Consider the following 228,805-nt stretch of genomic DNA (forward strand, 5'->3'; position numbering starts at 1 on the left):
TAGTCAGCACAGGAGGTCTCTAGCACACCCACAAAGTAATCCCTCATCCTTGCCTTGTACATCGTTCACTAAAAATAACATTTCTCAGGTTAGCTTTGAAGTCTCGGACCTCTCTCCAGAACAGCTAGGCCCACATAAGCAAGATGCCCTGACCTGCTGGCCACGCTTCTTTTGATGCAGCCCAGGATGTGGTTGGCCTTCTTGGCTGTGAGCGTGCGTTGCCAGCTCATGTCCAGCTTTTCATCCACCAGTATCCCCAAGTCTATCTCTGCAGGGCAGCTGTCAATACTGTAATACCCTCACTTTTATTGATACCAGGCATAGCCCCAACCCAGGTGCAGGACCTTGTACTGGGCCTCACTTAACCTCTCGAGGTTCACATGGGCCCACTTCTCAGCTGATGCAGGTCCTTCTGGATGGCATCCCTTCCCTCAGGCATGTCAGTCACACAGTTCAGCTTTGTGTCTGCAAGTTTACTGAGTGTGCGCACAATCCCAGTCTTGCTCATCAGGGGGGATACACTTTCTTTGACCTTCCTTTTCCATCTGACATACCTAATAGAAGCCCTTGTTATTATTCTTAGCATCCCTTGCCAAGTTCAGTTCCATCCACGCCTTGGCTTTTCAGACCCCATTCCTACCTCACTGGGCAGCTTCCCTGTGGTGTTCCCAAGATACCTGTTCCTACTTCCAATGACCGTGCATCTTCTTCTTGCCCTTTAGTTTGATCAGCATGTCTCTACTCAGCCATGATGACCTCTTGCCTTCCTTTCCTGTTTTTTTTACATGTAGGGATTGAGAGCTCTTGTGCTCTATGGAAAGCATCCTCAAAGATCTGCCAGCTCTGTTCTGCTTCCTTGACCCTGAGGGCAATTTCCCAGGGTCCTATTGATTAATTTCTTGAACAGCTGGAAGTTTGCTTTCCTAAAATTCAGGGTCCTGACTTTACGCTTTGCCTGACCCATATCCCTCAGGACCATAAAACTCCATCAGTGCATAATCACTGTAGACCAGGCAGCCTTCAATTTCGACATCACCAGTTAGCTCATTTGCATTAGAGACCATCAGGCCCAATATTTCATCCCATCCAGTAGGGCTGTCTATTGCCTGGCTTAAGAATTTCTCCTTGGTGCATTCTACAATACTCCTAGGTAGCCTACAGCTCACTGTGCTACTTTTCCAGCTGATGTTAAGATGGTTGAAGTCTCCCCACAGGACAAAACCCTGTGAGCATGATGCCAGGACTAAGGCAGCTTTGTCTATATGTTCTCCTTAAGCAAGCAGCCTTTAGTAGACACCAACCACAAGGTTCCCTTTTGTTGCCTAGGTCTCTATTTCTTATTCGTAAACATATCTGCTCATGGCTATTCTTCAGAGATGGGTCTTAACATTCTATCTATTTCTTGCTGTAGAGGGCAACCCCTCCACCCCTCCTTCCTCACCTGCCCCTTCTGAACAGCTCGCAGTCACTGATAGCCTCACTCCAGTCATGGAATTTGTCCTACCAAGTTTCAATAATGGCCTTTCTGAGCCTGGCAACACCTCTGGTGTAGATTACAGAGGAGGTAACAAACATGCCAAGCATACTGAGCTTGCCTTGAGTCTTGTTTGCCCTGCACTCTAGTCACCTGTAAACATGTCATAGACATGGATTATTACTTACTGCATTTTAGATAAAAGGGAGACCTAAAAAGAGCTCAAAGCAATGATCAGCAGGCAGAATTAGTCTATCAAATTATACACATAAGTCAGCTTTATGAATTCAGGTAATATGATTTTAAGACACAATATTTCACAACTTTTTTCTTCAGGTATTACTTCCCGTGGCAGATTTTCAAGCAGTATTTTTCTCACAGTATTTTTTTATACCCTGTTCTCTGAATTGTACTTTGCTCATTGTTTGGATTACTTTTATCACTGATTAATTACAAGAAATGAGATCTGTAAACTAAAGAGAACCAATCTCATGGGTGTTTCTAATACTAATGGCCAGCAAAAGAATTGCCGCCACCCTGTCTTGCAAACCTAAGTGCATTCGAGATTTTTTTTGCGTGCATTACCTATGCTCTGCATGCTTGTGGTTTGGCCAGAATGTGAGTGTACCTAGAAAGATTCCTGAGAGAAGGTCAGATCAGTATGATGTCCATTCTGTGGTTTGGACTAATTACCTTCCTTGTACACTTTCCTCCTTGGAATGAAACATGCTATTTTGCACTGAAAAGTTGGAAGCACTAAGGTCACTGTTTGTGACAGGTAAATAGTAAAGATTGAAATAAGTATTACATTTGTTCATATTCTCCAGACCATTATTAACAATACCAGTCTTAGTAATTCCATCACTGTTTTTCTTCCTGGATGAAGAGGTCAATAAATTTAACTGAGCTCTCATCTTTGAAGAACACAGTTCATTAGCAAATAAATGCTATGTCATCAACATGCAGCATTCTCTAAGTACATCTTTTTAGCAGATTTATGAAAGGTATTGATTTGGTGCATCTGGCCAATTCCATGTTTCTAAAATCCCAGCACATTTCATTTATAATATTTCAGGTGAAAGAAGGTGACCTTCACTGAACAAACAGTGGTTTTAAAACTCTTTAAGTGTGCATGCATAATTTAAGAAATCTGCAGAGAAATGAGCTTTCTTCTTCTTTTTAACCTTGGCAATGCAGAATAAGCTTTGACAAAGAAAAAAAGTAATTAGGAAACAAGAGTTACCCACTGATATTATTTGATAAACACATGCTGGCTTTCTCAAAGGGTCTCCAGTCTAAATTAAGCATCCAAATTTGATGTAGTAAGCAAAGGTAAAAGCAAAGAGGGACTGGAATGAAGGGCAGATTCCACTGTTACAAAACAGTGAAAGCTCAAATGTGAAACAAATATTGCTATAGGCTAAATTTACAAAGATTGCAAAAAACACAGCTGAAGGGAGGAGGAAAGCAGTAAAATAATGTATAAACCATTAACCTACAAACCCCAAACTCCCAAACAGCAGCAACAGCAATTTATTTGACAATCGTAGGTGGATAATGAAAAGGACACCACTGACCACTCAGCTAAGTCAGCTTTATGCCCTTGTCTCCACAAGGACACAAGGCAGAGAGGGATTCAACAAGGCTCTGAAAGTGGGCCAGCCCACAGGAGAGCCTTCAGCCCATCATGCCACAGGAACTTGAACTACAGCTTATTTGGATGTAAGGAGGACACGACCACTTTCAGCAATTTGCATTCTTCCCCTTGTATTTACGTGTACTTTTCATTTATGCACACTTTTAGAGCATCAGAAATCTGCAGAAGGTCGTGCTTCAACCACAATGCTGTTTTGTAGTGGCCCATGCCAATAGGAAACCTTCATAAATGCTTATAGGAACTGTTGGCAGGGCCTTCTCAGCTACAGAGCGCAGGTTGATCTGGAGTGAACTAAACTGGGAATTTCTGATGTGGAAAAAAAATGTAGCGAATCATGTAGCCATTAGGATAGCTCACTAGAACAAAATATGATACAGGTCTACACCTTAATAAAACAGTGTTAGGACTGAAGAACTGCAGTGCTTCAGTTCTGAAGATATTGCTTATACAACTGCAATTTCAGGGAGCATAAAGGGAGAATCAAAGGAAGATTAAGTAATAGAAAAGAGTAAAACTTCTACTTATAAGATCTTGTTTAAAACATAGCATTATTGGTTTTCCACTGATTAGAAATAAGCATTTTTCTTGAGGGTTTGAAGTGTTTTGAAGAGAAATGCAAACTCTGAGGAGAATGCAAACTATATACTACATAGTTATCCACTTCTCCATTTGGCAAAGACTGGAAGTCAGGACTAAGCATGCTCTGGTAGTAGAAACAGCTGTAAATCTGCTACTCAGTTTCCAAACCACAAAAATTATTCGTCTAGGAGCATCTTGTCAGGACACCCAGTATCACTAGACAGTAAGGAAGATTGTTTTAAGAAAATCACCAAACAAGACATTACAGTACAAGCTACCATGAGAAACCACAAGTTCTTCAGGCACCTGTGAATTGCTTGAAGGATTAGGAGTTCTAACAGTACAAGCTAGGACTTCTCGGGATACAGAAAAATCAACATTGTCATTCATAGCCATCTGTCTGCATGCTGAGATGCATCCTCAAGGCAAAATATCCCGCTTGCTGGCCAAAGACACTAACTTCTGCAAATGAAAGTCTGCCCAAGAAAAGCTCATCTTAAGTGTCAAATGTGCCTTATGTATATAGAATCAATGTGCTTCAAAACAAGAGGAGGAGATAGTGATGCTTGAACTAACACCACATGCAAAGAGGGACTTAATATCAGCCCAATTAGCAGGCAGCAAATGCATTCAGCTGCAATAATTTCTTTAGCAATATTAAGAGGAAGAAAGTGAAATTTCAGCCAAAGCTATTAAAATTATGAGGCCACAATCATCAGGACAACACCACAACTAAGGACAAGTTTACAACTTAGGAAGGAAGAAAGGTTAACACTTCAGGTAGCATAAAACCACCTTATACTCCTGATTTCAGTTCAAGTGTAAAAATTTCAGAAACCACAATGACCCTAAATCTGAAACAAAAAATTCAAGCCAGTAGTGAGCAAGTAAAAAAACCCCAACCTGTGTCATGCCAGTTCCCATGAAAAGCATGGAAAAGATCAAACACAAAACTACACAAAAAAAAAAAAAAAGAGTGCTTATCCTCACCACTCTGAAAAGCCACCTGCTTGAAGAGCAAACACCAGAATGGAGATGTCCCAACCAACCAAATGTTGGAATACAGAAAGTAGATGTAGTTTGGTCCTGTACAGGTCATTAATGACATTATCTTGGAAAGAAACATGTTTTCATAGAGAACTGGTCAAATGTGATTAAAAGCAGCAGAAATGTTATTTTAAAAAGTCAGATGAACTAAACCCTTTTAATTGCACACCAGGTGCCTCTACCTTGTAAGACTGTTTGGATTTGAGAAGACAAGCCAGAACCACCATCCATAGCAAGTCCCTTGTTTTCTGTCCCCCCCAACTCCCTGCTCTGGTCTTAAGCCACACTCTTTGTCTAACAAAAGATTTCAGCAAATTAAAAAAAACATTCTGTATTCACCAGATGACAACTATTGCAAGTACACCGAAGTAAGTGGTATGCTACAGATACACAGAGGGTGCTACAGAGAAACCTGAACAAACCAGCTTTCAGGAAACAATTGAGAAAAGGGCTGTGCATACGCAGACAAAGAACTGAAGTCTGAATTTGCCCTGCCTGGGTACACTCCTTTCAAGCTTTTTGAGCACTGAAGTGCAGCCTCCTTCCATTGTTTCTGAAGACTGCATACAAAACACACTTTGGGAGGAAGGAAATGGGTGGTACCGTGTTCTACAAAGGAGCAAAGAGAAACTGTGAGAAATCAGCTAATATAAGCAACAGGAAGAGGTTAACAGGGAGGGAGAATTGTGCATCTAAAGAACAACAACTGAGGCATGAGAAGGAGGAAAAGCACATATGTGCTGAGAAAAGAAGCAGCTAAGTACACCCTTTCTTAGTCAATAAAGCACTTAAAACATTAATTATTTCTTTAATCACATTCAACAGAAATAAATGCATAAACCTTGTTACTGTGAATTTGCCATCAGTTTTTCACCAATGACTGACTTGCCAAATGAACTTCCCATGGACTGAGGCACACAGAGCATGCAAAATTTGTTTGTGATTTTGCCAAACATAAAAAATATTTCAAAATTCTTCAGAAACTTTTATGTTCAGCTTTAATCACAGAGGAGCCTCCATCAGTTTTCAGGTCTGTTTGTTAGGTTTAAACAGTTGCACTGTGCTAATATCTCCACTTACAGCATACAGATTCAGAGGCATTATGCAGAGCCCTGGGGCAGCCAAGCTTTTTAGCTCAGGGAGTCACAGGAAACAGGACTCCAGTTTTCCTTGGAAGTTGTGTTTCACAGACCTTTAAGCTTTCTTATTCTCCTGTAACCTTTTCTAAAAGGCACAGACTTTCTCAAAGCACAAAGCCCGGAATAAAATTCTTCAGCTAAGGTCTCAGCTAACATTACATAGGGTGAAAGATTCACTTACATCATAAGTTACCGAAGATACAAAAAGTGTGCAGAATGTGTGTTATCAACAAGGGGAAGAAACATGTGGGACAAAGTTACAGGATAACAGAATAACAGAACAAAACAGCTTTTTTAGACTAACTAGACAAACCTAATCCTCTAACCCAAAACAAAATCAGGAAAGTAAACAAAGATTAACACAGCAGTATTTTCAAGGATGAAGATGAAAATCAAAATTGACAGAAGTCAGTCTGAATTAGACATTTTCATTGACACAAAAAGGAAGAGATTCTCCTACCAAATACCTCAAAAACAAAATGAGTCATCAAGGCTGCTGTGTAGCCAGGACAAAACAGAGCTCAGGAATAATCCACTTATAGCTACCTGACAAAGTGAAACATTCTCCTTCAATATGGAAAATGTCATTAAATACAGAAACTAACAAAAATGGTCAGAGTATCATGCCCAGAAGTTTTGAAAGAATAAGCATTGGCTATCACAGACTGAATAATAAGATTTGGTGAAGCTACCACTGAAGAGTAACAAACATGAGGGAAGTGGGGTGAACAACCTGCCAGCCTGACCTCATAAAAACTTGAGAACAAGTCTCAGAACAAAAAATTCTTTATAGATCCTGGACTAAACACACAAAGGAATAAAATGAAGGCAGAGATGGTATTACGTAAAAGAAACTACATACCTGCATCAGAGGTAGGAGACCCCAGTGCTCAAACTGTGCTGTAAGAAGAGGAAGTAGCAGTTTGGAAAGGGACTGCTGCTGGTGTTCTTGATGATCAAGTTGGGACTAAATTTACTAATTAATAATGATCATCATAGCACACAAAGTCTTGAAGCAAACAGAAGGCTTTCAGGGTTTTTTGCTTTGTTTTGAAATAGCAACACAGTCCCCCACTTTAGGTGGACCAAATATTTTAATCTTAGATATACAGATGTAAAACACACATGCTTCTCCAGATGGCCACAGTTAAATCATTAAAGCAGTACCCTCAGTACCTCAGATTTTCTTTTGTGTTGACTCCAGTGTGTAATATACTTCATAAAGAAGCAGCCTTTGACTCAAAAAGTTTATAAAAAAAAAAAACTTACTTCATAAAAGAGTACAGAGAGTTGAATGTTTCTTCAAACAAAAAAAAAAATTCCTTAGATTTCAGTGTTCCATGTGATTTTGTTAAATGCAACACTAAATTCTAGCAACTGGTAGTTTACTTGTATGCATCTTGCTGCAGCCACACAGTAAGTACAAAATTTATATTACATGTGCTAGAACAACTATCAAATCTATTTCACAAGAAGACATACCTTAGCAAGGCTTTTATTTCAACTGAATCGGTTGCTGCATGAAGTGCTCTTTATCTCCCAGTCCACAATGAGCTACGTGTATTGGATCATGAGTGTTATGGATGTCTGTCCATAATGTGTTCAGAAGGGAGGCATGAACAGGAGAACAGGGAATTCAATACTGTATCAAGTATATTGAAAAATTATTTACAAATTTGCAAACAGTTCATATACCTCACAAGTTGCTAAGAGGAATTACCTTTAGTTTTACCAAAGGACAAACTTGCAGGTAAGACATGTAAAAATGTACTTTCATTCTACTAATGTCAGCCACTAATAACGGTGGTTCTCTAGCCTGTTGAAACATACGCAACAAGTATGACCACAGATTCACAGAAAGTAATTCCATTCACACACACACCCTAAAAATTTGCATCTCTATAACTTATTTCCTTACCCTCCTAGAGATTCCAATGACAGAGAATCCTGACAAGTCCTGTATTTTCAATGATTTTTAACTTTCTTCTGATTGTATTCAGTGTTGAATGTTTCTAGGGTTATGTTAGGAAGACTTAAATCTAGACAGAGCATTTTGTTGCTTCTCTTTGCCATGAACCAATTTTATATTTGGAAACAACACCTGTCAAGCACTTTAAAGCTAAACGGGATACAGCTGATAAAAGCTTTAGCAGTGACATTTTAACCCAGTCTTTTGCATTCTATTGAAAATAATGACTTTAGCCCCTGGAAAAAAAATAAATCTACAGATCTGACATTGAATTAATGTCAACTTTTATTACTGGGGATGGTATTGGGTGATCTTCATTGCTTGAAATACCTTCTTTGGTAAAAAAATCAAATGGATCATTTTGAAATGCTAAAACATGTATTCCTTACTTTCACACTACTCAGAACATAAAATCACCACAATCATTCCCTTAATACTGTTTACATTCAATATATATCTAAGACCATACCTACAGTCCTCTCTTGGCACCTCAAATGTTCCTGCTGGGGACATGTAACACATCAGTCATTCTCATTCAGCAGTATGCACATTAAGCTTTCCAGGAGTTATGAGCAGCACAAGTACATATCAAGAAAAACTCTACACCAGTGGTTTGCCCACATCACTTGGCAATTTCCCTTTAATATTAATACACAGAGAAGTAAAATTTTTTCATAAATTTGTTCAAGTATGTGGAACATGTAAAATGCATAAGAATCAATATGGACTTCATTAATGTTATATTTATTTATTTTCCAGCTTCATACAAACTGGATGTAGAAGCATAAACATAGTACATTTCTACCATTTTCAACAAAAATATAACCAATATGTACAATTATTGTATTAAAAATACAAAAGGGATACAGACTCCACCAATGTCTTTCTAAAAGACATACAGGTACAAGTAGTATCAAAAGTATGAGGAAATCACCAGTTAATTGTACATTCTGCACTTGACATCACAGAGCGAACTGAGATTAGCAGTCCTATGGTCTACAATTACTTAATGCTTATATAACATTTGTGCAACTTGTGATAGAGCTAGGATTTTGTATTTCTATATGCACATGAGGTCCATAGCCTTGAGAATGAAACTGGCAAATAATGCATATTCCATGTAAAATTACAAATGCATAATTGACAATGGGATATATAAGCAAATAGACAAAAGCTATGATTACAGGAGAGAGAATTAAATAAAGCACTGACATTTGTTTGATACAGTGAAAAAACACTGCAATTTGATCTTTAAAAGTTGAAGCTATTTACGTTTATCTACTGATCAATATGATCAGCTGAGTTCAATGGAAAAAAAAAAATATCCAAGACCAGCAGTTCCTCACATTTGAGTACTACTCGGATTGGCAGCCTTCACTTCTCCGGAGTCTGTGCAAAAACAACACAAAAATAGAGGGGAGGGTCATTTCAGTCATTATAGGGTTAATAGCAGCTGTGAGCAGGTGGTTGCTACACATTGGCCTTCTCTACACATGCAGTGTTCCATGAAGCCATTAACAGTTGTGACTATTTCTGCATTGCAAAGGCTGGCAAATCTAACCGTGTTATTTTTCATTACTTAAAGGCTCATTTATCCCCTAATGCCAAAGTCAATAGATGGAGGTTATTAGATCAGTGTTAACAGCTGACATGAGCTGTGACATCCCAACTTCCTTCACTGCAATGTTATCCAGTTAATTTTTCTTTCAATATTACTACTATATCGTAAAAAAAAATAAAAAAATAATAATGTATAACTTAAAGGTGGGGTTGCCATCTGTCTCATTAGAATGGGACACTTTCTTTTCTAGTCTGCCATCCTGTATTCCACAAGGCACAGGTATGAGACACACAGTGTCCTCTTTCCATCACCAGCCAGTTGCAAGAACCTGTTTCTACATTTAGACCTAGCTGAGGATGCCATTCCCGCTAGCATGTACAAAAGTTTTTAAGATTCCAAGGTGGGGTACATTAAGAGTAAAGTGAGACAGTCAAGGAACGGCTGCATCCCATAACCTTTGCCTTCCCTTCTGCCCTGCTCAGCCATGTGACAGCAACATTTTTTCCAGGAGCTCAGGCTGGCAACCCTACTTACAGGTATGAAATAATACTGTAATCACTATGCAGATGCGGTAGCTGATCTCCAAAACGCAAACATACAAAACTGTAACAGAGGCATTGTAAACAAGCAAATAAGCACTGCTCCTTGAAGGATTTCAATGCATCTCTCTCTTTGTAGGTTAAAGGCCAATTGTAATTTGACAACTAGCTTATCTCATTATCCCAACGAGACTAAGTGCTAGGATTGTAATTAAAATCTAAATGGAAGATTTAAAAAAGAAACCCTTCCAGGCATTGGGAAGTGCAGCCAGAGTTAATCATCCTGATGTGATGATCTTGGAATTTGGAATGATACTGTGTGATGTGGCAGACAGCGACAGTGGTAGCTTGGAGATTGCTGCACTGTGCATTTCAAGCAACACAGTTTGAAAAGTGCCAGGGCGATTTCTTCACAGTATTTCACATGCAAGGGGAGAGGGGACAGAAGGGGGAGGGGCAGAGGAAGAAGCCCCATGCTGCTTTAAGGCAGGGAAGGAGGCAAATAGGTCCACCATCCTTTAACTATAGTTCCAAGGCTCCTATTCTAGGGACGTCTTCTTGTGCTCTCCTTTAAGGTGGCTCACTCTGGATCCAGAAAAGCCCAAGTCTTAGACAGCAGAAACTTGTTCATCTTCTGCAAACACAATAGGGTAGGGGAAAATAGAATTTAGTTCATACAGAACAAGACTGCTACTGAATGAAAAAAAAACCTGTATGGTCCTCATGTTTTTTCCATTTTGTTGTATTAGGTATATAATTTAAACAAATCTAAATATCTGTACATTTCAGGTCTCATGAGAAGTATTCCTTCATAATTTTGTTCTCAAAGGAATTAAGACAATTGTTATAACTGAGCTAGGTGCAGTTCTTCAACCTGAGGAACATAACAGCTATGCCCAGATAGCTTCATAAAGCCATCTTACATTTTTCCCTGAATATATATCTGTGATTTCTTTAAATTAAGATTGCACCAAACCTGAGAGCAGCTTTAGTTAGCATTTGTAGGAACAATTAAATGTCTCTGACAAGGTAATTTTCAAAGTTTGTGGCAATTTGATTAAGGTAGACTTCACTTTTTCCATCAGGTTCAACTGCAGAGTTCATCCTACATATAAAGCCTTACTAACTAAGTGTTAGGGAGGGAAGGGGAATGTTAGCCTTTCTTTCGTTAGCAAAACAAAGTATTCAAATGTGTAATTTGGCCACTGGCTGCCTAATTTTGAGCACTTATCCCTAAAAATGCAATCTAGCTATGCCTTCACTCTGTAGAAAAACAGAAAGACTATGTCTATATAGTCTTTCTATCACTAAAGCTGAGCTAAAGCATAAAGAAGCAGACAAACTTGGGCAAGCAAGGCAGCAAAAGAGTAGTGGGCTCATTATAAGAAGCAGTTGATATAGAACAGCCAGTGTCCACAGCCTAAGAGTTTCAGATAGAATGTGAGTGATTATCCAAATAAGCCTGACCAGCAACGCTCTATGGCACAGACGGGCAGATATTCTACAGACCAGAATAATTTTTGACTATTAAATATCTGGCTAGCGTTAAACACTAGGTATGCTGGAAACTTTAAGGGCAGTCAGGCCTGTACCTGGTGAACATAGGCACTGCCAGCGAAGTTGCCTAAACCAACTGCTTGGTTGACCAAAATTCAGGTGGACCTACATTCCAAATTTGAAATTGTATTAAGAATTAATTAAATTCCTCCCCTTCCAAAAAGTTAATAGCAAGTTTTGAAAGATGAAAGAGAGCCAAATTATGGCAAGAATTGCAATGTTGGAACGCATTTGTGTAATTTGCTTTGTGTTTGTGAAAGCATTGACCAGTTTTGCATGCAGGTCACTCAAAATCTAACAACTAGAAATTTACCATCTTCCTCTGCGGAAAACCCTTGAGATGGATAGTGGGCAAGACGTGGATCTGACTCATTTGGTTTATGCCACTGAGGTTTGTTCACAGGCCTGTTTGTTGAATGGCCATGTGACTGCTGCTGCGGAGTTGATGTCCCATGAGTCTCACATGTCCGTGCCACCATTCTAGACCTCTGAAGTGCTATGTTGTAATCTGGAGGCTTTCTGGTTGGATGGGAACCACCTTCTGCAAACTCAGCAATAGGTATTCCTACATATCCAGGAGGAGTTGGAGGTGGCTCCCGATATCGACCCTCTTTTCGTGCTGCAGAAAAAATGACAGATTATTATGAGAGATAGTAAGAGGAAAACTGCTTAAAGGAAAACAAACAATGAAAGTTAAATAAACATCAATGAACTCAACACCCCAGGAGGTGAAAATCTGAAGGACAAAAGTTAACTAATACACAGTAGACAATAAGGTCTTGAAAAATAAACCATGCAAGAAAGTATCGAATAAACAACATAGACAGGGTTTAGCTATTCTTCCAGGAGTGAAGCACTAGTCTAATAAAATTCACCAAATTACACAGAATTTGCTCAAACTTAGCAACTGAAGCTGTTCTATGAACCATATAGAGTAAAACATGCATTGATCTAAGTAAAGTGCAAGACTCAGCTGTCCACATAAGTGGCAAATATCAGGAATACTGACATGTCTCCAAACACATGACTACCTTAATCCTGAAGCTGGGCTTTGTACTTAACATCTCTTTTGTTTTTAGCATCTTGCAGGGGGGAGGGAAGGCACCTGGAAAATTATTTCTTTCTACAAATCTTACTACATAATGAGACATAAGCTACAGTCCCAAAATGTAAGGAAGTGCATACTTTCTGTATGCACTACTGCCCACTGCTCTTATGGTAGTATTATCTCCAAAATTAAAACTTTAACGCATGCCTTTAAGAACAATGATTAAATATGATTTTATACATGTAATGGAAAGATCACCACCTAGTTTGTGGATCCCATACAGACATAACTGTTTACCTGAACAAGGCTTAACTTTGGGCATACTTAGAAGTTCTACCTTGCAGAGAACTTCTAGGGAGGAAACAGTGATTAAGAAAGTTAAGCATCTGAAGGGACGAACAGCAAATAGGTGTGACTATTTTGGAGTTATGCTTGGTTAAAGAAGTCAGCTGGGACTTAGATACTGAACACTTTGTGTGGGTCTGGCCCTTCAGTACATGATCACTTAACTCAAAGTGCAAAAGCAAACACTGCATGAAAAAACACTGACATAGAAAATTTACTCTCCACAGCTTGTCATACACTGTATATTCTTGCACAAGTGATGATCACAACATCACCCTGCATTAGGCAGCATGGAACTGACTGAAAGCAGGAGCTTAAAATGGACCAGTGCTACTTGGATGCAAGTTTTTATAGACTAAAAGTCTTAGTATTGTAACAAAGAAAAGTAATTTCGAATTGAATGTCAGTATTTTTCTTGGACAAGCTGTTTTAATGGAACAAAGCAGCATGAAGAGAAATTTCTGAGAAATCTTACTCAAATATTTCTGAAATGTAACGATGCAGAAGAAATTCTGTAGAAAATTTTTACTGAAATACTCAAGAGATAAATGTCTATACACTGCAAAAGAACCATGTAAAAATAGTGGCTTATGTTGGACAGTGATAAGCAGTTATATTTGCAGGATAATTAATAGTACTAAAGTGCATGGAATGAGTGGCTTGAATTTTCAGGTCTTTCATTCTTTCAAGTCTCTAAAACAGTGGCAAGCACTGCCTTGAGAGGCAAGTTTGGAAGCATGCTTGTTCCACATTCTGGTGGGAATCAGGGGTATCAGAGAGTAAAATTAGTGAGTGGTGTGAATCTGAACCTAAAGTCTTGAACTGAACAGCTTCCTTCTCTTCATAGTTCAAAGATTCACACCTGTACCCAAACTCTGAGGCAATGGGCCTTTGCTAAGTAATATACTGGGACAGAAAATGGAAAAGCAGTTTATCACAGTGGTCTCAGGATGACCTCAATCTGACAGTTTTTCATCTGTGTCAGTGCAAAATGGATTTGAATAGTTCTTCATATTAACCTGAAGAAAGGCAAACTGAAGTGGAATGAAAGGAAGGCAAGAGACCAAAATGGAGAGGGCTTGCATGGCCTAAGGACTGGGATGCGCAGAAGGAACAGTATAAGAAAAATGTTAACCACTGCCAAAGACACCTTCATATATTAATTTATATATTATTTGATCTTTCTTTTGCTAAATGACTATAAATCATTCAACAGCTCTAACTTCTTAGGAACCTTTTCAGATTCAGCAGTCCAAAGAAACACTTCTGTTCATATTTAAACACAAAGTGATCCAATTTTCAGAAATAAGGATATTCACAATTATCAGGCAAGTCATACAGATGTATAAAGTAAAACACTTCTAAAACAAACAAACAAAAACAAACAAAAAAGGCCACATTTAGTAAGATTTCTGAATATAGAATGTGGAGTCTTACTGTGAAGAAAAAAACCACATTTCAGAACAGACATCTAAATACATTAGCTGTCAGCATCTCAATGCACTGTCCAGCAGCTGAGCTGTTTTTTTCATGTATGGCAGGCTCTCTAGAAACACAAAGGTGCTGAGACTTAACAGTGATATTTTCCCTAGCAATAAATGCACACTTAGAGGGGAAAATCTGAGAGCCTGAAAAATGTTCAATTTTGCTTAAAATAAAATAAATCCAGACAAAAAAAATGCAGTTTTACAACAATATGAAGAACCATAAGCAAATTAATTAAAATACTTCATGATAGACAAAACTTAACTTACCAATAAGCCCCTTTGTACTACTTGATGATACTGCTATATGAGTGGGCATGGGAGCTGGCTTTGACTCCTCTGCTGGTACAGATGTTATGCTACTGGTTTCAGCTTCACTTGAAACATCCTTCCCACCCCTCCGCTTTATGGTACCTGTATCACCTTCCGAGTCCTCTCCCCAGTATCCTGTTGAGGATGCCCAGCTTGCTCTGGACTGTGCTTGATCAAGGCCCTCCCTGCCTTGGCTTTGTCTGCCATACTTTGTAGCATGATCAGGGAACATCAGCTGGTCCATATGACTGCCCGAGGCCCACAGTCCTGCCCCATCGCCTGAACTATCGAAATGAGCATGTCCAAAAGGCAGAGTCTCCCAGCTTCTCTGGTGCTGTATTGTTTGTATGTTGTCATGAGAACCACTCGAACAAGAAGTCCAACTACCACGGCCACTGTCAGCTGCATCAAGTGAAGCTCTGTCCCCCTGATCCTGTGACAGCTCTTCTGTACTAGGAGAAGAAAGCACAGTTGCTCCAGCATACAGGCCTCTAGTCTCTGACAGTGGTGCATATGAGCTAGATGCACATTGACAAGGGGGAAAAATAATAAAAATAAATAAATCCAGCATTGGAATTGGAGATCATTTACAACATTTGAAGAATTCAACAATCAAGAGAAAGCAAACATACTCAGGGGAAGGTGAGGGTTGGACTAGATAACCTTTAAAAGGTCCCTTCAACCCAAACTATTCTACGATTCTGTGATTGAAGGATACGATACAATTCAGAGTAAGTATTATTTGCATTAATGACTAATTCCATTTTGAGAACAGAGCACTTCCCTTTCAAGTTTGTCCTCAACAAAACAATTACTGGATGGATAACCTGACTTCACTGGAGTCATTTCAAAAGGTAAAAACCCAGCTTCGCAGCAGCCCTTTGACATATATAAAGGGCGACAAGCCAACAGATAGGTTCCTTCTGCTTTCCCAGCCATGCAAAGCAAAGGATCATAAGTTAAAGAGTTTTAGCAGGAGCCAGGTGATACTCAGGTTTAAGTTTCAGCTTTTCAAAATTTGTTTTTTGCTTAGGAAACTCTGAAAACCAACTTTTCAACAGTTCTTGCAAATGGAAACTCATTTTAACCTTCATTTGGAAACACATGCTATTTCATGGAGCAAGTTATGTTCTCTACAGCCTTTCAGGAAGTAAAAAGCCTGACACTATCACTTTACATAGTACTAGAGAAAACCAATAGTGTCACTTTTGTTCAGCAGCTTTCCAGGCTGCTGGGATTTGTCCTTCCAGGGCAGCTTGCTATGCAGACTGGAAGCCTGCTCTTCCACATATTTAAGACAGCTGATTAAAGAGTTTGCATGGCCTGGTATTCCCAAAACTGAGCTATACTAGTCTTAGAACAGGCTTACAATGCACAAGACCCCACAGGGTTAAAAACTCTGAGATCATTTAGAGGACTGAAGCATCCAAATAACAGGTCAGAAAAGTAAATGGAGACTAAATAGGATCCAGACCTCCAGTTATTTTCAGACCAAGGCTCACTGCTAGAGAGATTCAGAGAACTCCTCACAGCACTAGCCTCCCCACCATTACATAAGTTAATTATCTAGAAAATTACCTAGAAATCCAGCAGCCTAATGTAAATTTTAGCTTCTGATTATTGTTGACTAGAAGAGATATTTGGGATAAAACATTTTTGAGTTAGATAAATACATACTTTTGTATGAAATAAACTGCAAAATTACTAGCTGGATCACTGCGTAACTGTATGAATAATTTCTCACCTAATTCAGTTGATTCTCCATCTAGAAAACAGGCTATGATATTAGTCTGCCATAAAGAGGATAATCTACAGCACTACTAAATACTCAGATGATAAGGTCTACTGACATAAACCCTTACTTCTATAGACCTCATCACATACTCAAGAGTGCAAAACTTTTTCTTGTCAGAAAAAGGAACATTATCACAAAACATGGCATTGAAATGCTAATTTTTAAAAGCAGTGGAGAAAAAAAAAATAGTATTTGAGAGAGATACAGGGAAAGGTACATGAAAAAATATAGATATACATGCCACGTAAAAAGCGAGTAAGCACAAATAAAACTCCTACCCTAAGCTGTATTGATCTGGTTCAATCATGATTCTTCTATCAATCCTTCCCACACCAAGATTTGTCTCCACAATGCTGACAGAATGCCTCTGTCTCCTCTCATCATGCAGAGAGACTGGCATAGAGTCAAAAGAGGAATTGCTGACAATACTAGATCTGGAAGAAATTTCGCTGTGACCAGAATCTGAGAAGTTATCCACCGTGCTGCTAGGAGCCAGAGTATAGCCTGCAAAGGGAATGTCATGTTAGTCAGACTCTCCGAGAAGACTACTCAGTCCTTGCCAGGAAGCTGGCAATTCTGCTACCATAGTAAATCAGAATTACAATTACATTTACACAGAAGCAGAAAAAATAGATAGATAGCAGAACTATGTAACACTGTGTATTCTGTCTCTTTTGAAGAGATTTAAGATTGTGAGAACAAGCACTACTTACTGAGAAACCAATGGCTCACCTTCCTCCTTTTCTGCCCTTCTCTCCCAAATAATTTTGAAATGCATCATTATTCTGTATGCCCACATTATGAGATCTCTCTTCTCAAACAACTGCCTGTATGTAAACATTGCCTCCAAGACTAGAATGAAAGAGGTGCCCTGGACAATATTACTGCTTAAAGTACTCCAAGGGACCTTCTTAAACGGTTTTTCAGTTCTGCAAAGCTACACTTCAGAGATGAGCAGCAGGTACAACATAAAGCCCAGATGTCAGGGCTGATTGCTTATTATGTATCTCGGCTAAGATGGGCCAGATTTTCAAGCTTTCTTTGTAGTTCTTTGCTAACTAATTGCATTCCAAATAGCATATATTACCAAAATTATACTGTAATTCAGAGGTAGCACTGACACTGCCAGACTGAGATAAAATCTGCAAACCATGTCAGAGGCAAATTTAGCAAATTCAGCTTTTGCTTTAGTATTAAAAACAAAGGTGTGCTGAATGCTCTTGCCAGTTAAGTTAAAGATCATTAAATAATATACTTCCAACAAGTAACCGCAGTTTTCATTTTCCGCTTTCAGTCTACAAGTGTCAAGATGACTTCAACTGAGCCATCCCAATTCATTTGCTAAGAACATGTAATTAATACTGTAATTTTTGTCTGAAAGAACATACCACTAGCTTCAGATCACCACCAAACCAAGGCTGGGTTTTTTTTTTTTTTTCATAATCATATTTGTGATTTGCCTTTTGCAAAAAAAATAAACCCTACTTTTCCCACTATGAGCCAAGTACAGAATCCCAATTCCTTTTGCAAGGAATGCACAGGCATTACCATATTTATAGAAATTCACGATTTGTTCATATAGTGTTTGAGAGAAATCATGATGCTAGTTTACAAGGACTGGAGGTGATAATTTATATCTTCTCTACATAACATCCACCTCCATTTGATCTTACTAAAAATCATTTCAATAGAGATTTTGGATAGGTATTCATACTTTCTTGAGATATTAATCTCTCCTATTTTCAGATCTCTGCTAATCCAATTGGACTTACATTTCTCCCCTTTTGTTTCCATAAACCCCACCTATCCCAGAGGCCATTGATGAATTGTTATTCTTGTTACTGTTCTCACTTCCAAGAAATGAGAGGAACTGGTTAGGTCCATCAGTCTGGAGCCATAAGGCCTCAACTGATTGGCACTGCCATCTACCATCTTAAGAAAAGGGCTTAGCTACCCATTTGATAGGAAAGTAGGAAAAGCAGTATACATGAGTTCCAAATCCTTATGATCCCTGTGCAGTTTAGGGACAGTTATTGCCACACAAAACTCTCCAACACACTCATCTCTAGCATTCTGAACTTCTATTATGAGAATTTAACCTCAATATATATGTTTTACCATAACAGTATATCATGCAACTATTAAACTGAAATTTTATTATATTCTTAAAAGATAATTTAGAAGTTATGTGCAATGCAATTATGTTACCATACTTTCAAGGGGATTTGTTGTTTAAACTACAGGAAAATATCTCTGTTCTCTGTTTTGTCTATTCATAACCAGAATATGTACAATGAAAAAACAAGCTTAAAAAAAAAACAAAAAAACCCCAACCTTTTGAAGTCCCAAATTCAATTAAAAAAATTACCTGATGAAGTCACAGAAAAAAAAAATCAATCAAAAAAGCTCCAATGTGTAATAACATTTCTCAAATACCCAAATTTAGACCATGGGACTAGATTTTAGAACATGGAACTCAATTTTTAGACCATGGGTCTCGATCTAGGATGCCAGGTCTACTGGAGGCAGATGGAGGTCGTCTGATTAAGAAGGGAAAGGCAGTTTTGGTAGGAGGCTTGCCAGGCTGGTCAAGGAAGCTTTAAACTAGATGTGCTGGGGAAGGGGGGCATCATTCCATCCCAACACCCCCAGTCAGTTGCCAGCACCTATAATAAATGCTTGGAACAATATAGGGATATTCCAGCTGCTCCGGCCAATGAGCCAGCTTCATTTAGAGCTCAGCTCAGATGTTTCTATACAGACACCCGTAGCACGAGGAACAAACAAGAGGAATTAGAGATGTGTGCATGTCTACAGGGGTATGATATAATAGGCATCACAGGAACATGGTGGGATGGCTCCTTTGACTGGAGTGTTGGAATGGAAAGTTACAGGGTCTTTAGAAAAGACAGGCCTGGCAGAGGAGGAGGGGGAGTTGCTATTTATGTTAGGGATAGGCTGGAGAGAAAGGAATTCTGTCTGGGGACAGGTAAGCAATTAACAAAGAGTCTGTGTGTCAGTGTTAAAGGGAGAACAGTGAGGGGGACATTACTGTGGAAATCTGTTACAGACCGCCTGATCAAGAGGACTCTGTGAATGAAGCACTCTACAGACAGATAGGAGCAGCCTCACACTCACAGGCTCTTGTCCTCATGGGGGACTTCAACCATCCTGATATCTGTTGGAGCAACGGTACGGCCCAGCACAAGCAATCCAGGAGGTTTCTCAATTGTGTGGAAGACAACTTCCTTATACGAGTAACAGAGGAGCTGACAAGGAGAGGTGCCCTGCTTGACCTCGTGCTCACCAACAGGGAAGGGCTGGTAGGAAATGTGATGCTCCAGGGCAACCTTGGTTGCAGTGATCATGAGATGGTCAAATTCGAGATCCTCAGGACAGTGAGAAGAGCGTGCAGCAAGCTCACTGCCCTGGACTTCAAGAGAGCAGACTTTGGCCTCTTCAGGAGCCTGCTTAGTAAGGTTCCATGGGATATAGCCCTAGAGGGCAGGGGGGCCCAAGACTGTTGGCTGATAGTCAAGGATCACCTGCTGCAAGCTCAGGAGTGCTGCATCCCAACTAGAAGGAAGTGCAGCAGGAGAGTCAGGAGACCTCCTTGGATGGATAAGGAGGAAACTCTGAGGGAAAAAAGAGGCTTATAAAAGGTGGAAGCAAAGACAGATGACCTGGGATGAATGCAGGGATGTTGTCCAGGAAGCTAGGGACCAGGTCAGGAAAGCTAAGGCCCAGTTAGAATTAAACTTGGCTAGGGATGTTAAAGATAACAGGAAGGGATTCTATAGGTACATTGCAAATAAAAGACAAACTAAGGGCAATGAGGGCCCTCTCCAGAAGCTATTGGGAGAACTGGCTACACAGGATTTGGAGAAGGCTGAGGTTCTGAATGACTTCTTTGCCTCAGTCTTCATTAGCAAAGGCTCCAACCACACCACCCAAGTCTTGGAAGCCAGATGCAGGGACTGTGAGAATGAAGACCTTGGGACCACTGTTGGAGAGGATCTGGTTCGAGACCATATTAAGAACCTGAACATGCACAAGTCCATGGGACCTGATGAAATCCATCTGTGGGTCCTGAAGGAGCTGGCAAATGAAGTTGCTAAACCACTGTCCATCATATTTGAAAAATCATGGCAGTCAGTTGAAGTTCCCAATGACTGGAAAAAGGGAAATATAACCCCATTTTCAAGAAGGGGAAAATGGATGACCCAGGGAATTACAGACCAGTCAGTCTCACCTCTGTGCCTGGCAAAATCTGGGAGCAGATTCTCCTGGAAGGCATGCAGAGGCATATGAAAAACAACAAGGTGCTTGGTGACAGCCAGAATGGCTTCACTAACGGGAAATCCTGCCTCACCAATTTGGTGGCCTTCTCTGATGGGGCTACAGAACTGATGGACAGGGTTGCAGCAGTTGATGTCATCTACTTGCACTTGTGCAAAGCGTTCGACACTGTCCCACATGACATCCTTGTCTCTGAATTGGAGAGACATCAGTTTGATAGGTGGACCACTCAGTGGATAAAGAACTGGCTGGATGGCTGCACACAAAGAGTCGTGGTCAATGGCTCAGTGTCCAGCTGCAGACCAGTAATGAGTTGTGTCCCTCAGGGACTGGTGTTTGGACCAGTCTTGTACAACGTCTTTGTTGGTGACGTAGACAGTGGGATGAGTATGCCCTCAATAAGTCTGCCAATGACACCAAGCTGTGTGATTCAGTTGACACACTGGAGGGAAGAAATGCCATCCAGAGGGACCTTGGCACACTTGTGAGGTGGGCTGATGCCAACCTTATGAGGTTTAACCATGCCAAGTGCAAGGTCCTACACGTGGGTCAGAGCAATCCCAGCCACAGCTACAGGCTGGGCAAAGAAGAGATTCAGAGCAGCCCTGCAGAGAGGATTTGAGGATGTTGGTCAAGGAGAAAATGAACCTGAGCCGGCTTCAGTGTGCGCTTGAAGCCCAAAAAGCCACCCTTATCCTCAGCTGCATCAAAAGGAACGTGACCAAGAGGTCAAAGGAGGTGATCCTGCCCCTCTATTCTGCTCTTGTGAGACCTCACTTGGAGTATTGTGTGCAGTTCTGGTGTCCTCAACATAAAAAGGACATGGAACTGTTGGAACAAGTCCAGAGTTGGGCCACGAGGATGATCAGGGGACTGGAGCACCTCCCATATGAAGAGAGGTTGAGAAAGTTGCGGCTGTTCAGCCTGGAGAAGAGAAGGCTGCATGGAGACCTCATAGCACCTTCCAGTATCTGAAGGGGGCCTATAAGGATGCTGGGGAGGGACTCTTCATTAGGGACTGCAGTGATAGCACAGAGCCTTGGGTGATATGGTTTAGTCTGAGGTGTCCCTGCCCATGGCAGGGGAACTGGGACTTGATGATCTTAAGGTCCTTTCCAACCCTAACTATTCAATGATTCTATGATTCTGAATATCCAGTGTTTGAATAATGAGGCTGCTAGAACAATGTTGTGTATTAGTTATATGAATCCTGAATATCATAAACCTGCCTATCATATAGAGGTCACATCCCATCCAGATGAATGACATAGCAAATATTTCTTCTAATAGGCTAGTATGCTGTACAAAGATATTTCAGTCCACCCATCCTTCCAGTGGCAGAAAATATTGATGATGGGGATATTTTTGTCAGAAGCAGCTACAGTGCGAGTGAACTTCTGCATCAAATCCTGTATCACATTAGGCTATTTTTCATTGCTCTTGTTAACCAGACGGCTTTCAGGTATCCCTGAAATCAGGTTCCCAAGTACCCTTTCACGTATCCCACCCTGCACTAAACTTCCTGCACTGTCGCTGACCATATGTGACAAAAATAGGAGCAGCAGCAATAATTTATCCTGAGCGTCCAAATGCTTTCTCAGAAGTCTCCAAAGTCTATGAGCTTCAACAGGAAACAGAATGAGAAATACTGAATGCCTAATACCTTTCCTTGGAGAGCTCTGTGGTGAAGTGGGAGGTGAAGACAGCTGTGAAGATGCACTCGAGACTGTGTCTTCAGATTGTTTCTTGTGACGTTCCAAACTTCCTTCTTCAGATAATGAAAGAATTTTCTTTAAAGCTTGCGGGGAGTTAATGCCTTTAAATAGAATTAATGTAGGTAGATATGAAGTCCAGTAGAAATACATCTTTCTGTTTCACAATGCATTTATAGAGCAGACAGCACACAGGGAAAAACATTATTTTTTTTCCTGGATATTTGTGAGTTTTTGACACCAGATTAAATGAAGCTAAATGTTTAAACCTATTCCTGGTTTAATATAGCAATCTATAGTGCTGCATATTAGTGTAGCTGGTCTTTCATTCTGGCCACCTGAAAGAAATACTTTGTCAGAGAAAACACAATGCAGATTTGGTGTTGCAGGATGCTGCCTATATAATTATACAAACAAGGCTATGCATAGTAATGGTTACTGAGAAACTTGAACTAAATTATGTTGAATACAGACACACACAAATCTCACTGCTTAGTGAAGGTTTATATAGTAAGAACTGAAACTGTTCTCTTGTTTCTTTTCAGAGTAGCCTACTAGGTCAAAGAAAGATGGAAAGAAGATTAATAAGACCAGGTTTACAAAACAAGGCCATCCTGCAGCTGCCCTTCTGCCTTTCATTTCTGAGAACTATCTCTGCACCAGCTTATTTTGGGAAAATAAAGAGTAAAAACATCCTAAAGATGATGTACGATGTAGAGATTTAGGTCATCGAGGATTTTTTTTCTTCAGGCAACATTTACCCATCTCTTTCTTTCCTTCCCCTCAAAAATTCACCCTGGGACAGTCTTTAGAGTGAAGATGGAGCTTCCCTGACAGTTTTTGCAGTAGAGGTTATTTTCAGGAATTCTACAGAATTTATCTTTGATCTGCTGGATCAGAATCCTGCTAGCAATCATTTACAGCTACTTCATCAACATAACCTAGCAGTTTTCCAAAACATTCTCACCATGAGTAATAACAGTCTATGGAGGTTCAAAGTCCTTTTAAAATTAAAGTTTAATGTTAAAATCAACAAGAGCTAGATGAATATGGAATTGTTTCTTACTTATTTTGCTGGTTCTAATGCTTCACTAGCAGCCTAAGAAGAGCACAAATAAAACTAATAAAAAGGGAAATCAGAATTAAGCTTTTCTGAAATCACCATTCTGAAATTACCTTGCCAATAGGAAGGGCCACTTATGCTACATATACTTATTAGGAATATTACCATACTGCAAGTGCTAAGTAAGAAGTTCTTTAATAATGCATATATGTTATGTGCACATGCTGGGACAGATTTGGAAATCAGATTAGAAGAAATTCCTACAGTCCACTACCTATGATCAACATACAGGTAGCAATGACTGAATAACAACAATAAAAAAAGCACTAGGGAGCAGAAGCCAAAGGGACAATTCTCAAAGTGAATCTTCAGGCCTACCAGCTTCAGCAAGCATGAATTTCACATTAAATGTTCAGGTTCTGAAAGAAACACCAAAACTTCTGATGCATCTCAGATGGACCACTCAAAAGCTCCAATTCACTAATCCCTTTGGAAAAGTTAAGCAAAATCCCAGGGTGGGCAGCCAGAAATATTTATTCTTTCCAGCTGCTACTAATGGTAAATACTCACACTGATTAAACTGAGAGGGTGCTTTTCTCAATTTCTTTCCACTTTTAGAGAAAAGAATTAAGCATACACACTGCATGAAGTGGCATAACCTGTTTATAAAACTGCCAGAAATAAATGTCTGAATCTTATTTGATTCAAAAGGCCTTCCTGACATAAACAAACAAACTTCTGAGTATTAAACCAAATGCTTCATTGTTCCACTTACCGAATGGTGGGAGGTCTTTGACTGGCACTTTCTTGCGGGAAGGATAGAGAGATACAGCAGGGACCTGCAATGCTTGGTTTACTTTATGTTGCTGCTGTTGTTGCACTTTTTGCTGGATGCCTGCCCGGGGAGCCACTGGTGATGTTTCAGATTTTCCAGATCGCTTGTCTCCTGTATTCTTCGGCACTTGGCAAGAAATGGAAGAAAGAGTAGAATGAATAGAAGTTAAAATATTGCGGGAGTTTCAATCTGAGCAGTGTAAAGCAGTCAACTAATAATTAAAAGGTGCTAAAATTGTACAATTAATGCAGTAGGACAGCTTTACAGAGAAAAGATGAAGAGGGAAAAAAGGGGAGATTTAAATCATTTCCCTCTTAATGTTCATATTTTAAATATGTACATTATCAAATGTATTTAACTCTCTCAGAATAAAACTCTCATAAATGACTATTGTTATAGTTATCAAAAGCATGATTGGAAGTTATACTGGGCTATCATAAGGACTCCAATTACCATTTTTTGCTACCCTGAAGGAAGAGAATGGCATAAAATACAGCATTCCCTCAATCAAAATGAAACAAATATCCAGTATAAGGTTCCTCTCTGCTGCAGCCAGGTGCAGCTCTTCAAGTGTTTCTGAAACACTTGGACATAAAGAAATCCCCTGCTCCCTCCCAAGGCCAACATAGCCTGGATGACCAACTCTATTCACACCAATAGCCTGGGTACATCAGAACTGTGTGGGTCCTCCATACCCTCATTATGGAAAAATCTAAAGAACCCTTTTGCGCTTTGTCATGACATCATCTGAAAGCCTCATCTCCTATATAAATGCTATACCTCTGTATTGTGAATCTGCAAGATGATTTCCTTAAGATTCAGAGATGTTTAGTACTTCAAAATAACTAGACACATCATTTCCCACCTCATTGTCTACTTACTGCTCCCAGTTACTTCCTTAGAGAAGAATACGTAACAAATGCCAATGCTCACATGTGTTGGTGGCTGGCTCACACTGCAGAGACAGTGTCTGGAGGCTCTCTTCGTCCATTTCCAGATCCAAGTTTGAGAGATACTGCTTTACTTTCCGGGCCATCTGAGCATCCTCATACAGTTTTTTAGCATTAAGGAAGGAGCTGCGACGGACCCGCTTTTTATGACCCCCCGTTTGTGCGACATCTAGCACAGCTGCATTCGTACTGCCCTGGCTGAGAGATCTGGCGTGAAGGGGTGCAGGAGGGAAGACAAAAGAGGGGAAAAGTATGACTTAGTCCAACACAGTATCACTTGGTAAGCATGAAATGTGCAAAAGATTGCATGAATGTCAGTCTATGGTCAAAGCTTACATGCCTCATTCCAGTAAGTCAAACAGCTATAACAGACAGAAAGATCAGGGTCAGGAAATTTTTTTACTTGGTTACAGGCACTATTTTAATTACACAAATATTTTAACCTATTCTGATCCAGCTAGGCAATATCACTTCACACATCTAGAAAAGCATTCAAGCTAGCTCTCTCACGTAAGCCAGCAATTGAGAAGATTGGAGCATTAGAAAAAGCTCATGCAGAGAGGCAATGCTGACAGGAGACTATAGCTGAGGTCTGAATTTCAATACATATACAGAAGGCATTTTGAAAACTCTCTAAATACTTTAAAAACCATACTGTACACAAAATATGCAGCCCAGTTTTACAGAACAGAACTTCCTTGTGACTTGCTAGACTGAAGACAGCTTTTTGTTAAATAAAATGATCAGCTAGTTTATGATGAAACAAATGTCATGCACATTTCAAAGTATGTATGCCTATATGAAAGCGATGCATTGTTCCTGAATTGTTGAAAATGATGGCTGAATTGTAACATGAAAATAAGTTAATTTAGCAGATACTGTAAGTTTTAACTTTTGTATTTGTGACAGTTGCTTACTGGGGATAAGAAAGTTTAAAAGCAATTTTCAGCTGTTGCAACCTTGCCATTTTACAATTTCTCTTTTACCAAAAGTCACTTCCTTTGGGAATTTAAGCTGAAGGTGTGGAAGGAGAGCACCCCACTCCTACCTACACTTATAATTTACAATGTTTGTTTTTTTAACATCAAAAGCAAAAGCACTCCTGGTTGAAAATGTATTGTCAGTAAAAAAGGGTTAACAAAAGAAAAAATATCAAAGCACCAGAAAATTAGGTAGCGAGTAGGAAACAATGCAAATGGTAAGGGAAGAATGAATGTCTGTGCACGTTGTCTCCAGCCACTTACCCCAAACTCCTCCATTTCTTCTTCCTGCAAGTGAGAGCCAGGAAGAGTAAAGCATGGGTTTAAGAAGAGATAGAGAAAGATCACAAGCTCAGAAAGAAAAAGACCAGACCTCAGGACAAGCAGTTCTGGAAGCCCACAAATATTAAAAAGAGCCTTGATTCAGGCATACAGTAAGATATTACAAACTCTTCCAGCTCAAATTAAGAAAAAGAGTATGCAATAAGCTGGTCTAACATGAAGCCAAAGAGCATTCACTCCCACGTTTTCTAACACTACTAGCTGACACTGTTTCAGACACATTCCCACTTCTACTAAAGCTTTATGGCTGGCACACATCAATGTTAACGTTTCAGACAGATTATAGCGTTCAAGACAGTATCTCCCCCTCCTTCCCGTTAACAGAATCTCATTTTTATGAAGTAACTGACAGCTAAAGAATAATATAAAACATCTTAATATACATTAATAAACACAAAATGTAATCGTTCCTCCAGTTTCAGAACACCACATAATTACAGTAAATTGTTTACAAGAAGCAAAACAACTCATACTGCTCCAGTACAAGGGACACTTGGAAAGCACCTCTTGTTGATACCTAGCCTTCTCTCAATTGGGAAAAGCTCTAATGAATCCCACTTACCTTGTTCTAAACATTAATGCAGGATCCATATTCACAGATGCCATACGACCGACATGGCGTATCTCCTTCGCAATCATTCTCAGCTTCTCAAAATTGACCAAGCCCTCCACTTTTGAATCATTTCCTACAATCAACAATTAACAACATCAGTGATCAGGTAGCAAAGCTAGTTAGTCAGCTGGTAAAAGATGACGTACTTGTGCATTTACCTTCATGAAGGAATGTAAGGTCTTTTTTGATAACAGGAAACAGGGGGATAATGGGGGGCTGTAGGTTTTGGCTGTTAAGGACATTACGATATTTTGCCATATTCCTAGATGGATCAAACAGGTCCTGTAGATCTTGAAATAGTTTTTCATACTTGCTTGGAAGCTTTTCCCAAGTAGTTCGGAGCCTCGCAACTGGTGCCAAATTCAGGCCACTTGAAACAAACAATGCAAAAAAGTTCAACAATTGAAAGAAACAACAAAAATTACATAGAAAATAACATGTTAAATTTTGCATGGAATAAATACCATATAGTCAGAATAGCGTAGCACAACAATCTCAATAAAGGAACAGAAAGTGAAAACTTCCTTTTCCCAGAGTGCCTTATGGAACAGTGAAGATTATTTTTATAAAAGCTTGTAATACTGGAGATATCTGCATGGATGAGTAACTACAGAGAGCATGTATTTGCTCTTACTAATTTGGAACAGTGTTTTAAATTGATAATGATACAATAATCTAGGAGCACCTCAGGGTCACCACTTATTTCCAAATTACCAGACTGGAAGAAAAAGCATCTTCCACCTATGTGATATTTAGGTGGTGACAGCAGTGATCCACCTTCTTGCTTCAATAATCTACTAACTTTGTTGTGTCTAGATCAAATTGTTATAACAGTTCCTATATATTTGAGGTTATTTTGAAGCTGTAGCTGGTACAAACTTCACCACCACCACCACCTTTCATGGCATTGCCTGTATTGCTATTCATTTCTACCTATGGGAAAGTTTCGTTTCTAGAATCTTTCCCTTACATTTTTTCCTAGCAGGCAGGCAGCTTTTATTTATGAAATAACAGAGCTAAATCTTGAGATTTTCATGTTTCAGAGAGACTGACTGATTATCAGCATAGTTCCTTGACTTTGGAACCTGCCACATTTGATTGAATGGGTCAAAATTAGAGGCCTGCAGAAAAAAAATAATCACATTCAATCTGCTGACTATATGTGACACAGGCTTGTACCAGAGACAGTGATACAATTGTCATTTTAATGCAACTTACTCAAGCTTTTTCATAAGAGACAATATTTAGTGGTATGGTTTGGGATGATATTTGGTTGGTTTTGTGGGGTTTTTTTGTTAGGTTCTTTCTGCCTAATTTAGAAGGCTCTTAAAGGAAATGTGAATGTTTTAAAAAATGTGCATAAACACACATTAACCTCCTTTTCATTCCAAAGATAAGAAAAGTTTTCTGCCTTTTTTATTCTTATTAAAAGAGCTTTATTTACAGCCTATTATATGGCATCATAGTCTGCTAGTATCAGAGTTCCATCCAAGAAACTACTGATACAAAGAAAACCAAGGCCAACATATCATGGCTCAGTGAATTCAAGATACTGGGAAATATGCATAAAATGATGTGCAATCTTTAGGAAATTAACCCACTCATTTATGACAGTGTTAGAATTTTTCTTCATATAACTGCTGTTTTTTTCTGATCTTTATTTTTAAGTAAGTGCAGTAGTTTCTCTAACGCCATGTTCACCAATGACTCTTGCTTCACCATCTTCAGCAGTAAGTACATAATATATTAGCATTCCAAATAATATTTCAGCAAACATTTTGATGTCAAGTTCAGATTACTGATATATGTCATCTTTATTGGATCGCCAAGTGTTGATGTTAGCAGCCTTAATTGTTTTACTCTGTTAAATACACTTTTTGGTTTAGACTAACGTAAGGAAGACTTTGCTTTTCACTCAGAAGTAAAGTTATTAAGGAGCAATACCTAATGATGGCAAACATCGAGTTGAAGTTCTTGCATTCTCTGCAGTGTAGTGCTATCTTAATGAAATGCTTTATGATCTTCATCCTTTTCAGCTGGTTAGTTTCTCTTAGAATCTCAGAAGCTACCCAGAATGTTTCTTGATTTATCACCTCTTCAAACTTTTTTAGATTAGTGCAACCTGTTTTTGATTTCAGTTTAAACAAGTCATCTATGTATTCCGTGGGTTCAATGTTACGGAATAGCTCAAAGTTTCTCATGGAGAGTTGGGTAGCCACCTCAACAGTACTGAGCTGTAGCAGGGAAATTTGACTTTCCCTTAGTAACTCTTGAGCATCTTCATCTGAACAAAGAGTTTCTGTTTCCATGTTGTTCTTCAGGTAATACCTGTAAAAACAAAATTCAAAATACTCAAATACTAGTGAAAGTCACAGTAATGATCAAGTTGGAATCATAGAATAAATGGAATTTCACCATGCCTAGATATTAATAAGAAGTTGCATAAAGAGCAATTCCTTTTAAAGTAACAGAATGTTAATAATTAAATAACATTTCTATTAACAGAATTTTGACTTAATAAACTGGTATCATCATCTTGAGCTCACAGTCTCCAGTCTCACCTGCCACTCAGTTGTATCCTGTCAGCAAGCTTGGATAACTGATCCGGAAGCCTCCTTTGCTTGATTACACCCTCAGGTGTGACAGAAACTTCGCATAGTGAATATGCATCAGGGGCTGCAGTGAGAGCAAATTCCCTGATAGCCTGGATGACCACTTCTTTTGCTGTTGTGTCTTTACTGATCATGATGTAGCGACTTTGCTGATCTGCCTTGAAAACCCTCAGAACTTGATCTGGCAAGTCTGGGGAAAAAAATTACATTCAAGGTATGGAATTTAGTAAAGCACAAAGGAAAAAAAAGGGTTGTTACAAGAAGCAACAGTATCAGTTACAATGAGTCTAGTTATGTCTAATTACTAGTGCTACCACTTTTTACTTCCATATCATTGTTTCACATCTCACCTTATAAAACACCTTTTTCGATTAATTGTTTTTTTTTAATTAAAGACTAGTTCTATTAACAAACAGGAAAAGAAATTAGGCTGTTCATGAGGCAAAACAAAAATATGTTAATATTTACAAAGTTTGGACAGAAACACTCATAAGTACTCTGATTTTCACATACACACACTGTGTCCTGATAAATTCCATTTAAGTCTGAGGAAAATCAAGGACTCTACCCTGTAGACTGACATGTAAGAACCTTAAGCAAGTTAGGTGATAGGAGTGTCAATCTTCCCAAGAGTGTTCTTAAGACAATAGACTCATCTGCCTAAATCTGACACTCAACCATTGTGCCACATACAAAGGGAAGGCGTGTACATGTAAGTAGCTAGAAAGGTGCATGTGTAACGGCCAGCATGCATGTATACACAGATAAACTGTGACAGTATTACTGCATGCAAGCATTTAGTCATCAAAAAAATTCTATCCTTGATACACCTTTATTATTATGATTTCAATGTAAGTAACAGACTGAAAACTTGCTCTTTATTTCTCCAAGTGTCTGATAACAAGAAACTTTCAGTGAATACCTACAAGGCAGCTGCTTTTAGGAAATCTGGGAAATTAACAGCCTAACTCTACCTGTTGGATTTGGCATTTCCAGAAGCTATAAGGAAATACCAAATCCACATATATTTTGATATTTCCATTAATGTATGGAAATTAAGACCCATTAACCAACTAAAGTTGATTGTTACAATTGTATTATTTAATAAATAAATAGAGCTAAAATTGTACAGCTACCCACCACTGGATTTTTTACTATAAGGTATTTTTAACTGACAAATACTTTCAATTAATTCAATTTCTTCCCTCTGTTACAAATAACCTTTTCTAGTTTTGTGTAGCATGACACCTAGTCATTATTCTTTCTTTAATAAATATATTTTGAAAAAATATTTAACTTTTTTAGATCATAAAGGTCAAATAAGAAAATAGAGAAGAGAAAGTCTTATGAATCTACAGCCAAATAATTATCATTATGAAAAAAAACACTGAAAAAACAACTGCCAGATGAAAACATGCTCTCTGATACAAGCACAGTCTTTTCTTACAAGACCTAACTGTGCATAACGTGTATTCAGGTTACTACAGAAAATCTATTCAGAAACAGAAATCTTGTGACAAAAGAACAAAAATTAGCGTCTTCCCACTGCTGCTGCATGTCTCCAAAATAATCATTTTGAAAGCATTAAAATGAATCCCTCAGATAGAAATTGATTTACATGCCACAACGGCTGCCTAAGTTTAAATATATCAGTTTACACATTTCACACAACTAAGCCTGTAACTTTTAAGCTTACAGTAGTATTTTTGCAGTTTGAGAAGCACTAATACTGAAACACATTAGAATGACATTGATGATTACATCATCAGCTATAGATAAGAGGGATCAATACAGGCCAGTTTTTAGTCTTTTTGTAAGTTTTTGAGTCAAATGTACAAATAGCCTATAACCAGCAAGCTAATTTTGCCTTTTTCACCAACTCTACATTGACCCATCTTCCTTCAGCAACTGGTTAAAGAGGGATACAAAGCAGTGCCTGAAATAATTTCTACATTCTTTGACATCTTGAAGAAGGCATAGTCCAAAGACACAGCCTTTCAGAGTTGTTAGTAAAAAACAGAAAAACCACTCTACAGTGGTCTCTTATTGCCTCTTGCCATTACCAAAATACTGCTATGAAGGTGGGAACCTACTGTAAACAATACCAAGGTGAGAACTTGCTTAACGCTCCCAAGAAACAAGTGCTTTGTATAAGGAGAAAATAACCTGCTCTGCTGGATCACTGAAGTCAGCATGAAGAAACACAGAGAACAGCAAATAGAAAAGTATTATCTTTGCACTGTATTTTACCATCCAATTTCTCAGGTTGTGTACCTATCAGAGCTGGTAGCAAAAGCATTAGAGAGAAAACAGAGAAGTCTGCTAGCAATTGAAATGATTACAGCTATAGCAGTGGTAGCAAGAAATTCAGCACAATAATTCTAAAATAAAACAGCACTTTAGAATTGTCATCACCTCCCTTCACTACTTTTCAAAGAAGGAAACTGGAGTGGCAGGCCGAATAATGCAGTGCTGTATCAAAAGCATCTAGTGCCTCAGAAAGCTTGTGTGGGGAAAAAAAAAATCCCAAAAAGTAACAGTGACAGGCTCATCATTACTCTATTATTTTGACTTCCAATCGAACAGCAAAGACATCACAAGAGAAATCAAAGTGCTATTGACTTTTGAGCATTTAAAAATAAACCTTAAAAAGTATATTTTAAAAAGCCTGAGCAAATCAGAAGATAAACTGACTTTTTGCATATATCAAGCTGTTTTTATTTTCTCCTCATAAAATACCTTCCCAAAATACCAAGCTGTGTTTTGTCCTGAGGGATATTCCCCGAAACCTCGAAGGACAGCTGTTATACCACTTCTCCCTTTCTTCTCTAGTGCATTCAATTTCTTACAAGCTGCCTCCATCTTTAATTTAGACCAAAGTAATAAAAGAAATTAAAACTGAAGGCTTTAATTTTTTTCCCTAGTCATAAAGTATACAAAATTGAATAAATAATTCAACTCGTCCATCTACAATGCAACCATCCCTAAGGCATGTTAAGGTATATGTCTTTTATTTTAGTCCTGCTTTCTTCTCCTTAAGGAAAAATTATACTTGTGAATTGCTTTAAAAATATTCAGTGTGTGGAAATATGCCAAATTTTAAGCAAAATTAAAAAAACATCAAACCTTTTTTCTGAAATGATAAAGCTCAAATTACTTAATACATTTTCTATAAAGACAATGTGAAAGCAGTTATTGACACTGGAGCAACAGCATTACACCATTATTTATCTCCTTTCCTCAAAGCAAACAGCAGAACATCATTCATTTATTAAATTTATCCAAACCCATCTGTGACAGAAGGACCTTCAGATCCATAATGGCTTTCCTTCTCAATTAATGGAGTTTGTTCAAGCTGTGAGAGACAATGATGCCCACAGATCTGGAAATTAGCTGTAGTGTTGTACTCAGCATTAGGAGTACATTAATTACCTAGAGCTGTCTAGTGTAGGTAAATGGCAAGCTGGAGAAAAGAATCTTCATTCATTCATAGCTAAAGTGATGATGAGAAGTTAGACTTATTCATAAAGAATATGGACGCAAGGTTTGATAAAATAGAAAAAAAAACCCAACAAGCAATCTTTCCATTCTCTCAAGATCAAATCTTAGGCACTAATACAAAAATCATACACCACCTTCTTGTAGTGTTCTCTAGCCCTACAAAAATGGAGGTGATACTCAGTGTCACAGTTTCAAGAATGATGATCGCACCAACTTGGCAAGTATGTAGGCTGATGTTTAAGCACTGTCACTTTAGGTAAAGTTTGAAATCCCTCATGCTCAGAAGGGCACTAAATGTTGAGCTCTACTTTTGAGAAATTCCTTAAAGATTAGACAAAAATAACCAAGTATCTGTACAGCTACCATCACCTTATCCTCCTCCAGCACCTACATTTTAACAGCAAAGATTTGGATACTTAACTCTGAGGTTTCCCACTAAGAATCCTCCTGCAGTCAGATAAGAACCCAAATCCTAACCCCACCAGGATCTCCAGCTAAATCCTTCTCACAAGATAAGGCTCCCAAGTTTCCTCCCCCCTTTTTCTCCATCACTCTCCCCCATGCTTTGTTGCTGTCTGCTAAATGTGTTCATTTTTAATCCATTTCTGAATGGGATTTTAAATCACTTTATATACAAGAAAATTGGCATAAAGACGTAGGGCAGGGTGACTAAGAGGGAACTGTGAAACTCTGCCCCTTACAGATGTGGTACAAGATCATGTTAAGTCTGTTCAGGAAAAGACTGGAATGCAGGTCCTGTGTCCCAGTCCAGTGCCCTCTTGCTTTACTGTAAGCTAACGATCTACAGCGCTATTTGAAAATACTGCACTCTTGCAAAGACTGATCTTATCAGGGAAATTATAAAATACCAAGCAAAGTAAGTTTTATGGCCAAGAGTATTCAATCAATAAGAGGCACTCTGTATGCAACATACTTAAATGATAGACATCTAATATATTTGGGTAAAGTATATTGGAGCAAATGCAATAAAACCTAATACATTAGTATCTATCTGGCTAATTGGGGGGTTACAGCATACAGTTAATAAAAAACTCACATGCATCTTCAGACTCTGGAAGTCCATAAAAAAAAAATAAAAAACAACGAGATCAATGAAAGGAAATTATAAGGTCAAGGGCAACAACAGAAACAGATCTTTACCTGGAGTAGTATTGAAGTCTAAGATGCGATGATGAGACTGCAATAGATCAGGATTACTGGATGACAGGGTTCCGCTGACAGGTAAAGCAGGAGGAATGTGCTTTGTTTGCCTCAGTCCCACAATGCTGTCATCTTGAGACTGGCCAATTCCAATGTCACTGTGTCCAGAAAGAAATACAGTCAGGATTTACAGACATCCAGAGCTTGGGCTATACAAGAGATGTAGGGACATCTATATCACTACATTTTCACACTTCCAATTATTAGTACAGTAATCACTATTTGGAAGTTAAAATTCTCCAGACAACAGTGCTTGCTGTCTCACTTTGCCAGTAGCACCTGAATGTCCAAAGTGATGAGATCTGCCTGCTCACACTGCCAGAAGATCCTCATGTTCACCACTAAGCTATGAGGAGCTGTTAGGCTCATTATTTTTTGACAATTACAAAGCATACACTCCAAGCCATGTGAGTGATAAACACTCAAGTCCACTGAAAAAAGGTTCTTGGATTCATTCTCAATCAGCAGTTAAGTCAAATCTGAACATCTGTATTTTTGTACTTCTACATAAAGCACAAAATACTGTGACAAGTGGTGATGATCAACTCAGCACACAGCACTTTTATTTTAAGCCACAAGCAAATAAGTCTTCACTACAACTATAAGCATTCCCAGGAATTGACATCTTGTCTTTCAAATAGGAACCACTCCACATGAGAAAAATAACCCAAGTAAACAAAACCTCCCAAAGCCCCTGAACCTCAAAGTGCTTTCTGGTGGCTCTAAACAACTTTACTGCATATTTCATAAATGTGCCAAAACCAGAATTTTCTCTAAATTAAAATTAAACTAAGACAATGTGACCCTCCCCCTTATATTAATAGTTTCATTTGCATTATGTATTCCTCTCACTGTTTTTCCGTTTTATATGACCTTATCTCTATCCTGTGCATCATTACCAAGGCAGCTTCAGTAAAGTGGATTAACGGACAAAAGCTAGTTTAAAAAAGAAAGCAATGTTTCTAATGTTCTTCTTGATTCCAAGCATTCTTACACTAAATTGGAAAGTATTTACCTTACATTCATTTTACACTATTTTAAAAACTTAAATCAGAATCTGAGAAAGTTCTAACAAGAAATGAACCCCAAAAATTTCAGACACAGATAGCAACACCAGAAAACCTCAAGTCCCATAATGACCAGCTGCCCCTGCTGTTAGGTAAAATATATTATTACACTGGTGACAGGAGATTATGGTTTAAAAGGAAAGGCATTTCTATTCCTTCCTGCATGCATTTCCCATGCAGGGAGATAGCATTAACTAACTTTCCTGCAAAAGGACAGAAGAGATAATACAGAGGCAGAAGTCACTGAATTGCTTCAAAATGCAATATACCGTGCATCCCACTGCAGGGCTGCAAACAGAGAGGAGAGAGGGGAGCTGCTTCTCTGTCTGGGATGCAGCACTATAGACCAGGACCTCTGCTAGAGATGGAGGTGGGGGCTGTGTTTAATCCTTATTTGGAGCAATTGAGCCTATAGCCCACAAAACCACTCTGGATTAGAAGAGTAAAGAATGAAGAGAGCTCAAGTGGAGTCTGTAACCAGAAGAACTTCCAGAGCTGCCTTACAGCTGGTGGAGAAAAGATTTCCCAGTAGATGCAGAGTAAATGGTGCTCTTTGCTCAGGTCAGGAAGTTACTTGACATTATTTGACTAAAAAGCAAGACTGAAGGAAGGCACTATGTCCTGCTCAAACTGATTCACCCGATACTGATTTAGTGAGTGTCTCACAAAGAGACAAGCTCCATCTAAAAGTGACCTAATTCTAGTTAAAGATTGGTTTTATCTGGATAAATTCTGAAGGCACCGGAGACCCACAATATTCACATTCAAGAAAAGGTGGACAGTTTCATGAGTCAGCTAGCTTATGAGATGAAGTCTTTAAATTCCTACTTTAATTAATGAGTAAATCAGCTTTTTTATCCCTCTTGATTTTTGGTATTTAAATACACGTGGGAATAGGTGATACCCTTTAATATATGCAATACCGTTAATTATTAGGGAAAACAAGACAGAATTTTCTACACAATAGGGAAAAAAAAAGCATAAACACACAGCTACACATCTCTATACAGAAACCACAGACACAAACAACAGAATGTCAACAGGCTTTGCAGACAAATTGCTATATGTAACACATGAAGTAAAGCTAGGCAAAAGGAGAAGAAAATAGGTCAAGTGTACTGTTTATCCAAGTCTTACCCAAAGAGGTCCCTGCACAGAAAAAGTGCAAAAATGAAGAGAATCAAAGAAAAGAAAAAAAAAACCAACAAGAGAATTTTATGCCAAAGCTGTGCACAATGGTGAACAAAGCAAAAAAAAATCACACCTAACAGTATGCATGGCTCATCAGAGGAACAAACATATAAGACCAGTGAAATAAAACATTCTAAAGACAAACAACGGAAAGAAAAGATTTACATATTCTCCTCTACTGAAAGGTACCTCTGTCAATTTAAGAAATATCCATTACTTGGTGTCATGGTTTGAGCATGTTTTAAGGGTGTTTTTGTTCAAGGTTTTTTCCAGCCAGGTGGAGGAGGGGAGGCAGGGAGGAAGGAGAAACAGGGCACCTGACTCAGGCTAGTCAATGAGGTATTCCATACCATAGCACGTGATGCCCAGGATGCATACTGGGAAAGAGAAAGCTGGAGGGGTAGAGCTCTAGAGGAAAATGGAGGAAGGAGCACATGGTGCTCAGCCGGGCAGGGTGGAGTGAGTTATGGGTCGGTGGCTGGTGGGGTGTTGTATTCTTTTCACTTGTTGTTTGCTGTATCATTATTATTTGTAGTAGTAAATGGCAGTAGGGGTTTTGTGTTATGCCTTAGCTATTAAACCGTTCTTATCTCAATCCGTGGGGGCTACATTCTTTGGATTTTCCTTCCTAACTCTCAGGGAGTTGGGGGACTTGTTTAAACCACGACACTTGGATATAATAATTCATATTCAATTTAACCTTTTTATTACTAGTATTCTATTTATAATGTTTCAGAACAGTATTGCTTTAGTTGAGAATACCTAACATTACCTAGCATTAGTTAAGCAAACTTTTTTTTAAAGTAATACCAGGAAAAAGTCCTAAATTTTCAGCACAAGTGTCTTTCAGTGAATTTACATAGAACAGATTTCTCTTAAGGTCCTTTCCAACCCTAACTATTCTATGATTCTATGACATGAAAAAGAAAACATAGATTTACACATCAACTATCCTCTACAATTAACTTTTCTAATCAATGCCATCTGCCTTGGCCAAGAATCTGATTCCCATAAAATTATAGAACTCTTTCTTCTATTATTTTTCAACAATCCTTATCAGAATACAATTTCTAAAATGTGTTCATAGAATAAAAGATATCAGATACCGTATTTAGCTTTCATTAAGAAAATACTCAAATCTATCAACAAAACCAAGTTAAACATCAGTTTCCCTTATGGCAGTACGCAAAATTCTGACAAATCACTGGAATGTGGATAAATTGAAATAATTTCTCCTATCAACCATTTGCAAGTAAACCTGCTTGCAGAGTTACTTTGAAATTAATTGACTGGGATGCTTCCAGTCCTCCCAAAAGAAAACAGTAAATTACATTAAAAAGTATTTGTGTTATCACTTTATAAGAAGTAAAATATGTCCATACTGCTGTCAGGAGCTGCATTATTAGTTGATCATTTAAATATTCACACTAGTATTTTCTAGGGTTTTTTTTTAGGTGTAGGCATGGTTTGCATTAATAAATTAATAAATTAAAAAGCATCGTGACAAATTACAAGTATCGTGAAATTATTAAAATTTAACACAAAGCACATTTAGGAGGAAACAGAAAACTCACTTGTATGGTTTCTGAGGCAGAATACTGATTCGAGTCTTGTCAAGTATCTTCTTTAATTTATTTCTTCCCCCAACGGTGTTGGCTTTACTTTTCTTATTTACTTTTTCTAATCCTATGACCTGCTCCACATCAACAGCAAGGTCTGGGATGGAATAACGACTTGCTTTTTTAATATCACCAATTTTAGGCAAGTGAGGAGCTCCATTTCTTTTTTCCTCTGACAACCGTGTTAAGAGTTCTTTAAAAACTACACAATACAGAAAAAGAGCAAAAAGAAAAAGAGCAAATATGTAAAAGAAAGCTCTGCACAACAGACCAGTTCAATAGTAAACATTGCCAAAAAAAAATTCAATTAGGATATTCTGTCAATTCAAGTATTAAATTAATTTAGATGCAAGACTTTGAAAAACCATTTAAATTTTTAAAAGGACATTAATTTTCTGTAATATGAATCAGTATATCAATAAATCAGCCCAGCCCAGAACAGAAATACACTAGATGACCACATGGTTGCATGGGTGGTGCCAACAGAAGGACTGACTTTTCAAACTAAGGACATTGGCTTCTGCAGAATAGTAGCACATGTAAAAAGAGCACACTAGATCAAAATGAGATGGGAAATTACCTGTTTAAGGAGGCCTTAAACAGCTAGCTAGCAGCAAAATAAGTTATTAAGGACCAAATGAAAAAAAAATATCAGAAATCAGAGGGAAAACTGTAATAGTCATAAGGAAAATATAAGAAAGTATGAGACTACTGAGACACGCTGCACGTTTGATAGTGCTGTTGTGTCCATTTGCCAGATATACAAAAACCCCTCTCAGGCTCCCCTCAGCTTCCCAGCAAAAAGGCATCTCTGAAGCAGAATACCTGAGGAATTTGTGAAGTATTTTTTCCACTGGAACTTCTAGCTTCAAAGAAGTGTTGATATATTTAAATAAATCACACAACACAGAGCTGGAGATGAAGACTCCATATAAATGGAAAGATCATCTGATGATTTGTAATAATAAATGAAAACTGATAATTAAACCCAAGGAATTGCAGAAGTGGGGAACAAGTGCAATCAGCTAAGGATGAGTATTATGGGCTAGGTTATACTATAATGTGTTTATTAATTTTGTTCTTAATATTCACTTATCTCTAAAGGTGCACAACAAATAACCAAGAGAATTCAAAAGCTTCAAATATGGCACACATAAAAGTGGAGAGTAATCTGAGCTAATAACTACTGTCAAATAGGCTGGAGAGACATATTAGACACAGGTTGCTGTTAAAATAAAATGAAACTCGCTGTTTAGGATTAAGAAATACTTGAAACACTGAAAGTTATCTGTTTTAAGACTCTACTATGTTGTGATTTTAGTATTTGCAGTAGAACAATAAGGTTAAAAACTTAGGGGAAAAAAAACAACTTTTGAAGATGTCATCTTAATATCTTAAATCTACTAAAGCAACAAAAGCTGTATAAGATTCAAAAATCTAGTGTGTGAAGGATGCTAACACAGAACACACATATAGAAACAAGCATGGCTAAACAAGTGCATAGTTATGCCTTAATCATTAAAGACAACTGAAATATTAGAATCTTTAATGCAAAGAAAAAACAAATCCCCAGGAAAAAGCTTTGACAAATGACTTTCAGAAATAGCCTAAGCATATTTAATCATCAGTTAGTGAAGTGACATCCATGTTCTGCCCTACTTATTTGCAATGAAGAACCTGATTCTGAAAAAGTTACTTGGGGAACAAATAACTAAATTATATAAATAAATCCAAGTATTCTGTGGTAAAAAGGAAAGAAAACCCAAAAACTATTACTTATTTATGATGCTGAGGTCCTGACCTCCTTAAAGGGTCCCAACTTAAACAGCAGAGGTTTAGACTGGATATAAGGAAGAAATTCTTTACTGTTAGGGTGGTGAGGTACTGGAATGGGTTGCCTAGGGAGGTTGTGAATGCTCCACCCCTGGCAGTGTTCAAGGCCAGGCTGGACAGAGCCTTGGGTGACATGGTTTAGTGTGAGGTGTCCCTGCCCATGGCAGGGGGGTTGGAACTAGATGATCTTGAGGTCCTTTCCAACCCTAACTATTCTATGATTCTATGATTCATGACTGCTTTAGTACTTGGTAGAGGGAGAAGTGAAGCGAATAGTCAGAGGGTAGCAAGATTGTTTTTACCTAGCTATCAAGAAAGTTTTTATTAATCTTGTGGCACAGATTGAAAAAATATGAGCAAATTCAGCAGACAGACTGAGATCACTGATAAGCTGAAATTCCAAGAGGCTTCTTTCTTGGGAAATGACTGTTCCATCTATAAGCATGTTTTATAAATTTGAGCTAAATGGTCACAATGGTTCCTCTTTATCCAGAAACATGCACTTGTGAGAGTTAGGTCACTTCATCTCAGACCCTATTTATAATGTTTTTTTCTCTTCAATTATGAGCTAAGGTATTTTAGGACCTGCAAGCTGCTTTTTCTTCTATTCTCCCCAGTACAAAAGTGTCTCAAACAAAACTATTTTAAACTATTAAAAATAATAATTTAAGACTCCATCTAAATTAGAATAGAAATTAGAATAAAAAGCGCACACAAACTTACCAAATAAATTGGTTTTCACAGTGATAGACAGATGAGTGTTATTTCTAAGGATTTCCATGGCTTTCGACAGCTGAATGTTTTCAAAGTTTTGACCATTCACTTCCAGTATCTAAAAATACAAAGAGGTAATGTTACTTTTATTTAGCGAAGAGAATGGGGGGGGAAGGAGGGAAGGCATTTTAAAATACTACATACCTGGTCTCCACGTTTCAAGCCTGCTTCTGTAGCTTTGCTACCAAAATCTACACTGTCAACAAAGATTCCAAATCCCTTTTCTGACCCGCCCAGCAAGATAAAAGGCAAAGGGGCTTCTCGAGATGGCTTTGTTAAGGTTATCAATCTTCTCTTAGCTTTAGCGGCACAAGCAATATTTAACAGCCTCAAATGTCCACCCATTTTCTACAAGAGAAAAGCAAATTGAGTTATATATAACAACAGCCTGTCTACTCCCTGCCATTCCACATTGTCAGGAAAAAAAATCTCTCACCTCCCTCTCCAAATTGTTCTCAAATTCTTCCAGAAATCGAGTCATAGCAGGATCTCCTTCAAAATCATTGAAGTGATTGTTCACCCACAACAATACTACCCGTGTAACCTGGAAATTAATCAAGAATATAAACATTTTCAAGGAATAACCAGAACAGCACTAATGCCAAGGTTCAGAATTTTTAATACTGCTCCTTAAAGTCTATTTCCATTGGAATCCTAAATATTTTTATATATACACACAGCCTCTCCCTCTCCAACTTAACTTTACTAATATGCAATTAAGGGCAGAATAAAATAAGTATTAAAGTTGCTTTCACTTCTATAAGAAATTGTATATTGTACTTCATAAAGAATACCATGGGTTAGAAAATTAACACTAGCTGTATCATATCTGATTACAGAATGGGACACACAGGTACAAGGCCACAATTTTGATCAATTTCTGACTTATTATAACAATTTCCTGTTCATGTATATTTCCAAATCTGCTTAACTCTTCAAGCACATGATCATAAAGCTTCTGATACTGCTTTATATTGGTTTCTGAATCTCACAAATCTTTAGATAAGCCACTGTTAACTTTATTAAGCAGTTACCTTTATAAAAGAGCTATTGTATGTTTAGAAACAGGAAAAAGAAGCTATTGTGAGAAGCAGAAGTTTTAAGCAATGAATAAATGCAATTATTTTCCTTATAGTCAATCTTTCAATTTAATACTCTTCCCTTCTCTCCACCCCTACTACCTCGCAAGCAACTATGATTACCAAGTTCAGAAGGATCTTAGCTGGTATTTTACAGTTTGTTAGGAAAACACCCTAAAAGAATACTATCAATTCAAGGTAAAGCCACAAAATGAGAGCTGTATTTTTAAAAACTACATGCTTGCACCATTAAATTTTAGCTTCATATGCATTTTGACCTGGAACATCAGCAGCACTTGTTCTGACAAAATACGAATTTTTATATCTTGAATTAATACCGATTCACGCTATTTTTAAAATGAATCCAAAATGGTTGTGCCACTCAAAGTTATCTCTAAAAATACAGCTGCATTTCTTCTGTTATGCTGGGAAAGCAAATTAGCAGGGGAAAACCTCTAAACATTAAAAAAATGAGCTTAAGAACAAGATCTCATGCAAATTTTCATCAGCTAAAGCTAACCCGTCTGTTCTTTGCATCTGCACAAAATCTAAAACCTCTGCAGCCTCTTATGCTAAAGGTCTGACATTAGGCATCCAAAATCAAACCCCGCCACCCTCATATACACCCTCATATACAGTTTCCAAGTAGTTTGCCTTTTACCCCAGAAAAGCAAGTGAATTCAGATGAAATACCTAATTTATTGACCAAACTAATTAAGCACTCCAAGAGTTCAGATTTCTAACAGGAGGCAACTGTACAGCACTACACACTGCAGTTCCCAGCCACAAGGATGTAGGCTGGGGTAGCATTTCTGACATATTTGAGATTTTTCCACCTCTGAAATTGATGATGAACTTCCTTTCTGTTAAACATCCGTGGGATTTTTCATTAATGTGGATGACCCCGGAAAATCCAGGCACTGACTGGTTAAATTTAGGCTCATTTCTAAAATTGGCTGGGAAGTTACAAGCCGTACTATGTAATTTATTTTAAATCACTATAGTGATGGCTTCGGCATCAATGTTGCTTTCAAAGTTGTTATTCACTAAGGTACATGCAAAGGGCACTGCACTGGAAAGGCTTGAATGGTGACTTACAGAGGAATGCTACTATGTCACAACCAGAAACAGCATTAGAAGAGGATTAAAGCTGTAAAATACCCTGCTGCTGGGCAAAATAGTCAGTAAGGTTGGGTTCTGAAAGGTCTCTGATTACTGATCATTCTAAGGTAGTTTAAGCCTTTCCTTCTCACTGCCTATCAACCCCTAACACAAGGGAGCAAAAATCTTCCACATTCCTTGCTCCCCACTTGCTTATCTGCACTTGTCCCAAGCTGTTCTCTGACTCTTGCCTTTCTGTCAGTGCTACTAGATGACAGAAAGGGTTGGTTATTGAGATGGCAGAACAAAGAGCCACTCTTTGTTGCAGGTTTTCAGACCTGATGCCAGCAACTGTGCTGGCTCATGATTTTACAGAGGCTGGGGGGTTATTCTTCGGAGGGCAAGAAAAATAAGTTAAAGATGAACCACAGTATTACAGCTCTGAATCTGTAACAAGTCCATGCTAAACAATATTAGCTGCAAAGTCCATCCTCTCTGCCAAATGTAAAAGCCTTCCTCTGAGGCGCAGATATACCAGCATTTCTAGAATAAATACTCAGATTTAAATAAATGTTGATTTTTTTAAAAAAACTTACTGATATATTTCCATTTGTTTCAAATTTTTTAAAAAGTATCTGGAAATTTAAATTTTTGCTACTTTTTTTTTTTTTACATGTGAGAAAGTTGTATATGAGTGAAAATAAAGCATTTACAGTGCAAAACTGAAGCCTAGTACAGCCTCAACAGACAGTGTGCCAAAACCGGATATACAAGGCCTTATTCTTCCATCATAGCAGTTCTTTTTAGGGAAGATTGCTTTGCTGTATCTTGGTTGTGTTTGGGGTTTTTTAATGCTCTGTAAGGCTCAATACCTTCTTAACATTATATTAACTACATTTTCTTATCTCTTTTTATAAAAGGTCATAAAGTATTTGCAAAATTGTGTCAAGTGGTATTACATACAGAAAACACAGAACTTAGATGCTCAAATTTGAAGACACAAAAAGGGATACAAATAGCCTATATTTCAAAGCAAATGGTAACAAGTATGTAATTCAGGGGATTTCAACCTTATCCCTGAGGCTGGGGTCATTGAACCACTCCAACAACTTTTTGCCCACTTCCATTGGGCTGGAAAGAAAGGTCCGATATGTCAACAGGAAGTCTTCTATAAATGTTGGGTCTACCACAGAGTGTTCTTCCACCAAATGCATTGTTAACCTTTCAGCTGTTCCCTATTAAAAAATAAAAAATTAAAAAAAAAATAGTTATTAAAGCAGATTTTCAACAAATGCAAATTTGGTTTCTTATACCGAAGAGGTATTACACTAGAAAGAATACTGGCATACACTGACCTTTGAGATAAGTAAATGTAACAGCCTAACCGTTGTGATAAGAAATGTAAAAATATTATGCAATTAATTTCTATAGAAATCATGTAGTTATCAATGTGCATGATTCTAAAGAGAAAACTAGAAATATTAACTATTTTCAAATATATATTTTACAATATACATATATATGACCAAATCCTGAACCTAACTTGCCAAGTTAAGCTTCCAGAACATAGACTTTTGCAAGACACTCTCTTTTGCTTTTACCTTGATGACAATGTGACCTTTTCTTGTTCCAGTGCGATCAAGCTCCCTGTGCTCCTTCACCATCACAATCTCCCCTTCCTCTTCTACCTTCTGCATATTCTTCTCCACTTGATTGAGGATGCGACAATAATCTTGCTGGGCTATACAAACAAACTGGAAAGAATCATCGCGCACCAGTATTAAAATGTAAAATCTTCCAAAAAGCATTTAGATTTAAGATGCAAGTACTCTATTAATAGACAAGATAAAGTAGTTTCAGTGAGCCAAATTTGTCTTTACAGCAGTTCAGCTGTAGTAAGCAGATAAATACACAATCACAGTACTTCCACTACAATTTTCCAGCTAGAAGAGACCAAGATTCATCAGAGCAGAATGATTTAGCATTATCAGCCATTTTTTTTAGCAGCTTTGACCTCCCCTCTGCTGGAGATGAAGCTCAGTATCCTAGCTGGTATTTTTTTCTCCATGCAAGCTTTTGTGTGGTATTTAGAAGGGTTAAAGAGATTGAAGGGAAAACCTAGATTTTATTTATCAAATTTATTGCTATTGTAAATAATTTTAATTTTTCATGTAAAGTCAGTCATTAAGAAAACTAACATTTATTCAATTACATAGGTGCAGGCACACAGAAACAAATTATTTCTGGATTAAAGCATAGAGCAGGGAAAATATTTTTTATGATCAGCTGTTCAGCCAAGAAAAAGTGCAAAAATAAATGAATATTCCTAGCACTGTGCAGATATAATTAAAAGCACCCACCGCAAAATAGAAAAAGAAAATACTGTACAAACTATGAATTGACTTCTATAACTTATTAAAATTTTAAACCTGTCTCCTTTTCTGGACAAGACTGAACTGTCATTTTATACAAACTTAGATCTTTAACTGAAAGGAAATAACAATGTTTCTTCTGACTGAATATGTATGTATGCATCAGGTTTCTGGGCCTCAAGTTCTGGAGAAAGCATGTCGACAAACTCTCCATCCAAAATGAACCTTATCCAGATGAAGAGAATTCAATTTACCAGACTGGGTATTCAGGTGCCACACTTCCAGCTATTGTTCAGGGTTACATACCAGAGATTTTACATATATGCAGTTTAAAATAAAACTGCATCTGGATATTGAGTTGCATTATGCCTGTATGTTTGTAATTTTGCACATATTACAGCACGACACTCTACCTGGCAGTCATCCACTTTGGTTCTCATCACTCCCTTCATATATTCCTTTTCCATGGTAGGGGAAACACCAAAACTGTTCCCCATGCAGAGTATCTCTGTTCTTCCATCAGGGTATGTCACCTCCACAGAGCCATTCAAAATGACTGACCAGGAATCCAGCTACAAATTAAACATCACAGGATATGTGAAGACTGAACCACTTAACATTGTAGTATCATAGTATATAGATACTACCTTCACCATTTTTCCAAAGCAAAAGTTACTTTTTAGTACCTATTAAAAACATTTATAAGCTAGTTTGCCTTAAATGTGCAGCTATTTCCAGTTTATGAAAATTGGGATCTTAAGTTTATCTTTAAGAGTTTATGTAAGACTATAAAAAAAATAAAAGTTTTAAAACACCACTTGAACAAAGAAATAATAAACTTCCCAAATCAGCTCCATTAGGCAGGAAGCATTTTTTACATTATAAGGAATATTTTCTTATGCTTTTATTGCATAAGAAATGTTGAGTAAGTGCTTAAACAAAAGCTTTCAAACTAATCCAGAACAAAACCGGATTTAATTTACCTGCTCAATGTTACTTTTTTTTTTTAGGCAACAAAAGGGGACCTTAACCTTGTGGAATCCGGGATGTTTGGTATAATAGGAGAGTCAAAAGCCACTTCTACTGACCTCTTCCCCATCGTTTAGTACAATAGTTCCTGCTCTCTCCACAACTGCAAACACCATTACAGCACAGAGCTCTCTCCTCACTGACATTGTCATGTTGGCAAAAGCAGGCAATTGATGCATGAATTCCAGCAGTTGTTCTGAAGGAGAAAAAGCCCACTGAGTCATGCATGTCAAAACAACAAAGAGCAGTAAAGACAGTTCTTCAGCAAGATGCCTAAGGCTACTTAAGCTAAAATGCTGCACAATCGTTTCTGTATACTAATAAATCATATACAGTGGTCTGTTGTAATTGCTGGGTATTCTGTAGACACAGACTGGCTGGTCATATCATCAACAGAAGCTCTGCAAAGTAAAAGTCAGCATAATGGAAGAACTGTAATGTAACTGAGAGCTCTGAATACAACCAATGGTATTTGTAATGCTCCAGCCATAGCAATAACTCCCTTAAGACTATGACAGGCCTAAATAAAACACAGAAAGACATTAAGAAGGAAAATTTCACAAAACAAAAAAGCCATCCCTTTCTAGGCTCGACTTCACAGTAAATTGCACTCGACCGTCATCCAGCAGATTCACAAAATTCCCTTTGGATGAACCAGACAGGATTACTGTCTTAAAGGTGACTACTGCTGCCCTGTCTTCTGCGTGCACTGGAGTTGCACTTGTACTCAACAGTGAACTTCTCCTGTATTTTCATTTTTTTATGTGGTCCAAAACTACAGAATTCAATTTTTCTTAGTAGTCCTGCTGATGGGTTATATGCCCTATATGGTCGGCATTTTTACATTCAGTTTGATCTGAAAGCATTATTTTCCTAAGTCTTTTTTTATGCAAAATCATGGAATGGTTGAGGTAGGAAGGAACCTCTGGAGGTCATCTGGTCAAACCCACCTGCTCAGCCAGGGCCACCTACAGCCAACTGTATGCCCAGGACTGTGTCCAGACAGCTTTTGAATATCTCGAAGAAAGAAGACCTTTCTACCACCCATATTCCATGTGCTTTCCTCCTCTTTGGCTGTACTCAGTTCATTGGCTGAATTTATGGCATTTATGAATCACTTTACAGAATAAACACTAAACTTATTGACTGCAAAAGCCAATGGTGGAGAACAAGTTTGACAGTATTTTACTACACTGCAATACTTACCAATGTCATCATCTGTCCTGTCTATTGGGTCTTTCTCCAAGCAGTCTCTAACAATATCTCTACTCATCAAAGGATCCGATGCCCTTTCAATGTCTTCTTCATCATCATCATCCTCAGAATCCACTGCTGTCTCTGGCAGCCCACTGAGATCCATATCACCAGCCTCACTTTCTGTAGCCTAAATTAATGTATAAACAAACAAAAAAATAATGAAAACATTCAAATGTGTTCTTCACTACTACAGTTTTCTAGTTAAGTTTATAAAAATGACTTCTATCACCAAACACATCACTCAAATTCATGCTTTTTTAATATTGCTTTCTTTTTTGTATATGTTTTAAAAACACCTAACAATCAACTCAAAACCACTGTTTAAACAGGACTTCTAACGCTTGTTTCAATCAATCAGCCACATATAAACAGGATTAAACAGACATTATTTAATCAGTAGGTCTTGGGAGAACTGAAGGCAGCTAAGTTTCAAGGAACAATTTCTTAGAATATTAGCTAAATGTAATATTTTTTTTAATCAACAGTTCATTTAAAACAGTTTCTGTTCCTGCCCCAACTTTTTATTTTCAGACACTTAGGCATGCAATGTAGTTTTAAGCAAACAGTTTTGGAAAATAAGTACAGCATCAAAACACTACAGGAATTTTGTTATCTCCCAGTAACCTACGACTGTATTTTTCTTTCACTATTCCAGTTGTATGTGTGTTAAATAGGGCTTTCGTTTCCTGATAAACTGTATAAAAAATTACAGATGCAGAAAAAATATGAAGTAACTGCTTAAGCACCACAAATGGACTACAGAGAATATCTGTCAAACTTAACCTCCTTTTAATTGTATTAAAAGAAAGGAAAACCTGGTCCTTATATAGCCTGAGATCCTTAATATGGCACCTATAGGTAAATACATTTTAGTAATTCAGTTTTAAGGCCAAACACTTAATAAATCCCAGAAACATTTGTCTGTCACAGCTGATAAAGATCATTTTTCTTGGAACCTGATTTAATACCACAGCAGCTGCCAAGACACAGCTACAACCATTTTTAAGGAAATGGAGGTTTCTAATGAGCAAGATTTAAGCCATGGCTTGAGAAATTAAGTTTCACGTACTTTATAGGGACAGTTTATTTCTGAGACTCTGGAAACACACAATATATTCTATTTTTAAAATGCTACATGGGGCAAACACAACCACTAAAGCCTGTTTAATTGATCTGTCTCTCACACTGGCAAAAACAAACAATCATGCAAAACTAAGCCTCCAAACACAGAGAAGATGAGACAAATTACTTTGGTATTTTCATAGAATCATCTGTCCTATGCCTGCCTCACTTGATGTGGCTGACATCTGTTACTTTAATGCTATGATATACAGCCACCTTATGAATAGTACCATATGGCTGGAGACGGATCAGGGCAGCTAGTGTCATCCTTAGATGCTTCTGTCCTACAGCACAACACAAGCTTTATAATGGACTCTTGTCAATATAGAAAGCACCTTTCACAGTATTCAAATCATTCTCACTTTGTGTTGCTTGGTCATTTACTGGTGTTGCTTAGGATTTTTTGTTTTGTCTTTGTAAGAAACAAATGCTGGGTGCTTCTTAAGCAGGATAAAGATGTTACTGACATACAAACAAATCACAAAAGTGATAGCACTGACAGCAGTATTTTCATTAGCAGCCTTATTGTGTTTAACATGCATGTTCCCTATAATGTATTTGAAAGGGCTGCTATAACTACTTCTTTCAAAATAGCCTTCATCAAAAGTGACTGGTGGAAAAATTGGTGACTATGAGACAGTAGATACACAGCTTATGACACCAATCTGTCAGAATCACAAGTCTCCAACAGCAACAATTCCAATGAAGTGGGACTGACTAATTCACAGTCAATTTTGCAAACCTTCCCAGATTAAGCTCTCAAAAGCACATTAGTAAAATGAATGCAAAACTAAATTTAGTCATAAAATGCTATCATGCATAAGAAAATTCCACATCCTGTACAAAATCTGCTTATTAAAAGTTATTTGGCTTTCTTTAAATGATAAATTGGGACAGAAGTTAAAGTCTTATTATCCAGAAAAGTTGATGCTATTTTAAAAACAATTCTTAAACTTGAATTAAATTCAACTTTGTATTCAGAAAATACTTTAAAAATACTACTTAAGGCTACAATCATTTCCTGAAGACTATCACTTTTTATAGAGCTAATTAAATCTTTTCAACTGAAGTTATTTGTAGAAACCTGAATGATAAAGCAACTATTTCTAACTTACATATCAAAAAATACAAATCACTGCAATAAACAAACTCAGACTTTAATGCAACAATCCACAGAGTGATAAGAAAAGTTATAACATAGGACACCTTTAAATATACACTTTATCTTTTGGGGGGGAAAAGTAAATTCAAGCAGCTTTCTCAAAACGTTATGATTATGCAAAAGTTAGCAAAGGAACACAACGTAGCTTTTCCATTTAGACAGTATGCATTCATAGAAAAGAATCAAACAGTTCATCCCACAAGGACTCCTTTTGATAACACATGCAAAAGGTTTTGCATCAGCTTTGTTACATTATTAAGAATAATTGGATCTGTCTTTATGGTAAAAGCACACACCAGTTTATCTACATAGCCATTGCAAAAAGCTTCTTTAGGATTAAGTAGCATCAAGTATGACAGTAAGTATTCAAGGTCATCTTTGCTGACATGTTAAACTTCTTAACCCACCCAGTACTTTTGTACTTCTTCATGTTGTCGTATGTCCACAAAGGAACCCTTACTTATGAAGCAATAGCCATGCATTTGTGTAACACTAAAAGGAAAACTTCAATTAGCTACTTAGAGCATAGGGGATTCCTTCTAAACCTCAGAGTGGAAAATCCAGAACACAAGATGAATACCCAACAGAATTTGTACAACAATCAATCACGAGGCTCAGAGCTTCTCAGGGCATGTAATTAAGGATTAAATAAAACTCAGAAATCAGTGCTTTCTTAGGTGCATGTTGTCTTTGTTTCTTGAGTAATAAGAGAAATTATCTTCACTTAAATAAACCTAAAGAGACTGCATGTAAGGAAAATGCTGGATGCAGCTTGAAGTACAAAACAATGTCTCTCCAGAGTCTGAATACCAGCTGCAATAAAAATTTTCTTCACAGTTGGAGAGATGGCAAGAGAAATTTGCTGAAGCTTCAAAGGAACTACATAACAGTGACAGTCTAATTTTTTATTTGTCACATCACCAACAAGAAAGTCAGGAGACTAAGACAGACATTTTCAAGCCTGAGGTGAAGAGTTACTTCACATTCGGTACCTAAGGAGAACCTGCCCAATTTTAAGCAGTGTCTATAAAGGCTAATATTGTACTATTATAAAAATGGATGCTCCAACTGCTAAGCATCTCTAAGTCCAAAATCACTTCTAGATAACTAGGAAAGGATGCAAAGGAGCCTTCTGTAAGTTCTCAGTTAGCCTTTGGCTCCATGACTGATTTATTAGCTTGAAATATTTCCTCCTGTCATACAGAAACATTCGATCCAGTGTCTTCACAGACAGAAATAATGTCTGGGGGGTTGTTTTATATTAGCTTTCAACTCATTCGATAAAATTTACAATATCAGTAAATTACTATGAAATTCAAACCATGTAATTAGTATGTATTTATTTATTAAATACTTAATTATACTACAATCCATTATAGTTATCATATACACAAATCATAAATCTAAGGTAGTAATTTTTTCATACTCTGCTGATAGGAGGGCAAATGGCCATGAAATACCTTAAAACTCCTTCAGTCTTTACTGCACTCTCTCTTCATATTTGTTCTTTCCTAATCTACAACAAAATTTACAACACGGCAGCCCACATCTCTCACAGGAGTCAGTCTGAGCAGTTTTCCTCCCCTAGAGATGGAAAGATGTAACAAATCCAGACAATGCACACCAGGAACAGCATCCTCCCCTATCAACAGCTAACTGCTGCTTTCACTAAGCAGAGCGATGCTTGCTGAGACCACAGACATACAGAACAAGGACTCTGGAAGTTACTCCTAGGCTACAAACTATGGAACAGATTATAGGACCTGAACTCACCAGCAGTATTAAGGTACGGCACAGGACTCGGCCAAAACTGTAGAAGGAGTTCAGTAGGACACAGTTTACCTGAGCCATTTCAGATGCCCTTGTGTTACCCAGAGCCCTGCACTGCAGAGGCTGATACAGTCAAAAAGAATTACTTAATCCTAAAGTAATCATCTCTGTTTTGCATACAGTGACTTAGGGACAGGGTGCATAGACAGTCTGGTGTGAGAGATAAAAGTCTGGGCTCCCTCAGGAAGGCTTTCTGGATGGTGGACCTTTCTTCTAAGAGTTACCGTATGAGACCCGTGAGAAAACAAAGTTGATATATTGAAAATTTCCAAGCAATGCACACATCCTGGGAGGGTCTCAGAAAGGATGTTCCCGGTTTCCTGCACCGCCAGGAGTATTGGGGCTGACACCAGAGGGCAAGTAGGGCTGGCAGGAAGCCATCAGGCTGAGGACAGGATAAGGCAAAGAATGGCTGGCAAAGCAAAGAGCTGAGCCAACACAACATCACCTTCCCAAAACAAGGAGGGGGAATAACACACATTCACAGGCTTAAATCTCCTTGCTCTCAAACTGGAATCATCATCTGGTAATATATGGGACAGGTATAGGAAGCATTTAGGAGCAAATAGGAACAGGTATATGCTTCCATATAGGAAGCATTAATTAAGCGTGAGAAGCAAGAGAAAGCAGTCATACATGAGTGAATGATTTGCTTTGCCAAGTCAACACAAGACAAAAAGCAAAGTATTGTTCTTGGCAAAACAAGCCAGCACACGATCTATTAACATCCAGCATCCCCTTCCTCTACAGGTACATTACAGAGTTAGTCACTTTATCAATTTATTTCCTAAAATAAAAGTAACAACACTTTAGGATCTTCCTAATTGGCACCTGAAATATTTTTGAAACTTGGGTGGGATAAACATCAAGGCTTATTTTATTTTGCTAAGCTGTTCCTATCCTAAAAGGAGTTCTTTCATGTGCAACATTTGATAAACAAATATAGTTACAGCATTAATATTTAAAAGGAAATATTCTCAGCTCAACGCTGAAAGCATCTGAAGATTCAGCTTCATGATTTATTAAAAAAAAATCTTAAAAGGCCACGAACACAGTTTCACTGCAAACAGCTGTTTTTAAGGCTACAGAACTAAAACTTACTTAGCTGCAAAACATGACATATTATTACCTCAGAATTCACCAGTAAAGATCTAATTAATGGTATAACCAAAAAAAATATTTTATTTATCAACTGCAAGATAAGATGGCAATCTTTCTAAATCTTTGTTGCCTACTTAGCCATAATAACAGAAGTCCACCCTACTGAACAGAAAAATACTATTATATACAGATCATAAGAATTAGAGGAAAAACAACAATGAGCTTTGCCTAAGTTTTACTAAATTTGAAGTAAAAAAATGGCATGTAGATGACCGGGTTATGGCTTACTGTTTCTCAATGAACATATATGAGAGAATTAAAAAGCAAACAATTGAGAGAGAATGACTGAATCAATCTCTTGGTTTCATAAAGTATTTCAGTTTATTTAGTCCTTGACTTGAATTCAAACTGCAGCTATTTTATTTTGTTGCTGGCTTTTTTTGTCAGTACTTTAACCTAACTTAATGCTGCTACATTACATTCCTCAATGACTGAAACTGAAGTCAGAAATTAATGATTTACCCCAGTAACAGAAATCATTATGTGAAACAACAATTGGTACCATTTGGTTAAGTTCAACCATTTAAGAACCTTATCAGTTTCCACATCTGCACTTGTCAATTAATTTTCTTTAAATATGTGTACTAACACAGAAACATAGGGTTACATTCCACAATACATTCTCATATTTCTTGATGTTGACACGGGCATTGGTTATTTAACAATTATTTTGACATTGTACAATTACAAAGTTGTCAATACATCTTCAAGACATCTTTAAATGAGGTATTAATAGTATACAAATTGCAAAAACTAGATAATACTTAAGATTGACAGGAATGGAATATTTTAAAATTAAATTCAAAAGAATACTTTAGAAGTAAAAGATTCCAGGTAAATACTTCAGAAAACCATTAACTCTCTCTAAATACCCACTATTCTGTTGATTCCATTATTGCAAACAAAATTTATCACAGGAATCATACACCAGGTTGAACGTATTTCTCTGAAGTTTCTGTACAAATGTACAGAACTGTACAACTGTTTGAATTTCCCAAAAACTTAGTGATCTTTTTGCACAGTTATGAAAGTTTTGCTGAAAATCTTTGCAAAAAAAACTATTTTCAACTTATCTAGCTAGTAGCTGTATAACTATAACTACATGCCACCTACAACTGTGTCTCTAGAGATACTTGTTATTTTTATGTTAAGGTCTTTGGAATGAAAGGTATGAAAATCTGTAACACTTGAAGAACAAAGCTGATTTTACATCGTCTTCACCCTCACAGTATAAACCTGACTCCTCCTTCAAAGTAATCGTCCTCTCTTTAGAACAAATTCTGACAAACGTACTTGACTGGCATACGCTATGTCTAAAGTATTCAATTGCTTTGACATTTTTCACAAAAATAAACCTTTGCATTACTGCAATTACTGTCTAAATTGAACTGGGACCTTTTTATAGCCTCTCTTCTTCCACAGAAAAGCCTACAAGCTTATTCCCTGATACAAGCTGCATGCTACAAATATGCTTACAACTGAACTTGTATGTGTTCATATAAATGATGCTTTCCCCATTGTTAAAATGGCAATTTGCCATTAAATTTGCATTTTTAAGTACCCCAAACAAACATTATTCTTCTTTTAGTAAACAATACTTCATGTAGAAGTGGTCTTGTTAATTTTTTATTAGCATTTTGACAGAACAACATTTTAATTAGATTTGATTCTTTTTTTTTTCAGAATAACAGATTGCTGTATTTCCTATCAGGGCAAATCCTCCTCTGACATTGCAAAAAGTGTGTACACTAAGTGAAGGATGGAGACTTCCTAATTTTATTTAATTTTATTTTTTTTTCCAATTTATATTTAGAGGAAGCACACATACCACCAAGTGCTCTAGAACACCCTCTGGATCAGTTTCATGGCAAACCTCCAAACTCAAGCTGTTCCAAATGAAGAGCACAGAACTTAACAATGAGAAGCCCCCTCAGAAAAACAATTTGAAGTAAGTGTCACCAGTTCAATGTCCCCATCTTTCTCATAACAGGCAGGGGAGAAAGCACTACTGAGGGGTTGGCATCAGATCTCTACAAGGTGGGAAAACTGGAATATGCCGCTCAAGTCCGACCAGCACAAGCTGCTGTGTATTGCTTTCTCCTTGACACTGAAGAGGTTCTCTATTTTGAAGCCAACACATCTAAGAACTGTAAAATACAGCATCAGGAAGAAAAGCCCCTGACATGACAAAGTCCTAAACCTATAGTTTTGAAATTCTGACCTGTAAACACCACAGTTGCTGTTATATGCATGGCAAATCAGAGAAAGACAAATTGAAGTGCTAGAGTCAGGAACTGAACCACTTCACCTCCTAGGTCTCACCAGAGACATCTGCTGGAGAGGCCACACTGGCTGTCTATACTAATGTTCAGGAAGATTTTTTCATCCAAATATCACAAATTACAAGAAAAAAAAGTCATCAAGCACAATCCCGATACATTGCAAAATGCTATCTCTCTACATTGCCAACTCATATCCTGACAAACTACAGCGACACAAGCTATGTCACTGTGCTGCAGATTATTTGCCAAGTTTTCAAACACAGAATCATAAAGTGGTTTGGGTTGAAAAGGACCTTAAAGGTCATCTAGTTCCAATCCCCCTGCCATGGTCAGGGATACCTTCCATTAGACCAGGTTGCTCAAAGCCCCATCCAACCTGGTCCTGAACACTTCCAGAGATGGGACAGACACAACTTCTCTGGGCAACCTGTTCTACTGTCTCACCACCCTCATAATAAATAATTTCTTCCTAATACCTAATCTAAATCTTCTCTCTTTCATTTTAAAGCCAGGACCTGACCAGACTGCCAAGACTTCTCAAATATGGTGATAGTGACTGAACAACTTTATCCACCAGTTCCCTCAGAACCCATGCATAATAAAATCTTGAAATTCTTACAATTCGGATAAAAATTAGATCTTTTCAAGTCTGTTGAGTGGTTCTTCAGACAAAAAAAACTGAGAACAGACAATAGCGCAGGGTTTAGCTATAAATGTCAAAACTGTTGGCATTTGCACTTCACATCAGTATCCATTCCAGTCTTACCTGGTAGATATCAGAAAGGCTGCTGCTTCCTGAATCACTAGTGATGCTACATCCTGAGTGACTAGATGAAACGTGGGTCACCTGTGGGTGGAGACTGTCAGTAAGGTGCAGCTTTGTGAAATCTGCAGGAAGCTATAGGTGGAGCAGAAAAAGCATCATTACAATTTGAGGTAAATAACACAGCAAAAGGAATTAATATAAATTTATATCACACTTTACTCTGTGCCAATACCAAATAAATTAAGAAAACTAATGGGGCTTGAGAATGCTGCGTTAAATTTTGAGTTTTGCAGGTTTTTTAATTCATGCAGAGGTCAGCAAAATACCATCAAATTGCTGCAAATACAAGATTTTTAAAATACATGTATCTGAGGACAAACAACAGTGAAGCAATCACCCTTATACCAAAACTCTTCAGTATCTTGCTATGGGTTTTGACAGAATTAAAGTGCTGATAAATATTGTACTAGTTTCAATATCAGTGGCTTCCTGTAACAGCAAGTATACAAGCACTGTTTTGGGCTTGGCTAACTCCTTTGCCTCTGAAGTTAAAGTAGAGGCAAGTAAGGTCCAAGCCACTGACCTATCTGTTATACTTTGAGAGAAATAATAGGATGCCAAATAGGAAATGTGGGAAGACTGACACAACTGCAAAGAACTAAAATCCGGAAATGCGTTTGCTTACACACAGTGCTGAAGGATAAATCCAGACAATCTATTTGATGGACCAAGATTTGTGATGTATATTTTTACTACTGCTTTATGCACACAGCTGCCAGGAAAGTGTTTTAAGTAAACACTGTCGGACTGCAAAGTGAATTTGGATAAAGTAAGGTATTTGCTGTCTGAAGAAATATGTAAATGCTATTTAAGGGGCAAATTGCTCCTCTTCCTAAGAGCTTCCTTAAGAAGCTTACATCTCACCACTAGTTAATGAAAGTATATTAATGTACCAAGTTTGGTATGCAATAAAGGCTTCAATAATAAAAAAAAAAAAAACACCTTTCCTCAGTAATTTCATTTTTAGTTGTTTCAGCTCAGGCAAGGTAGATTCTCTCTACAGAGTGTGTTTGTACCAGGAATGTCACGCAAAGTGTATTCACCCATGTCAGTTACGAATGCTACCTTAGCACTATTACCTTTCTCCCTCGATTGAAATGAAAATAAGACCTCATTCAGTATTAAGATGTAAGTCGTCGATTAGTGTAACAGGTTAGGAGAAAAGAAATCTGCAAATTACAAGACAGTGTGCTTGAGGAAATTATTAGCTCTATACAAATAAAGATACTGAATGATTTTACTGCTGTTTGCCTGGTTTACATTTGTTTGTTTATGGAACATGCCCTAAAAGAACCTTGGCTTTAGGACTTGTGGTGAAAGCAGACAATTGGAAACCCTAGTCTTATTTAAACTGACTGGCATTTCCTACATTCTAGCACACCTGGAAATTATTCCTTCCTTATTACACTGTACCAGTGTAGTAATGACTGCAACACTGACAGCAAAAAATGGCTACATTTTACACAATTCTTTCTTAAAATTTCACAAAAGAGGAGATAAAACCAGGAACCAGACATTAATAACCCTAAAAAGCTTCAGTAAGCAAAGAGCTAGAGTTGACCTTCATATACTAATCAACAAAGGGTGGGCAATTAACAAAAGCAATAGTCTAACACATGTAGCTGTGGATGCTGCCTCCAGAAAAATCTGGTTATGCTCACCACTGATGATGATATACCAAAAGGAGAAAATACAGCATTAAGGAGTATATTAGTCACAGTACCTGCTTAGAATAGTATCTGCATTAGGATAGCGGCAGACTACTAATGCTACTTCCCTTTCCAACCCGTAAATTTGAATTATCACAAAAATTAAAAGTATACTGATATTCAAGCCTCTACATCAATTTTTTATCATTATTTGAGCCATTCTACAAATAAGTGTACATTTTGTAGGCAGAATGCATAGTAAGTGAACCATCACAGCTTTTGCAATGTGTCAATGACTAATCCCAGAAGTACAATCTCTTAAAGCACTCCAGGCTAATTTCTAAGTAGAAATCCTACATATTATTTTAAGGTACATGTACAAATCATTTAAGATTCACACATTTAATGGTAGCTTGCAAAGGTACAGTATTTCAAGGGGTTTACATTTTATAAAGTAATTACTTTATAATCACAAATAAATATTAACTCCATAGGGAGATGCATATCAAGAAAGTCTTGCACCAAGCCAAATTTTCCATAGTGCCCTGAAAATATCTCCATATCATTAACAATTACATTTATTTTTTGTCAATGCAATAACAATTCTTACGAACCTCACATCAAAGCAAATCCAAAAAATTAAGTCAAACTATGTTTAACATAATGACTGCAACTAGTGTTTTAAATGAACAGCAAAAATTTATACTTTGTTATTACACAGCAATAGGAAGAGGCAGAGATTCCACAATAACTGATTCAATACATTGCTAATAAAAGCAAGACTTCTCTTTCTTAGCTGTAGACGATCAGCTGAATGTTTGGTTATTACTGGTTTTAGAATAACTCCTCAAGTCAAAGCCACACTGCATGAGCTGGACTTGCCAAGTGGTGACAGCACAATATCAGAAGCAGGCATTTTACTTAAGGCAACTTAACTAGCCACTTTGATCCTAATCAAATAGGACTACTTACAAGCAGAAAGCACATGCTCACATCTTTGCAGAATACTAAGTCTCTGTGCTACATGCCCGACAGCAGCATCCACTTTGATTGTCCCACCCCCAGTAAGTTAAGGTGAGAAGTTGTGTGAGGAACAGAAAAATTACAAAAATTAAGTAAGCTGAAACATTTAAATAATGAGCTTAGTGAAAAGTGCGTGTGAGAAATACACACATTTCTATCTTAGTCACAAACTGCTATTTAAAACATTTCACATACAGAGCTGTACACAACAGGGGAAAAAAATAAAGCATGGATGACATGAAAAACCACATGTGCTTATTAAGTCTTTTGTGTGTGGTGATTGACCCTGGCTGGATGCGGCATGCCCACCAAAGCTGCACTCTCTCTCCCCTATGCAGCTGGACAGGGGAGAGAATACATAATGAAAGGCTCATAGGTCAAGATATGGACAGGGAAAGATCACTCAACAATTACCCTCACAGGCAAAAAGGACTTGGGAAATCAGTTTATTACTAATCAAATAAGAGTAAGATAATAAGAAAGAAAACCAAACCTTATGAAAACCCTTTCATCAACCCTTCCCTTCTTCCTGGGTTTATCTTCACTCCCAATTTTTTCTGCCTCCTTTCCCTGAGCAGTGCAGTGGAACAGGGAATGGGGATTTGGTCAGTTCATTACATGTTGCCTATGCTGCCCCTTCCTCCCAAGGGGGAGGACTCCTCCCGCTCTCCCCTGCTCTGACATGGGGTGCCTCCCACAAGCAACAGTTCTTCATGAACTTCTCCAGTATGGATCCTTCCCACATGATGCAGTTCTTCATGAACTGCTCCAGCATTACAACAAACTGTGTCTGTCTTGGAGCAAGCTGGCATTGGCTCTATTGGACATAGGGGAAACTTCTGGCAGCTTCTCACAGAAGCTACCCCTTGTATCCCCTGCTATCAAAACCTTGCCAGGCAAACCTAATACAGGCTACACTTGTCATTCAAGGAGCACAATGTTTGGTAAATAGTTTTAGGTGTGCAGAACAAGAATAAAATACAACATTCAACAACCTCAGTAGTGCCACCAACCATCACAAAGGTGTCTACCCCAAACCATGATATTTACATCCTATTTCTTACTTGCAGTGGAACACTATTAAAAAAGATACCATAATGAAATCACATGACTGTACCCACTGAAAGAAACTCTACTTTCAAGAAAGACATGACAGCTAATTTCACCACAACAGGTATATTTGCCTTGCAACTGAATTTCACTTTGTTACAAGTTTTCTATGCCTGTATTCAGCTTTCATTCCATTTAACAGTTCAACACTAACTTTAGTATTTAGTATAAAAACAAAAACAAAGGTTTTCATGCACTGTTTTAAAGTGCATATAGGCTAAATCTTGCACATCCTTTATCCTCCAGACCATGCAGCAATATGAGAAAATCTAAACACATACCCTTTGCCTCAGTAACATCACGTATCACAGACTGATGACAACACAAATGGCATCAGAACAGAAGAGCCATGTTAAACTTGTTTACCATTTTCATTAAATGATGACTGGTTTTAAGGAGTCATTCAAAGTACTAAGGATCAAAACCAATTTGTACTTTTTACATAACAAGCATTTAGTTTTCTGCAACAATAAACCACAGCTTTGCTGAAGCCAGAAGCAACTACAGTACTTCTGAACTTTATAACTCAACACTTGGGAGTCACAGCATCAGAAAGGACGAGGAGACAGTAAAAACATAGAAGGGTAATTCAGACAAATTAATGCATGATTTGCTCTTAAGAAAATACAGTTTCAAAATACATTATATGTACATTCCATGAAATAATTAGTAATCATTATAAAGGTCAGATAGCTGTCCTGATAACCCGTTTTCAGGATAACCTTCACAAGTAAGAAACATTACAGCTGCATACACACAGATCTAATGATGTATAACATGGGAACAGAAGCTTTTAATACAAAACACAAGCTGGTAAAACAGATAACACCAAAGACCTAACTTTAATTTGACAGAGGTCAAAACAGCATTTTATAAAAATACATGTAGTTCTTTTTAAGCAAGAAGCACGTGTGTATACACGCATTTAAACAGTTTACGCACATGGATAGAAACAAGAGGAAAAACAGTACATCTCAGAACTCCAAGTTTTTACTTCTTGAAAACCTTGAAACAAATGAAAACTTAAACAATTATGTGAAACTAAAGGACAAAGACTTATCTCCATTTTGAACTGTACAATACAGTCTTATCACATCTTCCTATCTTAAAAGCAGCATTTTATTACTTCCACCCTCAAAGTGAGTCACCACTTTATGCATGCAAAGTTAACAATTACTTTGCTCTGAATATGTTCCTCCTATTTTAAGAACATCTTGATTTTCTCCTGCCCTACAGCGTGTCTTTCTGTACAACAAAAAACAGTCTCTACTGCAACTCAAGAAATCCTTCGGCTTCTCCTCCTCTAACAGCATTTTAAAAACAGACTATATTTTCAGCATATTTACTGGACAAGAAATTAAATATAAAAAAGCATAAAAAGTTAGGAAAACAGAAAAAAAAATCAGCAAAATTATGCCAAACTTTTCTTTATTTAAAAAGTATTCCTCCATAGTTAGGCTTTATTTTTGTTGTTGTTGTGAAGGGGGTTGTTTGGTTTGTTTTTTAAATGTAATTAATATGTGAAAACAAATATAAAAGCAACAATGGGAAAGATGGACACAATAATTGAATTCTAAAATACAAGAGGAATTCTGGTTGAAGAGTTCCAATATACCACTAATTTTAGAGCAAACAATAAGTATTTTACAAACAACATTTTCTACTGAAGGCCAGTCAGCACTTTATGAAGTATTTATCAAGCCTGCAAAGTGACTGAAGTGTATCTGCATAACGATGTAATTAAAGGGAGCAAAGGTGTAACACTGCTGTGCATTTCACAACGAATGATCACATAAGTAACTAAGTGCCACTGAAACAGGCCAAGCAAGTACAATAGACTTAAGACAACACAAAATATCACCTTTATAGCCTCTATTTCCACTTTCTGAAATTAAAGAAATGCAAGCAAACACTGATTCTTCAGCCTCTAACCACATGCATCCAAGTGCATATTCTATAGTACCACTCAACTAATAATATGGTAAAACCCAACATAATTAAAACCAAAAGCTGTTTATTTCTTTTATAGATGACAGTCCAACAAATCTAAATAAGTAAATTAGAACAAAGCTATTTTGGTATTCTGTATGTTTTCATAGGAAGAGCAAAAGCAGCCAAATATAATAAATACTATGCCTTAGTCTTTCCCACTTTTTTCCTCACCAAGATAGTAATTGTAATTTAATTGCACTATAAGACTGTTGATCACCAACCTAGTATTCTTCAGTATCCTATAAATTCAGTAACATTTTATTTCACTATTTTATATAGATATAGATATATAAATGCTCATTTTTATATTAAATGCTTGCAAGTCTGTTGTATGTGCTTTAAGAATACACCCAGATTTATGTTATTTAATGACTGAAGGAAAAAATACTTCTAATAATGGTGGGTATTTATCAACATGTTATTTCAACATAATTCTTTTGCTAACCAAGAGAGACATCAAGAAAAACATTTTAATGGTTCACTGATTTAAAACACAGCAGTCAATGTAAGTAATTACAGAATAATAAAGTAATTCATATTGATTCAGTCTACAGACATGATGCAGCCTGATATGTTCAGTGCAGAGTTAAATTTTAAATAAAAGTTTAAACTATATACAGTTCAACTTAGAATGCACTTCCCATGGAAGCAGGATTTCCTTGTACTTCGAGGTGGGATGGAAAACATCAGGACTATCTATGCATTTTCTCTGAAAACTCAAGCAAGAGTGAAATAAAAACCTTCCAACTTGAATTATGTCTTCTCTATATCAATCACTTTATACAATAGTATCTTATTGTGAATCTCCAAACTTTCCTCAAATAGACATGTTTATGAGAAACCATGGCTCAAATTTCATGAAGACCTACTCTTAAAAACATTCTTCATCTTGATTACAACACAAAACACAACCCATATTCTGAAAACAGTGCATTTGGGTACTATTGCTGTTACAACAGTTGTTTATATACAAAGCCCACAGCAGAATACCTTTAACAAAAATACAAGTGATAAGGTTCTTTTCTGGCAAGCTCTTCATATTTTCCTCCACCCATACTTTGCTATAGGTAGCCCCCCCCAAACTATTTAGAGGTTTAAGCTAATACAACATGAGCTGCTGGTCTCAGGGAAAGACTGAGGCAGAGCGAGCACACAGTAACTTCATTTTGTTTCCCAAAACACACAACAACTGCCACTTACTGTACATCTCATAGCTCTCAGCAGCTAATCCTATGAGCATTTCATGCATCGAATGTAATTATCCTTTGCTTGAAGGATTATTGACTTCTGCAGAGGGACAGAGGTGAAGAAATTTAAGTGGGTGCCTGGGGAATTAATGAAAGCTCTCAGGGGCAACCTTTTTCAATGGAAAAGTATGAAATGCGCTCCTGACACACACCCATCGTTATTTAACTTTTCTATTGTAGGACTAGATCGGTTAGCTGCTCTTTCTTTGGCAATGTTTGTGTCACAGGTTCAATGCTGCATTTTATATTCAAAAGTGTCTTCTTCAGGAAATCTGACATAAACATTATTCCTTGAGCAAACACAGATGCCAATGTATTGGCAACAACTCAAATTATGTATAAAAATTAAAAAAGGGAGTTGGGAATTTCATCATACAGGTATTTACAGTGCCTATGAACCAAGAATAGAAACGAAAAAAATGCAGAATGTATTTGAACTAAATCACACTAAACTGAACTAAATCCTTCTAAACAGTTCTCCAAAGCTCTTCTCAGTTGTTCGAAATTCTGAACTCAAACCATTATAATATATTTACAAGGAACAGAACAAACCTGCAAGGTCAGAATATTTTTATTTAGAACTTTACTCAGAAATCTGCCTCAGTCAGAAAACACCTGGAGAAAGTGTAACTTCTTCACTGGGCAACTTTTACAACATGGGATCTGTGACGGCTTGAAAGTTAGAGCAGTTCTGCTCCAGGGATCAAACTAAAGAGACTGTTCTACAACTGTTCTGACTGTAGGTAAGCATCTAAGTACTGACAAATCTCTGATGACATTAACCACAAGGAGAACCATAGTCTGCTAAAAATTTTCCCAAATAGTGCAGCAGAAGTGAAGCCTTGCAGAAGTGAACATGCAGGATTTTCAGGTCTTCCTCCTCTTTCTTCATTAAGTATCTGGTATTTTACATTAACCAGTTTGGTTTGTTTCATAAAGTGATCAGATTTAGATCAGATCCCATTCTTCGTCACTTTCAACTACTATGAAAAGCAAAATCTCTGTTGCAGTGTATTATGTCTGCACATTTACAAGAACCTAACATATCACTCTTGGTAGTGTGCCACTATCCCACCAAGCACTTGCATTTAGAGCTTTAACAGAGCCTGCACAGCCTACACCAGCATACAAATTAGCAACTTCCCAAAGACACTGAATAAAATTGGGAAGGGAATAAGTATTGTGGAAACACACATGATGAAAACTGACAACTAGGGACAGGCACACAATGACCATTGCCATTCAGGCTGAAGGAAAGACCATTCTGAGGCATTTCAATTGACTTCTGGAATATCTCTAGGGTAGGAGTGCAGAAAATAGAGCTCAACCACTGAACTTCAGTAAAAACTCCCCATTATTTAATACCAATAGACTTGGAAGACAAAATAATAATAATAATAACAATAATAATAAAGCCTGGTTTTGCAGAGATCTCTCTTGGGAATAACTGATTTTCATATTAACATAATGCATGTTCTAGTTGATGCTTTTCCCACAGTTAGATATTTCTAAATACTTCCTCTTGTGGCTATTCGGGTGTTTAGTATGCTGAGAACTACTGCTGGGCTGGAAACTGAATGTTCTAGTTTCAGGACTTCTGGAGGCTTATAAGGTTAAATTTTGAACTCTTTGGCCTGTTACAAGAAACTGTGAGAGAGGAAGGAACAGAGAATCTGATCAGAAACTTTGCTTCCACAGGAAACCAGACAAAAGATTTATGCCTAAGGATGTAAAAGCAAAAAAAGTTCAAGAACACTTTATGCAGCCACATATGTTTACAGGAAATGTGAATTGAGACATTTTAAGTGAGATGTTTTAAATCCCATAGAACATTTTAAAAAATAAGGGGATGCTCACGTATACCTCATGTACAGACTCAATTTGGGTTTACACAAATCTACCAGGTGGACACAGGGGATGCTGAAGAGTAATTACACCAGCAGGGATAAAACTGGTAGCACCTGCATTCACATTTTATTTTCAGCTTTAAAGCACCACTCAGGATTGAAAACCACTACAGACAAGTAAAGAGTCTAGCCCAAACATGAAAACATCTATACTGCACACATTTTAAATGGTTACACCAAAGACCTGTGATATGTATACAGTTCAAAGTGTTGAAGCCTCCAACAGTAGGGTGCTTTTACACCATGTGTTGCCTTTTTGTTTTATATCCAATCATTGAATATTTCATTTCATGGGTATAGCACTCTAGCCAATCTAACTAAGCTTACTTAAGTTTTTCAGACACTCATGAGGGGATACTCTTAGTCTTGAACTGCAGCTGTTTAAACTGAATTACTGCAGAGTACTACTAAACTGGAACACTGAATTTTACTGCACTGAACTTTTAATAGTAAAAGGAATTAAAAAAAAATTAAGAGCTACCAAGTGATGTTTATTTTTTAAAGATGGTATATGAAAAATGATAGGTATAGGAAAGATCTTAAAATTCCCCTCTTGCAAAGTGGAGGGGAAAAAAAAAAAAAAGAAAGCCACAACGTGCTGGTAAATCTTGCTTGTATCACTGTTAGTACAGCGGATGAGCAGGACACTCTTCTGTGAGCATACGTTCACTGCTACTTGCAGTTAAAGAAATACAGTACAGTATGCGAAGATGTGAGAGCATGCATTTTGAAACAAAAACCAAGAACCTGGGAACTTATCTGTCAAAAATTACTGCAATAAGACTTTCAGTGTATCAGCTTATCAGAAAGTGACTGAACTGTTCAGGTGATGCAGCAGCAGGAGAACCCAATGAGATCACAGCACTCATCATACAGAAATACAGAAATTCTGGGCTCTTCCCCATGGCCCCAGCAGAGACCGTATTTGGAAATGTTAAACACATTCCCAGCTTCATGTTTTCAATAAAGATGGACTTAAAGCAATGCGGATAGTCAGAGAACTATCAGGATTAACAGAAGAAAAACTAGTATTTGATAAAGTGCAAGAGAAGCACAGCTTATTTAGCCTGAGCTGAGAGAGGGTATGATCACTATCAAGAAATAGGAAGGAGGAAAAAAGTATTTCTAATAAAAGGCAATGAATGTCAAGTCAGTGTCAAGCTGAAAGAACACTGCTACCTAATAAACCACAGAGAGTCTCAAAAGCAGACTCCACAATAACTGTGTTAGAGAAGGCTTTCAAACCAAAGCTAAATGAAGCTACGAATGTGCTGTACAACAGTGTTTAATGGCACTGACCCAGAAAATCACTTCCAGATCCATGTCACTCCTTCAAACAGATAAATCTGGTGTCATTCAGAAGCCGACTAATCAAAGGAGGAAAAAAAGACAAAAAACAACATGATTAACATAGTAACATTTTAGAGTTTCTTATTGGTAGCTTCTTAGTAAAGACCTAAGTATTATGTATACTTCCAAGGAAAATGATTTTTAAAGATATAAATATGCAGGGAGTTGCCATGGACAGATGCAAAACCGAGCAATTTTCTTTTTTCTACTGAGTCTTACCTCCACAAAAATACCACATTAATTGAAAGAAATGTGATGAAAATTTAAAAAGACATGACTATTCAGAAGCAATTGATGGAAAATTTTGTTTGAAGTCTGATGGCTGCAGCCATGTCAATGCTATCCTTGGAGCTTTAACTAAAGGATTATCTTTGCGTTGTAGTATCAAGGAATAGTTAACGAGAAAAGTGAGTGGTTCTTTCCCAATACGACGACTTTGGTTTTCATTAACTTAAGCAGAAGGAGAGAAATGCATAATTCTCAGCTAATAACTGGTTCCAAATATGAAATCATGTATTTGCTCTATGTACTTGCTCTACAGTGGAAGTTTCCTTCTTTTTCCTTGTCTGACAATGAAAGATGCACACTCTGCTTCATCCCAAGTAAAAAAAAAAAAAAAAGGTAAATTGAAGAACTGCAATATTACAAGATGTGTACCTCGACACACAAATAGACATCAGGGCACTTGCTAAGCCTTGTTTTAAAGAATGTTCTGATTGTAGCATTCAACCCAAAATAAGTCCAAAATGTGTATTACCATAATCATTGGTTTCAGATTGCTAATTGCGGAATAGTGAGCATTTAAAAACAACAAATATTTTGAAGTGCTGGTCCAAAGAAGAGGCAAATAATTTTGCTGAAACATAGGGACGTTATTTTCAAAATAAGGCAAGCTTTAAAAGAAGTGTTACTTAAGAACATCTTAAAGTTTATAAATAGTACTTCTGAGAAAATGCTAATAGGTTTTGTATTTGCATTATAGAGTAATGAAGGTAGTATCTCACTGTTTTTCTGGATAATGTAAAAACAGCACAGCAACAAGGCAACTCAAAATATTTTAAAACTGCAGGTATTTCCCTTTATAAGTGACCAATGTTGCAAAAATCTTAAAATAGTCTGATTTTACCTTATCTATTTTTAATGTTGTACTAACATGCTAGCAGCTAAACAACTCTATTACTTATTTTATGAGTTTTGAAAGTGCAACTGTACTCATGCCGTGGCAATATAACAGCAGTGGATGTTGCTGTAAAACTCCTCAGCTTTGCTTGCTCAGTATTTCACATTTTCCCTCACATGGTAGCCAAAGAAAATTAATGAAGATCGTTCACACTGACACAAGCTCTATGTGGTATCATGCATTCCTAATAACTCTAGAGTTTCCATTCTGTCCCACAGAACAAGTTTCCAACTTCTTTGAACTACTACATATTTACTAGTTTAGGCAAATGACCTACTTGTGTGTGCTCACTGTAATCATATGAAGGGAAAATGTAAAGGACCATTTTTTGCCATTTCATCAGAGTCTTTAGGAAGCACAAAGATGTCCCCTAAATTCTGGAGCACGGTGCAGCAGCACCTGTGCAAAGCCACTTAAAATTACTAACACTGATCAACACAGAACCATCTTTTATATTAATAAAATTTCCATTTAATTCTGAAACAACCTGCAGAGCTTTTCTCTGTAGTCTATGTGGCAGTTATTCAAAACTGTAATTTCAGATACTAAGCTCAATGAGCCCTCCCTTCCTCACCCCCTTTTCCAAATCACCTAATTGCTACAAATGTCCACAACAATATATTCGAAAGATAAGTAAAACAAGACCTGATAGGGAGCCCGCTAAAACCAAGGCTGCTTTAGAGCAAGGAGACAGCATCAACTGAACCACATTATTCTGCTTAAAATGCTGACATTCAGATGTGATTTCCCGCAACGTATCTTTGTCTTTGCAGGTGTGCAATAAGAGTTTAAATCATCCCTCATTTTCCTGTCTTTGGTCAACAGCATACTAAAAAACACAATCCATGTAGCAACTTCTACATTCTACTGACACCATGAAACATATTTAGGAAGAGATTTTACATCACAGATTGAAAAACTGTAGAAAAACAAACAGCATAGAAATCGACTAGAAATACTAGGACCAATACTGGAAGACTGTTCTACAGATATAATTAGTGAACTTCATCTTTTTTTCTCCCACCTACCAGAATATAAGCTATAGAGACTTGGGATGTGTGCACGGGCATCACCTACTGCACAAGGTCACCTTGCAATAACCAGAAAATTTGAGAGTCAAAACTTAACTGCTTATTTATGACAGCACTAGAACAGTCTTTGCTATAACACTCTGTGGTGCCAGAGATTAAGAAGGTTCATTTCTTTTACATAAGGGGTAGATGGTTATTTACTGCATTAAACATGCTACTTCTGTGTGCTTAATGAATAAAACCCCAGCTGGAACACTGAACCTCCACTTGAAAACAAAACAATCATATTACTCTAACCCTGTAATACCTAAATTTAGTTTTCCCTGGGTACCATCATCAGAGAAAAAATAAGAATGTACAACACTAGTGGAAGTGGCAGGTGTAGGAGTGACATTTAGCTGTCTAAACAACCTCTTCCTTCGACAGGAAAGAGGCAGGTAACGAGATTTTCTGTATACTACTGCTGACATGCATGCCACTGTTTGTGAAAGTGTGCTTTAGTATCCATTTGTTTAGGAACAGCAGCTGTAGTTGGGGACCTTGGACCTCTGCTGAACAGAAATATCTGAAATCCTTTTCCTTGAATTGCAAGAAATCAGTCGTGTTCCCATGAAGCTGAAAAAAAAACATTATCAACTAAAAGAGCTGACCATTTTGAGAACAAGCAAGACTGAACAGGACAGAAACTCCTGAAGTCAGACCACAGAAGTCACACACCAACAGGTAAGGAGGGGAACACTTAGCATCCCAACTCCTACAGTTATTAACAGAAAGTAACAATGCTTTAATTTTAGTTTGCTTTTCATTCTGCTCCTACAGCTATGAACAGCTTCACTTCTAAAAGAATCAGTACGAGTCTTCCCTGTTGCCTTAAAAAAAATTCAGTGGACCACCATTTCCAGATGCAAAGTTAATTATTTAAGTAGGACACTTTCCAAAGGCTCTGAAATCCATAAATTCATGCATTTCCTTTTCCTCGTGGCTCCTTAAAAGCAAGGACAACGGAAAAAAAGATCTTCTATATTATTTATGGATCTTTCAAACAAAATCCCTCTACAGTCAGCTGCTAATTCAAAGGCCAAAAACCTAACTAAAAAATCCACTGGTGATGTGGGGCAAAACTGAAAAGGCAAGCACACCAGGGAGATACATCCAAGTCTGACATCTGGCTCTTTCCTGAGCAATCTAGAAGAGTAACGAGCTATTGCCTGCCAAGTATTTGGAATATTTTATTTTCTTAGCTTGTTATCATGACTACATTAAGATTTAGAGGTCAAGCTGTACCTTGAATGGGGAAACAGCAGAGGCAGACAATGTACAATGCAGGCTTTGAAGAACTTTCAACTACTTACATACGAGAAAAAAAAACAAGTCAGGTTGGGTTAAAATGAGAACAGTGATGATGGTTCAGCAAAGCTAAAATACAGCTAACTAAGAAATAATTCCCACAATTCAGTTTAAATTTCCCAAAAATCTGTAAAGGATTCTCCCTCCCCCTCCTCCCCCTCCAGTACAACGTCCTTCATCACCCCATTTTTAAGCCATCAATCCCACTACCAATATTAAATTTATGGTCTAATTCTGCAGCCATATTCTCTCTCTCAGGCATTACCATGCCCTTTCAAATCATTCCACATTAGATGATCTGACCCACCTTCCTGACACTAATGTAACGCCACAGTATTCCTTAGGTTGGCATGCATGCAACAGCAGATAGGCATTTAAGAAACAATGCTCTGGATGGAGTCCTAAGAGCACAACCCAGTTTGCATTCTCCTGGCTCTGCAGGGGTAACAGCAGCACAGAACAGTAAAAGCCTATTTTTAACCATAAAGCAAGCCAACATGACTAAATACACAAAGGGAGCAGACCTACAAAATAGCACGACGTCATTTTTATGAAATCATTCTTCAGAGGAGAAAAAAGAAGCAGCTTTAATCCATTTTTCTTACTTGCAAAGTCACAGTTTGGAGTCAAGCTACAAACTAATAAATCCTACCCAGCTGGTGTGTCCAAATGACCCAGCGCACAGCGCCTGTGCTTGTCAGCAAGCAAGCTGACAGGCTGCACTCAGATAAAATGTGGCAATATTTATAGACTGAGTGAAAGAAATCACAGGTTGAGGAATTTGACCACTGGGCTATTGTCTGGGTTTAATATGTGGCTCCTGGTTGTCCATACGGCTCTGAAGATCAGGTAACTGTAACCATGAGATGCATTACCGCTACCAAATATCAGCATGTTGGTCTCCAGCCAACTCTGGTTCAGTTGAAACAAGTCATCTGCAGGTAGAAAGTTACAAGTGCTACACGGAGCTCCATTTTACATTGTTGTAGCATTTGTTAGCTTATTAACAGATACTAAATGCAGCTCTAACATAATACTTAGCATTTCTTTGCATCCTAATTCACATGTTTTTCTTCTGTTTTTTAAATGCAGTTGGCTGCTGATTTAAGCTAAAAAGCTGAGACTGAAAGAGAAGGCTGTCGTTAAACCAGTTTTCATATTCCAGGTCCAAAGGAGAAGTGTCATCTCCCTTACAAACTGCAAATGCCATGGAGGTATGCATATATTTGACTGTAGAGAGTCACAATCATCTTCATATTCAAGGCAAAAAACTTCACTCTATGTCAAATAGTTCAGAGATATCTACTGCTGTTTACAGTTGTCACTAAACTGGAACTTGGGCAACATGTAAGGAAAAATCAGAAAGCCCTTCTGATTTGAAGGAGGGGCACTCACACTCCACCCACTAACCTGCATAGGGACCGCAAAGCACAGGAACTATGGAATTTGCAGCAGGTCAAACTACCGTATGCTTCTTTAAGGCATTCGAGACAGGCTTTTGTAGAAATGGCATATTATAAGAGACATTAATCTGCCTGCCTAAACACAGGACTCAGGAAAGGTCAGAAAACTAGCCAGCCCAAGCTTTATGATCAGACTGCTCCCTCAGTAAGGAAAATCTTTCACTTTTCGTAGAAAGGGAACTAAACATTCTCGGATTTTGTGCTCCAGCATTTGCAATGGAGACCATGGATCACAGAAGACTGCTGCCCTTATTTTTAGCTTTTTGACCAGCTTAAGGTTAGGCTAAGTAGAGAATGCCAGATTAGCTAAATACTTTACATCTGCAGTAATACCAACCTAAAAAGACGGGTAAGGGCATTCAGCCAAAGGCTAGATCCACATTCTTGCATACTTCTATACTGCATCAGCCTAAGAAGCAAGTCCAGCATCACAAGTGTAAATTATAAGCAACACTTAAACAAAATTTCATCCTATATTCCAGTTATTTCACCAAATGTAATTGACTGTAATCCTTCATCTTTTCCAAGAAAAAAAGAAAAAAGTCAATAGCTCATCTCCACTGCTGTGTCTCAGTTGTATTAGGGACTAAGTAGCAGCACTATATGGGTCAGGTGCTATGTTAACATGAGGCAATTTACGTTCAGCATTACCCACAGAAAAGCATTGCAATCTGTTGTCCTTTATCTGCCCTTCTAGTATCACCATACAAATACAGGTTTGGGAAGGAATGACAAACACTCTTAAATTCCAGCTCCTGGGCATACGATCAACTTTCACAAGCAACCCACTGAGCAGGGACCCCTCCAGTAGAGTTTATTTTCCCTCGGGCTCTCAGCTGAATCATCACCATCTCAAAACGAACAGTAAAAACACTACTGGCAAGCCGACAAAATTGGAAGAACCACCAACCAGCCAGCACTGGGATACCATACGAGTGCAGTTACATTTCAGTAGCAGATTGACAGATTAAGTACGCAGAGGTTAGAATCTTAAAACTCCTGCAGACATGCAGGGACATCCCACCCTTCTCTAGCACCACAGCTACCAAGCTCTCTTAATTACAATATGGTAGGTGCATGGTTCTTTCATCAAAGGTAAATCTTGAGAAATTAATGTCATTTTTGTCAAATCCTTAACATTAACTACACTTATCAAGTAGGGTCTTCACAGTCCGTAGTACTTTTCATCCACTAGCAATAAGAACACTGGAAACACTGCTTCAGTATTAACCTCACCTGCATGAATTCCTGAAATACCCTGCAATCAAGGGGTTTTTTTTCTTTCTACTAGTATTACTTCTATTAATTTTTAAATGCACAGAATGATAACAAGAATGCATTCATAATAGTAAGTGAAAAGAATTAATAGTCTGGTTATGCATCTGCTGTTGCAACTAAGGTATCAAAAATCTAAATCGGACTTTAATAAAATAATCCTGAGATCCTGAAAAGTGCATATCTATTACATTCAGATGAAAATCACGGCACTGCGTATTCATGAAAGGGTTCATAAAATTAGTTCAGCTTTTCAAACATCAAGGATGCTGTTAAGAACCAATTTGTAGCAATTTAAAGCCTAGAATACACTAAGGAATAAAAAAATACCTAAAATAGCTGAAGAAAAACAAACTTTAAATAAGCTTAAATGAATTATACTTAAGAGTTTCCAGTGCCAACATCATTCATTATTCCAGAGATGATGGTCTGAACATAGTTTGTTTATCAAGTTCTAGTTCAGAAATTAGAAATCATAGTTCCTAACGCTCATATTGTTAAATCACGTGCAGTTATCTTTCGATATTTCACTGATTTTACAGACAACTTGTAAACCTTTCAAGTATGGAAGTATTTTACAGATAAGCTTCAGGTCATTTCAGCAGCAAATACAGAACATGAGACACTTCCCCTTGCTTTTGCATACTGGAGTAGTACCAGCAGCAACAACCACAACTGCAAAACCAAGCAAGACTACTGAGTGGTTTCTAATTCACTGATAAGCCACAAATATTTCTTTGCATATCACTATCTGAGATTTCCTGCCTTAAGTAACTAAAAATAAAGTATCCAAAAACCTAATTTACTTCATCTTACTGGGATATTTTTAGAGGTCCATTTGCTAAACTGTCAGGTTTATGTCACTTGGAAATTGTTTAAAGCTCAAACATATGTACCACTGTTAAAATTCCTGAGCCAGTATTCTACAAGGGAGTGCAAATATTTTGCAGGTGAAAGAATCAACTTTAGATACTGAGGCACAGGATTTCCTTACGTGACTGTGCTTGCTTCCAGTTACAATGGACTCCATGTTACTCTATGTACACATTGCTAATTCCCTGATATTTTTAACCTATGCTATTTAGCACAACACAATCCATTATCTTCTGCTTTTTTATAGCTTCTATTATTCCTGTGTCTTTATTAACTTGTACAATCAGGAGCAAATCAACAGTACCTTAAAGCACTTATGATTTTTTTTTTCTTTTGATATTTGGCCTTTTTGATTGCATGTTTTTTTGTTGGGGGGGGGGGGGAGGCTCCTCAGTTGTTTTTTCACTTGTTGGATATCAGCAGCTCTCAATTTCAGCTGGATTTTCAGCTGAAGATCAGGAAGGAGTGCCAAGAACTCAGTAATGATAAATGGCATTTGTCTGCTGGTCTCAAAATAGCATTTTGGAAAAAGCTGACTCTCCTTTTCAGGTTCACACCTGTATTGTGACTACAAATGACACAATTCCAGGTGCTCCATCGTAATTACCACTCCAATACCACCACTAGATTTGGCCACTCTGCTTTGTAAACCAGAACCAACAATACTGATTATGTTAGTCACAATTCTCATTATGGGGCTTGCATTCTTCCTACTTCATAAACTTGCTGAACAAATGCCCTCCTGTGAGATCATCTATGCCAACTACCTATGTTGACCTGAAAAAAAAATTCAGGTACTTCTTAGGAAGGTAGAGGAAGCACTCTTGTGTGCACACACACACACACACACAATATACACAGAGGTGGTAGCTTTTTTTGGTTTCTTTCTTTTTTTTCATTCTTTTCCTCCTTTCTCCTAAACATGTTGTGCAAACCCCAGGCCTTGAAACAGTAACAGAAAGATGGCAGGACATGTCCTATGAGCCAAGGATGCTTTCATTGCCATCTCTGCAGGCAACTAATGCTTTCACTGTCATTCCTATGAAATGACACAAATTTTGCCATTTATAAGCTTTTGAGAAAAATCTGTAGATAATGTTGTCTTGGAGAACAGGAATTTAGCCAGGCTCCACCACAGATCTCTGGTAGGATGCCAGGGAAGTCACTTAAAATCAACCTTTCAAATAATCATTAGGCCACAGGCACCTGAACTGGGCCAATACACAGAAATTAAACTAATAAAATCCATACTTTTAACACTTAGGCCTAGCTATGCTGAGGAATAAGCATCTTAAGTTCTCAAAATTCTGTCCTTATTTTTTGCCAAATATTTGCTTCAGCAGAACTATCTGAAAAATTAAGATAATGCCACCCCTGCACTACTTCAATGAATTGCATTAACACTGTGGTGACAAACACCTTAAAAAGACACAAAAGAGAAAAGATAGTACTTTCATCTTCCGAGTACAACTTGACTAGTATGCCAAAAACACAACCTGGCCTGTTGAGAAATTAAGCTAGCCCAAAGTATCAAACAGCTGCTCATGAAACCAGAGCTATTCATCTTGAGAAGAATCTTATGGAAGATACATGGTTATGTAATTAAAGACTGTATCATAATGTATCTATGAGGAGGTGAAACACTATTCCTAATCATATGAAAAATCCACAACTTTTGAGAGGATAGTTCTCTCAAAATATATAAATTAAAAGGAAAGGAATAATCAGAAGGTGCCAAACCAGAAAACTGGTTTCAATAAATGATAAAAATAAAGGTGCCTAACAAAATCAGAAAAAAACCTGTATCAAGTCCCAGTGCAATGTAATTCATTAAAATGAACAAAATCACCATCAGCAGCAGCTGCAGTAGCTAACAGGTTACTGCCTAATTGGAATTTTTTTTTACATCTATTTTTTTCCCAGATATATATATAAACACATAAAAGCCTACCAAGTGCATCTGATCACAAAATCACATCTCTTTCCCATGTGTTATTCATGCTGTGCAAAGCTCATTCAAAGGACAAATAACTATTCCAGGCTACATTTATTGTCTGAGCTATAAAATAACACTGATGATCTCTTCCAGTAACAGAAAATTATGCTTTTTCTGTATAGTCCTAGATGTCTTAGGTAAGCAAGCTAGCCAGTACCTTACTACACATCAAACTAGAACAAGTTTATTTGAACAATTCCCACTCAAGACTGTTCCTCAAAATACTACTCACTTCCTTCTCATTCCTGGGAGTGAGGGAGCACCTAGCACTGTGCCACAAATCTTTGTGAACTAAAATAGAGTAACAAACAAGCCAAGGATTTGACTTGCTGCTTTTAATATTTTTCAGTAATTCAAGACAGGTCAAGTACACCAAAAGACTGCAGTACCTACATGATCACTAAAGGACAGTCACTGGGCTGGCAGTGAAAAATATCCTTTATTAGCAAACTTTATTTCAATAACAGAGGAAAAATGTAACTTAAACTTTCTTAAAGGTTGTGCGCAAGTCACTCCAAAGTACTCTGAGATTCATTAGTTGTTAATCATTACACAGTCATGAAAGAGCTACCCATCTCAAGTCACATTCTTAAAAACCATTATACCTGTCAATTTTATTTTTTTAATGACCTTGACTAAAGTTCCTACAAACACCACATGCAAGGGCACAGGAGAAATGAGATAGAAAGATAACATTTTAGAAGGCCCAAACCTACCGTGGGAACCTTCTTGCGCTAGACTTTCATGCGATTTTTTTTTCCACATAATGAAGCACATTTAAGTTGCAATGTGTGAAGCTTTTCAAGGGATAGTTGTTTCAACATCTACAAAGCAACATTTTTTTTTCTTTTGAAACATCACTCAGCCTCCTAACATCTAAGATAAAGAAAATTATAATGAAAGCACTACAAAGCTTATTGAGAAGACTCTAAAACTAGCAAGGACACAGGCAAACAAAACGAACCTAGTGAAATACACAAAATCCAGTTAAGTACACTAAATACAAGAACTAAGCAGAACAACTTTTGCAACAATCCAGCTTACAGTTCTTTGGTATCTTTCACCAAAAGCATACTCCCAGTCCAGCAGATGACAACAGTTGTGTATGAAGGAACACCACCAATCAACATGACCTTCAAATAGGTGTCTGTAGCAGTGCTTCAGACTCTTCCCATTTATAAAACATGAGGCATGTAGGACCAGCACATTTGACTGATGCTGCTGATTTTATTTCTTATATTAAATAATGTAGGAAACACAATTTCTTACTTTTCCTCTCTTCATTTTCACCATGATGAACATAATAGCCAGTCTGCATACCATTTTCACAGAACAGTAGATTTAAGCCACATCTCTCAGTCCCTAACTAAACTAATGTGAAATTAAGATTTAACAGTATTAACTAAAATTAATTCAGCCTTGCACAGGAGATTTTTGCATCCAGTTTCAGATTGTCCCAGCAAATGAAGCTGTGAGACTCTAGGTGGGGATGTCACAGAAGTAATTAAGGCTTTCTACTTGAAGTAAGTCAGATACCAAGAAAAGATTTAGGATTCTGGGAAGATACTAAAGTGAAAATAACACATCACCAAAAAGTACTAATTCAGTAAGTTTACCTTTTAGACAAAGCTAGACAAAGTCTGTATACATTGAAACTCCAAGCTTGCTTTTCCTCTCTATCAAAAATTCACATCTTTTGGTCCCATTTTCCAAGCAAAGTAAGTTCTACCTGGAGAACAAGCATGAAAAGTTTCACTGCCAAAATGGTGTTTTTCACTGAGCTACACTGTGTTCTAACAGTTTCATCTTAAACTTCTATATAAACTCTGAACTATGCCTTTTGCTCATGCAAATTCTGCAATTGCGTGCCAGCCCTGTGTCAAACATTTCTTTCTCTTACATATATGTGGACATTTCTAAGGTAAACTAATTTTCTTGTAAAGCAATACTTTGATCTTTTCCCTTTTATTAATCCTGTATCAAATCAGGACAAAAATTTAATTAGCTCAAAGTAATACAACTAAAATATGATAGAGCATGTAACACAGTGTCTCTAAAATGCCAGGTGAGTATTTTTCCTGTATCTATAAGTAATTATTTTAAATCAGTTAGAGCTGCTGGCTTATCAGAATCAATCTAGAACTTTTCATCAACATTCTTTAGAGAATACAAAGAGAAGGAAAAACCAACAATTATGCAGTTTTCTCATTTTATTCCTATTTGCAAATTCAAGGTATCCTATTTCAGGTTCTTCAATACTTTAGTTCAGGAGGAAATGAATTTTATTTATTTTTTTTTAGATTCAGTTCTAAATTTTTCATGAGCAGCAAATGATTTGGTAACATGAACTCCTTTTATACTCACTATGTAATTACGAAAGGGGGGGAAGGAACAGTCTACAAGAAAATGTGATATGTCTGTTGCATGCATAAGAAAAATCCACTAGACACATTCTGAAATGTTTCTAGGTTAGTTTCCATATTTCTACGCAATCTAACTGAATCCTTGAAGAAAATGTTCCTCCTTTAAAAAGTTTCTGCTATCATATCTTCCCAATATTTACAGTTCTTAGCTGTATACACTGAACATACTGTACACACTCCCATGCACATTCTGAACACACGCAGTATGCACATAACATATATAAAAATATTTTTCCAAGAAACAAATTGTAAGATTGAAAATTATATTGAACCATGTAAAAGCTGCCATGAAGATTTAAGCATGTTAACTGAGCAGTAAGAATCTATACTTCTATAATCTCTTTATCGTGTAAAACCTAAATATCTAATTCCTGACACCTGAGGCCTTTATAAATAATGTTTGCTCTTCTGCTTATGAATGCATTTTTCCCAAACAATAAACTCAGGCAGCCTATGGGATTAAAGCATGACAAAGGTGTAGCTGACTCATGGGATCAATTAGAAAGCAGCAGTACTTACGCCTTTTGTTCATTCCATGTTTTACTAACAGTTTCTGCATTTTCAGCATAAGTGTATCACAGATGTTAAACACCATGCTACAAGGCAACAGCACACAAGTACCATACACTAGACAGGATAAATCTATTCTTATCACCACCTACAATTATATCACTTGTTATACAGCTAGCATATTTCTTTAAAGTTTTAACAAATGCATACTGATTTTAACAGAATGCTCATAGCTTCTTGCCTAATTAAGGTATGCCATCATTTTTTTAATCAATTTCTAACATTCAGAATGAACCTTCAGAATAACCAATCTTAAATACAGCCACAGACTCTAATGCCACAGCAGGTACAGCTTTCCCTCAAAACCCACTGTTAAACTCACAAGCAGGAAAGCCCACAAGCAGGACAACAAGCAGTTTCAACCTCCATGCAGTTTGCCCATGACAGGTTTTGATAGAACAAGCAGAATTCGCAATACTTACTGAGTGTTTCTCCTGCTGGCCCATAACTCCATGGTTAGCTGGGATTGCAAGTGGTTTCATAATGAAGAAACATAAACTGAACTGAATTTACACATCATGTACCAATTTCTTATGGATGGCAAGTCACCCTCTACAGCATTAAATTAAAAAGAGGAGGAGGGGGTGAAACCAAGCTGGAGCTAAAAGTGTCACTACTGGTAAGCTCAAAACCCCCCTCACACTTGTAGTGCAGAGCAGCAATCCAAACGACAGCGTTAGTCTCCATTTTTGTAACACAAAGTCTAAGCGTGTCAGGACATACAGAGCCTGATGAAACCCTACATTATCCAGCATTCATCCAGGGAACAAAACCATTCCCAGAGCCTGAGGAATGGAAAGAAAAGAAAAAGGAGGAAAAAAGCTAAAATGGCTGACTGCACAGAGACTCCCTCAAAAAGGCTTAATACAGTATTATATTAGTCAGGGTGCAGGAACCAGCCTCCAGCATTCAGCCAAGCATTGTTAATACTCCTGTTTCATTTGCAATCACACACACTCACACACGCAGCCTCCCTCCGCTCCACCACTACCCTCCACTCCCCCAAAATCTGGGCAGAGCACGCAAATAGGGACCTCCTCCCCTGGCTGCTAATGATGCTGACAGAGTAGTGACCAGTGATCTCTGTTCCACTCAGCTAACCAAGTTTGCACAATTAATCTCAGCAGCATGACATTGATGGACATTTAATTTTATGATGCCTGCTCCCCGCAATCAAGACAAGCATGTCTACTGCCCAAAGAGTCAGCAACAAAAATACAACACAGTTACACACACACAAAAACCCAGAGAATCATGAATCTGAATGCAATACGCCAATATAATTACGTTATTGTGCTTACTTTGGAAGACCATGGCTGCAGGCAGTTGGCATAGCAACGCACAAGGAAAGCCATTTCCTGGGTAGAAAGAATGCTTCCTTTTCTAAATAAAAAATTCCTCTTAGGATACAAACGGCATTGCTGCTTCCTGCAGAAAGCAAAGACACTGTAGTCTGTCTCTTAACCTGCACACAGGCACACACTCAATGCAGTTCGAGTGATGTAAGTGGATTTCTCTCTCTCTCTCTCTCCTCTCCCTCCCTCACCCTTTATCCACCAAAAAATTCAAGTCAAATGGAAGACACATTCCTTGAGGCTCACCCACTCGGATACTTAACCGTTTCATTCATTAAGGTAGAGATGGACAATGCAGATAAAACAGCAAGCTCTTGCCTGTATCTGGTCTCAGACTCTGAAGATCAAGGCAGCCCCAGAGGGGAGGGATCCGTTCACTGCTGGCTCCTAAGAATATCACTGAAGTCAGGGTGGGAATAAAGACTCACGTTTACCTCACCAAATCCTGAACTGAACACGACTTTTCATGAAGATGAGGATAAAGCGGAGGATTTGACATCACCTCCTTTTCCCCCCACCCGAAAGAGTGCTGCTGCAGAGCTGTAAACATTGTTATCAAGTATTTATAAACAGTGCACTTGAGCTCTCAGATTTTCAGCAGCTTTTCCACTATGCAGGCCACAGATACCCATGGGCTGTAGCAGGTAAAAATCCAAAACCCTTTAACACATCTTTTGAAGTCTTTCTGAATATAGCTCCTGCTTCTCCCTGCACACTGAAGACACAAATTCCACTAAAAACAAACAGGGAAGCAAGAGCTGGAAGAGATAGACATCCATATGGCTTTTATAATTTCCTTCACTGACTGTAACTATATCTTGAACTCAGAAATTTTCCCAGTCACTCCCATTTACACTATACCACTTCTCATGTCATACCAGCAACCACATACATCAGAGGAGCTGAAACATGCTCAAGCAATAAACTAATTGTCAGCCCTATACAATGTAAGTCTTAAATGCCATGAATTCACGTCACTTGACACAGGGGAAACCACACCAGGGTATATTGGGACATGCCAATGTCCCATTAGGCTTCCACTTCAGGACAGCTGTTTATAACACATTCTTTAAAATCGTAGATGGTCTGTGCTTTAAGTAACTTCAAAGTTGGGTTTTGTTTGTTTGTTTTTTCTTTTAAGAGCACAAAGAAAAAAAAAAGACTCAACAGTTGTTACACAGGCATAAACATGCAGGGAAAAAAAAGAATACTACAGAATACTATGTCATACAATCTGCAGCTGCCTTCCACCAGAATAGCCTGTCCACTGATGATGAGTTTAGTTTGTTGCACAGTGATTTCTTCTGGTACTAGCAATGACTGCTAGTAAATGAGGCCATAAAAATTAATGGAAATGATCTAGTGAGGCAAGAAAAGCTCATGAAATATCTGGTCTATTTTTTGCACAACTATTCTAAGGACACCGTTTTGTACACACCACATTTGAAATGTTATATATGTAAACTTACAAGAGTTTAATGATACTTGTGCCCTTGGTTTTCTAGTATATGCTAAATGGTAAGTTACTCTTCAAACAATTGAATTACAATAATTAGGTTAGAATTGCTGCAATTGTATTGTGCCAGGGCAACCAACAGCTGATTAAAAAATATTAAATTATGCTTAAGCCTTATAAAACAGTCTAATGCTGAGCACAATCAATTTTCTGATGAAGTGCTGACCAGAAGCAGCAGAAGTTATTCATTCTAGGAAGCTCAGACAAACCCTCTCCAGTGCAAAATTAAAAAATACTACTTGTTGATAAAGCAATTAAAACCCTCTCGAGTCTGATTTGGTGGCCTTGCAGTCAACACGAGCAGAGTTTGAGCATGGTGTTTTACACTCATGTCAGGAAAAATTAAGTTCTGCCAAGACAGAAACTCCCCAGCATAGGAAGAGAGCACACCACTTTCTGAACTTCATTACAGACATAACTATCAACGTGCATCTTACTCTGCACCAGCCTGTGTTGGTCTGCATCATTTAACCGAAGTCTAGCCTAGGTTTCTGTAGCATAAGTCTTGAAGAGTAACACAAAGCCACAAATAAAACCACTAAAACAGTAGAAAAAGACAAAACTTCCAGATGACAATGCCATGAAATACTTCTTTACTATTCATGCTGGTCACTACTATACGCCCCTACTTGCCTGTCAGGAAATTAAGTCATAATGTTATACACTAATACGAAATTTAAATTAACCTTAAAGCCTAATAGATGTTCACATGCATCAGACCAACAAAAACTTGGTGGCTGCCAAAATAGAAAAAAGCCTCTTTATATCAAAAATGTAAAAAGTGCTATTTATGTAATTAGGTGAAGAAAAGACAACTCATAGGCAATTTGTGAATCAAAATAATTGCAAGAAATAATGGATGATTCCATTTCCCTATTCCTTCCTCCTCAAATGCCACTTTCAGGTTCAGTGGCGCATTGTAATACTATGTACTGTCCATTCTCAGTACAGAAAATGATTCCATATAAATTATATTTCATAGAAAGATAATTAAAACACAAGTTCAGTGAACTGTTAGATGTTTCAGTGAAGAATGAATGGAATTTAAATCACTGTAAGATACCAGAACAATGTATCCTGGAAAGTTTCTACCATAAACAAGTATGAATAGTTAAACAAAACTTAACTACAAGTTTGTGTTCATGTGTATTTCAAAACCCATGTAAGGACTCCGTGCTCAGACTTAAATTTTGAGAAAAAGCAAGAAATTTCTGGAAATGTTTTTAGGCCACTAATGTGAGATGTTAATAAACCCGATGTGCAACAATTGGACATGATCGACTATACCCAGCTGCTTTCAAAATAATGTACTTGGAAGCTGGCAGGTCTTTGCAAGCAAGTCACAGTTAAGAATGTTGAAAATTACCTTTCAAAAGTAACTATAAATGTTAGGACATCCCTGGACTACCCACAGGATTCAGGATTCATAAACTGTAATTCTGAATTCCAGATAAGAATTGGCAGAGATCTCAGCACCATGTATCATCTGACTGCAATGCCTCTCAACTATTTCATGTCCTAGAACATAATCTCTCCCTAATACTAGTTTCCTAAACAGTGTCAACACTGGCTGGAGCATTAAACCTTTTTAGGTTAATGACAAATGCTGCAACAACAGATTACCGCAAATCTTCAACTTTAAGCAGTCACCTTAACTCATAACTATTTACAGGAGTACTTTACATTTTATAAAGATTATATACACAAAACCGATTCTTTTCCAGAAGTACCTCAAAACCAGAAGTTATCAGCACATTCTCCCTTTCCCTTTAAAGGCATTCTAAAGTATCATTTCCTTCATGTTCAAAAACTTAGACAAAATTCAACAGAACACTAAGGTCACCAAATTTACTGCCAATTCGTGACTCCAGTAGCTAGAAAACTGGGGGGTGGCAGGAAGTCAAAGAAATAGAAAAAAAGATGAAAGAATAAGGCAAAAAACCCAGAACCACTGCATGTCCCAAAACCATTCACAGCAAAGGGACTATTACACGAGTATTACACAGTTGTGCAGGTGGAACATACTTAAACTGGAAAGTGCAAGAATGGAGTACATAATTTTACGGAAAGTAAAGTGAAGTTCTTCGCTTCCTCCCATCCTCCTCACTTGGAAAAAAATGGAGGTTTAAGACTTAATTTTCAGTTCAGGACTATAGACATAAAACTTCAGCTCCCAGGAGTATGCTTCTAAATTTTATCATTTTATCTCCCACTGGCCTTGTGAGAGATATTGCTAAACAGGATCTGATGCTCACATCAGCTTTAAAAACACCAACTGAAACCACTAAAAATCTGGAACAATAATTCACTCCAAATGCTACAATACATTTAAATGTCCCATACAATCGAAAGTTTTATTCTCATGTATTTAGGCAAATTTACTGCCAGTAATTAAAATCTCTGGCCATATGACCCAATCACATGCAAGCAATTTTCTATTTATCAGGGTAACACAGAAAGGGGATGGTCCACGCACACCTGTCGTATTTTCATTTTCTCAAGAACTTTGAGAACTTTAAATAAAACAATGTTGAATAAAGGGAAATTACCACATCTGCTGTCCAAGGTGATTTTCAATGACTAAAATACCACTTTGGCCAAAACTCATGGATAAAGCAATAGAACTTGCCAATTTAATTTTATTCATAAATCTGTGGCATTATCATTATAGTGATGTTCATGGCACCATGAGCAACACCAAAACAACAGTTACAATGAAGCAGTGTGCACTGTTTTGCTAACACATTTACTAATGTTACAGACCATTTGAACAAATGCCCTTCGGTTGAGCTGATGCTGCAAATGAATCTATAATTCAGATCTTTAAAATAATGACAAGCCCAGAGCAGTCATGCTGTTGCCTCAGCTGGGTGGATGTGCCATAGGCTGCCAATCTTTCCTTTGACGGCAAACTCATTTGTCACCTTCTGTGCACAGCTCTGTTTTCAGTACAGCTAGCTTTGTTTGCCTGCCATCCAACTTAAAATAGGAGCAAGTTATAGTATTCATTTAAAATACTTGCCACTGAATTATCTTAAAAATATGTTAGAACAGACATGAAGAAAACCTATAACTGATGGATACTCATCCCAAACGTGATAAGATGTCCCATTCCTAGTGGATCTAATTTAGCTTGAGCAACTTCAGCAAAGGCTCATTACAGTAGCAGAGCACACAAACTTCTCTCTAGACAATGTATTTATTTACGCTTTAAACATTAACTTTGTTTTTAATGTAAACAAACTATTAAAGATCAACACAACTTTTGTGTTCCTGCAACACTTATAAGGTGTTACTTATTAAATTGTACTTGCAAGATCAAAATAATGTTTAATGTGTATGGTTGTGAAGTCATTTCATGTGATGTTTGGCTGATTTAACTGAGATTTTAGATAGAGCAAAGGGTTATTACTTACATAAGCCTAAACCTTAACACATATAACATGGGTTTAAAAGTTCGTATTTCCATTATTAAATATTAAAAATCAGACATTAAAATTTGAGCTCTTAATGACTTCAACTGGCAGAGCAGTCACAGATTACTTTAACTTCTTTAACTGCTTCAGTACTGCAGGAGTGGAATGAATGTAGACTGCCAAGATAGATGAAGTTTTCCCCAATCTTCATAACATTTTCTCATTTTGGTGTAAGGACAAGAGATAAAAGATATTCCTAATTAATCAGAGAACATGAGAATGTGCTTTCTCCTTTTAAAATGTGAAGGAAAGCCTGAAAGCAAAAGAGTGAACACTCTTTCAAGGTCAAGAAGGAGGACAATGGGCAAAAAGGACAAGCAAGGCTGCTTTACCAGATGTAAATGATACCTTGACATCCATACCTGCTGGGACAAGGTTCACTACTGAGATACAAATCACCTCACTATCTTGGAGGAAAAACAAACCAAAAAAATACTCACAAAATACCCCACTTATCATTGTTCCCGTAATAATTTCACAGCAGGAATCCAGAGACACAAGTTCTTCACTTACACAAGGCATCCCAGAATAATGTATAATAATGCAGGAAAAATTCATGGAAGCTGGATAAATGCATACCTCTTTCATGTGTATTCTACTGCTGCACTATTGAAGGCAAGAATTTACCTCAGAAAACTCCCTGACTTTTACCAACTGCCCACATTCCAGACTGTTATATTCTTTACCAGCCCCACAGAATCCTGTTACCTGAAATACTCTAACATGTTTGAATTGCAAGGATGATTGTTCTGGTATGGAACTGAATGAATCTGAGACCACCCAAAGCAGGAGAACAAATATTTAATGTTTCATTTTTAAATATTAATGGATTAAAAAAAAAAAAAAGGCCAAAACAGATTTTTCCAAACTTCTCTAAATGCTAGCTGGTTTTCTATTGCTTTGTATTGATTATTTGTTCATTGGGAGATTTTGGCAGCAGTGGAGGGGGAGTATTTATCTGAAGAGAGTACAATATACTTTCTAACAGTTTTTTCTTGAACTTATTTAGAAACTTCAAGGAGTATCTGAAACTTATCATTGTGTTCAAGGTGCAGACATAGGACTGACAGGAAGCCTCCAGTCTGCCAGTTAGGTTTCCAGATTCCACAAACAATGGTGGAATGTCATTTTTACTACCATATTTGATGTCGAGACCTTTCTGTCCATCTTTTTGAATGTTTATTTGGACATGTCCGGGGTAACTACTTATCTCTGGTATTTTGGGGAGGTTTAACTTAGAAAGGGCTGGTTGCTGTTACAGAGTATTTTCATTCAATTCAATTATATGTTGTAAGGAAGTAACTTTTGTTTTTGTCTCCAGCCACAGTCTTATCCAAGGAGACTCTCCAAAGAGCATACTCTAGGGGCTGCAAATTAGACTCAACACTAAAACAGTTTACCAGTAAAAGATCATTTTCCTTTTGGAGAACTCTTACCTCATGCCCTGCATATCCTCCCTTGTGTAATGCACCATTCACTAATATACCTTGAGAGCTTTGTGCTCTGGCTCTAACAACTGTATAGAAATCGTTTATCCAGACTTTTTGCTTTTATCAGTAACAAACCCCCTGCAACTTCCCTTGTCTTTTGCTTTGAGAAATAATTAGGTTGAAAATTAGCCAAATTTTTTCAGATCGGAAAAATTGTCAGAGCACATTACATCATTCGAGTAGAGACCTTAATACAAAATTCTAAGAAATGCCTTTTCCCTCTCCTCTTCCCCAGTCAAATAAATTAGGGAGCCAAGGACCATCAATTAATGGATGTCCCATTCTGTAAACTTGACACTACATTTTCCCCTTGCATTTACAAGATAGTTACCTAGATACAGAAGTGCTAAATAAAATTAGGTGGAAGTGCACCTCCTAGATTAAGTCTCCCTAATACTTTGATTTTGCACTGTTTTGTATTCCAAGTTTACTACTGAAAAAGCTGTCAGTGTGCTTACTTTGAAGATGATCTTTAGTGTACCATGGGTCATTTGCAGACTTTAAAACCAGTTAGCTACAGGCCTTTATACTCTCCAAATTCCAACATTCAAGAATGACACAGAGAATGTAATTTAGTGATATGAAAAGAAGGAAAGGAAAAATATTTTACATTTTAGCACTGTGTGCATAAACACACAGAGGCAGATACAAACAATGCAAAACAGAGCAAGAGCACAAGCTGTGTAGTTTTTATGCCAGCCACCTAAACAACACCCATAACATCCGTTGGCTGTTCCAGGTGCCTGCAGAAACTCTTCTATCTGAAAAATCAAAAATAATTAAAGCTAATAGTTCAAAACTGAAGCTCAGTTCCCCATACCCATTACTCATACAACAGAATGCTAACACTTTGACTACACCTTACATAAAACAACAAAAGCCTTTTTTATGAAAAAAAGAAAAAAATCTTCCTATCAGAGATGTGCAAATACCATGAATTTTAAAAGTGCCCAAGAATTCTTAACCTCACACCCAATAATAACTTTGCTTCACAGCCACCTGAGTATGGCTAAATACGCATCCTAACAGGGCCGTGAAAGAGATGGAAAGAATTTACATACAAACCTTGTGGTAAATCCAAGGTAACTACCTTGCTTTACTTGGGACTTGATAGCTTCCCTGAACCTAAGTGTCACCTACTGGAAGACACAAGCATGGACAATGGCACTCAACAGGAATAGCCAGGGCACTGTAATATACACATCTACCCAATAAAGTAAAAAGGGTCTACACATTTGAAGTCCACGAAGAAACTATGTCCTAAGCACTACATATACAACACATCCTTTAAATACCTCCAGGGATGGTAACTCCATATCTTCCCTGGGCAGCCCATTCCAATGCTTGACAACCCTTTGCAAGAAGAAATGTTTCCTAATATCCAATCTCAGCCTCCCCTGGCACAACTTGAAGGCATTTCCTCTTGTCCTATGCTTGTTACTTGGGAGAAGAGACAAACACCTTCCTCACCACAATCTCCTTTCAGGTATTCGTTGAGTGGTAAGGTCCCCCTTGAGCCTTCTCTTCTACGGGCTAAACAACCCCAGGTCCCTCAGCTGTTCTTCATCAAACTTGCGCCCTAGACCCTTCATCAGCTTCTTTGCTCTTCTTTGGACATGCCCCAGAATCTCAGCATCTTTTTTGTGGTGAGGGGGCCAAAACTGAACACAGTATTCCAAGGTGTGGTCTCACCAGTGCCGAGTACAGGGAGGGGACAATAACCTCTCTAGTCCTGCTGGTCATATTATTTCTGATGCAAGCCAGGATGCTATATGCCTTCTTCAGACATTCCATCCTTCCACATTTTAATTCTATACATACTTCCCTCGTTGCTCAGGGTATTTAAAGTACTAGTTAATTATTTTCTTAGAGCTTTGCAATTCACTCAGCAAAATCATTTAAATTATTCAAATGAATTACAAAAGCACTGTTAAAATTAACGAAAACCTTTTGTGGAAAGATTGACACCTAATGTTAATCATTTTATCTTTAAGTCAGTACATCAAGCACAGCTTACAGAAGAGTGGCTCAGATGCCTGGGAAAAACGAACTGACAGCTTCTTTATATGCTTTAGTGGGCAAATGTCTACATTAGGACTATCTCTCATGATGCTTATCAGTACAGAAATGCCAGTGTTGAAAGGATCTTTATTGGTATTTCACAAACATAATGCATAGGCAGATCCCTTTTTCCATAAGCACTTCATAGGCAAACATTGTTTCTAAATGAACAACCTTACACTAATGAGCATATCCCATTTAAAAAAAAAATAAGAACATGAGTGAGTGACTTTTAATCTTCCTCAAGAAGTTCAAGTGGTAGAAATCCAATATTTGTATTTAGTTACATTATGCAACAATCAGTTTAGAAAAGAGTTATGAAAAATTCATTTTTCTTCTGCATGAATAACTCTGCTTTGATGACAAGCCTCACATTTAGTTTTATGCCCTACATCTCTGAAAAGCAATCTTTTATATAATATAAAAAAGTACATCACAAGTCAGCAAAAAAAAATGATGCTACTCTGGAAAATCTATGCTATCATTAACCAAAGTTTCACATATGTGTGGTCATAAAGTGCTAGCAACCCTACAAGCTGTAAACAAGACTTAGTGCCAGCAATACATCTAAAAATCAAGAAACTCTGTAGTATTACTGACATTTCAGTTGCAGAAAATACTGCATAGATTCAATGTTTCTCTTTGAATTCCCAAATCTAATCACAATTACAAATACAGTTATGATATCAATGTGAGCCCTTCCAAAGGGAATGGAAGACCAGTAAATCCCAATGGATATATGAGTTCTGCAGCAAGGATGATGTAATATATAAAAATAGACATCTTCTGACAGAAGCTGCAAGCTGAGTAAATAACACACTGCATGTCATTAATTTTGCATTAGCTTGCCAGAAGACATTACTGAAAGGATTATGAGATAACAATTTTGTTTTGCTTCGGGTGCTACACAAAATAAAATGATAGCATTGCTCATATATTAACTATAATACATAACTCTAAACAGTTCAAAACAGATGAAAGAAGAAAGGCTGAAAGGTTGTTTTTTGCCACAAAACACAGAACATACGGGTGGGAATTATGTATCGTCATTATTACATTACTAGTGAATGTTCCCACACAGAAACACCCAACGCAAAAAAATGGTTAATGGGAACCATCCAAGTCATCTCAGGAATTTCATATTTCAGACAAAATTACCCCACAATTCTTGCAGTGTCTCACTTTAAAATACACCTGTTTTATGTAATATAACATAGTTACACACTTTAGGAATTAGCATTACTGAGTCTGTTCAAGTATATACACAGCCTACGCATACTTAGTATGTTGTACTGCTTCCTAGTATCATGTATGCACCAATCTCATTCTACATCATGAATATCTTATCACCATCATGCAATAATAAAAACAGTCGTTTTTCAAACTGCAGACTGACTTTTGTAAATTAACAAAAGCAACTAAACAAATATTCCTGGTAAAAGGACAATCACATTTTAAGAACTAGTCCCTTTTTTTATTAATGAATCAATCAGTACAGTATATTTTATTTCAAATATAAACACTAGAAATAAATAATTAGATAAAATATTTTATACTGAATTTGTTATTACTGAAGAAATCTGTTCAAGAAAAGAGACAGCACTTTATTTGTGTAAAAGTGTGATTAAAACACCCTGGCATACCATGCTACTTCCCATACAATACAATGTAAATTTAGGTGTGTGTACAATTATGTTTTGAATTACCATTTCTTTTGCTTACATTAATTTGTTTCAGAAACAAGAACAGAATGCAAGTGAGATGACCTTTTTGCTTTCATTCTGCATATGCCACTTAACAGTCACTTCTTGGCTTCCATTCTCTTTGCTTTTCATATTTTTCCCCTCTCCTGAGGGGGACTAAAGGGACTATCTGAGGGAACACTAAATTAGCATCGAGTTAAAAAATTAGATATATTTGAATAGGTTCAGCTGCTACACCTCATGCAAGCTTCTAAAGCAAAACCTCTTAAATGTTCTGCTTCCCCAAACATTTTTGATGACCAAGTGTACCTGACTAGGATATCCAGTAGTTTTTCTATTTGTAGTTTTCCTTTGTAAATAAGACTAGCTTAATACTTCCAAGATCAAGGATGTTTAAAAACTTTGGTCTTTTTCCCCATGATATCTCCGTATTCTTTACAACCTTGTATAAAGCCAATCTTTCAGTGTGTCCAGATTTCCTTTTTCATTGTCCTATCAAATAATATTCCTAGAGCTGGCAAATTAACTCAGATTTGATTCCTTCTTCCCAAAAGCAGCTTTTCTTTTTTCTTTAAAATGGGAATATTCACAACTGATTCTGTGGGTTGCTTTCTGTTTTATCAAGTGAAGTTATATTGGAATGAAAGTTCTAGATAATCCTAACAATCATCAGGAACATTAAAAGCTGCAGCTATTTACAGGTTTGAAAGATTGACAACATTCTTTTAAACTGATTTCTTGTAGATCGAGAATCTGACAACTGTTCCTACTGATCCAAACTAAAATAACTGAAATTCTATATGCAATAAAGATGACTAAGTACACTACTCTCTTTGCATCAGTTTACTGTGTAGAATACAATGCACTAACAAGAACCCATTTTATCATAGAATTATAGAATGGTTAGGGTTGAAAAGGATCTCAAGATCATCTAGTTCCAACACCCCTGCCATGAGCAGGGATGCCTCACCTGAGACCATGTCTCCCAAGGCTCTGTCCAATCTGGCCTTGAACACTGCCAGGGATGGAGCATTCACAACTTCTTTGGGCAGCCTGTTCCAGTGCCTCATAACCCTCACAGTAAAAAACTTATTCCTTATATCTAACCTGAACTTACCCTGTTTAAGTATAAGCCATCACCCCTTTTCCTGTCACTACAGCCCCGATGAAGAATCCCTCTTCAGCATTCTTGCAGGCCCCCCTCAGATATTAGAGGGCTGCTATCAAGATATATCACAAAACTGTAAAGTCTACATGGTTGAGAAGCAAACACATATAAGGTATTTCATGAGCATTTGTAGTGGTCCATGGAAATACATCCAGCAATATATATTTTACAATAAACATAAATACACATGCAGAGAAGTAACTGTATTAAGCTTAACGTTTTCAACATTCTCATCTGAAATTATACTCGATATATATAAGTCTAAAATAGAATCAGCTTTTTGAATTCTCATCAACTATATTAGTCACAAGAAACCACTTCTTTTCATCTTGTAAACTACCACATTGCTTCAGTAACCACACACACTTAATAAAGAGAAACAACTAGGTTTTGGCATGAAATTCGGGCAGAAAAAAAAATAAAATTCAGGTTTTTTTTAAATCCTTCCTAAATGTAGAAATATGACATAGAACAGCTTTGTTGATTGTTAAAACATTATTTGCAGACAAAGGAAAAGGCAAATTTGTTTCATAAAACAGAACATTCTGAACACAAATTTTTGATCCTGGAATTTTAGACTCTCAGCAGACAATGTGAATGCAAATACTACTAGGAAAAAAATGATATTTTGCCAATGGTTTGCTCTAACTGTTAGGTATAAGAGAAGACTGAGACAGCAAGAAAGGTTTCTACAGTTTGGTACTACATGAGCAGGTTCAAATACTTTTTAAAACATAATATTAAAAAAAGCTAGAAAAAAACTCATTTTTTTCAGGAAGTCATGGCTGCAGATGAGACTTGACTCAGCAACATTAGACATGGTTTCATTTTCATCCCTCTTCTCATGCAAATTTTCAGTCACTCCCTTCAAATAAAGTCCAGGACAATACTTGTCTGCCCTTAACACATCAGCGTGACAACTGGCTCTATAGCACAGCGTGTGAGGATAAGATAGTTACATGCTTGTAACTTGGGGAAGAAGCTGGAGTTATTGACAGCTCCATACCCACTGCTCTTTTCCTTCCAACACAAGATAAACGGATTGTCACCTCATGTGAATCTCAAGCTAAATAGGATAAAAAAAAAGGCTACTAAAAGGCAGAAAGACCTTCTGCAGGGATTTCAGCAGCTGGCTTTAAAAAGACCAGCTGAGGATGAACTAGCAGCAATTTTCATAAGCCTGTTAACTAATTCAAATCTGGAAAGATTCTCACTAATTCAGATCTGCATAGATTAAAGCACCACACACTATACTTTTTGTTCAGGGCTATTCACCGATGCTTCCGTGTTTTATTTACAGACCTACCTGCATCTCTATAAATATTCCCCAGTAAGCTTTGATATTTTGCCTTTAGCAAAGAAAAGGCTATGGTACAGACTAGTAAAAGCTCACATTTCAGTTTACATACCAAGTCTAAGGCACAGGAGATACAGACTACAACAAAACAGGGAGTTACAAATTACTACTCACAACCTGTATGCCACTAAAGAACAGCATCTTATTACAAAGATTATTTTTGGAGATGGAGATTATTTTCGGACAAACTTCTTTTTCCTTTATGAACTTCTGTGATTTACACTAAATATGTCATGCATTATATACATAATAACCAGCTCACCAACACGCAGGCTGGGTATGACCATTCCTCACAGAGGCACTGAAACAGCCACAGAGTTTATTAGCACAGAGATACTACAAGTAAGTCTATCCTTATTTAAATTCACTCCATTGATTAATATTCTACTTTATGGTTTAAAAAACAAAACAAAAAAGCACAAGAAGCCTAAAGTAGAAGAAAAGCCATGTAGGTACTCAGAAAAAGCACAGACCCAGAAAAATGGGTCCACACTCTTTCAAGTCAAGTCACTCAAAACAGGGGCTTTTCATTGAAAACATTAAGTAGCCTCAAGTACAGATACACACTGAAAGAAAATCCACATTCAGAAGTTAAATCCAATTTCTATTATTAAATAAAGTGTTAACATTAATCTTTCTAAAGGCAGTTTCTGACACAGCAGAAGCAGAGGTAAAAATCTGCTATCAAAAAACCTAAACAAGGTTTACCAGATTCAGGTAAGAACAGCTCAATCTAAACTTATCAGGATTTTTTTTTCTTCCCTGAAAAGTAACAGATGCATTTTACCAAAATACTAATGGTGGCAAAAAGGATGCAATTTTATCAGCCTGATAAAGCACACTGATCTTATTCCCATACATTAAGTTTCTATTTTCCTCACCCTAGAAATCAGCAACACTTGTTCCAAAAGTAATATGCCTAAGTACAATGAATATCAAAATGCTACAAAATATTTAAAATTCGTATCAGAATTTGAGAAGCACATTATTATTCTTAGACATAATGTTCTAGTACCCATAAGTTACTTGGGATCATTCCATTGAAAAACTGGTGAGCACTGATCTGAAGATAAGGAACTGGATTCCTAGAACAACTGTACCATACATATTGAAGAAAAGGGGGAACTCCAGCACAGAAAACACTTGCCTGTGATACTGAAACCATACTGAAATTTCAACCCTCTAAGTCTTTCATATAAAGAAGTAAACAGCACAATATGATCCAGAAGGAACTTTTAAAATAAATACATTTCCTGATAAAACATCGGAATTGGCCAAAATAATGTTTGAGAAAAAGAATTTTGAAGCTAAGCAATAGTTTTAATTTGTTTTCAGTTCTATCATAAGAGATTTCTCAGACATAAGAGTGTGGACATTTGACAGTTTGACAAGACACATTCTTACCAAACTTTGTATTTGGTGGATGCTCAGTAGTGGCAGTGACAAATGCAACTACAAATACAAGTCAACTTTAAAAGATGCCACTCAGATCTTCAGATTACTTTACATTTGAGATCAGATGTCAGGGAAAACTTCTGTATTTTGTTTGGTTTGATACCATTCAAAAGACACCCAGGTACACTTTTCTCCCTAGCTTGACAAGCGTGTTTCAAATAATGGTCAATTACACATACTTTGTTAGGGTCCACAAAATCCAGCTTCTTTATGCACATAATCATAATGGAAGACAAACAAGAAGCACTCTTGCAAGTTTTCAGCTAACAGAATCTTTCTGTTGCTCCTTTGCTGCTCATCTTGTCACACTATAATTCGCCTGTTCTACTGACAACAGGGGGACTACTTTTAAAATCAAAATAAAAAATTAAGTCCTTTGTGTCATGGAAGAGGTGCTTGAGTAAAGTGTCTGACAAACACTAGGTATTTTAAATATACCCTTTTCTTATTGTTCTTAATTTTCTCTAAATCACAGACATCAAAGCAAGGATCAATCAAGCTGGGCAAGGGACATTGAGCTGTCACCAAATTCCACATTTACATTAGTATTTTTATATCACAGTGAGACTGCTGAAGTATCAAAGCAAAGGCTAGGAGGCAATTTTAGTCATAACATTGCATCAGCATTATGATATCACACCGCAAACCCACAAGTAAATTGTTAGTGGACCATACACAGTAAGTTACAATACCTGAGGTTTAGTGCATTCCTGTGAGCCAAAATGAAATGAATGCCATATAGGAGGAAAGGAAAAGATGAACATTATCAGACATGCCATAGTACATTCCACCACCATGAAGATAATGTTAAAATTATGTTAATGAAGGTCCATCATCCTCCCTACAAGTTGACTCTTGCAGAAAGCCATGCAACAACTGAAAGCACTGCATTTAACTCTTGAAAAGCACAGCCATGCATCTTCATGTAAGTTCTATATTATGCTCTATGTTTTCGTAAAGATATAGAAAACTTTCTTCAGAAAAGACTGTCTGAACTTTCTGAAGGAAAGCATTCAGAGACCACTGCAAAAAAAGCATGAACAATTTATCAAAAAAAAAATAATAATAATCATTCTACCCGGTAGCTATGAATTTAGAGAAAACAAAATATAAGAAAATATGTGAAGATTTTGAGGATGCTATCAAAGCAGCTTTATTACTTTGAACCTCATGTACCTAACACTAAACCAGAACACGTCCACAAGGAAGAGCAAACTTGAAAGCATCATATTGGTTCTTTATCCATTTTACTCTAGTACATTATTCACTGCAATATCTGAACATCTGCACGGTTTTAGATGCTTCTTTCCTTACCCAAAATTAAGTAGAACCAAAAGTGACACCTTTACAGATACTGACCAAAGAACAGATGGGCAAAAAGTCCACAAGATCTGTGCTATATAATATGTTTTGAATAGCTATGTGTTTCAAAAAACCCTGCTTTCTTCAGTGAATTTTTAAGAAAATAAGATTAAAAAAATTAGGTCATGGGACATAAAATAGTAAAGGCAAACAGACAATGCAGCCTTTAACATGTATGGTTAAAACAGCATAAATATTACTACTTGTGTATGAAAGAACAATGTACACAAGATCACCAAATACTGTAAAAATAGGAGGGAATAGACCAGAGAGTCCTGACTACATTGTAAAACTCATTTGAGCATATTTGACTCAATTTCCTTTGGGAGGGGGGAAATCCAGTCATATGCATTATTTTACACTTTTTAAAGCAGCATTTGTCTGTAATTATTGCAAATTTTACAGTTTATTTGGCAATCTTCCAACTCAATATGAAATCTTGTTTGCAATGAATTTCCCAACACATACACAAAATCATTATGAACTCGCACAACAGAATGGTACACAATGGACTTTTGCTCTTAGTACCAGTTAAGCTTACAAAAACTCATTACATATACCTAAAGTGAAATTTATACAACAGGCAAGGACCTACAAATGCAAATGGCACTGTCTGTAATCTAAATATTGCCCTTCTAGAGTTAGGTCAAAATCACAAACAAAACTGTTTGCTAAGCACAACATACACATACAAATTATATGAATGAAAGTAATTCTTCCTGTAATTCCAACAAAGTACAGTACTGCATATTTACTTTTCAAAAAAAGACAAGTGTTTCACCTTCAAACCAAGTGAACCGGCTCAATCCATTTTAAATTTAGAGGCAATTAAAACTGCACTGAAAATTAAACTATTAAAATCTGTTGTATAAACAAAAACAAATTGTTGGCATAAAATGTAATTATTCAGCTCATGAGGAAAAGCCTGTATAATTAACAGATGTAATCAAACATCTACACACTTAGAGACACACATTGAATAAACAGGGAACTGGCAAACACGTCAAGGAATATCGATAAAGAAGGAAACATGAAGAAAACCTACAACTGCATTGGATCAAAGACAGTATTTTAAGAACACTAAAGCTCTAAACCTGCAAATTTACATGCATGTGGCTTATACTGTGCAAAATTTCAGCCCAATAAACTCAATTAGATTAAATGCACACAAAGTTATTTATGCGCATCCCTTTATGTTTCTAGAAGGTTTGTGGACCTAAACAAATAAACAAGAGCCAAAGACTAACAGCCTTTGGAGTCTTTTGCTTACGGTTGAAATCAATACCAAACAAACATGTTAATCTAATAGAGCTTTTCTCAATTTAAAAGCTATATAAAATGTTTCATAGAATAAATTTTAATTAGCAATTTATTTTAATCTCAAGAGAAAGCCTGAAAACTTTCAACACTGAAGATTACCCGAAAAGTAGGTATCAAATGAAATGACCAAATGATCTCCCTGATGACGGGCAAACTATGCAGCTCACAGAAACCAAGTGAAAAAGGCTCTTGAGGCAGACACCAGTAAAAGTAATTTGACATTTAAATTTTGTATTCCAGAAAGAAAAGACATATTTAATCCAAGCCTTTGGCTTGCTGCAATGCAGCACAGTCCTTTTCAGGCAATAACTGTTGTATGCCAAAGAATGCTTCGCTAACTGACATTTTAACACTGTACACTAAACTATTTGTACTGTAACTTAATAGCAAAAGGAAATGAGAACATAAGTTTCTTTCACAATTTCAAATAACGACTGGAACGTTAAGAAATCATACATGACGTTCACACCATAAGAAACATGCTTTCAACTCTGAACTAAGATTTAAGGTGCACACATGTTCATGTACTGATGAAGTCAAATTTACACCATTTTAAGGGGAAGCCTCCCTGCAGAAGTACACTTATTTAAAGATAGCAGCAAGTTTAGCCATTCTGCTCATTTTATTTTCCTGTTTATGTTCTGGGAAACCATAAATACAGACAGCTTACCGTATGGTAGCCTCTAGGTAGAGGTGGCTTCCCCACAGGGTAAGGGTCAACAGTATCAATAATTGTTTGTCGCTCTCCTTTTTGGTTGATTTTCCTAAATCTTCTTCGAGACTGCCTATGAGAAGCTTGACGTTGAAAATATTCCTCATTTTCATCCATGTAATCAACCTACAATAGATGCAAGAGAGTGTCATTTCCCCAAATAAATATTTCTTCTTGTAAGAAACACAAGAGAAGAGGGACTATACATCAGGGACTGTAATGGGTAATGTCTTTAAACTTAAACAGGGGAGATTAAGGTTGGAAATAAGGAAGAAGTTCTTTACTGTGAGGGTGGCGAGGCACTGACAGGCTGCCCAAAGAAGCTGCAAGCTCTCCATCCCTGAAAGTGTTCAAGGCCAGACTAGACAAGGCCTTTAGCAGCCTGATGTAGTGGGAGGTGTTCCTGCCCATTGCCTAGGAATTGGAACTACTGATCTTAAGCTCCTTTCCAACCCATACCATTCTATGACGCTAAATCCTGTTTTTCAAAACACAACAGTCAGCTTTGAATTTCCTGCACTTTCAGCACTGAGTGAAGCCACTACTACAAATAAATAAATAAATAAATAATTCAACACTGGTATGAACTGCATTACTGAATCATTTACTTTTCAAAATTATCCCTTCCTTCTGCTCTTACTCTTTAAAAATACAAACATTTCACCACTCACTGAAAAAAGAGAAGTGGTATGAGAAAGCACTTGGTAGTTTCCACACTAATCTCTATTTGTCACTTGGTATCTTCCCTAACCAACCTATAGAAAAGGCTTCACTCTTCAATACGCAGCACTGGTATTATTATTCACTTCAAATATTCGGAAGGCATAAAAGAAGGATTTCTAATAATAATTTCTAATGGATATGCCTGAAAACAAATCACTCTAAAGCAACAAGAAGAAGTACCTATTAGGCACATCACAATATAAAATTAGTTTTCTCAGTTTCAGAGTCTTTAAAGTAATAATCCTAAACTACTACACAACAGTACACTGCAATGAAAATATATGAAGTAGAAATTCTGGTCTTAGTGAAAAAGAATAATCTTTTTAAAGTAATTTGGTTGAAAAGCAATATCTCTTCTGTATTGACACTAGTAACAGAAACCTTACTCCAGACCGAAAGCGGGGAGAAGAAAACAAACAACTTTCAGCATTTGCTCTATATTGGAATTCAGTTAACTTCTATTCAATTCCACCCCCCAGGGATAAACAGTATTTCTGAAGATGTACAGAAGAGCTTATAAGGCACCCTGCAAAGTTCCTCCATATTTTTCAACAAGGAAAAGAAATATTAGACAAAAGACTCCTAAGAGTTTGCAGCATATCTGTGTCAGAAGTGTCACATACTCATCAGCTCATGTCACTAAATACAACTTTCAGTGTACTAATACAAGGGGATGAGCACAGTTCCTGGTTCATCAGGCAATCTGGTAAGGCTTACTCCATCACCACTAAGTATCCGTTTCACTGTCACATACACACCCTATATCTCTGCCGCTGCCTCTCCCCACAGAGTGACCCATGCAGCCCAGAGACTGAAAGCTACCGTGCCTGACAAACACCGGGCATGGGATTCTTTCTATTCAAGGTACAATTATTTCTTTGAAAGGTTGAAGTTTTTAAATTCAGCTTTCCCAAAACTCCAGGAAAAAAAGTGTTTAGTGTCACAGCCTATCTGAACTATAACCTATATACAGCTTAGATAATTGTCATGCCTGTATTATGAGCTGACTGCTATTTCAGTGACAGAGGGAAAACCAAACAGAAGTTTTAGGTTTTTAGTTAGAGATCAAGATCAGAGACGATGCTGTTCTGCCACTGGACTAGAGCAGATACTGCTAACAAAATAACCTGCACCCAGAAAGCAGGTAGAATTTTAAAATGTTCAAAGTGCTTCCTAAACCTCAGGCAGCTGAGAATAAATTTAATTTAATCAAACAATAATTACTTAAGGTAACCTGAGGTTAATACTTTAAAGCACCTACGCCTACCTTTAATGATAAAGCAGCTTTAAGAAAACAAATACAAAACAAAAATAAAACCCCACAAACTATTCTGCTATTCTCCTAGCACAAGAAAGCTTCAGTTTTACAAGAAATATTGTAAACATTACAAGATGCCTTTATCACTCAAATAATGCAAGTAGGTGTGCAAAGAATGCAAGAAGTTATATATGACATCTTATATTTATAAAAAGAATGTGCAAAACTGAAGACTCCAAGTTTTATTGGAAGCTGAAATGTTACCAAAGCTGGTCTGTAAAATTTGAAAGCAACCGAATGAAATTCTTACCACAATCATTTCGGATGGCTCCAAAACAATGCATTCACAGCCACGCCTGAAGCTTCCTGCAGAACGCTTGCCAAAGCTGAAGAAGAAAAATACCTGAATCAGAACAAAATCCAGACTATAACACAACCTGTGAGCATATTTGCATCTTCTCGGGATACCGTAAAGCACAGAAAAAATGTACATACCTCTGAACAATATAAGTTTCATATGTCCTTCAACAAGTAAATGGTACTCAAGGACACCAAGAGCTATGTAATTTGTATTTATATACTTTTCTAAGAATATACGCTAAATAATTCTATTAACGCTAAAGTACGTGTTAATCAAGTGCTGTCTATTGAAGATGCACAGTTGATTCTGAACTACATTACAGAGTTTGATCAAGTATCTTCTGACATTACAGTATTAAGTTTCCTAAGCTATCTGCATTTCTATAGAGCTAACTAGCATACAAATTAAAGAATGAAAAGGCTGATCAACTATAATTACTTCAATAAATTAATAAAATAAGGATGCTTAACATTAAAGTATTCCCAAATTGAACTGATGAGGACAAAAGTTTGTTCTGCCTTTCATGACACATTCCCACCTCAGTGCTGTAATTAAGCTTGATACTAATTTGCTTCATGTACTATAAAATAGAAAGCTATTTTAGTTTCAGTTTCTGAAGTTCTCTGCCTGTATTAAACAAATGTGTCTCCCCAAGTTAACTGCAAAGAATTCTCAAAATGCCAGCAGTAAGGGTGGAATGCAGAGAACCAGTACATAATTCAGTGAAATACAAGATCTTATGGTTATTAGATCCTTAATTGTACACTGTCAGAGTGGAAGAAAAGACAAGCAGCTGAAGTTTGTTTCTGGTTATGTGTGCTCCCCTCCAGCTGGCTCATATTTAAGACTGTCTGGTCAATGCCACACTTTTCCCACTGCAGAGAGGAAGGCAGGACATATTAAATAGCTGGAACCCCAGGACCCCTCCTGCAGCCTGCCTGAAAATTTGCCAATGTAACTATCTAGCCTTTCCCTGCCTTCAACCTGGCGCTTTGAAACAGGCATATGAAACCTTCATATCTGAAGGTCACAGTGCAACACCTATTAAATCAGTTTATGAAAAACAAACCAGACTCCTTAAAACTGTAAAATCTGAATTTTAACCAATCCTGTAATGCACAGTCACAGTGACATGCTTAAGCTTCAATGTCTGTGAAAGTAACTTTTTTAAGCTTTATTTCATAACAAGCAAACTGAAGAAGTTCCTATACCATTTGGAACAGTCAATCTAACCCGTTTATCTCTATTCTCCCGTCCTGTCTAGCGATTAGTAGAAATGAACAATTTAACTTGCTACGCCAAAGGCTAATCTCTTGACAACAGCACTTTTACAGCTCAAAAAGGCAGCAATCAGATATTGAAAAGAAATGCCAGCTGTGCTTATTCATCAAAATAATAATCGCATTTAATGGTACATGGGAGTTCCACAATAGAAAAAAAATCTCCAGAATACTAGGCCTCTTGAAAAGAAACATTCAATGAAGAAGTCTCTTGGCAAAATGCTCATTTTCCTAGAGGCAAACACATGCTTCCTCCTATAGTCCAGCAACAAAACACAGAGTACTTTCCTCTACAATGCCATCTTGAATTTTATACAATTTCAACTACTCTTATAGATACTAGAAAATGAAACCATTATCTTGATTCCCTACACTGTTACAAGTGACTTTTATTAGCCTGATCCATGCACACAGTTTTTCTGTAAAAAAAAAAAAAAAAAAAAGAAAGATGGGAGGGAAAAGAGAAAGTAAATCAATTCATTGATTGAAAAATAGCAATGTAAAAAATGTTGTTTAGGAAGTCAACTTATTTGATATGCTAATTGAAAACAAACACAGAAATATTCCCTTTCTTCTTGCAGCTCCTTATCCCCTCTTTGTAAGCATTGGCTTTGGTGTAGAACATCCTATTGCCGTATTTTTTGCCAGCCCATTTTCTGGCCTCACAGCAAGAACTAATTTCAATAGAAATTGCATATACACTTTACAGTCCACCATTTTTTGATTCCTCTATTGCTGTCTGCAAGTATCAACTTTGAACTTCTGCCCATTGCTAATTGCTGCTGACATTCAAAAGTTTCAAGTTTAGCAAGCACAGTAAAATCTAGAAACTGTTTTGGATGTGCCTTTCTATTCTTGCATAACTTATTTGGATTCAGCACAAGGGAAAAGATAGTCAACATAGTAAGACAAAAGGCATGTACTAAATTACTATAAAGACAATTCTTCATTCTGATCCTACAAACACACTGGTTCTCACAGCAAATAACTATGTCATTGCTGCACTGCTCGGATTCCTATGACAGCACGGAGCTTATCAGAGCAGACAGAACATCACACATACATATTATCTTTGACCAAAGATCGCAAGGCACTTCAGGTTGCAAATTCTCTTATCTTTGTGAAGCATTGTAGACAAGAAGACAAGTACATTGAGACAGAAGAAAGTTAAATGACCTTTCAGATGTTGCAGTTCTTTCCCCAAATACGCCACATCAGCTAAACTTCCTAACTTCCAATCTGCTGCTGAAAATTCATCATCAGTAAAGAATTCATGCAACCAGGGAAAATTAGGGAACTCTTGTGACTGGCCACTATATCTCAACACTTCAGAAGTGTCCAACTCTGACTACAGTAGAACTACCACTATGGCATTGCATACTATCTGTTGCAGAGCCACACTTTGGTACCTAGACAGTCATACAAACACTTGTTGACATGCAACTTTGAGAAACTACTGGGAGCTTAGGGCACTGTCAATCCTATGGTTTCAGTGTAGAAAACTGATATCAAAGTCAGTAAAGCTTTATCAAAATTAATTTGTCAGAGCTTTGCCCAAGAGCAAAAACCATCCAAAAAAAAAAAGAAAAAAAATAAAAGAAAAATAAGGACTTCAGATGACACTCTTGTCTACCCAAAATCCCTAGCTGCAGTAATCAGACACTGGGTACAAGAAGCCACCAAACACACTTGATTTAAATGAAAGCAAGTTATTTAAAACACTAGTAAGCAGTGAAAAGAAGCTGATACCCAACACATAATACAGTTTGTTTATGGAGACGATCAAAAGCCCAAGCTGTAAAGCCTTTTATAAAATAGCAGGAGAGGAACTTCATACAAGGGACCACAAGCCGGCATGCAAGCTGGCTTGAGGGATGCTAAGTCTCACACACAAACAGTAGCAGCAAATAAAGTTTCAGTGGAAGGGCTGACATATCTTCATAATACCAGCTCTATTTCAGTAACTTTTGCTAGAGACTGTTCTTTCCAAATTTTGATGACAAATTTCCGATAGAAAATTGGTTTGACTACCCAGATTTATCACAAAATACAGTCTACATGAGCACTGGTTAGCTAAAGTAAAATGTATGAGCAAGTTTCAATGTATGAAGGATTTGATAACCTTATTTCCTCCCTTAATATAGTGTGAAGTAAGCCTGTGGATATATGATTTCAGTATGGAGCTTAAGGTTAAACCACATTTTTTATTTTAAAATGCAGTAGGGAATTTTACATAATATACACTTCACACTTGGTTGTATCATATCATTCCTTAATAATTTCAATTCAAATTATATTAGTACATTAAGATACAAATCTTTTCCTAAGCCTTATTAATTTCAACTCCTAAAAATAGCTCACTTGCAACTATTAAGTCAGCAACACACGTGAGGATCCCAATGAAGATCCCAGCTTTGCAACTATTTTCTCTAAAACATTGATGTGCATGAGGAAATTCCACCAAAGGAAACTAAGGTAGTTTAAAGTTATCTTTTAACGGTGGCTGTCAATATGGGATGCAGAGGTTATAGCAGTAATTTAGATAGCCAGAAGGCTGCCAGGTTAGGATATTGCTGCCTCACCTAAAATCCCCAAAGAACCTTGCTTTGCAGCAGCTTTTCCAACACTTGTTTTTTCTTGCTACCACATAAGCTCTGACTTGAGGTTCCCTGAGTATTAAACTTCACAGATGCTCTCCTCAGCACCTGTCCTAAAGGCATTTCACTTCTGGAGTAATTTTCTATCACAGTTAACATTTATTCCCCATAAACCTATTGAACCCATGATGTGCATATAAAATGACTTTAAAAACCCACAACCTGATATATACACAAAGCAATTTGATTTCCAGGAATCCACTTTACAGTAGCAATTTTGAAAGCCAATGATAAATAAAAATCCACTCTTGGAAGGTTATATGTTCTCCCCAAGCAACTGTTCCATAACTGTACCATTCCCTAAAGCAACTAACAAAAGTCTAATTTCCCACTTCACTATTCAAAAGCATTATTTCCAAATAAATTCATTAGTAGCAGGAAAACCTTTTGCTCACTATGTGTTTTCAAAATAGGTATTTTAACCCATATAAGTAATTTACAACTTCATTTTCATTCTAATACATTCGAAAATTCAGTTTACACTGACTTGTTAATAGGAGACAAATTTTAAGTGAAAGATAAGGATTTCCATGTTTCCCCAAGTTTACATTTTTAGTTTTCATCAAAAAACCCTTTGCAATTATAAAACTTCAGTCAGTTTAAGTATGTCAGTAGATCACAGACAGCAAAATGAGAATACTTTAAGACCCTTCAAATTTAATAGATGTACTAATAAAACAACAAAGTACCTCAATTAAATGAAACACCTAAAGCTACAAGCAACACATTAATTTTTATGAGCACTTATGCACAGAGACAGCCAAAAACTTTCAGGCATTGAGGGTGACTTGTTCTACCCTTTCTATTATCATCGTGACACTGGAGGACAACTCAGTTTTCTCCAGACGTGACCCATCCATTTCCCCAGGTCCCCAGACATACTTGTACATGCACACACAGATGCTCTTTCCAAAGCTCTCAAGGAAAGACAGCAGCTACTGAGGAGAGAACATTTCCCTATCAGCATTCAGCCCTGTCCCCTTGCCTTGGGACTCCACATTCCTGTTTTCACATCAGCCCGGCTCCCAAATGGAAAGCTATTTCTCAGCAGTGGAATGAGAATGCATTCATCAAAAGTTATGCAGAATCTGAAGTCAGCTCCACTGACAATGAAAACTGAGAAAAGGTTTCTCAGTAAGAAGCCCTTTTATTCCTTCCTCAGAGATCTCTCACAGAAAGCCCAATTTCAATTGTGACAGCTATTTTTCAAAAAGGACATGCAAAATTTAGAGGTTTCCTCTATAATGTGATTTTAGCTTTTATTTCTTTTGCTATTCACTACCTTGATTAGCTTAAAGTGATAATTAATTCACAGCTGAATTACAAGTCTACATAATAAAGTCTATAACCAAGTCTATAATTAAACTACAAGTCTATAATAAAACTACATCTAAGTCTCACAAAAAAACTTCCACAAATTATGGTCATCTATAGGATGCACATTCTTCAACCCATTTTAAAATGCAAGATACTGTTACAGTTTTATGTATTTTTAAATGCAATATTTGCAACAAAGTTTAGTTTAGAATAAACTATTTAATTGGCGTTTCCTCTAAGTCAAAAAGCGTATTGCATTTGCACATGCTCTAACACAAGAAACAATAAAAGTGACACAGTTTCTTGTTTCACAAGTTCTTAGTTTTCTCTGTACATTTTTACAGGGAAATAAATTCCATGTCAATTTTGCTTAAAAAAAAATCAAACTACAGTATATTAAAAGTAAAAATATTATGGCTGAGTATTGTAATGATTTATGTCAAAACACTAGAAAATCGGTACTCAAAAACATTCTTTGTTCTGAAGTTTTCAAATAGGACATGCAATGGGTTAACATCACCACTGGAATATTTGCCAATGCATAAAACAAATATTCTAAACTCTTCTCGTAAAAAATTACATTGCTTCAGTTGACATCTACATTTAGGAGAATCACAGAAACTACCAAAATGAAATAAAGAGGTACTGCTTTAAGCATATTTAGAATGTGAAGTTATGTAAGCCACTGAGTCTTCATTTGCTTTTAGATAGCCCTCACCCTGCAAATACTATTACTACCATCACTGCTTATATTCAAGTGCTCTCTAATGTGTTTCCCATTTTCTCTTTACCCTCCACTTCCAAATCATGCTTCCCAAACTCAGAGCACAGTGGAGTCACCATTCCTCTGGACTATTTGCTGCCAATGCTGCATGGCATTGCTTCCTCCTTACAGTTCCATGACCTCAGCTGTGACAAGCAGCTGCATCAATTATTCTCTGATACAGAAACAAATATGAGCAGAATGTCTGGTCTCTCACAAATCCCAAAATCAAATCTTAATGCAGTATTCAACATTTAACTTGCAACAACACTAAAACATGTTAGATTTAGTTCTAAAGCAAGCCAGTCATGCTGAATTCCCAAATGAAATACTATAGAGCAGTAGTTAGTAGATGTCTAGATGGACAAAAAATGGGGACTATCTTCTACCTGCCACTTCCAGAGATAGTAAGGGATTCAGTCAAGTTCCTCCTCCTCTATCTTTTTGACTAAAATCCATCACATTTCATTTTGGTCCCTCTACATTAGAATGAAAAAACATCAATCCCTCTTAATGGCTTATTCTAACCAAGCTAGGTTTAGCAGGGTTTCACAGGAATGGGCTGCAAAAGCCAGACTCCTCCACCCAACTTGCCCTTGCCAGGTATTTTTTAAAGTTACCGTTCAGAAGTGTATATACATGCACAAGCCATCCCTACGGGAAGGCTTAAGCATTCTGATGAAAACTAAGTTTGACATGGCCATTTTCTGACCCCTCAGAAAAAAACAGACAGAGCCCATCATGCATGCAGAGCAGCTCTGACGCAAACAGCCCTCCGCTGGGAATGATGCAGCAAGGGAAGGTAGCAGCAGAGTTCCCCACACTTAGAGCCACACACTGGAAACTATGAAAGCAAGGGTTTGTCAGCTAAAAGACAGAGGGTCATTATCAGATAATTTGATCTTCTGCAAAATATAGGCTGGCTTCTTCAATTCTCACTGAATTAGTGCCTATCTTTTAGGAAAAGTAAGCAAATACTCAAGTGAAGCCCAAGATGCTTTTGACATGTATTAAATATTACTTTTAATTAAAATTGGGGGACATCTGCAAATCAAAATAATCAGTAGATTCACCTTTTTTTTTCCTTTTAATATATTGAATTTTCACAATGTTATTATGGATACCACCTTTTTCTTTTTCTTTTTTTTTTTTTTTGTCCCAGCAGGAGCAAATACCTGCTTTATAGAAACACTCTTCACCTGAAAGAAAAATTGAAATGCTGGCAGCTGGAATCTGAGTTGAAGAGGCATTTGCAGACATGTCACTGTCTGCAAATCCTGGAAACATGAGCTCACTACGTACCATGGATAAGGATGATTAGACTTATCCAGTGTCATACGATAGCTTAGATGTTTACAGTCCCAGATACAACAGCTCATGTGTCAGGGAAGGGACTCACTTGCAACATCACAGCTAAGTACATGCCACTTAATAATACTTTGGGAGGGATGTTTGTCAAGATTAAAAAAAAAAGGCCTCAATGGTCACTGCAGCTCGTTGCTTGACCTGGGACCCAACTACACTCTGCCAGAAAAGGGATCACAGTGTCAGAGTCAATAACCCCACTGCTCCAGCAGGAAGAACCCAGCACACTAGACAGAATACCTGACAACTAACCAGTCCATGTGAAGGACATAAAAATTGTATGATAAGCACATTTATAGAATATCAATGCTTTCAATAAGTCCCACTAAAAAATGTGTGAAAGTTAATTTGCACTCCAGCTGAAAGCTTTAGTAAACTTCTTCAGTATTTTGAACACATTTAGTTAGCATCCTTAGAGATGACAGACTGGAGTACTTTATCAAGCAATACTTGTAGGGATTTTTTTATTTCTTACGTAAATGCAACCCAGATCAGATGTTGCATTAAACTGGTAATCTACATCTGACTACTGAAAGCACTTCAAAAGAAGCTCCTGAAAAGCCCCAGTGAATAATTTGAAACTGGGTAGATTCTGGAGGTTTGCTCCCAGAGAAGGTCCCGTCAGTCAGTCCCTGAAGCATATGCCTTGTAATCTTCGTTTTCTCTTAGTAGAGACTACTGTTTTGAAAAGTGTCATTAATTTCAACATCATAGTGAGTTGCAAGACTGAATATGGCAGAACTTTGGGTCCTTTATGACCCTTTCATAAACAAGAGAAATGCATTTATGAAAATCAAGATCTGTGTTTGTAAACTATACACACATATATGAACAAATAAAATGGATGTAGCAGTGGCATTAACAAAATTTCGCTTGTTGCAGCATTTCAACTTTGCAGCTTCTCTAGTATAGGAAGCTAAAAGCCAGGTACCTCATGGGAACAACTGACAGAAAAGATCCTTAATTGGGGAAAAAAAAATCACCTTATTTTTAAACTCGAAGTTTGTTTTTTATCTTGGAAAACATTCAAAGGTGAAAGCTTTTTCCCTAACTTTTTTTAATATTCTTTCTTTTTTAAAAAAATGTGTTTTCATAAATGGTTTCAATAAAGAGAGCTTTGCTTATGCTTCATCTTAATGATGTCTGTGTTACCATGGAAATTACTCTGACATCACAAGATCTACATAATGGTCTCAAAGAATGGGAAGTAGTAGGAAAACATTACTTAAGAGGCAAGACCTTGTCTGAACACAGTGTGGCTTATTAACATTCATGACATTCATTAAAACAGAGGAGCATTTTTCCAACCTCATACAAAGCCTTTAGACGTTAAATGAAGACTTTTTTCCCCTTCTGAAAAATATACAGTAAGCTTTATAAAATCCTCCTATAGATTTTCATAATTAGAAATTGACACTTTTTTTTGCAAATATTAAAAATTAATAACTTGACATATCAACCAGGGATGTAGTAGTAAAATAAGACCATACATATTGACATTTTCCACCCCACTTACACTCCTAAACTCATTCAATACACACAGTTCATTCACATGAAGGGTTAAACACACCCTCAAACAACTAGTTTTCGTAAATCCTATTAGTATATGTAATCAAGATATCTTTGTCATAATTTCCCTATAACTGTAGAAGAATAAAAAAATACCAAAACAGTGAAGTAATAGTTATAATTTTTAGCTATTTAGATTATAATGTTAAAATAAGTTATCCCTAATTTAACATGCTATTTTATGTCTAATGTCCCTGGATTTACCTTTCAGAAACATTTTAAAATTGCAGTGTCAACCAAAAAAAAAAAAAACCCTCTCAAACATTTTAGTCTTCTACAGTATGAAAAAATGTTTTGTCAAAAACACCATTTGTTGAATAATTGTAGTAGCAGAATCATGCTAACAATCAAAACAATAATTTTGATTCTTGCACACAGTTCGTTTTGTTGTTATTTTGGGGTAAGCTCTCATAAAACTTGCCCAGAGACCCTGACAGCATGTAAAACGAACGTGATCTTTCTTTTGCCCTCAGGAGGAATCTCATAATGGAGTTTTCTAAGGTAACCGAGGAGTTTTTTGGTATTTTGCAGATTTGTACAAAATCTCAAAACCTTCAATACTAATCATCAGAAGGAACCTTAAATCAGAACAGACTGCAGAACAGATTATCTCACCAACTGCAGTATCAACTGTGAAAGAGCAAGCTTTCTTCTGATAGATATTTTTAATTAAACATGTAAGTAGTAGTGAATATCCAAGTATAAAAGGCCTCACATTTAACTTGGAAACAGCCACAAACTTCATTACACAGAATTTTCCCCTCAACTTCTCAGAAACGGCTCTCATTTTTTTTCCACACCCTCACAGTATTCAGGTAATTTATTATCATTTCAGATAACAGGTTTGCAATACTGAACTCAAGCCAGAAATTTTAGAAGATACCCAGTGTGAGAACTGTTAAAATTAAATAAATATCACAACGATAAAGTACAGAGGAACAATAATAGCAAAAAGCAAAGATGAACAGTGCTTACAAGACTGATTACTTGCTGTTCTCAATTACTTTAAACTGTGACATGCTCCATTTGAAACTCTAATGCTGGAATTAGAAAGGTGTCTCTAACCAATGAAACCCAAAATACATTAAAGAGTAGAGTCAGCAATAAAAAACGTATGTTTTCAAGGACAGCTTTTATTTGAGCACATTTTAGAAACATATCAGCTGAGCAGCACAAAAATTTTCAATAAGAATATCTTTAGGAAAAACACCTTTCGGTGGAATGAATGTGTTTCCCATCCTGTCCATCCTAGAGAGCATTCTAAACATTCCTAGGTAAAAAGAAACCAACAGCACCCACCCCTCCAGAAAAAGGCAACCTTCCCCCACCCCCCCCAACTCTCAATTTCAGCACCTTTTTCAACACTAATTAGCTATAATTTTAACCCTAACTTTCTAACATTTAAAAACCTGGGATGTGAGAGTTGGTATCATTCATAGATGTCATAGATTCCCCTATCAGCTACCTTAATGGATTCTCTCTTTTCTTAGATTGACCCCCATGAATCTAGTCTGCTAAACCACTCAATTTTAATTTTTCCTTAAGGTCTTTTTCAGTTACTCTGAGCTATTAAGATATATTCATGCTTACACATAAAAATTCTACTATCCATGTATACACAGATTTTGTTTTCCTTTAGCATTGGCTCTATCCCATACTTACATCATACTGAAAAGTTTTGAGCATACTTAATCTGTACAGCAAGTGCAAAAAATAAGCTGGTTCACAGGCTAGACATCATAAAAACAGTAATTTGGATTTACACAGTTACATTGTTTCTATGTTCCATATCACAAATTCCTAAACATAATTTTGTCATTAAAATTTAGCTTTTTAGTATTTTTAGACAACTGCAGTTTCAATGGGAAGATACTAACTTGAATAAAGCACAATATAAGAACAGCCAATATATGAAGTTTTTCTGAACATTCTACCAACACACCTGAGCATCAAAAGGTGATCCAGACCATATCAAGTCCATCATCAGGTCTTCCATATGGAAAGAGAAATCTGTAACTCTGGGATATACACTTACAAACCAGCACAATGCTTGCATTTGTGACGGCTTCTGAACTTGACTTTTCTCCTACCATGAGTATTTCCATCCCTGAAAACCTCCCCCACCTTAAGAGGGATCAGAAATATTCAGGCTCACTTAGAAGTTATTCAGATCATTTGACACTTTCTGCTTTGTTGTTACCCTCTAGCTCCCATTACAAATTGGAAGGAAGCCTAGGAGCACTAGACCCACTACACTAGATTTCTATTTTTATTTTCAAAAGATGCCAGTGTAATAGATTAAGGCCCTTAACATTTTATCAGCTGGGTAAGAGCAAAATTCCAGTAGTGCTGAAATAATTGTTTTGACAGGAACAATGCCAAATACAACCCAATCTCATCATTCAGGAACTGTGTCCTCTTCTATTACCCAGTACCCCAGATATTTGCAGCACATGTGAAAGATGACCAAATTCAAACCCCTATGAACTCTTATATTATTCAGCAGAAGACAAACTGGGTGGGATAAAGCAAAACGTATGTACTACCAAATTCATTTAGCTGTCAAAGTAACTATTCATATTTTAAAAAACCTGTACACCAACTTCCTAGCAAACAGAAAAGTTTCAGATGACATTACTGGTACAAGTAGCATGTGCTCTGCATCGTGAACTTTACTGTAACAGCAGGTGACGTGACAAGACAAGGACCTGTTAATTTATGGCTCAGCTAATTCAGCTACAGCCAGAGCTGCCTGTAACTGTGTCTAAGTGAGGAAGCCAGACTCAGAGATCTCAAAACCCTCCCTGCATGCCTTCCCTGCTAGCCAGCCCTTGGAGAGCTGAGGTCAGGGGTATAGACCCATGGCAGCTCCAGTTCCACCAGTACCTTGCGAAAAAGAAGGCAATGCCATCTATCAGTGAGCTCCAGGCTTCACTAGTAACACTGGCCACAATACCAACAGGAGATGAACAAGTTCAAAGCAGATTGCCAGATCAGGCACTCCCAACAGAACGGCCAATCTTGTAAACAAGCTTTTATTTTGTCCAGGAGTTTAAGTCTAAAAAAGTAATCACAGTCGCATGCACTGTAATAGTCTAATTTTGTACTTGCAGGTAAAAGGAAACATTTCTACCCAAGAGGACATACATACACAGTCTCTAGGTAGATTCAGATGCTACAAAGCAATTAGCATTACTTTCTCAATGTGTATTTAAAATCTATTAGAAGTTCATGACAGACATACACTCAGTTATAAACGGACTGACATCTCCACTACTTCTCCCAAGTCCCCTCTTCAGTTTATGATCTCAGTCTTTCCCAGATTAGACTGTTACATCACACTCCTTCATGCTTCAGCTTCAACTGACTGACTGAAATGTTTAACTAAGGCATTCAAACCAGACAGAAGACAAGAGAGGGAACAGCCCACAACAATATCATGATACCATGACAACAGTGGTGAGCATGGCTTCAGAACAGCGCTAGCTGGATACAGAAATAAAAAGCAACATATAGGTCATGGTAAAATCCAGCAGCAGCAGCTAGCAGCATAAATAACTAAAGATAAATAAAATTTTATATTAAAGAGCAAGAGTTCTGAAGGCAAAATAAATCCAAAGCACACAGTTTCAAGTAATTTCTTAAATACACTTGAAACCATAGCCTGGGGAGTTATTTTTCTTTACAAAGATCCCGTGTATGCTCTTCATGTTTCCATCATGATGATGTTAATCCTTAGCCATAAGCAAAACTCAGTAACAGGGAAAAATTGAATAAGCTAAGCCCAGCTCCTGATCAACTCCCTCTGCAGCTTAAATAACTCAGCTAGTAGCTCCCAAAAATACAATCCTAAGTCTCTTTCAAATCATTGTTCCAAAAATCTCAGTTTCCTGCTTGGGGGGGAAAAAAACAAAACCAAAAAACTTTCTGGGGGATTTTGCTTTAAATACTTGTATACGTTGGTTACACTAGTTTTGTTCTAAGTTTCAGCCAGGAACACCAATTATTAATAAACACTAACTTGCAAATATATTAGGGTCATACACTGAGAAATGGTTTTTATCACTGTAATTAAAGCTACCAATATAACTTTACTTACTGAAAGATCAACCAAAGACAGTTCTCTATTAAAAACATAAACATATCATTAGTTACATATACATAAACCACACCAAACAGCATGTCCCAGGATTCACAAAAAAATTAGGTTGTGTGTTTCAGGATATAAAACTGTATAAATGCATGTACATAGCCAAAAGCTCTACTCCTGCACCATTATACTCACATGCATTACCTGTCAAAATGTAAACCAAAAAAACAAAACAAAACAACAAAAACATAAAAACAAACCAAACACCACCACCAAAACAGAAACATACCCAAGCCAAAACCCTTAAGCTTTCTGCTGAGAGAATTTACTTTGTTAAGTTTATCAGACACACTTGGACAAGGACAAAATAATTTCTGCACAAATTGAATTCTGTTATTGCTTTATACACATTCAAAGCAAGTCCATAATTTCTTCAATGGCTCTCCAAGAGAGTTTGATATTCCATTCCATTTTTCAAGTTATTTTAGTATAGGAAAGACCAGAGGGCTAAACCATCAATATTTAAAAAGATACATCCCTTTTAATTTTGAAGACAGAAAAAACAGATGTTCTCTTAACTTCAAAGGTCCATCTTTTAATTAGAGGAAAAAGCTTAAATAATTGCTCCCGTATGTAAAATTTGTGATCTTGCTAAAGGGAGAACAGCTCTCCATCACCACATGAAGTGGTGAGGGGAGAACTGGTCAGGTGTGGCAGTAAGGAAGGAAAAGAAGAACCTACAGGAAGGAGAGTGTTGAAGAGTGAGTAGTTAAAGACAAGCGCAAAACCAGGTTTGCACATGGCAAGTTGGTACCACAGCGTGCCTGAGCAGCACAGTACACACCACCCCAGACAGCCTGGGAAGAATTCTAGGAGAAAAGCAGGAAAAAAACAGGCACTTGTCAGAGCCTATCAGTCTGCCGAAAACTGCCCAGCAATTCTGTATTTTGCTGCTGCTAAGAGTTAGTTACATCCTCCAGTCATGCAGGCCATAGACAAGCAGAAAGTTTGCTGTGGGAGATCTAGGAGATGTTTTTGTAGTGCGGCTCCAAGTCAAATAAGATGAAAGACCATGCTAAAATTTACACTGGAAGCAAAGTCCTGGAACTAAAACCACACGGAAAGTCCAAGCAGCTGAGCAAATGTGATGAGATCATGGAGCAGACCAAGAGATGCTGGTGGCAATTCCAAAAGATATTCTGAAGAACTGTCACATTACTGCTGTCTGTGACCACATGAAAACACAGGAGAGCCAGGACAACCTTCTGGGAACTGTATTTTCTACTAATTTATTTTCTAGACTTCATAAATAAACTTCATTTTACCATGTAAACTGCTTCAGGGTACAGATACTCAGGGGAAACAGCAATGGGAGCAAGAGTTAATTTGTGCTAGCTTGGTGGTTCTGGTGGGAGTGGGGAACTAAGGAACGCTTAGTTTCACTGTAATATGTGCCTGGTACATTAAAGAAAAGGAATAACTATGGAAATTGTTAATAGTAAGATATGGGGGTAGAAGAAAATCTTCCTCACATTAAACTGTCAGAATAAATTTCACTGTTGTAATCCACAAAAATTAAATAGAAGAACAAGATTAAGCTTTACTTTATGTCTCAAAAAAATACAGTAGCTTTAACTGTTCAGGTCAAAATTCTTTAAAACTCTGAATTCCAAGTTTTCCAAAACCAGTAAGTTAACTGAATAAAATCAAGCCTTACCTTTGGAAGACTATTTGCTAGCTGATGGCTTGGCATTTAAACAAATTCTAGACTAAACTATATTTCAGAAGGGAAATAAAACAACACTCATGCTATTTTCACAACACAGACATGGTTTAGATGTTAAAGTTTCCAAAGCAAGATACTCAATTTAGGACGTCACTTATTCCAATATTCCATTTTGAACACTTTTATATTTTTTTTAGTTTTGATTTAAAGATTTGTCAAGTAACTAGTTAAAAAGCAGTTCTACAAGTCACTCGGTAGATTATGTAACTCTGGCAAAATTGACAGCTATGGCACTCATTTCAAACTATTGCAACTACCAACTAATTGACTCTATATAGTACATTACAAAGCTTCTCAGTTTTTGACAGCTACATTATTATTTCTTTCTGTCTGAGTGGGAAGGCAGTGGAGTGGTCATTTCTTATGCCTTCGGACAGCGTGGTTGTTTGGGGTTTCTTTGTTATTTTAAGACATTCTTCTTCCCCAACTACATATTATCTGTCTGACAAACCTAGTCATCACTGCCTCTCCCCAAGGAATTTTAAATGGTATCTAACACTTGGAATCAAAGATGTGGAGACAATGGATTTGGGAAAAAAAAGTTTACCTGACATAATACATAAGAAAGGAGCATTTACAATGATATCCACCAAGCAGAGGATGCTGTATCTGAAACTAATGCAACTAAATTAGCCAATAGAGGCTAATACAATACCCAAATACAAGTAATATGTTGAACATTAGCAGTCAAATGCACTAAGGTACTTCTACATTTCAGCTATAAATCTGATAATACACTCCATCCTTTTCCTGATAGGCTCACACGCCAACAGCCATGAAGTTTAGCATAGGATGGAAATCAGCACAGGACTCTGAAAACACCTCCAAGATTGCAGGCAGATTTATTTACTAAGGCTATGTGAATTGCCCTAACTAGGTACTACTTTTACCTTGCCTTGTACAGACACAGATTTTAAGAGTGAAATCCAATAGAGAACAGCAAATGCTCTTGAAATTCGGAGGGGTGAGGAGGAGGAAGAACATATATTTTATTTTAAATTTTGCCAGCTACTGCCCACCCATTGTTCAATGAAGCTGAGCTGGATAAATCCAGAAGGACAGGAAAGGGGAAGCCTGCAGTCTCAGCAGCACCAGCAGCCCCGTAAATCCCGCTGGGAGGGCTGGATGCAGCTCAAAGAGCCTGTGCAAAGGGATTTACTGAGGGTACATGGGGTAGGCTGCCAAAAAAGCAAGAATAATTTTAAGGTAGCGAAAAAAAAATAGGAGTTTTGGATGGTAAAATGCTTGGGAATAGGAAGGTTGGATTACTTAAAGGCTCTGGTAAAATAAAAGTGAGGGAAACAAGAATTTTCTGAGTCACTCAGACTTGGAGAAAGCAACATACTTCTTGCTTTCTGCTCCTACACAGACTTTGCAGCTCCATCCTGCTCTCTTACTCACAAGCTTTACATGTGGCAAAATTATTTCCTAGTGGTGTTCTTGATGGGCAAAGATACAATGGGTTAAAGTGGATAAAGACCCAAAACAAACTACCACTAAAATAATTTAAATATGAATTTACAGTAAGCTTATTCAAACGACAATGTTTTGGCCAAACAAGATCAAAATTAGATGATCTCTACCTGGCAATGTTTAGGTCTCCTCCTCTTAACTGAAGTTAATGATGCATCAGGATATCGCTCCATTTGTTGAAGCATAGCAAATTCATTTTAACAGCAATAAGACATCAAGACTCCCAAATTATGCAATGCTCAAAAAGGCTCTTGAAATTATTACTCCCCATAATGTAAATACTCAGTTTAAGCAAACAGTTATCTAGTAACTGCCTTTCACCCACTTCTGACTCTACTCTCTAGATTTCAAAATACCACTATCAGCTCTTTCCAGACTGCAGCCCTTCACAAGCTCTCACTCCCTTTTTAACAGGGCACTGTAAAATTTTGCATTACTGTTGCTGCTAATCAGTTTCAGCAACAACAACAAAAAAAAACCTAATACAGTAAAAAAAGCCACTGAATCATACAATGGTTTGGGTTGGAAGGGACCTTAAAGATCACCTAGTTCCAGCCCCTTTGGTTATCATTTATTACCCACCAGTGTTCCAAATCAGAAATTCAGTCTGGGTGCCCTCTCACTTTTCCCAAGTTTCCTATTTGTAGATGAGCCCAAGGCCCAGATATTGCAGCTTTCTCATTTACAAAGTAAAACTCCTGATTAGCCTTGCCTTAAATTTAAATGAGGTCCTCAACTACCCTTCAATAGCTATAGCTTTTGAGCACAAAGCCTCTCACTAGAATGACTCTGGGTTTGATCTCCAGAAAAACTTGCATCTATAAATTAAGCTTTCTTAATTTTGCATTCATGGACTTATGTTATCTTTGTTAATTAACAGATTGTCTCTCTTGCATTTGGTTCCCAAGCTACCAGATTTGACAGCTGTTTGTCCCCATCCACAACTATGAAACTTTTTCTAATTCCACACTTGCAGTTCACCAAGATCTCAGACACTGTTGCAGATATTATTTCTGAGTATCTCCAGATGAGCAGCCTTGAAATGCTCTGCTTAGAGTCACAGAACCTGCAATTTTCTGTTCATTCTTCCAGGAAGAATCTCAAGCTCATCATTTATCTTATTAAATCTCACTTCTCATCAAGTGTCAGAAGATGTCTGAAGCACAACCACTGCTGCAATTCAAAGGAACAAAATATTCCTGCCACAGACTATATACAATCACCCTACATTAATTCAGATATCATACATCCCCTCCCTTGGTGTTTCAAGATAGAACTTTCTGCCAGCTTTTTTCCCCGACACATTGCCTGTTCATGGGTGACATACGGGACAACCTTCTTCCATCTGCCAGCAGCAGGGATCTATAATCTGTTGTTCTACTTTTCACAATAACCAGTTTTGCACCTTTAGCATATACTGTTTGAAGGTGCATCAAACATACCATTTTACCAGCAGTGCCTGTCCTCTTACAGACACAAGATACTAGTTTACACCAAGAATATGCCACCATCAAACGGAAGTCACAGGACCAGCATTGACCTCCCACTGAAAGGCACATCTGAACATCTAATTGTTCATATGCAAACCAACACTAGCTCTGAAGTGGTTTCCCATTGTTTAGAACTATAAGGAAGTTTCTAGTGCTTTCATTCCCATCATACCATAGAGACAGGTCATTCTTTCATTCCGCCTTTCGCAAATTGTATTACATGCCATTTACTTCAAATGAGCCTTTTATAGCAGTCTGAATGAATATGCATGTAACCAACATTTTAAAGTGATCCTGCTCTGCTTCCACTAAAATTGGCAAGCTCAGCCACCTTAGTCTGAAATCCTTGCAGTCCTTTGTATTTACTCCATAGCTCAAAATAATTAAATTTTTTTTACTGCAGCAATATGAATTTTGAGCATCTTGCACTCAAACTTTTTATCATGTAAAATATCACTCTTTGTTGCAAATCCATTCACGTGAAGTACAACCTTAAACAGAAGCAGCAAAACTTAAGCATATGCTAAAACACATATTTAAGACTTATACACAGTAAGTAAAGCCTCATGAAAACATCACAAGCTCTATTACATCTTAAGATTCAAATTTTGATTACTCACAGGAACAGATTACTTTGTACTTCATTTGTTAGGTATTTGGTGATTTTATTTTTAAATTGACAACATCTACATGACACTTTGTATGTTTGTACACTGTCCACAGTTATGCGCTTTCAGCTCTACCTATGGGCATAAAACTATTACCACAACTAGCTAGTAAAGGTAGGCAGAGAGTGTTCACATGTGTACTTCTCTGTTTCATTAAGCACAAGACATTGCCTTTCAATTCTAAAAATTCTCTATATTTTATGGTTTATGTTTAAAATACAGAATACAGTACATTCATAACTGACATACCTGCTTCTTGGAAGAAACATAGATTCTTTAATGAAGACTGAACCAGAGAGCAGGATATACCAACACGTACCGATATCATCAGGGCTGGAATGAAGAAAAAAAAAAGAGCACACAATTTAAGACACTTGATTTAAGTTACCCACAACACAAGCAAATTTGCTGTATTAGGAACAAGGAAGCAAAAATGCTCAACATTATGGAAGAGAGCCACAGTTCAATCATTTACAAAGCAATTCTATCAAACTATCCTAATTTCCACCTAAAAATATATACATTATTAGAATGCCTCATTCATGTCCTTCACTTTTGTAAAAGCATATATCTATCCATTTGGTAACAGCATAAATCCAATTAAATATAGTTGAAAGTGATTAAAATTAAGTCAAGCTACAGTAAATATACTGTATTATATTCTGTTGAATACATTACTTTCCTGTTGCTGAAGAGACTGCAGCATCTTCCCCACTATAATTGAGGCTTCCCTTCCCAATTCTAGCCATCTCATTCATGCTTTCTTCAAGACAGAAACTTGCCTTTCAGCATCAGTTTGCCTTCTCATAAGGCAAGACAGCACTGGCTGCATCTGCAGATGGTAAACCTAGACTAAACCTAGACATATTAGTTAAGTTTATCTTTTGCTTCTGTGCCCTGCCCCTTTCATGGCTTTTCCTGGCACAAGAGTAAACTCCCAATAAAAGAGAGAAAGAGTTTCTTTCCCCTCTCTTCATCCTATAGAGGAAGTAGATGAGTCAACTAGATGCAGTTAACTCCACTGTAGATTCAGATCTTGCTCCTTGAGTAACACAAAATCATTTTCACAGACTTAGACTGTTCTTGGATAAGTTCAAGCAATGTTTAGACAGGAAAATAAAATGGTTTAAGGTTACTAGAAATAGCTGCAATAGAAGTCTTGTGCCATTTCGACAGTCAACACTACGAAATCTGTACTTTACTTCAATTTTTACTACTCCCACTTCTTCCAAAGAAATTCACTAATTAGATTCAAGTACGCTGTTATGAACTGCACAAGTATTCTTATCTGAAAACCACATCCCTAGCAACACTAAGAGTTGCAGATTACTTAATTAATCTGTAGCACCTTCATTTTTAAAATTACATGTCTCAAGTCTTTAACAACAATTAGTTTAACTTCAAGCAAGAACAGCCCACATCTTTTAATGACAATGACAGCATAGTATTAAAACCCAATCTTAAATCTAAGTATGCTATGTACGTGCTAGCAGCGTGGTTTTCATTTGAAGAGCTTCAATTTAAGAAGTACCTTCACAGCAGGGTCCTCAAAACAAAGAGTGCCATTTCCTCAGCACTCAGTGCATTAGGCTTTCTAAAAGAAAAGCTGAAGTTAGGAAGAAGGGGAGGGAGCTGGCCTAAAACAGCTGAGATCAAAGCAGCAAACCACTCAGTCTAAAAATGTGTTCCAATTCCATTTTACACTATGTAATATAACCATGAGAGAAAAGACAAGCATCAGAAACATGAAGAATTAACAGAGGAAATAGAGAACACTACCTATGACCAAGAACACAAGAACTGATTAAGATGATACACCCCATATTTCTTTTCTACCAGCCTGTGACCTGACAAGTGAAGCCACACTGGTCAGCCAGAGCCACAAGTGTAGAATTAGCATCTTCAAAAGAATCAGGAAATACTTCTTTATACTGATATACACTGTCACAGCTAAAACAACAAATCATTTTGATGTACATACTTGAAGAGCACTAAGATGCCATTTCTGAAGTGCACTTCACATGCTTGCTTCTCACATGGACCTATATACCCCTAAATCTGTTAGTCTAGAAAAATCAACACTGTACATTAGTACAGAGGACCCAGTTAAAGCAGATAAACCCAAGAAAACCATTACTTCAAAAGAAAATACCACTTCAAAAGCATAAACGTGCACCTAAGTTACACATCTACAATTCTATGATCTATTAAACACTCCTCCACCCAAAATCAGTCTTAAGTTCACAGGCATACCACCAGCATTGCTACTGGGCTGAAAGTCTGTTGGATTTTTTACTGTTACTGATTTTTAATAGGTGTCATTCTGAATACAAATTAATATGCATTAATTAGCAGAGTTGAAAGGTTTTAAAACAGATGTTTTCACCAATGGCTATAGACTTCATGGTTTCCCACACTGCTGCAAAGTAACTCTATTAGGATGTCAGTGGTACTTTTCCCATATGGATTACACCATATTGTATTATTACATAAGAAGTTTTGTGGGTGGGTGGGGGTTTGTGTGTTCAGAGTTTTCTGATGGTTTTTGAGTTGTTTGGGTTTTTTTTAAAAAAAAAAAAAGGAAACTGTCATTTTGATTAAGTATGTAAGTGTAGGTTGCCAGAAAAGAACCTCATCTGGGGTCAAAGGCTTTAAACTTTAAAGCAAAAATAATCTAGAAGATATGTTTATACTTTTACAAAAAGCCATTTCCACGCATAACTGAAGCAAATACAAAAATTATTTAATCAATAGCAAATATTTTAAAAGCTTGCACATTAGTAGATTTTCAAAATTTACTTCCTTTCTTTAAGAGCTGATGAACACTGTCAAATCATCTATTTGCAAAGGTCTTGAGTTTGCTTTTCTCTTTGGAGATCTTTTATTTCCAAAGAGAAAGGCAGCCACTGGCTTTCACAAGCACCAGTCAACATGCTTAACATTCAAATTCTTAATGCTACTTTTGAATCATTTAACAAGCAACTATAATGCTTATATATTTAACTGCAATAGTTTAGGTTTTTTCTTATTTGATCACACACAGCATGACTTTTCACTCAGTTTAATCTTTTTTTGCCAGTTCACAAGTTTATCCACTTTCTCTGCAAGTTAGCTCTTCAATAGTTTTTCCTTCTCACTTATCTGTCATGAGCATCATATTTACCCACTTTGTATATAATCAAGAGGCATCTGTTCATTTCACAGCTGAAAGTGCTGATTAAAAAAATAAATCAGACTTTTGGAATACTATCTTATTTTCTTATAACTATAATAATAATAATATACTTATCCTTATTTTCCTTTTGCTTATGTGTACTTTGATAATTGTTTTTGGTTTTACAGTCATATTAGAGAATTTGTAAGGTACTTGCATCATGAATATCTACTGAATACTGAACTCAACTCCTTAATTATCCAAAAACCCACTTCAATATTGCTGTGTCACAATAGCATAACGTTACTACAAAATACGTCTGTATTCAAGGTATCTTCCTCAAAACACATTGTTGTGCGTTCTTTTAAGCTTTCATTGGCAAACAAAACACTGTATTTCCAAAACAGTCTTCAAGAACAAATAATGTACATAGATTTTCATTCTCTTTGTTTTTACAGCTACTAGCATTTAAATATAGTCTTGAACAAAACATCTGAAAAAAAAAACCCACCCCACACATATAGCAAACACATTCCTTTCTCAAGAACATGCATGCTTCCTTCAAAAAAAACCCACAAACAAATGAAAGACTGATCTATTCCTTTCATATGAAAATATACTTAACTCCTGCACTTCTCAACACTTGATATGCTTTCAGTTGTTTAGAATTAAGGCTCAACAAAACCATTTGGCAGCCAGCTTTTGCTAGACAGTGCTGTTACAAAACACACGTGCAATTCTTTCGTTTTAAGGATCTTGGCTTTCCACAATCCTATTTAAACATCAGGTGGCTTTCAATCAAATTCCCATGTTTTCTGTACTACATTTGACATTTGTTCATCAACAATACACTTGCATTTTTCAGTCCTTTTGTGCCTGTAATGAACGACAGACGGTACTACAGAAGTCGTCTATACTGAACTACAAAGCATTTCTTCAAGCCACGTGAGCACTAACTAATGCAAATACTATTTTACTCAATGTAGAATACTCCCATTTGAAAGGTTTTCTTTGCAATCACATTTTATATTTTGCTTTTAAACACCAAAATTAAGTTCTAGAGAATAAATTGAAGCCTAATTATGGAGTTTTCTTTCACTGCTAGAATACTGCCTACCTCTGGCAGCCCACAGAGCTATCTAGCAACAATATTTGTCCTCCTAAAGATACTTCTGTCAAAGAGATAACAGCAAATTGTGCTTAAAAGGGTTCTTTTGTGGACAGGACACAACCCTGACTGGATCTGCAGAAGGGTATTAATTCCATGCAAGCACTTCATCCACAATTAGCTGAAGTAGGATAGGTACTATGACTTTCCCCCAAAGGCATCCTTAGAAGTAGATTGGAGTTTTTTTGGCCTAGCGAGAGTTGAGGTGAGCGGCCAGTAACATCTGTCAGTCAGTGTGATGTAGAAAGTAAATAAACTTGGTTTTGGCTTGGTTTATCCATGTTCTGGGTATTCATCTGCATAGAACTCAAGACTGTTAAAGCTATATTGCATACCAAATGCAGCACAGCTATCCACTTTCCCAAGTTACAGAAAGCAAGATTTATGACGAAGAAAGTAAGATGACACGGGCAATTTATCTTGCAAAGAATCAGGACTAATTCAACCCAGAAATCACACATTAAGAGGCAGTCAGAAGACCAAAAAAAATTAATACATGTAGTCATTCTGTCATAGATATATGAAAGCCAGTGAAACCTTGGTGACACAAACTTCCACCCATCCTTTCCAGAGCCTATAGGACTATGACCAGGTTCAAGCACTGGCTGTCCTACAGTGTAACCTGTGTTAGTGCACTAGGACAAGATTAATGCCTGTGGGTCTATGTGCACTCAAAGCATTTGACTGCAATGTAAAGGTAAGAGCCTAAGTCTTAAGAAAAGCAAGAGATCATAAGCAGAAGATAGGATTCGTATTCTGTGAAAACAATAACAAAAGGAGTTGAGTATCAAGATTAACATTCTTTTCTTACAGCTACTATGATAGAGCTACATACTAATAAAGTTTTCAGAATACTCAGGTTCTAGCAGCAGCCTTAGTGTGGTGTAAAACTGAAAGCCAATGCCAAAACAGCAACCAATGTGCTGACCTTAATCAAAATTGCACTGTAGTTGCACAAGATTTTAAGAAAACTACTATAAATCTTGACTTTTGTATTATTACACCTTTGAGAGCAGGGGATTTCCAGGGGAATATATACTTAATTTCCCAGAATGCAAGAGATCTTGATTTACGGGAATTCAGGAGCTAGAAACGGAAATCCAGAGACTGGACTGCAATGCCTTCCCATCATGTTTCCCTCCCCAGCTTCCTTAACGTAGTCGTTTTACGCAACTACAACTTGTAGCCAGACAGCACACCTCTCCACTTTGAAAATGACACAAACAGCTGAAGGCAAAACTTAGCAAAGTAACTTCATGTCACTGACTGTTTTGTTTGGAAAATTCAGTTACACAATTATGCAGAGGCCTCTGATGACTTCACTAGGCTGTCACTGTTGATAAGGGTAGACACTATTTTCAGATGTAAGACTTCACATTTTCTAGCATGTTTCTGACTGTTCTTTGATACTTAGAGGTATTCAAAGTTCAAACATCAGGAAGCATTTATAAGTCTCCGGACTGCCAAGATCCAGTGAGTCTGCAGGTTTTCTCAGAGTCTTCAGCACTTCTATTAAAATCTTCATGCTATTTATTCCACTAGAAGGGGCTGCTTCCTATTCCCAGATCCCCAAGTAACTACACATATACTACTTAAAATTGAAGTTTCATTTTCTGAAAACAATTATTTTGATTTAAAGCAACCTGCAGGCCTTGTACACCATGTTTGTAACTATAAATCTCAATCAATAATAACAGCATATCAAAGAAAATATGCATGAAAAATGACTTGCTTCTACACATGTCTCTCACACACACTGTTTCTCCACAGCATTTGTCTATGGTAGCCCAGGTGTTCCAGTTTTACATTTCAAATTTCCTGATCACATAAGAGGCTCAAAAACCTTCAAAAAAATTCAGCTACAAGACAGACTGAAGTTCATCTGCTAAAAGACCCAATAAATATCAAATACCTACACCATCTCTGGTGTCTCCCTCTATTCTATTCTCTATCAAAAGGAGCATGACCAGCAGGTCAAAGGAGGTGATCCTGCCCCTCTACTCTGCTCTCGTGAGACCTCACTTGGAGTATTGTGTGCAGTTCTGGTGTCCTCAACATAAAAAGGACATGGAACTATTGGAACAAGTCCAGAGGAGGGCCACAAGGATGATCAAGGGACTGGAGCACCTCCTGTATGAAGACAGCCTGAGAAAGTTGTGGCTGTTCAGCCTGAAGAAGAGAAGGCTGCATGGATACCTCATAGCAGCCTTCCAGTATCTGAAGGAAGCCTATAGGGATGCGGGTGAGGGACTATTCATTAGGGACGGTAGTGATAGGACAATGGGTAATGGGTTAAAACTTAAACAGGGGATGTTTCGATTGGATATAAGGAAAAAGTTCTTTACTGTGAGGATGGTGAGGCTCTGGAATGGGTTTCCCAAGGAAGTTGTGGATGCTCCATCCCTGGCAGTGTTCAAGGCCAGGTTGGACAAAGCCTTGGGTGACATGGTTTAGTGTGAGGTCTGCCTATAGCAGGGGGGCTGGAACTAGATGATCTTAAGGTCCTTTCCAACCCTAACTATTCTATGATTCCATGCTAACAAGCCGTAACGTATCATTTTTCTTTAAAGCATCTTTAGAAATAGCCTCATTTTAATGAAAGCAATCTATTTAATTCTCATTCTCCATCAAAATGAGATGTAGCACTACTAAAATCTCTGGAATAATGAATCACATTCAGCACATGATTACTTGTGTGCATGTGGTTCAACTGAGATAACAAATGTAAGTATGTACAGTGGCAAGAATTTGCAGGTCTTTGTGATGACTACTGTCCAACATGTTTTAATTCTGTCAAATAACCAACTCAGTGCAAAATTCAGTACCTGGACTTGAAAGCACATACTCAACTGAAGTTTCTGCTGCCCTGACCGCCTTCTGGTCATTGGTTTCTTGGCTGTCTCTTTTAGATAGCACTTGAAAAGAAGTAAGTTATAAAGCACTATACAAGTCTCAATAGAAACAAACATGGAAATGGCTTCCATGTAATTACTGATTAATATTTCTTTTAAAGGAGATATTTACCCTAAGACCTAAACAACAGAGGTGTGCTCTCCCTCCAGCTCTGGACTCAGTAGCCTAGCAACACCAGGTGCTGGAAGGACTCCTAACAAGTTAAACATTATAGTGCAGAAATAACTTTCCAACTCAGAGATATTTTCCAAGCCACTTCATAAAAAGGTCATGAAACTGGCAAGAACAGATCCTTGGTTGTGAAAGAGCTAGTCTGAATTATTTTCTCCATAAATCATTAAAATTCTGACTACTACAGTATTCATTCAAGACTTAAACTCGATATAGTACCATTCCTACAAGCTCTAACATTTGTAACAGTTGTGATAAAATAATTATATTACAAACCAAGATGCATCTCACAAATTACATTTTCATTAAATGATATTCAATGTTATTGAAAGCTGCATAAATTTCAGAAAGTAAACACAGAGTAACTCAGAACAGAAACAATGAAAATTTGGCAGGTCAGAACTGGGACCTCATTCAGGCACTTCAGCACTACACAAGAAGAAACTGGAAAGAACATTGCTCTGCAAGCTTATGCTCCATAGGATGTTATTTCAGCAGATTAATCTGTCCCCCTTTGCTTGTTTTGATTATCACCTGTATGCTACAAGGTATAGTTAGTTTATTGTTTTAATGTCAAACACGTCTAAGTTCAATGATTCTCCCAGGTAGACATCTCACTGCCTGAAGACCCTGCCCACTAGTACTGCATTGTCGTAACACTCAGTATCATCAGGAACTTGCTTGCTTACATTGTCAGCACTGTCTATAACCCTGCTTAATAACCTAGTTAAGCAGTCACCGGACATCTGCCAGGGCATTTTATATGCTCGTAATGAGCTTTAGATGCTCTTGATTAAGAGGCATATCCAAAACACAGAAGTTAAACAGATTGGGTACTCACTGCACCAGCCACACACAATTCTCAATACTTGAACATTTATTCCTACTGCAATATTTTATGAATGGACACAAGATGAAAACTGGTGTCTTATCTTTTGGTACTGAGAGTGGGAAATAAAGAATGAACCACAGGAAACAAATCCTCAGTATTCATGAAAACAAATAATCAAAAGTATATTTTTCTTTAGAGTACTTGATTTATTTGAATTTTCTACTTCTGAAATAAAATCAGTAAAATAAAAACAGAAAATTCAGTCAAGCCAAATATCAGAAATTACTGCAGTGTTGGTAATGTGTACCAGTCTAAGACAGCTGTTTAAAAAGGCTATCAGTAAATACATCATGCAAATATTCATAGGCAAGCTAATTGACTTAATGTCATTGAAGTCTTGGTATTGAACTTGCACAGTGAATTAGCCCTTAATATAAGAAGAGGAGAAATTTGGAACACAAAAAATCATAGTCTCCTAAATCATCAGGAAAACAAAGTATTAATAAAGTAAAACTATCTCACATCCAAAACAGAAAATTCTGCTATTGTATCTTACACCTTTCTAATATTTCCTCCAACATCAAAGCCTTTATTCTCAAAATTACAACATAGACATTGTAGGTTTTAATGAAACATTTACAGTAAAAAAGGTGCAAATTAAAATCTCCTCAAGTAAACCTTACTTCAGTCTTCATTCAAAGAAGCCTCAAAACCAGGTCAAAGAACAACACAGAAATTTAGAATAGGCTATGCAAAGCCAACAGACTATAACATTGATCACTGACACTATTAAGAAGCTCTGATTCAGTGTCTGCTTATATAGAGCTGTCTGCCAAGTCCTTGAATTTATTTCTTTTAATGATGCAAATTGCTTAAGAAATTCCCCATGGAACATGTATCCACAACACAACATACAAATTCAGATTCCTGATCTACTGCAGCGCAGAACTGGCAGTATCCCAGCACTAGATTGGCAACTGTCCAACTATCAGAAGGTGGAGTACACCTTTAAGAATACTTAAAGACAAAAAAAAAAGAAAAACACCACACACACAGAAAGCAGGTCTTTGCATTATTAAATATACTGCTGCATGACTTCCGCAAAAACTTATGGATGCACAAGCAGAATGAATATATATTGCCTGAAGAGGTCTACCTGACAATTTGGATACTGACCCAGAGAGAAAACAGAATCATTTAGGTTGGAAGAAACCTTTAAGATCATCAAGTCCAACCACATGCCTGTAAGAAAGATGGGGAAAGACTTTTTCACAGGACCTACTGCAACAGTAGTTTGGGCTGATAGTTTTAGACTAAAAGAGGGGAGATTCAGGCTGCATGTGAGGAAAAAATTCTTTACAATGAGGGTGGTAAAACACTGGCACATTTTGCCCAGGGAGGTGATGGATGCTCTATCCCTGAAGACATTCAGGGCCAGGCTGGATGAAGCTGTCCCTGCTCATTGCAGGGGGGTTGGACTAAATGACCTTTGAAGGTCCCTTTCCAGCCCAAACTATTCTATTCTATGATTCTAAGATGATCTGCTCCATAATCCTGCCCCGCAGGGAGGTCAGGCTCGCTGATAGTTCTGTTGGGTTCTGGCCCTTCTAATTTTCTCCCTGCGTAATCCCATGACATCCTTCTAGTCCTCCTAAGTGGTCTGCCCCTCCTTCCAAAGGTCATAAACTCTCTTTTCTTTCCTGAGTTCCAGCCAAAGCTCTCTATTCAACCAGGCCAGTTACCTCACCACTGGCTTATCTTTCGGCACATGGGGACGATATGCTTCCTGTGCCTTTAAGATTCTCTTCTTCAAGAATGTTCAGCCTTCCTGGACTCCTTAGCCCTTCAGGACTGCCTCCCAAGGGACTCTCAACCAGGCTCCTAAACAGGCCAAAGTCTGCCCTACACAAGTCCAAGGTAGCAGTTCTGTTGACCTCCCTCCTTACTTTTCTGAGAATCAAAAATTCTACCATTTCATGATCACCACACTCAAGACAGCCTCCAACCATCAGATCACCCACAAGTTCTTCTCTGTTCACAGACAGGAGGTCCAGTGCATGCCTTCCCATGTCAGCTCACTCACCAGCTGTGTCAGGAAGTATCTTAAACACACATACACCACAAACCTCCTGGACTGTTTCCTCTCTGTTGTATTGTATTTCCAGATGCTTCCAGCAGACATATTCAGAATTTACTGTGTATTCAGAGCATTTCCAGTAATTTTCAAAGTGTCTCATATTTCTATAAGACCAAGGAAGCAATCTTTTATAAGGGCTCTCCGAAATCAAGAGCATCCAGTAAACAAGGACAGTAAATACAGAAATGTGACCCAAATCTCCACAAACAGATGTATCCTGTCTAAAACACAGAAATTCTGATTGAAAGTATTAAAGTATACAAGAGAGTAATTTTACTGATAACTCTGAACATCACTAGTGGAAACATCAGTTTGATCTTCAGACACTTTTTTCATCAGTTCCTTTCTATAATGTTTCAGGTTTTAAGTTTTACATCTATAAGATACAAACATATATACCTATAGATCACATATATTTTATCTATACAGAATAACTTGCTTTTATGATGCCACCACTATAAAACTTCTTGAGCATGCACAGAACATAAAAGCACTTCTTCACAACACAAATGTACGCATTGTAAGACAAATTTCAGCGAAGGACCTTAGATATTTGACCCTTAGATACCCATTCTTAAAGAATACTCATAGATCTATTTCTCACCTGTCCTTGTGCAGAACTAGTGTACATTAACTGCATAGACCTGAAACTGCAAATAAAACTACAGCTTAGTCATAGACACACCCAGATGCTTTACAGCTACATCCAAAATGCCTACCTGACTTTGTGTAATGGCATGATATCTGGACTGATGAGAGCACTTCTCCTTCCTGAAAAGAGCATCCTCCTGAGGAAGCTCTGCTAGGTCCCTGCCAGTTGCTGTCCCAGGTCCATCTCCCCAGTGCCTTTAGGCAATCCTTTAATGCAACATGTCCCAAAGCTAGGCAAAGCTGATGCCCTCCAGCATTTTTCAGACATACTGCTCTAGCTAACAAAAGGCACTAACATTTTCATCCAGGAAAACTGTAAGCAACCAGAGAGTCATATTCCCTTATTTCCCTTCCAGATTTCATTTGTTTCAGGCTTTAACAGCTGAGACAAGCCAGCTCTGGAGCAGGCCACATAGCTAGCCCAAAACAAATGGGTTTGGGTCTTGTGATTTGCCATGGCAATGTAATTCAGAAACCTTGGCTAAGAATGAATAGTGATATTACAGCTACCAGGCCCAAGAATTTAGTTCTAAATTTGGACACATACAAGAAGACCAGCTGAAATTATCTATATCCTTTTTACAGGCTTCTCCACTTCTCATCACCTATTCTCTCCTCACCACCCTCCCCATACAAGCACTACAGTCTTAACACAGGTGGATGTTTTTCATCAGATTGCATGACAAGCAGGGAATGGGGAAAAAAGGCAAAACAAAACATAACTGTACAAATACATGTATTTGTTACACATCCTGCCTATCATAGTAAGTTGAAAACTAAAGATATTGCTATAACTCAATTCAGCTGTGGGTATTTTCTGTGGGAATAAAACTATTTTACACTGAACTTTTTTCTCTCCAATCTCCAGCTTATATGTACAACTTTTTATTTTTTTAAATAGTCTTCTAAAAGCACTGAATTTCATTAAAACACTGAAGGCTGTACAACTGAATGAAATAAAAGCACACAAACATGTTGATGTTAGACAAGAGCTTTTTCCAGCCATAGACAGTAACACTACAATTCACTTCAAGATGTCCAAGAGATAACTACTTTTCTTTAAACACTTGTCCTTTTCTAAGAATCAATGCAATCAAAACCAGTTAAAGTGCTACAGACTGAAAAATTTATTACTGATAAGAGCTTAAATCCAAAATACACATCTTGCAATCTTCTCAGTAAGGACATGTGGGAGGTAGAACTATATGTCCTATCAGGTTTTTATTAGAAGGTTCTCCAAAATCTAAAACACACTTTACTTCACAATAACCTGAGTTGGAGTTTGCTTTGTCTTAAAAAAAAAAAAAAACAACAACAAAACAAAAAGGAAGACCAAAACAAAAAGCCTACATTATAAACAACAACTAAGTTGGTTCAGCTGGTCAGAAGCTAAAAGCAATGTAGTCACAAAAACATGTTGTGCTACATCATGGCATTCAGAAATACATGAAATTCTATTACTGAATTACTCTGGACAGCAGGTCATCAAAACCTAACATTTTTACTGCCAAATCCAGTATCTTTAGAAAAGAAAGTAAGAGAAGCTTAAGGACATACAAGACTTTCTCACAGAAATAGTAAGCCAAACACCACTGATGCAGAGACAGGAATCACATACAGCCCCTGTATGACAATGTAAGAGAAAAAAATGGGTGCTTCTTTTAAAGGAGGCATATTCATTTGCTTAGATGCAAAATGTTTAGTGCTGAAGATTCCTCTCTGCAATCATAGCAAACATTTCAATTTTGATCTGAAAAATTTTGTTCAACTGTCAAGAGGTACACGCACTCCCTACAAATCTGCTAAAACTTTGGTTTCCAAAGAAAATGCTAATTAGAAACTTACTGTTGGGAATGTCAACAATTACTATTATGCAGATATTAAAAAATAACCATATTTCTTCTTTGAACCACTGATTATACATATATATCTATATACATTGATATATAGATATATATATATCTCAAATGACTGAACTAAGTATTTTTTAAAATGGTATCTTTAAATAGATTTGAATGAAAGGTAGCAGGTAAAAAAAAATATCAGGTGTGTGGTCACGTAAAACTCAATTCAGACATTTTTCTGGGCAGATTTTGAGCCCTTTTATTGTTAACTTTACATCAGATTAAAGTAGTGGGATGACTGGCAAATGAAGAATAACTCAAGCTGAACTGCCACTTTTGATAACCCAGTTTCCATTTAAACAGAGAGATGGCCGTAGGGTTTGAGAATTTGTCACTATCATGTACACCCACTGATAGTAAAGGCAGATGAGGTGAGCCCATTTTAAACAATGTGCTTTATTTTATCCGTTTGGTCATTAAAAAAAAAAATCCATAGAGATATCATGAAAATTAAAAATTTCTTTTAAAAATAGAGAAAAAATACTGTGTTTGTACAGAGCACAGATAATTCTTTTCAGCATTGCGTACATGCAATAGAAAATCAGCTTTTTATGAGTACAGCTGACAGGGCAGTTATGCACAAAATTTTCACAATGAAAAGGTTTTGATCAAATAGACAAAGCATCTATGTTAGTTTTCATGTTAGCATGTAGGGATGAAGTTTTAGCTTACTGACATTGAGACATTAAGTTGTGCCACAGGGATGTCACATGCACAGGTCAATTAACAGCTCCAACAGTTGCAGCTATTTTAATAGATTTTTCTATTGAACACAAGATTAGCACCCAATTTCAGATTTCAAGGTAAGTCATACCACTGTTGGGGAAAAAAAAAGAATCAAAAGATGTAACTTAGAGGCCAAATTGAATGCTTTTTTAAAACCTTAGCCTTCATGACCAAAATAAGAGATTCAAGTGATAAATTCTGCATGTTCAACAAAAAAAAAAAACAAACAACAAAAAAACAGGTTGTATGCTATAAGTTTATTTCTTATAGCTCATAACTGAGTGGATTGATTCTAGACTGACTATCATATTGCTTATCTCCTGTAGCACTCAAAGAATCTTTCCAATGTGTACACTGTAAAACTGGAATTCTAGGGTTTTTTTAGGGAATAAATCTTCAATACACATGCTGAATTTGTGACACAAAACAAAGGATTCCTCCAAGTTCATTATCCTGAAAAACAGAGCAATGAAATTGGGCTGCAGGTTCCATGGGATTTTCTTACCAAGTAGATCTTAAATTGTTCATTAAAATAAAATGTAAAGCTTTAACTCAAGGGTAACAGAACATATATTTCTGGCTTCAAAATATTTTTTTTTAAACTCAATGTCAACTTTCAGCTTTCACCCATTAAACATTAAATCGGAAATGTGAAATGCTAGAACAAGCACATTTTGCATTAGCATCTATACCCAGAAACTGCCATACTGCCCATTAAATATACTGAATAAATCATGGGGAAAAAAAAATGTCAAGAAGTGAGTAAATAGGAATGACAGGCAAACAACCAAAGTGAAGATGAAGTCACATGAAAGGAGTGACAAAGGAAATCAGTGCAAAAGAATTGCAAAAAGCACTTCAAGTTAACCCAGATTTCACAATTTTCTGTTAGTGCATTTTATTTCCTGGCAACTTTTGCCTGCCTTGAGTATATGCACAACTAGCAGCCTCGATCCTTTCAGCATGTAATTTAAATTAAGCCAAGAGTTAGATTAAGCCAAGATATTGGGTTTAAACAAAAATTCTAGTACACATAATGGATACAAACCAACTGCTTCGAAAAGGACAAACCAGCACAATGGTCACTAGCAAATTAGTCTGCAAAATGAGTGAATATTACACTGGTCTAAGTGAAGTTATCTATAGATTTTGATCCTGTGCAATTTCCACACATGGATGATTACTGAGTTTCATTAGAAATTAGTTTCACTTTGCTGAATGGTCAAGGTTTAGCATTAAAATTTGTTCAATCACATCTTCCTCCTGATGGTCAGTGCTGGAAAAAATACACATATATAAAAGAAGGCACACAGGTGCATTCATTTTACAATTATATGTTCAAATAATGCCAGATAACACAGACAAATCTGTGTGTCTAAGGGCAGTAAGCGAAAGTCTGATTAACCTTTTGTTTCAGTAAGTGGCCTTCATAAATGCAGCAATTGCAGTCCTCAGATCTCTACTGTAAATCTGGGCTGACATTAGATCCCATCCCTGCTAATTATAAGCCATGTTAGATATGTCAATTTGGCACCTCTGGCACGAAAAGCTGGTCGCTACTAGTTTGACAAAATTGAAGTGAGACTAAATGACAACATATTCTAATGAGAAGACATCCCATGTAGCATAATTCTATATAGGCTCACTGGTTAAAAAAATTAACACAACACACGTCACCAAGCAAGAGTCACTGCTAGCTCCCTCCCTGGCACCAGCAAATTTCTGCACTGTTTGACATCAAAAAGTGGTTCGTTTATGTTTACAGACTGTGAGCTGGGTGAGAGAGTTGTCACTAAACACTGTACTTAGCACAGTTCAAATGAATTAATTCTTTGAAAATCTTACAAAAGGAAGCAAAAATACTTACTAGTATAGAACTTCATTTGCTTCATGCCTTTCATATCTAACAGTTTCACACATCAGTCTGAAAGAGAAGGAAAGAAGTAATTTTTAATTATGATTCCTATCAGTGTCACAAAGACTTGACTTTCTGAAGTTAGTCAGCATTTCCACCACGCCTCCAGCTCTCACAGAAACTAACCATCAATTTAAAGCTAAGCTGATTTTTAACTTAAGAGAACAAATTGTTAAATCTAAGCATTTAAGTTATTAGTTCATCCAATATCAGATTTGATTAGGACTCTAAATGTAATTGCTCCCATAAAAAAAAAAAGTCTGGGAAATGGGTAAAGCGATACTGGTCTCATTTTATAAAGTGATCTGATAAAATTAAGTTGCTGTATAAGGAAACAATTGAGAATTTTAGAAAATGGATGGAAATCTATGATATGTGACACTAATCAGATATAATAGGATATAAAAATGCTCCCTTTTTCAAGTCAGTTAAATCTGACTATTTATCAACAGATGAAAGAAGGAATTATGTTGCAAGGTAAACTGATGCTTCTCATTTTGCTAAAATTCAGCAACTTAATTATTTCCATGAGATTTTAATGTTGAAACCCCAGAGGGCTCAAAGTGGAGAGAATTTCCTGCAGGAAAATCCTCTGTCTACAGGGGAGGATTAAAGCACTTTTGCATTCATGGTCTGCTTGACAAATGTGCCATAACAGAGAGCAGCTATAATAGAACTTACCAATATTAGGAAATACATGTTAACTTGGCACAAAAAAAAAATCAACATGCCATTTCTGTCTATTAAGGAAATGGAGCCTGTAAATTGTTGGGGAAGAGGGGTGGGAAGGAAACAACCCCCACCCACCACCACTGCTTCCCTTGGACTTTCTCTGGATCTAAAACAGGCTGCAAACACCAAGGCTATTTGACAGACAGTCAGACAGAGATTTGCCTAAGAGGCTCATGTGAACATTCAAATGAGGAACTGTATTTAAATTTGGGAAAGAAGTTCTCATTCCTCACAGGATCAATCATCAGAACCTCGGGCACCAATGAATGGCTGCCTGCAATGGTATCCTAAGCAGACAAATGTGCTCAAGAATTCCTGCTCAGGCAAAAATCCCAAAAGCATTTATCTGAGGCCTGGAAGAATTGGTCTGGGTTTGATGTGACTTTTAAAAGGCTTCTCACTGCTATCTCTCATCATTTCCTAGATCATGCATTTTAATAGCCAAGAGGCTGCTATAAAAGTTACCTTAGCACTCATTTCTTTCAGAATTTTACTTATTAATTCAGCCCAAGAAATAATGTTTTATCTATCCAGAAGCAGCAGGCTTATAATGGTATCTTGATTAAAAAAACTTACCATGGCCTTTCTCATATCTTGGTATTTTAGATCTACTCTTTAGACCATCTGTGAGATCCTTTCTTATAGGCAATGTCTATACTGTACCTAATTATGTATTATGCTTTGTAGATCAATTTCACCTAATGAAACAACATCTTGCATCCTGGCACAAAAAAGCAAAAAAACTTTCTGAACCACACGGTCTTTTCTTTTTCAGACACTGGTCGCCGCCATAAAATCAGGTCTTGACTAAATTCTTTTACAGACACCAAAAGCTACTGCCTACTTCTACCTCCTGGATTCTCATCTTCTCTCTCTGACCCTGCATTTTGAGAGGGAACAGGGGACAGTCATGAGGTTACTGGTGAGACAACAGCAGAAGAAAAGTCACTGCTAGAAGTAAGATTTAAAAATCAAAATGCTGCTGAAGGACAGTCTGTGCCCTGCTGGTCTGAAATGATACCGGGCAATGGGCCATGTAAGAGTAGGAGTTACAGGAAATAGAGTCACTTTAACAAACAAGTTTTGTCCCCCTTGAATCCAGAATGAAGGAAATACATTCTTGATAAAGTCATGCAAGTTGACCACTGACACTGCCTGAGTTTTACAGCATTTTGGTCCCTTTATGAGGAAAGTAATAGGGGAGAAAATTCCTCTTACAGAATGTAGCCAAGTGTTTCAATTCTTGTGTTAAAAGTTAGCTATAACAGTGACCAAGTAGTACAAACTAGACTGCTTCCTCAAATACTTGAAAAATTTAATTAGTTCTGGTTAATACTGGTGTCCGATATTTGCTCAAACATGATCTTTTTCTCCTTCCTAAACAAATGTAATAAATTCAAGATGAGATCATCAGCAGGCTGTAAGCTATTCACTACTAGAGGCTATATTTAATACATTAGTTTTTAATGCATCTCAGAGGGTTTTGTGGCATCCCACCGCCAAGAGAAATATATCCTAAAGGGTACTATAAAAGTTGTCTGTCCCACATATGCTGGGAGCCCAGCCTTTTCCATGTATGGTACTGTAAACAGAAGCTCTCTTCTAGGAATTCACTGTGCTGCGAGAGCGAGTTCCACACATTCCTCAAAAAGAACCTCATTCTGCACAGGAAGCCAAGAAGCACATACCATGCAACCATATGTGCGCACTTTGATCTTTGTAAACAAGTTAACGTCAGTTTAACTCCAGCTACAAAAAACTTTATGTGCTAAAAGACTTGCATACAATAGCAAGGCAAAAAATACTTTAACTGAATGGGATTGTGGCCTCCTTCCAAAGCAAAAGTAATTACAGAAACTCCTTTGAAGTCAACAATTCACATTTCACATTGCAATGTGTCTTGAGCACTTCAGGGGAAAAGAAAACCTTGCCTTTTATTTTCTCCAAATTACAGAATACTGGCTTGGGAATGTGGACGCTGACAGAATGACAAAGCAAGAGACCAGAAATCGGAACCTAAACCAGCACTAGTCAAGTCAAAGTTGCTTCAGCATCTTCAGATGTGGCAAATGTTGGCAAACTCCAGGATGCAAAGTAACTGTAATTCATCCTCTCTCCCTGTAGAGCATACAGGAAATGCACTGGCCTTCTCTACCTGCCAGCCTCACGCCAATGTCCCAGTACCCTTAGAAACCTCTGCTGTAGATGTCTACGTGACAATAACTGAAACAGTAACTTAAAAATCAAGCAAACACAAGTCTTTACGAAAAAAAACAGGAAGATCATCTGGAAGTTTATACTTCAATTTATTTGCGTCATGAAACATTTCAATTAAACAAAGTGGTGACATTTATTAGTAATCTTTTACTAAGTATCATTTGCATACATAATTTGTCAAAACATCCACATGAAAGCAAATATAAACTGACAGAGAAGCTGAATAACAGACCCTGTTCTTGCAATTATTATGTTACATAAACAATTTGGACTATGTATGGACTTTCATTCAGGACTGGAACTTTCGTTCAGGACTGGAACTTGTAAAGCATTTACTTCTATCCCAGAAGTTTGGAAAAACACAAATACATCCATAATAGAAACCAAAAGAAACAAATAGGCATACACATATGCACACACACAAGGACAAAGTCCTGGGACAATAAAGAAGGGAAGAATTTAATGCAGTGATAGCCAGCTTTTCAGTTTGAGGTAGGGTACACAAGAGTAGTGTATAGTTACCAAAGCTACTGATCCTTTGATTTGTTAGTGCATTATATATATATATATAGCATTATATATATGAGTGCATGTGCATTCAGTGATAAAGTACCATACCTTAGCTGATGCTCCCTCAGATTAGACAAAGCTTCCATTCCATGTAAATAGGAATATACGATCTCCAAATCCTACAAACATAAAGAAAGCATTATTAGGATTCTCAATTCAGTACAGGCTGTTCAAATAGTTTCTGCAGAGCATTCAGAGCTCTCCTAATAGGGGCAGCAGAAATATTTGAAATAACACATTTACAGGAGATTACAGACAAGTTGCAGGAATACTTTTGATTCTTCCTTGCAACCTGACATGGAGAAGAATGATGGCATGTCCACATCAGAAAATACAAACACAGAAACCTTTCTGCTTTTGCTGTCATTACATCCAGGAAACAAGCCTGGTCCAGAATTCCAGTGATATACTTTGCAACTACCACTGTCCTGCTTCTCAATGCCAACATACCCAAAAACCTTATTTCATAAAGCAAACTCATAGAGATTTGTCTTTTCATGTTCAGAAGGAAAGAAGTACAAAATAGTCTAACAAAATACCACATTTGCATAAACATTTATAAAATCGTATCCTCTTCAAATAGAAGGTAAACCACAAGCTTCGCCAAGAAGAAAAGCTGGCATGAACAGAAAATTCTTGGCATGAGATAATAAGAAAATCATAAAGACAACCCTAGTTACATGAAATATTACATTCAACCATTGCAAGCCTCCCAACATCCACCTCACAAAACAACATTAATAAAGACATGAAAACAACATCCAAGATTAAAACTTCCTAAGATGTGGCTATAGAAACACTAATGTCAGTCTAGAGGCTTTGCTAATGTTACAGAGCACTTAAGAGAAAACTTCAGTACAGCCCACAACTTCTAGAGTGATTTCACTTTTGCTTATGGATCTCATGCTGTTTCATCATCAGTTTTTTAAAACTTGCTGGTTAAGAGACAACATATTATCCTTAATTCACTGAAAATCAGAGTAGTGGCTTGCACCCAGTAGTCGATGCTGACAAAGCTGAGAATAAGCTAACACCACTCATTAACAATACCACTCTCATAACCTACTGTAAGATGATGTTTTCAAGTAATGGAATATATCAAAGCTATAAATTTATAAAAGATTTGGTCACTGGGAACTATTTGTATATATAAAATTGATCATGCAGTACAGAAATACTGTTTTCAGACACAACGAAACAATGCTAGATGTGGTATTTGGGCAAAAATGTTAGGAGTGGAGTCACACAGAGAACTTGAATTTAAGTAAGAAAAATAAAAATAAAATCTAGTTAAATACTGTGCTCGTTTAAATCATGATACAGATAGAAAAGATACCAGGAGTTACACTCAATGGTTAAGACTAAATAAGTGTCTTTCATTCAGTATTGAAAAGAACGTCTTTCACTCACACTGAAAAAAATGGAAATATTCAGTTTGAAAAAGTAGAAGAAAAGCATAAGCCAAAACACTGTTTTCACTTCTGTTCTGGTCCTTCTGTGCTCTTGCTCTCTAGAGGCTTTGGTCCTCCTGCGAGGAGCAAAGGACACATCAAGGATAAAAGTAATTACGCATGGTTTGGGATGGAGGGACCTTGCACATAGCAGGCTTTGAAGAGAAAAATACAGTAGTTGCTTGCCTTCTGCCCATGCACTCTACACAAAACACACACCCTTTTTTGTTAAATACTAATGAAAGCATGCTAAAGGACTCATCTGCCACAGTCAGTGACCTGCTCACTTGTCACACAGGCTGGGGGTGAGCAGAGGCTCCCAGGAGTAGCATCAGGGAAGATGCACCCCAACAGACCCCATGCACTGCTGCTGCTCACCAGACGTGTTGGACTGTGAGGCACAAGCCATCAGCTGCCATGGGAAGCTGGGCATGGATCACTGAGGATCAGATCTCTATAGCAGTAGATTATGTGGAAAAGAGTGGCCACAAGGTACTACTGTAATTAATTTCCAACAAGCAGACAGAAGACCAGGAGAGTAACCTTTTGCCATTAGCTTCCACTGCAGCTTTAGCTGCAACGAAGGATTCACACATGAATGAAGAACCATTAAGGATGCTGGCTTACAGGGATTCACAGAGCTAAAAGTGGAAGTGTGTCATAAAAGGCACCCATGAACATCTGGTTTCCAAAACCTAGTGACCAACCTCACAGATGTACAAAGCAATCAAGAACACAGGTTATGAGTGTTCTTCTAGAGAAATGCAGCTGCACTGACTCAAAACACGCAGGATGCATGAAATCACTGAAGGGAGTCATTCTCACCAGTTTCACAAGCAACTGGCAAGGTAACATTAGTAAACACTTCTTACAAAATAATCTTTATTCAGAATACAAGCATACTTGTCAAATACTGGCAAACACAACATTTCATAGGTGCCCACACCAGGAACTGCAGGTAGTGGAGATCCTTGGCTAAAATAAAAAAAAATTAAAAAAAATAATAAAAATATCTAAAAAATCTTTTAAAGAAAGAAATCCAGAAAGATCTAAAAAACCAGAAGGGAAAAAAACAACTGAAAAAACCCAAACCAAAGCACATCTTTGCCTCTGCTTCCATCAGGGTTACTGGCTGCAGCCACACAGGGAAGGTAAATTTGAAAACATCTTATCACAGAGAAAATTAAGGCGGGGGTTTTGATTTGCAAAAAAAAGCAGCAAGAAAACGGGAGTCCGGACAGTGGGGTCCTACCAAAACAAAATCATGATGACACTGCAGCTGCTGTGCACTGGCTGTTTTCTGAGAAGTGCTGCAGGCCGCTCTTCAAGCTGCGTCTTTCCACAGGGTGTCTAGCAGGAAACAGCGCCCCCTAGCAGCAGAAGTATGGCATTGAAATTTAAGTAACAACCAGCACTATTTCTTTCAATTAAATTCTCTGTAAGACTGCAATGTACAGAAAACTACAGTAAGAGTCAAAAGAGCTGAATATATTTCCATATATTGTCAGTAGATGATGCATACTTCTCGTCAGCCTGTAGCACTGAAGAGCAGGAAAGCGACTGACAAAAAGCAAACATAGTATCAAGTCATCATCATTAGGTCACCTCTGTTTTCCGTTTGTCTCAGGAAAACCTGTGCTTTGCTTAATTAACAAACACTCAATATCAAACATAAGCAGCTTTTTCAATTTCTTAATTACAAGTGAATTAACGGAATGGGAGAGTCCTCCCAAAATATTTGTGCCAAGTGGTGTAAAATCCTGAAGAGATTCCAAATGCTTGAAATGATGGTTTAATGAAAGCTAATTCACAAAAATAATACACACACACATAAAACTAAGGCGTGTAAACTATGACAGTTTGTTACTTTTGATATTCTATACACTTGACAAAAAGCTACAACCTTGAAATTCTCAGGAAAAGAAGTTTGCCTTTTGAGAAGGACATGGCCTGCCTCTGTGATTTATGCCAGCTAGCTGAGCTAATTCAACCGCAGTGTGACTTACACAAACATTTCTGCTAGCTCGTAGTGTTCTTGAAAGCTGCCTCCAACCAATACACCGAGTACATAAATGCATGCAGGTGACAGCAGCAGTTTGATGGCGGTTTGTACGCAACACATGGACTCAAATTGCCACAAGGTGGCAGACTGAGACATCAGAAGTTCAGAGAGCCATTCTTTAGTTTTTCCCTTTATTCTTTAAATACAACTTTATAATAGTTTATGAATGTCACGAAGAACAAAGCTAAACCTCACGCTACACCTGGTTAAATGTTCTGCTCCAGGAAGGACTATTTATACAAAAGCACACAGGAAGCACCAGCTTCTTGCTTTCTTGTTTTATCCAACCAGCAGAACTTAAAAACCAATAAATTTAACAAAAGCAACGCAAAGTAGCTGATATTGCTACAAGAATCAAGTTTTACACATAGGCTGTGGCAACAGATTAAAAAAACATCTCAATGGAAACTCCAGAACCAAAAATAAAATGCAAAGCACAAATTAGTGCAGGTTTCAAAGCATGTTTTCATTTAAATTAAGGCTAGAAGACTGAAATCTAATCTACGCTTAAATTTGTCCTGCAGCCAGAGTCGTATGCTTGGGTTGCTGTGTATGAAGCAGCCTGAAATTTGTTTAATTCACTGTTATTTCTTATTTGTTTCTGCGGTGTCAGCTGCCCCAGTTAAAAGTTTTGACCATACTTTGAAACAAAACGGAGAGACTCAAGTTTTAACAAAGCTCAGCTTCAGTTACAGCTGTAGAAACACATCGGTCTGCAACCTCACCTCTGCTCTCCACTCTAATAAAAATCTGTGCATGTTTATCCCCAGACATTTCTATCCATTTCATTTATGTTTCAAACGTATTTGGCAATGCCAGTTGCACAAACCAGACAAACACAAACCAGAATGTTGGTCCCAAATTCATACTAGCTTAATGAATTTTTTTTTTTTTTTTACTTTAAGAAACTGACAGAGATGTGAAAATTTACTTCTTTGGACTGAAATAGTTAAGCCTCTAAAAATCACAGACTTACACCAGTTTCAGTCCTGGTTTGCATTAAGGTGTGAAACTACAGGCCTAATTCAACTAGTCATCCTTGCCAGAGCTAAAAAGCAAAATGCTGAGCTGAGAAATTCATTGCTCTCTTAGAAAATTCACTCATTTCTGTGAAGTAGCAAAGAAGTAAAAAGAAGCTTTCATCTTATAATAGTACGGTGTATTATAAATCAAAGGGTAAAAATAAAATACAAGCTAATTCTTTAATTCACTGTCTTGGAGGACGAAAAAAAGGACCTTTTCAAAGCAGCTAATATTCACCTTAGGCACAAAAAGATCTGCCTGCTGAGTCTAAAGCAAGTTTTGAAAGGCTGATCTTTGGTAACTAACCCATTCTTTAAGTCCCCTGCAGCCACCCATCAGTGGCACAAGGCTGGGTGAAAAGGGGGTGCACAGCTGCTCCCCACCACACCTGGCAGCTCTAGACCCCAGCCCAAGCCCAGGTTTCACTGTTGTGAAAACAGGAGGTCCCACCCTGTCCCTCCCCGCTGCACCCCTGCCACCTCCCTGGCCTCAGGACAAATACTTGCTCACAGGGACCAAACTTCAAGCCTCTGTTGGCAACATCTGACCCAAGAGGTCCAGCATCAGGGTCATGGAGACAACAGCTCATGCAATGGGGAGAAGGTGGGACCTTAAAGTCCTTGATGGGTTTAAACAGACCGTGAAACTGCTGGCAGGAAGGGAGACATTTGTCATTTCTATATTGCTGACTAAACAGTTATTTAGCTCCAAGTGAAACCTCCCTTTTCTCTTCGAGTATTTTAATGTTTTTTTGCCCCAAATCATAACATACTAAGAACAACAATGGCAATTTTTTCTTCCTAGTGAGCAATGAAGCCACAATTCAAACCCAGGCTGCTGAAGTCCTGCCTCTCTTTCCTTGTGGCCGCAGCATCCTGTCTTTTAAAACTCTTTTCTTCTCATATCCAGCAACTGAAATAATTTGACTCTCAGCCACTTAGGAAGCTGTACCAAGCATTTATATTTTATTTTTTTTACCCACTAGCATTGATTTAGCACCTGCCCATCTGGCTGCCTGTATAGCTCACTGAGGCCAAAGCAATGCCCGCATCGCCAAAAGAAACAGACTGGACTACAGCAACATCAATCTCATCTGGCTTAAAAAGAAATTTCTGTGTCCACAGAAGAGCTGTGCCTGCTCCCGAGTATGTTTGTTCACATCTGATTCACACTAATATGCCAGGCTGTCATCAACAGCAATTCTGGAGACATACAAGTTATTGCCTTCAGAGACAGCAACCTCCAAAGGAAAGGCAAGGCAGGCAAGGAGGGGAAGCTATGTCAGTTATACCAGTCAGACCTATCTCCCAAGGCAATACCTTACCCTAAGGGTGAGCTCTCATCTTGTAAATATTAACCTGCAAAAGGACAGCAGCAAAACCACAAAAACTGACTTGGACTGTGACAAAAAAAATCCAGTATTGCAGATACCAAACTCCCGCCATGCACACATGAAGTGTTCATCTTCACCTCCAGTTTCCCAGCACTGAGAAAACAATAATAAAACACACTCACAGCTGCTGTGTAGGAGCATGCCCAGGTATGTGTGGACTTATCAGTGAGCCATACCAAGACTAATTTGTTGAAGAGATTAAAATGAAGTACTTGTCATGTACTACAAATTTTTGACATTCTTTTTCTCGCATCAGGACCTTCATATTCAGGTGGAGGGTGCTGCCACACAGGAATCCTGCCAGAATCCAACTTATTAACATTATAATTTAAGATTAATTATTCTTTCTACCTTTGCTGTAAGCTACCACAACATTTTCCAGCAAGCCATTCTTAGTAGTTTACATACAGACCTGTGGCTTAACAACACTAAGGCAATGTTATAGTAAACTATTTATTGACTCAGTGCTGAACTGGCAGCTACACAGATATAAATGAAATATTTAAGCATGTGAAATTACATGTCAAATGACCCAAACTGGCACTTCTATGAATGCAATCCCATGGGCAATACTTTAAGGATGAATACAGATTATGTAATATACTTTTATAAATTTACCTGAAACAACTATTTCCTTTAAACCAGCGTATCTTGTAGCATATAAAAACTGTAAGCTATCAAAGACTAGAAGTTCATTCCAGAACACAGAAAACACTCCCAATTCTTAATACATTCAGTTTCTAAGCATAGTCTAAGGTGTAAAGCTAGGTCTGTCAGTTTTGCATACTAACAATTAGCATTTCCTTTAGCCAAGCTTGGCATTTTTTAGAAATGACAGAAAACTTGTAGAATCAACCCTTTTCAGTGATCTCGCAGAAGGGTTGAAAAAGTTCCTATCCTGTTCATCAACCACACTTAGCAATTTCAGATCAAATTTGCCCTTCTCTACTGCTGTGGGACTCCTGTTTTCCTGCCAAGGGGAAGCCAGACCTACTCAGTCACCACCCATGCCAATACAGCCCTCCCCTTCCCAAGGAGAAGCACCATCAGCTCCCAGACAAGCTGCAAGCCTGGAAACTCAAAATTCATGACACAGATTCAAGGGGACTCAGCTCAGCAGGGTTGCTCTGATAGGCACCATCTATCACACCACATTGCCATTATCATTGCTTCCTTTTGCCTGGCACAGGAAAAATGTAAGAAGTGAAGGGGTGGGAAGCAGTAATGAGTACTGTTGGAGACAGGTAGAGAGCAAGGCCAGGTACATGAGTAGGAAGACAGCTACTGTAGTAGAGCTATCCCCAGTTTGCCATCCACTAGCCTAGTCTACCTTTCCATAAACTTCCTGTTCGAGGCTTGGCTTACCTCAAAAACACAGCTCTCCATGAAGATGATGAGACAATTTGGAACTGAGGAGTTTCTAAAAACAAATACCTTCTTACTCATACTCCAAACAGCTGACTAAGATTTTATTAAAGACAATTTTTGAACTTAAAGGCCTGTTCAAGCCCTCAAACGCCAAACTGGTTACCTTAACTTCAGCCAAATGTATCAGTGGCCACTAAGGTTCTGAAAAAAATTACCATCTTAAACCTGTATGAATTTGTCTTGACTAACATACATTATATTTCAGGAAATTCATGACAAAACATTACAGCAACCAAGCATTTAGTTGTTTGGGAATCAGCCTTCATCAGAAGGGGAATTTACAGGTTACCAAACCAACTCAAGTCTTCCATCTTCTGCTTCAGCTTGTATCGATCTTGTTAAGACTTGCTGACACACAAAAATCATTATTTTTAGTTCCACTGTGGGGAAGATAGGGACATTCGTGCTGGGCTATGGGTGGAATTTTAAAACTTCATTAGAAACAGGAGGAACAAGCAATTTTAGTCTGGAACTGAAATATCTGCACATGAAGGTAATCATCAACTCCAAAACCTTGTAAAGAAAAAGGAGAAATCCCATTTTCCTGGTTTGTCTCAGTACAAACAAAAATCTGCTTCTCCAAAGACTTCAACTGCATTACTGCCTCAAAGTCAGAGCCTGGAGAAAAAAAAAAAGCCTCCCTCAAAAGAAAATTACATTTTACATCCACATTACATGTTTATTTTTGCATTTTAGATTCTTTTTCTAATTGAAAGTGGGCTAAAAACCTCTATTTCCTTGTAATGCCTCACAGATTCACCTGTAATAATATAAACAGGCTTTGGTTTTCAGTCTTGTCAGGAGAACCTGCTCAAATGTATAAAAATGAGTGGTACGGTTTAATGACCCACCCACACTAACAGACTTTTAACACTGGCTCAAGATTAGTACAATTGATCCAACATATCCTGCTGGTCATAAAGCTTTTAGCTGAATAAAGTAAAGAAATTAAGACATTCATGACTGTAATCATCCCATAAGATGGGGATAAACCTGGAAACGATAGATGGGAAATTAAAGCCTGCCATCTTGTAGAAGTCAGTGAACAAACTAATGAGCATAGGAAATTACAGGGTAGTGCCAGGCATTTCTTTTCTGCTTTCCAGACTCCCAGAAGTCAGACAATTAAATGCTTAACACAAAAAACCCAAGTTCTGTAGTAAAAAATCCAAAAGATGTTCGCATATCCAAATGCAAACAAAACGGTTTCACTACAAAAGATCTCTCCTACTGACTGCAGAGTCCATAATTATGAAAGGCACTTAAGTTACCCACCATTAAAAATACGTAATTGCCTTTTCAATATTTATAGCCAACAGTTGGAAGCTTGTATTAAATCTGTTCTACCCATTTTCACATTCATTTCGCAAACATTCACATCTTTTGTTGCAGTTATGCCAGTTTCTAGGGCTTTTCCTTGTCTGAGTTTTCTTTTGTAATTCTGAGTCTTGAATTGTTTTGAGGCAGTGTGTTATTTTTCCCATGTTTTCCACTAGCTATATGAAATAAGACTCAATATTCTACTATATAAAAATCAGTCTTGCGCTAACAAATATATCAGTTACTAAATACAGTGGGACTTATTTTTAAACAACTGCATGTAGCAGAGATGAGTTTTATGTAAATTTATCCAAATACAGAGGACCATAATGACTGGCAGCTTTTAAATAACAAAATTTGTTTGAAATAAATAAATAAATTGGAAACAATGAACCAAACAGGGAAAATAAAGTGACACACAAACCACTTTAAAGGGCCTCAGCCTGGAGAACATCAGCAAGAGCAACCAGGCTGGCAAGGAGACCACAGTGTATCAGGTAGGGCTGCCTACTAAAAATAGGTTTAGCAGTTAGCTGTGCTTGGGGGATTCCCCAAGAGCTGTCAGAGCAAGATTAAGATATGACAACTCTCAGATACTTTTGCTGGGGGTGAGGTTTTTAAAGTGCTTCATTAGTCTACAGGTTTTAAAGCAGCCAGGGTTAATACCCATAATACCAGTTTAAGCACAAGGACTGTAGTCCACACAATCTAGGTAGGCATAACTAAGCCAGCCAAATTGCCATGAAGGAAGTACATCACTCTAGACTTGGCCTAAATTAAATCTTCATACAATTTTTCTTATAGTGGGCAAGAGCAATCTATTGTCTGAAAAAAAAAATTCATTTCTGGAATGCCTAGATCCCGGTACTTCAAAATCATAGCTAAGTAGTAACCACAGCTTCAAGTATTCCTTCTTCAAATGCATGATTTGGACTAGACTGGTCAAGGGCTATTGGACTGGAAATAGACTATTTGGACTAAAGGGTTGGATTAGACCTTAGAGGTCCCTTACAACCCTAACAAGTCTGTGATTATTAAAAAATTCCCAATGATACATGTTTTGTAGTATACTGACTGGTATTCACAGCATACCAGATTTCTTAAATGTGGCAGGTATTCCCAATCACAAGCAAATAAGTCACTGTGAGATTAAAGAGCTGTCTTTTGTCAACTAATCTTCAGTAACTGCTCATATGGACAATTTAAGTTTCCACTGCAAAGAAACTTAGTGAATTTCGCAATGGGCTAAGGCAGCAGTGTTGTTCAGTTGATGAAGGGGTATCCCAGTAAGCCACCACTGCATGATCACCTGTGTCCATCTGTCTGCACCTGACAGCTGCTCACATTTCATCTGACTTTTCAGACATACTGGCATTTTACCTTGCTGTTAAAACAAGACCTTGGAATAGACCTCCTTGTGCCACCGGGACCAAGTAGCTGAGCAATGAACAGGGGGGATAAGCACTGTCCCAAGTGCTGAATGTCATCACACTCCACCCTCTGCTCACTACATTTTCCCCTTGTCCAGAAAAAAAAAAAAAAAAAAACCAACACAAAAAAAAGAAAACAACCCAGACGTGCAAACCTCACGCTCTGTTTGAGAATAATCAGTTCCCAAGCACAATTCAATCCCAACCCAGCCAGCCACATGCTCATACCCAGAATCATGAGAGCATTACAGCTACCTCCAGTTTGCAAACTGGAGTCTTCCAGAAGCACCCAATGCAGGGGAGACTCTGACCACCCACCTCCAGAGGTTACTTGTTGCAAATGACCACCACCAACCCAGGGTTGAGCCGGTGACCAGGCTCCTGCAGCTCACTGGCTTATTACCATGACAGTTTGTATCCAGACACAAAAGGAACCAGCACGCGCCTGCCAGCATTTGAAACAGAAATATCTCAGTAGTACTATAATCAACAGAAAATACAGTGAGTTATTTTCTGTGGCTGGCTTACAACCATTTTCTATTGCTGGCTTACAGCCAACCAAAGCAAAAACACAAAACAAAACAAAAATAAGTTTGCCTTTCCAACCACTGAGGCAACAGCGGGTATTTGCTGAAGTAAAACTGCACTGTTCCTTTTTGCTTTAGACAGTGTTGGTTTAGATTAAGAAAAACCGTGTTGCTCAATTTCTTTATCAATTAAAGAAAAAAAAGCTGATATAATAAAAGCATGGGGAGGGCAGGAATTATACTACAACTAATTTCAAAGGTTTATACCCTGATATACATCTTTTATATTTATGTGTTTGAATAAAGTATTAAGATTCATTTAGGCAGACACAGCTTTCCTAACATTCAAACACACAACTCTTCTTAGGTCAGCTCACACTTGAAACAAAAGCTTTGTCATTTGATTTCATGTTTTAAAAGATACTAGCAAAAAAATCACTTAAAAAAAGAGTTAGAGATATAGCACTGAATTCCGTGTGCATAATAAAATACATACCTTTGGTTTCCTAACACGAGTATTTTGGTCCAGATCTTAACAATCATTATTTACAAACTTTTAAACTCAGCCTTAATGTGGAAAAGTTCACAGGTTGTTTTGCAAACTTATTTAGAGCATATGAGAGCCACCAATCTACCAAATCTTAACAAGATACTGCTTATCAACTGATGAGCAATCAACACTTGCTCTTGAACACGGAACGCATGCCTTCACAGCAATTTAAAATCATGTGTTTGAACTCTAAACTTGGACATTAAAAGCATGCACATTCCTTGTTAGAGATTACCGCTTATCTCCCGAGTTAGTAATTTACTGCTGAGTCTGGTGATTCACTTTTAACACTAAAAGTGACTCCAAAAAGAGCTCAGTAAAAGCACAGCACTGAAATATCACACCCTTCCCCAAAGCACTCTGATTGACAATAGGTGTGATCTGTCCCCATCAGAGTCCCAACAAAAGCCCTTGCAATGCTATTAGAAACCCAACTGTAAACAGGATTGAGCACCACATCAGTATCTAAGCATTCCTAACATCATACTAAGAAATATGACCAACATTAATTACCTGCTTACACAGACCCAAAACATCCTAAAACATGGAAAAGGCACAAAGACGTTTCCACTCCTTGTCCTGAGCCTGACACAAGAACATAAGAATGACATGCATGATTTCAAACAGCAGCAAATATTTCCCATAGATACACTGGCTTTGGATGATGCTGGATGACAAGAAATGAGAGACCTGTGGAGAAGCACTGCAGATGCACTCTTGGAAGGTCTCCAGGAGCCAAGTGGTAGCCTGGGGACTTATTCCAGAAGCCATGTGCATGGACTTGCAGCTGTAGCATGCTCACCATGAGCTCTGGGCACAGAGAAAGATGGATTATTAGTGATAGTGTGACTAAAAGCAGAGAACTCCTACAAAGGCTGGGCATGGTGACTGAGATAAATCGGCTCCCAGGCTGCAAAGGGCTGGGAAGGAAAGTCAGAAGGACACCACGCCCGTGGCACAAGGAACCTAGATCCAGACAACCTTGTTATTAGCTTTGGCCTCCACTGGCCTTCTGCTGGTACCAGTAGAGCTAATTACTGTTTCTGCTCTCCAACCCCGATGGGAAGGACTCATTAAGTGAGGGAGCTTGACAATACCCACCATAGTCGCATTACATGTAGACACTTTCTTCTCTGCTGCCAAAATAAGCAACAGAAACCCTGGTGAGGTGCAGAAGGTAGATCTACAGGAAAATCGTCCCAGAAAAAATATGGCTGGATCAAAACTAGCACTGTGGAAGCCCAAGGTGTCTGCATCCTGTTCACTGCCCCCAGGTCTAGAAACATAGTTCAGGAGTTACTCACATGGTTCGTGCATCATGACAAGCTTTCCTCAAAGCACGCCTGCTGCCTCCAGACAGTGCTGTGTCTCAACTAAAGCATCTAGTGGGACCTGGCTTCTCTTTGAAAGACCATCACAGCACGTGTAATCCAGATAACAACCGACAGAGAAGCCTGTAAGCATTGAGACCTCAAGCAAACAACATCCTGAGTTACACTTGACACAGATTATTATTTCTAGTGTCCAACATATCAAAGGATGGTTTTGTCTGTCAGATTTTGTCTGTTTAACCTGCAGGTAGTTAGTAGTCTCAGGTAAATTGCCCAGATCAAGAAAAAGTAGTCAGACTGTAAACTTTTCATCCACGATGAGGGATACAACTACAGTGCTTTCAGGTTACAAAGTCATTGCTTCTATGTGCAGAACCCACACATCACATCCAAGGGCTTCTGACAAAAAAAAATCAAAACGACAACAACAAAAAAAGGCTTCTACCTTATCACATTAGCTCCTTCACCTTCCCTCCTTCACCAGTATTTTTAACCCATTTCACCAGTTCTATTTTTTCAGAAAGATCTGAGGCTTTTTGCTTCTTTACGAACCTAGCAATTGCTGTGGACTGGCAAATGCATCTACCATTTCCCTTTTTCCTCATCTGTAATTCAAAGAAATTGATTAGATTTCTATTACATCCCCTTCTGTAGTTTCATTAATACGAACATTTAGCCACCATGGGAAGATACATGTTTGATGGCCAGCACAAAAATGAATTAGAGGTATCAAAGCAGCTGCTACAGGGCCAACAGCCCTAAAAAACTACCAGGGGAGGAAAGAACTTGTCACCTCTCTTGGCAGTCTCAGATGCTAGAAAAAGACTGAATGAATGCAGCAGCGGCTCCAAGACCCCACACATTTTATGGCCAGCCAAATCCTGCAAAATCTGGTAAAAGTTCTATGTAGGTTCCAGCTGCACTTTCAACTAAAGCTTTTTGGCAATCATGAATGTATGGGAAGCAGCCAGAAGCTCTAGAACAAGCACTTCAGCTGAATGTATCTATGAAAAATAATCAGCAATACAAGCATTTTCTTCAAAGTTTTGTATATGGTTTATGGCTGTTCTCAAATAGGAGATCCCACAGCCTCCTTCCCTTCTTCACTCTGAGTGCAGAACACCAAGACTGCACTGCTTATCCTTGTTATTTATTCTCCCACAACTGAACGGACTAGAATCAAAGCCAGATTTGGCTGTGGATCGCTGTCACAAGCAACAGATTTCAGCAATCCGCAGTTCACATAACACCTTGACTTCATTTTGGCCAAATCCTAATTGCTTGCTTCCATTTAGTACATTCAGTGGCCCAAAATTTGCCTTGAAAATGCATACCTTTTGGGGGAACCTGCATTCTAGTGCCCTGCTAAATTGGAATTCCGCCCTGGAAGACTGGGAAGGCCTTTCTGCAACTTCCCAGAGACTGCTTTAGGATCACAAGCTATGTACTGATACAGCACATGTACTATGTGCTCCCTTCCTGCCAGCTCTGCTCGGGTGGGTACTGTACAGATGAAAGACCACACTGATAAGACAGAGGCAGTTGCTCCTCAAGTTTCCACAGCAAGTCTTGCCAGAGGAGATTCTCCAACCTTACAGTCATGATTTAGCTCACTCTGCAGCTGTCTCACCCAGGGGTCAACTCTGCACTTGCACTCCCCCTTGGTTTGGTTGTGGGTTTTTTTGGAACACTTATGAATGAATTTAAAAGTCAAGAACAGCAAATGCTTTGTTTTGTTGGGGTTTTCTTGGTGTTTTATTGTTTTGAGTGTTTTTTGTTTGCTTTTCTTTGTTGTTGTTTGGTTTGTTTGTTAAGCATTTTCATTTTATAATATAAAAAATCATGAATTTCTACCCAAATTACCTGAAATTACACAGCAGTTTCCTTCCAAAGGGTATCTTTATTTTCTTTCCAATGGCATGTGAAAAAAGTCTAAGCTCGAGATTGAATGCAAGAACACATACTCTCCGAAATGATTAACTTGCACTGCAAACTTACAGAAGGTACAAGCTGAGTAAGAAGTAAGGGTTTGGATATTAGAGGTTAGCCATTTACTAGATTAAGGTTCAAGTCACATACAGTGCACATAGGGGCCACAGCTGGCCACAAAAGTATATGCAAAGACTATTTGCCCTTCAGTGAACTAGCTGATAACTCCAGGTAGTTTAGGGTCAACAGCATGTCCTTAACTGTACCATGGGGACGGTGGGGGTATCAGGCATTTGCAGGAATAGTCACAACAATGAGGGTGCAAGGAGACAACACTATGCTCAGGCTATTGCAAGGAAATCTACAGTTAACTCTGTACTGTGCTATCTCATAGAGCTTCTGGAATTACTTTTAACATAGTAAGTGCTTTGAGAATTAATGATACAATTTTCATATTTTAAACAGTGGAATAAAGGGTTTTTTTTTCAGCAGCAATGTTGTATAATACATCCTTAAACATTTCTTCTTATTAGGCTTCGACTCTAGCTGAGCATCTTGTGGCATCGGTATGGTCTCATTTGGTAACTACTGGATTTTATGAAAGGCCAACCAGTCTTACTTGTGCTGCAAATTAACTGGAATTTCCAAGGGACAGGGGAAGGGGAACAAATACTGTATTCAACACTGATCCAGGGACATACCTGAAGGAGAAAGCTTCAGTTCCAACAATAAACTAATCAAATTGCAGCAGACCTGATTTCACAGACGCTTTTAAAAAGTTACTTAGCATTTTCTTTTTCATTCAATTAAACCTAAGAAGTCTTTAAAAAAAAATCATTTTACAGAAGTAATTTCATTGGAGTTATAAAACAAAACCTGGTTTTAAGCTTGATTCTATACTGTGGCAGAAAAAAATCAGCAGTATGCTAACAGCTTTACAGGAACTGATTAAACTTGCAAGCTCGATCAAAAAAAAACCGTGAAAGAATTAAAAGAAAGGAGATAGCAACAGCTAAGATGGACACATAAGCCTTGTTTTTCAAAGGTACATATCAAACAAGTGAGTCAAGGGCACCATCTTTTATTTCAATACATTTATTCTTTTATTTGAAGAAAAAGAGTTTTGCACACAACCTGCATCTCAATTTTTGTCACTTTTGAGCCTGCTAGCTAGTTTTAAACATATTTTATAATATGAAAGATTTGTAACAGGAAGGGAAGAAAACAAGAAACACAAACTGGAAGCAATGAGCTGAAGTACTTGGAAGCACACAGAAGGCACAACTTGGGAACATCAAACACTTGAAAACACAAATATTTACACATATTCTTATGCTCACAGAATATCTTCTTTTTAAAAATTAAAAAACCTGTCAAGTGCTTCATACCAACACAAGTGACCTGAAACAAACGTTCAGCTTTTCCAGGCTTTCTACATTAAAGTTAATATTTAATACTGAGTTTCCCTTAGCTCTGTTATTAAAAGTGAGTTCTATGTAAGCAAATCAGAGCACTCTACTCACTTTCAAGTTATAAAATACGCTTTTATAATCAGTTACAAATAAAAGGTGACATCAAGAAAAAAGGAGTTTTATTAGTTTTTAACTAAACACAGCTTACCCAAATTTTTAGACCTTGTAAAAAAGCAACTCTTAGATCTCTGATAGGTAACATTTTGCCCAACAAGGAAAAAAATAGCCCAAGCTTTCACTCTTGGCTCTCATGGAGAGAGCTGGCAGAGGGCTCAGGGAGTGAGCTGGAGAAGCTTGAGCATTTGGCAATGGAAGACTAAGAAGTCAATATCTGGCTGTGTGACAAGACAATTTTCTGGCTGTAATCTCATTCTCTTAAGCAAATTAAAACAAAGGAAAAAAATGCTCTTATTGCCCTTCTGGCTAAAGGCATTTCATTCACTTGAAGAGCCTGCTCTTTGAGTGCTTAATATGACTATTACCATGAATAAGTTTTATTTCTGATCTCAAGCCAGCAGAAGAAAGTTTAAGAACGCACTCACAATGCTGAGATGGTTCCCATTAAGTCCAGGTTGACTTCTAGAGTTTGCTTTGTTGGCAAGTTTGGGCTTTACTAAAATCAACAGCATACACTGCATACAGAAAAAAGGTTATGGGTAGACTGTTTGCCCAAAGAATGCAGAAATCCTGACCAAGCAGCATGATGTAAAACAAAGGAACCCTGTATCCACTATTCACTTGATACTAAAAAGCACCCTAAAATAGTTGGAAGCAACAGTAAAATGTTCAAAATTAAGTAATTGGAAGCAATATACTGAAAGAGACTTGCAGAAAACATACACAAGATTTCTTCACCAGAAATATTCCACTGCCTCTTAGTACCTGGCTCCAATGACAACATTTTTCTCCGGAATGTTCTATCAATAAAAGGCATGAGGAGGCAAATCAAACAAGATCTTTTGATAAGTACACATTTTTCAGCAAGAAGTGACACCATGTGCTTGTCCAAAGACCTCTATGCCATTCAAGAAGAATCACACTACTGCAGAATACATTTTGCCCTTGATTTAGCCTGGCAGTAGTTCACAGTTTACAAACACCCATAGAGAAGTATCAGAAGGTGTAATAAAGTACCTGCACTGTTTAAAAGTCTACTTTTTTTCTTTTAACATCTTCTACATGAACACATCAACACCAAATCCCACAATTTATATGGCTCTAGAAGGTACTGTTTCAGGACAGCATCTTGCTAAAGCTACTTAAATATTTATAAGCTTTTTATGCAACACGAAAAGCAAAAGTAACCAAATAACTTCTTACTGCTAATACAGTGGTTATCTCCACTGTTTCCTATTTCACCATTAGAAGCCTGGGGAAAACAGTAACTGTTTTGAGACTAAGCACAAAGATGTCCCAATTATTAGAAATCCCTCAACAAACCTAAGCACCAGAGGAAGATTAATACAGTCACAAGACCCAGAGATTAATCTATTTACCAAAGACCCCATGCAGCAAAGCAGTCTAATACTAAAAGACTACTGAAGCTAGATTTTCAACAAGATAAGAAGGGTCAAGAGACCTAAACAATGCAAAACACCTCCCTAATAATGGCTTATTCTAAAAATAAAAATATGTTCCAGAGGAAAAAGATACTCTCTTGCTCACTTATAATAATAATAATAATTAAAAAAAAAAAAACTCATTTAAAAAAAGCCCAAACTCTCTCAATGGGCTAAATCGAGAGCCAAACTTACTATAAACACATTATAATATAAGCCAAGTAACAAGCCAACCAGAAAAATATGATGTTTGTTTTTCATTGCCTTTAAAATTCAGTAATGGATTAAAAAAAATAAACCCTTACCCAACTTCCCTACCACTCCTGCCCCCCCACAAATCCCCTATTTTGGAACAGCATATTGTTTCAAATCAGTAAACTAAAGCAAAATATTAACAGAAAAAGAAAAAGAAAAAGAAGGAAAGAAAGAAAGAAAGAAAGAAAACAAACCTCTAATTGTAAAAACATTATCTATTCAGAATATTCTACTATTCAGATATAGAATTCTCTCCAAAATCTATTATAACCACTTCATAAGGAAAGAAAAACAACCAGTGTTAGAACATTAACTTTTTATTAAGCTCAAGGAAAAAAAATCTGATTGGCTCAAGCTAGCTGAAGCAAAAGGCAGCTCTGAGGTACCCTGACTTGATGGCCACCTGCAAGTAAACATCACACGTCATATTTCCAAATCCCAGCTCAACAGAAGGCAGTACAGTGAAATTTAATAATGCAAAATCTGGAACAAGACAATAGAAATTTCAGGGGCTATTGGAGCCTTCCTTCTTTTTCTTGTCGATCAGTAAAAAACAAACATTCAGTCAGTTTACCCATAGGATTCAGGAAATCACTGGATCACTGACACCAAGACCAGATAGCTTTCAAAAGATGCATTTCACTGTAAGTCACAGGTATGATACAGAAGACACCCAGAGGAGCTCCTGTATGTTGACTGATCTTAACACGTACTTAATTATTTAGTCAAAGGCTTCTACTTGCACAAATTTTAAATGTACGGTCTTAAGAAAAAGAGTACATCACATGAAAGACTTTAAACCAACCTAGCACTGTTATCAATTGAGCCTGCACTGAAAAACAAATGCTCACTCTTAATACTCCTGTCATCTCATATTTTCCATTTAGCAATTATTATTTTTTTATTTACACAGCATGAACTAGACAGGAAGCACCACACAGCTCCTAAGAGCACTCGCTACACAAGGCACAACGAGAGCATACGCTGCACTGAGCTGTATTCTGTGCTTCGCAGGCTGTGGTCTTTAAACTGACACCACTGAACACCTGACTGAAACAGAATGGGGATAGAGATCGTGGGTGCTCATCCACAGACTTTCAGGGACCTGTAACGAAGCTGGAGATGCTCTCCTAAACCTGGGAGAGCACTCCCACGAAGGCAGAAATCCTTCCTTCCTTCTAGGGCATCCAACAGAGAGGAAAAACAAGAGAATGACAACAGAGGGATTAGCAACCTATTACAGCTCCCAAATTCCATGCTCCAGTTTCAGAGGCCAGCCAGCTGGTCACAGATCCCAGAGGGGCATTTCCTAGAGATAACTGTACCACCAGACAGTGCATCCCGCTCCCTGGAGCGTCCTCAGCAATCCCCTGCCCCAGTGACCCGGTGAAGACAGTGCAAAGTACCTGCTGATAGACCACACAGCACATCACGGCACCCCCAGGCAGATAATGCGCCTGAGGGGAGTGTGCAAGTATAAAGGTTTCAGTGGTGGAGGAGGAGTATAACAGGGCAGGGACATTTCCCTACATACCAAACTAATGTTCAGCCCTCAGTCATCAGAAATTGGAGGCATGTGGAAATAGATCTTTGTAATGTCGCCAAACACTAAATGCAATACAAGAATCCAAGAGTAAACTCAAGGCTATACTATAGCTTAAATTGTCAGCACTGGTAACTTCTACTTTTACACCATATCTAACACAAATTTAAGAACAAGTTGTACCAGCCACATACTCTCTTCCTTTTAGTGTTAAATAATTATCTTTAATAATGCTTTTATAGTTGGCCTTTGTTTTCTCACAGTCTCATTAACCTGGTGATTTGAAAACAATAGAACTTCTTGCATGGGAAGACAGAGGATGCAGCTGCTTCCATGTATAAATAAGATGTTGTTGTATCAGAGGTGAATGCTATTGTTTTAGCAGTCCATTGGTTACATGAGAAGATTAGAAGTAAGGGTGAAGGTGTAATATTTTTCCCCCTCTCTCTGAATTGAGAGGACCACTATCTTAAAAAAGTACCAAAAAGGTGAACAGATGAGAAATACAACAGTGTATGCGAGTCACCTCCATGCACTCTAGCTTCTTGACACATGACAAACCCAAACAGTAATGACAGAAACCACTAAACAGTGGAACTGGTTCTGTATTTTAACATTCATTTATCAGATTATGGAGCTGTCATACTATGCACAACCAACAATACTTTAAAACACCTCTAGGAGACAAAAAAAAAGTAAATCTGAGCTTTCATTAAGATTTTTTTTAGCCAGAAGGTCTATCAGTACATATTTAGTTGTGTTTTAATCATACCTCTGATTTTCAAGGAGGACATACAAACAAAATAGTACAAAAGCCTGTATTACCAGCTGACAGAAGACAGGAGTACACTTTATTAGGAACAGAGTTTGGGAAGCATTTAACATATATAGCACTCCAAAGGAATCAGTAGATACCCAGTACTTTGAGCTCACCCATCAGTGACCAAAATAACATGGGAGACTTGAGTAAGGGAAGATGAGGAAATGCAAGTGCCTTCAGCACTGGTTTGTGAACCTGCATCTCAAGGAGACAAAGATGGACCCCAGTGTCACAAGGAGCAGGGCATCCGCAAAAAAGGAAAGGAAAAGGAGGAAGCTGCTACAGAAACCTACATCAGATACTAAAACTTCACTGATCCATGTCTAAGATTTCCTCTCTGATGTACTTTTTCTCCTGATGACACCAATTACATTAAGTTATACCATTTGCTAATCCAAATTAGCACTATTATCAGTTAAACTACATTAGAAATACTTAGATACTTCATCAGGACGTTTAGTTCATTAAAGTATAATTTAAGTTTTCCTTGAGAAAGTGTATTAAGACAACATTATTGCAATGGCTACACAGTAAGTCCACTACTGGAACCCAGCTGCTCCATGTGATACTCAGCAGCTCTTGGTGGCAGAAGACTGTTCTGCTGTGGGAGAAGAGTATGTTTTCCTTCTCCAAAGACTCTCAGGTGCCAAGGTGTCTTGTAGCCCTCTTTCCCCACCAGCTCCTATCAGCCAGGTTACTACAGAAGGGGTGCCCCTCGAGCCTACAGAGAAACTGCACCCTGCAGAAAAAGCATTTTCGTCTCTCAAGGCTGCACTTCTACAACACACAGTCTGCCAGACTGGCAAAGACATTCCAACAGGACCCAAATTCAGGGATACCCAAGCTGAAAAAAACCTGTGTCCCACACAGCCTAAAATTAAGATATACATTGTATGTATTTTTATACACGTACATAAGGAAGATACATACACAGATACTACTGACAATCTTTCGTGGTTTGTCTGCACTGAGCTTCGTATCACTATGACAAAAAAAAAGGGGGGGGCTCAGGGAGAAGAACTGCCAGAAGCACTTCAAAAGAAAACAAGTTACAGTCAGAATGGGAACCATAAACATTTCTGACAAAAGCACAGTAAAAGCACAACCCAACAGAAACTAGAATGTGCTTAAAATTTAGTGGAGTTATTATAAATAAACGAAGAACAGTTAAGTACACAACTCTGTTTTGCTTTTTAATCTCAGAAGTTTACATGCGTTATGTTGGAGGAAACTTTCTCTTCTTGTGCTCCCTAGCAGGAAACCCCTACTTTTATAGTCAATACTGCCACAAGCTTCCAGCATCAATTAGTGTCTCTTTCTTCGTGTCTAGCAGAAGAATGTGACTTCTATCAAGGGTAACAAAGTGAAACTCGGTATTCACCAAGTGCCTCACACTATTCTTCAGATAACTAACTTGCATGTTTTTATTAAAGAAAACCTTTAGAGACCATTTACAGCAACTTGTGCTGCCTCCACACATTCATCCCTCTGACAGATGTTCAAATTAAGAAACAAGCCTAGATTCAAAGTTAAATAAACTCTGCACCAGTTCACATGGCCCCAGACTACTGATTATCTAGTTCCCTTTTAGTCACAGCCAGAATCACTTGAAACTCATTTCTGTGTCAAAACACGTAAGTCTACAAACATCTGGAACTATAATAAAAAAATCCCATTTGAAAACAGGCTAAGTCACTTACTAGCTTGTAAGAGGACATGCTATATATATGATGCAAGAAGGAATTAAGTTCTCAAACCATGTCACAGAAATAACGATATTTTCTCCATTTCTTCTCTAAAAAAAAATAAAATTAAAATAAGGAGTATTAATCAATCAAAGGATTTCAATTACTTGGAATAGCTTCCAGACATATTAAAAATTAGCTTACAGTAGCTATACAAGCTTGTTAGAGAGACAACTGTGTAGTCAAACAGGTTAACTTTTACAGCAATGTGTCAAGAGTCTTGACATTAGAAAGTTACCTTAATGTGATACTTATCTGCCACCTTTTTTTTTTTCCCCTGGAAAACAAATACTGATTTTTAGGAAAAAAACCTTGGACAAAAAAAGTTTCAAAACAGCATTATTTTAGTCTAATAATGTTGGGTTTTCTCCAGCTGCCCTCTGCACGTTTCATCAACTAAAAAAAAAAAAAGCTATGAACGTTTATCAAGCATCATACACCATACAACAACAAAGAGGTATTTTTCTAGTTTGTGATCGAGTTGACAGAAGTTGTATTAGACCAAAGGAAAAGAAAACCAACAACAGGTTGGTTTTCTAGGTCTACTTAAACTGAACACCAGATAAGCCATAGCAGCACGCAATTTATTACCTGTATTAGGTACCATATATGACTGAGCTGAACATCTAGATGTCTTTTTGTATGACTGTTCCCTGCAATGAGGCAATGCACCACATTCTCATTAGAAAGAAATATTATCTGCTGTCCAAAACTAAAGCTGCCAGGTGACTCCTGAAAAGATTTTATGTAGGTATTTCTCATACCCCAGCACAAAGCAATTCCTTCTTCAGTTTTGATATTTTTTTTCAAATCCAACCAATATTTGAGTAAAATAGGCAAAACTACATATCATATGCATTGAAGAAGCATTGTTAAATATGAGCTACTGACAACAGAAAGCCTCACCATATCAGTAAAAAAAAAGGGTTACTGAAAATAGGAGAGGAATTAAAGCAAATCAGCTGCAGCACAGACACAAAGACACAGGAGTAAAAGGAAGCACCTCCCTTTCTGCATAAGGAAATACCCCTTCTTTCCAGCAAAACAAACTCTCTGGAAGAACACCTATAGCAGTACAACCCATCTGAGCATTTCCGTCACAGCAAAGATCTGATCAGGAAAGATCATGACCTATACTGTTCTCTCCGCTTTTTATTTCCCAAAGGTATAACAGTACCAGCAAATTATGGGAGCCACAGCTTTCCTTCCTTCTCTCTACTGCATGGCTCCCAGCCCCCAGGCACTCGCTATCCAAATGTTTATGTGCAATCAGCCTTTTGCATTTATATACTGTTATTGTTTCCACTTTTTTTGTTGTTGCTGTTGTTTTATTTTAAGAAGTCACCACTTCATAGGCTTTCAGATAGCACCAACATTTAAGATGAAGTTTACTTTGTACATGCATCTGAGATTTGGATGTCAAAACAGTACATAGAACATACGGATGGTTACTAGTCCCACAACCTTTCACTGGATTTGTGGTGAACAAATAAGCATTTGTAATTTCTATATTTTTGTACACTTATCATTTAACAATAGCTGCACATTGAATAGTCACAGCCTCCTAAGATGAAAAATAAAATCTGTTATTCCAGAATGAGAGTAAAACCCACTACTTGCATTCCTTGTCTATAAAAATAACTTATTGTCTTTACTTTTGAGCAGAAGAGACATTATCTCCTGAGCAGATTTTTGCAGATCTTCAGATTTTGCTCCTTCCATTCATCTTCTGCAACACATATTTGCAAGTACAGACTATTAGGATTTAATATGTCCTATTATTTTGCAGGAATGCACTCTGAGGAAAGGGGGTTGGACAAAGGTGATCAACATGCTCAACAGTGATCAACTCAATGCTCAAAGGTATCGACATGATCAATATAAAGGAAATCTGCCTGCTCAACTAATCCAAGGTTTTGCAATGAGCTGGGAACCCTAAAAATTACAGATGCATTACATTCACCTTGTTAACTGAAATGACGTTAATCATAATTTTTCAGCATGAAGGATTTAAATGTTTTTCAACTTCTTCAAGAATAACCACCATTTTAACAATTCCCATACTGTTATTTTTACCTACCCAGCCAGAAGCTGGACAATTAACAGATTAATTAATCAGAAATCATTTTACACTAAACCGAGTATTTGTGTGAACAAGTCTACACTTTTCTCCTTATCTGGCACCACCAGTGCTTAGCCTACGGCATTTGTTATGTGACACTGGCATCACTTTGCCTGTATGTGCTAGGTAACAATAGTTTTGGGGAAGAGAACCATGATATAATCAATGAAGCCTATTGAAAACTTTGGTCTGCAGTCACCCAAGGAGTATACAGATGCAGACTGATCATTTATTTATCCCTCAGGCAAAAGGAGAGAGTCTTCTGGATAGCAAGAATAAAATGAGACACCATACTTTTGCTCCCCTCTTTTGGCAGAATTGCTTTACTTTCAGACTGCATGTGTTTATATCCACTTGCAGATGTTTTGCTGCTCAGATGTTACCAATACAGTTTAAGAACTCATTCTGCTATAGCAATGCCTTTAAAACAGCAACAAACCTTCACAGATATTTTTGAAAACTGTGTATCATTACTACCCCACCACACTTATCTCCTCTCTCTCTTTGCTAAGCAGCAGCCTGCATTTATTTTCCATACTGTTACTTGCTCCGTAACAGCAGTCTGTTACATGTGCTGTGACAGAAAGTAGAATCATCACAAATCAGAGCTGAAGCTCGCAAGGCAAATGAAACATCCAACGCTTCTTCAAAGCACCTTGGAAGAGAGCAAACAAAGAAGAAATTGAGCTATTCCATAATGTGCAATGGGAGATCCTTCAGAATTAACTGTATTTTTACAAATGGCTGAGAGGAAAAAAAAACAGCACAAGGGGCAAAACAAGAATCATTACAGGGGGGCGGGGAGGCAGGGAGGAATATGGAAGCGTAAACTACCATACACTATATATATATATATATCTATATATATACACACACACTTCTTTTTTTCTTAGACAGGATCCAGAAAGATTAGATTGTTTTAATGAACACCACTTTAAACACAGTGCCATACAGAAAACTTTTAAAGCTGGAGAAACTGATATTTATAGAGGAACACAAAACCAAAGGAGTTAGTTAAAAGGGAATATGGCAAAGTAGTGTAGAAAGGTATTACTAGAATACCTTTGTGAGCTGATTTTAAAGCCAATCTTTTAGCTATTAAACTTTTCCAAATTTATGCCTGACAAAAAAAAACATATCTAAAGGAACAAAACTGGGAGGATATAGTGAGGGGACAAACAAAGCATACAGAAACAAACAGATCTTAATCATTTTTTAAAAAAAAGTCATATATGATGCAAAACCACTCATGAACCAATAGAAAACATTTGCATGCTACTTAATAACATGATAGTTCTAAGAGGCCATAATGTAGCCATAAGAGAGCTAAGTTATATGATAGCAAAACTATTTAAGGCTTTCTACAATGTGCTCTCAAGACCCCGTGTAGTCATTTCCTTCAAATTCATTCAAAACCAGGAGAGCTGCAGAAAAGAGACTGTTCTACAAGACAATTACTCCCAAAAAGCTGGCCATTAAGATACAGAAGTCACATGCAACTGCAGCTCTAGAAATAAAGTTAACTAGAACATACATAAGATGATTAAAAGACAAACCCAACCTAGTAACATAAGCACCACCACAATGGGAATTTGGGAAGGAATACAGTTTAGGAAATACTCTGATATATTACAGCCTGTAACTGCAAATGAGGGATTCAGTCACCCAGGAGGTTCTTCAGTTTCAGTCCTAAAACAAGGCTGAAGCGTATCATGTTAAAAAAAACAAAGGAAACTCTCTTCTCATTTCATTAATAAGCCAGTTTCATAGTTGAGGCCCACTATGTAATTTCTGATTGCTTAGATTTAGTAATACTTACACTATAAATTATGTATATAAACTATAATAATTTACACATGTTTACCCAAATAAACAATTCCTAAAGACTTGTAACTTAAACAGCAAGATCAAAATTCTGTATTTTTCTTAATTTTCCTTTTAATAAAAGCTACATAAACTATTAAAAGTTTCCAGCAAGGACTGAAACATGGAAAAATCTTTACAAGAATAAAATTATATACATCCAACCTATTTTCTAGAAGCAGTAAGCACTATCTGCCTTCTCCTAATTTACTGTCCCTAAGGAGTCAGTAACATATGAGCCATCTGCCCTTTATGAGAAAACACCTGTAGGAGACGGTACAAAGACTCTGCATCACTGAGTTATGGCTCCTTCAACCATTTATTACCTCAATAATTAGGATGCTCAGCTTTTAAGATGATGATTATTCTCACCAATAAATTTCTCCTGAAATAAAAAGGAAGGAGCATGTGTGCATTTTACCAAGTCAAATAGTAGCAACCACAGTGAATTCAACTCCTACGGTTACCAAGAAATGCTATTCAACTCTGTAGTACTGAGGACCATTACTTAAATCTTACAAAACATATAAAAAACCACAACTGAAATACCAGCAAGGGTTTTTTCTTCAGGTTTAATGTTCCTGCCCACTTTAGAAATGCAATTTATGGAGAGGGGGGGAATCTAGTCAGTTCCTATTAGCAGGCAGACTAGTGCCCTGCTTAACATGGGGCAGTTTAACAGGTAAGGTTTATGGTTGCATACTTTACTGTTTGGAAGCGTAATCAGAATTTAACAGACAGGAAGTCTGTATAACTCACCCAGGGTAATACCACCTACCAGTGAGTGATACCACTCACTCTTCACAAGTCCCTGCCCACCGTCTGTCCCAAGCTAAGCTATTTGTATCAGCTTAAGAAATAGGACAGGCAGATGAATGAGTGACAGACGCTTAGGCTTACATTCAAGTGTGTCAGTTTGACACTTAAGAAGTCAATATTACTAAGAAGAGTGGTATTCCCAGTTCCTCATTCTTTAGTACCAGCCCAGACACAGTAATTGGTTTCAGGACTCTCAAACCAGTGAGTTATCTTGAATCTGCCTTTGATATTCATCTCACCTCTAGCACACATCCTTCCCTATTATCTTTCCCACCTTTTGGCACCTAAATTAGGAGAATGAAGGTGACAAGATTAACTGTAACTCATTTCCTTCCACAAGTTGAATCAGGGAAATTGTAGGTCTTGCATACCTCCGAGTCTTTTTTCAGCCTTCTTTACACCCTGATAGCCAGAAATTATAAATAGGTGAATGATCTCTTCTTGCCATTAATTAAAATGCGCCATTTTAAATAAATTGTGACTACCCAATGCTGTCAGCATAAACAGAGTTACATAGACTACACTGATTACTGAATTAAAACAGTTGAAAGAAGCAAAAACTTCACTGCATAAAGTAGAGCTGTCAACACTAAAGCTGGTAAGGGGGGGGGGAGGGTCCACTTTACAATGCCGATTAAATGATTGTTCTAATGAGTGTAATTTTAAGCTTAAAATGCCCTTCCCCACTCCCCCTCCCCAGTACTCATCAACTGTCAGTGTCAAGATTCACTCCGTCTGGGTGGCAAGCATATTATACTCCTTTTCCTACAACTCTGAACTACTACCGATTCTACAAGATATTTAATATAAAAGTTCACTCACATTAGTAAAAGAAGAGCATGTTCTTTTGGTTTAAATTGAAATACTGCCAGACAGAAAACCCTGACCAGAATTAAAAAAAAAATAAATAAGACCAAGCACTATTTCTGAGGGTATAATTAAAGCTTCATCTTCTGGAGACCAACACAATTTTGATTTCTCAGAAACCACATGCAGCAATAACTTATTGCTCAATTTGGGTGGTACAAACTATTGTTTCTCCTGGTTTCTCTCCCTCCCACTACCACTGGGCTTCTTTAAGGTGACTGAGAAGAGTTTAGAAAAGTGACAGCTGTATTTAACTCATGTTTGCTAGCTTAATGCACACTGAAGAAACTCAGCTTTGTCAAGAAAAATGAAAGTTAGTTTTTTCCTGGTCCAGTCCTCTAAGTATCTGGGCAGGCCTCCAATCCTGAGAAAAAAATTAAGCTGCCCCAGTAGCAATCACCTCTCTCAGACACAGAAGAATGACACATGGTATCAATTCGTTCATAAACATTACTTAGCAACATTAGTCCAAAACTAAATTAACCCAACTTAAATCCTTAGTTGCATCCTTTTTGTTCAGCACCCGAGGTAATGGGGAAGCACAGTTGTTTCACACACAACTACAGCGCAGTTTAACATTCAAGGAACCACAACAATCAACAAGACAGGAAAAGCCTCAATTCTTCTTTTAAAGATGAAAAATTACATCCCAAATTTATCCTTTGATTTTTTTTTCTACTGAATATACTTACGGTAAATTAAGCTTTCAATTTAGTCCTATTATTCATAAGAGGTGAATGAGAAATGAAAAACCAACTGAAGTTATGAGAATAGCCACTTTAAGCATTTTCTCAGCTCCTTAGAATCATAGAATAGTCACCCAAGGCTCTATCCAACCTGGCCTTGAACACTGCCAGGGATGGAGCATCCACAACTTCCTTGGGAAACCCATTCCAGTGCCTCACCACCCTCACAGTAAAGAACTTTTTCCTTATATCCAATCTAAACTTCCCCTGTTTAAGTTTTAACCCATTACCCATTGTCCTATCACTACAGTCCCTAATGAATAGTCCCTCACCCGCATCCCTATAGGCCTCCTTCAGATACTGGAACGCTGCTATGAGGTATCCATGCAGCCTTCTCTTCTTCAGGTTGAATAGCCCCAACTTTCTCAGCCTATCTTCATATGGGAGGTGCTCCACAGCCCCCCTGATCATCCTCATGGCCCTCCTCTGGACTTGCTCCGACAGTTCCATGTCCTTTTTATGTCGAGGACACCAGAACTGCACACAATACTCCAAGTGAGGTCTCACAAGAGCAGAGTAGAGGGGCAGGATCACCTCCTTTGACCTGCTGGTCATGCTCCTTATGATGCAGCCGAGGATACGGTTGGCTTTCTGGGCTGCGAGCACACACTGAAGCTGGCTCATGTTAAGTTCTCATGCTAATAAAAGCTCTGATTTGTTATAAGCACTCAGTTCATTGATCCAAAGTTAATAATTTAGAAGGAATATAACTCACAGCCACTAAATCCAGATGTCAGTTGATGCAGGCAAGCTTAGAGATCCTACTAGTTTATGAAATTCTTTAAACTAGAGAACATCAAAATAAACTACACCAAATACAAATCGCCCATCTTCATTCCACATTTTAATGACAAAAAGCTGGACTGCAATTAAATCATGCCAACTACCTCAAAGCATACCAGAAAAAGAGTATTAGCTGGAATTTGCGGTGTACTTGCCATTCATCAGAACCACCAGCCCAATCTCCCATAGGCAGCAGATCACATACCACCACATGCAGAAGCATACTTACTTCTACACCTACTAATCCAGAAGAGTACTCAGCCTATCATTTCAAGCCAGAGAAACTACTCAGACCCCAAGAGTCCCTGCCTTGAGCATGACCACAGGCTTCTGCTAATCAGCGATCTCACCTGAAAGTAAACATTTAGGGGAAAAAATAAAATCCAAATCTCTTAACAGAGTTCAAATCATTAAGGTGGCTCCCTTGAATGCCTTTTGGGTAGTCCTTTTTAGGCCTGTATGTCAGGCATGCAGTATGCTCCAGCATAATTTCAACAGAACTTCAGCTTCCTCCATATGTTTTCTTCATATGCCCCAATTAATGTACTAAATAATCACTCCCTGGCCTGAGTACAGAAAGGAAAATGCCAGCTCAAAATTGTCCAATGACATTATTCTAATTTCATAAGAGTACATGATCTGGAATGTAAAAGGGCAATTCCATATATGTGCTGTGACATTACAATTAAAGATGGTATTCAGAAAGAAGAAAGCCAATACAAAAAAGGTAACAGGAAAACAGCAGCCACAACATTAACAAGAAAAAAAAAAATAAACCCAGACAGCCAAAGCTATCAATGTCTGCCAACAGGGCTCAAAACCAGCTCTTGGGTCTGACAAATAAATTTGTTTCTGAAACACATTCCTTTGTCATCCTCCCAGTGGCACCCAAACAGGATTTCCTGTATTAAACTCATTTTTCAGCAGTAGAGAAGTCTGCTCAGTGAAACCAGCTTTAAAAATATTGACATAAAGAGCAGTAGTGTTTATCCTTTGCATAGCTATTGAGTGGTGAGTATACCACTACCCAGAATTAGTGTTTCTAAAGGAAATGTATTATCCAATTTTTTCCCAAGTTTCACTATAATCTAAAAAAAAAAAAAACATAGTTTTGTTTGATTCATTTAAAAATCACAACACCTACTACAAACACAAACTTCACTAGCCTCACATGCTGGGAGGCCAGTATTCTGTGCTATCGCACTTCCCACCTTCCTAGCTCCAGCTTTAGGTAAGGACAAAACCCATTTAGAGAACTGAATGAGATCATACTTGAAGAGATTTATTCAGTGTTAGGATCATTTCTGTGCACTCTCTCTTTTTTTTTTTTTTACATAAAAGTTGTCATTTGCTACAGCAAACAAAAGACTACAATTGCTTAAAAGAAAATCGTAGCTTGAGCTCATTTGAGAAGTGACACCTCTCTCATTACCAAACAATTACCATTTATTATCTCTAACCTGCCTTGCCACAAACAAAGACAAATCCTATTCATTTGCACCTCATAAATACTGCAACAGTCACATGAAGGAGCTGGTACCACACAGCAGCTGTGCTGCAAAACTGAATCAGAGAAATTAAGATCCAAAAAGTTTACCAGCCCATCAACTGGCACATCCTCCGCCAGCACATGGACAGCAGTTTCCTCTATAGCACATCCTTGGCCACTTTATGCAACCAAGCAGTGCCTGACTCAGTGTAGTTTCTGATGTCCTCCTGCAGGAAACTTTCTCTGTGCAGTATCTTGCTGGAAACATGTTTTCTGAATATTTTGATTCTATTTCATCTTCCCCCTCTTTTATTACTTCTATAATCACCTTTCTCCCCACCTGCCCTGTCTAGGGCTTTCTGAATTCCAGGACAAAACACTTCAAAGTCATCACAACCATCTTTTCTTTCCCTTCCAGCACTAACATGCAAATGTAACAGCTTAAGCACCCAGAAGTTATCTACCTCCGTTAATTTCAAACTCAACAGGAGAGGTTTATTACAAGAACTATCAGCTAGGTTATAGCAAATGTTAAGTTATGGAGTCAAAGCAAGTGAGGGATCATGATAAGAAGGTGAGAAGCAAAAAAAATTAAGAGAAGCTAGGTGAAAAAGAGCTAGACAAACCCCTGAAGGATAACCAGGAAAGGTTACACATCAGAACCATCTTCGATGGCAACTTATTCAAGTGAGACAAGAACCAGCGGTCATTTTTGGTTTACTCCATAGAAATTCATTTCTCTCCACCCATGCTGTTCCCATAGAGTCATCAAACTCACATACTGCAAGAGATATGGTTTGATATACCAAAATATACTGTTGGAAATGTTCATTTCACATTCTTTACTACTCTACAAACATACTGATGGTTTTCTAATACTTGGATATTGCAGTGCAAATCTAACATCTCATCACAACCCTGTGCCCATCCTGATGCTACAGTCAAGTTTTCCATAAAATTTCAGACTTACAGCTTTTGCCAACACTCATGCCATTCCAGTCTTCTTCAATCATAACGTATATTTGATAGTCAATTCTTGACAGTACCATTATTTGTATTATTTATTCACTGGGAAAAATCAATCCACCCTTCTATATTTTCTCTAAGACTCATTGTTATCAAGTACAAGTTAACCCTTTTTATTCCTAAAAAAATCTAGTCATATAAGAAATCAGCCTTCATAAAAAGAAAGAAAAAAAAAAACAACAAACAAAACAAAAAAAAAAAAAAAACACAAGTACCCCTGGTATAATAAACTTGTAGTTTTGGGTTTAGTTTTGGAACAAAAATAATATGATTTCAGCAGATGAAGACCTAAGTATAAGACTGAGCATAAACATACCCTAAAGCAAGTTACAGCTTCTTGAATAGCCACATTCCTGTAATGAGCTGCAATTTGTCTAAGCACATTAGATTCCTGGACTGTTGGGTTTCTCCTGGGAAAGGAGAAGTGTGCACCATTTCTGTTTGTTTTCAGATAGAAAGTACCATGAGAAAATGTCTTCCACCATATTATCCTCCATTTGGATTGTATAGCATCCTGAGGCTCATGTAAACTTTAAGAAAAGAATAAAAGAATTCATCCTTCCTGAAAGATAGGTCTTTTTTTCCAAAGAACTTGAGTTTCCATTTGCAAACATCTCTCTTCCTGCTCAGTGACCCCACCCTTAGTCTTCAAGAAAAAACACAGCTCTTTTTTTTTTAAAGTAGATATCCACTGGATATTTTTTGCATGATCAACAGGATGTATTTTTGTTTGAAACTGCACAAAAATATGGGGATATGGTCACTATTTTTAGACACATCACAGCAACATGGAAATATTTTCATGACAGCAAAAGCCAAGGAGTCAGACATTTGACTAATGACCCTTAATGAACTCTTAAGTTCCCTTGGACAGTGTGAATTACTTACATATTTACTTTGGGGTAAAATACCTCACTTTCTCTTTCAGTGCAAATCAAATCTGTTTTTATAACATTTGGTATAAAGCAAGGCCATGAAATCAAGCTACAGGCTTTAAGCAACTTGTTACAACTTCTCATGGCCCACAATATCCACAGTGGACTACTGAAGCAGAGGGAAAACATACTCCCTAAAAATAATGTTTGGGAAAAGAGCAGCTCAAAGGTTAAGGTGATTGATGGTAAATACCAACCACTACATATACAACATATACATACAACAAAATATTTCAGTACTACAGAAATTTCAACTAAGCCTCCTAAAACTATAAAATAAGGAAGTTGCCATAAGAAAGGCTCTTCTCATCAGGTCAGTATCAGCAAGGACAGCGCCAAGTCTTTGAACTTTGCAGGCAAGTAGTACTTTGTCTTCCATTGATACATGTGTTAACTTGATACTTAATTACAGCATGATATTAAACTTGTACTATTTTTTCTCCCACAATATCATTACCCTCTAGATTCTTTATCAGCTGAGACAATGGAAGAATTGCCAAAAAAGTCCATCTCAATGAGATCACTAGGATTGATAACTTTGCTATTCCTAGGCAGTACCATAAAGACATCATAGAAAGTTAATAAGCCTAGAACATAAGAATATATCTGCATATTTATTTTACGGTGTTTACTTCACTCCTATTTGTCTCACAAGTGAGCCGGCATTAGTTCTTTCAATTAAATCCCGCATTTTAAATAACAACATAAAATTGCATGTGTTCCTCTCAACACAAATCAGGCCCCTTTCAAAGCCACAAAGACCATTTTTTTTCTGTCATTCACTGTCCAAAATGCAAAGCATAGCTGTCAATCAGCTCGCATCCCTGACAGCATAATTGCTGAACAGAACATGAGAAACGTGAAGAGAGTCAGGACTAAAGATATACCAGCAACTCTGCTCCTTGCTCATCTTAGTACTAATTTAGGATTCTCCTTGATTAAGATTCCCCTCCAGCCACTCTTGCAGCAAAACAAGCAAACTGTAGAATGCTGAGGAGGCCTTGAAACCCAGGGCTGTCAAATAAGTTAGTTTTGTACCATTTCTACTCATTTAAAAAACAAGCAGTAGCATCATTCACTAATAGGGTCCTCTTCTTTCAAGAACAGGTTTACCTTTTCCACTAGCTCCAAGATCCATTTTCTAACTTCTTATCTGGTCCACACTCCTCTCTAAACCTAAACACATGTGCAGGTTTTTCTCTGTGGATACCTAACAAAACTACATCTCATTGAAGGAATGGTATCTTCTCATTTTGCTGCTGCCAAGTCATTTTTCTCTTATGCTGTGAGAGTTCATGCAGCAGCAGAAATGCTGAGGCTGTGACAACACAGAATAATAATAAAACCCCCTTAACTTGTCAAGCATTACTAGTTACCTTCCAAAATGCAAGCCTGAAATTTCCTTTTTGTAGACCACTTTTAAGATACTGTAGTAATAACTGGAAAACTCTGACTTAGAATCATAGAATAGTTAGGGCTGGAAAGGACCTTAAGACCATCTAGTTCCAGCCCCCTCTGCCATAAGCAGGGATGCCTCACACTAGATCATGTTGCCCAAGTGTCCGTCCAAATTAGCAGCAGGATGCAATACCTGTAATCAGATTTCACATTGAGGGCACATTTTAGAAGAAGTTTAGGTAGAAAACTAGAAGCATCAGTATTCTAGCTACAAAATGTGTGAAATTTTAAGGTGTATGTCTCATGTGAAATAATACCACCCCTTGTAGCACTCAAGCAAATATGTAAGCACATGTAAGTGATTCAACAGCTGCACACCACAGCATAATAGGTTTTTTTTTAAGTTGTGATCTGTATCGCAGATCCAGAGAATTCTTTAAATCATGATGCAACAGAAGTGACATTTTGACTACTGAACGGCAGCCAGCCATTCCTTACAGCACCCGAGAGTAGCTTTAATCTTCTATCTATGCAGAATGGTTTTATGAGAAAAAAAAAACCTCAAGCTTTACCAACAAAAATATGACTAAGAAATACTGTGCCTATTAGGCCATTTGCTATGTTTTTTAATAGCTTTATTCCCTGCTCCAAATCCCCAGCTCAGAATTTTAAAAAAGGAAACCAAACCAGAGACTTGCTATAGCTACATCTATCTCCAATCTCAGCAACTATTTTTGCATTAGGGAACTAGAAAAACATTAGACAGTAAAAAACGTTATTTTGAAAGCTACACAAATACTATTGACTTGCATTTGATTAATTCTGGACCTTGAAAATACCAGTGATCTAACATCTACTATTTCAATTTTATATTAACTAAAGATTTTTTGGTCTTCTTACGAACAGATGTTTATATTCCACTTCCTGAAATGGAAATTCAAAGTTTCCTGAGAGAAAAAAGTTTGTGACTCACTGTGGGGGTTTTGCCAAATACATCCCTTCAAATCTCAGCAAGTCAGGCGGTATGGGTAGCTTATATAAATCTGAAAGAAAACATTTGCTTCGGGTTCCACCAACGTACCCATTTCTAGAGTTCTACTTTCAGTCCAGCACAACTCATGCTCTGTTATTGACAGCACACAAGTAAAGGATGTTGTCTCAGTAATTTTCCATGTTGCACAATTCAGAACTTCGAAATACTACAGCATTATTTTCTAGATACAAGGAAGAAACCTTTTTATGATGAGGCCAGTGAAACACTGGAACGGGTTGCCTGAAGAGGTGGTTAGATGCCTGCTCTGCCTGAAAGCAGCAGCAGAAGCAGTTTTGGTTCATTGTCTTCCCTTCTCTGTTCTGTGCAACACAGAAAGAGACTTTAACAGATGAAATCTTTGCAGCTTTGTTTAAAACATAATCAATTAATCCTGATTCTGTCAGCTGCATTTTCAGAAAAAACTTTTATTAGCACATTTACAACCAAAGAACTCACAAAAGTGAAACATGGTTTAAAGGCAACTCTACTAGTTCAGACAACTTAAGAAGCTGCTGTATGACTAAATAAAGTATAATTCTCTGTTTAGCAGAGTGAAGGAATTTCCCCTCCCAACGCCCTGAAGGCTTTTGATGCTTTTTTTTTCCTATTCATAGCAGAACTGATTAATAGCTATGGCTTAAATCCAGTGTACAGTTTTGGCAGCTGCTGAAGGACCACTCCATCTACTTGCTGCTCCCTCTTTGCTACCCACAACACGTGCTGTTAAATGTACTCTGTCAAAAGTGCTAAAATGATTCACTTTTGAGTTTGGTAAATCTAGATTATGACTACTTAAAGAAGTTCCTTCTTAACTTCAGACCTGGAAAACAAGCAAACATACAAAGCACACTCAATTTTCCTGTCAGATTTGGAGTGTCAGTTTTCAAAGGATATAAAAAGAATCATCAGGGAAAAAAATGATACCTTTTTCCACTGTTTGCAGAGCAAGCTTTAAATAAACAAATTGCAAACCTTCCTATGAGCAACAATGCAGCTATGAAAAACAAGCAAGTCTTACAACTACTGGAAGTCTATTTTTTACCACTATAGTTTACACAAGCAGCATTGTTTCTAAAATTACTGTTTAGCTATGATGGAAACAGATCTGTTTTCAGATTACCAAAATACAACTTCTCTCTCCAGTACAGTTTGGAACCAAGAATTAAGAAAACTTTATTTAAGGTATTTATGAACTTCATGCCATGATTTTTATTTCAACCCCTTGTATATAATAGTCTTTGAGAAAACAAGAGCACCCCAAACACAAATACAGATAATATTCTTAACATTTCAAGATCATTTAAAGGCAGACAAATGCTTGGCTGTCCTATATGTATGAAGATATTCCATTTCAAATGGTAACAAGAGGTCGAGTCTTTGTCAGGTTTTAGACTATGTATCTATACAGAAATAAGAGACTATAAGCTTTACTGTAAAAGAATAAATTGCGTGTTAACGGGGATCTTGAAGTGTTATTTACTGTCTTCACACTTTCAAGTTTTCTTTCATGTATTAATTTTGGATGTTGATCCTGTTTTGAAGCAGTGCTAGCAGTGTATCCACCAATGCCAGTGTGGATAACTTCCATCCTTTTCCTTTTTCTTTGCCTGTTTTTAAGTGAAGAAAGAACAAACATATGTCTTCCATGTAACTATGCTGCATCAAAATTTTAAGCTGTTGCTTAATTGATATTAGCAGTGCTGCTTTCAATTCCAAATTGTCCCACCCAATTTTTTAAACAACAAAAAATTGAAGTATCAGACTTGTATTTACCCAGACGGTATCATCAATGAAAAATGACAAAAAGGTTAACTAGTTCCTGATTTTCCCCATGTAAGCACTGCTTTGTAGCCAAGCATAAAAGTACAGAAAGTTTGCTCATCTCATTAATTTAGTAAAAGTATATCTGGTCTCCCCACAGGAAAATTTTATCCTCCCCCTCAAACCATACAACCACAAACATATGGATTCCTCCCCACCTTTACAATAATAGCACTTTCTTTTCGAAAGATATGCCAGACTAGTGAAATCAGAAATGCTACAACAGACCTAGCCATCCCATGCCTCTGCTCATCCTCCTGAAATAAAAAATAGTCAGTAGTCCAACCTTTACTTTTAAGTCTATCTACCCAATGGCTTCATACAGCAGTGTTTATTATCTTAGCATTTTTCTCTCACCATTTTGCTCTCCAAATAGGGTTAGTAATTAGTTGCACCCTATTTTTTCAATCTATTGGAAGAAGGTCTGTCTCAGTTTCTGTTATGAATAGCAGCACAGTGAAATGACACACACCTATCTACATCAGACATCCAAAAATTTAGGAACACCTGCAGATCAGTTAGCTCAGCTGTCATTTAATTCATTGGTGAAGTAATTCTTGTGCAGGAAGGTATCAGGGAGACTGCAAACACTTCACTAAATTTCATGAAAATGAAAGCTGTTATTATCACTCCTACACTCCCTCACTCCCCAGACAGGTCTATAAAAAGAACAGCCTGCAAAAGCAGTCAAACGTAGCTGACACAAGCAGAGACAACTGCAAAAGCTGCTTTGCTAGTACAGTTTATGCCACTGCTCAGAACAAAATGAGTATTTGACAGGATCAAAAGCGTTTTTGGTGGTGCAAAAACTGATCAGAGCGTAGGTTAGGCTGGTAGCACTGTAAAGGAAAGCATCGCTGACATTTAACTTCCTTCTGAGCATCCCAGTCCAGACATGAGAAACTCCCGCACACACAGAACTGTATGGAATGTATGTATGACATTAGAGTCATTAAGTCAGTGGATGAACAGCTTTGCCAAAGCAGTTTATTTAAATCAAGAAGGTGCTAAAATCTGATTCCAGTTAAAGCATATTTTTACCTGAATCTGAATGAAAGCAACAAATAGTGGAGGGGAAGATTAAAAAAAAACAAAAAAAAAAAACCAAAAAAAGTGGAACTTAAAAACCTGGTCACACTGAAAAAGCCCTTCATGCTATTTAGCAATAAAAGACAGTCACATACTTGCTTCTGTAAATTAAAATTAATGAGGTTACCTTAAAAATTGTCTGAGTTGTATTGAAGCAAAAAAAAAAGAAAAACCAAAAAACAGAAAACAAAGGTTTGAGCTTCTATAAGCTGAAGTCCACCAGTTTCTCCTTATATAACCTTCCTCTGAAAGTTACTTTCTCTAGCCACTGCGGTAAATGAAACAATATGTTTTCTAAAGAACCACAAATCAAGTGCCAAGTGGCTGGAGGGGACAGTTAACAGTGGGGAAAAAAGCAGCTACCTGGAAATATGCACCACATACTCTGACCTCCTATCCTCTTCTATTTCATTCCTTTTCCTGTATTACCCACCTGGGGCTTAGCCTTTAAAAAAAACTACCAAGCTCTTAAAAAGACACTTTTCTGGTGAAGTGGTTAATGTTCATCTACTACATGTTAAAATGTCACACAAAGTAGTACCTACTCTGTTGGCTGTTAGGCTGCTTCTGGTGAACATCACTGCACTTCATTAATTAACAGCTTCCTCAGCCTTCAGGAACCGTCTGGACTGGTGGGCTGAGGGTTATTAACATTTCAAAATGCCTCGAGCTAGCATTTCCAAGTTGTCTAAGATAGTAATTATTGCCCATATTATTCTTGACTATTAGCACCTGTTCATAAGATATGATCTAAAGTACACTTTCAAGCAGGCCATTACATTTCTTTTGCATACAAACACTTCCTGCCCCCCAGTAAAGCTAAATTAAATTTCTTTTAAGAGAAACAGGACAAAATACTGATACCAAATTGTCCTTCTTGGGTTTGGATATTGGAGGATATTCCATTAGAAAGAAAAAGATATATTAACATGGAAAAACACTAATTGTAGGCAAAATGCATTCCACAGAGTTTTGGGATGCTCTCTTCATTTCGAAGGAAAATAAATAAAATACAGTTTCTTTCAATAAAAGCCTTACACAGACAGCAGCAGTGCTCACTTGACACAAAGCATCTCGGCAAGACAAAAAACATCCACTTCCATTAGCAATACCCAAGTCCACACGCACACCTTGACTCAAACAGCCTAACCATGATAAAGCTCCCCTCCTGTAGTTAGGAAAGAGTCAAAATTACTCAAAACTGTAGCAGGCTCCCTAACAAAAGTCTGCTTAAGTCTTCCAGATTGCAAAGATAGTTTCAGTAATAACTATTTTTGTTACTATTCAGTTTGACTGGTGAAAGCTTGTACCACATCTTTGTAATTTTGAATATTTTCATAAGCTAATTATGGAGACCTAAGAACCAACATAAGGATGCATTCTAACTGAACGAGCTACTGAAGATTAGCATGATGCTCACACATTCATGTGCCAAGTCATGTGCAGGGTATCAGAAACAACTTTTGTCATCCATAAATAACTGGAAAATACACAAAAACCATTCTTTCCTACAAGATAAAACTATTGTGGTAAAATTAACTTTTTAATGACCCAGCTAATTTAAATGCCTCTCAGGTCCCTCCACAAACAGCAGCCTACCACCAATCCCATCAATAGAAAAGCCTTAAAATCTGTGAGAAAGGCAATGTCTTTCAGCTGTAATTGGTAATTGGTAGCAATTACAGAAGTGCAGTAGTGTCATAAAACACCGCAAAGGTTTTTGCTCTACATTACTATCATTGCAAGTATTGTAACCTCCAAAGCTGCTCAAAGGAGCCGACGCAAAAATCCATGCCAGAAAGTTTATTTATAAGAAGTTAAATTGGCTGGGTAAAAAAGGCACTCAAGTCTTCTGCTTGTTGTCCCAGCTCTAATGACAATAGAGAGCAAATAATCTGGCATTAAAATAGTCACTTACACATGTAAAAATATACCTCTGACTCTTACCCCAAGTTTACATTGACCATAAAAGTATTTCTTTGTATCCAGACCCACAATTTTTCCCACCACTACTTTGTCAAGTGCTAAACAAGCAGCAGCTAACAGAAAATGCATGAGAAAGCTTATTTCTGAAAACTACTTAAAAATCCAACCAAACACCTTCAGGGTTCCACTACAAGTTATTAATTAGTACTTAATTCTGGATGACATCGGTATTTTTAGAGCTGTTTTAACATTTGAATAATGTACTTGCCAGCTGATTTTCCAGATTACATCTTAACAGACCAGAGGAAAGACTGACAAATGGCTACCCACAACCCCATATATGAAATATACTGATTTGGAAAGTATGTCTCCACTCTTACACTCATTTATAGTATTTTACAGTCCTCCTACACAAATTTGAGAAGTTTTGTTTCCTTTTTCCTTATTTGTTGAAACTGAGGATAACTATGACATGTTAATGTAAATTAAATCACTGTAACTCACGCTAACTAGAGAATGACATCAAAATGAGAACAAAATAACAAAAAAAAACCCACTCCGCCACTGAACATTTGGAGCATATTCCTTTTGTTTCAAACATTTCATGCTACCAATCAATACAATTTCTGTGTAGCTATGCTGGTTTCAGTTGCCATAACTCATTTATCCTTAATGTAAAATAAAACAAAACCAAAGAAACCACACACACCCCACAGGAGAGCACAGACATTTTCTTGATTTTATCCAACTGTAAGCAGATGTTTGAATAGAATTTTTTCAACATAAACACAGTCAGAAACCATTTCTAACGCGTGTCATTTTGGTATCGTGTTGTTGTTATTGGGAACTTATTTTTTTAATAAAAAGCAAATGTAAATCATAGACTATTGATTAAAATAGAAATTTCATCACTAAAAAGGAAAAAAAATAATCCTAGTGCTTTATGGGTTTTTTTAAATTTCAGCATACTAAGAGATGTCACGGCAACTTCTCCCTCATACTTCAGATTTTGACACTATTTGGGATTTATAACAGGGCTTTTTTTGAGGTTGAGGAAGGAATCTGTCCATAAACAGCAAGGAGATGACCTTAGTGCTTATGACAAAGTGAATTCCCTTTTCCCCCTAAAGCATTTTTCTCCTATTATTCATTACCAAAGTGAATAGTTTTGGAATTTCAGAAAGCTGAATCCTGGCAGCACAAACCAATCAGAAATAAAGATCCACACACAGAAAAGCCCTCAATTGCAAAGAGAGTGAGAAGAGCAGGGAGAATAAACAGTAGAATGAGAAGAGTAAGCAAAAAAAAACCCAAACAAAACCAAAGAAAAACCTCCCTCCCCCCCCCAAAAAAAGGGGGGGGGGGAGGGAAGAAACAAAAAAATTCACAGTTGACACTAACCAGGATATTCTCAAATAGAGAAAGGGAAAAAGCCTCCTGTTCATCCAGGAAACAGAATTATATGACAGCAGTATAATATGGAAGTCCAATGTATTTTCTGTATTTGGCTTTTTATCGGGTCACTATCTTGCCCCTACCTAGAAGCATCTCACTCAATCTTCTGTATCTGTCTCAGATCAAAAGACAATATTCTGGTTAGCAGGTGCTCTCACACTTCACTTATTTACTCACCCCCATCTTCTCCTCTTTCTTTTCCTCCCCCCTTTATTACGGGAAAAGCCTTTAACAAGTTCTTCACAAATCTCAGGAGATTAACTAAAATGGTGAATTAAATCTCTGTGAATAATTTCCTTTAAATATTCTCAAATTAAACAGTCGTAAGTGAATTAAGTTGGAATCTGTTTGAAAAGCTACTGTATGTGAATGTACATTGTTGAACAGCAGGCTCCTGACTAAAATTTTCTAAATGACTCATGACTGCAGCATCTGCAAGTTTTGCAAGCATACTCTGAGCAGGTTATCCTTCCAGAGCAGCTGCAATGCAGGTAGCACAAGGGCCATGCTATCCCTAAAGCTGGAACTGGCTGAAATGCCTCAACATCAAGAAGCAGCTGCTGCACACCATTGCCCTGCCTGCAGAACACCACGTTTGATGGCCTGTCACTGGAAGCAGGCACAGCTCACCTACACAACAACTAGATCTTGCTTTTATAACTTCTTATAGCCACTACTTTGTAATTTTCTCCTGAAGAAAAAAACAAAAATCCAAGACAAAAAAAAACCCTCACATCCATCTTGAAATGTACACGTCCGTTGTGACATTTAGAGGGCATTCAGATACTAAGAAATTGAGTTAGTGGATGCAAAAAGGATCATCTTTTGCACTCAACACATGTCCTCTTGCCTTACCATACAGCTATCAATTCCACTAATCCAGCTAAGCACAAAAGTGCTGTTTTAACATGCAACTCTATTCCAGAGGTTTCAAGGCTAGCTTTCAGCAGACAGCAAAGCACCTGACAAGATGCTTACCACCCCTCTACATGTTACCACTGGAAGACACATTAGTCAGTAGTTGTTAAGCGCTTTTTCTGTCTTAACTGTAGGCTCCTGTTACTTTACAGGGTAAGCAGTCAGGAAGAAAAGCAAAATGCAAAAGAAACCTAATTATTATTGTGACTGAAAGCAAATGAAAAGTTCTGCAAACATACAAGCTACCCCCCTTCTGCAGAGTTTATGGAAGATTTTGGCCAAGAAAAAATGAGCAAGGCCCCAGCAATTCACAAGCCTTCTGAGCACTGGGACTCATCTCAAAATGATACTTGGGTTTTTATCCCATCTCTTAGTTAAATACAGAATTAGAAGTGGATAACCAATTATCAGGGCACCAAGAAGGTTAGAAAGAAGGTGAACATAGAAAAAGATTTTGTTTGTAGTTGTTTCTTAACAAATGCCGCACTACTTTTTGGTATAATTTAAAACAGTATGGTCAGTACTTTGAATTTCAACAACTAAGAAAATATCAGACATATAGAGCTGGTTTCATAAGCCTCTTTCAACTGACACTGCACACTGAGGATGAGATCATTAAACAGTGACAATTAAACTCACAATCTGTTTTCTTGAAACACATTCAAGACAACAGATTGCAAAGTCTCTCAAACTAAATGCGAAGTACTAAACACAAATCAGACCCATTATAAAAAGTTATACAACAGCCAGATACACGGATCTGAAGTTAAACAAAATGTTCAGCTACTGTTCACAGGCCTAATTCTGAATGCAGTTTAGTTTACTGCATATAGCTGTTCCTCAAAAGTACTTGCTATAAGTGGTCATAGCACAAGCATACAGGTTCAGTTGGTCTGCTGCATAAACAATACTGTGAACTTTAATAACTAAACAGGGCTGTTTGTGAGAGATCAATCCTGAATTTAAAAGCTTGCACTGAACCCCGACTACTACAAAACCACTTATTTATCCAAAAGCACCCACTGCACTCCCACATAGTTGCTGCCCTCAGAATTGCCGTGCTTTCTCAGAGGACTGATTTGAGTAATTGCCTTTTGTTTGCAAGCTGGGGAGAACCTCTTCCATACACCAAAACTCTCAAAAGACATGAAGCGTTTCATGACCATGTGCATGTTATTCTTAGCACCTACAAGGTCTGAGAGACCCTTCATATTTAAGGTCCTCCATGACCTTAAACAGTTGGTGGAAGCACAGGGAATGGATGAGCATCTCCCCAACATGTGTGAGTACTCCTGTCTGAAACAAAGTAACAAAGGTCATCTAAAAATCCACATGGGAAGTAGGTCCAACCAAATAGGATGCAGCCTATGTTCCTCTGCCTCCACATCCCAACCCACATAAACTCTATTCAAAGCAGTAATAATTCAAACTAAAGTGGTTACTGGCTTTTGCATATTAAAATCATATAACTGATATAAACATCAAGAGATGATTTAAAGGTTCCATTTTGTAAAGGTGAAGCAGCCAGAGTATGAAATCTGCAGAGCTGAGGATCTGTGTTTCATTGTGGAAAAATACTTTCTGTACAGTGCCTTTTGGGAAGGAAAGGGGAGAGAACATGCCAGAAAACCACAATAAGTAGCATTTTTGGAGGACAGCACTTCCTGACCTTAACTTTCAGATAAATCCCAAACTCAAGGAGTCTATAAATAGAAGAAACAGGAAAAGAAATCAAGTAAGATATCAGATGTCACTTGTCTAAAGCAGAACTTTCCTTCTTCCTTAACAGAAAACCTGATATTGTTTTCCTAACACAACACAAAGTGTGTAAGTAGCCATATCTTACTAGCCCAGATAGTGGTCCTGCTATTTCTTCGTTATGTCCTGGTTCATTTTACAACTTATTAGAAATATTCTTCACTAATATTCATAAATAGCACTCAAACCTTTTGATACACCTGTGCATATCTCAGGCAACTTACCACAGAGTCCCAAAAACATTTTAGCACGTTAATAGAGTTTAAAACATTATGCTACGATTTCAATACTTAATAAGAGAGTCTAATTTTTTTCCACCACTTTCCTTATGAGTTTTGCAAAGTTGGCAAGTTCTACATGCATTACTTACTACTGAAACTAAGATTACCCTGGAACAAAGAGGATATGTACTAATTCATTACATGTAGTTTAAAAAAGTCATCTAGGGAACAGCACTTCATCAGCTAACAGCAGAGGTGACAGGCCAGTTTTTGGCTGACAAATTGTGACAATCACACTCTAAAAATAAACAGCAACATAAGAGGCAGTAAACATCGTGAAGCTATAGCCAAGATGGCATTTTTTAAATAGAAACCTCACATAATAAACTAAGATGCCTTGTGAAATTACCTACAGCTAACACAAGTAATACTTCACCTAAAAGCTATTCATGAAGGCTGGAGTAACCATTAGAGCACCTGCTTCAAACAAACCTCCTTTGTTCGAAAGAAATGCAAGGTAACTAGTACACTGGAATGTGGGCCAATGTCAACAGCAAATCCAACTGGGTTTATGTAGGTTGTATCACTATAAACCACGTTACTTTCGTCATGGCTACATGTTCGTTAACTGTCAAGCCAGAATGGACTGTAAGAAAGCACCATTATTTCCTTTTTACATTTGAATTCACATAGCATATTCATAAACATGAGAACATTAGACCTTAAACAGCAATGCTAATTTATTGACCTAAAAGTTAGAAATTTGACATACATCAATTCCAGTGAGGACATACTGAAAGTATTTGTACTTTTTGTTTTGTAAGTGGACAATACTTGTGTAACATAAACCGCACTGCAATTTATAAATTGAGTTTACTTCTTCATTTGTATGAACAAATTGATACATGAGAATTGAAGTATTAGCCAAAACCACCCTGCTATTTTTTTCCAAAAGCACTACCAGTGGAGGTTTAGAAAGGAGAAATTAAGACATCAAATTAGCAAGACAGAGGTTAAACAACAACACAAGGCTAGGTACAAAGAACAAGTACAAGAAGAGAGGAATGCTAAGAGGATTAATAATTCACCTGAACATTCAAAAAAAGTACCATCTTCCCATATGCATCAAAAAGAAGTATTCTACCTCAAACCTCAGATTTCTTTACTCCAGGTACTTGGAACTGCTTTACAAAGCTAACAAAGCATTTATGCACCACCATGTCACATACACAATCATATTTTCCAGCAATATCCAACAGTCTAGAAGTTTTCTGACTACTAAAGCAATATTCAGAAAGTCACCTCAAATAAGAGAGCCTTACAAGCTTCTTAAAGAGTATTTAGAAATAGTGGAGACCAGCTATCCATCAATACTCAGTTAATACAATCTAATAGCACTAAAAAAGACAGCTACCTGAAATACGGCTGAAATGGATTACACTCCTCCACACTGGCAAATATCTACAACAATAACTATCATCCTTCCCTTGGTGTTGTTACCTCAGATCATTTTTAACAGCTGAGCTGGAGTTGTGTTGTCATCTGATAGTTGTTCAGTGGCCTATGACCAAGGAGCTGGCATTTTTGAACTAAATCATCGGGAATTAAAACAAGGCATTGGCACCAATTAGCAGCTTTCAACAGTAACAGAGAAGCTGTGACAAAGATGGAAACTCAATTACCCTCATTCCAGCAAGCGCCTGTTCCTGGTCAGCATGTAGCTGGCAAAGCCACTTGTATTTCCATACCTATGGTGCATGTGAAATACTTGAGTCTTCAGATCAGACCACTATGTGCCGTTCACCCAGAGGTCCAATTTTTTGTGCTTTACACAATAAATACATTGTAGACCCCCAAATAATTTGATGTACTGGCTAGTAGTACATACCACAGATTGACAGAGAACATGAAATGCAACTCAGACTGAGATTCTCACAGGTACCTTTCCATAATTCAGAGTGAAAACTGCCTCACTTTGTTTACTGCATGCTCACTACTACCTCCTTAGAAGGGAACATATTCAAACTACTTAGCTACTGCAGTAATAAAGAAGGGTTTAAAGAGAGTCCACCTGACCGGGACTCATGATTAACCAGTGCAAAAATCTCATTTCTTGCTTGATACTCAGAGAATCCTCCATGAACTATACCATTTATTTGTTTTCCTAAGATACATTTACTACTTGTTCCTTTGAGACTACAGCCAAAAAGGAACCTATACAATCAAGCCCTATTTCATCCACAAGCTAAATTAGTATTTTACAAGCAACAGTACTAATGTAATTTAAATTGATGGGCCACTTACTGCCTTCACTAGAGAAGCTTCCAGTCGTTAACCACCTTCAACAACAAATCACAGCATGCATCAAGACAGACTATACCACTACAGCTTTCAGCATCTTATGACTTTAGCAACTGGGATAAAAACCCCAAAAACACAGAACCTCCTGGTCACATGTTCTGCTTCTGCAGCACCTCCACCTGTTTTTTTTTTCTAGTTTTCTAATCTTTTTGGACAATGGTTCCTCCTAAGTCAAGGAGCAGTTCTACAGGCAGAGCTCTCCATCAGGACTGTAGGGGCAGAGTCAGCCCCTTTCCTCTAATTTTTTAATAGCAACAATTTGTAATCAGCTGTCACAGAATCCAAACACATTTTAACAGCATCATCTCCTCTGCTGTGGGGCCAGCTTGTCCTCAGTACAACTTAATACATTTTAACAACACTCTGATTTTGCAGAAGTTAACTGAGAACATTCAAAGCTATTTCAACACTGTCATACATACCATGCTCCATAAACACAGTAAAATACCATGACTTCAACGTATTGATGCAGCTATCTAAATAGAATTGCACTTTTTTTATTACTATAGCTATGCCACCTTCAAAAACTGAAAGAGCTACAGCACACAGATGGGTAAGAGATTGGGTACTATGTCTGCCCAAGCATCAGTGTTCTGCCCACTGCACAGTCAAGGGAGGACAGTTTAAACACCCACAGTAACACTGACAATAGACACAAAGGAATCTGTAATAGTGAACTCTCCCTTCAAAACGTATCTAAATGTTTACTACTGCACGTGTTGTGTATTCTGATATAATTTTTGACAACCAATGGAAAGCCACACAGCCATTGAAGCAAGTGCTGCCTACTCACACAGCTGCAGCATGCTACTGATTTCAGCAAGATTACGTATTTTGAGAAAATGTTCTGTGCGGGTGAGGGAACGGTTTCCTGACACTATTAAGCACTTATCTCTGTCAAAACAAAACCATTTTAGGGTACATATTTTAGGTATGTCCCAATAGAGTTCAGATACCTCAACAAGATTTGCATACCTCAGCAACATTAACTTCCCATTCCCCCAGCCCCAAGGAAGAAAGCCCACCAGCATCTGTTTTTCAGCTATCATACAACAACGCAACATAAATACAGTCAAGATTTTGTATTGGCAATACAAAAATACATCAGGCATCTCTGATCCACCCACTTCAGTGCACGCAAAGGTAGTGTTACTACCCAGGTTTCCTACCATTACTATATTATAATGGAGAAAAAAAACCTTAAAGCTAGATACTTATTACAAAATTTTCCTTTGATGTTAATCCTCAAAACAAACAAAAATGGAAGACTCCTCTCTCAAGAATCCTCATTTTAGGAAATGCATTGGAGAAAAAAAAAGCCCATCTTTTTTTTTTATACTTCAAGCTACTGTTTGAAAATGGAGCACCATATACTCTCTGGGGGATGTTAAGCTGTTTCAAAGGTTCCTACACACAATCATAAGCATTTATTCTCAATCTTGTAGCACAAGTCTTCACACCTTCAGCTGTACCGATGCTGACATTTGGAGTCATAATCTAAACCAGATTGACTCACTTTGATTTTTAGAAAGAAAAAACCCTCACACACCACCTCTTGGAAATAAGTCACTTTACTTTTGTTCAGCTATCAAGATTGTATCATTTATCCTGTTTACATTGTAGCCTCACAAACAGTGGGATCGGCACAATGCGGCAGCAGAGAACATCATCATAGGAAACAAAGCTCTTAAATAAGTTTTGCTGCTAGAAAACTGCAATGTACCACGAAAGATTTAGCCTTCTGTTTCAGCAGGTCAAATCTCAAGAGAAGCTTCATATTGGTGGTACAGCCTTGTTTTCCCACCCCAGCTTACAAGTCACATTTGCATAACATCCCATCTCACCCCTCTAAGTTTTGGTTAATAGGACAAGTAGTCCAAATGGCTAACTTCAAATAGAAAAGACTTTAACAATATTTTTCCCCCCAGTTACAGAAAAAGTAAAATAAAGATGGGAAACAACAGTATCCTTCAAAGTACAGAACTGCAAATACAAACTAAAAAAAAAAAAAAGACAAAAAACAACCAACCCAAAAACAAAACAAAGAGAAGCAAAAATTTTAAAGCACCATCCCAAGAGGAACATGATCCATCTTTCTTTTTGGAAACCCTGAATAACTGAAATAAAAGTATTTATTTATTAAGCCAAGTTTATTTTCACTTTAAGACATACAAAAAGCTAGCAAACAGAAACAGCCTGATAAAGACAGTCAAAACAGGCATGCTTGACCAACGTGTCTGAAACTTAACACCCTTTCCCAGGCAATTTACACTGATACCAGATACAATTTCATAGTGTGGCTTGTGTTTATCAGAGTACATATAAATAAGAGAAAAATTGAGAAACCTTGCTATCCATAGAAACAGCAATGCTAAAAAGTAAGGTCATGCCTCTTTTTTTTTGTTGTTTTGTTTCCCTAAGAACTTTTACCTGTTTTAACCTTATCTTACTCCTTCAGTGTGTTGATCAGGTAACGATATATATGCTGCTCATTATTGCTAGCCAGAATTCCTTAGAACTGCTCAAAATCAAATATCAATTCACTTTTACTCAGGTCAGACAAGACAGAGGTGCACAAAGAAATACATCTACAGATATATGGGCATACCAGAGATACAGAGAGAGAACAAATAACTAATTTTAACTCCAAACCAAAGCTGCAAGAAAAGCACTGCAGCAGGGCTCCTCTCTCTCCCTTTTCAAGAAAAGTGGTCAACTTCACCAACTTCAGAAAAAGAGAATCAGAGCACCACTTCCATTTCCAGACTTATTCAAATGTACCCCTTCAAGCAAAACATATCCAGCAAATTAAATCTGCAACACTGGCTGCAGCGAACAAGGCGCACAGGCTCAGCTGCCCTTGACAAAGAATCTTTGTAGAGCTATCTTTCTGCCAGCGCTCCTTTTCAATTCCCAAACAATACCTCGCAAAAATTAGATCTCCTACTGTGGGAAAGTTCCCAAAACACAAGCCAAAATATATTTTCTCATGAGGATACAAAAAAACCCTCAATGAGGAAGTCAAAGTTCTTACAATGACTGTTCAGTATACATATGGTTATTCTTGAAACATGCCAACAGATTAAGTAGCACATTCTGATTTAGGGAAAAAAAGTTACCAAACTCAAACCAGCAATTCATCAGAGTGAATTAGTAGCTACGACTCAATAAAATGTGTAAGCATGCAGGCTTTTAAAGAGTTTCAAGCATACATAAAAAATAATAGAATTCAAGAAACAATAACTGTTTTCACAAAACTTTTGCTAACCTGTATGGTAACAAGCATGACATAAATGAAGTATCTTCAGATATTATATTCAAATCTTTTTTTTTTCAGGTACAAAATGTTTTCCATGAATAACCTGAAAACATATGGAACACTGCATCCTCCTACTAAAGAAAAACATGACTTTGGGAAACTGCTTGTCTGTCACTTACATTTGCTGGTCTACACTTTCATACCCAAGACAAGAACAACTTATCAATCCTTTTTTTGTATCAGAAGTTCCACAGATTATTTTGCTTATTACTGGCACTAGTGTAAGCAAAAGCCTAACCATGGCAATCAGTTTTGCCTTGCAATAACCCTCCTCTACTTTTGACTCCTCAGCAGCATCACTGGCTACCCTCTGGCTCAGAGGAGTGCATGAGGACAGGTGGGATGGTAATGTCCCTTCTGCACCACTGAGGGTAACAGGCACACACTCTTAAATCAGAACAGCACATTAAGAGGCAAGTAGAAAAAAACCAAAAGCTTGGGCTGAGCAGAAGATCCCTGGACTTCAGGCTCAGCACTGCAAAGCAAGGCAGTATCGTTATGCTCCCAACTTTTAGGTGCAAAATCATATGTCCACAAGGCTGTCAAAAGCATGCTCACAGAAACTTACCCACCCTGAACCTAGTGCAAACACTTCTGCAGCCACAGCAGAGCAGAAATCAAAAGCAAACTCTATCAGATAATTAATCAAGTAGGAAATTACACAGAGCTTATCAGTGTTAAACCCTCACTTTCCAAGTTACCTAGTTTCAAATTGTCTCAGATATGTACAGCTAACCAAGCTGCAATGTTCTGACATTATGAGAAAGCAGGCAAGTGTTACAGGAAAGGTTTCAAATAGGCTATTTCTACTCTATAGGAAGGCTTCCTGATCACACCAAGGTCTTTGCAAGTGTTGGTGAAACTCGTATTACTCACAGTGCAGAAAGCACTAGCTCTATCACAGGGGAGAGCTACTGCAGAAAAAAAAATCAACATTCTTTCCATTCTCGAAGCTCTTGGCGACAAAGATATGAATGACTATGGGAAAATGCACCCTCCAACAGAAAGACTGAGAAATAAACATAGTTTCTTTCAAGACAAACAGAATCCTGAGCAGCCCATTGTAGTACATGGCCTTAGTTTTGGGAAGAACATGAAAACTGAGGGTGGAATTTCAGAATCTGACATTCCAGGGCTGTTTTGACAGAGTAAGATTAGAGACATCGCAAGAAAATCTGAGCTACTCAAGGGGTTTTGGTTTTACTTATCAGCCACAAAAAAAAAAAAAAGATATATTCATACAATTAAGTTTGCTGAGCATGGAATTATGCTGCATAGTAATACCAGCTTGAGGAAAAACAGTAAGAGCAAAAACAGAAGCATACTTACTTCAAAAATACATTCTTCAACATTATTTTTGTTTTAAACAAATACATTACTTGCTGTGTCAGATAAAGGTCTCACCTTTTCCAAATAGTTACTCTCATTTTTGATGCTCCCAGTTAGGTGTTGAAACACAGCAAGGAAAACCAACCCCTACGGCCAAATGTTTACGTATACATGTCTATTAGAACTAGTTCTGTTGCATCTCCCCATTTACAGCCCAAGAGACCTCAAAAGACACATCCTAGGGATGTTAACTATTCTGAACAAGTTTCCAAAGCCCCAAAGCATCTGGATGGCTATTTTTGCTCAGAGCAACTATCCTTACAGCTAACTTCATGGCAGCACTTTACTTCAAGCAACTGCCAAGCAAGAGAAAACTGTCTGAACCAAGAACTTGCAACAGCCTTTCTTCATTAAGCTGTGTTACTATGCCCACAATGCTAACATAAAACCTTAACAGGCTCATGCCCCCACTCAGAATTACTTACAGCAGAAAGCCTGAACACCACCCCAGGAAGTGCAGTTTGGAATTTCATTTCATTGGCCAAATAGGCTTTCCCCCAACAAACAGAACATCAAACCTCACAAACTAAAGCTACTCCTGAATACCCACATTACAAAGCCCTGAGATGCACGATGGAAAGACCTTTATAACCATGTAACACAGCCAAATACCAGGCATCAGCTGTCACAGTCCTTCACTCTTCAGGGCTATGGAGAACCAGCAGGAGAATTTAGCAACAGGAACACTTCTCAGCATTATACTGCTGTTCGAAGCACCATAGCAGGTGTTAGCTTCCTCTTTAAATACTAGTATCAAAGTGATGGTAACATGGGCGCATGCCAACAGTGAAGAAAATCTGAAAGCAAAACCCAAGCTCCAATATATATTTGTTTTCTAAATGAAACAAATCGTAAATAAGCTCTTTTGAAAGATAATTGTAGTCTTCTGGTTTATTTGATACACAATAATTTAAAGACTAAGTATAAATCTTTACGCACAAAAAATGTTGATTTTCTATGATGCCATGAAAATAGACAGCTTGGTATTTATTTGCTAAGAGATCACTATAGCAAGAAGGAAATGTTAATTTCTGGCTTATCTGAAGACTGCACACAATCATGCCATCAGTGGTTACAAGTATAAAAATAACATAACATAACTGGGGAACAGGCTGAAAGTTTATTTGGAAGAAGCATAGGTACATCCTATAATTAAACCATTGTTCCTCTCAAGTGCTTGAGAAGGGAATATCTGCTCAACAGTAACATCCTGTTTAGATGTGTTCTGACATTAAATGACGCATTAATATCAAACTAAAGGCTACTGTACGTTTCTCCCCTTAAGATGTGGTCCGATGCTGTTGCCTCTCTGCTACTCATTACTACTGAACTGAACTGCCTTGATGCACCACACCGGCAGTTTCCAGAAGAAAACCTTAGGCACATAACACATATAAAGCATACATTAAAAAAATTTCTTCCTGCAGACGTCACTATGTGGCATGAAAACAGTGAGCCAGTATGCAGAGTTTCTGAGGTAACTAGTTATTCACATACCATGCCATGCAAATGAGTTGTTAGGATAAAGAAAGAGATTAGGGCTCAGTTTCTCTTGTTTGAAAACAAAAGCAGCCCTACTTTCTTTTTTCTCCCAGATTAAGCTACACCAATATAAAACTGCACACTTTCTAAAATGGCCTATGACACAAATAAGAATTTGTTTTGAAAAGACTTAAAGCTGTAGTAGTTCACATAAAATGATGTTTGGAGGAAAAAAAAAAACAACAATGCTATTAGTCACAGCTTAAGGGCATAAACCCATTTGTAATTTATGAACATATAGAAATTAGATTCCCCAAACTAGTTAAATTAACTTCCTAGTTCATGTCTTCAAAGAGAAAATGAATAGTTTAATAAAGCAATTAAAGAGCAGAGCTCTCTTACACAACAGGCATGTTAAAGTACAGGCCATATTCTTTCTTACTTTTGAGCTTCTTTAGTCGGTGGAATGTTGAACTGCAATTCACAGAAAAACTCTGTGAGCCAGCACACACCAAAGAGATACGGAGCTGAAGATTTTCCAAGGGAACTGCAGAACACACTGTTTACCTCCCACCACCCCCCAAAACATAAAAATCAGTCCAGCCCAAAATCACTGAGAGGCTCTTGCACTGCAGAAATTCATGCAAAGCTAAGTTTGCTTTCTTTGATAATGAGCATCAAATCTGGCACTCCTCAAAGCTGTACATACAAATACAGGCTCGCTGTGCTACTGTCACTCCTCTTCTTGGGCCTGCAGTGAAGTCGTTTAGCCAAATTTGCACTATGACAATCCAGGGTGAATAGTAATGTTAAATGCATATTCACCTTCTTGTGATTTGGGAGAAGCTGAGCCCCAGTGACTCTGTTAACACAAGTAACCAGCAAATACACTACTGACATACTTCTCTTGTTATCTCCTGTACTGACATGAATATTATAAATATATTTTCTTTTTCAAACTTTAAATTTGACTCTCTTAACTTTAAAGATATCTCACGACTTCTCAAAAGCCAGAATTAAGAACTATTTTTATGAGATAGCCTAACAAGGAAAGAAAAATACAAGTAAAGAGACAATAAAAAGTTACTTTAAGGGAGGAAGGATAAACAAAGTCTTTGCGGCTTTCTACATAAGCATCTTTTTTAATTTTGCTTAATGACTGAAAGAAGGTATGCACAAGCCTATTTCTTTCAAATTCCACCACTGTTGTAAAGTAAAACTGAATTTCCAGAACAGAGAACCAGCATGTCAAAAAACTCCTGAATGCAAACAATCCACCATGAGCCGTCCACAAAAACGCCAACCAAGTTCTCTGCTGCAAGCTCTGCTCTTCTAAGCAGCAATAGGAGGGCACGCCTGACCACTGTTTTCAAGTATTTCTAGTGCTAACAACACGTTATGTTTCCCACAAATCTGGTCTTATTTGCAAATTATTTTGGCCACTCTCTGCTTCGTGGATTTAAGGGTGGGTTTCTTTTCCTGTGGCGACTGCCACAGCAGGCTTCCAGTCTGCTGATTCGGGAAGTTTTACAGCATTAACACAGCTCCTAGTGTTCCTGATTTAGCTCTCTATTCCATGCCCTTCACAACGGCTTTATCCCTGCATTCAGGCCAGTTTCTTCACTGCGTCATTTCTTACTTTCTGCCCCCTTTCTCATTTTGTTATCCCTGCTAAAGAGCAGGGTCGACTGGCAAAGACAGGAGAAACTTTAACAGTTCACATGGCACAGATCATCACGTCATGGGGGAATTGTCATCCCCTAAACCCAGCCTGGTGGCCCCACTACCTGACCAACTGGTTCCTGAGCATCTGCCAGTGTCACTCCTCCCAAACCCCCAGCCATCCTTTGATAACCATCTCCCGAGGCCGGACACTGCTGGCAGGCTCTCCTGATTGGAATTTACTGCTCTGTACCAAAGCAAGGCACCTAGCTACAAGTTTACAGAGACCGTGCTTCCCAGGAGAGAACACTTGGCCTCCTTCAGCTTTCACAACACACAAAAGGGCTGGGTCCAGCACTGAAGGCAAACACACATTTGGAAAGGGTCAAACAAGGACAGAGAAACAACTTTAGCACCACGAAAACACATTCCAGAAGCATCTTTTTTCTTTTTTTTACATTTAAAAAGTAAAAATAGAAAAAAGGCAAGAAATGCAAACAAGACACACTAAATACAATGCCTATGCAGTCAGTATATTTTTCCATGGGAGTTTTTATTGTCTCACACATATTCCATGAGCATGAGGATAAAAATAACATTACCACAATGACGTATCCATAGTAGAAAGAATGACTTATGGGTGCCGACCGAATGTCAAGGTTTCCTCTTTGCCCCCAATTTGAAAATACCACCAGCCAATCAGCCGCCTGCCAAAATAATCAGTAATGCCATCTCTTCCCCAAAACCAAAACAGAGCCACTGCTCAGAGAGCCGGACAAGCCTTTAGAAAACAGGACAGATGGCATTACAACTCCAAGCAAAGTAACTCCTTGTATCATTAGCTATTGAACCGCGGCTTGATGCGGGGATCAGTGTAAAGCTTATTAGTCTTTAGACAGTTGGCAGCAGCAGCCACTGCAGCAACCATCCGGGAGCAGAAGGAACTCATTCAGTTTAGTTGTTTTTCAGGTCATGTTAAGTCAAAACGCTTCTGTACACACTCCAGTCCCCAATTTAACCTTTCTTAGTCCCTCAAAGCGCGATTACACTTACAAGCTGCTTCGACTCATGCACTCCTCCGACAAAGAGGGCTCCAGGAGCCCTGCGCAGGTATCTAAAAAATCCCTGCCTGGTGCCATTGTGTAAGGATTTCACCCTACTTTGAAGAGCAAGGACTTGCCAAGAATACCACTGACCTCAGCCCCAACATTATGAAACAGCGCTGCCAGCTCCAGCCAGCTATGTAAAAGTAAGGATTGAATTCAAACCCAGAGCCGCAGCGTTCTGCGGGGTAATAACAAAACAACACAACAACAGCAACAAAAAAAACACCCCAAAAATCATACTCTGGGCACATTTTCCCTTTTACCGGAAGAAACCTTAAAAACCAACTCAGCTGGCGTTTCCTTCGCTCCCTTCCCCCCCAAAAAAAAATTGGGAGCCGAAGGAAAGTTGTTGGCGTTACTGTCTTCCTCCCCTAAGCGGGAGCTTGCCACCCGGGAATTCAGCGCTGGGGGCTGCGCGGGGAAACCGGCGACGGGGCCGCTCTGCTCCCCGGGGCCACGGGGCTTAAACATACACGCACCCCCCCGGCGGGGTCCGGGGGAAGGGTCCGCCTACCTGGGGGCTCCTCTCCGCCGGGTTCTTCATCACCGCCTGGCGGAAGCTGTTATCCACGTAGGACGCCATCGCTCCCCTCCTGCCTCCCGCCGCCGCCGCCGCCGCCCGGGGAGGTGATGGGGGAGGGCCGGCCGCGGCCTGCCGCTGCTGGCTGCGCGGCCGGAGCGCTGGGCGAAGGGGCGGCGCGGAAGCTCCGCGGGCTCAGCAGCGCCGCCGCCTGGACTAAGAGGCGGCGGCCGAGCCCCGCCGGTAGCAGCGGCGGAGGCGACAAGAGCTCGGCGCTCCTTCCGTAACCGGCTCTACGCGCCCCGCCGGCCCGCTCCGCCGCATCCCCCCGGGCACCGTCGCCGCCTCTCGCCGCTTCCTCCTCCTCCTCCTCCCATCCGGGCTGATGGGGGGCTCCGCGCCCGCCTCGGCAACGGGGAAGTTGCTGGCTTGGGGAGGCGGAGCGGCGACGGGGCGGGGCGGGGGGGCGGGTCGCTGGGGGACGCGGCCGGCGGGGGGACCCCCGCCGGCCGCGTCCCCCAGCGACCCGCCCCCCCCCCCCCCCCCCCCCAGACAGCGATTCCTAAGCATCCTTCCCCCCAAAGTGAAGCCATCCCTGTCGTTTTTAAGCCCAAAATAAAGCAAACTGACCGGCTGTCGCCATCCCCCCGAGGGACGCGCATCAGCACAGCTCCGGTGATGCACCCTGTGGGTATTGGTGAGGACGTGGAGAAAAAGCAAACAATAAAGACTTGATCGGCTGGATCTAGTGCTTTGGGGAGGCCACCTGTTGTCCTCAAAAGTGATCGCCACCAGCCGGCTGTCCTCTCGCTCATTGCTATATGGGATGAAAATGAGGAAAGGAAGAGTGTGAAATCCTTAATTCAACACTTTTCTGGGGAGTGTAGGATAGACTAAATTAGACTAGACTAGAACAGAATCTAGTAAAGTGGGTTGAAAAAGACCTTTAAGATCATCAAATCCAAGCATTACCCCAGCACTGCCAAGCCCACCACTAAACCATGTCACTAAGGGCAGCGTCTACATGGTTTGTGAACACTTCCAGGGATAGTGATTCCACCACTTACCTAAGCAGCCTGTTCCAATGCCTGATTACACTTTTGATGAAGAAATGTTTCCTAATATCCAATCTAAACCTCCCCTGGCGCAGCTTGAGGATGTTTCTTCTTGTCCCATCTCTTGTCACCTGGGAGAAGAGACTGACACCTCACTATAACCTCCTTTCAGGTAGTTATAGAGAGCAATAAGGTCCCCTCTAAGCATTCTTCTCACATGAACTGAAGTTTGTAAAGGATAAAGGTCTTGCAACATGGCTGATTGTCTTTGTTTATCACCACACTGAGCGTGTCTCAACAGCAGCTTGACAAACACACATTATGGAAGTATTATTAAATGTGTCATTAACAGCCGTGTAACACTACTAATGTATTTGCTTTTGCAAGCGATGTGTATCCTTTGCTGATACAGATCACACAATGTAAATAACGTCAACAGTAAGAAATATGTCTGATTTCCAGTCACTAGCAGGGATTTACACATTTTAATCACAATTAAGGTAGTGTAATTTTGATTTGTATATTTTATTTGTGAAAAGTCACGGGGATAATCATTTTTTCCCCACACAAAACACACACCGCTGGTCTCAGGAGACAAAAGCTTATGCTTTTAGAGGCACATGGCTCTCAGGCTGTGCTGTCAGACAGTAATCTACTAAACCTACTGAATTTGTAGATATAGCTCATTAACAAAGATAACTCATTGGACTAATCCCACTCATCTGTGTCAGCAAAATATTTTTGCAGCTAATACCTATAATTCTGGGCAGACCATGGGAAAAGACTAGGGAGGGCTCTGCATCCTGACTACATTCTGCTTGTAGGGGCTTATTAGTAGTACTTATGAGGGACTTTTTTTTTAACTAACAGATTGAAAATGTACCGTACTTTGCCCTTAAAAATAACAGTGTTAAATATGCCTTGCATTCATCATCCAGAGAGTATAATCAGGCCTGCAGCTATAGGGAAGTGCCAGCTTTTCCAAAGCTCAGCTTACCAACCCAGAGTGCTAAAATTCCCTGATTTTTGTGGGGCATATGTATAGGGCAGTGCCGCAGGAATGCAAGGAATGCTCTCCTGGGCTCCACTCCTCAATCACTTCAAGGCACCCATTCCCTCCTGCTGCAAAATAGCTTGCCTGACATCTTCATATCTCTACATCAAAACAGAGCTACCCACTCTATTTTAATATGCAATTATCTTTCATTTCAGAGCTATTAGCTATAACAGCATCAAGTGAAGTGTTTCTCTCCAATTAATTTTTTATTGTGCTAGCTGGTAACACAATACCTGTGATTCACAGAGATGTTTCACTTCAGCCAATGGGATTTCGGGGGGCTCCAGTTGTATGCTGAGCAGTGTAACAGAATTTGATGGTTATAGACATATGTCAAAGGCCTATCACACGCTATGTTAATTGTTAGAAATGGGAGTGAATGAAAGCTAGAGAACTCTGTATGAATACACTCAGCAACTTCTTAGTAATATTTAAGGATATGTCACATCAAAACCTTTTTAGTGTCATAACTGTTTAATGTAGATGCTTCTGATTGTTTATATTCTCCATGGTGGATACAAGTCTGTTCTTTATGCTATTTTTTTCCAGCTGAAATTGGAATTGTTCTTACATCTGAATAGAAACACAAAAAAACCCAGCAAATAATCATCGACATACAGAGCAAGGGCAATAATTGTTGCAGAACACATGAAATTAGCTCTGGAAACCTCTATTTTTCATTAAAATATTCAACAAAATAAAATTTACAATATTTGTGCAACTTTCATATTCTCTTAGTCGAGCTGAGTTTCCCATTTCCTAGCTTCAATAGTAAATCAGTATGCTTTAGAATACACACATACACCAGGACCTGCCATTCATTTTACATTTGCTTTTCGGTTATTCCTCATTCTACATTATCCAGCCTAATTTACAATGCATTTTTGGAGGGGGTTATTTGCACTGGTCATCATATTGTTACATTAACAGATTTCCCACCCCATATTACGCTAGGAAACAAAGAGTTAAGCATATACATTACATGCAGTACATAGAATATTGATATTTCGGTAATACGAAAAGGCTGCAACTCAAAATATGACAGCTCAGCATAATATCTTTTCAGATAGCTGTAACTAAACACCATGTTAAAGTATTTTAGAAAAGTATTTTGCCTTAGAAATGCATTTTTTTTGGCTTCCTGAATATCTCCACTTCTTTCAAGAGATAAATTCAAGTGGTCAGGTCAAACAGCTGCTAAAATGCCAAGGAAACAAATTCGATATTTCTGGAAGCTTTTTGTTCAATTGCTAACCCTCATGTTTAGAAGGATACTCACACTTTGGAAGTCTTGCACTTGACTTAGCCACATGGCTTTTAGTTTATGACAACAGTTATTAGTCACCCACAATTAAACGCTTGGTTTGCTCAGGAGAGGCCAGCCTGCCCTGGTGGGGAAACAGAACATTGCCTCTTTGAGGAGTATAGTAAATCAGAGAGAGTCAGTATGGATATAAACCCATGTATGTCCTTTTAGCCCCTTTCTTTGGATAAATACTTGCTGTCATCTGTCTTCTGGAGACAGCATGGCAGATGAAGCAGATCAAAGCAGCTGAGCTCTAGCCCTCAAAACTGCCCATCTGCTTCCCAGCTCTCTTCAAGCACCTTCTCAGCAACCAAGTTAGTTTCATAACCGCTTGTGGTGGTGGATGGTAAAAGGGAACAGAGATTCTGGCCTGGCAAACTACTCCAGAGCTGACCTTGAGAGCAGTAGCTATTCCCACTGGGCTGGGCAGAAGCCAATCCTGTTGAATTTTTAGTCAAAGTTGAATGATTTCAGGTACAAGTAAGGCCACTACGAAGGGCAGACTATCTCCTTCAAACAAGATTAGCCTCTATGCTCTTTTGCAATGGCAATGTTTCCAGGAATGCTGTCTCTCACCTTCTGGGATTTATACACAGACGGGATTATTATCTTTTGTAGCTCCGGCTTTTATCATCTTTTACAACATGATGAAGGGCATGTGGGGTTGTTTGTTTGCTTTGTTAGAATTTTTACACAATATCCTCTAGTTATGTGCAATTTGTCCGTTAGCAATCACTAATGTATAGGCACAGTATATAACCATCCTTCTGTGTCACTTCTGTCCCTGAACTGGAGGGTAGGATAGAAAGATGTCAGTGCCTTAACAAAGTCCATGCTAAAATAATCCTTGAATATGGGAACCTTTACTATAGGTTTATGGTCCTTTTGTACTTGTAAGGCAATACAATATTCAGAAGGTTATAAAAGAGAACTTGGCCTGTGCCATAAGGCAAATTTGGGGTGGGAGGGTGTCTTTTTTTTGTTTTTCTTACAGAAAACCAGGAAGAATTTATGACTACTATAATGCATTTCATACATTTGTTCAGAATATACCACTATTTGCATAGCCACATTTGGGAATATTTATCATTCAACTCCTGCTGTAGCTGCAAATGTATGAAAACCAGCTTTAGCTAGTTGGTTTAATACTAACAGTGGCAGCTTAGGGACCAGAATAAGCTAACTGTCCAAGTATTTACATGGTCTTTGAAGAGAAAGTCACAGCCCACACTGTATTCCCTTCAGCTGCACTGATAAAGGTGCACAAACAAAAGGAAAGGTGGCCAAAATTTGTATTGCTTCATCAATCAATCATCTGCTCCAGCTTCTCCTTCTGTGAAAAGAAGCACAAAGATATCAACCGAACTTCTTATGTATTCTGAGACATAAGAAAAGCACTGCAAAGTGCAGTTACTCATAACACTAACAAACAGCATTTTGAGTTATTTTTAAAGAAAATTAATCACAGACATAGAAACAGTCAAATAACATCTTCTGTCATTATCAGGACATTTAGTGAAAGAGGTTGTTACAGTGAAATGGTGCAAAGCCCACAGCAGTAAGTCTGTGCTTCCATGCTGGCGCACGCTGGGACAGGCTGCCAACAAGGAGAGGCGCCCACTACACAGTGCAAAAGTATCAGACAAACTAAAACCAGGGTCTTTTTAGATAGACAACACTTTCTGAAATAGGTTAAATCATGCACACCACTCCTTTCCAAATAACCATGCATAATCTAATACAGGTAAAATATACATAGGAGAGATTTCAACTGCCCAAAATATATAATGACACAGTTTTGTGAACTATATATTCACTGTCACATGTATTTCTAATATTCTATTTCAGAAAATATCATCCTAAATAAGGAAAAATATTTAATTTTTATTATCTGCCTTTGAAGTTTTCATTATGGAACAGATTAAAACCCAGATTTATATTTTGATGGTTTGCTTTTAAACCAATATATTTCCTAAAAGAAAATGCAAACTTCTACTAAAATAACTATAATTGACTTGTTTAAAATAATCTTTTGGTTATTTTAATATAAAGTGATTGTGCTTAAGTATGAAAAGGGGAAATAGTCTAAAAGTCAGTCCAGACAGGATTATTATTTATTCAAAGTTGATCAAATCTTTAAAAGAATTTAACTCATACGTATTAATGATAAATAGCCAGATAATTATTAACATCCAGCGATAGTGCTTTTCATAAAACACTAGAAGATGACAAAGTTATCTAATAGATCATGCAGAATGATAAATAAAACATGTAAAGCTCTGCAAGGAAAATAAAACACATAGAAGGTAGGAATTTTATTCCTGCACAAAGATATGAAATATTTATAAGAGAAAAGATTACTGTTAACATTGTTAGTAAGACCTTTCATTCCAAATGTGCTATTTTCAGTATTAGGATTCTATACTGATTGACTAATTTTCACTGCCTACTATCAGAAACTCTTTTTTTTTTATTAAAGTGAGCTTTATTATATGTGATTGAAGTGTTTGTCTTCAGTCTGTGCTGTTTCAAAAAATATGACTATATTTATAACTTTTGGCATTACCGCAGGCCATTATTCTACAAATTAAGTTTACAGCTGGTAGCATTTTTCTGTAATGAATTATTGATTAATTATTCCAGATATTGCCTGTCCTGGCTCAGCCACCAGGCACTGCTTGCTGCACCGCTAAGTCAGCTCATGCTAGAACTATTCCTTGGACTGAGTCCCTGAATGCCAAATTCCCATCAGCTTCCACCTCTTTAGTCTTGTCACCATCTTCCACAGAAGTCATCCATGCTCTTTCCCACTTGCTTTAACACACTATATACTGCATCACAAATATGTTCCAACATGATACTACTGGTTCTTATTAGAAGAGCATTTGCATTTGCATTGCTTCCTAACAACCTTTATAAATTATTCCCTCGCTTTGAAATTAACAGTCATTGTGTATAATGTTTATGCGGTTCAGCCTTCTTCATCCTTCAGTCACCATTTAGATCTGTTCAAAGCATATGGGGATGTGTGGGTGTGAACTGAAGTGAATGTTTCTGTGCTGTGCATACATATCCTGGCAAAGCATATTCACACCTATATCATAATGTGACAACTACTAGGTACCAATTTAAATGGCTAGAATCAACCGTAAGTTCAGAAAATGCTAGAAAAGTTAGTATTTTTATTACTTACAAATCAGTGATATCACACTCCATGAGTACATCCAGCATCTGGAATAAAATAGGATTAAAATCTAATTTTACCTTATCCCAAGAAAGCATATTCTAGACAGATCAACACTGAGGTAAGTTACCAGTAAGCTTATCCTAGAATCAGCCATGTTCGTTCTGGATAATTTAACGACAATATGCCTAACCTTGTGTGTGCAGAACTTCTCACTGCATCCTTAGTCGAAGAATACTCTTATTAGAGAGATCACAGAAAACATATATATAGTTTGTGTTCAAAACATTGTTATGACCACGCTTGTTTCACACAGACTCTACAATCACCAGTAATGTCAGCAATGAAAAGTAAGACTTCTATTCCTTTCTATTTGTAAAGAACAAACTGCAAAGAGATCTTTTTTTCCACTAGGACCTTCAGCTTCTGTACAAATACGCAATGATAAATTCAAGCATTAAATTAAGTTGAAGCAAGAAATCCTTGACTAATACAAAAACAGATGCATGAAGGAACAGACAAAAATAAGCAGTACTGCACAGCTAGGAAGTCACTAACTGTGTGGTAGAAATTTCCACAATGTATTCCTTGAGTTACCTCTATTTAAGGCAGACAGTAACAAATTATCCCTTTCCCTCATTATTTTTGTGTTAATTTTGCTATTAATTTAATTTATTAAGCAGATACTTACAGTACTTTTTAAAAATTCAGCAGCTAGCTGTGATAAACACTATTTTCCTAGCTTGTAACAACTGATTTCTGCTGAGAGCATCCACCATTGCCTTGTTGTACCACTGCTGGAAAAACATGGAAACCTGCTGTCTGACTCACTTTTCCAGAACAAATTAAGCAAAAAAAAATATTAAAAATGAACTCTCTTATTGTTGCTGTGCTTAGCAGAGCAACTACCACAGGGAAGTTGCCAGTGAAGATCTGTAGCCAACCAAGTGTATTTGCAAATGTGTTTTCTAAGTCAGGAAGAGAAACTGAAAGGTAAGAAGCAATTATACAGATTGTACAGAACTGTACAGAATGAGATTAGTGTTTTGTGGGAAAACAAGTGACTCTTCGGAAAATGTACATTTTTGAAACACAGGAACTTTTAAACATTCTGTCAGCGGGAAACTCTTGGTAGAAATTTTCCCTTTTTTGTGCTATTAGCAACTTAAAAGATTGCAGACATGCTGGCATCTGACCGACATGGTGAGAGCCCCGTATACTGCCACAATAAGCTCACTCCTGTTATCCATATTTAATTTTCATTTCCCTTCTTTCAGCTCAAGCTAGCTGGAATGGAGACAGCTCGGTGTATTTAGTCCTCACAATAAGGAAGTCTTGAAATACTTCAGAAGTACCCTCCTGCAAATAAACTGGAGGGTGGGGATTGGCACCCACATACGCTTGTTCATGTGCAAATAGGATCCACGTGAGGAAGCAGATTCTTCAGCAGAAGAGCTAGGGTGGATCATTTCTCCTGCTTCAGTGTATCCTCATGTTAGAGCCGGCGTCCTCAGCTGATTTAAAACCATATATTTCATTGAGATCAACAAAACCCTTTCAGTTTAAAACAGCTAAAGACCTGCTTCTTGTCTCTGATCCCTGTCAGGGTTGCAGGGAGCTCTTGCAGTGCTATGGCAGAGGATGGATATGCCTCTTTTTGTTTCTAGCTGAAAACCTGATGCACTGTTCTAAACCCCCAGAAAAAGAGACCTCTCTAACATACACTCAGCCACACCCCTGAGAAAGGGGTGCATGACAAATAACAAAATTATCTTGCCCCTGTTTGCCCAATGGCGACATCTGTATCTTGTTAGGAACACATCAGCTTCTAAAATGGATCTCCTCTCAGGTGGAAGTGAGCTGTATAACTTCATTCCATTGATGTGAACAGCTAACAATTTTGCCTCGAGCCTTCACATTACCATTGCGTTCAGGTATGAAGTTAGATTCCTCTTGTGTGGAAGGGAGTAGCTGGAAGTAGAAGAGAAAATTGCACCTTTAATTAATTTGTCTTGGTCCCTTATGTTCCAAAAATAATGCCAATGTTCCAGAAGTTAAGTTTTTGCATGGACATTTTGATATGTTCAAATAGACTTTCTGAAGTTTTATTTGAAGCATCTGTAATACTTATCCCACACTCATCACTAACACTCTTTCAGTAAGCGTCCCGCTCACCATATATGTAAATCTCTGAGCCAGATAGTGAGTTGATACTCTTGGGCAATGTAAATACAATAATTTAAAAACACACAGCAACACATCTTTAAAGTGCAAAGAGGGGCCTCTCAAGCAAAAAAATAACTTTTTTTTCTGAAGCCAGCAATACCAGTGCAGATATTCAGTTGATTTGAACTTGGAGACCAACACTGAAGTGAGAGGAAGTATTTTCCCACTGTGGCTAGATCTTAAAAGATCTGTACATGTGGGAGTCAAGTTGTACTTGACAGGAGCTTCAAACCCAACGGTTCCAAGGGTAGTTTTGTGGGAAATAAAAACAGAATTTGTAGGTGGATGGAGATGTGATGGCATTTGAAAAAAACTGGTAAACAGGTGGCATGAACCCATTCTACAGTGCTTGAAAATGTTTGGTTTCTAAATTCTTAAACCAGAAAAGAACCCACATTTCCCTTTTCTCCAGAGTGATTTGTGGTGCCAGATACCTTTTCTAGAGCAGGAAGAGGTAGCTAAGATCCAAATGTAGAATTATTCTGGAAAAAAGAAAGGATCTGATTTTGGGGGTTAAAGAAGCATGATTAGTTTATACCAGTCCACTCCTTCACCCTCTTCCGTGCAGCATGAACATGCAGTGCTCTCTGCCACACCTGCAAGTTCAGTAACTAATTCTCAATGTTTTTCCTGAGAAGCTGCAGAGTCCTTTTTTTGCCTGGATATAACTATGTGATTATTTACTCCCTGGAGGAGAAAAAAATAAAGAAAGAAAATAGGGAAGATGGAGCAGAACTAAAATAAACACTTGCTTTAGCCTATCTAGCTTTTACCCTCCTTGTGACTTGAGCAAGACAGGCTATTCGCAACCTATCTATCTATACAGAAAGCATAAAATAGGTGTATGTCAAGCAAATCCTTGTGCTTATAGTCTCCTTCCAGCCCTCCCCTGCTTGTTTATTCAGGACAAGTGTCCATCCTTAGTAACTATCCCTTATGGGGCTAAGTTGAATATTGTCTTCCAAACCAATTTCCTCCAGCTACCTACACAGGCTCTGAGGTTCACCAAGGCTACAAAGACCCTTAATGCCGATTATTAGACACCCTTCAAGGACTTGCCAACCTAGTTGAGAAACCACATCTCACAGAGTGATCCTGGTCCAAGCCAGATTATGCATGCTGGTCAACACTTGAAACTTTCATTGGCTTGTCTGTGCAAGGTAAAGCATGCCAGAATAGTCATGCCAGTAAACGCTCAGTGAGAACACACAGTCATAGAGATGCCTTTCACAGCTACAGCTTATTTCAGCCCTCTTCGCTCAGATGAGATACAATATTACAAGGACTTTCAATAGAAGAGATTTCATACTGGGACTGTTGCTATTACTGTCGCTGTTTTAATCATAACTGCTCAGTTAAGGCAGAGGGTTTAAAATCTTGCACTGTCCTTTCAAATAAGATGGACATTTTTCATCACTCCTGAAATAATTTCACCCTGTTTTAAGTTGGTTTGAGGCAAGCGCTCCAAAACTTCCATCAAACTTAGGTCTCTTTTGATAATCGCCATAGGCTCTCGTTCCACTGTATTAATTTTAGCTTAGTGCAGGAGGAAATTTGGGCTCAAATAAATTTTAGAAATGCTGCATATTCATCTAGTAGCACTTTAACCTGAGATGGATTTTAATTTTTGAAGTCACTAATCACTTCCTTTGTATGGAAAAACATGTTGCCATGGTGAAATCTTGTGATTTTTTTTTTTTTTTGTAGACAGGAAAACATCACAAAAGAACACTAGGAAAGTGTAAAGATTTCCTTCCTTTATAATGCTTGCTGTGTGACACATCTTTGAACAAGTCACTAACATGTGTCTCTCCTTGTTGCAAGGCACATAACAAAGCACATGCACCTACCTCTCAGGGGCTGGTGCTTTTAAACCCCTTTTGAGGATGAAAAGCATTATATGAGTATTGAGCACTAATCTCGGGCATGTGGACAAGCCGCGCACATTCGAAATAAAAACTTTTCTAATAACATCCATCTGCATCTTGAATACAAGAAAGAAATTGTAAGACAGCCTGTCAATGATCAAGGCTTTTTCATGCAGCTCACCCTACTGTTTGGCAGCTGGCCAGTTCAGAAAGCCTACAGAGGAAAATGGCTCTGAAGGAAAAAATGTGCATGTTAAGCAGAGGACAGCCTTTGTGAAGGGTGAGAAAAAACAAGACAAATACCCTCAACTGCCAAAGTGCTCTCTGGTACATGGAGGAATGAAGTGAGACGAAAGGGAAGGAAGAAACTGGAGTAGCCAGGAGTCTCCTCACTAAAGATAACTCTAGCCTGTATGTGCTATAATGCTGAAACGAAACATGTTTCTACTTCAGGACCAGGCCTGCTTTACATTAAGGATGCTCCTCTGTGGAGAGGCTGGGAGGATTTATGTGGAACGGTGGCACCTAAGCCAATCAAGAATGCATGCCACCTTCAAAACTGTGTTAATGAGACCACAGAGTCCTTCAAAAAAGTTTGTGGGACAATGTAGTACAATCCGAGCATGCTGAGGAGATCTGAGTGGCTCTTCTTCAGGTGGAGAGATGCTGACCTTTTTATTCAATGAGACTTATCTTGCTGTCAAAGGCACTTCAACTGGTACTGCTGACATGCACATCACTGGCTCCCTGAGTCCTCGCCTACTATTACAAGCCCCTGTGCAGAATCATCAACAGTCTTTCTCCTGATATATATACACATATATATATCTCCAGTGTCAGAACTAGCCCCCTTACTTCCTCTCACCAGTCATCTACAGATTCATTTCAGTCAAGCTGTGCTCCAGCTGTACAGCATTGCAATGCTGCAGCATACATACAGAGTTTCAGCCAATAGTCCTCCTTCACTTCCTACAGGCTTTCAATCTCTCTCCCTACAGTGCCTCATGCACTACCTCGGATACAGAAGGTTTAATTACAGTGAAGTATGCAGGAATTGAACCAATAACAAGAAAACCCTCATCTATCATCTTATATTTAAAGAATTTTACCTGGAAAACTTTCCAGTCCTCTATTACAATGTTTACATGTGAGAGACTTCTCCTGTAATAAATTATGATTTACATTTAGGTAGTACATTTTATTCTGAGAGCTTGTCTTTACTGAGAAGTTGATTCTAGTCATGACTCATGTGTAGCCTTTCATTCAAATTCCTGCCATATAGAAAGAGCCTGGAATTAAATATTTAAAGCAGCTTTTAATTCGTGATACCTTACAGCAGATCAATTTAGCACAACTCATCAACTGCTAACATGATCAATAATTAATATGGCTTCAGGTTATCTACTTCACAGTTCCGTTAGTCCTCTTAACATCTTCCTGCAGTTCATTCCGCAAGCCCAGGGAGAAAAGGCCACCTCTGCCCTGGCTCAGTGGAAGAAAATTCACAAAGGAGCTCAGTCAACTGAAATAATGCTAGTCCTACTAATACTAATAATAGAAGTGAAAACAAAACAAAACACAAACAATCTTAAGGACTCAAAACCCCACACCAAAGCAAAAGACTTTGAATATGCTCTCGGGAGTGTTCAGGATCCAATAGATGAGCTCTGGTGAATTTTCCTACCATGGTGGATCGTGTTACTAATCCCAGCATTTGATTTCCTTACCGCTCCCTCTCCACAGCAGGGATAGCAGAAGTGCATGTGTCTGTGTCTCAGCTGTTCCACTCCACAGCCTGGCATCCTAAGCCAAAGTCTTTGCAGCTGAAACTGAGATGCCACACTGTGGACTGAAGCAAACACTATTCCCCTAAGTGGGGATACATGGCATCCAGTCACTACAGGGATGGCGACCTGCAGCAGAGAGGCTGGCAACCGGAAACAGTGGTGTTGGAGGTCTGTATTATGCAAAAGAGAACTTACTACTGACGTTCAAATGGCTGCTATTTTGGATGCGTTTTGCAGTATAGTTGCCCTAATTTGACCTTGAGAGAAGTGATTCAAATGTAGACAAAGCTAATAAATGCTCCAGTGAAACAATAACTTGGCTGAGGTCTCCAGGGCATTTTTTAACCAGATTCAGACCTGCCATAAGTACCAACAAACATATTCTTTCTTGTAGCAAAAAAAAAAAACCCAAAACAACAAAACAAAACAAAAACAGAGTAACAGACAAAGCACAATCCTTAGACTCAAACCTTGGGAAACATGAAAATCACATGCTAAGAGTGAAGTCTTTACCACGTCTTACATCTTCACAATACTTACAATGTCATTCCTACCAAATAAATAGCATCATTAATACTGATACCAAAAAATCCCAAGCAAAACATACGTTTTTGGTTGTTTTTTTTTCCTCAGCCTTTCAGCAAAACTTGGAGGTATATTCCTGTGTTCTTGTATTCATAGTTTGCTGCACCCAGCTATCAAAGCTGTTCATTTAGAAACCCGGTTTTAAAATAAAATAAGCTTCCAGTCCTAAGCAGGTAGGTAAAAAACAGAACATGTATTGCAGCTGCAGTGTTGCCTCTTATCTCCATCCATCTCAAAAAGAGCCTCCCCTGGCAAGACAGCTTGTTTGCAAGGCCTGAGGAAGTCCTGATGTCCATCATGTGGCTGGTTCAAAACTGGATGTGCTTTTGCAAACCTTTTTAACAACATTACTGTTCTTGTTGCTGCTAAAAATGTCAAAACCACACAATTTAATCCGTAACCCCTTTGACACTGCAGTCATGTTTTCCCATCTTTAATCTTTCTGTAACTTATTATGCTTTTTCTGTACAAAATATAACCATGCCAGTTAGAAGAGTGTTTCGTAATTAGACAATGTACCATTAATTGTGGAAGAACTTTGTGTAGTGTAAGGATAGGCAAGAAAAATAAAGGTCATTCCCTTTCCTGTAGGAAAATCAATACATAGGCACATCTAACAAGCACCACCTATATAAGTGTAACACCTTTTCAGGTACACTGGCAATTCCAAACAGCCACCCTTTTTCATGAAGGCAATGGCATTAAGGATGAAGCCAGTCTCTGAGCCTGCCTGTGTGAGCTGCCTCCCAGTCGCAAGGTAGCATGTCACACCATTGCAGATGACAACAGCAAGAGACTGTACCTAGGCCATGGAGATGCCTGGCAGAGGCTGGGTGTGCTCCCACACTGGCATGACAGAGCACAAAACAATCTGGCTGAAAGGCTGTTGGGAAAGACAAGGGAGGAGTGAGAAATGGGGTTTTAGACTGGGAAGGGGAAGAGAGATGGTGACAAGTCACACTGGGAGGAGCAGCTGGCAGGTCAAGAGGAGGAGCCAGGAGCAAAACGTTGTTGAACAAGTAACCCTTGGTGATTCAGAGCCAGTGTCCACCAGCTCAGTTCTTACTCAGAAGATCAGCATGCACCAGCGAGCATGCACAGGCAAGCATTGCCAATCAAACACTCAGATACTGCCTTTTGGGGATGGTTGGGAAAAAGAAAACTATTAAAGTGACAATAGAAAGAGCCTCAGTACACAAATCAGAGCTGCCACATGTGTTTAACCAGAGCGTTAATGAACACTGTGCCACCCTTGATTATTCATTAATTAGAAGTTTCTTTCAGATGTGCTTGGAAATGTACAGAAACCTCTTGCTGAGCATTTTTAATATTGTATGTATTGCTGAAGCACTGAGGATTTGTGTTGCACCATACCGGTCCCCTAGGATTTGCACACGTAGAAACGGCTTGTGCCCTAAGGTGTTTACAAGTGAAAGAAAAAGCAGAAGACAGCAGATGGAACCAGCAGCTGGAGGATCCACAGAAATCAAGACAGCCCTGACAGGCACGCCAGCCAGACTTTTGTCTGGGGCTCTCTTATTCTGTATCTTTTGCCAGCACCAAAAATACCCACAAAATCTCAACAAAATTACTGGGTGAACCAGAGGAAAAGTAACTCTCCAAAAAGACCTGCATGTCCTCAGGTGACTTCCATGGAATGAAGGACCCTGAAGACCTACAAGTGTTTCCCAGAAGCCACCTTTTTGTATAAAGACCCCTTGAAGCAGCAAACAGCATCTGAAACCAAGAAAGTGAGGGCGTCTACAACTCTAGTTTCCTAAAGACAAATCATCTACTTGTCAATGGGCAGTCTCCAGCAGGCTTACTGCACCCATGGAAACAGATGTGGGCCTCACTTGGAGTTGGGCCTCCAGGGACTGCTTCCTAGGGCTACCTCCCTGCTGGTGAGGGATCTGGCCAGAGCCAAGGGGACAACAGGTCACAGTGCATCAGTCCTCAGCACCTGGGAGGGTGGAACAGCCTGCAGCCACCATGGTGATGGACACAGGAGCCCAGGTGCAGCAAGGGCTGGACCCTTCCCAGGCAAGGAGAGCCTGCACCATGCCCTCCCACCACAGATGCACTCATGAAGCCTAGGGTAATACTCTTGAGTAGCTGATGGCGCTGCGGTCTCAGGGCCCCTCGCACAGCAAGGATGATGCTTCAGACTGAAGCAGGACGGCAAATCCTAAAGGGACAGGGAAAGGGAAGCCACTGCATATCTTCACTGCTCGTGTCTGTCCAGTGAACCCTTGTTTAACGTGATAGATTGGTGACTAGAGTACAAGCAGCTCAGATAAGAAAGATTAAGTAGTGGCAAAAGAGAAAAAAGCATGTCAAATACATAGGTTTTGTTTCATTGCACAATTTGATGTCTATATAGGAAAAAAATACCTACTTCCATTGTTTACATGTTTCATACCAAGTATATAGGCATTTTTCAATCGCAAAGGATTATTTATTGTGTGCTAGGTGCACAATAAATACTCCCAGAGACAGTAACGTGAGCTAGGTACTTTTCAATTTGGAAACTTTTGTGCCTTGCTCAGCAATTCTCATTCATTCCTAAAGGAGTGTGCCCTACACCTGCATATTGAAGAAAAAAACCTGGCACTATTCAAGGAGAGAATGAGGTTCTGGTCCAGGGGCTGAATGAAAACCTCCTGCTGAGTGACAGCAAGGATTTCTCGGTGTTTCTAGTTAACAGCAGTTACAGAGATGTAATTCTACTACAGCTCCATTTGAATTTCAAATACACCAGTATAAAAGAGCAGACTCAAAAATAAAATTGATGGACTAAAATCGATGTACCTGCATTAAATGAATCTGGATTTGTCTTGAAGCCTGCTTTTAAATTATAGTGATGGTCTGTATATAGATTCACACTAATAATGATTTTTTTAAATAGTACTGATTTAGGGGCTGATACGTTTCAGTGCACTTGTATCTTGCAATAATTAAACAAGATTTATATGAAATGCACTTCAATATTCTATTTTTTCCTTAAATGCCAAGAAACCAGTAACAATATCTGGGTGCTATAAATCATGTTACAATACAATATATGCACTCCAGTAGCACTGAATATATGAGGATGTGCTCTGCAAGTTACATGCAGCAGTAGTTTCTGCTCTTGGGGTACAAGTCACAGGAACATAAAAACTGCCTTTTGGGATCAGACTGAGGATTCATGTCTTCTAATATCCTTGCCAGAATTGCTCTTAAATCTCATTCACAGTTTTGCCATGCAACTTCTTTGCAGCAAAAAAGTGATTAAATTTAGCTATGAACTGCATGAAAAAGAATTTCCTTTGATGTTTTAAATCTACTTCCATCAATTTAATTCCAGGTTTTCACTTACGAAGTGTTGCAACTGCTCCTTATTCATCTTATTCAGAGAAATAATTTTTTAACAGCTCTCTACTACAGCCTCTTCAGTCATTTCAGAAAGACAGAACACAAAATTATTTAGACTTCCTGAAAAAAATAAATCAAATATATTTTTAATTCCAGATTACTGCTAGCTTTCAACTGCTAAGATTAACAGAATGGCATGGGTAGATAAGTACATTCACATGAACGACTTTCAATATCTTTTCTCATTTTAACAGAATTGGTAAGAATATCAGAACAGCACACAGTATTCAAGATACAGGTACAGCACCAGAATATTCAGTGGCATAATATCTGCAGGCCTGTTTAGTTGCCTGTTCTCTACAAACCAACATGTTGCCATCCCCAGTCCTTGTCAGGATGGTAAAATTGCATGGTGCAGGTTGTATAAGTAGCACCCAGAGAGAAAACCAGCCTGTCAGTTTTACCTACTCAGCTTTTTTGCAGCATATTAATGTTAATACCATTAAAAATAGAGCAAGTCTCAAAAAAATGTCAAGTTGGATAAACCCATTTTGATCCAACTACTGTGCTACATGCTGTCCTAAGAGGTTTTTCTACCAAAGAGCTTTTCTACCCTGTCTTTTAACTAATATCACATTACTCTCAGTACTGCTGTTACTCTGAGTAGATGGTGGATTACATTCTCTTAGGAGTGCAGGTTTTCTGGTGAAAGCACTTTTCCTGAGAAACTAATCTTGGAAAGTGCTTTGGATTCTTCCTCCTGACTGTCCTTAATCCAGTAACATTGTAATAGTATTGTGTGACACAGACATTACTCCTGCAAATGATTTCTGCATGGCAATTCTGAGACAAGAGGAATAGCCAAGGTTATTTTTAAAGCACCAGAAGTAACTTAATCACAGCAACATAATCACTAATCAAGAATGCACAGCTTGCTATTAGTGACACTGATATCTTGTAAAGAGAAAAGTAAAATTCACCTGATTATTTATAGAGTTCTGTTGCATGTAATGGAGCAAGTGTGTTATTGCAGATTTACAAGTTAGCAGATTGGTTCACAATTAGCATATTATTCATATGCATTCCAGGATTCTTAAGATAAAGAGCTAAGCATTTTTGTTTCAATTTTGTAATATCCTAGATAGGCCTATGATTATGCTTCCATTTCCAGTGGTTTAAAGATTAGAAGATTATTCTTTGTTTAAATCTCTTAAATTCCTTAAAAATAAAATCATATTTATTTATTTATGTAATAGTATCTGTAAGCTTCTTGGTTCCTATTTCAAGAATATATATTACTCTATTTTCATGATCCAATTTTCTTAAAGATAGTGCACTCACATACCTCCACAGCTGCATCCTAGAATTTCTGCCTATCTCCCGATCCAACTGGCAAAAGTTCAAAAGGGGGCTTGACCTTCTCATATAGACTCAAAACCCACCTTCTCAAGGCAGCAAAGATGACAAACTGAATTATAAACCTGACCTAGCAGGACTTCTTTACTATATCATTTCAGTCATTCTCACAGAGGATCCTGATTAGCTTCTTGAATGACTGTTAGCAGGTGACAGGAAGGTAGAGTTTGCTTTTATTTCCTCTGCTTTCTTCCAGCCTCAGGCTCTTCCTCAAATGTAGGAGAAAAAGCTAAGCAAATAAAAGCAGAGTTAAATACTATTGTGTTGTTGATACATGTTACCTTTTGAAGATACTTAAGTTACTAAAATGAAACTTCTTGTGTCTATGGGCCCTGTTATCTCTATCTTCATAACATATAGGTAAAGAAGGAAAGTGACAAAGGAGAACCATGACTATCCAAGAGTCTGAACTTCCATGGCCTACGCAAGTTCCCCAGCTCATGTTTTTTTTTTTGTGATTTCAGAGCCTCTAGGAGGCTCTGATTGAAAGACTTATACCATCTTTCTGCACCAGCCTTCATCTGCTGGTTGCTGCACCCCTAGTTTGCACGCAGTCCCCTTAGGGACCCAAAGGCATTTACATCGGCATGCGTGCTAGGGTGGAAGCAGCACTCCAGGGGTAGCTCTCCTTAGGATGATGTCAGTTCAGCAGTTCTGACCTTTAGCCACTTGTTCCCATCTAAAACTGCTTGTTTTGGCATGACTGTTTCTCGCCAAGCCACCCTTGAGGCCTCATGGCAAATGAGATCAGCGAACGGATCTGTGTCAAAAATAACCAGGGACAAAACTAAAACCTTTTACCATGGGGTTAAGAACCAGCTGTTTTAGTGTCATGGGCAGCCCTGGGCAGGTAGGCACAGGGGCTGGAGCTCACAGTGCTGAAAAGAAATGGCATGAGGCATCCCACCCAGTGCTGGTGGCTCCTATGAGATGATGATCTCAGGGTGGTTCTCGGAAGGTGGATTCCTGCACCAAGCAGGTGAAGGTCATGATTGTCATTTGCATGGGTATACACAGGAGGTTGAGATATCCAAGACATCCTTTTCTCTAAAAATAGGCAAGAAAAAAAAGAGCAAAAAACTAGCAGTGAGATGCAGGAATGCTGAGAAGTGGTTCTCTTTGTTTACCAACTGCCATTTGGTGCTTTTCAAGAGCAGATATAGTTAATAGCTGAAAAGTGGAAAGCAGTTTCTGGTGCTGAAACTCTGCCTCCATCTTTTGAGGAAAATAGCAGAAGTAAAATAAGCCAGAGAGACATACTTGCATTTGGAGTAATGTTTGAAATCATAGACTGTAACAGAGCTTAAGCCTATCATTATTTCTCCATTTCTCATTCCCAAATTAATATTTAGCGCTCGGTCTAGCTTGATTTATCAGTTATAAAACAGAATAGAAAACCTTCTTATGGCTGATTTAGAATCATGTGGCCTGAGGCTCTGTTTTCTGAGCAGCTCACTCCTGCAAATCACAAAACACCTCAAGCTCGTGTGGAAATTAATAGGTTCTGTGGTAAATACACATCTTGCTCCTGCTTATGCTTTTCATTAAGCCATCATGAAATAGCTATTCCTAGATAATGCCAGCTGTGGCCATTTTATGCTGGAAAGCAATTGGCATGTTCCAGTTATACTGGAACCAGGAACTCCAAAAAAAAAAAAAAAAAAAAAGAAGTCTACACATGGAATTTGAAAAGAGTTAATCTGAGCAACACCAAGCACAGCACACAGTATGTCTATATGGTTTATACAGTTTAAGTCAAGTTAAATATGTTCATCACACAGACAACAAGGCCAATTTTGGTCTTGATTCTCTGAAACCTTACATAAAATATGCTTTACCATACCCACCTTGAGTAGTGATCCTAACCAACAGCTTCAGCTGGTCAAATTACTTTCATCTGGAAGTTACTGTTTGGCCAGTAGGATGAGCTATTTCTGTTGTTACTGGGAGAGTAGGAGGACACTGATTCCCCAAATGGTGTAAATTCAAGCAATGTTTCCGTATTTAGTAATGATTTGGTTCTGTGCTTTTAAATATACCTTACTAGCACATGTGCTTTCTGGGGAATAAGACTGATAGGATTTATGTAATTATTTATTTACACTAGTACAAATAAAATTTAATGCCCTGGCTTACAATTAGTATTTTAGCAGTAACAGTGAAACAAAAGGAAAACCAGCCTCAGTGTTATTTAAATAATTGTCATTCTTACCATAATCTCTTCCCCAATTCATCATTCTGGGAATATACCCACAGCTTTCTCCAAAACCTTGATCAAATAAATATGTCTTTTACTGTGCTAGAGAATCAGTGCATCTGAACCAAACCAGGGAGCATACTGCAGAGATTTCAAGTTTCCACAGAGTGTGCTCTGCCAGCAGCGCCTCTCTTTATCTGACCAAGAATAGCCTGCTCAAACGCCTTTGCTAAGCCAAAACTGTTGAGAGGCAGCCCTTTGGGAGCCAAGCCAGGGTTTTTCCCAGTGACAGATATATTCCATCTTCATCTGTATTAATGGAACATTTATAATTGATTTTCTTTGTTTACCCTTTCCTTTATTCTTGAAGGAATAAAGAAAGTCTAAACTTTGCTTTCTGTATGGCATACATGAAGGCATTCCTTACAGAATATTAATCACACAGTGGGAAGCACTGAGAGACCGCTTAACTTTCTATTAAATTACAATTCAATTTTTACTGATTATTCAAATACATTGTTTCTTCTGGAGCCCAGACAGAACAATAAGGCATGTAATTAGTGAAGGTTCTTTTCCGGAAAAGGGAATGAACAGTGACATGAAAGTCCATAATATGGAGTTGAAAAATAATAAACCCGATGGAAAAATCAGGACATAGTTCCAAGCTGTATTTTCTCTGGCAACAAAGCTGATTTAAGCAGCTTTTTACTTTTTTGCACCTATGGTGCAGTCCATTGCTTCAGCAGTTGTGCTGATGAGACTTTCTTAAGGCTGTGTGGTAAACTGGAGTAGTGAAATAATCTTAGGAAAATTTCCCCATCACTTGTAATTAACAATCAAAAGTGTTATAAACCAGTAGGACCCCAACATGCAGAGGTCTTTGAACCATACCGTGCAAGAGATACTAACTCAGAGAAGCAGGCTCAGTTACTACCTGCTCCTCAGAGCTCAGCTGCTGATTACAGGATACTGGAAATATGGATATGATGTTAAAGGAAGCATTGCATGGGCTACCCACACTTAAAATGTAGCCCCATGCTGAATAGGACTGAACCCAGTTTTAAAGGGTTAATGGAATACAGTCAAAACAAAATCACTAGCCTTTACTGAGAGGCTAACCTCACTTTGAACTGAACTGGAATAATCTTTGTTTTAACTCTATTTTTACTTAATGATCTATTTTCAGTTAATATCAATAATGAGAAGACAAATGGATTGGAAATAAAACCCTTGCCTAGGAACAGGAATAGTCAAATATTCTCTGGATTTAAAAGTTCAGTTGTATTAACATTTAATCCAAGTGTTTCACAGAGTTCCTTTCTCTTCCTGTTTTGCTTAACTCTTTTTCAAGAGTTACTGTATGTGAAAACTCACTTTCCTGTTTGGAACTTTTCTGATAACTACTATAATTTGAAGGATGATTTATTTTTCTTCCTCCTCAGTGTGGACCAATATAGCTGTACTGGCTAAAGTAATAGTATAAATATCAGTAGACAAGCAGAGAATTCATTTAAATCCATACCAGCAATGAAGTCGTCTGGCATCATCAGCTGCTGCTCTAGCAGGAGACTTTGTCAGCACACTTCTAATGATTTGTTCTTTTAACTAAAAATATGGCTTGTGGCTTTTCCAGAGGCCTGAATGCACCCTATGCTTTATAACATTCCTGTATGACAAAGCTCTAGGGCTGAGCCTGGTGCAGAAGGAACTCTGGTTGATGCCCAAAGACTCGTCTTCCACTATCATGATGAAATATTTCTAGAGTTTTACTTTTTTAATTTCCTTCCCACAGATGTGGACCAGAGATATTACTTCCTCTGCTGGAAACTTGTGTGGGGTTTGTTGGGCTAAATGATTTGATGGCTGAATCCATACAACTGAACTCCCAGTTACAGGGGTGATGACGGAAATGGTAACAAGACTGTCCCTCTCAGGCAACTGTGATCTTGACAACTTAGTCATATTAAATTTGGGATATTTTTTTTGAAGCTATTATCCAAGTGCCTTGGAATAACCATTAAGGCAAAATCTGGCTTCATATGCTGTCAAGCTCTAACAACTCTCAATTTTGGCAGTAAAAATATCAATATTAATCTCAAGCTGTAAATTGATGCTACAGAGACTTTGGTGATTTATGAGTTCTCATAACACTCTTGCCCTGTCTGCACAGATGAGAGACACAGCTTGCAATTACTAGCCCTCAGGTTAAGCTTCCAGCTGTGTTGCTAAAGCACTTTTCTGAAGACTTTATTTTCTTATTTACATATGGTCCATACAGACCATAGCAGCACAGGGCTCCTTGCAGAGAACACCATTGCCTGTGGTTATTGTCTGTGAAACAGCAGTGTGGAGCCTACTGGTGAACGTCAGCATGAGTGAAACTGAGATTAGCTCTGTGCCTCAGTTTCCACCTTCCATCATCTTGCATTTCAACCAATGAAAACTCAGGTGCCCAGGCTGGGTGGGAGCTGCAAGGCTTTCCAGCCAGATGTCCTACCTGAAGGCTCGGTAGACCAGCAATGGGGAATATGGCTTCACTTTGCTGTTCTTGTACTGTGCCTTTGGGATGTGAACCTGATCAGCTGGAACAGCATCTTATCCCATAAACCCAGACCCTTGTGCAATTCTGTACTAGAATTTCTTGTAGACACATTCAGGTCTGAATGACCTGAAAAGTCCCTCAAAATCTGTTATTTCAAGTGACTTTGCATTCAACAATATTTTAACTTGGCATTGAAATCAATTAAAATTAATTAGAGACACTTTAATTCTGGATTAAAATACCTATATTGACTTAAATTAGTAAATCAAAGCCACTTTAAATTCATGTCTTTGGCTAATATGTATTCATTTCCTGAACATGTTTATATAAATAAAACTGAAAGCACCATTTTAACAGGTAGGCACCCAATCAAAAATAAAGAGATTGCTTTTCACCAGAAGAAGGTGGCTAATTTTGATTTGTGTCATGCTGCTTTTTCAATAGCCAGATTTTCAGAGCAGGAAAAAGGAACATTTCCATGAAAAACCCCACTCCAGGAGACACACTGTAACAAAAGGTAGAACAAGTACAATGTTCTTGCAAAGTGGAACAGCTATATAAAATTGTTGCATTATAAGTAAGATAAAAGGAAATAAAGAGCACTAAAATAGGTCAGTAGCAAAAATAATTTAAATAATGAGTCTATAAGGCCCAGATGCTATACATGGTTATAGAACAAGGAAGCCTGAACATACTCCCTGCATAAGAGTGGCAGCAGCAGAGGCTACCAGCAATGCTAACTACATGTGCCACCCAGATCCTCATCCTTCATACATATCACCTCGCAGACCTCACTTCCCTGGTGACATAGGGTGGAGTGTGAGAGACCTCAGCCATTTCACCAGGAAACATCTCCAGAGTGGAGTGCAGATTAAGGTGAGGAGGATTTCATATATGAAATTACCCGAGTTGCAGAAGGCAGAAGACAGTTGGGCTCTGCTTTGCACTTTCATTTCAGTTATCATTAGGCTCAAGATTAATCATGGACTAAGGAAGGAACAAGAGAATACAGATGTTACATTAAAGACTATGCTAAGAAACATCAGCCCAGGCTTAGAGAAGTTTCAAGAAATGTTTGTGTAGTATTTTGCCAGAAGTCAGGCTCTCAGGTGGATGAAGCTGCCTGAGAAATAACGTGACTAAAGTATCTTACTTAACATAGAATCATAGAATAGTTAGGGTTGGAAAGGACCTGAAGATCATCTAATTCCAACCCCTCTTGCAATACAACAGCTGCCTTTTAAGAACTGAGTGGCTGTGGGCTGGATTTTCCCACATGATTAGAGTAGACAGAGATGCGGGAGGATCTGTTTAAGGGAGTGAGGCCTAATGCAACATGAGCCATCAAGTGATCAAAGCCGTCAAGCCTCTGGCATGACTCTCACATGCTGCAGAAAGACCCAAAGCATCAGGTTGACAGCCTCTGTATGACCAGAACCCATCAAGGTTTACGCACTCACACATGCTTTAAGACTCCCTGCAATTCTGCAAACCTGCATGTTTCTTAGTCTCATGCAGTGCATAGGTGCAGAAGTAGGTAACAAGCTTCAGACACCTGAATTTGCCCCTCTTTCCACTTGTTCTAAAGCCTCATTTTGAACATTTTACTTACACATCTACTTACTGATTAATTTGTATTTGCATTATAATTTGTATTACATTATAATAAAAAGTCATAGAGCTGGATTCCTGATGCAGTTTGTACATGTAGATTTGATACACATCACATTTTTCTTATACATACAAATGCAAATTCACATGGGATGATATAGGTATATTTAACATTGCTATGTTTATTGCATAGTAGTTTTAGGAAGCCCCAGATAGAAAAGGGTGTTGTTTTTTTTTTTAGGGTTCTATGAAAAAATACTACAATCTGTTTTTTTCCTAAAATAAAATTTTTCAATAGTGAAGGTGCTGTTGTGGTGTGCTACAGTGTGTCTACATTGAATGCTGTATATCTGTCCAAGTACACCCTTCTTAAAACACCAGAAATAGAGAAAGTATGTAAATCACTCCTGGGTTTTGTCTGTTATACACCACGTTGAAAATAGATGTAACTCATCAAGTGGACACACTAAGGGGAAGGGAGATTGGTCCCTCCTGGGAGCAAATGAGCCTGCTTGGCTGGGAGGAAGCTTCCCAAGGACAGAGCAAGACAGCTAGAAAAAACAAGTAGAAATGAGAACTCTTGGGAACTGGAAAGCTGTGGCATAACTGGGATTAGAAAAATGCTGGGAATAGAAGATGCACAGGCTCCTGAAGGGAAGAAAAGTAATTTTGGGGAACCAAAGGACAGTGTGTAACATTTGCTGTAACCTAGGAAGCTGGTGAAAGGTTATTAGAGAGGGAGTGAACTTAAAAGAGAGGATCCATGCCTCATGGCCCAAGTGAGCAGGGTTAGGGGTGTGTGTGCAGCCCTTCCAGGGGCTGGATTCAGGTGCCATTTTCTGCAGTTATAAAATTTGACTTAGTATCTGCTCATGTGAAGCCAGCTTTTGAGCTTGAGGGGCCTTTTGTGCTTCTTGAGGACCTTTGAAGAAAAGTTGTAGGGCTACCTCGAATCTGCAGCTAACTGGGAGTCCCCTCAAGTAGAAAACACCAGCCCCATGGTTATCAGCTCCGAGCAGTTGCCCCTTTTTGGTTCTGGGGATCTGGTGTTCCCTTCCTAAATACACAATATGCTATTTCCCTCTTCCCCAGGGGTGAGAAAAGCAAGACAGAGGGATAAACTTTCCTGTTTGATCCTCCCACCTCAGTACAGAGAAGAGGAAAATAAAGAACTGTTTGTTTTCCCCTACTGATCACTATTCACAAGCAAAAGGATATATTCAGTTTCACAATAAGAATGTAGCTGCAGGTGGAAGTGTAATAAGTGGATGGAGCTCCTTGTCTGAGTTAACTAGCCCTTGGAAAATAAGAAGCCTGACTGTATCAGATCTATCTGAAAGGAACTGGTATCTGGTACAAAACTTGTAAATCTTTAGTTTCTGGCAGCTGATCCTTTGTGACGATGTGAGGGAGGAAGATAAAAGTCAGTAACATTCAGACACTCTGCAAGCCTCATCTGACCCCTGAGGACATGCTTTTTTCCTTCCCAATATACACCACCTTTCTACGTTGAACTCTGAATCTTCATTGATCATTTCTCTGTAAAATCTAAACAGAATGTGGTTCTGGAAGGAATTGTATTGACCAGCATCTCCTGCCATTACTCAAAAAAACCTCTTCTGCAGAAACAAATCTGGTATAAGTCTGAACTTGTGAAAACACAAATAAGGTTGTACGTATATGTTACACATATAGATAACCTCCAGGTATAGGGGGTGCGTGTTATACCTATACACTAGATTTGCAATACTGCTTCTTTGAATTTCACAACATGCACGTGAATTTGTTTCCCTCTTAATAAAAAAGCACCAACGTGCAGTACCAAGGGGCACTTTGGTGCATTTGTGCAGAGCTGTGTGTTCACAGGAAGCAGCAGTCATTTGGGGAAGACTTGTCCAATGTGAGCATATACAAAAATCCCAGGAGCACTGAGATGTGCCAATGCATACTGCAGACATAACAAGATGTTAAGGTCTCTGTCAATTACAGAAGCAGCTGCTGTGTAAAATGTGCTATCACCATCTGAGATGTTCTGCAGCTCCGGCCAGCAAAAGCTGAGCTCTTTGTAGGTGACCAGAGGTTCTCTTGCCTTGCTCCTGGTCTCCTGTGTGGCAAAGGGCAGTTAAATTTAGTATAATACAACAGGTTTCTTTCCATTATGAGCTATCTATTCATAAATGAACTCTCCAATATAGAATTAACATTCAGTATTCAATGGGGTTGCTTTTTTATAGTCTACAGATTTTATGGTCTACTTTGTATTTCTAAGTGGGCTATTTCTGGTACTAAAATGGATCTGATTAATTTTCTTCATGTGAAATCAATAGCAGACATGGTTTCCAAGTCTCTCTCTTAAACATCTAAGCATCAACAAATAATTCCACTATTCCCAATTCTGACCTGCAGATACTGCTCTCAACACAGATTAAAACAAAAGCAATTTAAGCTGCTTCATGAATTTAAACTGAATATCTTTTAGAACAATTTATTAGAAAAATAAAGCTTTTAGCTCATAATTTTATCATATGATTTTTAACAAGTTATAGGCTGAATAAAATACAGTGCTTATATTTGCTCTCCTTTACACCATAGATAAACTGTTGAGATATTCTAACCAAGTGTGTTTAAGACGTCCAGACTTATTAGAATAATGCTTTCAAACACATTGTACAAAGTGGTGATCCTTAACTCACAGTGTTTCTGCCAGTGTTAACATCCCCAAATTTCTGAAAGTGAAAGCACATTGCACACTGAGAAAGGGCCTTAATGCTGTCACCATAGAGATGACACTTCGCAACCCTTATTTATGTCTCCTTGATTGCACCAAAAAAAACGTACTCTCTCTAGAGACAAACGCTTTTGATTTCTTGAGGATGATTTCTCTAGACGAGGTTTTAAATAATGCCTTGGTGGAGACATAAATACTATTTTGTAGTATGATGAATTTTTCATGGTAAAGAATACAGTAACCCTTCAGATAGAAGAAAGACAACAATCAGTTTGAAGATTCCTTAGTTAAAATGACAGACAGAACAGACACTCTTTGTCTCCACAGAAATGGATGAAAGAATCTGTTATTTGCATTTGGCCAATGAACTTGAAAACACGGGAAAGAAAAATACTTTGGGTAAATCAAAACAAAAATATTTTTCTAGGACTGGAAAACCAAAACCATTTCTTTTCCCTTAAAAATAAAAATTAAAAAAAAAACCAACCAAAAAAACCCCTGTTTTTATAACATTTTTTCATTTTTTTTCTCCAGTAGAAAGTTTTGCAAAATTGAGCTCTAATTCAGAAATACAGTTTGCTGATTTTCAGTAAATAAAATAATTACAAAAATAACTACCCCACCCTATTTTGCAATAGCTAAAGAGTGAAAATCAATGCAGTGCAGAAGGGCTGAAACTCTGAAGCTAGCTGTCTTTCATGCTATGCAATCTTACCACAAGAAGACCTTGCCCCCACCCCCTGTTGAGCAATCACTGCAAGGAAGCAATTTCCCTGATTGGTGAAGTGCCATGAACATTCATAGGTCTGCATAAGTGCTTACTAAGAGGAAGGAAAATCATATATGACAGCAAAGGCCATACTTCATTTTAGTACAAAAAGGGATTTCAACACAAAGTTCGTGTCTCTGGACTGAGCGCATTTGAGCCTGACCAGGTTGTTCACTGTGGGACACCTCTGCCGGTCAGCAACATGAGAGTGGAGTTTGGTTTGCTGTGTGTAAGTGCAGTTGGCTTCCCCAGCCTTACCCCTGACAAACCTCACAGTAGACCCAAGGAGCAGCATTTCCTAAGTTAGTCATCAAAACATTTTTGCCTCTTTTTGGCTTTTACTCTAGGTTATTCTTTCTTAATTGTGCTTGTTTCCATGAAAATAAAACCCCTTAAAATATCAATAATATCAAATCTGAGTGTTTCTGCAGTGATAAGCCCTCTCCTAACACAGAAACCTTTGCACTGCAACCTGTGGTCCAAATCCAACCCAGAGGAAAATCTACCATCCTGCCACCCCTAATGACCATGTGGCAGGAGAAGAACTGAAGTCAGATCACCTGCTCATCCCAAAGACTGCCTGCATTTGGAGAAACGAGCAGCTGGCTCAGCTAATAGAGCCTCAGCACCAACACTGCTACATGCCAATCACCATGATGTCTGGGCTGCATATGCTTAATAGCCACTGATTTCAGAAACTGATTATCTAATTGCTTGGTCATGTTGGCTTTGACCTTGCGCTTGGTCTAAATCACTCAGTCCTTGATGTTGCTTGCACTTTCTAGAAATAGCCAGGCTGCCTGTCCACACAAGGAAAAGCAAGCACAAAGTAAGTGGTGTCAGGGACTTGTGCTTTTGACCCTGAAGGCAATATGGATTCAACTGATGTGAGGCACTTGAATCTGTAAAATGGAGCCTGAATACATACAGGTGGTACAGAGGGGGAGCTCTGTTTCTCGAGCTGTACTAATGACAGTATGCAGCAAAAGTGATCTGGGAGCTTAAAACTCTCCAAAGCAGGAATCATCTCCCTTTTGTGCAAACAGTGTACAGTGGAGTCAAACCCAATTAACGTTTTTAGGAACAGTTTGCTACTGCTCCTTTTGTTAGAGCTCGTACGCTGAACTGCTCACGTCTGCCAGAGAAAACCACAGAAAAACCACAGAACTTCGGTTTATCTCCTCTGACATCTCTGAGAAACAGAGCTGCTATGTGCTCCCTGATCTCTCCACATGCCTTACCAGGATAAAAAACAAACACAAAAACATAACTCTTGGTGACTGTTGTGATGGATGTCCCCAAGCACGTCAGCAGAGACAACTCAGGGGGCTGCTGTGGGGGAGCCACCTGCAGCCTGCCCCGGCCCAGCCTGCAGTGCCCGGAGCAAGAAGGAGTGTCTGTGTTCCCTTCTGTGCTGTGACAGCCACAAACAAGAGTGCTGCAAGACCTTCTCCATCTGAGAAAAGAGGGTAAACCCATGTGCCTGAATCCAAGCACTGATATCTACCCAGGGGCCACCTCATAATGCCTCTGACTAACTGGGCTGTGACACCCACATAGGAGAAATTAATTTTTCCCTTGGAGCAGGTGTTCCCCAATGCTCAGACTCACTAATACTGCAACTGAAGCACAGGTTAGGATATAAAATGCCCTTTTCACTCGTTGGCTGGGAATGGGAATGCTTATTTTTTCAAGTTCATGTCTAAAATTCTTCAGCAGTTGAAGGAGGCCACAAGACAGACACAATTGGTTTAGTACAGTCCTAAGGAAGACAAAGAGGATGGGAGAACAGAACAGAGAAGTTGAAGAGGAAGGACAGTTGTGAGTGAGGAGGCAAACTGGAGGACATGGGCCAGTTCAAAGCCTTGGTCCAGCTTTGAACCTTTCCAAGTACAGCTTAGGCAAATCACGAGCTACTGCAGCACTACATGGATATTCTGTGGACTAAGGACAAAGACATTGCCTAAGCAACACTCAGTGCTTAATCTGTTTGATATTTTTGCTTTTTGATTGCACAGGACCTGGACAATTGCACTGAGCAAATAGGATGAAGCAGCAAAGAAGTCAGGGAGGCCAATTAAGCTGCCCTATTTTGCTGAGCCTCGGTGGAGCTCTGGTTCAGCTATTTGTATCAATTCTGTTCCCAACATATGGTCCAAGTCTTGCCTGCAGAGCAGCATGACAGGAATTCAACTAAAGAGTACTCAGGGTGTAGGTGTTGCTGATAAACATACGCCACGCTGTTGCTTCTCTCCCCAAGACAAATGTAATACACGTGGTTATCTCACTGAAGCAAGTTAAGATTGAAAACCAGCCTACTACTGAAGGCTGAATCTTGACTTATTTACAGTGATATTTGCTATCCTGGCTGCATTTGTGTCGCATGATCTCAGAATTGCAGTCGGTCATGGACTTCAGGTTTATCCTTTTTCTCTTTTCCATTTGTGACCTCTAGATGCGTTGTAAATAAACCCTTACCTTCCGACAACTCTTCCTCTGCTTGAAACATCTGCAGGATGGTATTTCTCTAAGTGACATTGTATTACCTCCTTAGATAATTTTAAAGGAGTAAAAGAACTGCCAAGCCCACTGTCTCTGCAACCTGTGCACAATGTGGATGCACGTAGAGATTGTTATTTTTCACATTTTCTAGATGGAGTGTCATATCTCCACCTAAATCTTCCGGGTAGAAAGGGACGTACTCCTCCTCCCCACTACTATTTGAGAGTGGCACATATGCCTTAAGGTTAACCTTGTACCATGGTTTGTTTCTGTTTCTCTTTAACAGAAAGGACCAATAGGCTGCTTAAGATAAAGCAACACATTGGTACCTAAGTCCACGGTAAGCGCTATTTTTTCTAATTTGTTTTAGTCAGTGCCCTATGAGGACATTCTCTGAGGATTCCTGGAACAGGCAAATTACTGGCACAACAGATCTAATGAAAGCCTGTTGAACATCTAATGAATGGCACCCACTGCTGGCACTCACTGCTGCAGAAAACCAGTGAGAATAGAATATTTAGCTGTTATTTTGTCATAAATCAGTAGAAGTACCCCAGAGCTAAACTACAATGCTTTTCAAGCAGCTAGAAGACTTCTCTAGGGAATATTTAATCCCCTTTGAAGAGAGAGCCCTGTTTCACAGAGCCCCATTTAATTTTCAGTGAGAATTTTCTCAGTTTTGATTAATGTATCTTGAAAGAAGTTTTTGGTTTATAAAGCAACAATTACCAATAACCATCTTCAGCTAGTAATGTGTTACAGAAGTTGGAGAGTGACAGTAGAAAAAGCCCTTATGAAACTGATAGAGCTCTTCCAGCAAAACCATGTATGTGAAAAGAACTATACCAGCAATATGAGGCATGAAGAGGTTCACGACAACGGGGAGCTCTGACTACGTAGGCATTCATTATGGAGACCCAGGTAAAAGACAAAGCAGTGAAAAGAGTTAAGGGTATTTATGGAGAAAGACCATCCAAGGAGTTTTGTTGTACTTCCTCACCTTCCCCCAAGAACAACCACTAGGAAATAAAGTATACTAATGACTATATGTAATGACATCCCCTGGAAAATGGAAATGCCTAAATCCCCTAGAACTCGCCAGGGAAGCAGCAGGTGATGACTGAAGTGCATTCACAGTCACAGTGGGTCTCTAAACATGCCCACCTGCTCCCAGGTCTGTACCCTGTCCCTGCTTAGCAGATGTAACCACATCCCTGCATTGCCTCAGATGTGCTGCAGGAGGGCAAGGCCACGCAAACAAGGAAACAGCTCTGCTCAGCCACTTCCTCCCTCCCTTTGCTCTTACCTCTATGCACTGCAAACAGGAGCTGCTTCTCTTTAGACACTGCTGCCCTGCACAGCACCCTGTAGTTCAAGGAGCTCTCACAGCTTATTTAGTAGTTTCTCTCTTTCCCCTTGCCTGTTTGTACAGCCTGGAGCAGCAGAAGTGCTTCTGCAGCTGCTGAGGGCTTAACTGAGTGCAACAGACCCATGAAAAGCCTGCGGAGCTCCTCCAGGCTGAACTCCACAGTGCTGGTAGTAGCAACAGTACAGGGAACAGATGGGCCAGCTGGTCTTCAAAAGCTACAGTCGCACTCTAAACTACGGCATGGGTATGCTTCCTAGTGTGCGGGGAGTCGGAAGTCATTATCAATTTAGTGCTTATTTTGGTTATTATAGCAGTGTGTTGTAGAGACTTCCATAGCCTGGTGACAAGTTACAACATAAAGAATTCCTTTCACAAAACCTGTGATCCCATGGTGTCCTCAGTCCATCGCTGGAAGGCAGCCAGCACCATCAGGCAGCGCTACAGCTTTGTCATTTCTGTAAAGCATCCATAAAACATGCACCTTATTAAGCGCTTGGAAACTAATCCTAGTTTAAATTTAAATTGATTGTTGAACAAAGAAGCAGCAATTTGCTGTTGGGGACTGTTTTATTTTCTTTTCACCGTAAGAAGATGGGGATAGGAAAACAGTCACCCAAGTTGGAACCAAGTAAATGAAATGCATTCAATTAGCTAATGGAGTGTCTCACAAAAGCTTGCACTATTAGAAAATTAAATTAGTTCTTCCTAATATGCTGAGATTCTTTAAGCCATTAACACTTTTTTTTTAGAACCTGAAATAGTCAGGGATTAGTTTTCACTCAAGGCTTTTTGCTTTCTCCGCCATACCTTTCAGTCCCGATTCTCCTCAGCCCTGTAATCAGTGCTAATTTGTGAAAAGCCTTTTTAAGCTAAATAACTCCGGTGGAGTTCATGAGTACAAAAAGCATATTTCAGATTTTTCTAATAGAACAAAGTGTTCCCAGAGGTCAGTTTCACGAGCTATTATGTGACTTAGTACCACTGGTTACAAAAGAATAGATTCAAGCATGTTCACTGGTGGCTTCTTAAGATTTTTCACAGCAAAACAACTGAAAATGTAGGTATTTTGAATTTGTGTTTCTGCCCTTGCAGTGTTATTCTGGATGAGCCCCATCCAGCTTACATTTGGTTAGTTAACAGCAGTATGGTGTTTTCTGGGGGCAGCTACACAGTGGCCAGACGTACCTCCTTGGTGCACTGCCACAGCGGTGTGCTTTGCGCGGTGCGGTGGCAGAGACTTTCCATTCCCTTCATGCTGTCCTGGTTCAGGTGCTGCAGGGTCTGTGGTTAGGAAATGCAGAACAAGATCAGTCACGACTTCATAACCCCACCTAGACCTTGCTGAAGAGACAGGACGGGCAGGGACAGGGAGTTTTCCTGTGAGTACATACCTATTAGTACACATACTTTCAGTGTGGTCCTTTCTCTGTACAAGTGTATCTGATCTCACTCAAATCACAAGGTGGAGGGTTCAAGGTACCCCCCAGCTGAGCTAGAAATGTGTCTGGAGGAAAGAACAGTGCCCGGTTCTGCCTGTTCCCAGTGGAGAGGAACAAATCTGTCCCATGGAAAAACCCAGAGTATGCATTAAAGATAGCTTAACAGTAGAAAGCACAAAGATCCTGGGCAGGAGGGCCAGGGTTCAAAGAGAGTCAGCTACAGACATAAAGGCACTTTCAACAAAAGTATTTCTTTTCCAGGCAAGCAAAAGAGTCAGGTACATATGGAGATCCATTATATTGATAGTCATGCGCTTAAAACTGAGCGCCTTGCTGGATGAGATCTGACATGCCCTTATGTAAGCAAATTATTTTTATCTGCTTCTAGCCTAATAGAGACTTGAATATTTTGAGAACTCATAGGTCTCATTGCTATGGAAACTAACTCTGTATCTTTAGGTCAGTCTTGTTATCTCTGATTTGCAGAGTTCATATCTAACCTTAAAAAAATAAAAATTAAGAAAAAAAACAAAGAAAAAATAAAAGGAAAGAAAGAAGGAAAGAAAAGTGTATTTGCTCTTTCAATCCCACTGCCAACTATCCTTTGTCTCACTTCTGTAGTCAAAAGCAGAGTCCAGCAGAGGTTGTGCAAGCAGCAGTCCAAAGCCAGGTTACTGGCTTCAATGCTGATGAGAAGTGAGGGGATTTACGATGATAGTACTGACAGTCGACATAGGAGCATCAGCAGGCAAGCCGGCCTCATCCGGGGGTAGACCACTCCATAGGGAAAGTTGGCCTCATACAGCTGCCCTCTCCTTGTTTCTCTCTTGATAGAGTGAGTGAGCCAAAATGCTCACCAATGCTCTAAATGTGAACAACTCTTTTCTGATCCATGGACTGACAGTGGGAGGATTTACCACTGCATGGACAAGGAGCACTGCTGCCACAGGAGTGACTGATCTCAGTAAAACAGACTGGCCCCATCTTATGTCAGGACATCTGCCTTATTGCAAAATTTGGGGTTTTTCCTCTCCCTCTCAACTTTTCTCCTTCAGCTACCATCGTCTTGCAGTTTACTCAAAGTTGGATCAGTGACATTACCAGGATGATACAAGAGAGGCAGACATCCCTGTGAGGAAAGTGGCTGACACGCCTCGATTTCTTCATAGCACTGATGGAGCTATGAGGTAACTGCATTTCTTTGGGATGCTTTTTCTCATTCACTTTGTATATTGGAAGAGAAAACTTTTACTGTTTCAGAGGTGGTTCAAGGATCAATAAATGTCTGAAATTCTTGGCCTCCAGAGACTTTTGTGCATAATTAAAGTCACAGAGATTTCACATCCAGATTTTCTTTAAACTGATGGAATTTTACTGCTTTAGTAACAGAACAAGATTTTCTGTTTTTCTTATTCTAACAAAAAGTTGTCTCTTCACTGATAGAAAGGTTGTTTCCCCCCCAGAAAAAAGAGTTATTTAAGTTGTGATATGTACCTACACTTTTGCTCAGAAAATGTAGCACTGTACAGGATGTATTGTAAATTCTGCTGCGAAAATACAGTTTTCTGGCACAAATGGTAAATCTACCAGGAAGGCAGTGCCTGCCAGTAAAAATGAAACATTTTCCTTCAAAATGCTAACACCTATTTTTTTTCCCCAGAAAATTAGGCTTGTATTCATATTAAACTGGTACAGCTCCTTTTTCTGGATGTTTCCCACAATGAGTGAAATCACAATCTCACTGTGCTCCCTTTTTATGCAAGCCAAATGTTAAATATGTAAGATCATAGTCAAGCACTGAAACTTTTGGAGATTCAGGATTATGCAATAGTGGAAAAGGAGGAAAAAAGAGCATTTTTTAAAGGTGGAAGGGAATTCAGCTTCAATTGACAGGAAAAACCCTGCAAGTTTAATTTTTCTGTGTGGCAGTGACACACTCTCTGCTCTCTGGGATATTATCCCATAAAGGAATGCAACATGAACCAGTAGTTAAACTAGGACAGATGTTGCTGGAAATATTTAAAAGATGTTTACTTTATATTATTAGTGATCAAATATGCAATGTTCTTGGATATGTCATCCTCGTGACTTCCCACAAGACATAATACTTTCCTTGCTGGAAAAAACAAATAATGAAGTTGTAGTCAGCTTTTAGTAACTGAGATATTTTGGACCGGTGATGTTGGTGCTTAAATATCCACCATCACCACCATCCCACAGA

The 228,805-nt window shown here is 38.1% G+C and overlaps 1 protein-coding gene across 3 annotated transcripts; it reads right to left on the bottom strand.

The window, feature by feature from the left end:
• Window positions 1–8,477: 8,477 nt before the first annotated feature.
• Window positions 8,478–193,684, bottom strand: RAPGEF2 (Rap guanine nucleotide exchange factor 2). 3 transcript variants are annotated; one of them, XM_034064592.1, is made up of 29 exons: window positions 193,581–193,684; window positions 137,689–137,759; window positions 134,074–134,130; window positions 118,800–118,883; window positions 100,042–100,117; window positions 97,709–97,876; window positions 56,280–56,411; window positions 47,906–48,083; window positions 46,759–46,895; window positions 46,084–46,242; window positions 44,900–45,052; window positions 44,369–44,533; window positions 41,555–41,662; window positions 41,263–41,466; window positions 41,068–41,176; window positions 38,467–38,713; window positions 34,575–34,732; window positions 29,862–30,102; window positions 29,245–29,628; window positions 27,459–27,670; window positions 27,250–27,373; window positions 26,610–26,633; window positions 25,349–25,572; window positions 24,356–24,541; window positions 22,469–22,621; window positions 16,785–17,010; window positions 14,670–15,229; window positions 11,836–12,141; window positions 8,478–10,599 (listed from the first exon to the last, which is right to left on the bottom strand). In XM_034064592.1, exons 1-29 carry the CDS (start codon window positions 193,647–193,649, stop codon window positions 10,574–10,576), a joined length of 4,941 nt encoding a protein of 1,646 aa, XP_033920483.1. In that variant the 5' UTR covers window positions 193,650–193,684; the 3' UTR covers window positions 8,478–10,573. The 3 variants fall into 3 exon arrangements, with proteins under 3 accessions (XP_033920483.1, XP_033920484.1, XP_030904584.1); XM_034064593.1 differs by lacking the exon at window positions 26,610–26,633; XM_031048724.2 differs by lacking the exons at window positions 97,709–97,876; window positions 100,042–100,117; window positions 118,800–118,883; ... (1 more) ...; window positions 137,689–137,759; window positions 193,581–193,684 and adding an exon at window positions 79,198–79,568.
• Window positions 193,685–228,805: the final 35,121 nt, after the last annotated feature.

This window comes from Melopsittacus undulatus, chromosome 7 (genome assembly GCF_012275295.1).
Source record: "Melopsittacus undulatus isolate bMelUnd1 chromosome 7, bMelUnd1.mat.Z, whole genome shotgun sequence".
Classification (NCBI taxonomy): Eukaryota; Metazoa; Chordata; class Aves; order Psittaciformes; family Psittaculidae; genus Melopsittacus; species Melopsittacus undulatus.

Bases quoted from the DNA above. Each gene is read 5' to 3' on its own strand.
- RAPGEF2 (XM_034064592.1), bottom strand. From the start codon at position 193,649: ATGGCGTCCTACGTGGATAACAGCTTCCGCCAGGCGGTGATGAAGAAC. The intron at 48,084-56,279 runs GTAAGACTGGAA...ACATTAATTTAG, and splicing joins GCCTTTCTGATATCTACCAG to GCTACAGAAAGTGAGGCTGG. The intron at 12,142-14,669 runs GTAAGTTAAGTT...TTTTTTCTGCAG, and splicing joins TAGTACAAAGGGGCTTATTG to CACGAAAAGAGGGTCGATAT.